This window comes from Amphiprion ocellaris, chromosome 15 (genome assembly GCF_022539595.1).
Source record: "Amphiprion ocellaris isolate individual 3 ecotype Okinawa chromosome 15, ASM2253959v1, whole genome shotgun sequence".
Taxonomy (NCBI): Eukaryota; Metazoa; Chordata; class Actinopteri; family Pomacentridae; genus Amphiprion; species Amphiprion ocellaris.
In genome coordinates, this window is record NC_072780.1 from 21,424,242 (window position 1) to 21,710,154 (window position 285,913).

Sequence of the window (285,913 nt, forward strand, 5' to 3'; positions counted from 1 at the left end):
CTGAGACAGCACTTGTGTGCAACATCGTGGATGGATGGAAGAGAGGTCCCGATGATCTTCTCTGTATCCTATGTTTAAGGCAGGTAAATGTGAGCAGGGGTTAAATTTGAATCTTAAATTAAGGCCATTTCTGATGCTCTGTGCCTTTGAGCTGAAATTCTAATTTGGTTTCCAAAGCGAACATCCAGGCTGCAGATGGTGTTTGTGTCCCAGGCTGCAGGGAGTGGCAGTGACGGAAGGACAGCGTGGAAGCTGCACTGTTGCCATCTGCTGATGGATGGTGACACTACCACAGTCCTCACAGCTTGAGATTTGCACATCATCTGAGTTATAAACCTCATGTGACTATGTTCATTTTCTCCATCTCTATTCTACATGGTTTGCAGCTGTGATGTTAAAAATTACAAAACATTTCACTGACATGATTGAGCTGGAAAAATGTAAGCATAATAAAGGTGTGTAGTAGAGCATACTTCCAGACGAGTCAAACTGTTCCTTTTGCATACTTTAGGCAATGCTGCAACAACCCCTCAACCCTTGTTTTATTTTTCATTGACTCACACTCATGACCACTGAGTTCTGTCTATATGTGCCTGATTATTTATGTCCAATGGGCCATTCATACAAGAGTCTGGTAAGAATGTCGCAGGAAATCTGTTACAGTGGAAACTTTTAGTTTTTACTGATACATTCATCTTGAATTAATCCAGGAAACAAGAATTTTGCTAATACAGTTATGGAATACATTTAGGATCCAACAACTGTGTCTAGCTTTCACTCCAAGCAGGTTCAAGTCTTGAATTCACACTGGAATGTACACAAAAATGAGTGCACTTGGTAATCCATGATGAAAACATGATTTTCGAAATGTTTACAAATTTACACTTCTGGTCAATAGTTTTAGAATGCCCCAATTTGTCCAGTTGTTTATTGAAATGCAAGTAGTTCCAGTCCAATCAATAGCTTGAAATGGCACAAAGGTAAGTAGTGAACTACCAGAAGTAAAAAAACAAACAAAAAAAAAACTGATGAGGTTATCTAAAACTGAAAAATAATGTACATTTCACGATTACACAAAAAGGCCTTTTTCAGGGAACAAGAAATGGGTTAACAACTTAAAGCTGTTCTGCAGCAATGGAGGTTGATCAACCCTTGAAAGTTGCTGCTACCAAATCCTACAGATGTTCCAACTTTTCTTGATTACTTACAACCCCCTCTGTCTGCATGAAAGTAGTGTTGGAACACAACGTAGCACCACATTATTTGAACAGTATTGTACTGCAGAAAGTAGTGTGTTGCTATAAAAATGGTGAGGAAAAGGCAATTAACAATAGAAGAGAGACAGACCATCACAACACTTAAAAATGTAGGTCTTTCCTACAGAGAAATTGCGAAGAAAGTGAAGGTGTCCGCGAGTACAGTTTTGTTCACCACCAAAAGGCACTCAGAAACTGGGGGAAATTCTTGACAGAAAGAGGTCTGGAAGACCCAAAGCCACAACAGAATCAGAGGACAAGTTTCTGAGAGTCAACAGCTTGGTGATAGGCAGCTCACAGGACAACATTTCTAAGCACAGCTTAATAGTGGTCGTAGTAAGAAGTCTCAGTTTCAGCTGTGAAGGGAAGACTTTCAGTTGCAGGTTTGACAGGTCGAGTTGCAGCAAGAAAGCCATTGCAAAGACGTCAGAATAAGAAAAAGAGGCTTGCATGGGCCATGAAACACCACCAATGGACTACTGAAGACTAGAAGAAGGTACTATGGACTGAAGAATCACAAATTGAAATCTTTGGTTCATCACGCAGGATATTTGTATGCTGTTGAGTAGGTGAAAGGATGGTTCCTCAGTGTGTGACATCAACTGTCAAACATGGAGGAGGAAGTGTGATGGTCTGGGGCTGTTCTGCTGGATCCAGGGTCAGTGACTTGTGCAGAGTGAGAGGAACCCTGAACCAAAACAGCTACCACAGCATTCTGCAGCATCATGCAGTACCCTCTGGTATGTTAACAGTTGGTCAGGGGTTCATCCTATAGCAAGATAATGACACAAAATGTCAGTTCAAACTATGCCAGAACTACTGTAGGAAAAAAGAACAAGATGGTAAGTTTGAAAACATGGAGCAGCAACACAGTATCCAGACTTAAACCCCATGGAGCTGGTTTGGGATGAAATGGACAGAAGAGTGGAACCAAAGTAACCTCCAAGTGCCACACATTTATGGGAACTTCTGTAACAGAGATGGGAAGAACTTCGTGAAGAATATTTGATTTCCATTGTGGAAAGAATGCCACAAGTGTGTTCAGCTGTTATATCTGCTAAAGGTGGGTACTTTGATAAATCAAAAGTTTAGAATACAATTTTTTAACCTCATTTGTTTATTTGTTCTGTGCTTTCATTTCAGAGTACAATGATACAACCGTGCATCATTTCCACTCAAACACTGTAAAAATTGTGGTGTTCTAAAACTTTTGACCAGTAGTGTATTTGAAAAATACCCAACTGAAATCTTGCATTTACAAAAGTAGTCCGACATTTAATCCAGTGCTTTGTACAAGCCACTTTGGCAGCAGTTACAGCTTCCAGTCTTCTCAGATAAATCTGTACAGGTCTTTGCATACTTGGATTTGTGCAGTTTATCTTCTCAACCTCTGTCACATTGGATGTAAAGCATCTGTAAACTGCCATCTTCAAAAATCTCCACAGATTCTGGCAAGTTTAAGTCTGGACTTTGAATGTGCTACTCCAGGATAGTCGTTGTGCTGAAAGATGGATTGTTGCTCCATCTCAAGTCTCTGCACTGTGGAGCTTCTCTTCAAGGACCTCTGTATTTGCCACATTGATCCTTCTCTCAGTTCTGACTCTGCCTCTCAGAAGCAGCCCCATAGCATGATGCTGCCACCACCATGTTTCACTGCATTAGTTAGGACAGTGTTGGCCAAGATGAGAGGCTAGTGTTCAACAGACCTATTGCTTTGAGTTCTGCTCAAAAAGCTCACTTTTGGTCTCATCTGACCAGAAGATCTTTTCCCTCACAAATCTTTGAAATGTCTTTTTAAATCATTAAATTCCAAAGTTGGCGTGTTTCTTTTACTCAGATGGCTTCCATCTTGCTGCTCTTTGATACAGATCTGAGTGATGGAGTGCTGCTGAGATGGTTGTTTTCCAACAGCTCAACAGGCTTCAGTTTTATTCCATTACATAGATATTGAGGCCACGGTGCTCACAACACTTTAGCAATGCTTTTATACCCTTGTCCTGATCTATGACTCACCACGATTTCATAATGGAAATCTATGTCCTGACATGTGTGTTTAATCGTTCATATACTCACATGGACAAAATTGTTGGTACCCCTCAGTTAATGAAAGAAAAACCCACAATGGTCACAGAAATAATTTGAATCTGACAAACGTAATAATAAATAAAAATTCTATGAAAATTAACCAATGAAAAGCAGACATTGCTTTTGAAACGTGGTTCAACAGAATTATTTTTAAAAAATAAACTCATTAAACAGGCCTGGACAAAAATGATGGTACCACTGGAAAAGACTGAAAATAATGTGACCATAGGGACATGTTCAATCAAGGTGTGTCCTCTAATTAGCATCACAGGTGTCTACAAACTTGTAATCAGTCAGTCGGCCTATTTATAGGGTTACAAGTAGTCACTGTGCTGTTTGGTGACATGGTGTGTACCACACTAAACATGGACCAGAGGAAGCCAAGGAGAGAGTTGTCTCAGGAGATTAGAAAGAAAATTATAGACAAGCATGTTAAAGGTAAAGGCTATAAGACCATCTCCAAGCAGCTTGATGTTCCTGTGACTACAGTTGCACATATTATTCAGAAATGTAAGATCCATGGGACTGTAGCCAACCTCCCTGGACGTGGCCACAGGAGGAAAATTGATGACAAATGGAAGAGACGGATAATACGAATGGTAACAAAAGAGCCCAGAACAAGCTCTAAAGACATTAAAGGTGAACTCCAAGGTCAAGGTACATCAGTGTCAGATCTCACCATCCGTCATTGTTTGAGCCAAAGTGGACTTCATGGGAGACGACCAAGGAGGACACCATTGTTAAAAACAACTCATAAAAAAGCCAGACTGGAATTTGCCAAACTGCATGTTGACAAGCCACAAAGCTTCTGGGAGAATGTCCTATGGACAGACGAGACAAAACTGGAACTTTTTGGCAAGGCACATCAGCTCTATGTTCACAGATGCAAAAATGAAGCATATCAAGAAAAGAACACTGTCCCTATTGTGAAACATGGAGGAGACTCTGTTATGTTCTGGGGCTGCTTTGCTGCATCTGGCACAGGGTGTCTTGAATCTGTGCAGGGTACAATGAAATCTCATGACTATCAAGGTATTCTAAAGAGAAATGTGCTGCCCAGTGTCAGAAAGCTTGGTCTCAGTCTCAGGTCATGGGTCTTGCAACAGGATAATGAGCCAGAACACACAGCTAAAAACAGCCAAGAATGGCTAAGAGGAAAACATTGGACTATTCTGAAGTGGCCTCTATGAGCCCTGATCTAAATCCTATTGAACATCTGTGGAAGGAGCTGAAACATGCCGTCTGGAGAAGGAACCTTCAAACCTGAGACAACTGGAGCAGTCTGCTCATGAGGAGTGGACCAGAATACCTGCTGAGAGGTGCAGAAGTCTCACTGATAGTTACAGAAATCATTTGATTGCAGTGATTGCCTCAAAAGGTTGTGCAACAAAATATTAAGTTAAGGGTACCATCATTTTTGTCCAGGCCTGTTTCGTGAGTTTATTTTTTAAAATAATTCTGTTAAACCACGGTTCAAAAGCAATGTCTGATTTTCATTGATTAATTTTCATAGAATTTATATTTATTATTACTTTTGTCAGATTCAAATCATTTCTGTGAGCATTGTGGGTTTTTCTTTCATTAACCAAGGGGTACCAACTATTTTGTTCATGTGTACATACACGTCCCTGTCCAGTCACGCATACACAGTTTAGATCCACTGCAAAGGGTATGAAAATTTTAATTAATGAATGATTTCCATTTTGATTTTAAATTGATTTTTACTTTTTCATCAAGGGTTATTGAGTGTAGAATGATTATCAAAAATACCCATTTTATTTTAAAATGAACCTCTGTGACAAAATATAATCTGAAAAAAGCTTCTGAAGCAACTGTATGAAGATTTTTATTTGTTTATTTTTATGTATTTGTTCAATTTTGTTTAAGTGTAATTATCAATGGTGTTAACAGTTTTATGAGATTTTTTTTGTTGATTCATGACATATTAACACAAGTTGTACAGTTAGTACAATTAGTGATTTGGAGTTGGAAGTGATTACAAGTGGCCACGTGGTGGCACTGTTGTATCCATACCTTTACTGAGAAATGGCCATAGTGAACAGTAGAGCTTTCGGGCAGCGACGATGTAATGAAATCATTGATACTGTGGCAAAAGCTGTAGTTTAATATTCATGTCTCTTTTAAAACTTAAAGCTCTATGGTTGATTAGGATAAAAAAAAAAAAAACTATTCTAAAAACAGAATCAACCAGAGGTAGGTAGGGATATTTACTCAGCTGAATAAATAACTGTTTTTTATCCTGTACTTCAAATGTAATTTTAATGAGAACCTGCTTAATTTTGACTCTTAGAAAAACATCATCACCTTTTACCACTACTAGGACTGTTTTCTGTAAAATGAGACTGAATTGACCCCTTCTGTTATCATACATACTGGGCCTAAGGTAGTCCACCTCACTGGGAGTAGATTGTATAAGGCTGTCACTTGCATTTCATGTGGCCATCTCCTCCCAACAAAAACTTCCATACACTTGTAAAGACCATGTATATCATGGCAGTCTTGGGTTTCCAATTACTCCAATAACTCTTAATTTTCTGTAGTGGAATGATTGAAACACATGTCTTCATCACAAAAAAAAAAAAAAATACCATGCAGTTGGCCTTTTCATAAATTTATTGTAGGTCCTCTAGAAGTATTACAAAATCTGCTGGGTCAAAAATATACAAAAAGCAATACTAATGCTTGGTTGAATGTCTGCTGGCCGTCCTTACCTCATTTAAACGCTTTTGGTAGCCATCTACAAGCTTCTGGTTCAGTCTTTGACCAGTTCTCCGGACAGAATTAGTGTGGTTCAGTGAAATTTGTTAGCTTTCTGACACAAACTTGTTTGAGTCCATGGGTTCTCAATGGCCTTCCCAAAGTCCTGACTTAGGGAAAACCAGTCTAAAACCTTACATTTTGGCATTTAACAATTTCTTTACCATTTTTGATGTGTGTTTTGCTCTGTTGTCTTGTTCAAACATCCAACTGTGTCCAAGACACAAACTTCCCATGTTTTCCTGAAGAATGTGGACGTAATCCTCCTTCTTCATTATTCCATTTACTTTGTGTAAAGCACCAGCTCCAATGGCAGCAAAAAAGTCCCAGAGTATAGTACTACCACCACCATGCTTCTTGGGGTTACAGAGATCACCCTCTCTACTATAATCATCATCTGGTCACAGCTTTCTCCGAGCAAAATTCAGTGAAGCCTTCAGGTGCTGTGCTACACGGTTCCACAACAAGGAAGACACTGGCCAAATATGGCATCCAAACGAGAGCTGCGAGGTGCAAACCACTCCTGACCAACAGGAACATAAAGGTTTGTCTGGTAAATAATATCTGGATGAACCCAAAGACTTCTGGTGGTAACATCCTGTGGACTGAAGAGTCAAAGGTGGAACTTTTTGGAAGGCGTGTCCATTACAGCTACTACTGCATTCCGCAAGAAGAACATGATACCAACAGTGAAAGATGGTGGTGGTAGTGTGATGGTTTGAGGACCTGGACTACTTCTCATAATTGATGGAGCCATGAATTCTGCTCTCTATCAGAAAATCCTCCTGGAGAATATCCACTCATCAGTTCATAACCTAAAGCCCAACACAAATGTGTCATGCAGCATGAAAATGACCCAAAGCACAACAATCAAGTCCACCTCTGAATGGCTCAAAAAGAACAAAATTAAGGTTTTGGAGTGCCCGGGTCAAAAACCAGACTGGAGTCCAATTGAGGTGCTGTGGCATAACCTTGAAAGGGCAGTTCATGGTCAAAAACCATCTAATGTGGCCAAATTAAAGCTATTCTGCAGAGGAGAGTGGACCAAAATTCCTCCATGGTGAGGTAAAAGACTGATCACAAGTTATCACAAACATTTAACTGCAGTTGTTGCTGCCCAGGGTGGCCCAACTAGTTGTTCGGTTTAGAGGGGCCATTTCTTTTTTCAAAGTAGGATATAGGTTTTCAATAAACGTTAAATAAACTATCATTTCAAAATTGCATGATGTGTTTTGTGGGTTTTCTCTGTCTAATATTCAGTAAATAGAAATATTAGTTTTCTGGAACATTTAAATGTGAGAAATACACAAAAATTGAAGACATCAGGCAAATATTTTTTCACAGACCTATATATATAACTGTGTGTCATCTGTACAGCATGAAATGCCTACGGTGTTTCCTAATGGTGTTGCTTAAAATCAAGCATGAACAAACCGGAACCTGTCTGCTAAATATGATATAATTCAGCCTACTGTGGTTCCTCTAATCCCAGTAACATGTCCCAGTCTTCGTAATATAATGTTGTGTTTTGTGGTGATAAATGCATCACTGGGATCCAGCAGCACAATAGAGATCAGTCATTTGTGTGAGGGTAACAGAAGATTGTTGCTGACTTTAACTAGTGCTGATTCTCTGCTATAAAGTACCCTAAATCATAAGTGATAATCTTCAAACCATTTATGTGCAAAGGTTACATAATTGATTTGTAGCAGCTTTTTAAAGGATTTTTTAAAAATAAAGGTTAGGTTGGATATAGGTCTATACACCTGGTTCAATAGCAGGATTTTTAAGTTGAGGTTTATTTGCAGTGACCTTAAAAGCCTGTGGGTAGCATCCTATTCATAAAGAGACTGGTCAGATCCAGAATCTATTCATCCATTATCTTCACACCACTTAATCCTTACTAGGGTCGTGGGGGGCTGAAGTCTATCCCAGCTGATTTAGGGTGAAGGCAGGGGACACCCTGGACAGGTCACCAGTCTATCACAGGGCTACATATACAGACAAACAAGCACATTCACACCTTCGGACAATTTTGAATCACCAGTTAACCTGAGCATGTTTTTGGGACTGTGGGAGGAAGCCAAATCTTCTAGCTGTGAGGTGACAGCACTAACAACCAAGCCACCATGCAGCCCCAGATCTAAAATGAAAATGTTAATTAAGGAACAAACATCCTTCAGCAGTGGCCTCAATAACTGTGGAAAAAGTGATTTTTGGACCTACCAGGACTCTTCATAGAGTTGGCCCAGAACGCCAACCTCACTCTACCAGAGCTTTAGAAATCCTCTGCAGTGATGGGAGAACCACCCAGAAGAAGCATCAGCTAAGGTCCATCAATCTGGCCTTTATGAGGTTAGGCTGAAGAAGACTCGAGTTCACTGAATGGTGCTCAAGAGTCTGATGCACAGTTGCAAAGTTTCTCTGGTCTGACTAGATGAAAACTGGCCTCTTTGGGTGGCACTTCAAGCACTGTGTCTGTAGAACAGCAGACACTGCTCATCACCTGCTATATATTGTCCCAGCACTGAAGCATGGTGGTGGCAGCATCATGCTGTGAAGCGGCTTCTCAGTGACAGACTAGTAAGAGCCTAAAGAAAGATGACTGCAGCCAAATACAAAGGACCAGTGTGCAACTACCTAAGACTGGTAAATGCCAAGATACCACTAAAGTGGCTTTAGTGGAATTCTGACTTAGACATCAAGAAACATCTGTGAAGAGACTTGAAGATGGTAGGTCACAGACTCTTCTTATCCAAACTAGGAGAGCCTGAGGGCATCTTCCAGGAAAATTGGAATAAACTAGTGAAAAGAAAGGTGTACAAACCCTGCACACTTATCCAAGGGCACTGAAGTTCTAACTGCTGCCAAAGGGTGTTCTCCACAGTACTGAATTCAGGGTCTGAGTACTTCTGTAAGTGAGAAATTTTAATTTTAGATTTGTCATAAATTTCCATAAATCTTTAAAAATGTTTTAACCTTCCATCACTTTAAATATTCAATTTATTCATTCAAAATTATATTTAAATAGTGTGAAATGTGAAAGGTCTGAATATTTTGTGAAGCAACTCCATATATGTTCTTTTTGACATAATTTCAGTCGCTGATTTATCATAATACACCATGTGAGACAACAAAGTGTAACCCGGGTGATAAAACCCTAGTTAGAAATATAAATAAATAAGTATATCCTCCATTTCCGTCTCCAAAACTGTCCTGTCAAATGCGTAATGACGTCATACGTCACGCTGTGCGTCCTGTCACGTGACGGTGCGCGGCCAATCGGGTTGTTTTATATCCGGAAGTCACTCGCGAGCCGCGAGCTTCGAGAGGGGGATACGTTGGGAACATTTGCTGCAAGGTACGGTGCTATTTTCGCTTAATTTCGTAACATTAACTTTTAAAACTAAAGCAACACGTCTCAAACTATAGGAGCCAACTACCGGAGCCGCCAGGCGTCGTGTGGAGTCGCGGGTGTTGATTAAAGAAGGAATTGGTGAGTGCGTTAGCATTAGCATTCTTCTCATTCATTTCCTATAGGGTTCAACTAGCCACGCCACCATATTAATTTGAATGGGGCTGGTTAGCATTCATCTTTCATGCCCGGTTCTCAGAATATACTTTATTAAATGAAACGAAATCACTGTGGTTTACTTATTGAAATGTGTGTTACGTATTTATGACTTTTAAATGCATATAGTGCCATTTTTAGGCCAACGTTTGATTTGTTGATTGGTCCTATGCATCTCCATGCACTTTAAACCCAGTCCACTTAGTCAGTGTGACTGATTATGCACTTTAGCTTTGGATGCTTAGTATTTTTGACACTTTGATTGTAATGAATATTTTAATATGACAAATATTATATTATTTATTCAATTGGGATTTATATTTTGAATTGAACTTTGATTATTTATATATTGTACAATATAAGAATTGACACTGCTATTTATAATTAATATTTAGCACTGGTCTTTTTGAATGTATTTTGATTTATTTTGTGCGCACTGGAAACTTAATTAGTCCTGTCCTTTATATAGGCCAGGTGATGGCGAGCTAGACCCAAAGAATTCTAGGCCCACACCCTGCCTGAAGAACCCTGGAGCTCGAACTGAAGTGAACTGAACTGGACCTCCTGCACCTCCTCCACCTGGTTGGGCTGGTAGGAGGCTCCTTTAAGGCAGCCGCCCCTCTCTTTTACTTTTTGCCTCTCGCAACAACTCATTCTTGGCCCAAACCCATTCACCACTCGTTTAACACTCCCTTTCCCTGGACACCGCCCTTTCCCTCTGGACGATTTGGGCCACTGAACTGTTGCGTGTGTTCTATCTCGGCTGAACTTCAGAACTCTTTCGCGCGTCTAATGGGTCGTTTCTCGCGTGATAATGGATCCATCGAATAATGTTTTCTTGTGAAATAATTGTGACTTAATTCTGCACTTCTCATGAATGGCCATTCACTTTAAATGTTAAATGTTGTTTGCCGATGTCAAAATATAATTGGTACCACCTAAAACTTACATCATTGTGTTCAGTCTCCTTTCCTCCACTCCTAGAGCCGAACTTAGATCTGTCTGATCTCTAGCCCAATTCAACCAATACTCTAACTGCAAACTAGTACTAATACAGCGCTAATAGTAGCGGCATATAGGCTACAAAAGGTTATTCTTAAAATTAAATAAAATTACATTCAAAATAGTGTTAGACAACCCCAAATATCTACCCAGCTTTAGCAGCATTTTTTTCAGTTCTTGTATTTTTTTATTCATTGACAGATATTTTGGATGTCTTTAAAATTAAAAAAGACAAGTTTTGCTTCCATATACCAATTACGCAAAATCAACCATCATGTGATAAAATAACCACTTCACAACCACTTTACGGCATTTATAAAATTTATTTATATAGATATATTCATCTATACTGTTAAGTATGTATGATAGTATGTATATATTTATATAGAAATCTATGCATACTGCAATCCTTTCACAGAGGAGAACAGAACCACATGTCAGCAATGTTAACACAATGACAGAAGCTCTGGATATTAAAGGCCAGACATTCTGGACTCATCGACACAGAACAAAAAGATGGCATTGCGAAAAATATCTGAACACCAGCAACTCAGCTGTCACCTCGACTCAGCTTATTTCTTTAAATTACAATCACTTCAGTGATATTACAATCATATTTTATGTGGAATAGTCCTATCTATTGTCTTTAACTACACTCAGCTTAAGTCTGTACAGTTTTGTAAAATAGAAATGAAATTCGTTTCAAGCAGGTTGGAGTTGCTGGTGACTCCAAGACAATGTTCTCCGTGCGGCCCCGTGTTCTGGGACAAATATGACAGCAGACGCTGGGATCCCAGGAATATCTGAAGAGAAGGGAAACTGCAATGTCCAACATGATAAAACAAGTCCAGGATTTTACTGGTTCACTCTCCATTTCTGCTGATCCATGTGTTGAATTCTGACACAAATACATTTGATTTGTCACAATGCCCAAATAATTTAGAAAAAAATGACCCGCAACTGACAAGAACACAGCATAGCATGTACACAACTGCATGAAAAGCCTGAAATAAGACTTCTTCCCAATTCATTCAAATTAAAACATTCTAATTTCTCTGGTGGCCAAAGTCGAAACATGACTCTTAATTGTCCTCATTTCTCTCACTGTCCCTCTGCTTCATTTTGTTTTTAAAAAGGACTTTACCTCATCATTCAGTGTCCATGTTTTTTTCTTTTAGGTTTACCCTCTACCACATGAGCGCAGCACCAAAAAATCTAATTAATGTGTGCCGCTGAAACAAGTTTGGACTCCTCGCTATACAGCTCAAATCACAAAGCAGTCACATATTGCACTATGAATGCAAAAATACCAGTCTACACTATACAGAAAAGTGCATCTAACATTTGTACAGTTGCTACACACAAACACGAGAAACATATACATCAATCATTGTGTCTGTATGTATGCAATACCATCAGACAGGCTGTCACATCCTAAAGTACAGTACAAGAACATTTTATGGTCTTCTTTCCCCATTTATATGTCAAGTTCAGTTCCTAGACAGGAGGAGCAGAACCCAAAGCCTCATGGGAGAATCATGGAGGTGCAGGTGTGGTTGAGTGGAAGGTGAGGCGGAGCTGGTGGTCCGGGTGGCCTCCAGGGTATTTTTTCAGTTTATGTCAGGGTGTGGAGGTCAAGTGCTGGAGGAAACTTCAGGAATGGACCTTGAAGGCCAGCAGCTGCTCAGAGTGCATGTTATTGAGCGAGCGCAGGTCGGGCAGTTTGAGCAGCAGCTTGGTGAAGATGGCCGACTCATTTGGGTGGTTCTTGGTAATGAGGCTTCGCAATGCACGGATCAGCGTCTCCTGCAGGGCCTCCACGGAGTTCACGTTCTCGATGCCGGAACGATCTGGGAGGGAGAGGGGTGGATGGCATTGGTTGGGGTTTGTTTAATGAGCAAAATAAAATTTGAAACAAACAACCCAAAACACAAGATGTATTGCAGAATTTAGGTTGCACTAACATATAAACTATAATACATCCACTAACTGTGCTTCCTAACATGAGGGTTTTGGCCCTCCAAAAGGCCCTCTGATGTGTCATCTGTTTCGCAGCATTTATTAAGAATTTAAAAAAATTACTTTTTCTGGCGCTATGTGTGGCCATAAAACCAACAAGCACCCTTTACTTAACCTAGTAAGAATCTGTACACATGTACAACGAGTATCACACAGAACTTACAAATAAATATTTGCAAATTGGAAAATCTTGCTTATACCTTCAGGCATAGTTCTTCTAGAAAAATAAAATTACACAAAACAGAAACACAAAAAGACCAGTGTAATAAAACACAGAGGAAACTGTTATATAAGACCTATGCTGGTGGAGCATTATGAGTCCTGGTTTGGTTTGAATTAACCCGGATAGACTGGAATAATGTGTGTACAGTTTTTTAATTTTTAATTGCTATGAAATCTGATAACACAATTTCATAAAATATTTTCAAGTGTTTCTAAATATTAGGATATTTGTCAAGATACACAAGTGACTCAAAATGATGGCTGAGAGCTTAAAGCATTAACCATGTATGTGTGTGTGTGTGTGTGTGTGTGTGTGTGTGTGTGTGTGTGTGTGTGTGTGTGTGTGTGTGTGTGTATATATATGAATGATAGCGCCCCCAGAGTGAAGCCAAAATGTCTTGGTCGCCCCCTAGTGGCTGGCTGCAATATATACCTGCCCCCTCCATACTGATGGACCTTGATTCCACATTGAAATCCCCTGACGTCACCAGTGGTGACACATTTTCCAATTCTCCAACTCTATATAGAGGGCACTGATAAAACCGAATGGAAAACAGCCTAACAACTTAACAACACACCTGCAGAGACCAGCACCACAGCAGTGAAAAGGCTCATCTCCTCCTCACTGAGTCCCAGGTTGATGAGCTTCTCGCTGAAGTCAAACATGGAGTTGAGGAGATCCCCGGCCCCCATAGCCCTCAGAGTGTCCACGCTGTACTTCTTGCCTCCCAGAAAAGTGACAGTACGATCCTTCACATCGAACAGTGAAGCAAAGCGAACCACCAAGACCTGCGGACATGAGAACGCCTCCGAGGTTATATTCTGAGCTTTCAGTACAACCTGACAAACATCTGGTGTGTGTTGAAAAGAATGAATAGATTGTACCTCAAAGGTGCCAGCCTTCAGCAGGCTGACCTGATCGTGCTGAGACAAGTCTCTAAAGCCTGGGATCTTCTTAGCAAATTCCACCACCTCCCTGACAGCAGGGGTGAAGCTGTGGGAGAACTCCTCCCACACCTCATGTCCAGACTTCTGAGGGTCCACATGAGGGGATGTGTTCATTGGACAAACCTAGATGAACATTAGTCAGAGTTCAGATTGGGTCTGGCCAACATCAGTGCATCACCTTTGAATTTCTCTCCAACATTTGTTAATATTCATCAGATTTTAATTATTTGCATTTGTGTTTGAAAAGCCATCTTTTTGCTTTTGTGAGGCATACTGAACTAGTCTTGTGTTGCACCTATGATGTCTCTACCCTGCGTTCATCTTACCAGATGCATTCTGTTGCCTCCCCTCCAGAGAGGGCCAATGTAGGCTCCGTTGGCTGGGCCCTCTGTAGGCGGAGCTCTGAAAGCTCCATGCGTGTAGGCCGGACAGTGGCTGGTGGCGGCGCTCCTGGACAGTCTGAAGGGGCAGTGGTTCAGGGTGTTCTCCTGCACCTGAGGACCCAGGCTGGAGGGGGGTTGGTGATCTGTCATGGTGACCAGGTTGTTGCGGTGGTTCCAGGCATCCTGGCGCTCCTCTGGCTGGTGGCTGCTGGTGGTGGTGTTTTTGGCAGAACCATTATTTAGGGGGCCAGTGGGTGCTGAAGGCTCAGCCGCCAGACTGCTCTGCTCCTGGTTGTACATGAAGGTCTCCTGGTGGGCCCTGGTCACCGAACCAATCACCTCCTCCTCGCCGCTGTCTGACGCACTGGGTGAGGCTGAGCTTGGGCTGGTGTCCATGGAGACAGCAGGCTCAGGATCAGAACTGGAGTCTGACTGGTTGGAACACGGTGAGGAGGAAGGAGAGCAGGAGGGGGCGGGGCCAGCGTCCTCAGAGGTAGGCTCGGTGGCGCTGGCCGGCAGCGGTTTGGCGATGGGCAGCGTCTGGCTGCTGTGGAGCTGGCTTTGCAGCTGGCTGTTGTTCATCATATTGTTCATGGCACTTTGCATCTCCAGCAGCATACGCTGCTTCTCCCGCTTGGGGATTCGGCCAAAACGCACAGCTGAAAAGCAAGGAGAGAATCATTTTAGTAGGATTCACCTTTATTTTATAATAATGAGGTGAGGATGAACATTTTACGAATTCTTTTGCAGTAGTATTTATTACTTATGTATTTTAGAATATTCTTCTTTAATAATTTCTTTGGGTCTCCACACTTTTTGTGTTGGTGGAGGTGCAATGCCGGCTGTATTCTTAACATTTTCAGTTTCTGATTACACTTCATAATTACCTATCATCTGCTTTTCTGCATTAAAACAGCTCGTATTAGTAAAAACATTACTTTATCTATATAGAGTTTGCCCCAATATTAAGTATCAAGTAAATTCATGCTGTACGAAAGATTGAGTGGAGCTCAGCAAAGACTGCAGGTACTCACAGTCTCTGGACATCCCCACCATCAGGCATTTCTTAAAGCGGCACTGCTGGCAGCGGTTCCTGTTGATCCTCATGATGGGGCAGCTCTCGTTCTTAAGGCACTTCTTATACTGGATGTTCTGCTGGATGCTCCTCCTGAAGAAGCCCTGTGTCCACACAGACAAGCAGCATAGTGGTAAGACACGTGATTGTTTTTTGTGTTTGTTTTGTATCACAGCAAATAGATCATGACACTACAGAACCCCAGAGGAGACTGAATCAATCACACTCATTGACACCAAAGTACTTGGACTGTATTGGATTTTAAGTAGAAAAAAATAGTTGCTTAACAAGTCAATCAGCAGATCAATGAGGACTCTGAACAAAACGTGATCTGAAGTCACCTTCAGCACCTTCATGTTTTGTAGACCCAATGGTTAATATTCAATGACAGATTTAAATCTAACTTCTACTGACACGTTGACCATATGAGTCATATCAGCCTGAAACCTGTGTGCGTGCGTGCGTGCGTGCGTGCGTGCGTGCGTGCGTGCGTGCGTGCGTGCGTGCGCCCCCTCTAAGGAGTACTGTAGTGCGTCTGACTCCGTGTGCTGCTCCCCATAGTTAACTAGGCCACACAGCAACATGAAGTATGAGGGGCAGCTGATATAAATATGGGGAGAGTGAACTAGTTTCCCTGAGTCTCTGGTTGGAGCTGTGCAGATGGTTATGCCTGTGGTGACCCACTTCAACTGCAGCTTAAAGTGACTGCAACACCCATCGCTATGTTGTCGAGAATCATTCTCCTCCAGTGTCCTGCAAGTGTGTGTGTCATCCAGAGAGCCACCCTCACCTTGCAGCCCTCGCAGGCGTGGACTCCATAGTGGAAACCGGATGCCACATCACCACACACTTTACACAGCAGCACCAGGCCGTTGATTTCTGAATGATGGAAAAACACAGTCTTAAAGTTCATCTGAAAGAGAATCGCATCAGTGATTCTGCATATTAATCACCTTAATTAAAAATTGCCTAAAATTTCCTTTAATACAGCCATTCTATAAAGTGCACCGGATGCACAAAACAGCTTGGTGAGTGTACATTTAAAATTAAATAAAGCTAATGTGACTTTACTACACAGCAAGTAACATTGAGATGAGGTACATCACATGAAAAGATTAACGTGATACAGATACACGGACCTGTGGTAGTCATGTGTAGTTTGTACGATCTATTCTAAGGGTTTTTAAAGGGTGAATCAAGCTACATTTAGTTTCTCTGCTTCTCAACAGCCCTGGCTTCACTTTTGCTTTTGGGACACTAAGAAATCAACTTCGAAAAAATACAGTGAGTTGTGACAGTTTTGAGATCAGTATACTGATTCAGAAATTATCTCCATTGTGCACTGAAAATAGCTGAGAGCAGCAACTCTAGTTAAAACTTTAAAAAATGTGCATTTCCACATGCATAAAGAAGTTACATTTATGAACACAACCATAAGAACACTGCACAAGCTGATACAAGCAACTTCTGAAAACAGGAGTGTCCGTCTTACTTGTGATGCCACACTTTGCCGAGGACGAGGAGCGCCCGCTTTTCTGAGTCCCTGGAAGGTTCTGACCACCGGTGAACGTGGGGTCAGCTGACTGGCTCAGCTGGCTGGGTGAGGAGCCACGGGGCGGTGAGGACGACTGGTAGCTGCCATTAGATGAGTCGCTGTGGCAAGACTCTGGGCTGGAGGCGGAGCTGGATGAGCTGATGTAGGCTATTACGCCTCCTGGTGTGAAAACAGCAGAGTGGAGAAGAAATGGGCTGTTATGACAGGGCCTGCAGCCACCAGTTAACACTGCAGAGCTCAGTGCTGGAAAAGATCAGGTGGGTGATATTCAATATGGTTTTTACTGCCAAACACTGATTCTGTCTGCAAGTATTATGTGTGTAATCAGAACCTGGGATCAGTGGCATACACCTCTATTTTTCAGACTATCTGACACATCAATGAGCCACCATGAACTCACCGAGTGCAGTTTCTTTAGACTTATTTAAGAATCAAATGTGGGGCTGTAATTACTGACCTCTTAATTCATTTTTGATTGTTCTGTCTACGATTAATAGCTAAACGATTAACTGTCTTGTCTTCATGTGAAAATGTGAAATATTTGCAGGCTGTAGCTTCATATTTGTGAGAATGTGCTGTTATTCGTTAGCATGCATGATAGCCAGTAAGATATTTTTGTGTTTTGGACTGATAGGGAAAGAGGGGATCAAGCTGCATGAAGACTGTTTTTTTTGCTGCTTTGAGAAGTTAGCATTTAAGCTAAAAAGAAAACTAACACCAGCCTTATCCCCTCTTTTCACATAATTATATTTTCATTCTCTACCAGTCCATCTAACGCTCACTCCAACACTGTGGTGTCTCCATCAAGTTTCTGTAGGTGGCGCTCTTCTCCTCATCTGTTCAGCCATCACTGCTCATGATATCTCCCTGTTGTTTCCTCTCCCTTCAATGAAATGTAACTCTGCTCTGTCACCAGCTCCAGGGACGCTCCCTGCGTGGAACCAACCAGCTTAACATAAAGAGGGCAGATCAGAATATGACAACAGCTTCCCGGACCAGTAGGAGTCGAGCAGACAGGCTGCTGCTGCCGCTGAGCACCATTTCAACTCCCTTCCTCCTCCGCCATAGGCTGACCTGATTTCTTCCTTTGCCATTCTCAATGATTAGGTAACACGCATTACATAATGTCAGCTTCACAAGGGTGTGTGTAGTGGGTTGTCTGGTCCGTCCCTGCGCCCATTCACACATATAAGCTTCATCCAAATGAATTTAGTTTCAAATCAGATTTTAAAAGGTGATTTCAAAAAGACTCTGCATGTCTTTATTTTTTGGAACAAATACTCTCCATATGCAGCAGCACTGACATAACAGCGGGCTGACAAGACGGCAGTAAGTAGTTTTCACAGCAAATGTCACATGTATCAAAAATGTGCCTGAGTCATCAGGTCTGACCCAATTAAAAACCTACTTCAACCAGATGGTTCAGATAATATGCACGTCTGCAATAAACTGCATAAAACTTCAACACTATGGTATCAGAAAGACATCATGAGGTCATTTTAAAAATATCAAATATCATAAATGCATGTTAAATAAAATGGAGCATTAGAGAAGCATTCCAGGGTAGAGGTGAGATGGAATAAGAAAGTGTGACTCCTAAATACATTGTTGCATTAAAACTTTGTGTACTTGTTGTGTAACATTTTCAATCATTCTTAACAAAGCCAACGCTTCAAAATGTAACATTTATTAACTACCAACAGTTTTATGTGTAACTATTAAACAGCACAAAGGCAAAGTTACACAATATAACATTTTAATAGCTGAGTATCGATTTTTTACAGTTTAAAAACACTAGAAATCTGAATCCTGCAAAATGGTGCAGTATTCAAGCCCCACGAGAAATATTAATATCAGTCCATTGCCAGTCAATAGGAGACGGGTTGTTTTTCGCACTTTGAGGAAATGAAGACAAATGTGTCCACCCTTTTGATTTTGGGAAGTGCAGTTAATAAATTATTAATAGATTAATAAGTATTATGAGCGTTTATTTTAGTTTTTAGTGTAACAATCCATGCTAGAATTTCTTAATAATCAGTAATATACTGAAACCATTCATTCTAATGATATTATCATAAAAACACACGGTTCATGCAAACAAAGGCCACTTCAAGGATTGTTTTTCAGCCCCAGCTCTTCAATAACACATCACAATAGACAAAAGCACTGAGAATCCCATGGGCCCTGAACGCACCATAGCTATAAAGGCTTTTTTTTCCAACACGCCCCCACGTGGAGCAGGCATGTTCCTTCCCCGGGAAAACTGGGTCACCTCGCGCCGCTGCGAGCTGCCTCACGTGTACCGGCGGTGAGACTCCACACATCAGGCTGAGAGGAATTATGCAATGGCTACGTCACGGCGCCGCTCGGCCAATGAGCGGAGACGCACGGGGAGCGTAAACACAGGTGCACATGGCTAGGCTGACGGTCCATGTGAGGAGAGAGACTGCAGTGCTGCTGAAGCCAACTACTTGGGTAATAACAGCCCTCTGGCACTCCTAACCCACTTTAATATGAACACAGCAGCACAAGTTAAAGCCTTTAACAATTTAAAGTGCGTCGTCGCAATGTTAACACGACGTTAAATAGAAAATATGAACGTGACCCCGTTATGCTAGTCATTTAAACAATGTAGTTTGAATGAAACTAGCGGCAGACAATGTTATAGCCACTGCAACAAGCTGCACTCCGTCGTCATTTAAAGCAGGTTTAAAGCTTCACTCACCAGCTTTTGTCGACTCCATGTCCTGTGTCTTTGGGGGTTTTCCTCCTCCTGCTACCTCAGTGTTGAAGCCGTTTTTCTGTTTTAGTGTTCAGCAACTGAAAAGTCGCTGACGGTTCCCGGTTGAGAAACTAGCTGCTCAACATTTAAATAAACGACTCAAACCTCGTAAAGACCGTAAGAAGCTACGGCCGGCTGTCAGAGCCAGTCCAGATACGGTTTAATTACACAGCGAGAGAAAAATCTCACATATCAAACCGAAGCAGTAAGTTTTCGGAGAGCGGCTTCAACGACGACGAAAGGGCAGTTTTTCTTCCTGGAAGGCGGTGTTGGCTTCCGTCTGCCCGGAGAGAGAGAGCCGCTGTCGCTGTGACCGAGTTTCAGCCAGAAATCGGCCTCTTCCACTCGCTGGGAATTGAGACAAATCGCCTGACACAGGAGCTGCTCCTGAGCTGTGAACGACTGGTTTTGCAGTGACTGTTTCGAGTAGCGATCAGTGTGCAACCATGTGACCCAGTTCATCGGCTCCTCCCTCCTACAGCCTGCTGGTGTCAATGTAACCCACTGACATAATTTCACCAGTCAAAGTGAACAAAGACACCTCTCAAACACATCCTGTGTCCAAAAAAGACAAGCACGGCGCAAGACATGTCTCATTATTACAGTACTGTTCATAGATGGGTCTGAATTCAAACTAGTTTTTGGACTCTCATTGAAGGAGAGCAAAGCTGCTGAAATATTTGGTAGTCACTTTCAAAAGTTCCAAAAAAGCAGGACCATGTACTCATTCAGGAGGATTTTCTTAATTATCACTATTTACTGCACTGTGAAATGAACCTGAAAACATCCAAACTGTGAAACAACACTCATGGAATGACATAGTAAACAAAAAATTGCAAACAAACCTGGGTGATCGCTCACAGCTTTCCCCTCTGTTAGTCCATGTCACGATGAGTTCAGAAAACATGCTGCTTTTTAGTTATTTGGGACCCAACATCATTGAGTTCTGAAAAAAAAATTGGCAGAATTTTGAGGATTTCGTGTGTTTTCAGACCAGAATTTATTTATTTTTTTGTAATTTCACCCTCAAAAGAATGTAAGGCTTCAATATCTCCAGAAATTGTTGATGAGGACACAGACAAAATTGTTCCCAGCAGGTCCCAATGATTGAATGGCACTAGCAGAGGCTGAGTGTATGATAACTGGCTATTAAAAAAAAAAACGCGGAAATTTCAAACCTTAGTGGTTTCGGGGTCCTAAAAAATTCCTACAAGTGTATATATATATATGGATGTCTAAATTCAGTCTCTGGTCAACATTTCACCAACTTTTAAGGCATCTAATGTCAGTAGAATTTGATGTTTGGCAGAAATGGCAAATCAAAGTTCCTTTTTTTTTGTATGCCAAAATAGTGACGTGGACTAATTCGAAGGACCACAAAAACTTGTGTTCGTAGGGGTTTATGTATAGTCATTATATGTGCAAAGTTTCAGGCTGGTTGGAATATCCCCATACATACACTTGAAATGAAGACTGAACAGAGGATCTGATAATTCAACACACATAAAAAAAATCTCATATTAATTGAAACTCATCATGACAAGTGCTATAACAACAAGAGATCAGACTCCTTATTCCTCAGTGGATTCACATTTCATTTTTTGGCAGAAAGGAACTTCTCAAAAGCCGCTTTACTATCTCTGTTGGTCCTAATGTCCAGTTTGTATTGTCTTTTTTCCCTCATTGTAGTTGGAGCTGGAGGGAGACAACATTGTACTACTGGCACCAATACTTATCATCAAACAGAGACAACTTGACCCAAAAGGCTTGAAGATGTTCCCACATACACTGCAGACTTCTTGACTGCTTTGCCTTTATTTTTCTTTTCCAGACCATCTCCAGTGGATTTAGATCATGTGACTGTGGAGGGCAAGTCATCTGAGGCAGAAGTTCATCGCTCTGGGTGATCTCCACTGACAGACGGCTAGATTGGAATTCTTCTTATGAATGATCCAACTCTGTGACGCTGAGGGGATAGCCATAAAAGCAGCTGTGTGTGAGTTGTTAAATTGGGATATTTAAATGTATTCATTTTATTCATTACTACGCTGAATTAAAGAAATTATATTTATTTATTACTCAATAGCTTTTCAGTTATTTTTAAGAGGAACATAACTGCTGGCTGGATTACATTTAGAGGTAACTTTGGAATAAATGAAGTGCTCTATTGAAAAAATGCACCACAGTTCGCAGGGGATGATGGTGTCATTTAGACTGGAGACTCGGGTGACATGTCCCCACCACTTTATAAAAGCGTAACTTTGAAAAAATGTTCTGAAATTAGCATGCATAAATAATTGTCTAACTCACAAATGGCATTTACATTTGTGGGAGGTTTATTTGCACAGTAAGACAACATACAATGCAATGTAAACTAATGTGCACTATCCAAAAATGGAACTTAAGCCACTAATTCTAAAATAAGTCCAAAAAATGCACGTCAGTCAGTAAGTTTATCAAAATTGAAACCTGCTCTCCCTCAACACCTGAAGATGAAACCGGAAGCTGCTAATTCTGCTGTGAAAACTTGATAAACATAACCTGGGATCTAATATGTACACTGCTGCACTGTAAACTAAGGCTTAGTGACAGCCAGCTTGTCCATTCAATAACAGATTTGATTACCAGATACTATAAAATCAGAAGGTCCCAAACCAGAATCAGTTTTCCCTCTTGGACATCATGCAGTTTGGGTTGCTGCATGTGGATTACTGCACTTTTTTGAGTGTTGAAAACATTGAATGTTGTAAATGTTTTATTCAGGTCCATACCACTTTTCATCACAATATAACACACTTGTCAGGTTGATGGTGAGTGTACAAGCTCCCTCTCACAGCAGTGACCAGGATTCACATCCTGTCTGTGGCTTAGGAGCAAAAGTTCTTTGGTTAAGAGTAGAGAAGGACAGTGGCATTGATTTAGTGTAAAATAAACAGAGTGTCTCAAGTCACTTTGCGGCTCTGCTGCAATAAACCACACCAGGATCTTTCCCACCCTAACCAAGTGCTACCAGTGTATAAACAGAATTCTAAAATTTTAATCATGCTGTAGATACTATAGGTGCTTTTTATGTTTGTCTGAGTGCCTTTTATGCTTATCTGAATGTTTCCAATGTTTTAATGTAAAGCACATTGAGTTGCCCTTGTGTATGAAATGTGCTATACAGATACAGCTGCCTTGCCTAGGTGGATATTATTTTGCATGATTGGACATATTTACAACTTACCAAATCTATAAATTAACATTTCTTGATTTTGTTGATAGCAAACACATTCCAGCTGTTTTTACAGTTCTTTAAAATGGTCTGCTACAAATTGGTTGTGTTCAAATGCTATTTCTAGGAGACAGGCTTTGTTAATGGCCTCTAAAGAATCTGGGTGCAGCCACCAGTCAACCTTTTGTAATTAATGGGAAGAAGGTCTGCCAGCAGATCATCATACTTAATTATTAGTAAAGTAGTAGCTTATTATTTTCAATTTTCTGTGCCACACAGAACAAGAACAAGGGCATAAGGTTACAATCATATGGTGGTAACAGACCTTTTAAGCTCTGCTGTTTGGCACTGAGCTAGTTGTGCTGAAAACAGCTGCCAGATTAGTGCAGATTTTAAATATTTGGTGTTCAGTTTTTCCTTTTTTTTGGAAACACTGCATGTTAATGTCTCATTGTACTCTGAAATAACAGCATACAACAAATAAAGTAGAAAAAAAATCTATATAGAAACCAAAATGTATTCTAAACTTTTGACTCATAAAATTAGCCACCTTTAGTAGATATAACAGCTGAACACACTTGTGGCATTCTTTCCACAATGGAAATCAAGTATACTTCAGAAAATTCTTCCCAACTGTATTGCAGAAGTTCTCATAAATATGTGGCATTTGTAGGTTGCTTTGCTTTCGCTCTTCTGTCCAGTTCATCCCAAACCAGCTCCATGGGGTTTAAGACTGGAGACTGTGCTGCTGCTCCATGTTTTCAAGCTTACCATCTTGTTCTTTTTTCCTACAGTAGTTCTGGCATAGTTTAGATTTATGTTTTGAGTCATTATCTTGCTGTAGGATGAACCCGTGACCAACTGTTAACATACCAGAGGGTACTGCATGGTGCTGCAGAATGCTGTGGTAGATGTTTTGGTTCAGGGTTCCTCTCACTCTGTACAAGTCACCGACCCTGGATCCAGCAGAACAGCCCCAGACCATCACGCTTCCTCCTCCATGCTTGACAGTTGATGTCACACATTGAGGAACCATCCTTTCGCCTACTCAACGGCATTCAAAAATCTTGTATGATGAACCAAAGATTTCAGATTTTGATTCCTCAGTCCATAATACCTTCTTCCTGTGTTCAGTAGTCCATTGGCCGTGTTTCATGAGCCATGCAAGCCTCTTTTTCTTATTCTGACGTCTTAGCAATGACTTTCTTGCTGCAACTCGACCTGTCAAACCTGCAACTGAAAGTCTTCTCTTCACAGTTGAAACTGAGACTTCTTACTATGACCACTTTTCAGCTGTGCTTGAAGCTGTTGTCCTGTGAGCTGCCTATCACCAAGCTGTTGACTCTCAGAAACTTGTCTTGAGTTTCCCACAGTTTCTGAGTGTCTTTTGATGGTGAAGAAAACTGTACTCACTGACACCTTGACTTTCATTGCAATTTCATTGCAAGTGTTATGATGATCTGTCTCTCTTCTGTTGTTAATTGCTTTTCCCCTCACCGTTTCTATAGCAACACACTACTTTCTGCAGCACAAAACTGTTCAAATAATGCTCTGGAGGGTGGTGCCCCAGTGTATTCCAACACTATTTTTATGCAGACAGAAGGGGTTGTAAGTAATCAAGAAAAGTTGGGACACCTGTAGGATTTGGTAGCACCAACTTTCAGGCTTGATCGACCTCCATTGCTGCAAACAGCTTTAAGCTGTTAACCCTTTTTGAGTAATTGTGAAATGTACATTATTACATTACATTTATTAGTTTTGGGTAATCTACATATATATGTATATATATCTATATATAGATAAAGAAAAGTCTTAGCTATTTAACCATGTGGACTCAAACTGTTTGGGTAAAACCTTCACGACTGGCTTCAGTGTCACTATTTTAGAGCCAAACTCACTGAGAGCCTTCCTGAGCGTCTTGATGCAGGCCACCACTATCTTGAGGTTCTTGTTGTCAAGTCCTTTGAGCAGCTCGTCCTGAACCACCTCACCCTTCTCGAACACGATTTATATATATATATATATATATATATATATATATATATATATATATATATATATATATATATATATATATATATATATATATATATATATATATATATATATATTCTGCAGAGTTGGAACAAAACGGGTTTGAAGAATATTTTTTTTTTAAATCCACACTATATTATTTAGAATTATATATTTCTGTAAAGAAAAGTCTTAGCTATTTAACCATGTAAAGGAACAGGTTCTAAATAACAATTTTTTGAAAAATAAACATCTTTCCCTTTCGAACTTGATTTAAGTCAATTCTGTCAGACTCACTAAGAAGTGTACAATTTTAATCCAACAAGAATCTAAGGTTCTGAATTATGTTGTAATAAGGTTTAGTTACTCTGATATATAATAAAATACATCATGTAAACTTAAGTTGTGATTTCACACTATTCTGAAAAGTCAGATTTCTAGATATCTTCATTTTCAAACTCTGCTTTTAATTCTAATATTATAAAAAACAATTCCTTAAATAATTAAGACATAAGAGGATGTAAATCAGATGGTATTTTATTACATGAACAACATAAACTGAAGAAAGAATGAACATTTCCTTTCAAAAATTAACAAAACCTACATCTGATGGTGTTGATGAAGAACTGATGGTGTTGACAGAAATTGAATATAGACTAATATTTATAAACAAGTTCCAGTATAATTCCATGAAAATAAAAAATTTTGCATTTTCCTGAAATTAGAATTTGTGCTTTATATATAGATAGAAGTGGGTCCATCTACAGAGGGTGCCATCCAATGTAATATTCGGTTTCGCAACCAAATGCTGTGAAAATCTACAGTTACTTTTTAAAAATTAAATATATAAATAATGGGAAAGTGACACAATAATAAGCAGACTAAGCCTGAACATGCTGTACAAATTAGAAGTGTACGTTATACAGTATGGTTAAGTAATGTAATTCATGCTATATACAGTCATGGAAAAAATGACAAGACCCACCCTTGTTTTCTTCAATTTCTTTTTCATTTTCATGCCTGGTACCACTAAAGGTACATTTGTTTGGACAAATATAATGATAAGAACAAAAATAGCTCATAAGAGTTTAAGAGCCGATACCAGACATTTTCCATGGTTTTCTTGATAACAACCAAAACCACTTCAGTTCTTCCATCAATAGCTATGGCATTGTACTGCCAAAAACAGCTTTTATGATTCTGGAACGACCCATTTTACTCTGAATTTCAGAGAGAAATGCACTATAACCAGCATGTACAACATTTGCTGTCTTTGTCCTTAAATGAGGTTCACCTGTTTGACACCTGTTTTTTCACAGAATGAATGACTTCACTCATTGAACTCCACACTGCTATTATTTTTGAACACTCCCCTTTCAATTATTGATTCAATTACACAGAATCAACAGCATGCATGTCATGACTGTTGGGTCTGTTGGTTTTCTGTTACTCTACTGCACCTACGAGTAAATTATTTGCCATGCAGAAATATAATTTCTACCAAAAACAGTGATTGATCTGGTTAGTAATGTTGGAGTGCTATTATTTTGAACACAACTGTATTTGGTAGTGGATACTGTTTCAAGAAGATACACAGGAAGACGAATGGATCTAGCTCTAAGGCTTAATGGCACGAGGCTTTGAAGTTGCCCCCATACACACACTAAATTCTTACTGGGTTGACATGACATGGGAGTGCTTCATTCCTCTGAATCTCCACACAGCAAGGGCTCGACTGCAGCTCCACACAAAGATACAGCACATTTTCCCAAGGCGCTCTCAGTCCCAGCTAATGTTTCCTCACTTACTACAATGAAACCTTTTAGGAGTTAGAAATCCCATGCCTCTCCATTCCATTCAACAATTTCTTTTTTTTTTTTAGGAGTTTACAGAGCAGGTCAGAGGTTACTGCTACCCTGCAGACTAATGTACAGAGGGACAATGAAGAGGGAGTAAGGTGAGAGGTAAGTGTTGGTTTTCACTCCACCCTTCCATGCACTCAGTTGACCCTTTAACTCTCTATTCAGGGCAACACTGTTTTTGCTAAGGACCAGAATGTGCTACCATCATGACCTGCAAGGTTCATTCATTAGTAGTTGACATAATACTTTAAAGGGGACTCTAAGTCCCATCCTCCTATAAGGAATGATATTCAGAGCAAATTTAGCTTGATATTCAAAACATCTACCATGGCAGTCAAAAGTTTGGATAAACCTACTCATCCAACTGTTTGGTTTTATTTGTACTAATTATCTACATTGCAGAAAAAACTGAAGTCACTAAAACTATGAAATGACATATATGGAGTTATGTAGTAAACAAAAACATGATAAACCCAAAAGTAGCCATTGTTTGCCTTGATGACAGCCTCGCAACTATTGATAATATGTTATCAGCCTCGTGAGTTTGTCCCTTGAAATGTTTTTTTAGTTTATTCAGTTCAATTCATAAATATTGTGTCAATTTACAACATTAGTCATCTCGGAGCACTTCACTTAATATAATATATTACAGCAAGAAACCCAACAAATCCAATGATTCCCATTGTTCAACACTTAGTGGCAGTAAAAAAAAAAAAAAAACTCTTTAAAACAAAGATGACGTGAGACAGACAGGATGAGCAGTGAGAAACAGATAGACGATAAACAAGAGAGCAATCAACACTGAGCAGGTTAGTAACTGTAGATCAGAAACATGCAGAAGCAGAAGACACGTGTTAACATCAGACTGTGAATCAGACCTTCATTGTGGGACTGCTGCAGAAAAACCACCACTGAGGGAGAACAACAAGAAGAAGAGAACTGGTTGGACAAAGAAACACAAGGAACAGATCAGAAATCTGAATTTTTATCCAATGAGTTAAAATGTAAAATGTATGTTGGTTTCAGATGCTTTGTCTTTATGAGACTCAGAGAAGGTGAACAGATGCAATCTTTATGTTTGGTTCGCCACCATGAAGTAAGGAGGAAGAGCTGTGATAGTGAAGGGGGGCTTTGCTGCTGACACTGTTGGAGATTTATTCAGAACTGAAGGCAGCACTTAACCAGCAGAACTACCACAACACCCCGGAAAAACAACATTCCATCTGGTTTGAGCTTAGTGAGCCCAAAACACAGCTGCAGGCTGTGTAAGGGTTGTTTGATCAAGAAGCAGAGTGATGGAGCTGCTTCAGAGGACCTGACTTCAACCATCACTCACCTAAACCCTGCTGAGATGGTTTGGGATGAGCTGGAACACAGATGGAGGAAATTAGTCAACAAGTCAGCATATGTGTGAACTCCTTCAAGACTGTTGGAAAAGCTGCAGGTGATGACCTCATGAAGCTGGTTGGAGAATGAAGAGAGCAAAGCTGTTGTCATAGCAGGAGTCAACTTTGAAGAATCAGAAATACAAAACATATTTAGCTTTATTTTTGACACTCTTTTCTCCTTAATTCCATGCGTGCTGTTTCATAATTTTAAACTCTTCTGTTTTGGTCAACATAGCAAAAAATTGCAAAAATAAAGATGTTTATCAGCTACGGTTACAGCATTTGTTTCATAGCGGCTGTGATCAGGTTGAGTTCTGAGCTCCATTACAGCTTTCAGGACATTTTATTTATCTGTTGGTAAAGCAGTATTTAGATTATCATCACACATGGACAGAATTTTTAGGGTTTACGAAATCACAAAGTAATCTGTTAGTTATTTGGACAGTTTGATGAGCTATTATCAGTTTAGATTTAGTCTTATATTTGTGTTATGATGCATAATGTCACTTGATGTACTGTTGAGTCTCGTGTAAATGACTAATATCACATGTGCGCTGTAACTCTCTCCATCACTGTGCTGGGTTTGTCTGAATGAAGCCATGAAGTATATTAATATAAAAGTGACCAATGTCTAAATGACAGAATACTGTCACTTTAGCAGATTGAAGCAGCAGTGTTATGTGTCCCATGTCTGAACAGGGCTCATTGAATTCACTGGGGATAAGTAGGAAAAGCACACGGCTCTCTATATAAGGTCTAGCATTGATGGTGTACAGTATGTACAGTATGTAAATCTGACCTGCATGCACATAATGTCAAATCCAGTGTAAACTTCAGGGTCCAGATCCCACACATAAATTCATCAGATAGAATTCTTAATTTAAAAAAATTATATTAAATGAAAATGTGCCCACACATAAATAGCATACATACACATACTTTTCAAAGCCAGATCGATATGAGGTAAAGATGAAAACCAACAGGCAGGATCTAATATTAAAAGATAATTTTTACTGATTGAGTGTATTTATTGTATGTCCATTGCTATAAGTAAAGTTACAATCAAAGATGCATTTAGTGGTGGGTTGGATAGATTCTTTGAAAGCAACATCTAATAAAAGGGTCAGTAATAGCTACAGCTGTGTTTCATATTCACAAGCAGCGACTGCTGAAACTGTGCTGCATCTTTAGGTAGTTTTCTTACAGAGAGACTAATAGAGCAGGCAGAAGCACTGCTATTCAAACACAAATGTTTACATCTATTTATGATTAAATGTGAGAGTGAAAAATCGGACTTGTGCATTCACTTTCACAGTGATTCTGATTTATAAAAGTGGAGGCATTTATGGTGTTTCATGAATCTGACAGAAAAACTGGGTTTGCATATTTCTGTGAGTTCATTCATGAAACTTCACACAGTTACATGAATCTGGCCAATGTTTCCCATAATTGTTCACAAAAATTATACTTGATAGTTTATTGGTGATTCCCTCAAAATAGTTCTAAAAGGAGGGAGAAAGTTATTTTATCTAGCAAATCAGTTGGCATTTTTCTCCAACATTGATTTTTTTTTGTATTTTCTTTCATGGTGTCATTTCAAAGCAAAGCAGAAGTTCACATATTAAACCTGGTGTTAACTTCCAATTTGCATACACTTAAGTTATCTGAACAGGCGATAATGCATGTTCATGCGGTTCTAAAGTACTGGGATGAGAATGTGATCAGATCAGCCACATGTAAATTCAATCTGCATGACTACATGCAAAGAAAATGCATCAAGCTGAAAGACAAGTGTCTGTCAGCAGGATGCAACACAGGGGTGGAATGTGTCAGTGGTTTATGTGTAGCAGGAGGTTTTTCAATTATCATGTGGACAGGAGGAGTCAGGAACTACCAAGATAAAGATGGCTAGAGCTTTAAAAATGATGTTCAGGAAACCTATGTGTGACATCATGGAGAGTTTGTCAATCTTTATATACTGTCACTGGCTGTGTTGGCGGTTTGTTAAAGTACACGTTTTGACAGAAGACAGAGTAGCACATCTCTGCTCCTGGTTTGAATTTACTTTCATGTATCTGGGCCCTCAGGTGTAGCTGAACATAGTATTTTGGAGGCTCTATTAGTTCAAAACATAACCATACAAGAAAAGCACTCAGAGAGCGCAGTAATCCCTGAAGGGTGCTCAGTTGTTGTTTGATTTCCAATGGATAATTCCCGATGAGTCCACAGCGGTCGATTTGTAGTGGATTGCAATCATGTGATCATCAGCAGGCAGCTGACGTAGCGTTCACTTATAGTCATAGTTACAGTGACGCTGTGTCACTATCTCACAAAGATACAGAAACGGTTCACCAAAATTTGTTGCTGAAAACATTTGAGAAGAGCAATAAACTATGCAGCTGCTGAATCTGTCTTCATCTTAGATCACTTAGGTTTTGTTCAGAAGTTTTCTAGCAGTTTCCAGATGAGTTGAGTGGCTGCTGATTTGCATAAAATAGTCTAGACCTCAACTTAATGCAAAGCAATGCGACATCCTGCCTCTCTTCTCCCTTCCAGAATGCATTGCTGGGCTGCTTACAAAGACAAGAAAAAGGAATCACCACAATGACAGATCCTGTGAGCACACGTACCCTAACTAATAAGCTAATATGCTAATCATAAGGTGATCAGGAGGTGGAGCTGAAGCAGGTCATGCAAACCTCATGAGCCACAGATTACCCCGATTGTACCGATCTGTACTTCAAAGTGACAAATAATTTCAAGCGTACATTTTGTATGTATTTGAATTAAATTTCACCAACATTTGAGGTAGGGATTTTTTTTCTATGGCTCAAACAGGAATTAGTTTCACATTTATGACATTTTCTATTTGTCAAATGTGTTGAAATTATGTCTTCAGGTAGACTACACTTTGTCTGCAAGTACAATATGACTTGACTATGACATACTGATCAATAGTTTGGCTTTTTCAGTCTAAAACTGAACAAACTGTCACAATGATTACACACATTTGTGCTTGAGATGTTGCTGTTGTAACTGGTTGAACAGAGAGCAGAAAGGTGTCTCAGATGTTCAGTTTTGAAATCAACGTTGAAATCCCAGTTGGTGAAAAATACTCTGTAACACCAGCCTTGCCTTTGGTTTTATGGAAATAACTTTGTAGGGCTGGTGGCAGCCCGAATGACACAATAAGCCTTAAACACTTCTACAACTTTCTCAGACTATACCCTTCCTATAATAGAGAAACCCCAGTCTTTATTAGAAAATTGAAAGCCTTGAGATAGACAGCTAAATAATAGTCATTAAAAGTAAGAAGGCTCACCACTGTCTACAGCATTAAGTGTGATAAGAACAGTGCCTGTTACGTGCATGTGTTAATGTCTGTTATTTCATTCCAGGGCTCCTTTACACATTAGAAATGACTGAAGGTTATCAAAAAGGTCAGCACTACTGTTCCCTCTAAGCTGCGCGCATGCGCAATTGCGCACTGCTGACACGGTCTCCGCGCACAGAAAATCTGTGCTGCGCACAAAAAAAAATCCAACCTAAATTGTAAATAAAATAAACACGTAACAATTCATTCTGTGCTATTTTTCAATGTGAGTCAGTGAGTGACCGGTGACTGGCTGCTGCAGCCAATGATGGGATTCACATACGTATTTACCATAGACTGTATATAATGGTATTTATGCAGCTAATCAATGTCAGGCGTCCTTATGTGCAGCCATCGTTGTTCTCATAGATATGAATGAGTAGATAGGACACGCCCCTTTGAGCTGCGTGCTACAGCGAGGCTAAGCTAGTGGGGGCAAAGTTTCAGTGCATTCCATTGATGTAGATGGTGTGAAAATGGAAACAAGTATGCCGTCTCACTGTGCTGCGTACAATTACACACTACGTCGTACGATTGAGACAAGGAAACTTGGAATGACTTTTCATAGGTGATGATTGGGATTACAGGCAGTTCTTTAGGACTGCTCTCAAATAATTGAAATGTTACTAAACAAGGTTATACTTATCAAATTAAATAGCTCTGGTCTCCAGTATATTGGCGAATTCGGTTCTTTGTACTTAATTTATTAGCATGATTTCTTTTTAATATGTTGTGTACAGACTTAATTACTTCTCTGTCTACTTTTCTTACTCCATGTAGGTTTCCCAGAGACTATGGGTTGAGGAGGAATTGGAAGTTTGTCGGCTTAGACCTGGTGTCATTCCATCAGTGTTAAACTTCCCGGCTCATCTTGGAAGAGTATGTGCCAGAAAGACCACGACCAAGCAGCCTTGAGATCTTAGACAGCGTCTCCCTAAGGTGGTTGTCAACGGTGTTCACGGTCAGGTCTGTGGTAATCCTGTCAAAAAACAAAACAGAAAAAAAATCTAGATTATAAATCAACATGTAGCCAAAGCACTCTGTGTATAACGCCATAGTATAGGATGTAGTTCAGAAAATGTCAAAGTATAGTATGCTTTACTCAAGAATAGCATAGTATGGCCTGTAGTTCATAGTACAGCATGTTGGCAAGAAAAAAAAATGAAACAGATTATTATGTGGTTCAAAAAGCGCAAAATGATAGGACGTTGCCTAAAATTGTCATGTATGATATGTGGTTCAAAAAATGTCATAGTGCAGTATATTGTCAAAATAGTATGTAATTCAAGAAAACATCAGAGTATAATATGTCATCTAAAAAATGCCATAGAATAATAATTTCATTGCACAAGTAAAAGTGTAGTAACTTTTAAAACTGTTCGAATTCTTATATGTTGCTAAAAAAAAACCCAAAAAACTAAAACAAAAAAAAGTCACAGTAATATGTCAATTAGAAAAGCCTATAGTATAGCGTGTCGCCCAACAAACATCATAGTATAGCATGTCGCTCTAAAAACGTCATAGTATAGCCTTTAGTCCACAGCTGTCAGTAGGTGAGGAGCAACACAAAACCAGTCCAAACGCTGGTTTCCAGAGGGTTAGACGAGAATTTATTTGAAAGAGTAAGTTTACAACAACACATGTGAGGGGGTTAAAAACAAATGGGTGTTAGTAAAATAAAAATAAATAAACAGAACTAAACGTGAACTTCATGTTGACATTGATGGACATTCCAACTAGGAACAAAGTAAAAGATAATCAATACAAAAAAAACCTCTTCCTGTTCACCTCTTAAAACCCCAAAACACACCGCAGTAGCACCCTAAACTAAAACTACCAATGAGTTCCCTGTTTTCCTTTCTGAACAATTCAAAGGTCCCTCTCTATCTCCCCACACATCCACCAACCACTGGAACACATCTCCAAAGTTCTGCCGGGCCAGCTCAGCTTCCCCTCAGAAGAAGTGGTGCCACCTGCCAGATGAAGGAGCCTTTTGAGAGGCAGCTGGCATCGTGATTGGACTGTACTTTGGTCTGTTCCAGTCCAGCTTCAGCTCCAGAGACGGCAGGCGGGACGAGTCAACGGAGGCCGGATGGACGAAGGCATGAAGCTGAGTACAATCCAGAAAACAACAGAGGAGGAGTGCAGCAGCCCAGAGCCAGAACAAACAGAGTAGCATCGTATGTCTCTTAGAAAACATCATAGTATAGCCTTTGCTATGAAAAAACGCCATCATATACATCGTATATTGTACAAATAACAAGTCAAAGGAAAGAGACATACATTGTAGAATTGTAGTAATTGTGGGCTGACTGATTTACTGATTATCAGTATTTTATTTTTTACTGATTTACAGTAATAAATCCATTTAAAAATGGTGCTACTTTGGCTCTGAACCTTAATCTACCTGTGGTCGCTCTGTCTTCTGGAGTGATTTGATTGGTTATACGTCACGAATAAAACTCCTTTAACTTAACATCTGTAAACAAAACAAAAACGTATCAACAAAGTTTTTTGTTAGAGTTTGTGTTCTTCTAAGTTTAACTCAAGATTTTAAATACTTTCATTTACTGCAAATGAATATCTACTCCAAATGTTTCACTAATAATCATTATCAGCCTTAAAAACCCACAAAACACCCCTCTATACTCGACCACACTTAGTACAGTCCGGTTCCCCCTTCTATAAATCTGCTTGGAATCGTCCACTTCCTGTTTGTCAAAGTGGCCTTCTACCTGGACAGGTTTTGTTGGAGCTCATGTGTAGCGGAGTTAATGATTCCACTTGCCATCTCATATTACATATTTGGTTCCCACGGTGACCGCCGGATATGGCGTGGACGCACACGTCCGGGCCCCTGCAGACTTGGGGTGTGTGCCCCCACATTGCGGTCTCAGTCTGCTGTGTCCGGGTGCCGTGGTAAGATGACCAGTATGAGCTCTGCTAGAAAAATGCTAATTAAGTTTAACCTCCATGCTGAATAAATTGTTTTGTGTTTTTAGCATGATCGGGAGGTTACCACGTGTGCGACTGTGAGTGTAATATCAGTGTGTTTTACCAGCTCCTGCAAATAAACGGCGGATTTGATACCAAAAGGGAAGAAGCTTCGTGCCTGATTATCTACACAACGCAAGAGAGAGTACACAACCGCTACACATGCAACAAACATTTTGGGTAAGTGCACTTTAATATGGATGGATGACACTGAATTAGAGTCTGTTTTAATGAGACTGAGTTAAGATATGTAGCTCTGTCATTAAATAGGAAATTATTTCTCAGAATTCACAGAGAAAAGTCTGAAATGTTTGCTAGGTTAGCGTCCCACATGTTCTTTGGCTCAGCTAAAGCTAACTCTCTCCAACTTCTGGATCTCTTGAGTTGCTTGTTGTTAAAATATCTTGCTGTAGGTGCTGAAGCTCAGAAAGTCTGAGATGTTTGTTCAAAGTAAGCTCATTGTCAAGTCTGATCTGAACTGTCCTCTTTTGTTTTAACTTTCCCTAAACTTAGGAGTTAATGACAGAGCAGCACATCCAGACTCAGTCTCATTTATGTAGAGATTAAACTTCAGTGTCATTCATTGATGTTAAAGTGCAGTTTTTCAAATGTTTGTTGCACATGCTCCCGACCAAACCAGTCCAGGTGGAAGATGATGTGAAGAGAAAGCTCCAGAGGATGAATATCACACATTTACGTTGGAAATAAATGTCCTTTAATTAGACATTGTCATGCAAAAGTTGGATTTCCATTTGTTGAGTGTTTTGATGTTGGTTTCTAAATGTTTTTTGACACTCGGCCCCAAAGATTAAAACCTTTTACGGCTCACAAGCTGCAACAATTCACACATTATCAACTATCTTTCTGACTAAACTAAGATAAAAAGTGAAAAACTGCCTGATTCCTGCATCATGAATGTAAATCTTTTTGGTTTTTATGACAGTAAACTGAATATATTTGGGTTTGACATTTTATAAACCGGGCTGCACAGTGGTGTAGTGGTTAGCACTTTCGCCTTGCAGCGAAAAGATCCCTGGTTTGTGTCCCGGCTTTCCCGGGATGTTTCTGCATGGAGTTTGCATGTTCTCCCTGTGCATGCGTGGGTTTTCTCCGGGTACTCCGGCTTCCTCCCACAGTCCAAAAATATGCTAAGGTTGATTGATCATTCTAAATTGCCCGTAGGTGTGAATGTGAGAGTGATTGTTTGTCTCTGTATGTAGCCCTGCGACAGACTGGTGACCTGTCTAGGGTGTCCCCTGCCTTCGCCCGAGTCAGCTGGGATAGGCTCCAGCACCCCCCGCGACCCTAGTGAGGATTAAGCGGTGTATAGATAATGGATGGATGGATGGATTTTATAAACCAAAACAAGAAATGAATTACTGGAGAAAACAATCAACAGATTAATGGTCAAAGAAAATGTGTTTTCCAACATATATGGCTGAATTACTCCAACATTACAAGATACATACAATTTGAATTCAATTTTATTCATATAATGCCAATTACAGGTCAAATTGTCTCAAGATGCTTTATTTTTATATTTTCTGTCATATTTAAAATATGACAAAGTAAGAAATTTACACCTCTTGACTAATCCAAATTATTTGTTTTTTAAGAGACTAATCGACAACTAAAATAACTTTCTCCACTAAAACTAATAAACATGAGGTCAAATAGAAGGAACAGTTTTAAATACTGCTGTCCCACGATGACAAGAATAAAGTTTCTCAACAAAAACTAAATCTGCTGGTGGATTCCGTTAAAGTCCTAATAAATGATAATAAAGTGTGATACTAAAGGTTTGTGGCGCTAAAAATGTCAAAGTAAAGATATGAAGTTGAACATCTGGATGGAGGTTAATAATAGTTGACCTTCTTTCATTTCTCTGGAGCAACTCCATGGATTTTATGGACGCTGGTTAAAGACCTGCTCTTCTAGTCGTCTTTCTTCTAGTCGTCTTTCTTCTAGTCGCTGTAAAAAGTCAGTCCATCCTGGCCGACATCAACACCTCTTCATGACAACTTGTTCTGCCTCTGACCTTGTGGAAACTCCAGAAACTCGGGAAAACCCGTGGAGACTCGAAGAACTCGTGGAGACTCGAAGAACTCGTCGGGCGGGGGAAGGTGTGGTGGGCGGTGGGGGAGTCTGGGTGGAGTCAGGGCGGAGAGTAGGCGGGGAGGTGGGTGGCGGCCTCCCCCCCCTCTACTCCCCCCACCTCCCCGCCTACTCTCCGCCCTGACTCCACCCAGACTCCGCCTTGGCTCCACCCATGTGGTCACTTGTGGAACTACGATGCCAAAGGGACGACGAAATTATTTCTTTTCATCTGATCTGTAGCTCAGTGAGTTAAGGATTTGCCTATGGAGCTGCAGGTCGCTGGTTCAAGACCAGACCCTTCTTAAAGTTTTTGAAAATCCTGACAAAGACAAAGAAAGAAAAAGGCCAGTGGTGGGACTTGAACCTGCGACCTTCCACTTGGGAGTCCGTCTTCTTATCCCCTGAGCTACTCGCTCAGATACTAATTCTTCTTTTTTTTGCGCATTTATCATCTATTTTTTGTCGTGTTCGAGTTTTTTTTTAACTCGAGTCTCGACTCGACCGTTTTTCTCAGGAGGTTGGACTTCAACCTTTGTGCTGGAGGGTGGAACCCTCAGTTCCAAGACTTTCCAAAGCCTCCACACCTCCCGAGTCCTCAGGACCTGAGCTTTCACACAGTCTGAGGGCTGAAATTTTCTAAGTCCCACAGTAGTTCTCTGTTAGATTTAACTTTCAGACAGTCCAAGGACTGATATCTTCTGAGTCCCACAGTAGTTCTCTGTTAGATTTGACTTTCAGACAGTCCAAGGACTGATATCTTCTAAGTTCCTGAGTAGTTCTCTGTTAGTTTGAACCTTTAGACAGTCTGAGGACTGAAAGTTTAAAAGTTTCTCAGTACTTCTCTGTTAGTTTGAACTTTATGGTTAACAGAAGCCTTAAAACTTGTGACCATGAGTCTTGATTTCACATTTAGATCATCCATCTGAGTTCTTCTCAGACCTTCACCTGTGGGTTTTTTAGAAATCCTCAACAAACATTGATTCTCTTCACTGAAACAGTAAAGTTTGTGGAGATCAGAAGGTAACATTAGTTTGATAAATGCCTTCAACTACTAGTAGACTTTATCTGGAAAGCAGTTTTCTGAAATGAGTTCTTAGTAAATCTAGCCACAATCAAACCATGAACATAGAAAGAGGAAATGTTTGAAGAAACAACTTGATGTTTTCATTTCAGACTAACGCTTTTTGATCGTTTTATTGTCTCTTCTGTTTAATTTGATCTTCTAAAGTCTTTTCTCACCTTTTATTCTTTTCTAATGTCTGATTTGATTTCGAAATGTTTTGTCTTTTTAATGTTTAATTGTTTTTTCAAATGTTTTATCGGCTTGTTTGAATTTTTTTCTTTCCCAATATTTAATTTTTCGATTAAATCTTGGTTTTTCTTTTTAAATGTTTTACCACCTTTTAATGTTTAATTTTCTTTTTAAATGTTTCATTGTATTTTCTGTTTAATTCCTATTTGAAGTTTTATTGTCTTTAAGATGTAATTTTCTAATTAAACATTTAATTTTTTAATTAAATGTTTTGTCTTTTTAAGGGTTTAAAAATCTAATTAAATGTTTTGTATTTTTTTAAATGTTTAATATTCTTCTTGTTTAATTGTATTTTTTGAATGTTTAATTGTCAAAAATATTTTATCTGTAATTTTGAATATTTGTATTTGAAAAATTTAGTTTAATTTCATAGTTGCATGTATTGTATCTTGTTTAATCATCTAATTCAATATTTTGTCTGTTTAATATAGTTAAACATTAAATACAAATAAATTCTATTAAACAGACAAAATATTGAATTAAATAATTAAACAGGATACAATACATGCAACTATGAAATTAAACAAAATTTTTCAAATACAAATATTCAAAATTACAGATACAATATTTTCGATAACTAAACATTCAAAAAATACTTTTTAATAATAAACCTTTTTCAAAGTTTTATTGTATTAATTTTTTTCCCTTTGATTTAATTGCTTTTTGTTATGTAGTTTATTTCTTTAATCTTCTTTTTCTGTCAAGATTTTAACCCCAACCTTAAAAATGAAATAAACCCTGAAATCATAATGAAAATACTTCTGTTGTCACAATCATGAGTTAGTCAGTTATTCAGTTTATCAATTCAACTTTATTTGTTTAGCACCTTTTACACAGATGACAAAACTAAACAAGCAAAGAGAAAAAACTATTCTAAAACTATGATTAAAACTCAAAAACATGAAAAAAAAAAAAGATTTAACATGGTAATAAAATATGTTGTGTCCAGGGGATGGAGGGAGTTTATTGAGATCTTCTTGGGCTCATATGGGAAATCATTTAATATATAAACTTGATATTCAGTCTAAAGAAACTGCAGAGCGACAGAAGAACCAACAATATCTCCTGTTTTCTCCTTTAATGAGTCGACTCTTCTTGTGCTTTCAGACCAAAGAACTACAGACTCTTCACAACCTGCTCAAACTCTTGGTACAGGACCTCACCACACGGGTCAAGAAGGTTTCCATCTCATTTCTACTCTGAAGCTGACCTTCTCAAACTGCTGACAAATGTTTCTGCTGCTCTAAAGTCTGGTCTCCAGAACTTCCTAAAAACTCTCAAAGTCTCTTCTGCTGCAGGTTGCTTTGTAGAACTGTTGCAGAAAACCTCACTAAACCACATGGAGGGGCCTCAAGATAGTCGTCCAAATGAAACCGTACAAAAACCAAACTAGCACAACCCAAACGCTAAAGTCTCCTGCAGCCTACCAGAGAACCTCTGAGAACAGAGAATCAGGACAGGAACTCTTACCTTCTGGACAACCAAGAATACACAATGTGTCTGGCCAAAAACCTCTGAAGACTCACTACAGCCAAGATAAAGACACAACTCAGCTGCACCAAATCCACTAATCACTGCACACATTAGCACCATGTGCTAACTGTGGCTAAAGAACCACATTTACCAAGACAACTATCCAGTACAAAGCCCTAAAACACACCAAGAAACACATTAAAGATGATTTTACTGCTGGAAGCTGCAAGTCAACGCCTAAAGAACATACTAAAGCAACGGAGCCAAACCCGGTTCAGTGGTGGAGAAGCAGAGGAAATGTTTGTCTGCAGCTAAATAAAGCAGGAAGATACTGAGCTGCTCAGGTGTTCCTGATAACACCAAGCAGCCACCTGGACAGCCAATAGGAACACAGCTTACTGGAAGTCCAGAGGGCTGGGTTAGTGAAAGAAATTTAGTTTGAAGTTGAAGCAGAAAGTTAACAAAGAAAGTTGAAAAACACCTTCTGATACCTGAAATCTCTGAGTTTTCACACAAAGAATGCCTGAACATGTCAAACTCTTTAAGTGGCTGCAGGGAAACCAGAGTGGATGAAGAATTAGTGACAATCAACTTGATGGTCTTTCAGAAATGAGCAGAACACCATTTCATGTGAGGAACATTGTTGTCTGAATGTGTAATTGGTTGGAAGTAGCTAAGTGCGGCAGGTCACAGGCAGCAGGGTGCACAAGAACTTTCATGTCCTAGTTTTACTTTTTCTATTAAAAATGTGGAAATGTCAAAAGTACTGAGGATTTTAGACACCTCTCCAGCTGAGAGGGACCTCTTTGCATAGGATTAATCCAGTTTCAGTATTATGACATTTTCTTAAAACGCCCAATCAGAACCTACTGGGTAATATAACATTTCTAAAGATTTACAGTAAATGGTTTAGAAAATGTTAAAACACACTGTAGTGTCCATGTTTGATCTGCTGCACAACCCATAATGCCATTCATGACTCGATTTCCTGAGTTATTTGAATGACCTGGACGAGTCATCACTGAAACAGGCCTGTTTACATGAAATCCATGCTCTAGTGCTTCAAAGCTGTATGCTCACCAGAGGTCAAAAACTGTTAGAGATTCAAATGAGTGAACTTTCTGAATTCTGACGTTTGTTTTCATGTAACAAATGCAAAGCTGAGGATGAACAATGAATGTAAGATGCTGTCACATAGCATTTGATTTTGTCTGAATAGTACACACCGTGGCCTATGAAGTTTCAGAGAGCGAATCTCATTTACACACTAATCAGCCTAAGTGTAGTTCCGACCACCAAGAACATTTAGGGGCATGTGAGCATCATAACTGGACTATGATGCAGAGGAAGGTGGCCTCGTCTGATGAATCACGTTTTCTTTAATATTATGAATGGCGGAGTGCATGAGTGCCATCTTTTTAAGACATGGAAACAAGATACTGTGGGAGGAAGGCAAGCTGGTGGAGGCAGTGTGATGCTCTGTGAATGCGTGGAAGCCTTATGTCCTGACATGAATGTGGATGTGTTTGACATGTCCCACCTACTTAAACACTGGTGCAAACATACACCCCTTCCCATTTACACCATGTCCTCCGGTGTTACTGTTCTTAATACTGAATCTTTTCACCAATATTTCACATCGTGTTTGGTTTAGGAACAGGTAGTTACATCAACAGATCATGAATTCTCAGTAACCTCTATCCTGACCCAGTCCCTCTGACATCTCTGGACAAATTTCAAACCCAACTGTAAAGACCTAAACAATCCAGCTCATCACATTGTCAACATTCTAATCTTAATCATGGTTACTCATACATGGAAAACAGGGTGCTGCCCTCACATTTGCAACAAGAAGTAAAGTGAGGGTCATCGAAGTCAGTCTGCACCTATTCAACAAAATACTAACATTCTACCGACTGAATGAAACACACCAGGCAGGACTGTGACCATAAAAAGGGCTGTTTATTTGTTTAAATGTACAGACATGTGTGGCGTGCTCTAACGATAGCGGTGCAGCTGCAGGGTGTTGCGCCTCTTCCAGGCTGCACGGCGGGAGCCTCCGATGGTCAGGTGGAACTTGTGGCCCTTGCCCAAGCCGCGGCTCTTCTTTCCTGCAGATGTCAGGCCACGCATCTCTCTGTGCTTGTGCACAGCCTTTGTGATCCATTGGGTGTCTGGGTTGCGTCTGACAGCCTTGTGGAAGGGGTCGATCAGAATCACCTCGAAGAACTTGTAGGTGGAATCCTCCCCTACCCAGTAAGAGTTCAGCACTCGCAGGGCTCCGCAGTGACGGCCAGCACGCTCCTAAGAAAAAGAAAAAAAAAACATTAAGTGAGAAAACATGAGCCTTGTCAGGTCAGTTTAAAAATAAATCCCTTGTATAACTCAGTAAATCAACACAATCTTACAGCATAAAGCTGCAAAGGCATCTCTGGTTGTGGCAACGAGTGAGCTACATCAAATTAATTTGAATTCAATGTTCTTGTAAAGGTTGCTCATCTGTTGTTAAATACAGTATCACAGGTAATGCGACACCAAATACAACACTGACATATTCTGCACCAAGTTAGAAGCAGTCTGACAGTGGACCACTGAAGTTGCATGAATAAGATCACACCACCCCTGTACAGATGTCAGGAATAACAAATCTCAAAAATAAGCAATGCAACATAGTCATGACCACGTCACACCTCAACCGGTGAGTGTCCACTAGGACAAAGTTCCTTACTAGGTCCACTGTGCTGAGGAGATCATTTTTCACTACAGATTTGTAGTAACAAAAACATTAGGTTATATTTATACTTCTGTGTTTAATCTACATCATAGCCTGCAGTGCACCTACGTTGCAACAACACTAAAGGCAATAACGGAATAATAACAATATGCCCAGTTTACACAACATCTTTCTGTATTAATGTAGTATATTGACTTGCAGAAAGACAATGCTTCCGTGAAACATTGTATCTGGCTTGTCTATACTGCAAACAAAATAGCCAGTATTCCGTCAATGTAGCCATACACTGTTTTCAAAACTATCAATCACTTTATAGACTTGATCAGTTCTAATCAGCTGTGTTGAGCATTTCCACTTCAGCTTCATATGCTGTATAAATCAGAGCAAGTCAGTCATTGTAGAGAAAGCAGAGTGGAGACAATCAGTCGACTAATAGAAAAGAAACAAGCAAATAATTTAACCTGCTTCAATGACTTTAAGCAAAACAGCCAAACAGTCACTAGTTTTCACTCAGTTGATTTGCTGCTTTTCTGCTTCTGACATTGTAAACCACATGTATTTGAGGTTTGTATTGTTCCAAACATTAAAAAAGGACTTCTTGAAGGTGTCATGTTGGGCTGCTGACATTCAACAGTTAAACAATAAACTTCAAATTCATCCTGAATGTTTTTTTTAACACCTTCTCCCTCACTACAAAAGTGAAGCCTAATTATTTAAAAAAAAAAAAAAAAAAAAGCCAAAATGAGTTGCCTCCTGCTTGCCCCAAATGTGAGTGCACCCCTTAAACTTGTACACCAGCTAGCTATGTAGGTACCCATCAGCTATTTTTTCCCCATAGTTTGGCTGTGGTCTTTGTTTGCTATCAAGGACAGGCGTTAGGAAGGACCTAAATAACACAGCTCCTCCCTCAAGCATCTACACAGATGCTGATTGAAAATGATGTAAACTTGTTATCAAGACATTTGCACCCTGTACAACCCTGGCTTTGGAGCCATTAAGTGTTGAGCGTACAAGTCAGAGCAAATCAAGACGGCAGTGCCCATTTCTGAAATTTCTTTTCAGTTCTGGGGAGCAGTCATATTGTCCATCTTTGGAAATAGTTATAGTTCTGACCACAAGTAACAGAAGGTAGATTCTGTAGATTGCATTAAATTCAGGATGAAAAAAATCTATACACATTTGATAGAGACTTACTATACAGTAGGATACTGCTGCTTAACAGTTAAAATTGTTTCTAGGACATTTCAAGACCTTTTGACCCCAGGAAGGCAACTGGAATCAGCATCGCTTAATATTTGCTACCTCACAATTCTAAGAATTATAAAGTACAGTGCAGTTGTAAGGCTATGCAATTTTTCAAATTTCGTATGTCATGTTTGTGTTCACAATGAAACCAGAACAGCAACACATAAAATCATTTCATGTGTGGTATACTGTACACTCAGCATCCAAAATGTATCTAAAGCAAACAATTCCCTGTTGGGTCAGTGTAAAAGCTACAGTCTAAGTAGGGAAGATAAACGTACCTCAGCAGTGGACTGCAAACTGCGGGCAAACTTGATCTGGTTGACGCCATGGTGCACTGGCTTGCCATAGGTGGCACCCTTGGGCACAGGCTTCTTGCGGCCTCCACGGCGAACACGGACACGGTAGATTACGTAGCCTGTTTTAATCAAACAAAAACTTAATTAGCAAGGTTGACACAGACAATGATGGATTGGATGTCAACAAACTGGACTCAGGACTCACCCTGCTTGGCCTTGTAGCCCAGTCTGCGAGCCTTGTCAGGCCTGGTGGGTCTAGGAGCACGGTGGAGGTTGGACAGCTGACGGTACTGCCAGCAGCGAACACGCAGCAGGAAGCGCATCACATCAGACTGCTTCTTGCGCCATAACTCCTGCATATACCTATATGCTCCCATGTTGACTCAACTGTAGAAGAAATGCATCAGTTAGTACATCTGATAGCAACTCATAATTCTTTTGTCCAAAATTATAATGCAATTCATAAATACATACAGGACACATGCTATTGACATGCAACTAGCTTCTGTTGTTCAGAATCAAACCAAGACCGTCCAGCTGAACAGCACTGTTTACATAAAGTATTCAGGAGAGTTTTTGTCGTAAGCTATCAACTAAACTATTATTGAGTTATTGCCACGTAGCTTAGGTTAAAATGTTATTTCGCAGCTTGTTAAATCAATCAACTGGAACCCTGTAACATTCAAGCCATAACAGCACATGGTTAAGACGATCTAGACTCAATGTTTAACGTAGTATGGCCATTCAACAGATTCCATACAGCCACGATATCATTCTCAGTAACCTCTGAACTTCAATACACTTCTAGAGCATGATGAGTGAATAGAAACAAGAATACAGTGAATCAGCACAAGGTGCAGTGGTTCCTTTAGTCCATGCTTATGAGAGCCGACTAGAAATAAAGTTAGCATGCTAATGCTAACCGCCTAGCTTTACAAAGCTCACTACACCGGGATGTTGACTATTACCTCAGAATTAACTACTTGCATGGGCCGGTTTAATAAGATTTAAATCACGAACACCCTGCTCGTTTACTTTAAATGTAAGGAATACATGCTAACTACACATTAGCGTTACAAAGCTAGCTGGACAGCCAACGGTCACCTAACCCACAGCATCTGAGCATCACTTTAACAGGGCTCTAATCAGTGATTTTCACCATTTGTCAAAAAATAATCCAAGTGTAAATATCGTTAATAACTCTTTTTTCTGTGCCCTGACTCGAACAGACAGATGACCATATATAAATGATGATTTTAATGGATTGCGTTCTGTTCAAAAGCATAGAAATTCTCGCTTACATGATGGCGTACCAGCCGGAAAGAGAGAGGGCCTGTTCCCAGCATGCCTTATGAAAACCAGGGTGACGTGTTTCCTTTTCTGAGCTCATGGGAAATGTAGTCTTCGTTTGGCTTTTTACTTTTCCAGACGTTCCAGATTTTGGATACGCTATCGTTAGAGCACGCCACTTGTGATGTGGTAATTTCGAAAAGCCAAACATTTGCTTAGTATCCAGTTTAAAGTAAAAATGATTTCAATACAAAGCCAAATTTTAACATATTATAGCCACTCTGTATCCGTGGACAAAAGAAGTTCAGTTGAAATACTTGAGTAAAACGTTTTTGTATATCAAAGTGTAGCAAATTACTGCCATACTGAGAACAGAAACTGCATTCGTTTGTAAGTGTATTGATTTAGTTATTCACCTGTTTACAGTGAGGCTGAGAAATTTAGGCAATATAGGTTATTGCATTTTTTAATGTTCTGTATTTGAATGAAAGGATGAATACTTAAACATATAGGTTGCTACAGACACGTATTCATTACTTAGAAAAATGGTACAGGAGATAGAATGCATTTCATAAAGCATGTGATTGTGTTAGACTTCATAAATAATAATAATAAGAAGAAGATGATGAAGAAGAAAGTATAGAGGTAGTAAAGTAGCAAATAATTCCAATAGGAAAATAACAAGATATTTCTTTAAGCAATCTGACACTGAATCAAGCAGGTCATTCGTGGGTCAGGAGCTGCATGCAAGTACTGCATGATTTGCAATCAATTTAGATAATGATAGTAAAATGTATATGTTAAAAATACATTTTTCAAGAAAAAAAAGAACAGTGTGTATTATGTGACTTGAATAATATATAACTTAAATTGCCGCAATTGTGATCTGCTAATTGCATAGTTTGTCATTCAGATTTAAAAGCGATTTACTGTTGAGCCCTTGTTTAGACTTAGAATTATTAATACACGACCAATAATTCTAGTAATAGTCACTTAAATTCATAATATGTGTACAGCGCATAAATGCTATCTCACAATTTGTGTACAATATTATAGCATACAAACATTACAAACACTTCAAAGGTATTTTATTATTATTATTATTATTATCAGTAGTAGTATTAGCTGTTAACGGTCGGTTAGGCGCTCTGGAGTCGCGCATGCGCTGTGAGAGTATAAATCCTGTCCTGGCGCAGCAGAGCAGAATGGATGCTCCGGTTGTGACTCTACATTTACAGACTTGACGGACGGCTGATTTTTCACGTGAGTAGCTTTCTTTAAATAAACAGTTATCCAACAAATTGTGTTTACAATCCAGATGCTACTGGTGTGTTTACATGCCGCAGAATGAGTTACCACGGCTAACCTGTTAACTAGCTAGCTATAGGCTAAACAACAAAACGCTGTAATAGCGCGCTAGCGGTAAGGACTGAGTTGTTGCAGGCTGTTTCATTTGTATTACTGTCAGTATAGTTTTTTTTAAACATGTACCAGGTGAGACTGTAAGCACTGTGACGTTTTGCCTTTATTTATTATAGGCTCGACATGGGAAAAGGTTGTAAAGTTGTGGTGTGTGGCCAGGCTGCAGTAGGAAAAACTGCCATTCTGGAGCAGCTGCTGTACGGAAATCACACTGTAGGTAAGTAATGCACGTTTCAAAGGAGTACAGTTTCAGGTCAGTGTAAGAGAAGTCCTGTCTTTTCAAAGCAAAACTAGTTTCTTCCGGTTTGACATTAATTGAAAGGGAAATGTTCATGCTTCATGACACTGGTCATAAGATGGCTTTGTTACTGTGTCAGGTAATAGTCCTGCTGTAATATAGTTTTGCTGCCATGTTCCTGGTTGGCTGAAAGCCTGTTATCTGAACTTGATGTGTCACCTGTACTTCCCAGGCTCAGAGTCCAGTGAGACGCAGGAGGATGTGTATGTGGCCTCAGTGGAAACTGACCGAGGTGTCAAGGAACAGCTGAGGCTCTATGACACCAAAGGACTTAATGATGGACAAGATCTCCCCAAGCACTACTACTCAGTGGCAGATGGCTTTGTTCTCATTTACAGCATTGACAGCATGGAGTCTTTCAAGAGGGTGGACATTCTAAAGAAGGAAATTGACAAGTCCAGAGATAAGAAAGAGGTGAGGTTGGTATGTTTGCTTAAGAAAACCTTGAACAGAATCGTAGCGCCTGTACAGCTCTTTGTAATATTGGCAAACATCCACGCTTACATTTAAGGTAGCCACTCCAAAAAAATATATATTTTCTGTGGTTTCATTGTTTTTAACCAGGTTTCCAACTCTAATTGTGCAGTTATACAGTTATCTGCATGTTGCCTTGTATGTTACTTCCTACATTCAGCTTTCTTATTTACTGTGAGCTGTGGATTCACACATAGCAGCTGCACAAAAAACATGCACACAGTGTCATGATAGCTAACATAATGGACATTGTCACTGTTTAGAAATGATGTGCAAATTAACTAAATAACTTTATCAAGCTAGGTTCGTGTGACACTTAGCTTTGAATTTCCAATACTTTCATGACTTCATGCCTCATGTTGAAAGATATGTTTGCTTTAGCTAACTAAAAGGACACATGGAAATTTACTGAAAAACTGCAGCTTGTAGCACATATAGCATTAACAAAAGCCATGCAAAGGCAGCTTCTGCAAGTTGTAAGAAAAGCGCTACATATTGATGTGTGAAACGATAAACATTCAGGATAGGAGAGCCTCAGACATCAGTCATTTTAACATACTGCATGTTTTGCCAGAGTTCACAGTAACCAGCAGACACTAGGTCAGTGCAATTTATATGTTAATATGAGTTTCATCAAATTTGGAGATACAGGATTTTCAGTCAACAACAAGGATAGACTGGCTGTAAAGCAAGGTGATGTTAAATCTCAATATTATCGTATTACTGTGTTTTCTGAATACAGGACCTGATCTGAAATCCCTAAAAACTGAACTAGACATCAATCTGTTGTGTCTGTGTTGACAGGTGACAGTCATAGTGTTGGGGAATAAAACCGACCTACGGGAGCGTCGGCAGGTGGACCAGGATGCAGCACAGCAGTGGGCTCGAGGAGAAAAGGTGAAGCTGTGGGAGGTGAGCGTCACCGAGCGCAACTCTCTCATCGAACCCTTCACCCAGCTGACCAGCCGCCTCACCCAGCCTCAGAGCAAGTCTGCCTTCCCTCTGCCTGGACGCAAAAACAAAGGCACCACATCCAACGACATCTAAAACTCCACTCCAAATCCACTCCTTCCTGCTCCAGGTATCCGTATGCTGCATTCACCTCATGTGGGAACAACCAGCGGGACAACATGGACTGGACTTCAATTTAACAACATGGCTTTAGTTGCATCTCTATACATGTGCACAATTTCCATACATGCATTCACTTAAATACATCTAGTGGACTGGTTCAACATTTTGGCAAACACTTTAGTTTTCTTACTTTGTGTGAGTTAGATAATTGATACCAGCGTGATGTCCATGGGTTCAGTACAGACTTGAAATCAGGATGTGGTTAGCCTAGCTTAGCATAAAGACAGGAAGCAGGGGAAATGGCTAGCCTTGCTCTGTCCAGGCTTTAAAACCCACACAACTAAAGTTGACTAATTAATCTGTTATATCTAGTTTGTTTAATGCATAACAAGTTATCCATCCACCCTGCAACCTCACGGACACGAGACTTCAGAAAGCTGCACCTCGCTGTTGTTTATGTAGATATCAGAAAGTTGTGGTTTTAAAGTTAGACATTGTAAGAATTTCTTTGCATTCAGCAGTGTGATATAAGTGATAATAGCGTGCAGCTTCTTGGGGTCTTGTCATATTATTGAAGATGCCAGGTTTGAGCGTTGTGACACTAAAACAATGTAATCAAACAATACAATTTGTGTGTCTATCACTGAGGTCAGCAGTAAAGGTGGGACTGTACTTGGCTGCATTATATTCCATTTTTTTGTCTTTTCCTTTTATATACACAAGGCAGTTGGAATACTAGCAGCTCCTCTAAATATAATGCAGCCCCGTACGTTAACATCACTATGAACTCAATGCTAAAAATATAATTTGTCACAAAAAAGTCAGAAATAAATAGACTTATTGGCAGAATTTGCAGATTTCATTAGACTCTACAGGTGTAACTAATATAGTGAATGTAGAACTGCCACTAGTTCTTGCTTATACTTCCCTGTGTATATATGGGATAAAGAGACACAGTAGAGGTGTTGGTAACAAACTCAGGACTTTGCTAGTTGTTTCCCCCCCGCTTCCGGACTTTATGCTAATATAGCCTAACAATGTAGTGCCACAAGATCTGCACATAACACAGAAGCATGAGATCATTATGTTAATCTTCTCATCTCACTCTGGGACAGAATTTTAAATTTTAAAAAAATGCAGAACAGAATGAAATGAGGATGCATGTATACATTAACTTTTATTCACAACACAGTGTCTGCGACAAATCAGAAATCCAAATCTCTCCAGTCACGTGAAAGGATGTTTGTGTGCGTGATTATTTTGCATGGAAAGAACTGTCTGTAAAAATGTAGCAGAGGCAAGCAATGTAGCACCAAAGATCTGAGATAACCTGAACACACATCTTGTTGATTTAAAGTTCTGTGTCATTCCAAGTAGGAAGATAGGTTAAGCCTGTCTTTTGTTAATATAGTGCTGTCATGCCTAGATTTACATTTCAAGATTTATTGGTTGTGGTCAGATTTCAGAAATCTAAAGCTTAAATCTGCACTGTTATTTCCCATCCGATGTAAACGCAGCAATCGTTTGTCCTCTAGCAGGACTCAGCTAGCCTTTGTCCAGTCCGTCTCATATATCAAGTATGGCCTGGCAGCAATAATATTCATGGTTATGCCTTTACTTGTGATGTATGATTTCATAATGTCTGTGTGGCGTTAGTTACACTCCTGTGTCTTGTCCAGCCTGTATAATTCAGTAGGACTGCTAGTTAAAGCTGTGTTTGTGTCAGCCTTCCTAACAGTAGAAATGTGTTGAGAGGAAATATTTATTTTTTAACTAATTTATTTTTGTCACTTTAATGAGCCACATTCCTTGACTTGTGAAAATGGTGACAGGGTGTAGGATGATCTGCGCTGTTTTCTGTGTCGTTAATGTTTCAAGAGTAATAATCTTAAATGTGCTGCTAGTAGAACAGAGGTAGTGAGATAATTACGCTACCCCTAAATTATTCTCTGCTCTGTAACCGTCTTAAGATGCACTGAATAAAATGTAGCCTCTTCGTATTAAAGACTCCGAAGTGATTGAACACAGTGGGATGCTTCAGTTGGTCATGTTTAATTCTTAAGGGAGAAACAGAACAGCTTTTCATCAGTACAGAACACAAATCACAACCAATATCCATCCATATCTAAACATGTCTACATGTGTGAAACACCTTTTTCAAAGAGCAGGAGTTTGGAGGGGGAAGCAAACACCAACTGGAACTCTTAATACATGTGAGAATTTACACTGACATCATTGACTGGGAATCATGCTGTGACACATTTCATCTAGCGGTTTAGTATTAATGTCCATCTTCAAGCACAGGCTAAAACTTCAAAGAGAAAACACTAAATGCGTTATTGCCAGATCTGATTATAGTCGGGCCAGAGATAACTTAAAAAAAAAAATACAATAAACAACAAAATGTAAAGAGTTAAGACTTCAATTCCAAGATAAAAATCCACCCGCCCCTCTACCTGCCCCACCTCTCCCCTTACCCCCGAGTCAACACCACCCCCACCCTGCCCCACATTCCCCAGCTCGTCCAACCAGCGGCTGCTGTGGTGATTATGTAGCGTAGCGTTTGGTCCACTGTTTGGCTATCCTGTCGTGTTCAGGTCTGTTTGTTGTGTACTGTGTGGCGATGCTTCCAACCAGAGGGTCAGCTGTCAACACACAAACCAGGAGATCAGTCATTCTGCATTTGTTTCTCTCACAGTCTGTCCTCTGACACAACATGTTAAGGAGAGCTGGATACGAGATTTAATGCTGCCCAAGCGTGAGCCGGAATAGTTTGCAGTTTCCAGGTTTGCATCTGTCCGCTGCACATGCTCATTAGTGTTTCCTCCACTGGCCTCATTTATGGGTTCCAACTTGATCCATAGACTTCACATTGAAGCGACATTAAAAAAAATAACTCACTACTCAGCTCTGAGAAACTTTTACATATCTAATCTAGTCGATGGATTAAGGGTAAAAGTCTGACCTTATTTGCAGCTGCAGGTGTCTGTTAGAACAGCTTTTCTATTGGTGCTCTAGGGAGGAAATGCTTTTAGGTATTTCTCAGTATACTAGCAGCAAGGCAGAGTAGTGCTGCCGTATTCCTCCCTCTGAATGCATCCAAGTTTTAATTCCACTACATCTACTGGACACCTTTAATTGTATGACTGTAAATACACAAACAGCCAAAGTGGTTGGTCAATTGGTAGAAAAGTAATTAGCAACCATTTAGACACTGTTTACACAAAATGCCAAACATTTCATGCTTCCAGCTTCCCAGATATTAAGAATAGCAGCTTTCCTTTAAATTTTTTTTAAATTTATGTTGGATAATTTTAGGATACGGGCTGCTGGTTGGAGAAAACAAACACTGTGAAGGTGCCACTTGGGCTCTGGGTAATTCTGATGACATTTCATACAATTAACAAGCAAACTGATCGATTTGTTAATTAAATAATCACCAAATGAATCCTTAGTAATAGTGATGTTGAATGAAATGCTATTTGCAGTTAGAAGGCAGCTCCAACTTTAGCTACAGCCTGACATGTTTACACTTTTTTGCAGCAGTAATACAACATGATGTGCTATTGTAATGATAAAAAATATGTAATAATTACATTAATTATTTTAAGCACATTTTTCTTCTTATACTAAAGTAACATTTTTTATCTTCCAAAGCAGGAGAAACCAGGATATTTTCTTCTATTTCTAGTTATAATAAGAAACAATCCTTTTATTGTTTTTATAATATATTTTCTTGCTTCTACAACAAACCTTTAATAATCATATCTAATACTCTTTGTGTCTAATACAAACGACCTATTGTTTAGATTTTAACTATTAAAACTGTGTTTGGGTGTTTCCGTTTTCTCTGCTGCTGCAGCCCAGCGTCACCACTGTGGGAAGGGGATAAAATGCTCTGTCAAATACAAGTTTAGGATCTTATCAATCAGAAAAACCTTTTAAAAATAACATGAGCACATACAAGCATCTGCCCATGTCTAGTCCAGTGAGTTTATTACCCTACAAAGGTTCTTGCACCGTAATTTAAATAAGGATATTATTGCCCTAACTCCGTCTTTCTCATTGGTTTGATACCGTTTAATATCTCATGCTGTATGTTGCCCCTGAAGGAGACATTGTGGTTTTTGCCTTCTAATTAAATATAAATGTAACTGGACAGCATCTGTGCACATTTACAAAGTGATTCAGTACTTATTGAAAGATGATAAAGGGAACCATGAACTTAAAGGATCACTTGTGCTGTTCACTACATTTTACCACAATTGCCTCCAAACCTCTGAATCCTCCTGACATGTACTTGCAAATTCTGCAACAGATCGGAGTCGTAAAAGAGAACAAATATTAATTCTTTAATTAATTTCCTCAAGCAGTTTGACCAGTTCACATTAGAGATCAATGTTGTCACCTAGTTTCAACAGAGTGTAGCTAAACCTGCTCAAAAAGACTCCAGATGACATCACACACTAATCTGCATTTTTCCTTGAATATAATGCAGCTAGCTTATTTACATAAAATAATGGAAAACAAAGTTCACTAGCTATGATCATTTTAAAGCTGCATTGCATTAATGTGAATGTAAATCGACTTTTAATTTCAACATAAACCTTTATATGGAGACAACTGTACAGGCTGTGAGAGCATCAAGAAAAGAGAGGATCCAAACACTGCAGTGAAAGCTACCAGACACTTTACCAGGTCATTCACACATCTGTCTGGCTGCTCAGTGTTTGACTGAATACAGCCACATCACAGCACTTTTAATGAGAAAAACAGGCCTTTTCAAGAAATACAGTTAGGCACTAAAACGGTCTAAGAAAACTGCTAAATTGACAGCACTGCTAGAAATACATCTGCACCTCAAAATCTGCAGTCAGGTTTGAAAGGGGTGTTAATTTAAAACAAAGGGGGAAAAAAGCCAAAATCACATCATATATCAGACCTAAAAACTGAAAGAACCATCAAGTTTTCATAGACTTTTGGGCAGAACTGCAGGCTGTGTTTACAGAGCAGACAGAAGACGAGTGTGGAAGAAAAGTTACATTGTGGGTAGTAAAGTATCTACAATGTATAGAGTCTCCATTTGTCCCAGTACTGGTAACACTTGTACCTGTTGGTTTCAGTTTCTTTGATTTTTTTTTTTTAAATAATCAAGGAAATACAACTTTAGTTTTTTTATAGCATTCTGACAGTCATACTGCCCAAAGACATATCTGAGTTCTCTCTACCTATATCCATGATTGTGTCATTTCCATAGAGCTGCACGACTTTATACTGGAGTAAAGAAAATGAGCCACAGCGAGGAAAAAATGTGACAGGAGCAAAAAGGCCCCAGGTTTGGGATTTAGAGGGTTAAATATCATAGTATCCACGGTGTGCACAGTTACTGGGTCAAATCACGCTAGTATGTGTTGCAGCTCTCACCAGGGTTGCAGTCTGTGAGCAGGGAGCAGATGGACAGTAGGACCTTGGAAATGGTCAGAGCAGGACTCCAGTTGTCCTTCAGGATGTCCAGACAGATCACTCCCTGACTGTTGATGTTGCAGTGGTAGATCCTCGTACGGAACGTCACCTGGACACATAAACCAGACAACAGAAGCCCACGAGCCACAGCTTTAATACATTTTCTTCTCTATTATATGTCTAACTCCACTGAAAAATCTCAAGGGGAAGAAACTCTTTTATTCTTTCCATAATGCCATCAGGCCATTTATGCTGAAGTTTCAGTTCAACATCCAAATGAGTAGCATGTTCAGTTGCATGAATTTAATCTAAAACACCCAGCAGAATGTGGAACTCACCGACCACATGCATGCTGAAATGAGGAGTAACATTGGTTAAGGATTCTAAAAAGGCCTCATATCACATTTTGCAGCAAGATATTAGGAACATGAGGTCACAGTGAATTTCTACATTTTTTTGAATGCAGACTGGTTGTACCAGCTCCTCCATAAATCCCACATCCTTGAGGATTTGGGAATTAAGCTCAGTCGTAGGAGCAGCTGCTTTCCAAAGGCTAAAGGCACCCTCTAGTGGAAAATATGAAAATGACATTTCTGAAATTAAGCCAAGTTTTTACAGAACAGGCTTTGTTGAGTAGCAAGCATTCAGAATAATTTTCACCTTGGGTGGTTTGAAGGGGTAGTCTGGTGTAAAGGCAATGTCCAGGAAGAACACTCCCCCCTCATACACGGAGCCTGGAGGGCCCAGGATGGTCGACCTCCACTCATAGATGTTGTCTCCTTTAGGACCGGCACTGTCAGCACACAGGAAAGAAACATTTACTCACATTTGGATGCCACAAGGCAAAGCGAGTGAACGTTTTATTTCAGACACTTTTCAGTCAAACCTTCCATTTGGATTATTGTTCCCCTCTCTAAACCAGCCCAGATAAGTCTTCATTCTGACCCAACCTCCCTACGGGGTTTTTTTTTAGCTTCTCCTCTGTCTGCATATCCATCCATCCATTATCTATACAGCGCTTAATCCTCATCAGGGTCGTGGGGGCTGGAGTCTATCCCAGCTGACTTAGGGTGAAGACAGGGGACACCCTGGACAGGTCACCAGTCTATCACAGGGCTACATATAGAGACAAACAATCACACTCACATTCACACCTGCGGACAATTTAGAAACTCAGTGCATCCACAGTCACTTTTGTTTCTTTGATAAAGCAATTTCTACAATTCTACAGTTTAATTTAGCACAAATGTTTATCCAAAGTGACATACATCTGAGAGTAGATGCAACAAAGCACAAACTTACATTGCATTTTAAATGTTATCATGTATATGAAATCTGAGGTTGTTATTACACTGTATAGCATTTTCATAAGAGTAGCCCTTCGTCTTCTACAAGGTGAGGAAATATCTCCTACATTATATCAAACTGACAGATATATCTCTTTCTCTGGTGGTATACTTGGCAGTATCGCAAATACAGCCGTGCAAAATATATTTAATGATACAGTTTTTAAAAGCTGCAAAATAACCAGAACCAACCACAGAGCTGATAAATACAAATATAAAGTGTAATTTTAAGATCTCTTAATATTGTGATTTGAAGGTTTTCAGTGGTTCCTCTGAGTCAGTGTGTGAATTAAATCATGAGCCTTGTATTTCACACAGTCAACACCTCAATATGGAGATCTGGCTGGCCTCAGACCACAGTCTCTGCCTTTAACCCTCAGTCTCAGTTCTGGGTTCCTTTTACTGTAATGCGGCTTTTTCTGCAACTCAGGCATCCATCACTAAATGACTAAATGTCTGAGTGTTCACCAAATTTAATTTAAGAATATTGCAGACCTTGTAAATATGAATGCAGTTCAATCTGTGCTCACAGTAATACTGGTGGGAGAAGGACAGAAACTAAATGCTTTAACATTACTACATTCACTCATCGGTACCAAAAATACTCATCAGCTAAACTAAATGTTATTAATTTATTAATGTTAACTGGCAATGTGGCTGCAGCACCAACAGACAGCAACCTTTCTCTTCCCACTGTAAGGCTCAGACGTTCTTAACCAGCAAACTGAAAGTGGGACAGATGACAGAAGCATAAAACCAGTGCAGTCTGACAGTATTTTGATCTAGAAAACGAAAATAAGGTATGCATGTTGGCTGTGTCAGAATAAACTCAACTGGAACAATGTGTAACCACATTCAGCACAGGCATGTGCACATTAACATGTATGCAGGTATTTCATTTTAATGTTATTAGTTAACTTCTATTTAGTGATTTTTTTGTCATGTGTTATTGGATAATGAAAATATTCATACGCATAACGCAGTGTCACTCATTTCAGTGGCATTTAAAATACTATTTACTTTATGAAGAATATGATTAATGGTGTCAAATGACAAAATGACCAAGTACCAAGCTTGACAAGATTCCCAGTTCCAGACGGGAAAATTTTGGAAAAAAAAAAAAAAACATAAAATTTTGGGCTAATTTTGTCTTCAACTGTATATATATGTATATATAATAGTGAAGCATTAGTGTGTCAGCAGCATGTTACTGTTGGAGCTGCTGCAGGAGGAACTAGTTTGAACAATTTCATATCCAGTTTTATATAGAGGGAGAGCAGATGAATCTGAGTGCTCATCACATGATTAACAGGAGAGGAAAGAAGAAAACAAAGCTCTGGTCCACAAATCTGCTTTCAATTTTTTCCACTATTTCTCAAATCTCTGTTTTTTAGTGAGATATTTGACCATTGACACATTTATTGAACTTAAACCATGTGAGGAGCTTAGTGGGAAAAGTCACAGTTTGGCGGAGCAGTTATCAACACAGACATCTGAAATGTGAGTCAGCCGCACACTACTTTTTGTAATAAGCCAGAAAGAGAGGAAACCACTAGTTTCATCTTAAACTTATCTTGTGTAAAATCATCATCTTCACTGAAGCTGTCAGATAAACATAGTGAAGTGGAAATATACAGTCCCATAAAACAGAAATAGTCCCGTCTTATGTGAAGTACTTGAGCAAATGTGCTTAGTTGCTTTAAACAACTGGGTATGGCAGTGTATAGACGTTTGCTCTTTAGAGTCAATGAGTAAAATAACTTCTTAACTATTTCAAATGGGCACACCTTCATAAACAAACTGTCAGACTTTTAATGCGGGGTTTTGAAGGAGCTGACTTATTAAGCCTTTTGAAGACTTTCAGACACCCCTTGTCTGTATAATTATCTATCTAATGTGCTGCAGTCAGAAAACCTTCCCAACGTCTATCCTATGTCATATTATTAGTAATTCATTAAAACAATAAAGAGCAATGGCCTGTGTGAGTCATTATGCCAACAGAGTGAGAAGCGATCAAAAGAACTTCATTTGCCCGCAGAGATAAAGCTGAAGAGTAGCAGAGCTGATGACTGCAGCCGCTTCTCAGGAGCCTTGATTCTACAGCAGCAACACAGTAAGTCAACAGCAGCTTCTGTTAGCGTTTAATGCTGGAGATGTTTTCACATAATTGGCTGCCTGACGAAGCGCTACAAAACACACTTTACGGTTCGCCACTTCATTCTGAAGTGATAAGCAGGGCTCTTCAAGCATGTTTGTGGGATCAAGAGGAACGACTTGTTTCAGTGAAAAACTTGTGCACACAAAACACATTCAGACAGAACTCTTTTGAATGTTTTAAATAAACAAACACAAAATGATCCGTTATTCAGACACAGCAATTCCAACAACAGTTCAGTGCACAAATCGGACTTCTAGCACATAAGCAGCAAGTCTGCACCCCGCCTGTGTAATAAATAGCTGTGTTCTGAGTAACAACAGGAGAGCTGCATGTCAGGCAATAATCTCACTTTCTGCAGCAGACGCTCCACTCGGTCTGCTCTTTATCAGGATAGAGAAAAACACAGAGGACGTACAGAAATTATCACAGCCAGGAATCTGAGCCTCTGCACAGATTGATGGCTACCTTAGAATTCCACCGCTACAATTTTCACCAAAATTCTTTCGTCTCCAGCAGGGCTGCTCAGTGGAACACAGTTTACTCCCACGTGTGACTAAAACGCATAAATCCTTACATCTGATTAGCTGGAAACTGACTGGTTTGGTTTTGAAACACCAAATGATTAACTGATTATCAAAACAGTTCCCAAATATGTTTGATTTGAGTCAGGCTGTAATCATCTGTTTGTAGCAGCCATGTGTGTATGCATTCATTAGTAATTGGTTTATGACAACTTGATTAAACACAAAATCATTTAGGGATATGCATCATGGAAGCACAAAAGGTCTTTAAATGAGATTTTACCTGCACTAAACCAGACCCCAAGAGCAGGAGATAATGTAGCTGTCACCAAAAGGTTCTTTTGGTGTTTTACAGGAACTTCCACACCCATTTCCAATTATTCAAATAATCGCAACCGATCTGCCTCAGTGAGCATGGAGCATTTGGGCCCTGGAACAGCTGCCTACTTTGCCTGGTTGGTAATCCATCCTCGACTACCAGGAGTCTAATGAGGGCTAAACATGCCGTAAGAAGGCATCCGTGGAGGCTTTTTACTTGAAAACAGCAACAGTACACTGAAAATAAGTGTTAAGCACACATATACTACCGTTTAAAAGTTTGGGCTCACTTGGAAATGTCCTTATTTTTGAAAGAAAATCAGTTGTTTTCAATGAAGATAATATTAAATGAATGAGAAATACAGTCTAGACATTGTTAATGTGGTAAATGACTATTCTAGCTGGAAACGGCTGATTTTTAATGGAATATCTCCATAGGGGTACAGAGGAACATTTCCAGCAACCATCACTCCTGTGTTCTAATGCTACATTGTGTTAGCTAATCGTGTTGAAAGGCTAATTGATGATTAGAAAACCCTTGTGCAATTATGTTAGTACATGAATAAAAGTGTGAGCTTTCATGGATCCCAAACTTTTGAACGGTAATGTATATAACAAATGCCCATGATGTTGCAGGTGTGAACATGAGGAGCTCTTTTGACAGGAAATGGTAAAAGGAAATCAACAAATACAATTAAATAGACACACAATATGTGGCGCTAAATTCAGTCAAACTTGTCAGAAAAGCCTGTTTCAATTTTATTGTCTTTACTACTGAATAAAAAGAACAAAAGACAGACAACCCTGCTCATTTGAGACTTTGTTTGCGGCCACCCACACTCCATTTTTCTCTACATAATGGAGCTTCAGCTCAGAGTGTCTGGTTGTAAACAAAACTATACTGCTCGCTTCAGTGCTCCAGGCAAACACTGTGCTGAATGATACATAACAGCTAACATGATCACAAAGGGAGAAAATAAAAACTTGTGGAAAATTAGAACTGATAGAGGAAACTCTTAAGTCAGTTTACAGATTTGTTCAGACTAGTTTGCTGTCAGGAAGTGGATCTACCAGGTGAGACTATGTGCTGTTCAGATCATTGCACAATGCACAGATATAAGGTCGCTCACCTGTTTCTATGCATAAATGTGGCAACTTTAAATGTGCCACTGGTTCACAGTATTTTTGGGCTTGTGAGCCTTTACCCCCCCATCAAGGGTTATAGGATTTGTGTTTGTTGTATTTGAATAGTTTAACAGTAGTTAGGTATTTGTTTCAAAAGAAAAGATGAATCCAGCAAATATACAATGATTTTTCTATGTTGTACCGCACATCTCTCATCTTCTGTATTAATGACCAATACATTTGAAATCATGAATATAATTAAAATATTTGAAACCTCTGAACACCAAAATCACCAAAATGACTCCACTGATTGGGCACGTGAAAAAAATAGCGGTTGATATGCAGTTCTGTCAGGAAAATTAATCAAATCTAAGTTAAAACTGTGATATTTCACCAAAATACATTTATTCTTCATGTCCCTCTTAAACAGTTGCCAAAAATAAACCGTTTGTACCAGATTCTTCAAAAACTAAAAACTATGAGCTGTCACACAGAGCAGAGAGGAGACAAGTGAGTAAACAAATTACAGAAATTGAGAGCAAAATAAAATGTAGTGGATTTATAAAATAAATGCAGCATAGCTCATAAACAGTACACACAGGAGCAAGTGTCAGTAAGTTGTTGGAAGCTACATTCGGCATGGTGAAATATCTATGTACAGAGCAGTGTGACAAACACCAGGTCTGTGGAGATGGTAAAAATTCAAAAAGCATGTACAGCCACCATTTTTTATACTATCGATAACACATCTGTGGGCATTTGGACATATTTTGTACATACGGCACAGTGTTTGTTTTGTTTTTTTCAAATTTGTAATACAAATCATTTAGGAAATATAACTTTTTTGTGTCATACAGCTCAGAGGACTTTTTAAAAAAAAATCTTATTATTATTGTGGCCTATTAGGCTTTATTATGTAGGACAGTGGAGAGAGAGCAAAGGGCCATGTGCCCCCGTTTACGGGTCGCCCCTCAGAGGACATTTTTCAGTTCTCTCCACCTTTAGCCATGCCGTATTCTTTCCACAGAGGTGCAGGACTCTATAACGCAGTGACAAATGACCCCACAGTGAGGAAAAATGTGACAGCAGTAAAAACGATCCAGAAACTACATGAGGTCCACAGGGTTAAACTATAAACACTATTTCATCAATTATTGACATGCCTAACTAGGAAAAAAAGGAACTCCTAACATATTAGAAACAGAATAACTTTAATAATCCCTGCAGGAAATTACTTTGTAGAAAGCTGCTTAAATATGTGAACAAAGGGAAATTTTATAAGAAAACAAAAAACACAAGAAACACTGGGGTGCATTCTGGATTGTGGTGTTAACAGAGTATGTTGCAGAAATGTTTCTCTGTGGCAATATGATCAATCAAAAGTTTGGGGTTACCCAGACAATTCTATGTTTTCCATGAAAACTCACACTTTTATTCATGTGCTAACATAACTGCACAAGGGTTTTCTAATCATTAATTAGCATTTCAACACCATTAGCTAACACAATGTAGCATTAGAACACAGGAGTGATGGTTGCTGGAAATGTTCCTCTGTACCCCTATGGAGATATTCCATTAAAAATCAGTCGTTTCCAGCTAGAATAGTCATTTACCACATTAACAATGTCTAGACTGTATTTCTGATTCATTTAATGTTATCTTCACTGAAAAAAACTGCTTTTCTTTCAAAAATAAGGACATTTCTAAGTGACTCCAGACTTTTGAACGGTAGTGTATTTAAAAGAAAATTCATGTAGGAAATAAATAAATGATATGATGATCTGTGTAGAACTGAGCTAAGGTTAAAAGGTGTCATATACATAAGGACCATTTACAGGTAACATTTAGTAAATTGGGAGGTGAAACGTGCTACAAAGTCTTCCACTCCTTCCAGTTCATCTAAAAGTGCTGCAGCCACAGACAAACAGAAGGCAGGACAGACCCAGGAGACAGGTCAGACAGGAAGGGCAGCTAAAACCAGAAATCTGTATTTGAACATGATTGGTTTTCTCCGCTGAGATTCATTAAACAGAAGAACCAGATGCTCTGTTTAGTGCATAATGTACCATTGCTGTAGCTGCACCACAACGTTCCTAACAGCCTCAACAAACTTGAAGCACTAAACGTTCAAACTGCATACTAGCAGCATGCAGCACAATCTCTGCAGGGACTCTGGCATTGCCTGGAAAGTAGTTCATCTTCCCACCAGCTTCCAGCAACAACAGAGTGCTTGGCTGGCAAGAGAGGAAGCTAAACTATGAGCCAATTCAGTACGACAGCACATCACTAAAGAGGCGATAACTTTTACTGAACTCACATTAACAAAGGCTACCGATAAACCTTTATTATGCAGTTTAATGTTGTGCATCAGCGGGATTCCTGTCTGACCATCTGTCCAAGATCTGAGTTTTCTTCCACATTGAAGGAATTTAAATCATTTTGAGAATAACAAGCATCAAATTTGACATCATTTGAGAAAGTTTGTGGCACCACTAGTGTTTCTGTGTTACAGCATGTGCATTAGCATAGAGGGATCTACCAGGAACATATAGACTGTGTGACAATGGAACAATCCATTTCCTTAAACACTGCCCAAAATACTGACAACAAACCAAACAGACAAAAATCACCTGTGGTCTAACAGCCACAGCATCCCACCCAGATGTGAACTTAAGCGAGGAAAACGCACCCCTGGTATAAAAAGACAGTATGTTGGCTAGAGGAATGCAGCTCAATGAGTGTGTGTTTCCAGCATTCCTGCAGGGGAGCCTTGACCTGGGATGGGACTGCTAATATATGTGTCACTGCTCACACCACAAGACCTCAGTCACGACCCGCAGCTGTGCCAAGAATAGATATTGTATCATTTCCCACTGAATCAACCAGACTGAGGTTTCTTTTGCCCGACAACAGAGGCATCTCACATTCACAGACGAGCCACAGAGAGGGCCTGGGCTTCCTCCCCGCCTGCCCCCGATGCACACAAAGGCCACCCAGTGCTTTGTGTGAGGCAGTAATATGCCATGCTATCACTGTTGTCATTCACTTCAATATCAGTGGGGGCTTCTTCCGTGACCTCTGTGTGCACACCAACTGCAAGAAGAGAGCTGACATTTCGGCTGTTTTGTTTTTTTCTAAGCCTTTAACCTTTCAAACGGCACACAGCAGTTTACCCAAAACTGACTCCTGCAGCACAGCAGAGGAGACTATGTTCCTTTAGCAGAATGAATTCATCTGCAGCAGACACAAGACCTCCAAAATGTAGGTGTTAAAGCTTCAATATGCCACTCTAACTAGAAAAACAAAACATAACACTGATATTAATGAAAAGGGCTTTTCATTCTGCATGAATTCAAATTAACAAATGACATCTGGACAGAAATAGGTTGTTTAGGTGTTTCCTGGTAGCTGCATGCTTACTGAGAGTCACATAACTCAACTGGCTCCAGTCAGAAACCTTTACTGCATGCCGTTCTCCTCTCTGTAAAGTGTCCAATAAAGGTGAATATGCCAAAGAGAAAAACTAGGAAGGAAACAGGCTATTTTAAGCCCAATATTTGTTCTAACATTTGAATTTTACTATGCCATTTGTCTTGCAAAGCTAATTACGCTGCTTGTCCAAAAAAAAAAGACGCCACTTGGATTTAACTAAGCAAATAGGTAAGAGCCTTCCATGGGATAATTACTGCAGTCATGAATATGTTTCAGCTGCAACAACTTATTTAACACTAGCTGATGCAGTGAGGAGTTTCTCATTTCTTAAACAACCATGTTGGAAGACATATCCTGTGGTCATGGAAAGGATGTTAATCTCTCTCAGAAGGGTCAAATTATTGGCCTGCATCAAGCAAAGAAAACAAGTAAGGAGATTTCTGAAACTACTAAAATGGGGTTAAGAACCGTCCAACACATTATTAAAACCTGAAGGATAGTGGTGAACCATCATCGTCGAGGAACAAATGTGGTCAGAACAAACTCTTAGATGATGGTAGGAAATCAACAGTAGAACTCATGGCTATGTTTAATAGTGACAGTAATAGCATTTCCACATGCACAATGCAAAGGGAACTCAAAGGATTGGGACTAAACAGCTGTGTAGCTCTAAGAAAACCACTGATCAGTGAGGCTAATCAGAAAGAAAGGCTTCAATTTGCCAGTTAGCATAGTGCACAGTGGTGTAGTGGTTAGCACTTTCGCCTTGCAGCGAGAAGATCCCTGGTTCGCGTCCCGGCTTTCCCGGGATCTTTCTGCATGGAGTTTGCATGTTCTCCCTGTGCATGCGTGGGTTTTCTCCGGGTACTCCGGCTTCCTCCCACAGTCCAAAAATATGCTGAGGTTAATTGATCGTTCTAAATTGCCCGTAGGTGTGAATGTGTGATTGTTTGTCTTTGTATGTAGCCCTGCGACAGACTGGCGACCTGTCTAGGGTGTCCCCTGCCTTCACCCGAGTCAGCTGGGATAGGCTCCAGCCCCTCCCCCAATGACCCTAATGAGGATTAAGCGGTGTATAGATAATGGATGGATGGATGTGATCTGATGAGTCCAGATTTACCCTGTTCGAAAGTGATGGGTGCATCAGGGTAAGAAGAGAGGCAGATGAAGTGATGCACCCATCATGCCTAGTGCCTACTAGCCTGTGGGGATTAAGGTTATGATCTGGGGTTGGTCAGGTTCAGAAACGTTATGCGACCAAAGAATGAGGTCAGCTACTACCTGGATATATTGAATGACCAGGTCTTTCCATCAATGGAGGTTTTCTTCCCTGATGACATGGACATATTCCAAGACGATGATGCCAGGATTCATGGGGCTTACATTGTGAATGAGTGGTTCAGGGAGTATGAGACATCATTTTCACACATGGATTGACCTCCACAGAGTCCAGACCTCAGTCCCACTGAGAATCTTTGGGATGTGCTGGAGAAGACTTTGTGCCGTGGTCCGACTCTCCCATCATCAATATAAGATCTTGGTAGAAAATTAATATAACTCTGGACAGAAATAAACGCTGTGACATTGCAGAAGCTTATCGAAATGATGCCATGCGAATGAGTACTGTTGCTGGGGATAAAGGCGGTCCAATAAAATATTAGAGTATGCAACTTTTCTTTTGAATGGGCAGTGTATTAAGTCATTCAAAACAAATCAAAAACATACCCTCATCATAGTGTTTGCTGAAGGTGACCCTTTTTAGTTCTATCAACATTATTATGAATGAATTTAAGTTACAGATTTTAATCATCGTCTCAGTTGCCGGTCTATATGCACATTCATCTCCCTGTCTCTTTCTGAGTGATGGTGTTGAGAACACGATGATATCACTGTAAAAAAGACCTTTAACTTTTTTTAAATAAAACATCATCACTTCATCCTTTTATTCTTAGACAATTGTGTAACATTTTGTAATATTTAGCTAATAAATTATTGAGTTATTGCCTCACAAAACACAATTCTCATCAGTTCCTTGACAAGTGAAACAAAACATCTGTGCCAATACTGCAGAAATTCTTTCATAGCATCCTTGACATAACAGGTTCGTGAGTTGCGTTAAGTCTAAAAACATGTTCAGGTCACAGTGACCTTTAATCAGTTCCTCCTTGAGTCGAACTGAAAGTGTCCTACATACTGTGTTCAGTAGGACAACCTGAAGGCATAATACCTCCAGCCTCAGCTGTTGCTGGTACAGAGGCATGAAATGGATACTTTTTAGTATCTGAGAATCAATTCAAAATCACAGAAGAGGAGAATTATGAATTGATTTTCCCCCACCCTGAGGAGCAGTGTATGGACTTGCACAGAATTCCAGTTTTCCACCACAAGGACAAGGATTGAAACTCCAAAATGGCAGGCTCTGAACCACTAATTGTGACATCTTAATGAGTGGGCAGGTTGACGCGACACATCTGCTACAAAGTCGTGCATATCTAGGCTGCTTTGTTGGGTAGCACCATCACTCCACTGTTCTAAACTATAGATTTCTGGTAGACAAGCAGTGACAGAGCAGCACTGACTGTTTAACCATGTCATGCTGTTCCTAATATAAGAACGTACGGCTGAATGGAAAACATGCCCATGTGAGAATCTGGTCATTCTGAGCTTCAGATGAGGAAACATTCTGTCAACAGCCTCACCTCCTATTAGCCATGAACTACTACAGCAGTGTCAACAAACTGTGGGCAAGATGCCCAGAGCCAGTTACATCCTATTAAAATCCAATATGAACACTAGTCCACTCGTTCAGCTTGTTTACCAAAGTTAAAATGAAGATAATGTAAAACACCAAATCTTTACCAAACACTATTTGTTTTCTATGTGCTTTCACTTAGAACAGAATCACCTGTCAGGAGTCAGGAATTGACCTGATGTGACTACAAAGCACCGTTCTCCAAAATCACAGCAGGCGGTGTTTGGATTTGAAGTGATGCAACCAAATATTTAAATACATGCCTGGATTGCACCAATCAAATTAAAGCACAAACAGAGTCACTGTCATTATCACTGCAGAAAAATCATTTTGGTATTTTGTCTCTCTTTTGTAATTACAGTGTTAACCAAATATCCTCTGCACTGCCTTCTTAGCAGAAATGTATTTTAATTTCAGCTTGACTCCCAGCCTAAAAGCCTCACTAATGATCACAAAAGATCAAAATGCATCTGTTCCTTTCCTAATATTCCTTCCTCTTTACTGAGCACACTTTCATTATAGCTGCTCATATTTAAATCAATGTGCTTTTTCTCCATCTCCGCACTTTGTATCGTTTCTCTGTGCTTTTTCCTCTAGAAGTGGGAGCTGTGAGTGTGAGCTCTTCAGCGTAGACCCTAATATACACACTGTCATCAGCACACACTGGGCTTCATTTTCAATCACCACTGTCTGCTTGCAATGGTATTGTGATGACAAGGAGAAACACTGTAATAAGCTGCCTGACTGAGACAATATAATGACTCCACTTCTCTTGAGTGCTGAGGAGAGTCTGTGCAACAGCAGCACGTGGCCGCCTCCACCCCCTCCCACCCTGCCGATTTAATACAATGGCAATCAGCCTGTAGATGCTCTTTCACTGCTTTATGAAGACAGTGCAGGATGAATATCACATGGTAGCATTCCTCTACTGAAGAGGAGAGTCAGATTTCAGAGTGATATGTTCTGTCATAAAGACTGCACTCGTTATGGGCAAAAATGGAGGAAATCAATATCCAGATAATAATAAGAAACTTGGTCTAATATTAAAGCCACGGAGAAATGAAAAATAGATTCGCTAATAAATGACTAAAAAAATTTTTTTTGAGTATTTTCCCAGCTTTTTCCCCTCTTGTAAAATATTTAATCAGTTTTGGTGACACATTTTGAACACTGATGAAATGTGATTTAGGGCTAACCCCACCAACTTAAAATTTTTCCCTTGGTTTTAGTGCAAAAAAGTATGTTCTGAAAATGTTCACATTTAATGAACTGTCTTTTTACAAAACATTATGAACAGCCTGAAATTTCTTCAGCAAAGTAAGTGGCATTTCAACAATATTGTGCCTCAGTTGATCATTCGTGTATCACAATTTACAAATCACAGTGGATCTACAAAGACACAAAACATTCGGTCACAGGTATCTGGAACTGAACAATGCAGTATTTTACAATTTGTCAAGATCTAGAAATTATTTTAAATATCCATTCATTTCCACATCTGTGTAGTAATCCTGACACACCACACCACACCACACACACTAAAGTGGGAACTATTAAGGAAGATGGTTAAGTTGTCCCCGTCTTGTAAATGTTAAAAATTTATACGTAAAAAAAATACATAAAAGTTGTGGCAATGTATCAACAATAGAGTTCCACCAAACCAAACTGTGGTACTGAAGCTGCTGACTCACATTATATGGCACAGTGTTAAGTGTCTTTAAATATTTTCACAGTAAGGATTCATTTTCACCTCTGTAATTTTTAGACTTTGCAAAGTCATCCCGCGGGCCGGATTAGACCCTCAGGCCGGCCGGTTTTTGCTTGCGAGCCTCATGTTTGACACCTCTTCTGAGAGGGTTGCAGGGGGGTTAGAGCCTATCCCAGTTGACACTGGGCTAAAGGCAGGGTTCACTCTGGACGAATCATGAGTCCATCACAAGCCCAACACAGAGAGACAACTAAAAACACAACAACAAAAACAACCACTGTGGACTGATCGTTCCTCTATCTTTCTCCTCCTGCTGAACAGATCAAATAAATTGAGGAAATTTCTATCCTTGGACCTTTAGCAGCAATGAACGATGACAGCAATGTAACATCTGTCCTGAGGGGGGAACCAGAGGAAAAGTCACCAAACTCTGATTTATTCAGTATGACAATGAATGTGCACATCATGTTCCACAATAGCCTCTCAGGGAGAGTTTGGCACTCCTCGAATACATCTGGGAATTCTGGCCTGATGCTGCAGCAGCATCGAATGTTAAGAGGCTGCGCAAAAATTGCCAGAGCCTGTCTAAAGCTGGATACAGATTAAAATTTTTTGTACAATGCTGGTACCTCAGTTCTAATGAAATATTTTAAGTTTCCTTGAAACTGTTTGAAATTATTTGATATGAAGTATTAGGAAAGGAGAGATGAACTTCTGTGAATGTCAAGTAAAGGTAAATTCATGGTTTTCATTCAGGCATCCACCAACTGCTCTGGACCTGAACTCCAGACTCCGTACTTGCATGCGTTTTAATAAATGTTATAATTGGAGGTATGCATATGTGACACATCCAGCACATGTGCACAAAAAACACCATGGTGACCTCCCGAAGGAAAGAAGAGCTGCCTTGTTTATTGTGATTATCTGTTTAAGAAAAAACTACGGTGGCCGAGAGGTGCAAACCAAATTTACATAATGCAAAACACTTTTACAACCTCCAAGACAAATTTACAAGTGACAAAACACTTTTACAAGTCCAAAAACACTTTTACAAATCCAAATTTAACCGGACAGGGAATGTCCCAACTCCAGGGTTGAACCGGAAGTGACACTGAGGAGCGGCTAATGCACTCTGTCAGTCTGATCTGTGCCATTTAAACACTCTAAAGACAGACCACACGAAAAACAAAAAAAAAACAAAAAAAAACAAAAGCGTCAATCGGTTCATATGTTCCACACAAAGCGGGCAAAACATCATCTGCTCGCTTGGTTCACCATCAACAACAACCAAAAGTTGCATTAGCCGCTCCTCGCTGTCACTTCCAGTTCAACCCCGGAGTTGGGACATTCCCTTTCCGGTTACATTTGGATTTGTAAAAGTGTTTTTGGATTTACAAGCGACAAAACACTTTTAAAAAATATATATAAAATCAATAAAAAAAATAACAAAGACATACTGGTAAGGTGAAGCCCTACATTATACTCAGACCCATGTGGAAATAGGGTCAGGGTAAACCGTGCTATTTATACCTGACCAGGCATCATCTGATTTGAATTTTTGCATTTATGTTTTGATAACTGACCATAGTTGGTGTCAAGTGTGCAGCAGTTTGGATGAGATTGTTCGTACTGAGAAAATTGCAAGCAGGAATACTGAAGGACATGCAAAATGAATTTCTAGTGTATATTTCTGGTGCATGTGCAGTTGGTGTGTTTGCTGTGTAGACAGTTCATAAAGTCTTAAACATTGACCTACAGATAGACGTCCACAGAGGGGTCAGCACAAACCCTTGAGGACTCAAGCTAGCAACAAAATTTATCTCGCGCAGACTTTTGCACACACACAGAAACCATGAACTGACCATTAGTTGTGCTGAGTTTACAGCAGTGTGTGCACCAGAAGTTTTGGTATGAATCTTGTGATATAAGTCCTGGTGTTAGAACAGTTACTGTCAGAAGTCTATTTATGTCTACTCTTCAAATGAATATTATTGAGCGAGTTCCATCTACATTTAGCTGTGCAGCAGCTCTAGCTACAAACTCTCATGCTAACCTGGTTAGCTTGTAAAGCTGCAGACACTTTATGATGATTGTGAATATGGTATAACCTCACACTGCATGTTTTAATCAGCCTTCCTGCAGCCAAAATCTACAACTTCTCACACTGTACAGGTCAATCAACCAGCCATCATGAGGATTGGGTGGGTTTTATTCAACTTTAAAATTGCTGTGGAGGTCGTGTCCTCGGGGATGACAAAAAGAGAGAAATGCAAACGTAAGCTACAATAGCATCCAGCCTCCCTCACTCACAAAACAATCCAGACTCTTTGAATATGCAAACATCGTTCATATCAAATATTTAACTACACAAGGCCTCTAACTTCTCTCTTAGTGTATTTGAGCTGCAGACTTCAAGTTTCCTCATCACACTTGTGGAAGATGCTCATTGGACCATTGCTATCTATGATGTCACAAAATCCTGCGAGGGTACCCATGCTGTGAACAAATGAGCTCGGAGAAACTTTGTCCTATTTATGTATTTAACTTGCATTCATTATTTGAATTATTTGTCTAGTCATTTGTTTGCTTGCCAGTACACAACCCGTTACTCAAACAAACCTGACTAAATAACTAGGCTGAAACTGATTGGAGGCAATTAACCTGAAGTACAGCTACTGAACATTGACGCTATTATACCCACACTATTGTTCAAAAGTTTGGGATCACTTAGAAATGTCCTTATTTTTGATAAAAAAGCATTTTTTTCAATGAAGATAACATTAAATGAATCAGAAATCCAATCTAGACATTGTTAATGTGGTAAATGACTATTCTAACGGGAAACGGCTGATTTTTAATGGAATATCTCCATAGAGGTACAGAGGAACATTTCCAGCAACCATCACTCCTGTGTTCTAATGCTATATTGTGCTAGCTAATGGTGTTGAAAGGCTAATTGATGATTAGAAAACCCTAGTGCAGTTATGTTAGCACATGAATAAAAGTGTGAGTTTTTATAGAAAACATGAAATTGTCTGGGTGACCCCAAACTTTTGAACGGTAGCATAGAATTGTTGCCACATACGACCATTATTTCAAGGAATTATGAGGAATTTACAAACTTAAAGAAAAATCTTTCTTTTATTTATCAAAAGAAGCCATTCAAGTTGTAAAATTAAAACCCTCTGTGCAAGATTAGAGAAAAACAAATCAAGATTACATATCTGATCAGACATTTCATGCCAACTTTCAGAACTCCATCAAACTAAGCACTGGAATTCAATTCTCAGCCCTACTTGTTGCTGACAGGTTAGATAAAATGAAACATCTCCCTCCCTTTGCTGCCCAACTAAAGCATGGCACACAGAAAGGGAGCTTCTTCAAACTTCCATCTGTGCAGTAGCAGCTCAGAGCTCAGCGTCCAGCTTTCAGGGCTTTCCGTGGTAACAGCAGTGTACAGGCCAGCCACTTCCTCTCCAGGGACGAGGCTTTTTAAAGCTGTGAAGAAGCTGTTCACAAAACCTCAGCAGTCTCAAACATGCAAGCTGGTAACACGCTGCAGAGGTGTGTGTGGAGACAGACTGCCTCTGATATCAGCTACTGAACAGAAAGACCATGGCAGCTCAGATGGCTCACAACAGGCCCTGGCTACTTCCTCAGATGTATGATCTGCAGAGCCCAAACAGGGACAAACCATGTAAAAATTAAGTAATTTATAAAGGGTTCCAGCTAAAAATATCAATAAGGGCCTTTATGAAACCATATCTGTCCAAACCTACTCAGCACTAATCACCTTACTGTACAGCTTCTAACTTTCCTCAGCTGTCATGAGCCTCAACCCTGGAATGTCAGGAATCTGTCTGACACCCGCGGGCAACATCTCAACAGGAGATACGGTGAATGAGAACGCAGGAGGACAGGAGGCAGCGTGGAAGATAGAGAGGATAAAGAGTAAGAGTCAGGAAGCGAGCAATAAATAAAGTAGCTGGTGGAGAGGAAAAAGGAATAAAACATGTTGAATGAAAGCAACGCAGGGCGGGTGGTGGGGAAGGGGTGAAGCAGGCCTGTGATGTCTGCAGTTCACACTTCAGTGGCAACGAGGCCGTAGAAAGAGAAAAGGGGGCCTGCACTGCACTCTCAGTGTGGAGTATAATTAGATTTTGATAAATGACAGATGAAAGACTCTGCCTTATAGTGCTCATAAAACAAACTTTGTTAGAAGGGAGGCGCCGATGATAATAGAAACCAGTCAGGATAGGTCTTTTCTTCATCAGTCAGTGTCCATTTTTAAGAGCAAGGAGGCCCTCAACTACCTTGAGAGAAATGAGACAACAGTCAAACCGACTCATCTACGTGTAATCCATTAAACAGCATCTGCACGGCGTAGCTGGTCGGCTCCATTCATACCCTAATGAGCAGATTCTGTGCTGGATAAATGAAGCAGAAAGAACACTAAAAATCCCCTTTCTGCACGTGCTGCTCAATAGAGGGTGTTTTCTATACAGTGAAACCAGACCAAATGGGGAGATGAAGCTTTTCTCAGTGCTGCTGGGCAAACAGGGATAAATCAGTCAGAGTGCACTCACACCATGCATGTCTGGAGCCATTTATCTCAGCTCTGAAGCATTTCCTTCATTAGTTCATCTGGCCAGGTGAGAACAATGTCTCTTAAATGTGGGTGCCACTGAATAAACAGAGCAATGCCTGAAAATGCAAAACTCTCATCATATTGCAGGAGAGCAGAAGCACAGCTAATGGAAAATACACGCTGCTGATGTTTACAGTCTTTTCTTTACATCTTCCCAACATGCTTGGACATATGGTTGGGCGATATTTTTAACTAAAGGCCCAACTATGCTTTCTGAAACATAACTGTATATTAGGTGTACGGTCAGATACAAGTATTTGACTTTAAATAACTTAAAAATATATTCAACTACCTCATCAGACTTGGTGGCTTTCTTGTTCGGCTCTGAAGCCTCAGTACACTTTGTGTGGCAGTACCTGAACCAGTTCTCCACCTGCTCCAGACCCTGGTTGGTGTGGCCCTCACTCCATCCAGTTTCCACACAGAGCCCCATCACAAAAACAATCACTTGAGACTTGAAACTGTACTTAAAAGAAAAAGCTGTTTTTATTCTGCACTTTCCTTATTGCTAATAAATCCCACAAAAAAGACAAAACCAACAATAAGTTCATCTGTCTATTCCATCTGGAGCTCATTCTCTCACAAAGACAAATCTTTACAAATGGCTCAAATGAATAATTTAGGTAACTTTTCCAAAGAAGATTCTGTATTTTTCGAAAGCAGCTGGGACCTGCAGGTTTGAAACAAGTTCCACAAACAGGAGGAAATAGAACATTTGATAGGGACTATTATCAGCAGTGGATTAATTCACATATGGAGCTCTAGTGAGTATTGACACAGCAGGACAGTGGACGTTAGCGCTAAACAATTAATCAATTTCACATTGAATTTCAAACTATGTAATGAGCAAATCACAAATGCTACAATTTAGCAAATACTGTAGATGATGCAGTGTGTCTGACCCAGGGTTTATAGTGTTGAGTCAATGGTCTTACAGATGATGCCATTTTTAAGGGCATCTCATGCAATAATGCTCAATCACATATTTTAAATGGATTACAAAATAAATATTTACAGGAGCTTTAATCTAAACAGAAATGTATCACAAATCAAATTGCAATATCTGTGAGAAAAATCTCAATTAGATATTTTCTCCAAATCCTGTTTACATACAAGTGTATGTAAAACAAGCAAAATGGACAACACTGTGTGTTCAAGGTAATGAAGGAACATGTCAGCCAGTGCAACAGGGTAACTCAGTGCCACAGAGGAATGAGCTGGTTCATAAGGAACACTGAGCTAAAACTAATGCAGGCATCAGTCTTGCAGTAAATCAGTATTTGTGTAAACCATTTCAGAGAACTGTTTAGTCAACTGTGAGCTCATTTTGGAGGCTGCAGTTTGTTACGCTGTTGCGCTGCATTACTTTACTTTGTACTTCCTTGTGTTCCTGTTACTTTGATCGCCTCATTTCAATCAGTAAGATGAGGCTAAATAACACACACACCTGAGTGATTAATTCAGCAGCAGCACAGCTACATCGTCCAAATCAAGCTCCACCTCTCTTTAACTGTGTCAACATGAAGTCAGCATAATAACAAAAATCCATCGCTCCATTATTTATAGAATGCTTAATCCTCATCAGGGTCGTGGGGGGCTGGAGTCTATCTCAGATGACTTAGGGGGAAGGCAGGGGACACCCTGGACAGGTCACCAGTCTATCACAGGGCTATACATAGAGACAAATGGACCCACAGGCAATTTAGAGTTACTAATTAACCTCTGCGTGTTTCTGGACTGTGGGTGGAAGCACAGGGAGAACATGCAAACTCCATGCAGAAAGATCCCAGGTCCAGGCCGGGACGCAAACCTGGGGATCTTCTAGCTGCAAGGCGACTGCAAGGCCAAGCCACTGTGCAGCCCGTAATAACAAAAATGAATCAGGATTTAGTGTTGGTTTGTTGTATTACACTGCATTAGTTTCAGACTCTGTGTACCTAAAAAACTAGTGTAATGAGTGTATATCAAGGTTTGATACACACACACACCTGTTAGTGGGAGATTCACTGCTGCTTTTAGGGTTTTCGTGAGATTTGTTGATTACATCTTTGTCTACGTGCAGAAACTACCGTTCAAAAGTTTGGGATCACCCAGGCAATTTCATGTGTTCCATGAAAACTCACACTTTTATTCATGTACTAACATAATTGCACAAGGGTTTTCTAATCATCAATTAGCCTTTCAACACCATTAGCTAACACAATGTAGCATTAGAACACAGGAGTGATGGTTGCTATAAATGGGCCTCTGTACCCCTATGTAGATATTCCATTAAAAATCTGCTTTTTCCAGCTAGAATAATCATTTACCACATTAACAATGTCTAGACTGGATTTCTGATTCATTTAGTTTTATCTTTATTGAAAAAAATTGATTTTCTTTCAAAAATAAGGACATTTCTAAGTGACCCCAAACTTTTGAACAGTAGTGTATATCCGACTAATTTGATAAAATCGAACATTTTTTTGTATATGACAGACTTTCAAAGCTAAATCTCATGTCAAAAATCCGCATTCACCAGAAACATTTTCTCACTAAGCCAGCAGAGCCTCAGAAGGCCTCAGTGGAAGTAGTTAATCCGGGACAACACAGGGGGTTTGGGGGTACAGCCAGCTACAGAGCACATTTTGCTAAAGTTGAAATTATGACTCACACACAGCACACACGCTGTGAGTGTTGAGTTAAACAGCCCCTGGTGAAGCCTAAAGCTCTCCTGTGGCCATATTGCATCGTCTAAATGCTTGTTTTGGGTCTTAGCTGCGTAACTCGTGGTTTTTGAGCTCGCTGCCATGCAATCAGCTTGCCTTTAAGGTCTAGACATCATGTCCGGGAGTTCAGACATCCACTTTATAGGCAATAATCAACAACAGGCCTGTCATTACTTCAAACTGATGGAAAAAAGCTTCAAAAAGACATCAAGTATGCCGGACTCTTACACCTCTGTTCAACTCCTGGCTCTGCTCTGTGCCTTGTAGCGAGGCCATGCCAACACAAGATTGCTTCACTTCAGTGACACAATACAATTTATCCAAACACAATATGCACAACAGAGAGTTATGAATGTACTCCAAAATCATGTCCGAGATGTGTTGTGTAAAACACATCTGCAGCTTACAGCATGTTAAGTAATAGCAGGAGACTTGTAGTAGCCGTACCACATGTTGCACACATGCTGGACATTCGTTTTCATGATACCTGCCTGAACCTGCCGCACCTGATTCAAAGACGGGTCACACAGACCCAATCCGGCAAACAATAAAAGCTGTTTCACAGGTCAGAGATCTGTTTTCTCTTCCAGACCGGATCCTCACTAGGAATGCTAACCTGCTCCTTCTGGGCTCAGCTCTGACACCTAAATGAATAGAACCAGATAAAACCCTGCAGCTGGTTACGGGGTTTTTCCTTTTGTTTTCTGTCCCAAACCAAGCAGTCTGAAAAAAAGCCTGGACAGAAAACCTCACATACTTTGAATAAATTACCCTTTTCAATAATACTCACGTATTATCATGAGATTCAAAGGTGAGTTACATAGCTTTCAACAGTTATGGTAATTATGACAAACCTTTGATATCTGATCAACCACCCCTAATGAGACAGCTGCTGCTAGCGCTCCACTTTTGTTTTTTAAGCTAACATAGCGGCAGCTCATATACTCAGTATGTTAGTAAACGACCATCATTAGTGTTGTGTCTGAGACAACATAACAAAGTCTGTGTAAGTTCACTATGTGTGCAGAGGTTTGAATAAAGAGTTTATGTTGAACTACATCGACCTGATTGGTATTTGTTTGCCTGCAAAGTCAACATGCAACAAAAATAAAAATTCTAAAAAAAAACCCCAAACAAATTGCTTCAGGGTAAAAGACAAAACTGTTCACTCAGAAGCAGAACATAATGGTCTGGCTGCACCTTACTATCACTCTGCTTGTGTGTATTTTATATATATAATAAAACAATCACAGTTATGGTTGGAGCGAAGCCAAGGATGCGGTCACTGTGTGCCACTGAGATAGTGACAGAGGAGTATTTGCATGCAGGGAGGTCAGCGCTGTGATCAACATAGCTCATTCACCAAAACACAGAGCAGTATTTGAACAATCCAAATCCTCAGCAAATCTTAAAATGTTCAGTGTGTGGGTCGCTGCTCAGAGGTTCCTGTTGTTTCCCAGAGCGAAAGGGATTTTGAAATGAATTTGAAAGACATGGATAACGGAAGGTTTATACCTGCAGTCCAGTGACTCATATCAAAATATCCGTTAAAATAATCACAATATGATCTCTTTGATGTATCAATTAAAAGGAAGCTGTCAAAAAATTGTACATTCCCTGAAACTTACAACTTTTGTATGTTATTACTCAGCCAAGGAACACGGCGGAGGTATGTGACGATCAGCGTACGTTTGTCCGTCTGTCTGTCAGCAACATTACTCAAAAACGGAATAATGGATTTGGATGAAAGAAAGGTCAAGGAAGGAGAAGTTATTTCTGACCTTCAAAGAAGGTCAGAAATGACACAAGGACCAAGTGATTAGATTTTTTATTTGGCAGTAATGCAGCTTATAGTCTTGATCCACGGATTTGTTAAGGATTTCCGAATCATTGCAAGATAGCAGAACGGCTTGTTTTATTTTTGTTATAAAGCATCTTGTGATTTTATATCTGTGAAAGGTGCTATATAAATAAATTTTACTTACTTACTTACATATTCAGGTCACACGATGCGGTATCCGTACATAACGTGTACATGCATAACACGCCTGTGCTCAGCGCAAGGTCATTTTGTTTGTGGGTACATCTACATTAAATGGCCACATTCTATAGTGCCATGATTTCTGCCACAAATTTTTCAAAGTTTCAGCCGTCAGATATCATACAAAGACTGAGCAGCCTTGGTGGAGTACTGCGCTCTGTGCTGTTCTTGTTTCTAAGTGGTAAACTGGTATTTACAGTAACTCTAGCATGGCATGAATGCTGCAGTAGTAGTAGACTGCTGCGCAGCCTTGAATCCTTAATGGTGATGATTATTATGACCAAGATCTGAGGTCCTGGGAAATTCATCAATGACAACAATTAACCCGGGGGTGATTAATAATGAGGTGATCATCAAGATTATACAGAACAAGAGCAACCACTCCGTCAATTTGTTGCACAGAATGCAACAGTACAGACACCGGCACTGAGGGAACACTGACCAGACCGCAACACACTACAGATCCAACAGAACCAGGAGAAACAACACTCGCTGACGAATCAACACCTCAGTGTTCACTTTAACACTCAGTTCAACTGCAGCTCCTGCATTTTGGAATCACTTCCTTTATTTGCAGTTTTGACATAAAGACAAACGACATTGTGATTTGATAAACACACATCTTAAATATGGAATGTTTTTTTCATACAAGAAACTGCACAAAAAATTGAAGAAAAAGATAAAATTAGCAAAATTTGTACTGAAATCAGGAGCCATGTATTGAAGAACTGAGTAAGACACATTACAAATCTGACCACACACTCAACACTCCCCCAATAAAAGGAGTCTGCTGAAACGTGAAAGGAGCACGCAAAGCTCTATAAGCAAACGGTCAACCTTGTAATCCATGTAGAATTTACTGGAGAAGTCTAAAGACGAGCAAACAAAAAGCACATTTAGCTGCAGCTTTAAAAAGCAGACCATTCCGGCTGCCATTACCTTGATTTCTATTTGTCCTTTGATTGACTAGATGTACAAGGCAGTGAACCAAAAGATATTTTTTTCTATTCAGGCAAACGGACTAAAAAAGGCTGTTTTTCATGAACATAAGTGAAGGGATATGTGCATTTGTAACAGAGTCAGTAGTGCAGCAATGGTTGTGGGTTAAAGATATATGTATTATTGTATTAGTAATATATAATATAACATACATATTTTATTTTATTGTTCTTTTATTGCTATTTTTTACTGGTATAACTACACAAAGTTTGGTTTGTCTCTCAGTTGTTGTGTGGAACCTTTGCTGGGGGGTCCCTGTACCCTACGTACACTTTTAGCCGCCCCACCCTGTCCCATAAATGAGCTTTTCCTGCCTCTCTCCTTTTGTATGTGTGTTCTTAGAGAGAGGTAAGCCAGATTGTGCTGTTGTAATTTGTGTGCTATAATGTAATATAATTGTACTTAGAAGTTGCTCTAATATGATTACACATTATTTAATTTCTGTAGGAGTACAAGCCTTGTGTGACGGAAGATTTTGTGTGTCTCTTTTATCGACTGTAAGGGGCTGTAATAAACGAATAAAAAGATCTATGTGTCGGCTGAATTAATACGATGCAGAGAAGAGAAGTCATTGGTTACACATTAACAAACAGCAATTCCCATTGAAGGGCAAAAAATAACTACCTGCAATTTGGTGGTGGATCCAATGTAATGTCGGCCAGTTCCTTCTGAATTCTGCAAAAGCAAAAAAAAAAAAGATGAAAAGCTGTAAATTTTAAAGTCCTGTAGGAATGAGAAACAGCTGCTTTGCAACTATCCATCCATTATCTATACACCGCTTAATCCTCATTAGAGGCCTGGAGTCTATCCCAGCTGACTTAGGATGAAGGCAAGGGACACCTGGACAGATAACAGTCTATCACAGGACTTTATATAGAGACAAACAATCACACCTACGGACAATTTAGAATTACCAATTAACCTCATCACGTTTTTAGACATTGGGAGGAAGCCCAACTCCATACACAAAGATCCCGGGAAGGCCGGGATGTGAACCAGGGATCTTCTAGCTGCAAGGCGAAAGTGCTAACCACCAAGCCACTGTGCACTGCAACTACACACCGTAAAATAACCTCATTCTGTGTCAAACTAGTCTGAAGAACCACAAAGAGCCTTTCAATTAGAGCGATGTCATATGTTGATCATTACATCAAAAACTCTCTGTTCATGTTCGAACAAAAACACTGCAGTTGTGGATTGAGGCCCTTGGTGTCCATGTTTTCTAATTCCTGCTCTGCACGCCCAGAATTAGGCTCAACTTGTCACTTTTAAGTAGGACAAACTAACAACTTACAGGAGAAGGTGGTGAACCCTCGTTAAAGAGGATAACATGCAGAATTTACAAGCAGACATGGAGCCGTGAGCCTTCAAACCACTCATTGCAGCCAAGTGTAAAATAAGACTTTAAATGGGGGTAAAACTCTGAGCGGGAGCCAGTCCTGATCATTATGTAGCAGAGCACACTCCCCCTCCTACACCACACCAGTCTCCAGCTCTCTCACCTCTTTGCGCTGGTCGACAGGAGTTTGGAGGTCTTGCTCATGCTGACTTTGCTCTCTCGTTTCTTGGGGGGGTTCGCCTCTTGCTGCTGCTGCTGCTGCTGCTGGTGAGTTGAGGATGAAGAGGAGGAAGAGCTTGTGCTGGCACGGGAATCTTCATCCGACATACCGAGCCTGAGGAGCAGACAGGAACACAAGATTTACCTCCTTGCCCCAAAACATCATTCCAAAAAGCTGACATTTAACTGCAGAACTTTGCTGAAGGGCAAAGCTGCTGCAACACTTGGGATGTGTCAGAAACCTCCAGGTTGCGCTGCTAAACTCGGCATGCTTCCAGTACAATAATACTGCAATAAAACTGCACTTTCTACAACTGATGTTTTCCACTTGGATGCCCGTGGGCGGCAGTAAGCTGTGTGAACCAATTTATGTTGAAATTTTATTGATTACTAGAAGTGTGTGGTGGTGTGCCGAATTCAAGTCCATTCCTACACAATCCCACGGAGTGTGTCACTGAGTGGACAGAGCTGCTGACACGCGCGATAACTTTAAATTTGTGGATTTTTTTTAACGGATTCATGCGCATCGCTTTCCACATACGTATGCGCTGTATAGCCTCTAACTATGAATCCCAGCAGTCACGGACTCCATAAACGTTTCCGTCGTTTTAACTAGCAGGCCTGGACTAGACGTTGACCCGAGTTAACTGGTTCCTCCGGTTTAAATCCAGCCTCTGTGGCTCATATCGAGGAACTTATCGCTCTTATCGGCGGAGCATTCTGCTCTTTCATAAAGCTCAATAGTGACCTCCGCTAATGTTTGCAGTCGGGCGGTATTTTTAGCCCTTTGGGGCTGCGACAAAGGAAATGATTTGGTGAAATAGTTGGTGTGGAGGCCTCGTTGTGGCCGACAGCACGGAGCGATCCGCGGCCACACACACACCTCTGCTGCCGATGGAGCCCAGTGGGTCGGAGTGGAAAAGCAGAAATACATCGACGGGGCGATGTCGCAGTCGGCAGGGAGCCCGACACTACACCTCAACAGTCCCCAGCCCGGTCAAAGTTTCTCCTGGAGAAGTATGAGGACTGCCGAGGTCCTGACAGACCGCTGCTGCCGGGTTGGAGCCGCAACACCGCGTTAAAAACAAACACAACACGCCGTTAAAGGTTTTAAAGCTGTATCCGTCGACATGCAGCTGATCTCAGAGCAGCCAGTCACAGGATGGACCGACTCCTACAGTCTCCCCTGACGGCAACACGGACACAGATTCATCCCCCACACCCTCCACAACACACGAAGCACACAATGTGTTTCAATATTAGACGTTGTAACACAAAGCAGTCGTTTTAGATACCTTTCTTTGTGTTTGTGTGCAGCCTGTACGTGTGTGCCTCCGCCGCCTGGACGCACCAGTGTCAAATGTATGACAGCAGGACAGCTGCAACCTCCGGCCAGGGTCTGAAAATAAAAGCACCGAGAAGCTGAGGAGGCTATGTAGTAAAGGACTGTGTATCAGTGATTAATAAGGTCAGATAAGATACACTTTAGTGGTCATATGCAGGAGCAGCAAAGTAAATACACGCAACCTGACAACTGGAGTACCTCAAGATACCTTGTAAAATTAATGAAAAAAAATAGAATACAAGTCGCTTAATATCAGTCATCCATCCATCCATCCATTATCTATACACCGCTTAATCCTCACTAGGGTCGCGGGGGGGTGCTGGAGCCTATCCCAGCTGACTCGGGCGAAGGCAGGGGACACCCTAGACAGGTCGCCAGTCTGTCGCAGGGCTACATATATAGACAAACAATCACTCTCACATTCACACCTACGGGCAATTTAGAGTAATCAATTAACCTCAGCATATTTTTGGACTGTGGGAGGAAGCCGGAGTACCCGGAGAGAACCCACGCATGCACAGGGAGAACATGCAAACTCCATGCAGAAAGATCCCGGGAAAGCCGGGACGCGAACCAGGGACCTTCTTGCTGCAAGGCGAAAGTGCTAACCACTACGCCACTGTGCAGCCCTAATATCAGTCATAATAATAATAATAATAATAATAATAATAATAATAATAATAATAATAATAATAATAATAATAATAATAATAATAATAATAATAATAATAATAATAATAATAACATAATCACCAAGGTGATAATAAATAATATGAGTGACCCCAAACTTTTGAAAGGTAGTGAATGTTTAAAAGGCTGCAACTTCCAGATTATTTGACACATTTGGAAATATGTTTAAATGACATTTTCTAATGTTAAACTATTTGTTTGGTCTTGAAAAATCTAGCAGAGTTTCATAGCGGTGGTCAGGCTGAGACCATTAATCATATTGGGGTGCCAAAATGTCTTGTTAATTAATTGATTAATATCTTTCCAGCACATATCAGTATGCCTTCTTCACAGTGACTCGGGGGTTAGCACTGTCGCCTCACAGCTAGAAGATCCTCGGTTTGTGTCCTGGCCGTCCTCTGCATGTTCTTCTTGTGCATGTGTGGGTTTTCTCTGGGGACTCCGGCTTCCTCCCACAGTCCAACAACATACTGAGGTTAATTGGTAACTAAATTGTCCATAGGTGTGAATGTTATTGTTTGTCTATATTTGTAGCCCTGTGATAGACTGGTGACCTGTCCAGGGTGTCCCCTGCCTTCACCCTAAGTCAGCTGGGATAGACTCCAGCCCCCACGACCCTGATGAGGATTAAGTGGTGTATAGATAATGGATGGATAGATATCAATTGTCAAAACAATGACTTCTTCAGGCTTTCTTAATCACTCACTCCTACCACTCACTCATACAGACAGACCACCATGTAGAACAGCATGAGAACTCATATAAAGGATAATTGGTCGTACACACACACACACACACACACACACATACAAACACACATATATATATAAATATATATATATATATATATATATATATATATATATATATATATATATATATATATATATATATATATATATATATATATATATAAACCCTCAGTTAATTAAAACCTGAAATTGTGACTTAAGTTTTGTTTTAATTAATTGTTGATAAAGCTCAAAGGATAATTACCATTTAAATTCCATTGGATAAGACCCTCATGTCAGAAGTGTTCTTGTCTTGCTCAGGTCACCCTCCTAGCTGAGACATCACTGTGTCCATCCAGCTGCTGGTTCTTGGTTTTGGCTGCAGGTTCAGAGTCAGACTTCATTGTTCAGCAGTCTGTTTTCATAAATCTTTAAAACAGGTTTCATCCCTGCTGTCTGTAAAATTCTGTACAAGAGGTTGAACTAAACCTAAATCATTCACACTGTAAATATATTTAAAAAACACATATTTTATTTCTTGACATTGACGTTGTGTCAGCTCTCTAATAAAGTTACAGTCAAGTCATAATTTTTGTTCTAAGCCCAATGACAGAATTTGAAAATGAGGTGGGGTAACTGACACATTCAGTGTCAGAATGACGTGTGTGTTTCTTATTTAGAATAATGATGCTCGTCTGGTACTCAAGCATCTATAATTCTACAGTTTCATTGATCAGACACTTATACCCAAATCAGTGTACATCTGAGAGTAGATACAACACAAGCAAGGATCTAGTCAGGAGAAAACAACCCGGATAAGAGACATAATACAAGTTCAAGTGTGATAATAGGACCGTGGTGTCTACAGGCAGTGTGGACGGAGGAGAACTTTTTTTTATTTATTTTTATTTATTTGTTTGTTTGCATCTCTTAGATTACTGTTGCTGTGTGTATACGCTGGTCAGCTGGTCTCAGTGACAGTAGCAGACTTTCCGCAGGTTCTTTCTCACTAGACAGACGGTGGTTAGTTGTGCTGGCTGCTATTTCCTGCTGGCTCGATGCTCTTATTTGTCAGGGCGGAAAGCTGCTCTCTGTTTCACGGTGAACTGCGGTAACTTGACGCTGCCGCTGGATGAAGCGTGATTCTGTCCGGAAGTGTTGGTCCAGCAGCAGATAGATGTCCTGACATTGTCATGTAGATTTAGACATTTTACTGTAACGCCACGGCAGGCAGAGAGCAGACAGGCCGCTGTATATGAACAGAAACGGCCTCAGTTATGTGGAGGCAGTGAAAACAAAAGTCACAAACAATGAGACCATTATTCAAAATAAAGATATTTATTTACTCATCATTTTCTTTTCTAAGTATGGCTAATAATAAATGCACATTCTTCTTTCCATTCTGTTTGTTCCAGCTTTTGTTAGCTGCAGTTCTTTTTAATGCTAACATCTGAAAGTAACAGCTTCTAAATTCAGCCTGTTAAGCTGTCTTAAAAAGAACACTTAGGACACCATTTAGCGGCTATCAACCACCTAATTCAGGATAATTGTGCATAAAACGCTTTGGAATTGTGAATAATTTCTATAAGTTAGTTAAAAGACGTGATGAAACAACAAAAATCCCCCACAACCTGTTAGCGGGCCTGCTGGGAAGCAATAAATGCAGGCTAGTGTTAGCCTTTAGCCTGAGTTACTACCCTGCACTAAAAAACAGAGCAATCCAGAGCTGAGTGACAGATTTAAAAGGCCATTACAGCCTTAGTAAAGTGGCCTTACATTGGAAATGTATTGCAGGTTAAATAAACATTAAACAAAGTGGCTGCAGTGAAAGGTGGACACTTATGAAGTGGCACTTTTATGGAATTTTCAGAGCTAACTCTCCTGGGGTTCAGTGACAGGAGAGCTAGCTTCATGTCATTCTCATTTCTTCATGTAGGAATTTCTAATCTGTTTGAAAACGTCACATATCACTTCACAATAGCTGATAACGTGTCCATTATGAATCAGACATTAAATGTTGCCTCTGAGGTTTGAGCTCGCTGTGTTTCCTTCCTTTAGAATGGAATGGAGTAGAATACAATACATCTTTATTGTCACAAAAAACAGTGAAAATAAGTAAAATTAGTCTGGTGCTTTAAAAGATAAATTATATAAAGCAATATCTAACACAGATTTATTTATATATATATATATATATATATATATATATATATATATATATATATATATATATATATATATATATATATATATATATATATATATATATATATATATATATATATATATATATATATACAAAAGATCAAATATGGACCAGAGATATGAGCATTCCATACAATCATAAATATTGCAGTTAAGCATAGATATTGCACTTGTAGGCATGTGCCATTGTCATTCAAGGGGGAGGGAGAACACATCTGACAGCGTGTGGATAAAAGCTGGATAATTAGCTGATTTTAGGTTTGAGCAATGTGAACTGTTCACCTTCTACAATTAAAAACGTACATGGACTATTTACAGCAGTTTTGTCAAACTCATTTAATTTCGGGGGGTCACATTCAGCCCAGTTTGATCTCAAGTAGGCCGGACCAGCAATATCAGAGCATAATAACCTCCAGCTCCAAATTTTCCCCTTTGTTTTAGCACACAACAATACATTCTGAAAATGTTCACATTTAATGAACTATCTTTTTAAGATCAGATAAGAAAGCTTTATTGTCATTATATACAGTGTACAATGAAATTCCAGATGACTTTCTCGCTTTTAAACATAAAAGAAAAATAAGTTAAGAAAACAAAATAACAACAAAAAATAACAAAATATTGGAGCAAAAGACAAAAATAAAAATCCTTACAGAAAAAAAATTACAAAAAATGGTGGCAGCATATAACAAAAGAACCTGAAATTTCCAAAGAAAAATAATTTTAATAAAGTTTAGTTTCAACAATATTGTGCTTCAGTTTATCATCACACAAAATTTAGTTACTGGTATCTGGAACTGAACAATCTACGATTTTACTTTATGATCAAAACAACTTGCCAAGATCTAGAAATGATTGAAAGCTTACAGTTTTACAAATTTACAATTTTCAGTTGATGTCTTCTCTGTAATTTTTTAGACTTTGCAAAGTCCGGTTGGACCTTCTGGTGGTCCCTTTTTGGCCTGAGGGCCATATGTTTGATACCCCTACTTTACAGCATCACAGCTCACCTACAGTTCTGCTGAAACATTATGAAACTACTCGACACTGCACAATGGCAAGCTGTAACATCAGAGTAGCTCAGCCATGTTGTTTCATTTTGCTCCTGTTGTGTCCGGCGTATAAAACGCCACATGAACAAGTTAGCAAGGAACAGCACTTGATTTTCACTGAAGGGGAACTCAACAAACTGTCCACGTTGTTTGATGTAATGACCTGTTTGGCAGATTGCCAGCAGCACTAACAGATGACTCCACACAGCTCATTATACCTGCATGATATCCATCATTATGCAGAGCAGGTGTTTGTTTATTCACAGCCAACTTTGACCTTTTCAGTCCTATTGATCAGCTGCCTCTCGCTGCAAACGTTACATTACTATCCATGCATGAGTGACTTCTCCTTTTCTGCCACATTCTTCCTCCCACAGCGAGTGAAGGAGGAAGAGAGGAGGAGGATGAAGACCCTCCCCCCTCCTGATGTGTCAACCATAATTAACTCTGCCACTGTTGCTCCACTTTGCTGATTTTGCAACCCAGTCAGAGACTAAACCACAGCAAAGCAGCGTCTCCTGCTCAGAGCGAGCGGATCAGCTGCTGCGAAGAGGCCCATCAACAAGTGTTAGTTTGTTCTGTGGTTTACTCTGTTTGCAACACACACGCTGCGGCTGCAATCACTGACACACCCCACCGCTCACCTACCGTTCATTTGGCTCACTGTCAAAACACATTCATTCTCATTCTATTAGGACTGTAAAAAAAATGACAGTCTGGGAATCATAGCAATCACTAAGTAAAGCAGCAACAGACAAAACAGCAGCTAGGAGAAGTTGAAGAGCACAGAGACCCAGAAATCAGTTATCATGACTCTTATCGATAACACAAGGTCCATATCTGGAGCCCACAAGGTAACGTCTTGTTCTCACAAGTGACTTTGTGGTAACTTGTGTGTACAATCATTACATTGTGCACAAAAGGCACAAAAATGTTTAGTTAGATAAACTCCAAAATATTGTTAAATACTGTTGGCAGAAAAATATGCTTGCATTACCTTGTGTGCACTTCTATTAATTTGTGCGTACTTGTATCAACTTATGTGTTCTTGTATTAACTTGTGTATGTTTGTAAAACCCTTTTGTGTATCTGTATTAATTTGTGTGTATTGGCAATAATATGTATGTACTTGGATCATTTTTCTGTACTAGTATTAACTTCTGTGTAGTTGTATTAACTCATGTGTACTTCCATTAATTTGTGCGTATTTGTATTACCTTGAGTGTATTTGTATTCACTTTTGTGCACTGTTCTTAACTTGTGTGTACCAGCTGTTGTGAAAATTTTGTTTGTCCACAATAATCACTTGAACAAACTGTTGTGTGAACAATGTACAACCTGATATCTTGTTTGCCCGAGATAATCACGTGTGCAAACGGTGATGTTTGCTCAAATGGAAAACTTGTGTGATATCTGATATGAACTTCATGTAAGACACATGCAGAGTTGTGTTTGGGTCATTCTCGAATTGGAGGACATTTTGGCTTTAAAATGTTTGAAAATTAAACCTTCTCTTTTACAGTTTTCTGCTACATTCTCATCAATAATAGGCAATAAACTATCAAAGGCTTGATTGGCTCAGTTTACACATCAATGGTACCATTTTTATTTCAAGTTTTATTTGTTATTTGCTAATCCTACTCTAATCACAATAACAGGGTTGCTAAACCATGCTAATGTTAGCTTTTCTCAGGAGTAGAAGCTAGATATTTAGCTAGCTGTTACTGCTAACCAAGAGGACAAACGTACTGATGGAAACAAGTCAAGAAAAAAGTAAAAAGAATTTGTCTTATCCTGATAATATGAGGTAGAGTGAGACATTCAATCAAGGCTGACAATGTTATGAAAAATATGAAAAATAGAAGAGAGGACATAGCTTTGCTCTACCCATTCTACTGGAAAACTGATGATGTTAATTCCAGCATATCATGTGATTCACTGTTTTCTTCTTCTTCTAACAGCTAAAAAGGTTATGCTAATGAGGTTGTTGTGGGACACACGTTCCATGTATAATAACTATTATTAAAAATATTGTGTTGATTAAAAATGTTACCAAAAAAAGGAGATTTAAATTTCAATTTAATTGTTTTATTTGAGACTCAGTTTGGTCATGAGGGGGGTGGGACGAGAGAAAAATGACATTTTAGGTGGAACTCTTGACGTAATTGGTATTATAAAAAATATTTTCAAACATTCTTTTCTTCTGGTGTTTTTCATATTTGGTCTCAGGACAAATACATTTACACAACAACTGCATGTTTTAGTATTTTGTACATGGATTATTTGAAATTTAATGTGTGGGACGTAAAATGTCCTCCAACTCTGGAGTGACCCGTTAAATTCAAGATCATGATGAGGTAGTTTGTGTTTCCAATCCATAACTTATGTGACCAAGAAATAAGATTATGTTTGGTTTGTTGCAGTTTTTAGACTGTGCGGAAAAGATTTTGAATTTATGACTTTAGTGACACTGAACACTGTTTAAAAGACTCGTGGCTCATAACTCCTGATGTCCAAAGATCATCATCAGACTGTGCAACTACAAATCTAATGGAAAATGGAAAAAAAAAAAATCATAATCAGTCAATCAAAAACAAAGGAGGAAGCTCCACCATGTGAGCGTGCTCCACTCTGTCCATGGATCTACAGTATAATAACATTCCTCTGACAGTAGGGGGTTGGTGGAGGTGTGAGCTCAACTCTGGTTCCTCTGTTAACAGTCCAGGTGCTGCTTTAACATCCAGAGCTCTTTCCTGACAGCCTGCAGCACATTAGAGCTGATATGGTTGACATGATGTGTGTCTGCTCTGTAGGGGGGCAGTTAAGTGGCGTTTGAAATGTAATGCCTTCAGTGTTTCAGCTCAGGGCTACACACTGAGCAAATGTGACTTTAGATTTTCCACCAATCACAACCACTGTTCTCTGAGGGCATTTGAAACTTGTTATAAACATCGTAAGCAGCCAGAAAATGTAATGTCAATGCCTTGACTAACACTGCAGCATTTCTGTTTTAGTGGCCAGATATTAAACCACAGTTGGTCAGTTTGTGTCAGAATTCAGGAAATATGTTGCTGTCATGTCTCACATTGTCTTCAGGGTTCACTTATTTGTTATGTGGGACCATCAAGTTTTTAGACAAAGGTGGTTTTGAAGCCCCAGAAAGTTCCTAAAACTGTATACTGGGGTGGGATGATACAAGTAAGTAATGACACGACATTGTGAGGATACTTGGCCCGTGATAATGATAATAACATGATCCATGATATCTGCGATAATTGATACATTGCAAGAAATCTCACTTATGATTTATCACGATATTTTTGCAACTGAAGAAAAAATACAGAAAAAAGACAAAAAACAGGATTTACATATTTAAATTACATATTTATTCCCAGAACTGACAAAACATTATCAGATTCTTTGTAAGAACAGTCTCTTTTGTGCAAATGAACATTAAACAAAATAAATAGAAAATAGAAAAATAGAAAAATATGTTTTGTTTTTTTTATTTAAAAAAAAGGTGTTTAGCTGCAGCATAATAAGTTGTTTCATTTAAACTGGGCCCATTTCAGTGCTTAAAAGGCATAACAAAAGAAATGAAATCCTGTGCTCATTTCAGTTCTATATAACCCAAACCCTGGGCATTCCTGAGGTGTTTAACAATGTTTATATTAACCTGGACGTATCACAGCCGGTGATGGTTACATACGTCTCTGTGGAACTAGAAGTCCAGCCATCGCAGGTGAGCACCACTCTTTCAGCAGACTGGAGTGCATCTTCTACCTTTGCTCTTTTCATTTTGTAGAATTTGATATGTGGCAAAAATGGCAAGCTAAGGTTCCAGTGTTTAGCTGTTTTAACATGCCAAAATAATAATGTGGACTCATTCGTAGGAGCACAAAAAACAGTGCGCATAAAGATCTGTATATCGTCATCATATGTGACAATAAGTGGCTTCCATGTTGTCTTCATGTTGAAATTTAGAGGCTTATTTTGCCCTTCAAAATGTCCTCATGTACTGTATATACACACTTTATGCTGTGACAGGTCAGCTTTGCACAGGTCAGAGCCTGTTGAACTCCTTCAAAGACAGGCTGTGGTTGCAATTCGTGATGTTATCCACATTTCTAAACAATATCATCACATCTTCACACTCTGCCCTCCAGTGTGGCTGTTCAGACTAAATATACAGGCTGTGATTTCCAGCGTGGCTGGACAAGACATCCTCTGTACGAGTTCTGACAGACCATAAAGCAGTGTTTAAGAGGGCAGCTGTGACTGTCTTTTCTGTAAATTTCTGAAACTGATGATCTGACACCACTTCAGACCAATTTGCCAGCTGTGCAGGGATGTGTTGAGACTTCTTCTTCTTGAAGTATTATGTTTTCAGGTTGCCTGACAGTCTCACATCTTGAGGGGATTTCTTCACATTTTTTACAAACAACCATTTAGAGTCAAGGGTGATTTTGGTGGTCAAAGATCACTGTAGGACACTGATTATGACAACACTGACTTTATATACACTACCGTTCAAAGGTTTGGGGTCACCCAGGCAATTTCATGTTTTCCTTGAAAACTCATTCTTATTCATGTGCTAACATAATTGCACAAGGGTTTTCTAATCATCAATTAACTTTTCAACCCCATTAGCTAACACAATGTAGCATTAGAACACAGGAGTGATGGTTGCTATAAATGTTCCTCTGTACCCCTATGGAGATATTCCCTTGAAAATCATTCATTTCCAGCTAGAATAGCTATTTACCACATTAACAATGTCTACACTGTATTTCTGATTAATTTAATTGAAAAATACTGCTTTTCTATCAAAAATAAGGACATTTCTAAGTCACCCTAAGTTTTTGGTCGGTACTGTATGTATATACATATACAGTCATTCCTTCAGTTACTCATTTTTAAAATAGGACAATTCGTATTAATGTACATTTCCCTGTAAATACGAGAGATTATAGCCATATGGCTAATTTCCATCTCATATATATATATATATATATATATATATATATATATATATATATATATATATATATATATATATATATATATATATATATATATATATATATATATATATATATATATATATATATAATGATATAATGTGTAAATTTAGCTCCACTGTGAGTATATAATGTTCTGAGAAAACAAACAAACCCCACCTTTCTAGCCATTTTTCAACACCAGAACTAAGAAAGAGAAGAAGAGGCTGAGACCATGTTTCAGATTTGATAGGATGCTGAACTAGTGACACTAATCTTGGGTGGCCAACCTGAAACTGTGATGACTATAAGAGATGTTCTGTGTTGTGAAGAGGTGTAAAGCACGTCTTAGAATTTTTAATGAAAAGAAGTGAACACTACGTCAGCTGCCTGTTGCCGATCACGATTGCAATCCTACTACAAATCGACTGCTGTGGACTTATCAGGACTTATCCGTTGGAAATGATACAAGGAACAATTGATTAAATTGTGGGGGTGTTTCTGAGTCCCATCAATTCCCGCCGCCCGCTGCGTATTTTGGTCTTGTGATTCGGTATCCATACATAACGTACACATTGATAACACACGCCTGTGCTCAGTGCAAGGTCATTGTGTTTGGGGGTACATCTATATTAAATGGCCACTTTCTATGGTGCTCTGATTTCTACCACAAATTTTTTCAAGATTTCAGCGGTCAGAAATGATACAACGACTGAGCAGCCTTGGTGGAGTACTGTGCTCTCTGAGCGCTTTTCTTGTTTGATTTGTTATTTAAGTATTTTTTGCACATTTGATGGCAACAAGCAACAGCAATTTTGTATTTTCCTTCTGTCTATGATGGCTGCCTTTTCTCGCTGTTTTTAAGAATAACCAGCTGGAGCAACTATGAACACTTCTGATTTTGGATGTGTTCATACAGCACATTGCAAAGCCTAGTTCTGATAAGAGGATAACTCATGGCCTCTTGGCAAAATGTGAGCCAGGGAATCCAGTAGGTCTGAATCTGTAACAGCTGCCAAAACACTGCATAGCACTTAATAACATGATTTGAATTTTACTTGTCTTTAATGGTCTGACAGTGTTGTCTCAGGGCAGTACATTGTAGTCCAGAGCTCCCTGTGTTGGCTCGGAAATGAAACTGTCAGCACGAGTTTTTCCACACAATGTACATGTCAGTCTAAACACAATCTAAGAAAGTGTGTTTCCATGAACACACAATTACCAAAACTGGACACTTAGGAGCAGAAATCAGTCAAATGCAAATACAGGGGTACATTTCACTCAGATGAGAACAAGATTTTGGCTTCTGGACGTGATTAGACAGAATGTGGCATTAAAAGTACAGGCTGGTAGTTAAAGTGTGAGTGTGTGAAGACTGCCACAGGAATTCTCACTCATTTTTATGGTTTCAGGTTCTCTTAGTTAAAACCTCTGTTAACGGTGCTTCCTGACTGTTCCCCAAACAGAGCCCAGAGGAGAGAGGAGATGCTAATCTGAGGTGCCTTTAATTACTGCCCTGTGCTTTCAGAAACAAAGGAAAGCAGCAGCAAACTTATTCACTCTGGGTTTCATTTCTCTGGCTGCCACAGAGATAAGGCAGTAAAATACAAAGCTCTTTGCAGTTAAGATTGAAAAAAATCATCTACAGTGTTTTCTCTGTCAGAGAACCAAAACTTAGATGAAACCACTACAACCCCAACAACACAACCACTGTGTTCTTTAATCCACAATACACTCTTACATTACAGATGGAAGATCTGTCTCCAGTTATATGACTGACTAAAATCGAAACAGCCACATCATTAAGACCAGTGAGAGGTGACGTAAATAACACTAATCATCTCATTACAGTGACACTTGTCAGTATGCGGAATATATTAGGCAACGACTGAACAGTCAGCTCTTGAAGTTGACGTGATGGAAGCAGGGAAAACTGGCAGCAGGAGGATCTGAGAGATGAGGACCAAACTGTGATGTCTAGACGAAAACATCAGGCGCTGTGAGCTGTTCTTGGTAAGAAGTTGTTACTAAAAGTGGTTCAGGGAAGGACAGCCGGTAAACTGACAACAGTGTCATGGGGCACAAGGCTCATTGATGCATGCTGGGGAATGAAGACTGGCCCATGTGGTCTGTTTCCACAGAAGAGCTACTGAAGTACAAACTGCTGAAAACCTGAATGCTGCTATAATAGAAAGACAAGTGCATCATAGTCGTGCATGCTGAGCCCTGTCCACTGCTGAAAGTACCGACAATGAGCAACGTGGGTGCCAGAACACATGGAGCAACTGACTAAGGTTGCCTAGTCGGATGTATTAAGTTTCAATCATGTGGACAGCTGGATGAGTGTACATCATTTAACTGTGGAGGAGATGACACTACAGTGCACTGTGGGAAGAAGGCAAGCTGGTGGAGACAGTGTGATGCTCTGATCAATGTTCTGCTGCGAAACCTTGGGTCCTGTATTCATGTGGACGCTACTTTAATACATACCACCTACATTTCTGGAACTGTTCTGTTTTGTCATGTGAGAATGCAAATATTTAAGAAAACTGTCAAAAACTTATTTCAAACTGAAAAATGAATTGTTATTTATTAGGCATATAACAAACTGGAACAACTAAATAGTCCTTATTCATATATATTAACCAAAAATCTGAACTATGACCTCCTTTGGCCCTCATAACAGCTTGCGTTCTTGCTGTCATTATTTTTAAAGTACTTTTCCACAGTCTCTGTTGTTATTGAGTTCTAAACAGTTTCTAGTTTTTCCTAGAGACTTCCTCCCAGAGCATCAAAACGCTAGAAAGGTTCTCTAGCTTTTCTGCGGACATAAACACGGCGATGACAGAAGAGTTCAAACTTGGACTCGTCCATCCAGAGTACCTTCTTCCAGTCATCTACAGTCCAGTGTTTGTGCTCCCTGGCAAATGTTAGCCATTTTTAGATGTTTGCTGGCATCAATAGTGGCTTCTTAGCAGCTGTTCCTCCCTTTAAGCCTTTTTCCTTCTCTCAGATTGCCTTGACTCTCTCAGATTCTGATCTAGAAGCATTAATCTGTGTGAAGATCAGCAGTGGTCTTCCTTCTGTCCCTAGTACTTCAAATCTTGATTTGCCGGATATCTGCTTCAGTTAGCTTTGGTTTTTGGCCTCTTCCTTGGCACATTTTGTCAGTACCAATGTCTGTAATCGAGTCCAAGGCATACTTGACCACACTGTGAGAACATTTTATGTCTTCTCTATTTGTCTCAAAGACCATCCAGCATCATGAAGTGCTTTAATTTGGACTCTTTCTCAGTGAGTTCCCTACACTTCACATTTTGAACAAGAGTGAGGAATTTCACTCTGAATTCACATTTTAATACCCAAATTTGAGCTATCATAGATAATAGCAATATTTCTATTTTAGCAGTAAAGATATCATTGTGATTAAAGAGCTTGTACATACTGGTGGATTAACCATTACAGAAACACAAAAAATATTTTGGTAATCAGCAGTACTGTTAATTTAGGGCTGTGGTGGCAAACACCTTACACTGGTGGTGGTCTAATAAATTTGTAAGGCAGTATAGGTTTTATTTATTCACAGCATGCCCTCTCACAGCGCTTAGTATGGGAAGATACAGACCTCACAAATTAAAAACAGAGAACAGAAAATCCAACAATCCAAAGATGACTTTAGATTCCCTATAAGCAATGGTTGGAAGGAATGAAAAAACACCTAGAATGGGGAGGAGGAAAAAACATCCAACAGAACCAGGCTCAGGTAAGGTGGTCATCTGCCTCGATCAGGTGGGTGAGAGTGGGGATATGTGTGTGTTTGCGTGTGTGTATCTAGTTTTCTGTGTCTATTCCAGTGGTGCTCTGTTTGACATTACTTTTCTTTATTTCTTTATATATTCATATAATTCTTATAAATTTTCCTTGTTTATATATATGTGTGTGTGTGTGTGTGTGTGTGTGTGTGTGTGTGTGTGTGTGTGTGTCCAATCTGTTATTTGTATATAAGGACAGAACTCATATCCACTTTCATTATATATGTATAATGACAATAAAACTGACTCTGATTCTAAACTATAGGTGGCACTGCAGGAACTCAGGGCAGGTGTGTGGTGGCGGGACTGTTTACAGGAATGGCCTTGTAATTTGACCCCTTTAGTTATTCTGTAAATGGCTTTGATTGCAACGTTACTCTTGAGTTCACCCCAAAAATGTCCCTTAAAGAGGTTCCACGGGGGCTGCTCTTGTGGTTGGACAAAACACAAAGATTTGGGCTCACCTAAAACCGCACGAAAAAACACATGGAAAAACAAGTCCTATCCAAGCAGGCTTCACCTCATAACCTCCAGGCCTAGGAGGATCTGCTGCTGACGTCTTGGTGCCAGATACCAGAGGACACCTTCAAGAGGTCTGTGGAGTCGAGGCCTAAATGGCTGTTCTGGCAGCACAAGGAGGACTAACACAATATCAGGCAGGGGGTTTAAATGTTGTGGCTGATTGGTGTAGACTGTGTTTGTACTGACAGACTATCTTGCATGAATTCAAGTTGCCTGACAATGACAAAAACATGTAATAAAATGAAATAATGACATCAGCTGTAAAGCTTTTTTGACCTCAAAGGTTGAGTAACATTTCGCAGTCTAATCATTCTACTCTCTGTGGTGAGCCTGACAGCTCATTTCTAACTGAAAGCGGTCAGAGAGATGAGCCTCTGTGTAAACACACTGGAGTCACACACAATCATAGTAAAACAACAGACGGAGACGGGCTCTGTCACATTACAGCCAGTGTTTAATTGAGTATTCAATGAATATGTATTCTCACAAGGCATTAAATGTACAGCAAACTAACTACTATTGTCATACATGATGATGGGCTCACTCCATGCCACAACTCTGCTGGGACAGAAATAATACCTTGACTACATGTCCACTGCATGAACACATATCCTGATGCCATGCACTAATATTGACTGTGAACTGAAAAACAACTCAAAGAAAACTAAAATCACTCACTCAGTATGAACATTTTTACATCACATGAAACAGGAATAATACACGCACGCTTTTAGATAAAGAAGATGACGAGGGTGGCAACAATGTTATAAACAATGCAATAACAATAAGAACAACAACATTGACAAGAACAATAACAGTATTAAAGCTTTTCATGACCATATCAACATTCAGTGTATTGGAAAATACAATCCCAATAGACTCTTTGTATAAAAAAGAAGCTTTTCAAGTCAGCATGGAACAAATAACAGTTCGTATTTTGGGGGTGGGGGCCGGGTGGATGATAGGGGCGGGTGTGCTTCCATAGATTTTGGAGGAGGAGAGGTGTGTGTGTTGTGTTTGTGTGTTTGCGTGTGTTTGCGTGTGTGTGTTGGGTGGGGTGGGGGGGTCCTGGAGAACTAGAGCTAGTCTATGTAGCGTAGCGTTTGGTCCACTGTTTGGCTATCCTGTCATGCTCAGCTCTGTTGGTCAGGTACTGTGTGGCGATGCTTCCAACCAGAGGGTCAGCTGGAACACAAGAACAGAAAACTCAGTGACACTCAGCACAGAAGACATTATGATCTGAGTATTAACTGTGGTGTTGATCCTTCATATGGATCAGTGTCTTTGATAGAGTCTCACACAGTTGACATGATGCAGTTTGTTACTTCTTGAAAACTCAATCGGTGCTCTAAAGAAATGGAACATGGAACACTGCTGTTTCATCAAGTCACGGCTTGGAATCACTAAGACACATCATGTTAATCTTTCTTACAGCTCCAATTTTGTAATGCGCTGGTGGTTGTGGACACCAGTGCAGATGTCTATTTGTGGCCCAAAAATTTGTGAATGTAAGGACCGTCAGCACTGCATGCATAATTGCTGCTTCCCAATGACGTCAGAGATGATTAATGAAACTAATGCACAAGTACCAAAAGCTGCAGTTCCTCAAATGTCCACTTGAGACTGACTCCAAAAGTGAGTCAATCCCCATAGACTTCAATATTGAAATTTCCAAGTGTACAGCAGAAATAAATATGTCTACAGTCTGGTTTTGGTCTCTGTATGGGGGCACATTTTTATATACCCCACCTATGTAAATTTTATTCAAGCTAACTATGATATATAAAAAGTGTGGCTGGGTTGAGTGACAGGTGGGTACTGGTACAGGACAGTTCATGGCCAAGAGATGCTTCTATGTTTCATCTCCGCTCCACTCACACTCCACCTCTTTGCTCATTTTTTGATTAGCTGGAAGGTGGGTGTAATCAAGCACTGCCCACATAGTGGAGGCCAAAGCTGAACTACATGTTTGGGAAATCCTTTGGGTTTTCTGTGCCATGACCATACTACAACAAAAACCTCAGATTTCTTGAAGAAAGTATGATATCAACATGAGCCTTCAAAAACCCACATCTATGTGATTGATGTTTTATTTTTTTAGGACATACACGATGTTTACAGTAACAGGCGCATAGCGCTGTGTGACATCCAATTACCTGGCCAGAGCATCACAGTGTAAAAAGGGTAGACAAACCTCCAGCCGACCACCTTGGCTAATCAGCATGCATAGAAATTTTATTACAACCTGTGAAAACCACAGAAAAGCCGTAAGTCAAACAAATAGAGCTCCATCATTCTTGTGGTCTGACGTCAAGCTTGTATCGTGTGACGTACAGAGAGGCCGGCGCTTTTATTGACAGCACAGTAAAATGTAGTTGCTGCTGTAAATCAGCGGTGATGGTGGTGGGCTGCAGCTGCAGTCCTCTGTCCTCCTGTCTGTTGATACGCCGTGCACGTCCGGCCAGTCAGCAGCCATCTATGGCTTCTCTATTGATTGTGCGACTGGTCAATTTCTCAGTGAGGTGACAGAGAGAAGCAAATTCCTCGAGCCTCTCATACACTCTGCTCAGCTTCAGACTGTCTCCTGCGGGGTTCGGCCTGCTGACGGAGCAGTGGGATGAGCTTGGCTGAGCAGCACAAACACCCCTCTGCACTAATCCCTGCTGGGGTTTCAGTGATTTTTTTTTACAGGTCTACACCTATATTTCTGGATGAACGGATCTTTACGTACATATCCTGCTATTCTGGATTCAAGCTGCAAGCATCTGAGGTCACATTAGAACACATTCAAAAGGTCTGGTTGCTTTTGTGTGTGTTTGCTTATGTGCTAACATAATTGTACAGGGGTTTTCCAATCATCAATTAGAAATTCAACACCATTAGCTAACACAATGTAGCATTAGAACACAGGAGTGATGGTTGCTGGAAATGTTCCTCTGTATCCCTATGTAGATATTCCATTAAAAATCATTAATTTCTAGCTAGAATAGTCATTTATCACATGAACAATGTCTAGACTGTATTTCTGATTAATTTAATGCTGTCTTCATTGAAAAAAACTGCTTTTCTTTCAAAAATAAGGACATTTCTAAGTGACTCCAGACTTTTGAACGGTAGTGTATGTAAAGGTGGTGTTAAACAAACATAATGCTACAGTTTCAGAGAAAGCCAGACTTGTCAGTTTAGGCAGGTTAGCCTGTTCATTTAAGATTAAAAATGTTGTCATTATCTACTTGTCCTCAGGTTAGACCAAACCCTGGCGATTTTCTGTGTTGACAGAAAACAACTCATGGTGAATTCTCTGCTACTGTCCCTGTCAGCCTCAAGAAAACCACAGAATGAGCTCAGAATTCATTTCATAGGGATCCAAAGAGGATCTGGAGAGAACCATAAATGGTCCCTGAACCTGTAATAGCATTGTACTCTGAAGCCGACTGCATTTTGAGTGTAAATCTATTGCTCTCAGACTGATTATCTCATGAGTTTCTGAAGGAGCTCCATCAGTTACTACAGTTTAGTTTGTACACCGCTCTTTTTTTAGGTGAAGTTTAGATCAACGGGAGGTCAGGTTTCTTTTGTAAAAAATCCCTCCAAAGCTAGTGAGCTAGTTGGAATACTTTTAATAAAAATTTCAGACCTGTTTGAAACCTCCAAGTCAGCATGTTTAACAAAAGGCAAGCAGGAGTTGTGCTGGCTGAGGACGTACAAGTCTACAACTGCTTTTATCACACATATTCTGACAGGCTGCCTCTAAGGCAGGGAGAGGCAGCTGTTATTACAGGTTTGACAAACTTACACCCCTGAAGCCACTCAGATAAAAAAGCAGGCAACTTTATTATGAAAGACTGTCTGGATATCAGCACACCATATATATGGTCTCACCCAGACAGCAGCAGCGGAAATCACTGAGCAGGAATCACTGTGGCTTTGTTGAAAATTTAAGGTTACTTTGTAGATGTTCCACAGAAGCTGAGCCAGGAAAAGACAGGAGGAAAAAAAAAGATGAGATGCGACAGAGGCCCTGGGCTGGATTTGAGCCCAGGGTACTAGCTCTGACATGGCATGTGGCTTAGCCCCAACGAGCCACCAGAGCACCCTAGGTAGAAATCTGCTTGTGTGGACTGTGATACAGGGTGCAGCGTGGCATGACGGCAAGGACGGCACCCCTGGGACGCTTGATTAACTGTCACTCCATCCTCTTCCCTCGCTTTAATGAGCAACATGTCAATGATCTCCGCCTGCATGGGAAAGAAAATCTTCAGACGGAAGGCGGCGGAGAGATATTTTTAGGGTAGTTGAGATCCAGGGCCCACATTCAGCACTTGAGGCTGGGTTTAAAAAAAATTGAGAAAGCGGTGAGAAGTGTAGCGAGTGGACCGATTTTGATGAGGCAAGAGGCAGAAAGAGGGAGAGAAAGTGCATGGGTAACAGGGAGGAGGGGTATCGCTTTTTTTTGTGGCAGGAACTGGGTGTCTATCAAATCTCCTTTGTATCATACTTTAAAGGACTCAGCTCATTTCATCTCGCCAGCATCTGAACACATCGAGGAGGAGGAGAAGAGGAAAAGCTACTCTCATTTTCGCCCATGGAGGGAGAATCTCCACTGCTACGTTTATCAAAGAGCAATCCAGTAGAGAGGAAACAAGCTATCATCAGAGGTCCTAACAATCAGCGCTATCACTTCCCAGCACCCCTCCCCCCATCTCTTTCTTTTCTGTAACCATCTCATTCCGCACTATTCACATCTGAAATCACCCGTCAGCCTCCTGCCCTCCATATCTACCTTTCAGGCTCTGGCACATTCCTTCCAGTTCCCTCGCTTTGAATGTGTTTGTGGTGATATGGGGCAGATTTCTACAACAGCTGCTTCTACCACCACTGCTTTCTTGATTTAATCTTTTATATCAACAGACATTAATTGCACTGGTAGCTGAGGACCAGTAGAACTAACTGGTCCATAATAACAGAATGAATTCCCCCTTCCTCCAGCAGTGGTCTTTTGCACTGCTGGTAAACTGGGCCATAATGGCTCTAATTAGCTTTTAAAAAAACAAAAAAACGTTGACGTCTTCTCGGTGAATGCTGTCAGCTGTTTACAAGATTGTGTTTAGCCAGCCAGTCCTGGCTAAATATTGATTGAACTGCAATGAAGGGAGCAAGAAAGCCCAGGCTCACAGTTTACGACACAATATTGTAAGAGGATGAATGCAAATGGTATGAACGAGCTTCAGTCGTTTTTCCGCTTCTTAGTCACACTGAGACTATTAGTGGTTAATGGAGATAAGAGTGTTATCTATTATTGACATGCTTCTGAGCACAGCACTCCAGTGGATGTGTGTGAGACTTGATATCACACAGGAACTTTATATCCTTACAGTTTCTGTGTAATAATAGGATAACATCTTCTCTTAATCCTTAAGAATTTGCAGTGTAGTTACTGCAAATTTGATTGCTGTTTTCATGCCGTAACAGGCAAAGTGAAGGTCAGCACTCCCTGCTGGATGGTTGAATAGCTATGGGAACCCCTCCCTTGACACCTTCTGAAGTCAGAATTGGGGATGAGGTGTGTCTGACATTATCGGTAACTTTCGAAAACAGACAATGCAACATTCGCATACACACAGTGCAATGCTATGTGATGATTTTTCTTAGGAGAGTCTAAAAATGGCACTATATTTAAATGAATATGGGCTCTCTGCTTCTTTTATAACAACTGGTCTCCTCTTCTGTAATCAAAATGTAGGTGATCGAAATTTTGAACACATTAAAAAAAAATTACATGAACATGTAAAGCAACTGGGCTGCACAGTGGCTCGGTGGTTACCACTGTCGCCTTGCAGCTAGAAGATCCCTGGTCTGCATCCCAGCCTGGGCCTGGGATGTTTCTGCATGGAGTTTGCACGTTCTCCCCGTGCATGCATGGGTTTTCTCTGGGTTCTCCAGCTTCCTCCCACAGTCTAAAAACATGCTGAGGTTAATTGATGATTCTAAATTGTCTGTAGGTGTGAATGTGAGTGTGCTTGTCTGTCTCTCTCTCTATATATCCCTGTGATAGACTGGTGACCTGTCCAGGGTGTCCCCTGTCTTCACCCCAAGTAAGCTGGGATAGACTCCAGTTCCCCTGCGACCCTCATGAGGATTAAGCGCTGTATAGAAAATGGATGGATGGATGTAAAATAACTTCTATATTCCCAAAGCAAAAGCAGTATGTTGACATAATGCATGATAATTCTAGTGGACTGTGATAGAAAAAATCCATAAAATCTTTCTAATCCAGCCCTAGCAACATTTCAACAACATAGCCAATACGAATCACTTCTAAATTGCCCGCTGTCACATTCTGCCTGCTTTCAGATGTGAGATATGTATTATTGCTGCTCCATCACTGTGTGGAATTGACAGCATTCTGTTAACCAGACATACGTGACTTTAATGTTTATGGTCACCATAGCTACATTCAGACATACCCACCACAATGACAGGGAGAGCCACAGTATGTAATATCTGTCATACAGGTGACAATGACAGTCCATCAAAGGATGTGTATCACATAATAAATCTCTAATAAACAGAGGACTAAATCTAAACTCATAACAGCTAATCAAATTGTTCAAATAACTAACAGCTTGGTTATTTATGATTTCCTAATAACTGAAAATTTTGCCCACGTGCAATGATGTAATGATGATCTAACTATTTTACAACAAAATCAAAATATCCCGACTCAACCTGAGAATGGCCGCTACGCAAAAAAGAAGCAGAAGCAGCTGATGAACTGTGACTTTGTGCAACAGCTCACTTGTCTGAGGTGAAGTAATGTACACAGTGTGACTTGCTTTTAAATACTGATCCATCCTGTCTCCACGTCAGGAATAATTTGTAATTCTAAGTCATAAATTAATGTTGTTCCACATGAGAGTTGTGCATATAAATACCCACAACTCTGTCTTTGGAGACACTCATATACTGTAGATCGTGCTGTTGTTTGATGCTGCAGGTATTGAGTAAACTCAGAGTAAAGACTCTTACAAGCAGCTGGAAGCAACAAACTAAGCCTCAGCTCCTGTTACTGTTTTGTCAGAACCTGGATTACATTTATTATTGGTGAGTGTCATTAACCTGACCTCTTACAGACTCTGTCTTCATCAAGGCAAAGGTTTTTTTTAAAGTTTTTTTTTGGCCTTTTAGCCTTTATTTGTATAGGACAGTGGAGACAGAGACGGGAAATGTGGGTAGAGGATTCAAACCCATGGCCGCTGCATCAGGGACTGTAGCCCCTGTTTATGAGTCGCCCACTCAGCCAGCTGAGCTATCTGGGCGATCATGGCAAAGTTTTACTTTTACAGACATTTCAGATTACAATGGGTGTGAAATTGTAGAGCAAAGTAAATGAGAAAGATGGCTTGTGTTCTCTGAGATGTTGCGGATGAATACTGGTGCTGAACTGTGGAAAAAGCCTTCCTAAATTACTTCACACAACTCCAAGTACATTGCTTGTGCATAGCTATCTGTTTTTGTGACTGCATGCAGATCACATTTGTCTTGGTGATATGGATTTGTTACTAGTTCCACCCTAGTAAGATTGTCTTCACGACTTTTAAGGACAAATTATCAGAGTGCTCATTCAGACATGAGGCCAACACATTCAGATGCCATCAGATTAGCAGACAGGAATGCATGTCTGAAAGGGGCTTAACATAAAGGCTACAGCAGCAAAAGGTACATATGCAGAGAAACTGCATCCCATTCACTTATCATTTATTGTCACAGCCATTTATGTTGTTGGGGAAACACTTGAGGCTTGAGTCTGAGTTCTGCTGTGTTGTAGCCATAATGCGGCATTTATATAACAAAGATGCTTTTGTCAAAGCCCAGAAGCCATGAAGCATGTAATGTTACACGCTTCAGATTCAAACCAGCATTGTTTCCATCACTACAGCAGCTATCCTCACAAGATACTGCTGATGGTGTGCTGTAAAGAGCATGACTCAAGCCTCAATGTGACACACTGCAATGTACATTATCCACACAGAATGCACATGTCAGTCAGCCTGTCAGCGCTAAAATTGGAGAGCGATATGACAAGGAGAACAGCCTCAGTGTGTGTGTGTGTGTGTGTGTGTGTGTGTGTGTGTGTGTGTGTGTGTGTGTGTGGTGAAGCTCTCACCAGGGTTGCAGTCTGTGAGCAGGGAGCAGATGGACAGTAGGACCTTGGAAATGGTCAGAGCAGGACTCCAGTTGTCCTTCAGGATGTCCAGACAGATCACTCCCTGACTGTTGATGTTGCAGTGGTAGATCCTCGTACGGAACGTCACCTGGGACAACACAGAGAGGGAGTTCAGTACTACTTTGACTTCATGTACCATAACACCAATATGTCAACTTGCTGACCTCTGACTCAGTGAATTGGCATTTAAAGTTTGCAAGTAACTGGATAGAAAAGAATTCTGGGTAATGTCTTGCCAGAGAAAAGCATCATGTCAGTAGGGATATAATGCACAGTACATACTATGGATATACTGTACATCTTTTTATTTGCTTGTGGGCAGCACGGCAATCTGTAAAAGCAGGTCTGAAATACAGTTTTTTGTTGTATAGAACTGATATCAACACCAGATTAGCAAACGGGTACATATCCGGCAGTTACAAACATGAACACTCATTAGCAATCATATTTCCGACCACCTGTTCAAAACAAATCCAATACTGAGTGGTCACTTAGTTCTGTTTTTGGTGTGGACCAACTCCTTAGAAAAATATCTATCTGGTTCTTTAATTGCTAAATGCATGACTACGTTGACCTGCTCACTCCCTAGAATACAGTCTACAGTGTGGGTTATAGTTTTTTTTTTTTTTTTAGGTTTTCCAAAAATATTCACAGGTCGTTGCTAACTGCTTTTGTTCAAGAGAGTGCTGAAGGAACGATGGATTTCAGCATAAGCCATCACTTTCATTTAACACATATTATTTTGGTCCATGGTTGACGCACAAGTACTTAATAGTGCAGCTTTAAATCTGCTGGAGGACTGTGGCAAAATGACTTTACATTAAGAGGTAGTTTTTAATACTGTGTATTAAAAATATACTTTATCTCATGACTGTCTCATTGTGTGTATGCTGAGGCAGATCTAGTTCCAGATGCATGCCTAAAACGTCTTGACATTTGCAAACACTGGAGATGATTATACTGCCTTGGCACAGGAATGAACTCTGAGAGCTTTCTAATTTCAGACAATCTGTCAAAAAGTGTTGATTTGTGTTCTGTTTTGTTGTTTTTTGTTTGTTCAGGCTTTTTTTTTTCACTAGTTTTTCCAACTCACTTATTTTTTTAGCTTGAGAACACTACCTTTGTATTTCTGAATATTTTCATCATATACACTACTGTTCAAAAGTTTGGGGTCACCCAGGCAATTTCATGCTTTCCATGAAAACTCACACTTTTATTCATGTGCAAACGTAATTGCACAAAGGTTTTCTAATCATCAGTTAGCCATTCAACACCATTAGCTAACACAATGTAGCATTAGAACACAGGAGTGATGGTTGCAGGAAATGGGCCTCTGTACCCCTATGTAGATATTCCATTAAAAATCAGCTGTTTCCAGCTAGAACAGTCATTTACCACATTGACAATGTCTAGACTATATTTCTGATTACTTTAATGTTATCTTCACTGAAAAAAATGCTTTTATTTCAAAAATAAGGACATAAGGATATTCTAAGTGACCCCAAACTTTTGAACGGTACTGTACATACATGCATACAAACATACAGTACATATATAAATACACTGCATGTGTTTGTATGTAATGCAAAACATTAGCAGTTGATTGTTGTTGACACATTTAAAAATTTTGTTTGGTCTAGCCAACAACGTAAAACCCCCAAATACATTTGTAATAATATTAAAGGGAGAAATTATAATATTTATGGGGCTTTTTTACTTACTATTTCTGCAGGCCATTTTCTATAGATTTAAATTCAGTTGAAAATTAACCCCATAAAAAGTTATCTCTACGTATCAAAGTCACATATTCTTTTCTGTTACAATAAACCCTTCACACCTTAAAAACATGCTTGGATGGAACTTTAAATTGCTTCTTCTAAAATGTGCAAATCTTTGAAATCCCTGCTTCTTTCTCCACCCACACCTGTGCTACTCACTGCATTGCAAGCACACCAGCTCACCTATGACTCTGCTCAAACACTACTGTACACCATACAAGTTGTAAAACTGGAGCAATTTAGTCATACCTGTTTGAACTGGACTCAGCATTGACTGCTTTCGTTGCTCATGCTGTGTCTTACAGCATATAAAAAACACCACATGGAGATGCTAACAAGTACATAGTTATGAGCAACCTTCCAAACTGACATGCACACCAGCAGCCTACACAAAAACAATCAGTTCTAAAAAATAAAATCAAAAACAACCTGTGCAAACAAACAAACCCATAACAGATGACTGCCAATATGCTGAATAATGCATCATTAAACATCCACCTTATGACACTTGCATCTGAGGCTGTTCTGAGGTAAATGCAGTAAATGAGGTAAATGTCAGTACTCTGGGAAAACATCATTGGTGCTAACTGAGATGAACTAGAGCTGCTACTGACAGACTTCATTGTGTACCTGTAAAGTATGAAGGCGAAGCTGCTGGTTGCTGTGGATCTTCCTTAGTCGACACTGATGTGAAGAGCCTCCAGTGCTCAGCAGAGCCTAACATCAGCATGAGGAGCACAACATCATTAAGGACTGATCTTTGACCTTTCTGCTTCCTTAGAACCGAGGTTGCTGACCTAGACTAGCGGTCCAGGCATGCTAACTTCTTTCTGCCCTTTGTGCGTGCTCTGTGACTGCAGCCTGTCCTCATTTTTTTCCTCCCTCCTTTATCCTCTCATTAACTCGCCATTCCTCCTTTCACATACATGTCAGCCAAATCCTCCCCTTCTCCTGCACCACGCTGCTTTTACTGAAGGGACAGCAACCGACTCGTGATAGACAGACAGAGCAATAAACAGGATGCTTTCCATTACATGAAAGGATTTCCGGAGATGTGACAAGGAAAGGCAGGCAGCCGGGAGACAAGGTGATTGATGGTGACTGGTTGAGGGCAGGTCTCGTGTCTGAGTCACTCCTTTTCTGTTCTTACACCTCCTCTGAGATGGGTTAGCGGTGGCATGCTAATGCTGGCAGCCCAGCCCAGATCCGTGACTAGCTTGTGTGGTCTCATTAGCAGCCTGTAATCCCATCATGGCTGATGCTAATAGATTATGATGCTACCTCCGCATAACAAAAGCTACTAGTCTAATCCAACATCTCTCCCATATTATGGTTTCATCCCTCAGCTTGTAAACACAACCTCTGCATCCTCATTTAGTATCCCAACAGCTCTCCATCTGAACAACAAGTAGAAGCATGTTTCTAGAGTGCAGCCTTTTCAAAAAACACTATAGTAGCTCAATATGAATATCAAAAGCAAATGTCATGGCTATTCATGTCAAGTTCAAAGTGCACAATATGGACTAAGATAAAATGCTAAATGAAAACGGCTCATCCTCGTGGGAGCATGAATGCTCTGTGAATGTAATGGTCTGATGAATGAACTGAAGAACTAGACCAAGGTCGATACCCTTTCTCACATTTTTAAAGAAAGAGATCCAGATCTACACCAAAGTGTAACTGTTTCTTTCTTTGCCCATACTAAGTTATTTTGTAATTTTGGTGACACACAACCAGATGAACAACACAAAAACAGACCTCAAAAAAGCAAAGCAGTTGCTTAAGACAGCTTAGGACAGCAGCTATTGTAAGATCTTAATTAGTAATTCCCTAAAGGTGCATGAGTCATTTTTTGTCATTTTGGAGGCTGAACTCTACCACAACTGAGAAATCACGTGATTTACGTGTGTTAGCAATCTATTGTCTGCTTCCACATACAGCAGAAGCAAAGCATAACTATTCACTTGGATTCAAATTTATGCCAAATCTATGATCAATTCAATTTTGTTCTCAAAAGCTAGTGAGAAAATGTCCGGTTGTTTAGCCACAGCCACAAAATACTCAGCGATGTTTATACAAGTTCTGTACAGGTATGTATATTTTATAGATTGCACTTTAGTTTGTAACGCATCATGCCTGACTTATTTTCTTTTTTCTATGTTAAATAAAATAAAAATTTGATCACAAAAAAAAAATACTCAGCGATGTTCATTTTGTCTGTCTGCTGTTTTCTGCTGAACAGGTATGCATGTAGTGTCATTGTTATCTGAAAGAAAAATAAGACCTGAAATGACTTGATTTAAAAAAATAACTATTAATAGAAATTTCCTTAAAAGGGACATTTCAATTTGCTTATTAAAACTAGGAACACATGGTAAAGCTGGAATGCCCATATATATTAAGAAAATGAAATGGGACGAGTACTGAGGAAATTTGGTGTACGTTGATTTAGGAGTGGAATACAGGGATAAAATCTGTATGTTCTCATGCTGTAAATTTTCTGTAACTCAAGCGAGAAACCTTTTTAATGCAAAATAACCTTTTGAAAAAGATATGTTTGGTTAGTCTAGTATTTCATCAAACCCCTGAAAAAAACTTAAAAGTGAATAAAATTAAGCCGATATTATCACCATCAATTTCAATGATTCAAGGATGGCAGTAGAAACATTTCTTACTGTTGACAACATACATTGTCTCATAGTAAATACTGTCCTGCCATATTAACCAGCCTTAGGGTAGTTTCTGTATATCGGAGATATTCTCAGTTGTTTTTCAGGTGGAAAACGTTCCATATATAAAAGAGCTCCAGTTGTGACAGAGCATTCTGCTCTATCATTTTCTCAGTCTGTTCATATCCAGTGTCGGCTTTAATAGCCATTTTGGGCAAATGGAATGAAAGAAAATGAAGTGAATCACAGTTATATGGCAAAGCAGTCATCATGACATATTTTAAAAGGGATAGAATAGAACAGTTTGGTTTAAAAGGGGGAATATAGTGAAAGCTTGACTTTATGGCTCTTCATGGCATGTCGAACAACCTAATTCCTAAGTTTGAAAATGACACCGATGTCATGCAGAGTAAGATAAAGGGTGCTGTGGAATTTAGTTCAAAGCCAGGAGGAAATTAGAGTCGATGGAGGGGGATAATGTTAGTTAGAGGAGTCTAATCTCTCAGCCTGTCATTGGGAGGCTCTGCTGAACTGCTCCTGGAATGCACCGACGTCGGACAAAAATACTAACACTGTGGCAACGTCCTTGCTATCCTCAGCCTCTATCTAAGAGTATCAGTGTCAGCCTTAACTGGCCTTATCATCCCAACATTAGTGAGTGAGCCAGTGTAGTGAGCAGCTGCAGCTGTCAGATTGGTGGCTGTGAGTTGGAGAGCTGCTGGATGGCAGAGCTCACAGCCTGACTGGAAAAACAAGGCGGCAGGAGGCCAAGAGTTTAGACGAGCTCTGTTTCCCCCTCGGTGGGAAGTGCCAGGAAGGAGGCAGTTTGAGCTGGTCAGGAGGACATGGGCTCACAGCTCGTCCTGAACATTGTCTCTCTTTGGGAGTCATGTTTCAAACTAGACTGCAGATCAAATACTCAAGGCTGCAACATAATTCCCAACAACTTCAATTTGTTGTGAAAGTATTTCTGTCATTTGAGCATGAAAAAGCCAATCACACCACATGTCAACATATGAAGTTACATTTACTCTACAGGTAGAGAAATTTAAGCAGTTTTCCTTCACAGACTGTGTGACTGTAGTTTCAATTTGAGTTTGCATTTTGTTAGTCAAGGATGAATATGATTTGAAGATTCTCTGTGCTGGTGCCAACACAATGCTTGAACTCTAGTACTGATTCAAATACTATTAGAAATCACATTGAGGATGTTCTTCCACAAACACCATGCTCTATTCAACAAAATCAACCCAACTTCTTAAATGTGTCAGACGCATATCCATTTAGCTGCTGAATATGTGAAAGGAAGAGAGAGAAATGACTCATAGCCGTCCTTCAAACTTTCTAAAATCATCACCGTGAATGCTGCAATAGGCTGCCTGGAAGACATATGTCAATTACTTATTCTGAAAGCAAGACTGCAAAATGTGTCAGAGGTTTTTACAGGTTTCACCCCAGCAGCATTTATGTTTTCTACCACTGGGGATCACACCACAGTTACCAAGAAAAATTGTCCCACAGCAGCAAGTACAGAAATGTCTGGTCAGAATCCTGTTTATATTCTCAGAGAGGATAGCCTCTGATTAGTCTTAGACTGTTGCACATGTTTCTGTTTTTTGTCTTGGTTTCCAGGCCTGATATCAATATTGATTATTTCCAATCAAAAAGGCAGATAACCGACATTTGAACTAATTCACATTTGATGGTAACTGCATTTTATCTTGTCTAACCACAGCTTTAGACAAATATGTGTTAAAAATTGATGACTGGACTTTTGTTCAATTTGCAGTGAATGTTTTTCATCCACTGCCGTCATCACCAGGACAAATTGTCAGCGTTGCAACGAGGTATCACTGAAGCTAACAGTCAGACTCTGTACTGCTGCTGCTGTTGAGAGACTCACTTGTAAACCATCATCCAATGCCAGCAAAATACACACATAGTGAATGACCCATATTAAAACAGGATATCCCAAAATATAATCCTATTTGCTTTTCATTTATTTTTAAAACACATATCTCTAAATAGCTGACAGAGGTTACCCAGGAGGCATTTGTAGACTTGAAACCGAAACCTTGGGCAAAAACAGAAGCACAACTCAAACTAAAGGAGGTGGCAACCGCTGTCAGCCAGTCTACTGTGTAAATACTGACACACACTTGCATCAGCACACACACACACAGACACACACACACTCACAGACACACACACTGGAGGGAAGCCAAATACTGCTAAATACTAGCAGCATGCATATCAAGAGGAGACAACAAAACAAGAGACACCTCAAGGTAAAGTCTGATGATATTCTTTCTCTTTCCTACTGTCAACAAAGCCAATGAAAAGCCTCAAACCAACAATGTATTCATTCAACAAACAAGTATTGCCAGATCTGTCTCTGTGTAATAGAGTTCTATTGTTGCCCCAAAATATATCACTGTTGCAGTGGGTGACATGTTGCTTCATTACCATGAACACACATTATGAAATGTGGATTAGTGCACTGCTGAAAATATTCCTCAACAAACGTATCATTTCCTCCTGTTTTTAGCCCCGTGTGTTAAAAACAACACTGCACAGGATTTGGTTTTTTTTAGCATCTGTGTCCACTTTCATTTTGGAAGCTGATTATAAATCCTAAGCATTCTGAAACTACAGCTGCTAACATTTTTGATGAGTACATTTACCCTGGTGTTGTTGTTGCCAGTCACAAACTTAGGGGGAAAAGCACTGTTTACCTGTTCATGCTGTCGTCTGTAACAATTTGTCAAAACTTTATTCCAATGTACACAGCTAAAGCTAAAACAGAATAGAAATGGAAGCTGCCATCTTGCACCAGTATGGTATTCAGGTCCTGTCTCCTCCTCGGCCCAAATGTGAGGCCTGTAAACTTCACCCACCCCAACCTGCAATCATAACTGTCTTGGACACTTGCTGTATTTTCTACATCAAAAATCATTGGGAATTGTTAGTTGTCTAGCTAGCTACTGTCACTACATCACAACTACCTTTTTCTCATGGGATGTTTATGCTCTTTGCTTGCCATCTACACCTGCATTTACTTATCAAGTTAAGCCATGAAAACGTAACTTAAGAAAAAATTGCAAAACTCACTTTGATTCCTCAGATTATTATTCTGTGATGTTTACTGCAGAACACCTCACTGAGTGGTTTAAAATGGACCATAATGAGTCTGTAGGTGCCTCTGCGATGACTTTATTCAGAGCACTGGTCAATCGCAGCATCGATCATGATGATTTTCACCCTTTTTATAGCATAAAATAACACAAACATGTACATGATTAGAAGTACTTCATATGACAAAAACGATGCTTGGGAAAATTTTTGGGGTCTCCTACGCTAATCTCGATTGGGCAAGGACCTAATCTGCAACCAGTCAGCAGGGTGCAACTGAGATATTTTGGTTTTATTTCAGGGGAGCTGTCCTGTGTCCATCTCTATATACACCAACTAGATTATACAGAGCACAACATATTGTCAGTACAAGAAAAAGAAGAAAAAGTGAGACAGGCTTGTTTACATTAGCTGCTTTGGACAAAAACATTAAAGAAAAAGAAGAACAAAATTTTCTCCATGCAGGAAAAAAACAACAAAGAGCAGTCTTCAGTAACTGTTTTTTAATCTGTCATGTTATCAATATTCTTTCCTGTCAGCTGGTATTAGATATGTTTCAGGTGATCAGTCATTTGCACTGAATGTTAGCTATTCCAGAATAGATTCAAAAAAGGTGCTTTCATAACCTATTATGCACATAAATGTGTCTACGAAGTCAAAAAACACCTCTGGTGAGTGTAAAATACAGTTTTGGTGAAATTGGTGAAGTGTATTTTGGATTTTGTCCTTTTAATGCACATTTTCTGCAATACTTCAAAATGTATATATAAACGTGAAATGCATGGAAGCCTGAATATACATAGTTACCGTCATTCCTGTTTACTCAACATTAATACAAATACCAGCGCACAAAGTGACAGAATAATCATTTAGGAGATGCTTTTACTCACCTGTTCACTAAACTATACCGAATATTTAGCAAACAATAAGCAGATAACTGAAAATTGACCACACTCTTTATGTGATAAAACACACAATCTAGAGGAGACTGTAAGGTTACTGCTTTACAGAATGACAGAATATAAAATGTGTGATTCTTCAGGTGCATGCAGGTTGTTTAGTAAAACTTTGCACTGAAATGGTAAAACAACTCATTCGTACATTTATCCATCTATAATATCAGTTTCGTGGTTTTAGTTGTTCAAAAACACTGCAGTCCATAGCAAATGAAGTTTCTTTTCCCAAATTGTTTTCAAGGCTAGTTTACATGTGAAAACAGGCTGTCAATGATTATTTTTCATTAGAATTTTCATTAATGAAATCAGCATTGTCCAAGTACCACAAACAGGACAGGTAAGTCAGAAAGCAGTGAAAATTGACAAACATCCTTTGTTTGAGTCTGATTGGACACAATAAAATCATCCTTATGCTTTAATTATGTAGGAATATTCAACAGGATGATTATCTGTAATCAGGCCAGCTCAACTCTTTATGCCGTCACCCTCTATTTTGTCAACATGTTGTAGGTGAGCAATCCTGAAACAAGTCGGCGTTGTTGGACAACAGGATGTAAAGCTGACAGCCAGCTGGGACAATAGTGGCATTGTTCAAAGCTCTGAGTTAAGGAGGGGAGGGGCTGTGCTGCAGGGCATCACTCACCTTGGGTGGTTTGAAGGGGTAGTCTGGTGTAAAGGCAATGTCCAGGAAGAACACTCCCCCCTCATACACGGAGCCTGGAGGGCCCAGGATGGTCGACCTCCACTCATAGATGTTGTCTCCTTTAGGACCGGCACTGCATTTACAAAAATAAAAAGGACACAGGGGAAAAAAAGGGATAAATTAAATCTGCAAATGTTTAGAGAGGAAACAAACCTCTAACTCAATTCTCTTTGCAGCAGCAAGCCAGTGGATAAATAAAGTGTTTGATAATCAGCTGTTAAATCAGCCACACAATGCTTCAGTTTAAAGTTCTTGTCCATTAGAAGATTAGGAAACATTGCTACAGTGTATACAAGAAAGACGGCCTCTGTGAGCCAGGAGAAATGAGGAGTATGATCAATGTCATGTGGATGACTGATGTGTCTGGCATGTGTATGCACGTGTAAAACACACTCAGACACACACATACACAGGCGCGCACACACAGGCACACATAAACAGGAAGGTGTTGAGCAGCAGCAGCAGCAGCAGCTCTGTTTCCTCACTGTTCATCAGCGTTTCTCTGCTGGGCAGCTGGCTGCTGCCGAGCTCCATTGTTGCCTTGATTGTCGCGCCACACACACGATAACACACACAAAAACACACACATAAACACAGCGACACACACATGCTCGCACAGCTGCGAGAAAAGAGGCACTAATCCAATTCCATTTTCTATTGGAATTAGGCCAGATGCCCCTGTTGGTTTCTTGTATTACTTTTACTTTCATCATTTACACACAGAGAGAAAGCCAGAGAGAGAGAGAGAGAGAGAGCATGTGTGAGGCACATAAATGTAAGATGAGAGCGTGAGCAGAGTTGTTCATGTGAAACAGCAGCCTGTTGTAAAGCACCGGGCCAATGCAGACCTATTTCTTGTCAGCGTGTGTTTGGACATGGAGAGGAATTATGGGAGTGGGCTCAAGAAAGGATGCCGACATGTTCTCCTGGATGAACAAAAACAGTGTGGCAGGCGGTAGTGTGCCGGGACCGTTGGGGGACAAAAAGGCCAATACATTGCTCTGTTCAGGGTGAGGAGATGGCCTGGTGTGACTTACTGGAGAAATCCGTGTTTGTGTGTCAAATAGTCTTTCAGAGCCAGTGGTTGTACAGAAGCACTGCCAGATTTGGTTAAACAACAATATGGTCACATTATTGGCAATCAGCCATTTTCAGCAATGCTTGGCAATTTACTTCAGCTGTCAGCAGCCACGCTCCTTTTCAGGAAGAAACGTATTTTCTAGTTATAACAACTCTCTTCAGTTTGACACTGAACCTCAGTGTGCAAGTGTTCATCCACTTTTAAAGGAACTACGCCTTGACCCACAGCCTAAAAGCAAAATGGATCCATTTCTAAACTGCTGTCTGTCATCAAAATAACCCAAAAAAGGCTTCTACGTAGCTCCTCAGTAATGCTATGGTCAGATTCAATAGTAAAGCAGTTTTATGCCTCGTCATTTGCATTGATTACTGGAATCTTCTTGAGTGGAGCTGATTTTAACGGTCTACACAGCTGGGATAGTTTGGGATCAATAGGGATGGATGCACTAATCATGTCATTGCCTCTAACAAGTCTAAAAGGGCCAGAAAGGGCCTTAATATCATAACCAAAAGAGTGGCTCTATTAATATTGCAAAATTTTCAGTTGAAAGTTTCCATAGTTTGGACTACTCTCATTTTTACTCTATATATTTTGCATCCCATTTTTTTTCTACTTGAAAATATTTCCTGGGTTCTCTTTATTTGAAAACAGTTTGATTGCAGTCTTCATTGTTATGGTCTACCTATGAGCATTACTGTCTATTTTGTTTGCATCTTGTGAACAAGTGTCTTTTAAGAAGAACATATGAATACATGTATGACTGTTGTAACAGTACAGGAATAGTTTTAGCAAAAAATTTAAGTGTCTCACAAAAGCTTCTCTAAACACAATAGTATAAAACTCCGAGCGAAACAGCTTTATAACAACTGGTTACTGCTTTATTCATTACCTCTATTATGCTTAATGATGCTGTATATGGCAATCCGCCAAATCAATTTTGTTACATCACCATGGTTAATTTCAATGAATATCGACACAGAAGAGCCACTGTTGGAAGGCTCAATCCACAAACTACCAGTTTCAGCTGTTCAAAACCCATCATAAATTAAATTCTATTGCCAGGTAGACATTTCAAACCGTCCTCTAGGCCTCATAATATTGGCCAACTGCTGTTTTTTCTGTTTTCTGAGTTCCCACAGTTAAGTCTACAGCATCTGGAAATATTTAGAGTTCTGCCAGCACCGCCTCCTTTTTCTGTTTCTGCAGCCTGGTACAACTCTCTCTGACAGGAGGACAGATTTGGGATCCAGTAGAGAAGGAAATATATTTTTATTACCAACCTAGGCCTGCAAGAATGATGGAGGATACAGACCTCCATGATTCAGCTAAGGGTATACCCTCTTATTTATCCAAGGCAACTTGACTGTTATGTTTAATTGATGGGGTGCTACCTTCTAAAATCTCAGATTTGCTTCAAAGCATACCAGCACTTGAACCAAAGGTAAGCGAGTACTGTTCATAATGAAGGCCAAAAGACAAGGATGGACCCAGCTATTTCCCACAGTGTCAATTTCCACACTGGAAGTCATTAATAATAAGCCTGGCGCACTAAGAGTGCCCCAATAGAGGAACACTATAATTAAGAGGAGACTCTTTCTGCATGCTTTACCTCCCATGCTACTATGGATCCTCTATACAGCTAAACTCACAACTGGAAAATAAAAAGACCATAAATCTCCACATCAACGACAGGAGGTAAATTGTTCAATCAGCATTGATTTATTTAATTTTGCTGCACAATCCATTTGCTCTATCAGATTATGAACTTAAAAACATCGAACGAGACTTGTTTTGGTAGACATTTTAAGAGTCTCATCAACTCCTGAATCTTAACTTCTTGTTCCATCAGTGACTAAACTAACAATCTAACTGGCAAATAGCAAGCTACACAGCTTAGAGAGCTGTTGTGACTCCCTAGTGCTTGTGTGTTCTGGCTTGTGTGCTGTAGCCAAGGCCTGCAAGCTGTGGCTACCTGCCCAAAAGAGGATGTGGAGATGAACTTTGCTATGCCACTTTCTAGTGTGACAGAGTCACGTCTTAAAGTTGTTTAGGCACTGAAGACTTAAGTCATTTACAACTGCCTTTGAATGATCCCAGTCTAAATAAAATATACATGCTCAAGATCACAAGCTCACAGACATGTTTTATAGCACTTGAAGATCTAATCATCATTAAACGGTATGCTCTGCAAGAGAGCCAATAAAAACAAAGTTGTACTGACGTTTAACGAGTATGGATGGATTCATGAGTTTGGCTCATGTATTGAGAAATAAAGAAAATATTTCATGTTCAAAGGGGCTGCAGGTAGCCATTGTGTGATGGACTGAATGAAAGCTAACACGAACTAGTGCACAAAGAAAGGCACAACAACAATCTTTCATTCATCACTAACTTGTGATGGTTTCTTTATATGTGATGCATTTGCAAAGAAGCATTACAAAGGCAACTGTTACACTTAGATTCAAGGTAAACTCATCGAGCAGGAATTTAGATTGTAATTCTTTTTAGGCTAATGTTAATCACAGACCTTCTTTTATCCAGAGCATATAAATCTTGTGGGGAAAAAGCATCACAATTTAGAGAGGGAACAATTGCTGCCTACCTTAAAATTCTATTTCCTTTTTGCTCTACATCATTATCCAACAAAATGGCGTTCTAATTAAAGATTTAATGAACAGAATCAGGATTAGATGAAGATTAATTAATTAATCAGGATTTGCTTCTTGTATTAAAGCATTGGTTAAAACTGAAATGTTATCACGGGTCACAAATATGTAGGATATTCAGGCCATAATACTATACTGTACAGTTTTATATATTCAGACTGCAGGGATATTTTGGCCTTTAAAGATTTGTATCACTCAATACCAAAGGGATCTGTGCATTAACTGCTTATGGCTGCATTTTTTTCTTCCAGGAATCCAGCAGGGGGTTTGGGCTACCTTTGAAATTCAATATAATCTTACTCTCACTGCTGGCCGCTGTGCCATCCAACACCTTCATGCAACCATCATTATCACCACCTTACACCCATTCGTCTTCCTGAAAACTATTTTTACTGTGCAGTCGTGCATACGATACAACATTAAAATACAGGCACCTCCACTGTTGGCTACAAAAGGTCTGAGACTGCTGTTTTTCTTTGCTCAGGGCCACAGGGAAGGACTCAGCGAACAGAAAAACTCAGAGCGCCTCTGCAGTGTTCGGCAAAGAAATGCTGAATGTGACTAATGTTTGAACTGTGTGGGTGTTTGTCAGTTGTGGCTTGTAGATAGTAACCATAATCTCTTGTGACAGCTTGTTAGGACATCACACAGAAACAGCAGAATACTAGCTCACCTCGGGTTGTGAATATGTCATATTACCTTTTCAAACCTTTATTTACAAAGGAAAAGTCTAGTGGGCTCTGTGCGCTTTTCCAGCAGCCCCATGCTGCTCACTCAGACACATACAGACAGACACATTGAGACAGGCAGCAGTGCAGTACAACCACAGCCTTGTAGTGCTGCAGCAGCAGCTGGGGGCTCAGCGTCCCACTCAAGGGCACCTCCAATGTGGTTGTTTAAGGCGCAGAGAGCGTAACTCATTCACTTTTCTTCACACATTTTTGCAGCCTATTGAGGGATTTGATGAAATGTGTAGGGATCTCAAATGTTGACCTTCCACTTCTCTAACCCAAGGCTACTGGAGATACTTGACTTGATAACAGACAACCTTAATTTGTCCCAATATGTTTAAATATGGGGTAGGCAGAAATCTACAATTGAAAAACAAAGAATAAAAGCAAGCAAACCACCAGAGCATGGGCATATGCACGTTTCAAACATGCAAACATAGTGAAACTAAAAGTCAAGATTACTGACTTCAGACAGGATTCAAATCCAGCTCTACAGAATGAAATCCCCTGTCTAAACCAAATGTGCTACCACATCTGAATATCACTGTAGATTTGTTGCTCTTCATGCCATATCGCCTGCTCTGGGTTAAAAGACCTGTGATTGGCTGAAGTCTCACAGGACAGTTTTCTTAACACTGAAAACAGAGCCAAGAGGATGTGCACAAGTCTAGCTTCCTCTCAAACAACTTAATTTATTATGTACTGAAAGGTTAGTAAAGAATTTTTGCCCAGTGACGCTCAAAAGAATACCACGTACCTCAGTTTTAAAGGAGGATGTTTACATCCTTCAAACCATGTTATATATCTTACTGGATCACCTACATAGGAGATGATTCTCCACCATTTTTAAAAAGTCCAGGCTTGCTAAGCATTTATGCAAACAAAGACAATCCATAAAACTTCATTTAGGTTACTATCATTTTGATCTTTTGTACCCAAAAGTATGCTGAAAATCACAATGTTAATTGATACATTAAAAATAATGCTGATGGGTACCGAGATTGTGCTTTGGTGTAGGGGTCAAGGGTTTAGGTTTCCTTCATTCTGTCACTCAAGTTTATATTGGCAGTCCCCAGAGAAGAAATCATAACAAGTTGGATGATTCCTCTTTCTCCTCTGATTCTATTTGCCCTTGACATTACTGAATTTATGTAGCAGGTCTTTACAAATAATTTAATAGATATTTTCATGAATATTCTACATCCGCAGAGGTGACACCCTGACTTTTCATTCAGCTCCACAGGCCAACAGTTTAATCTGCCCGACACTTGGACTGGACTGATGATTATGTTTGTGTCACAGTGATAAGTGAATGTTGTCCTTTGTTGAAGAAAAGGCAATTGCCATCTTAGTTTGGAGTAAAATATATTTTTTGTTCATTGTAGCGGCAAATTAAAGAAAATCTTTGAGGATTATGAAATATCTACAAATTAAAATCAGTGATTACATAAGTAGTACTTTATTTTCTGTCTTTCCTGTTCTAATGCAGCAATTGCCCAACCCTATTCCAGTCATTCAGAGCCATGAAAATCTCTAATGATCTACATGTTGTGAGCAAAAGTGATCATTTGAGCAGAAAATCCACATCTTGAACACATAAGGCAATAAATAAAATGCTTGATACAGCATGATACAGCTGCACTTTTAACAGTTCCACTTGATTTTAGCATAGAAGAACTCTGTGACCTCTGTGCTCAAAGTGGCATCATTTATCGTTTTGACCTGTGGGTGTATCAATGATTGCTTTAGCTAATCAATTCAGCTAATGTGGTTGTGTGACAGAGGCAAGCATCAACTGTCCATCTCTATCAAGTCACATACACCACTGGTTTTTAACCTAGTGAGACCGTGAGAGGCTCCAGGATGGTTACATAAAGAGAAATCTGCAAAACCCTTTTCCATTTCCTTATGATGATTTTGCCATCACTCAAGTTGGTGGGTTACTGTGAAAGGGCTTTGCATGAGGTTTTGCTGTTTCTATCCATTTTTGTCTTTTATGCAGGAAATATTCTCAAGACAGTTGCAATTTTCAAAGCATTTGATGGGTTTGTTTGGGTGAAGAAACTAGCAAAAACGCAAACCTGAAGCATGAACCCTGACATTAGTGGTGTGCATATTTAAAAGGGAGGTCAGCCAATAAAAGCTGTTCATTAAAATGTGTTTTCCTTGTCCCACAAGAGATATGTACGTGTTGTGTTTTATTCTAGTTTTTAATTTCAAAAAAGTAAGTATTAAAACACTGAATGGAATATACTAGTCCTGGTAACTGTGTAAAAATTCAAGTGCAGTTTTGGGCCCTTTTTTATTTAATTTTCCAATTCATTTAAGTCAAGTCAGCTTAATCCATTTAGCCATATAGTCCAAGACCTCAAATCTTTTTTTTTTTTAACCCGCAACATCACATTATTAACTTTTTATCTATGAACAATTCAATATTTCAAGAAACTGCCACAACACAGAAACTTTCTGGAACAGTAACAATCGCAAAAACACTTAGGTAGAACCAAAGAAGTCATGTTTTTAAAACTTAAAGAAATCTGAGGTCTCTTGGTTTTTTCAAGGTTTCCATTGTTATTTGTCTAACCAAGGACCTCTACAGAACCTTTGTTCTTCAGGGTGTGATATGAATCTAACAGGATTTTCAGTCTGTTTGCTTATAGTGCTTTGATGCCTTTGACACCTCAGTATCTAGCCCACCAACAGACTGTTATTATTGTAGAAGCACCTCAGCTATGTTTCTACGCTCAAGGGCACTGCGCAAATGTCAGTGACTCACTGGGGAGTGAACAGAGGCTGCACCACACAAATCTATTACAAACAGGTAAATAAAGAAATATGGCTCACACAGTGAAAGCCAGTTGGAAGAAAATCTGACACTGACAGAAAAGAGAGAATGCAGAGTTTTAGACACTGTTCATGTGTGAATGATCTCTAAATGGGAATGGGATTCATTTGACTGAACTAAAGTGTATATTCAGTTAGTGGGTGTGCTTGACCACCCAACCTAGTTTAACCATATTCCATGTGCTTGTTAGTATAATCCAGCCAGGATCATCTGTAATCAGGAATACATTAACAAAACCTACAAAAAATCAAAAGTAAAATGTATGGGGTGAAAGATGGTCTACCATCATTCCAACCTGGACAGATAATTTACAGTTAGCAGATGCTTTTATCCAAAACAACGGAGATCTGAGAGTAGATACAACACGAGGCAGGTAGGTGGGACAGCACTAAGAACCTTGCCTAAGGGTCTTCAGTGGACAACTGACCGGGATTTGAACCTCTGAACTCGCATGCCAAAGTCAGGGGAACTAGTCACTGAGCTATCAAATTGCTTTATATTATAGATTACAAAGTAATTGGATTAAAACCTGGTGATGAGTGATGCAACATGGCATTAACTGAAATATATTCCTTCAACAAGGTTCTTCAGTGTGTTCGGAGAGACACTGGACAAGACAATTTCACCACAAGGTCTATTTCGATTGTATTACACCATCTTGCTCACCAGATGCAGTTGTTAACACGGCACTGTAAATTTGTGTGAGGTCATAAGGACAAATATTAAAGGTGACAAAACTGGGGTGTGTTTAACAGTTGACACTGAATATTTATTCTTGACCCTGTAAAAAAAATCTTGTGATACAATCATGAACATTTTCTGATGCTATGAAACTCTTCAAAGCATCATTTGGCTGGACTTTACAAAACTTTTACAAATCACTGTTAAAAAACTAAAAAAATGTTGCTTCAAAATAATGCTGATGGGTTTGTTTATGTTAAAACACAAACACTTTGGTTAAGGATAAGAAAAGGTTCACAGTTAGAATTAACACAAATACTACAAGTTAAAGTCTAACATTTGCTTACCAAACCATCCATATCAACCACAACCCTCTGCAGACTTTGGGGTCTTGTTATGTCTCTATTCTGTGCCACCTCACCCCCTCTGGATGCGTCAATTCTCAAAATACATCTTGAGGAGAGAGAAGCCCAAGGAGAGGAGGCCCGCTCTAGGAGCTATGAATGAGGCTGCATAAGTGTATCTGTTCCAGAGGTCTTGTCAAGCATTTTTGACGCTTTAAAGAGACATGACATTCAAGCCATGTCTCTGAGAACTACACTGTTGTCATGTTATGTCATATTGTGAACTGAATTAAAATTAAATATATGCCAATCAGACGCGACATTAAAACCACTGACAGGTGAAGTGAATAACATGAGGTCCTGGCTTTCATGTGGACATTCCTTTGACATGTACCACCAACTCAACCCTATTGCACACCCAGGACATTCCCCCCTAAGGCAAAGGCACTAACCAATGGCAGCAGCTTCTCCCAGCTGGACAGTACATATAGCCAAACAGCAAAAACTGCTTGGGAACAGCTTGAGGAACATGAACAAGAGCATAAGATGTCAATCAACCTTCTAAACTCCTCAGATCCCCGTCCAATGAAGTGTCTATGGGTTATGCCAAAACAGGCACAATCCTAACCACAAGGCCTAAAGTATCTACTGCCAATGTTCCAGTTCTAGTCACCACACCTATGGTCATCTGACAGAGATCATAAAATACATTAGTGGGCTACAACAACACAATGGACAGATGATGCAGCTCCCCTGCACATCATACTGAAATCATGTTGCTTTAAAACAACCAGTCCAAAGCAAAGATGTCTCATTTTGTTAAATGCCTGTTGCCTCAACACTACCTTGTGTCTCTTTCTTTCATTTGCTGCTAGTATCTCATGTGGGGGGCACTTGAACGTGTTGAGAAGAGATGAGGAAAAGAATTAAGGATGGAAAAATTGAGGAATTAAAAGATGGCTACATTTGATACTGACATACTCATGGGAGAGTTGCAAGGCACAAACCGCCCCTTACCAAAAAGAACATAAAGGTTTGTCTGGCATTTGCAAAAAATATATATCCTGCGGACTAATGAGTCAAATGCTGAACATTTTGGAAGACATGGGTCCTTTACATCTGGTGTAAAGCTAATTCTGTATTCCACAAGAAGAACATGATATCAACAGTGAAACATGGTGGTGGTAGTGTGATGGTTTGGGGCTGTTATGGTTCCACAGGACCTGGAAAACTTGTCATAATTGATGGAGTCATGAGTTCTGCTCTCTATGAGAAAATTCTCCTGGAGATTATCGACCCTCAGTCCAGGACCTAAAGCTTAAGTACAAATGGGTTCTGCAGCATGGCAATGACCCAAGCACACAAGCAAGTCCATCTCTGAATGGCTCAACAAGAACTAAATGAAGGTTTTGGAGTGGCAGAGTCAAAGTTGGGACTGGACTCAACTACGATGCTGTGGCAAGACCTTAAAAGGGCAGTTCATGTTCTCATACCATCTAATGTGGCCCAATCAGTCATTACGTTTTGGAAATTCCTTTTTCACAGGGGGATTTAGGTTTTCAATAAATCTTCAATAAATCATCATTTAAAAATTGCATTTTGTGTTTTGTGGGTTATCTCTGTCTAGTATTAAATGATCTAATGAATATTAATTTGATGATCTGGAACTTCAATTGTGAGAAATGTGTCAAAATAAAACATCAGGAAGGGGACAAATACTTTTGTGCAGCACTGAGTACAATATGCTGATTTTGGTGCATTTGCTTAAACTGATTTTGCCTCTGCATCAACATGATTTTTGCAGAAGCTGGTCGTACCTGATAATGAACCCTGATGAATGATAATGAAACTTGTCTAGATCAGCAGATGCTACATAGTCCTTCTCCATTTAATAGGATAGCTGCCAGTATCGCCTCTTTTGTGCTAAACTGAAATAGACAACTCAGAAAGGTGCCATTTGTTGGTGATGTTAACCTCACACTTCATCACTGATCATGTGTAGAGGGTTGTAAAGGCTCATTATGCTTCAAATAAAGTTCATTATCAAGAACACTCTCCCCCCACACATTTCTGACCTTGGAACTTAGAGAGCTACACATTTGGAACTTTATGAAACCAACAATCTGAAAAGCATGCCCATTTTATGTAGAAATCGGTCAGGTTTAAGGTTGAATTCCATCAAAACTAAGTTCAGCTTCATGAATTCCTTTGAGGGAAGACTGTGCAAAAGCATGCACCGTTATTCTTGTTTATACCATTCATTGTATCAAGGCTACAAAGACGCACAAAAGACAGTTCTTGGTGACAGATCAAGGAGGTGCTGTGATGCAGCCAAGGCTCCAAAGGCAAGCTTTTCACCCGACCTCTGAATGTGACCATTTGGAAAGCTTTTCCCTTAGATGTGGTTTAAAAACACTCATTCGAAAATAGTTATTTTCACAAATGCTGATGCTTTTATCCCTGACTTGACATGACTGAACTCCTACTACCACTGGGAAAATGAACAGAGAGAGTGTTTAACATGCATTTATATATTAAATCTGCACTTATTCAATCACTCAAGGATCTAAGAATAAATCTCATTAGGGAAAAGTCAGTAGGTCGCCTGTATTGACTGACAACTATCAACTAGTTATAGCAAGTATTATGAAGCCATAAAGCTCTGGGGGCTGCCCATGCTGGTTACAAGGATTTGAAAGCCTCATTAGCGAACACTAACCAGCATCATCACATCATTTCATTTAATGAAGGTTAGTTTCAAGGTCTCAGGGAATAATCGACTGTAAAAAAAAAAAAAAAAAAAAAAAAAAAGGCTTCAGAAAGAGGTGAAATGTGTAAATCCCCTCGAGATAGAAGCTCTTTAGATTCCTTTGTTGCCTTAGCTGAAAGAACTAAGTGTTGGCTTGTGCAGGTCTTTGCCCCTCTTCTCTTGGTTCAGCTATGTGTTCACAATGCACAAGTTCACTGAGAGCAGAGGTGAAAAGAGCAGGCGACAGAAGGGTTGTTTGGAGGAAGGTCAAGCTTGGTGTAACTCCAACACCCTCTAACCTTTGAATCAGCACTAAAACCAATTGCACTTCCCCATTGTCTTGAACATGTTGCCTAGCAACATTACATCCCTGCAGTGACTCTGTGCATGTGTGTGTGTGCATTTTGTGCTGCAAGAGGAATTTCCATGGAAACAACAACAGCGCTACAAGCAGACACATCAGTGCTGCTTGACTCACCTGAAAACTGTTTGGCCAACAGATAAAACATCAAGGCCAATAAAAGAATGAATTGTATCACACATTCATTTTTGTTTATGGCTCATAATCTCCAAATAGGTCCTTCAGGGACAAATCAACAGACATTAGGCCTATTAAATTAGCCAACAAGATCATATGAAGGAATCAAGACACAGATTACTTCCTAAATGTTAATGACAGCTCATGGGCAGGCATCAAATCGAATACACTCCCTGCATGCTTGTTCTAATGATGTCTCTAATAAGATGTGAGACCTGCATCAATATAGAGCAGTTTTAAATGAATTAGGCCATTCAGGCTTTGTGCATGATTTGTTTTGATGGCAAACACTGACAGTGCAGTCATGGGAAAAGCAGCAATTATCCCCAACTCAGCTACCTCATGTCTTATCTTTATGAAACACACTGACAACCTGATGGCTCTTTCACACAGGATACAGTTTGGCTAGTGACTACTTTGTACAGTGCAATACTTGACTCGAGTAAAGGTAAGGCAAAGTGTGAGTAAATATACTAACATGACATACTACATGGCTTAACGAACCACAAACATGCTTCAAAAATAGACAATGATTTTAACAAAGCATTTTTCCTTTTTGTTTTGTGTTGTAAGACCATTGACTGTATATAAAGCTCGATGAACCCTCCACATGATGTTACACATGCTAATTTAAATTTAGTAAATATAAAAAAGGGTTTTTTTAAAGAAATCAATTATTGGTTCCTAAGAAGAAAGCATCAAACTATGTATACTTTGGGAATCTAGTTATATGTGGTTTAAAATAACTCAATTACCTTTTTCTAAGGCTTTATTGAACATATTCATCAATGGATGGAGTATGCTCCATTGCTCATTGACTGAGATCAAGACGTGTCTGAAAGCTCTGGAAAAACTAATACACACACCTAGAGTTTGTCAAAGACATACCTTATCAACAACAGAATAAGATAAGACTACAATCATTGGCAAAATGTTGGAATAACTCTGAAATTATGAATTAATAATAAATAAGCAAGACTATATATCACTTGGTACCAAAAATGTGAGGAATCATGTTATACAAAATGGAAAGAAACCCTCAATGTATTTTACATTAACATAAAGGACATCACTGATAAAGGACAGACTTTATGAATAACTTCCTGAAGGCTTCGCAATACCTTGCAACCTATTACGCTGCATCCACAGCGAAGTGATAATTTAAGCAAATGATGAGGTTGGATTTCTCCATCATCTTCTCACACATTCAGCTACTAAAGGGAAGCAAATGTGTTTATGATAACCTTTACTGTTGCTGTAGCCAGTAATGTCTCCATTACGGAACAGAAATGGTAACTCATTAACCCTCCTCCACTAGCTGTGAGGAACTACAGCCAATAAAACACCACTACAGAGAGCGACACGAGACAAAAGAGGGGAAAACAACACCACAAAAGGGAGAGCAGAGTAGGTTTGGTGATATTTTGCTTGAAGAACCAAAGCTTGAGGGACAAAAATAATATAAAATGTATTTTACTGTTGTATTAGTAGTACTGCTTAAAAATAAATCAGACATTATTAAAACAATAAAACATAAAAACAAAAAGAGCATTCTCATCAAAATCTGAGCCCTGTCACTCTTAAACCTTTCCTTCTCAAAGAGCCAATGCTAAAATGTATTTTTATCTTGATTAAAACCATTTCACTGAACAACACTGCACTCTGTCTGTCTATGGTGACATCAGTTAACTATTGAATTGGACTGAATCTGTTACTCTGAGCAGCTAGTCATCTCTCTGATAGTGCTCACTACTCTTATTGAATCACTGCAGTGAGAGAAGAAAGCAGGCTGGAAATGTGAATAGTCTTCAGAGCTTTGGCCTTGGACTTGAGCAGGGCACCAGACAAATAGTTCTCATGCAAGGATTTTGCACTGCTTTTGAATGAAAGGCACATTTTCATAGTGATATATATTTGGTCCTTCTTTTTGGCCTCGAACTAGAATCAGTTAATATTCTTAATCAATATTGCTATCTTGAAAAGTTACTCTGACTACATTTAGAAGAGCTCCAGGGGTATTCCAACCTATTAGGAGCTGGCACAACCAAAGTCAAACTTTGATAACTCTGGCAGCAGTTCAGATAATATGCTGATTCGTTCTTTTCCTTACTCATGTAAAGGTGTGGAAAAACAGGCTGTAAGTTGAAGGCTTAATTATTTCAAATTACAGATGTGGAGCTGTATTATTTTAGAGGTTGGTTCATCCAACCAAATTTTGGATTTATATCAAACGTAATCCTAGTTTTGAACTGCACATAACTGTGTCCATCTCCACACACTTTACTCTGGTTTGAATTATAACAGAAATGTTGCTAATATCTATTCAATGCAACTACACACAGAAAATTGTGCTGTTAAGAAATAAAACAAAGCAATGACCGTTATTTTATTAGGCCCTTAGAACATATTCTGTCTAGTCTCTATGTCATACAGTATCCCACCACCAAGGTTCTGATAGGAACAGATACCAGATAACCTCACCTACACAGTTATGACAAGATATCTGCAAGTATTTATGGTCTAAAAACGATTTAAAAATTTGATTTTACCCCTTGATATAAAGCCTAATATAAAAAAAAACTTGCAAACATTATCATATCGAAAGATGTAAAATCTGAGTAGCCAACATTGTTCTGGAAAAAACAGTGGGCAGTATGCATGGCTAGTCCTTATAATGGCTGAGATAACTTAAAAGCAAAGGTGGTGAAAGTACCCCCAAAATAGCCTCGAACTCGAACAGGAGTAAATATATTTTTAGCCCACTTGTATAGGTCACATAGGCTACAGTGCCTCTGTCGTTTAAGGGTCAGGAAGCTAAACATTTAGTTCAACATCCCAGTCTGTCTGTAAAAAAGCCTTAAAAATGTCCAAGATATTTTGAAAAGGAAACAGAGTCGATTGCTGTTTGACAAACCTGATAAAAAAAACAAAAAAAAAACTAAAGCATACATTTTAATCACATTAACCGGCAGAACAGCATATTCAGTGTCCTGTATCTTGACTACAACTTCTGTCTATACATAATGCTCAGCGCAATGTGCTGGTGTCAAGTGATGCAGGTTGATTTAGCTGCAAGATGGATCAAATAATTTAACACCAACATGGAAAACTGTCTGTGTCTCTGAGGATTCTCAACCGCTTCAACAAAATTTAGGTGAAAAACCTGATATCCATGGCAACGATTCAAGGGAATTAGTGCTGTAGACTGAGAAATGGATTTCATTTTTCTGGGATCAGCGCTACTAGACGATAGTTCTATTCATTAACTTTGATTTGTAAAACACTCACACTTCTTGCTTTTGAATTCTGATGATGTATTGTATAACCCTGTTACTGGATTTCGTTCTAATGAAAACTTGAAATGAAATGTATCGTAACGTTATGAAAGAAGGGCGATTCTGAGAAAATTTCAGGTCATTGCTTATGGCCTCAGTTGTGGTGTTCAAAAAAAAAAAATCAGACCGGTGTCAGTGTGACATTCCTTTCCAAAAAAATGCTCTTTTATCTAAAAGGCCTCTTTCATCTTTTGTAAAATGTCTTAAGTCAAAGTTCTTTCATCCTCTTCCAAAAAAATCTGAGGGTATAAAATTCCACACTGGCGAGAGGATGGAGATTTGCTGGTGCTGTGTGTGTGTGTGTGTGTGTGTGTGTGTGTGTGTGTGTGTGTGTGTGTAAATGCGGCAGCATCTCATCTGGTTGAAAGGTAACAAAATCCAGCAGCAGCATCACACCAGTGAGCTCTGCAGAGAGGTGAAGCTTCTGTTTAGAATTACGTCTGCGCTGCCTCCGGTGTTACCTCCAACTTTCAAGCCTCACGCTACAAGAAATAAACACTTTAGCTGAAAATGTTGAGGCAGCGCCTGAGGTGAGAGCTCTTACAAATAAATCTGGAGAAGTCGAGGAATGACAGGAAATCCACTGAACACAAATGCTTCACGTTCTGACAAAATGATATCTGGTGCTCAAGTGCTTTTTGTGCAGAAGGATGATCTGAAACATGAAGTCATAGCTATGGTTGCTTTTGTACAGATTGTGCCCCGAACCAATCCATGGCCATGAGCTTGAACCCCAGATGGAGTCTACAAAAACATCTTTTTCTTATTATATATTAGAAAAAATGTATTCTGTATGATGCCATGCTAAGGAGTAGTCCAGTGACCTAGTATGGTGCTACCATAAAGTTGGAAGATCTATAAAAGACAGGTTTGGTTAAAATAAAAGCATTCAGAAGCTTTTGTCAAACTCAAGCATTTTATTAGAAATGTCTCATCTCATGGCCACTCTGAGAAAAACACAAGGACATCACTATGACATCTTCAGGGTTATTTTTAGAGACATCAGACAACTAACTCCAGAGCAACAGAGGAAGTAATACAGCTGTTAAATTGTGTGTAGTGAATAATACAACTATCAACGAAAAAAGTGATTTTCAAATGAAGAGTTGGTTAAGTGCTCCTTAAAAATTTCCATATGCTTCAGACAGAACAGACCAAGGTGAGCTTTGTAATGTCATTAGTTTGGGATCAACATGCAGCTGATGCTGTATTAACATCTGGAACCTGAAATTTCTCATTAAGTTAGACGCTGTCACAGTTATCCACTATCTTCTTTGTACACCTCTCTGGAAGTATAACAGGAGCTTAAGTGGTATCTACAGAGGACTCAAGTAAAATAACATTTCTTCTTCAATTTTGGAAACAGTAGTCCTGTGAGCAATTGAGAGCTATCAATAATAAAATGTTTGAACATAGTTCCATGTCATCTGCTGATGAAGACTGTGCAATGCGGCTGAAATCTCCACAAGAAGCAACTAAGAGGACCTTGAATAGAGACAGGTTTGCCACGTTCAAAAATATCTTAACTTTGGATCAACCTGACATATATAGCATACACTAGAAACTTTGCGACAGTCTATGTGATTAGCTAACAGCATGAATCTGTATTATTGGACCAACCAGTCCAACTTGGTACAAGATGTTAATATGGACTTCAGTTGAGGTTCATCACATACGCAATACTGACTAAAGCATCCGACATGTGGTGACGTAATGTACCTGTGTCAGCATATCAAAATGACTGACAACTAGTGCATCCCACACAGACAGCCAGTCACAATGTTGACACTGCTCCAGCACCATGGCAACAACAAAAAGAATGGAAGACAAAAACTTTGCTTATACTGGGGCAAGGGTCTGGTTGTAAAGATGCACATCTAACCTGGTTGGTGTGGCTTGAATGAACTCTGGTGTATTTGCCAGTTTGTTTCAGTTCACTTGGGATAATATGAAAGCTGTCTATCAAACTGTGGTGCAGAACAAAAAAAAAAAAAAGAATCTGAACAGAGACAAGTGCAAAAAAAGGGATCTATAAACTGAACCAGTGGTGTGAAACTGTATACAAAACTTCAGCTCACATTGTCATCAAGGAACCACTAGACTCACATTCTGAATTAAACGAGCCTGTCAGCTGAGGAGTAAGAGATAAATGAGCTTAACATATCCGAGCTGTAAATAGTTACAGTGAGAATGGAGACAATTGAAAAAAAACCCAGCTAAAATGTCCATTGTTGTGCTAAGTGACTACTGACCGCAGGTAAAATGTCAAAGTGCAAAATACGAAAGTGGTTGAAGTGTCAGTTGAAGCAAATAAAATCAGTTCACAGGTAATAAGTAAAATCAGTTGTCAGTTAAACTTTAGGCAATTACAAGTATTTGAAACTGGTGATACTAAGGTGATTAAAATAGCTGAAATTGTGATGGCATACTGTAAGCAGGCTGATTTAAACAAAGCTAGACTACATAAATAAGCCATACATAGCACATATGCAGTTAAAATTTAAGTTTGTGTCAATCTAATTTTAGTTTAAGTGCTGTAGACAGTTTAAGTGCTGTGCAAATGTCAGTGGGTGCACAGTACACACTAGCAGCTATTAAAATGTAAATTTAAATGTACGACCTGATAATAGATTAACGGTCAGCTAAAAAATAAAAGTTCATTTCAGATCAGATCACATGTCAACTGACATGTAAGAGATGAAAGAAGTTTAACTATCAATTAAAATGTTATGAATGAAAATGTGAAAGTCCAATATTGTGCCAGTTTTCAGCAAATTAATTAGTCTAACATGCTCCCAGAATGTGTCTTTCAATTTTCAGCTCAAGAGCGGAGAGAGAAATGACGTTAGTATGTGTGCTTCATTTTTTCATAGATTGCGTTTTACATCTCCAAGTTTGTAAAAAACAGTAAAAATAATTTTTTTAAAAACACCAACCTAAAAGTATAAATAAAAGTATTATTAAGTTGAATAGCTCTGTTGGTGCTTTGAATGTCAAAATTCTAAACTTAAAGTAGCAACACTTAAAATTTAGAGCTACGTTTCTAATGGATAAAGTGGATAAAGAGTGGAAACTGTGGGAGTAAGAAGAGTTTGAAGTTGTTTTGAGAGAACTTCAATAGCTAAATTATGAAACTATGGCAACTAAAGGTATCACAGTGACCTATGAAACTTCTAAAAAGTATGTCTACCCTCCCAACAAAGCTCCACTTTTGTCAGTCTGCACTTTATAATGCACTCGGTTATCATTAATCACCATATGCTTTCTAGTTGCTCACACTGTAATAAATGTCTGATGCCTTGTAAGCACCACTTCAAGTAAAGCGTAGCTATTATTACCCATACAAGATGAAGTCTTGGATAAAGTCAAATGACGTTTCAATAATATAGTGGTCCCCAGCCCTGGTCGATCTACAAGACCTGGCTCTGCCATTACATGTTCCTCAAGAGACACACACACTCAGCAAGGTCACAGAGTCCTGCTGACTCAGCTCGCCATTGTGAGTGAATGTCCTGAGCTACTCGTTAGCTATTCTCTCATTATCATATGTAGAGTTGATGGCAGGCCACTCAGAAATGAACACATTCTCCAGGGGTGGGGTTGGAGGGGGACTGAATGGCTGAGGAAAATTGCCAAGTTACTGTGAAAGAGAAACATGTTGAGCAGTCTGGGTGAGTAAACACAATGCTGTCAAAACTGCAGCACTATTACATTAGTATTATAAAACACACTGTGCCAAGCTGATTGTGAAAAGAGAGGGTGTGGGCATATCAAAGGAAACACAGGGTGACCTTCCAGGCTAACTAAATAAAACTATCTCTGTGTCCTCCCCACAGTCATCATGGCAACATTGATTAGGTTGCACTCTCAACATTGATTTTACGTCACTCTTCTATTGAGATGGGCTCCCATAGACTGCAATCACTTGCAGCAAGAAACATTCAGTCTATCTGTAATTCACTCCGCCTTTGTTCTCCTGATCTTTCTCCCAACCCTGCTTAGATACCTCCAGATTGATATAAGTGTAAAAGGAACACAACGTGTTTTGGGATCAATTTCTGACAGACACAAAAGATTGCATTCAAATATGCAATTTGTCACATTGCTGGCTTCATGTATCTATCTATGCAATATTAACAGTTTTCTCTCATGTAAATGTTCCCTAGGGGCTCAATTAAAATATAGCAGGGCCATTACTGAAGGAGCCAAAATGCTAACACAACATTTGGTGTCTAACATGCAAGATGAGGCAATGCTACTTTCAACTCTTTCACAAGCTGCATCAAAGAAGGATTTTATAACTTATTTTGCAGGAATCTGAATTAATGATAATTCTAAGAGTAACAGTCAGTGGGCCAGCTTATCACTGGAAGGTGCCTAAATAAAAAAAGAAATTCAAACTCTTCACGAGCCCAAGTGTAGTTACAAGTGACAAGATGCTCTGCTGCACCTTTTACTGGGCAGTCATACCACAGAGAGCAGTAGACTGATACTGTTTTGCCAAGATGCCATTTAAGCTCTACCTCAGCTTCATGCTTGGGTTGAGACGTGGGGAGAATTTGCTGTTATTGGGCACAATGCATTATACTGAGATAAGTCATGTAACCATACCACATTCAGTGGCCATCCAGCTGATCACTGAGAAATGATGCAACCTCCAGAGGCTCGTTCTTCTTTTTGTACCGTCTCGTGTTTAAAAATTTCTTAGTGTATGTACACTTATCAAAATACCACACACTATGCCTAATGACAGCAGAATCTTACCATGTCTCAAACTGAGCACAAGGTGGAACTTCATCAAACTGCCACATTTTTCAGTTCATCTGTTCTCTGCACACCATCTTCTTATTCAAAAATTAGCTTCAACTTGTGGCAATTTAATTTATCACATTATAACTTGAAAGTCTGTATGCTGCATAAACATATATAAAAACATCTTGTTGTAACATAAAACACATCTTATTATAAAACTACATGTCCCATGCTTTAACATGATACTGATCCTTTTTCTTTTTCTGATGCAGCAGCAGTATGCCTTTGCAAATTAGAGCTATAGGAAATTGCTAAAAATACACTGGCCTACATTTTTATTAAAAATCCCTAAAATTGGCCCATTCACACTAGTTTGTGGTGATTTAATCTGTTTGAGAGGAAGAAATGACAAGTAAATGAAAAACACATTACAATGATAGTTGGTGGGTGGAACAACACAATGTCTGTAAACTTAATGCTACTGTAGTTAATGTGCTGACATTCAATAAAAATCTTACCTGTGTTCGAGAAGTTACAATAATTGCCTTGATGGGAAAATGAATGCAAATTAACAGCACATTTACAATATAGTGCATGTCTGAAAGGGGTTTAAATGTCCAGAATGAAGAAAGTGCATTACGAACGTATTGTATTAGCTGTCAATGCAATACTTAAGTGATGTTAAAATCTTTACTCAGATGAGTCTAAACATTATGAGCACTCACAGATGAAGTAATAATGTTAATTATCTCTGATATGCTTTGATTGATTATATGGAAGAAATGGGCAGGAGTTAGGATCTGAGCAAATTTGATAAGGGCAGAAATGCTGTTGCCGGATAACTGGGTCAGAGCAGTGCTTGTTGGGTGCTACTGGTCAGTAGTAGTACAAGGGACAAACCATGAACAGGGTGTTGGGAGGTGTGCTGGAAGCCTGAGTCCAACTTGCAACTTATAGGACTTAAAGGATCAGCTGCTACCACCTTGGTGCCAGATAACACAGGGCACCTTCGGAGGTCCTGTAGAATCCACGCCTTGGTATATCTGAGCTATTCTGGCATCACCAAAGCAACAACAGCATTTTAGGAAGCTGTAGTCACAATGTTGTGCCTCATCAGTATATCGTACTTAGTATTTTACAATAACACTGCTTTTTGTGTATATTAGACACGCAGCCCTGGTGTCCTGCCACCCCGCCTCTTTAGTGCCAGCTGCTGGGGATTCGTCACCTAAATGAAATCAAAGCCCTGGCAGGAGGCTAATCCTCGGTGTGTGTGGTGGCTGCCGAGGCTAGGGGCTTGGCCTGGCTGTCTGTAAAAAGCTCCCTGCCAAAACAGTAATGGAATCTCACCGTAGCCTTGCTCTGCATTGGAACTATTTGTCCCAGTGCCAAGATTTCACTGTTTACCCACATATGAGCCCTTTGGTAGTGAGCTAACCCTTCAACTCTACAGGAGGAGGGTTACATGTCTGTAAGACATTGCTGTAGCAACTCGGGGAAGGAATGAAGGATCCACCTGATGATGATTTACACTGATCCATTAGCTCTTCTTAAAACAGCATCAATGCCTTTTTCACTGCTGAACTCCCTTGAAAATAAAAGTGGAGACACCCCCCATTAAGCACCGAAGCTTGAAGGTGATAGCCGATGAAAGCAGACCACAAAAGGGCACATTAAGAATTCAACAGCTACTGCAGCCACATCAGCTGGAAAATCAACTGAGACATGCAAAGAGACAATTAACCAGAGATTTACTGTGTGGAGGATGATCCTGCGAGGTACAGGGAATCTGCCACTTCCCCTTATAGTCTCCTATGAAACACACTCTTTGATTAATGGTAGCTCAGGGCCTTGACTGTGCAGCGGCTGGTATCAGAATGGGATGGCCAGTTGCATGAATGGCTCCCACAGGCTCCATACTGCTACATCTGGCATGCAGGTGACCTACAATTGGCTCACCACAGTAAAACTACCTTGAAACTCCAACTATCTTTGCACTCAGCGGTTAATTAATCTTATCAAGGGCAGACGTGTGTGTAGCGAGGACAGCTGAGGCGACAGAGTGAATGAAAATACTCTTTGGTGGTTGATGATAAGAGCTACAGATACCTTTCAGATAGGAAGCAGAGAGGGATCAGAGCTGCCTGAGATGCAAAGAACAGGGATGATTTGGAGCACAATCCCCGAGTGATTAAAAAACACATCACTCCCATGTCTACCGTGGCATTCTCTGCTGACTGAAACACATTATGGTCTGATTTTAAGGCGGCTGTGAAGTGTATGTTACAGTGGAGTCTGTGGGTGCAGCCTGGCTCTCACTGCAATATTGATTCAGCAGCACTGCAGTTTAGAGAAGCATTGGCTGGATATGAGAAATGGAAAATAAACAGAGAACCAAGTGGGAGCTGAGGGAGCTCCATGGGAGCAGACCAACAGACACTGAACCAGTTACAGAATACAGATTCTTGGTTTTGGCCCCCAAACTACCCGCTGCTTAAGACTGTAGAGAAACATTTAGTCTGCATTCAAAGGCAGCATTGTAAGCCTGCACTTTCAAGGCCCTGACTATTTAATGGCTACAGTTTGACTGTTTGAATCAATTTTGGCAGATTTCTGAGGCTCATTCACACAGCTTAAGTGAGTTAAAAAACTAAATAGATAACAAAATCTGACAGGGCAACCAAACTGATCTGACAGAAAATAGAAAACAAGTCTAAAAGATATAAATTTTGGGGGATTGTTTTAGATTGGAGCTGCACAGTGGCTTGGTGGTTAGCACTTTTACCTTGCAGCTAGAAGATCCTCAGTTCACATCCCGGCCTTTCTGGGATCTTTCTGCAAGGAGTTTTCATGTTCTCCCTGTGCATGTGTGGGTTTTCTCTGGGCTCTCTGGCTTCCTCCCACAGTCCAAAAACATGCTGATGATAACTGGTAACTCTAAATTATCAGTAGATGTGAATGTGAGTGTGATTGTTTGTCTCCATATGTAGCCCTGTGATAGACTGGTGACCTGACCAGGGTGTCCCCTGTCTTCACCCTAAGTCAGCTGGGATAGAGTCCAGCTCCCCTGCGACTCTAATGAGGATTAAGCGGTGTACAGGCAATGGATGGATGTTTTAAATTGCTGGAAGAGAATGTCATTGATGCAATCAATCTACTAGTGATGTGGAGAAGCACCTTGCCTGAGAGAGCAGCGTCCTCTGGGTACATTTCAACAACTGTTAGAAAATTAGGCAGACAGGTGATGTGACTTAAGTCAGCTTGGGTTTGTAAAGAACAAAGTCACGGCCTAGACTTGCACATTCATCTATATTTTCAAATCATCTGAATTGGAAAATTGTTCTTAACGGTGGTGCAGTTATGTTTTTATAAATGCAAATGGAAGCAGTACTGAAGACTAGGGACATTTGAGTCAATACAAGTCCTCCAATCTCAACAACCACGATGATCCCAAACCTGGGACACTTAATGTTGTTTTTTTTTCTGGCCCCTTGCTATTATCTCTCGCTTTCTCGTATTTTGCAATCATGTCTTCCTCATGTCATGCATCAACAGGATAAGCACGGTGAACAACAAACAACAAAACTCTGGTCAGGAGAAAAAAAGTCAGTTGAGTTTGTTTATATCTGATTACACATAGCATGCATGTCTCTGTTGGTTTATTTAGACAAAACCAAATAATAAATACTAAATAAACACGACAAATTTTTGGAAGCCACTAGTGAATTACCACAGCAGACTTTAAACAAACACAGCCTTTAAGTTGGAAGCTGCATCAGTAATTGCAGCATCCTGACATAAAGTGGAGCATGTAACAAAACAACAGTACTGTTCTACTTTACCTTTACCTGCCTAAATGAGTAGTCATGAGCTGTCCAGGAAAGGTTCACAAGAGTGGATGCTTTTTGGGACCTTCGCTAGCTATTGCAAAAGTCTATGAACATGACAAGAGCTAGAAAATGATATACGGACTACTAAAAATAAGGAAACATCTTTCGAAGTAAACAACTAAATTGTCTTGGGAGCCAAATAAAATTTCCATAAGTACTACATTTTAAGAAATAGTATGACTGTCTGAATGGCAAACAATTAAACATATCTCACACAAATGACAATAATCAGCGCAACAAATTCTCAAACAAAGTTTTAGACACAAAATATCAATGGAGCTTGAAAAGCAGTGTATGCATTTATCTTGAGGGCATCAATAATTGACCCTTGACCTAAAAGACAGAAAACAGACTAATCAACAACACTATAGACTGAGCAGTTTATCTAGCAGCCTTTACTGAGGACACACGTTCCTGGCAGTATCAGTCTCAGGTATGGATGATGACTGTTGTCAGTGAAGCACAGCTTCACCTTATCTTCCCCTCTCTCCCAACTGGTTGGTTGAGTTAAGCTGTGACAACACAGCATGATAAAAAGATGTCCAGGACTGTTGCTGTCAGCTGCCTACTTCATCTCTGTAATGACAGGGGACTCTGGCTGCTAACCAGCCACAATCACACATGACTCAGCCAGTCTTTAATTACTCACATTAACTTGCACTCTCAATTATGTTTGCAGCTTGATGGTTTAGGTGGCAGCAGGAGGAGAGCTCAAGCTCTAGAGGTTGCTAGAAATCTAAATTTTTCAACTGTATTTACACAGAGAAGGCTGTTTGAGCTCTGCTCTGCAGCATCGTGCTTCATGCTTATACAGCTGCACTCATGCTCGCCTTCTCTGGTGGCAGCTTTTACTGGAGCAGCTGGAGGCCAAAGCCACGTATGATATCACAAATCAATACACTGTTCACTTCTTAAAGAGTGATCTATTTCACAATTTGGCTCATTGCTCAATGTTCTTAAAAGATAGATCTTTCAGTGTGAAAGCCTGGTGATACCAGAAACACGTTTGTTAGCACATGTCAGTGAAAAAACTCTCAAAGGTTTTCTCCATTTTGACTCTGCTGTTCTGTTTACTTCATCTGGCATGTTGTTAATTATTATACAGCGTTTTATGGCTGTCCAACATTTATTTTCATTACTGTTTATTCGGACAGTTATTTTCTGATTAACCAGTTTGTCAGTGAAATGTCAAAAAGGGTGAAACATGCCCATCAAAACTTGAGCTGAGTGACATTTTAAAATGTGTTGTTTTATCTGGTAAAAGTCCAAAATTTAATTACTGAGTTGACTACTATATAAAAAGACAAGTAACAAATTCACCAGTTGTTGTTAAAAAGCAAACAACATGAAAGTAAATTGCTGTCCGCAAACTACCATCTTATGGAACAGTTTTTTATCCACTTACTCACAGCGGAGGAGGTCCAATGAAAGTAAATGGTAAAACACAGCTAATAGGCCACAATAACGTCTTCCATTTGCTCTCTCTGGCTCACCATACTACAATTTCTACAATTTTCTTTAGCAGACGCTTTTATCCAAAGCGACAGTAGATCTGACTGTAGATACAAAACAAGCAAGAATCTAGTCAGGAGAAAACAACCTGGATAAGTACCATAAACCTCCCTTCAGAGGTCAGCAATGTTGTCACAGTGTGACTTCACAAGTCAGAGTTTCCTAAACTTTTAAAAGTCACTTTGCCCTTTCCATTGTACTAAATCAATAGCAAGCCATGCTACATTAGCTGCCAGCAGTGACTGCGATACAACTATGGCTGGACAGAAAACAGTAATACTCAGATTTATTTTGTGTATGAGCCTGTGTTTAGAACTGCCTGTGATAGCAAACAAGAAAATATCCATCCATCCATCCATCCATTATCTATACACCGCTTAATCCTCACTAGGGTCGCGGGGGGGGCTGGAGTCTATCCCAGCTGACTCGGGTGAAGGCAGGGGACACCCTAGACAGGTCGCCAGTCTGTCGCAGGGCTACATACAAAGACAAACAATCACTCTCACATTCACACCTACGGGCAATTTAGAATAATCAATTAATCTCAGCATATTTTTGGACTGTGGGAGGAAGCCGGAGTACCCGGAGAAAACCCACGCATGCACAGGGAGAACATGCAAACTCCATGCAGAAAGATCCCGGGAAAGCCGGGACGCGAACCAGGGACCTTCTTGCTGCAAGGTGAAAGTGCTAACCACTACGCCACTGTGCAGCCCCGCAAACAAGAAAATACTTTAATGCAAAACTAAAACAGAGAAGTTACCTTTACACTGAACCCAAAGTACTGCCAGAATGGCACCCAAGTTCTCTGTGATAATCACAACTTGTACTTCACACATGAGAAGAGTTTTAAGTGATTATGAAGATGTTATCTTGTAGCTGCTTACAGATAACACTTCACTGTGTCACTAAATTGTGTTGGAAATAGGAAGTAAAACTTGTGGAGTTAAAGTTAGAGGATCACAGAGAGAAAAGCTACCTTTACATGCACATAAGATGCTAACAAATCAGGTGACAAAGGAAACCAAACACGTTTTTTATGCACCGTATTGACTCAGTTGACCTTAAAATCCATATTTAAAACATGACATTTCTCCCCTTCCCCAACCCTAATTTGAAGCGGTGGCTTAATTATTTTTAGTGTATTGCAGTGATACAAGCAATCATACAGCTGCTTCCTGAGTTATTTTTACATTTTTCTTTGAGAGTGTGTGGAGGCACAGAGAGAGGATACACTCTGTAGAGAGAGCAGTTTTTCCTTAAACCACAAATTTGACAGACGATCACAGCCAAATGTTGAGCTGTAACTGACTTACTTAGACGTGAACCCTACTTGGACAGGACTTCTTACCCCAGGGGAGGTGGGGTCATTTTAAAAATATGTTCCTTGGTCAGTGATTTTAATCCAGTAATCATTACAGGCTGCTCCTCCTGTAATTTCAATCCAGCCCTCAGTCATGTCCTTGTATTCTGAAAGTGTTTTCTCATGGGAAGATCTACTTTCCTTTTCAGTACTGAAATGGTCTATGTCAATTTCATGGAAACATGTAACTATCAACATATAGGGGGATTTGGGAAACATTATGACAATATAAATAAAGACATTAAGAGAACCTTTTGATGAGTGTAGCTCATCTAAGATAACAGCAGTTGTAGTTTTAGCTCCAGATGGGTACTGCTATTCTCCTTTGAGCTGCATTTGTAATCTGTTTTTGTTTACATTTTGCCAAATTGGTGTTATTAAAAGAATGTCAAATTACTTCTTAGCAGTTAGGTCTTGTAATGTACAATTGACACTGCTTTACTGTGATACTGAAGAAAATGGGACAAATCTCAAACATGCTTTCTTTGATTTCTGAGCTGATTTATAATTGTTCCGTTTTGGGGGGCTTTGTCCTGCTGAAAGTCCATGTCTGTTATAGACAATATCCTCTGATTTTGTAAAGCCCAAAATCCTGTCCAGAACAACGACTTAAAGTCCCTCCACCACCTTTAGCTGTAACATTACACTCGTTTGAATGGAGCTTTAGTTAGGCTACATATAGGGTCACTTTCCGTCTGATTTTAGACAGAATTGTTTTGAATGCCAGAATGCCACTCTGAGTTTCATGTACTGCACATGAAATTGGCCTTCTTTTAGTCCTAAAGCACACTGCTACTCTCACTGTGTCAAGTCACTGCCACACTCATGGGTATATGTAAAAAGCAGAAACCCAGGTACATGTACAAATGGCCAGGAAGTCCAGAAAACTAGTTAAAGGAATCTGGTTTCTAACTGGAAGCTGAACATTTTAGAGCACCAAGCTTGGATTAATACCCACTGAAAACAGTCCTCAACAAATATACAGTCTCCTTTTGCTTAAGCAAGATTTAATGAAAAACAGTGGTACTCGTTTTAAGGAATTCCTGAGTCTTGTTTAAAAATATACTTGCTATTATTTTATGTTCAGCAGGAATAAATTGGCCTATGGCTGGATTCCATAAGGACTAAAAGTCAGAAAGAATTGAGAGACAGACCAACACATCATTTGTCTTAGACTTTTCAAAGATTTGTAAATACTGAAGTATTTTATAGAAAAACTTATTCTTCAACTCTCCTATCTTGCTTACAGTCAAAGCAAGATAGCAAAAAAAGAAAGAAAAAGAACAAAATAGAAAATGTACGCGCACAACATATTCACACTAGTGTATACAGTGTGACATTTGTGTGGTTATACATGATGGTGCTCGAACCAGTGAGGGTTTTTATAGACTGATGCCGACACTTTACAGCTGGGTTGCTTCACTGCCACAAATCAATATTTTCTAATATCAAAACTTCCCACCCAAGGTTTTAAAAAGTCTTACCCAGTTTGAGTTGTACTATGCAAACCATAATTTTAACCATCCTAAAGCTGTCCACAAATCGTAGACTTTATACATGCATAGGGTTTTCAATATCAAAATGAAAATTATTTTCTAAGAGGGAATTTACACAGTTAAATTTGCATTTAATACGTTTGTCATTTAACGGCTTGCTGAGTGTAGTTAGGAACACAAAATCCCCTCAGAGGTCGACCATATATGTGAGCGGCAAATTTAAATAAAAGGCATATTATGACAGCATGTATCAGTTGGGTCCTAATGGTAACACTCAGGAAGTCAAAGTTTCTGTCTGTGTATCTGACATGAATGAAGTTTCCTCTTCAAGTGCAGGAGAGGAAGTGGTACACATGTGTGAGTGCAATTGTGGTTGTATTTGAATAGCGTGTGTGCATGTGTATGCGCTTGTATTACTAATGTTGCAGGGACAAATCTGTTTACAGTCACACTGTGGGGGCTTAAGGTCCTTTCAAACAGCAAGTCTCGATTACATAACTCACAAAATTTTAGGATGAACGTGTCTAAAGTTAGAATAAGGTTAGATTGGGGTTAGATTGTGTCTGCAGGAAGTGAATATAAGTCAATGCAATGTCCTCTGAAGAGATTGAAACAGGATTGCGCGCGTGTGTGTGTGCGTGTGTGATAGACAGAATGTGTAACTGCCGTTGTGTTTTTCTAAGAGATTGAGAGGCAATGTAGGAGGATACTGCAGTCCTCCCCTTTACAGAACAGGACAGCATTTCTAATGAGAGGCTAATCATTCATCCAACACGATGAGCATAGCTGATATACGCACACCAATGACCTCATTCTCTCTCTCTCTCTCTCTCTCTCTCTCTCTCTCTCTCTCTCTCTCTCTGACGCCGGCCCGCACACACACACACACACACACACACACACACACACACACACACACACACACACACACACACACACACACACACACACACACACACACACACACACACACACACACACACACACACACACACACACACCACTGCAGAGACAGGCTTAGTCAGCTGTAGGAAACTGCAGACAAGAGAATGGAGGAGATGAATGAGGAAAGAGGAGCAGAAACAGGCGAGGAGAAAGAGGTGTGGAATCAGTTATTGAAGCCAATAAACATGTTTCTTATGACTGTTTGTACAGGAAACCTATTCTCATAGGAATTCCAAGTAGGTCAAAAATTGTCTATTAAAGACAGGCTCCACAAAGAACGGGTTTTTGCTGCTACAGCACAGTTTGCTAACCTTACATAATGTACACTATCCTTAGAAGTCTGCGCACAAACTATGTACAAGGGCAGCCTCCTTTCTCTTCGATCACGGACTCCACAGCACACTGCCGTTATATTCTATACCAGCTCTTTAGGTCACATTAACACAACCTTCCACCGCTGCATCTAATGCCAAGTGCACTGAGAGTTTGCAATGTGCCGTACTAAAAAACACTGCAGAACAAAAAGTTTAAAAGTTTAGTAGTTCAAAGTCCAGATGATCAAACCTGTAGTGCATTTCACCAGCAAAACTATCAGATCCACTCTCAACAGGCTGCTGGGTTAAATGAATGGTTTAACAACACAGATAGTTTGCTTTGAGGTTGTGTGGCAGACAGTAGTACAGGAAATGTGGTACTGAGAGAAGGCATAATGGATTCCACTACATGCCAGAAAATTCTGGTTGCAGATGTCATGCAGTCTGTCAAGACAATGAAAAAGGCTTCTACTACAGTGATCTGCAAGACGAGCAGCAGAAAATTCATCCATTAAGTGCAGAAAGGCCCTTAGCTAAAGTTACAAGCTGTGATATCTGCCAAACTGTGTTCTTCCCATATTTTTAAGTTCATGAAATAACTGTAACAGTGGATTGTCTGTTTGCTGCAGGGGTTGTAATAACTTCTTTTCACTTTTAAAATCAGCAAGATGTGTAATTTACTCATGGATGCCAAACTTTTTGCACACAACTACACTACCAGTCAAAAGTTTGGACACATTTTCTCATTCATTTGAATGAGAATTGTGTCCAAATTTTTTGACTGGTAGTGTTCATATAATTCATACAAAATACAGCAGAATTTGAAGAAGCTTTGCAGCTTTGCCTTAGACATAGGGCACCTTCTTTTGATGAAATAATGCATATGCAAGCACAGAATTAGATTTTTTTTAAAATCACTGTCGACATAAAACTTTAACATTGGAGGAAAGGGGGCTCACCTCGAAGCCTGTAAAGATAAATGACCATGCCACACTTAGGTGCACAACTTTGGCCTCTGAGTCTTAAAAAGAATGTACAAAAATATAAAACAAAACCCACTTGGCCACATTGATAAATTGACAAAGTCAAGTAAAAAGACAGGCAGTTGAAGGGCCATAATCACCTTTTTCTGGTAAGAAGCAAGGGACAGCTGATGCAGAAATGGAAAAGGTATGAAAATCAAAACCCGTGCTCAACAGTGAAGCAGGGTTGGCTAAGGAGATGGTGAATAATTAGTATTTCCATAGCGTCTGCTCCCTGCAGGGGGGCTGCAGAAATCTTGAAGTTCCTCCTCAGATTCCTCCTTGAAGCAGATGGGTACATCTCTCTGTCACTCTCAGCTTAAATTCTCATTTTATCCCTGATTTTCCTCCTCTAGCAATCTTTCTTGCCCAAATCCCTGGAGATTGTACCCATGTAGCAGGTTTCCCTGCACAAATTCTGACAATTTATGAAAGTAACTATGGGCAAAAGAAACAGAAATGTCCACATATTTTTGGCCATGTAGTGTAAGTTGCCCTTTAGTTAAAAACAGGCGATGGTATGAATAAATGAACACTGAATTTTTCTTGAAAATATAACATTTTAAATGGTCTTTCTCTGAAAAATTTTGGCAGCAGTACATAATAACTCAAATGTGTGGTTTCAGAGTAAACGCTAATTAACCACAGCATGAATGCTTTCTAATATTACATTTTCAAGGGAGGATGACAAGCAGGTTGAATGTCCTTGAAAACAACAGTAAAGACATGTCTGAATCGGTAACATAAATGAAGAAGATACCTCTGGTAACTCAGCAGCATGACAGAAATATCTTCACTATTTTAAGTCTGACGTGCATTATAAACGGACAAAAAACTGTGGTAACAACACAGAGTAACACAGCAGTAGTGTGTCATCATTTAAGAATGCTACTATGTATATGACACTATTGTTATCGTTATCCACCCCCATCACCAGTGAACTCACATCATAACTGCACTTGTGGTATTTCTCAGCAGCAAACCACATCTTCAGCGCTGTTAATTGTTGACTGTAAGTTATTGCTCATGCCTCAGCGTACTGCATTGACTCGAACACATTCTGGCTAAAAATAAGGATTTCATCTACATAATATTTGTCATTGGGATCACATTTACAGGGTATCGTCCCTCCTCTCAGCATCTGCTCTTGTATGAGCAAATGCAGCTTTTAGCCTAAAAAGTGAGTTGTGGGCTGAACAGCTGGTGCGCCCACTGGCCGGCTGTTTCACTGCGGGATGCTTCCTAATAACAAACTGGACCTCCTCCCATTTATCTGACAAGATCACGACTACAGCAACAGTAGCTTTCTGAGCAAAAAGCGCCGGACTGCAGGCCTAAGCTACAAGCCAGACCACTTCACACAACCACTTCAACCTCAGCCCAACATGTTAAAGGAAAGGGACCACAGAAAAGGATCTGCAGCTCTGGAAAGTGCCTGTGAGAGCATCTCTTGAAAAATGATGGTGAGTCTTTTTCTATCATTGGATTAGAACTGTAAAAGATCCTATGTACAGACAGTACCTCCTCAGTGTTCTGCATTGCAGAACAAAACTGAAGACATCAAACCAATGAAATAACATATACAGAATTATGTCGTAAACAAGTAACTGTTAAACAAGCTGGTGTTGCTGCAATACCAAAATTATGACTTTGATACAATACCTGACCTAATATAAACTGATAATGATATTCAAATGATACCACTGTAAAAACCTAAAATATTATAAAAAGACAAGTAAAATAGATGAGAACATAAAACCTAAAATTTTTAACATTTTTTTTTTTTTTTTTTTAAATAAATGAAAGAACAAGCTTTTGAAGCTTTTAAATTTTAATCACACACTTCACTGTTGCAGAAATTCAACAGCTGCTTGAGCATTTTTTGGTTGATTCTAAATCCAGGGGACCGTCTTTGACCAGAACAGTCTGTTGCTACCTGGCTTTATGAGCTGCAACCAAATCACATTAATGGTATTATTACAATAAAAAAAAATATGTATTAGAACAATGTAGATTGTAAACTGTTTTTGAGAGTGCCTGTTCTCATTAATTTTTATTTTTAAATGTAATTTGACTCAACAGAAAACTACAAAATGTGCTCAGAGTGCAGACAGCTGCCAAGGACATGTACTGACCTGAGTCATTTGTGTGCTTAGTCTACTTTTGTGCACTGCTGCAGTGTGCAGGATAATTCTGGGTTTCAGCTTCTTCACAATGAACTGCCAAATTTGCATTTAGTAATTTCTGTTTATGAATTTCATTCTCAATATAACTGTAGTTCATGTGCTGTTCAGTGTTTTATTGTTTGTTCACTTTCTCATATATGTAGGTATGTTTTTACAGTTCTACAACTACATTTAGCAGACACTTTTATCGTAAGTGACGTATTTCTGAGAGTAGACACAACACAAGCAAGAATCAAGTAAGAAGAAAACAACCTGGATAAGTGCCATAAAACAAGTTCAAGTGTGAAGTACTTTTGACAGTGAATTAGAACATTTATAACATTAATAGTTTTATAGTAAATAATAATATAAGGTCATAGTGTTACTGAAGCTTTTAGATGACATGCAGTTATCTAATGGTAATAATGTCATCAAATTGTGATATTGTGATATGTGATACATGGTGAAAAAAGTTTGCTTGTTACAAAATTAATTACACTCATCTGACTTACCCATCAATTTCACTAACCTGTTGCTCTTTGAATTCTTTGTACAGGTACCCTGAGATACTTGACTAAGAGTCCCAATCTTTGGACTGATACTGAATCTTTGTTTCTACAGTCTAAAACAATATGACACTTGGCCAGAACACTTTCTCTAGTAATGTATCTTATAACATGAGATTCAGACTCTACAGCCATGCCAGCAACTCTGTGAGAGGGCACGCAGACACAGCTGTGCTCCGAGTTAAATGCTATTATTAGTATACTACCAAGTTAACAACGGCAATGCTAACATGCATGCACACACACACACACACACACACACACACACACACACACACACACACACACACTTATATGATCGATATATTAGTTTGAAATAACTACAGACGCAATGCTAACTTGACTAAAAACCAGAGTCTCTCAGTCATTCATCATAATTCGCTCAGTCTATATGGCCTTCAGTGTCTAATGCTCCACCCAAACAAAGGGAGATTTGTGAGACAGACGTTGGCCACGAGGTCTTCTTTAAAATACCTCAAAGGTTTTATGTGAGGTGCCATACGTGCATTCATTTTTAATAACACTTGGGCAGGCAGTCAGCAGTTCAACTGGGATGCTCCACTGTGTTTATTTGAGGGAAGAGAAAAGGATGCGTGCAGTTAAAGTTCATAAGCACTTCTTGTATATCACAATAAATTCATTGTCATTTTGTAGTCTTCTTGCACCACTGGGTGGGTTCTGCAAGGTGCCACAGAAAAGTGGCTGTGCAAAGTCCTATAGTCTAATATATATACATTTTCAAAACCAACCAGTTAGTCTTCACCATTTAACTCTTTTCTTAGACAGAATGTTCAATAGTTTCACTTAAATGCATCAGATGCAAAACGTCATGAAAGCACAAACTGAAATCGTAGAGTTGAGTAACATGAACAAACCTCAAGCACGCTGCCTCCCTGGCTCATTAACAGCCTTTCATATCCTTTGACTATAGAGATCCTTCACTCTCCGTCACTCTCTCCATGGCTAGCATGCAGGTCTCCTGAGGTGCGCTAGCCCATAGCGTAGACTAAAAGAAACATCAAAACAGCTGAGATACAAGTCACACTTTGTGGTCACAAGTTTGAGGATAAAATTAAAGGGAAAATAGGATGCAGAGATTTGGTATTTGGGTCTTTACAACACAATGAATCATGTAAGCATATAGGTTAAACTTGACTTGTGAGAGAACTGCAATTCAGATCTTGGATTGTGGCTTTATATGATCTGTTGGCCAGATCCTCATTACTGTCATAGCTATATTATGTTGGGCCCCAACTGGCTTCTACAGTAGAAAGTGGTTTCATTACTTCTTCATTTAAATACATGTTTTACAGATCTTGCTAAATGACAAAGGCAAGAAACCTTTGACTGAATTCTGAATTTACATCTCATCTACAAATTTCTTAAAGCAAATGACCTGCTGAGCAGCTATAATGTCTGAGAGTCCAGGAAAAAGAATAAAAAGACGAAGCTATGCACAGAGAAACTGCAGAAGCATGCAATGAAGCTCAGCGCTGTCTTTTGCCTCAGCTATCCTGGACACACAAAGCACTGCGAGTGCAGCATCCACTTTGCTCACAGCTACTTAGAGCAGCTCAGTGCTGTTTGTAAGACCTGCATTTGTACACAAAACCAGTAATCCTACAGCAAAGTGTGTGTGTCGCTATGTAGCTGATGCATTTTAATGACATAATTTCATAAACCTTCCAAACAATGCATTTTTAAATTTGCAAAAGCCTTGAACAAGAATGTCTTCACTAACTATTAATAATTCATGTGCAGTTATATCCTCACATAACCTTACACAGTGGTACTCTGGATTGACAGATAACCATAGTTTGGGCATTTAATCAGTGCCATGGGAGAGAAGCTGAAACAGTGTATTCCTGTATGACATGTGGAAATGTTCTTTTGATGGACTGTATGTCCTTGTATGCTTTGATTGACTAGTAGCAGTACTGCTTGTAGAATATATTTTATTTGACCAGTCCATGTGTTTTCAGTGCCCATTAAGGAAATGGAATCTGATCGAAGCTTAATAAGGAAAATAGTTTTAAATGCTGAGTGTATTTTGACAAGTGTAGTCAGAAGTGAATCCAAATTGTTTATTTATGGCTTCATGTATAAATGGCTGACAATGCCACCTAATCCATAAGGTTTCCACCTAAAAAAAACATCTTGGAAACTCTTTGGTGCAGCATGTCTTTGGATGTCTTTAGATAAAAGCTTTTTTTTTTTCATTTGGCTCTAACATGTACAGGATATTTTGTTGGCTTTTGGATTCATCATCTTTGTAGTAAACTCTTCATTTATATTGGTTTGCAACAGCTTGAAAATAGCTGACACGCAGCAAAGCTCAGGAGTCAATAACATCTGCCACTAATTTTTACTCTGTCAGTCACTGTGAAACTACAGTGGACAAAGTGAGGGCAATGTAATTCATACTCCTCATTTTACTGACATCTTTAAGACTTGTTTTACAGTGGCATTCGACACTTGAGCAGACTGGAAACCCTTGACAATACCGATATAGGACTCCTGTTTATGACTTTGATGTATTACAGTTTATCTTACAGTGTAAGAACTGCCGAGAGACTTATGATTCTCACAAAACACAGACTTATGAGAGATAGGTAAGAGTGCAGTCACTGCTAAGAATATTGCATAACTTGCCAACATCAATAAAGCATCTTGTCTGCCTTTGACTAAAAGAAACATCTGTTGTCTTAGTCTTGAAAAGGAGCAACAAGCAAGAAACCTTACGGCTTTATCAAACTGCATTCTTGTCTATATCTATGTTCCAGTGGACTTGTGGAACGTCATCAGTCACAAGCCAGGCCTTATTCAACATGACATTTTATTGACTAAAACACTGAGTCCCTTTACAATCATTGCTAAACCGTTAAAAACTCATTCACAAGATCAAAATCTATATGACATTTTCCATGAAAATAATCTTAAATACCTGATATAACTTTACACTGTTAATTACTTTAGAATACATAGATCTATGAAGTACCTCCCAGCTCATCTATGACTGTGCTCACTGTAAACCTACTCTAAGCTACACAATGATAACTTGTAATATTGGAGTAATTCAACTACAGATCTTTAAACAGGAAACTGATTCTGGAGAAGAAAAAATATACAGAAGGTTCAACTTGCAAATTGACAAGTCTGGTGTCTTCAGTTTGTTGTGTTTAAAACCCTGGAAGTCTCAATCTGTGCTGTTGAGATTGTCATCAGAGTATTACACTACCAAAGTGGAAATGTTCAGCCAAAGAGTTGGTCGCTCATTTCACGCATGATATGTCTTTTAGCATGCAAAAAACCCCCCCAAAAACATATTGACATGCTATCAAAAAAATGACTTTCAGAATACTTTCACTGGCTGAGGTTTAACCATTTAACTGATTGCTATGAGAAAAATAATCAGTGAATTAATATGCATGAAATTTCAATATATGTATTTGTTCATCCCTGGCGATAATACAGAATGTTGGCAAATGTATTGCTGGTGTCTGAAACAGCATTTAAACCACTTTGGGACACTACACGTTTACCCACAATGCAACTTTGCCGCCAACAGCTAGGTTCGATATTCTGGTTTGTTGTGATAGAATTAACTAATGTAGCCTTGAGCTTCTAGCCTCAAGCAAACATGAGGCTACGAGAGAATAAAAAATAAATCTTTAATAGTTGTGATAATACATTCTTGGTATATCGATAGGTCAAGTAAAGTTTTAAGTACAAAACAACATATGCTCAAATGTGACAATGTTCTATTTGCTCCTTCCATAAATGATAGTAAATTCAGTCCCTTTGAGTTTGGACTGTTTGTCAGGCCCAAAAGCATTAGTTTGACTGGAAACTAAGATGGGCATTTCGCTCTATTTTCTGACATACTAATTAAATGATTAATGGTTTTCTTCAACTTAGGATAATAGCATTACAGATAGTGAACATTAGCTGACAACCAAGAACAACAATACTCTATTTTCATGAAGTTGACAAAGCATGTTTCCCTGCATTGACCTAGATGGCATAGTTATATTGAGTTCATGCCACATTTTGACAGCTGATTGAAAACATGTGATCACCATAGTAAAGCTGAGCTCAGCATCTATCATCCTCCTTTGAAACAGTGTACAAGAGCTTTATAGCACACAATAATGAAAGCTGAGTTGTGTTCAAGTCAATCATATCTACAGCCTGATAGTCATGGATGAATTTACACTTCTCTCATTCACTACATTCTATGCTGATTCTCTTGTCTGCCTTACTGCTTTCATTTCTTAAGATCTTCACTGATATTCACTGGGAAGTTATTCCTCTGGAACACACAAAGTCTTACCAGGATTAAGACAGAGAGACAGAGACAGAGACAGAGAAAATGAGAGCGAACGTGCATGAATGATAGTGAGAGAGCGTGGCCAATTCCCCCATGGAATCCACACATTGTTTCCCCTCAGCCGATGGGGGATTCTTATCAAAACACTGCCAGGACTATCATGAAAGGATATGGTAATTATGGAAAACACACACACACACACACAAACAGAGCAAGGAAGGCCGACCAAGCACTGCACTAATACAATGTGTCTGGTGTGGGGGCTATTTACATACCCTTCCAGAACGCTTGTCACATTCAATTAATTACTCTCTGGAAGGGTGACAAAGATGATTAAAAAGAATGATTAAAAATATTTTCTGATATGTCTCCAAAAAATCTGTTAAGTCCTTTTAATAAGAAGCCAAATGATGTCTACAACAAGGCAGGCTGTCTTAGTAAAAGTTAAAGGTGTTTTTTTTTCCATTCCCAAGAGGGATTACAGTATCTTTCCTTCAACTAAGGGAGGGAATGTAGAAAATGAGCCAGAGAGGATGTTTGCAGGAGCGGCTGTGATCATGAGCCGTGCTTTATTCTGGCGGGGGAAAAGAAGAGCTGAAGCCTGTAGGGTAATGAGCAGCATCACAGCGTCCGTTCATAACCCCTCACATCTGATGTCTTTCAGCGAGCGCAGCCTATTTAACACTGTCAGATCAATTAGTAGGTGAAGAAAGGGCTGGAGAGACGTGGAGCCTTTTGTTCAGACACTGCGTGCGAGGAGGTACAGTACGGTTTAAGGGAATTTATCTCAGCAGAAGGCTTCTAATGTTCACAATGTGCGATTCTGTTTCATTTATCGCACAAAAGAACAGGGTGAATCGGGATTGTTGTGCTAAAACATGTAGGCTAAATCAAACACCAGGGATGTGACAGCCTTGTGGGGGAATCGGGAGCTGTTAGAGTGAGGCAAATACCCCAAGGGGCCTATGAACACAGAAATCTACATTTCAAGTAGTGCCGCACCTCCGCTGGCTTGTATTTCCGACTGTCGCTGAAATACGCTCAAGCTGCCTGAGCCTAATTTTTCACTTATGACTGAGGACTCCTGACTGCAAGCTCAATCCATTTGCTCCTTTCAGTGTGGACATTCTTCGAGGAAGCCTCTCTTAACTCAAAAATATATAGTTTTTTATACAAATGTCCACCCATGAAATTTCTTTTCCCCTCTCTACTGTTTGGCCCTTTATCAGGAAACATAATGGCTTGCCAGATTAGCCTCGTCTTTGAGATTAGCGAGCCAACAAACAGACTGTGACGGTGACATACAGTACCTTTATAATTTTGGTCACTCATCGCCTGCTAAAAAACACACTGCGGCTGTTCATTTTAAGCACAAGCTGCAGGGTAGATTAATCATTCTATCCTGATAGGAGGTTTTTCCTCTATTAATGTGCATATCTGAACATACAAACTTGTCAACAAATTGCTATTTTTATGGCATTCAAAAGGTTACATTCTTTCGATTCATTAACATCAACAGAGAGTTTATAATCCACAGAAACAATGAATCCAGTTGTTCTCTTGAGACATTTATTCATGTAGTGATTCATAATAATAGTCTTCAGTTGTAATCATTATCTGGTCCATATTATACTGCCCAGCTGGAGATACTGTTCATAAACTGAAATAACATAGAGGGGAGAGGAAGAACAGAACCCTGTTTGCTTCTTGAAACCTTAAGACCAACCAAAATCAGGTACCTGGTCTAAATCTAAGTCCAATCTCCCCCTTCAACTGACATAAACAGGAAGGACTAAATCATGTTCCAAGCATTAGGAGTTGACCAATGTTGTTTGTCAGGGTAAACATTGATACTTGTCATCAATAATCAATAAGATGATGACTGATATTTGGAACAGATATACATAAGTATAAAAATTGATATTGGTGTCAAAACGTAGAATAACACATACTTTAAGACAAATCGTAGTTTCTGTGTGTATTAATGGAGAGGTAAGAGATGGAGCCAAAAGTAGTACATTTATATAGTTATCTACTTTTATCATGAATCTATCAATAAAATATGGTATCAATGATTGAGAACATGCTGAATATCAAATACAATACTCATTTGAACCTTATGAAGTATATATTGGTGGGCATATGGGAAACATTACAGTTTAGCAAAAATCACAATTCTACTTCTCTGTGGTGATGAGGATTTTTGAAAATTTTTAGACATAAAAATCATGACATTTGAATGGCTGTGCCTTTTTATTGATGTTTATTTTTCCTACTTTGTGACAAAAACAATGCAAAAACAACCGTTGCTAAGCTCCTATAGAGACAAACCATGTATTGTCAGCAGAGATTCACCATCTTAATCTGGTGGATCAGCATACGCCCTAATACTGACACTATTTAGTGGATTGGGCAATGGCCAGACACATGTTTAAATATGATGCATTAAGCTACTTTAGATTTCTTTATTTCCTGTGTTCCACAAAAAACATGATGTAGTTGACAATAATATAGTTTTCCTATAAGGGCTTTTCCTGCACTCTTTGTCCCCTGGGTTGTTGTTTTATAGCACTGCATATACACAGTGATGTTGGAACAAAACATGATGAAGGAGAGTATGTCAGAAAACAACCACTGAAGTCTGAAGTTTGAAATCTATATCTACTGGATTAGTTTTGATACTGATACTGACCTGATGAAGCAGATCAAATATCAGCAAGATGTTACCAAGTCATAATAGATAGCATTTGTTCAGATATATCATTATAAATACTGTTTGACTAAATCTAGTGACTCAGTCACAGTAATGCTGCCTTGTTATTCAAATTTAAGCTATCAAATTCGTACTTGGCATGAGTTTTGGTGTCATAATGCTGAAAGAGAAACTGTTGAAACACTGGATCCTTAATTAAAATCTTGTTAAGTAACTATGTAATGTTAGCTTTGCAAGAAGGTTTTGGTTTGTTACGCAAAAGAAGAAAAATGAGCAACCCATCAACAAGTGAAATAGATGAGGAGCTGTAGAAGTGTGTAATGAAACTCAATGAGCCCTTATCCTGTGGACACAGAGGATGAGTGCAGCATCTGCATGAATCACCATTCATCACAGCAGCTCAGTGCTGGCTGTACACAGAACAGGAGTGTGTATGTTACATACAGTACATATCAGACAGACTGAATGTGATGGTATATCTGCACTTGGGACAGAATATGTAAACATTCAAAGAAGGGTAACGCATTATAACAATGAAGTCCAATACAACAGTTTGAAAAGAATGATGGTGCATGAATGTCCGCCTTGATATTTTTAAAACGGAGTGATGCTGCAGGCTCTTGTTACGATACATAAGAGTGATAATAGTAAGCTTCAAGCAGTGAGGTGTACAGATTTGAAGCGTGGGGAAAAGGGCGCCGAGTTGAAGTATCGGGAATGACACTGGAAGAAAAAACACACGATTGGTGCATCCCTACTTCTTGCTTCGGGTAAAAATATTTGGAGTGTGTAAATCCAGCTGCTCTCCCTACTAACCAGAGAGAGTCCATGCATGCTGAATTCCCCTGCTTTCTCAGCCCTCCAGGAAATGCCTGGACTTTACAGACTTGTTTCTTGCTCCGTTCACAGTGTGAAGCTGTGAGGTCACACCTCCACCTTCCTCTCACCCTCTACCACTGCTCCCAAAAGTCATCAGCTTGAGAAGAATAACAAACGCTAACATAAAAGGAATGCTCTTGCACAGATATTGAATGGCAGATGCACGCGACCCATCAGTCTTTCATCACGCTCTAACTCAGGAGGAAAAGCAACCATACAAATCAGTTGAGTCGCAACACAGTAGCCTTCCCACCCTTAGGGAGCGTGAGCAAACAGCATTGTTGCCACAGTGATCCTAATGGTAAACACTGTCAATCAGGTCAATTGCAGTAATACTTATTTATTTTACTTTTTACACCGAGTGTGGTTCATTCCTCAGACTATTTACAAGGTCCTTTCATTATGCTTGAGCCAGAGCAAACAGCAGTGCAAATGCAGCACAGTAATCTACCTATGCTATTCATATGAGTCACTGAGCCGGCACAGTCCATTCACACAGCTCACACAAACACAGACACACACACACACACACACACACACACACACACACACACACACACACACACACACACACACACACACACACACACACACACACACACACACACACACACACACACACACACACACAGCTCACACACACTCACACATACACAAAAGTGCCTCAGGTGTCAGAGCAAACAGCCCTTTTAAAAGACACAATCAACAGGCTCCTACCTGCAATTTGGTGGTGGGTCCAAGGTTATCTCTGCTAGCTCTTTCTGGATTCTGAAAGAGAGGAGGATCTGTGTTATAATCACACTCTCACAGACAGTTGTATAAATCCTGCCTGTAAAATCAATCTGTAAGTGTACACATTGAATACCTCATTGATTTTCTAATGAGCTCCTGAGCACTGTGATTGAGCACAGGAATAAGTCCCGTCACGCAAGATCAACACAGGGATGCATGGCTGAATATCTGCCCTCTTTTTAAGCATACATCCATAAATTGATATTGATGTCAAAAGGCCATGTTGGATAAAAGAGTCATATCTGCTACATCAGGATAAATTAATTTTGCTGCCGATCAGGGCCCTGCCTCAACCCTCACACTTTCAGGAAGCTGTTGGGAGAATTTCCACAAAGGACATATATAAAAAAGGGTTTAATGAATAGACAGTCGGGAGTCAAATTTCTCCCTGGTTAAGTATTCATAAAATTCCAGTGATTTGCCTGCATGGATGCAGAAGCCAGGTTCTACTTTACAGTCACTCAATCACTTATTATAAAGGCTGCTGGTATTCTCTTCTTTACAGAGAGGACTGTGGATGCATTAAGAGCCATAAGGCATAGAGTGCTTCATTTGTATGTTATGTGGTCAGCATTTCATCGGGGCAGAGAGTGGTGGTGAGCTGCTATATTACTGAACTCCCATAGTTTACTGGTAACACATCTGTCATATCTGTATGGCTTAACAAGGTTGTCTTGACTAAGATAAACACTGGCAATAAAGAGTAGTCACAGTAATGCTACTGTAGCTATATCTATAGCATCACAGATTCAACCACAAATGCAGCTGTAGGTCTAGCAGTCAATATATTCACAGCTTTAGTCAGCACAGTCATTCAGAGCAGCTGCAGCTGTCCTCACAGCCAGTGGATAGATACTGTCACAGCACTGCCGTTTGAAAGGAGGAATGAGCAATAAATGCATCGTGTAAGTGTCACATCATTTCTCCTTTCCGTAAACTGGCAGCGTATTAATACTGGACTGGACCAATACATTACAGGTGCAATAGGCAAGTTTTTGTACTATAGCAGCCAACAGCTATGAGCTATGTAAAGATATAGTAAAGGTTTGGCATCCTTAGCAGATCATAAAGTTACATTTCTTCTGTGCATGTTGTAATTTAAGCTTTTCTGCGCTATGTTCTGGCAGCTGGTTTGGCCGTGCATGCATGTTAGTGGATGTTAGAGGATGTGAGTGCCTCCATTTCAAACTGCTGGCTATCTCTTCATTCATTAACAGACCTAAAGTGCTCTGACTGCAGTCCAGAGCGTTCAGTCGTTGCCATGCAAACAAAAGAAGTTCATTAATGTTATTTACCTATTTTATGGAAACTGGTTTCGTTAAAGTGTGAGTTTTTATCGCTGTTTTGTAGCTCTCTGCTTTTCTTTCTCATGTTGTTCTGCTCCAATTTGTGTGTGTCTGTTTCCACATATTGGTCATCTCCTGGATGGACCAGATCTGTAAAAGGTTCTGCTCCGGTTCAACAACCGTAAAAACAAACACACACAGCTTGCAACATACATGAATGTAGACAAGGAGAAACAGGTTCAGTGACAGGTACTTGAGTTGACAACAACTTGCCATGGCCATTTAATCTATTTTCCAATGCTAGCATGAGCTAATAGTTGCGGCTGGATTATTTTTGTTGACTGCTGCGTACCAAATCTTTCTGGTTGTAAATGAAACGGGGGGGCGGGGGAGGTGTGGTCAACGTGCCCGTTTATTTTAGTCTGAGATGCTGGTGCTGTAGTGGTATCCATTGGTTCTGAATGTTGCACACAGAATATTCAATTGTTTTTATGAGCCAAAGAAATGCAAAGCATATGGCAAGGGAACTCAGAACCTAATGTAAATGTGTTTAGTTGAAGTATTTCTATAATATCATGGCATTTACTTTCATAATATTGCAAAGAGGGGTGTTAATGTAGCTGTTTCATATTTATATTCATTCATTTTCAGTGCTTCATATCGGCAAAAGGAAGATACATATTCACCACTCGAGAAAAAACACATCAGAAGGTTGAAAAAGGTCAACGTTGGATTTTTTTCTGAATAGTTTTTCCACTCCCTCCCAATAACCTTCCAAAATCTTCCAAAAGCATGGCAATAATTCATCTAAGGCGTCACAAAAGATTAAGGAAAACCCCAGGAGTGACTCTACTATCCAAAAACACTGGTCAAAAAATGGCTTTCATAGCAAAGTGGTCGAGGGAATACCACTGCTAACCCCATGAAACATTAAAGGCTCGTCTAAACTTTACCTCAACACACCCTGATGATGGTGGTGGAAACCAAACAGAACTTTACAAACAGATTATTATACCTACTGTCACATTTTTGAGGCCGCAGTGTGACGTTGTAGGGATGCTTTGCTGCTTTATGGTTAGGGTGACGTCATAACTGAGCAAAACATTAAACATTAAATCAACCAGATAATCCTGGAGAAGAATGTCAAGTCATCAGCTGGTGAGTTGAACTTTATCACAACTAGGCTTTGCAGCAAAACAATGATCCCAAGAATAAGACTAAGTCTATCTCTGAATGGTTTAAAAATAATACATTTTTGTAGTGGCCTAGCAGAAGTCCAGACTTGAACATTTCTTGCTCACAAATTCTCCATTGTGGCTGCAATAAAGTAGTTCTGCAAAGATGAGTGAGCCGGATTTCCATAAGAGCAATGTCAAAGGATGAGCTGTAGTTATCAGAAGTGTTGTGTTTGTGATGTTAAAGGTGGCACAGTAAAGTAAAATGTTTAGGAGATTACTTCTTAATTCTGGTAAATACTCAGACTGTCTTCATTTTATGTTCAATGTTTAAATAACAGAGACAGTTTAGTATGTGATGTACACACAGATAGAAAAAAAATTGGGGTAGGTTTGGTTGAATACTTTTTCTTATCACTGTGTGTGTTCTAGATCACCTTTTGTGGGAATGATTTACATTTATGCTGAAGCATGATCATCAAAAGGTTCTACATTCAAATTGCCATGTTCAAACTCTCAAGGACATGACTTCAAATGCAGCATATTTGGTATAAAGAATCCCTTCAATATTTTTTTTATTTTTTCCTCTTTCTTTCTTTCTTTTTCTTTCTTTCTCAATTCCTCTTGCATCTTGCTTTCACACTTCCCTGTGTCAACTCTGAAGATGTTCAGGGATGCCATAATACAGAAAACAAAATTACTGACTAGTCTTATTGATCATTTGTTCTGTTCACTCAACTGTTTGTTAGCCGGGACATAAATGTAATTTGTTATTGCAAGAGAGGGAGAAGAAAGACAAGCAGTCGATGCTGACATGATTTATTGTTTCAGCATCGACATGGCAATAAATGGCTGTGCAGTACAGCAGTCACACTGCTAACCAATGTGGGGTTCACCTATATTACACTGCTGCTCTCGTATGACTGTTGCTGCTTGTTTTAATATGCCGCTTTACTACAATTGGAAAAAAATATTATATTATTTCTGATAATGCACTATTTCTCATTTGCCAACCAAACTGAAGCATATTAGTGGCTTTGTTCATGTTAAGTCCTTTGTAGGTCAGGTGCTGAGTTGTGTCATTCCACTGAAACAGCATTCAGATGACTCAGGTTGATTTGATCGACTCATCAGACACTAACAGCTAAATCAACCTGCAGTCATTTTTCTCCTGTTAGAAATATGGATGTGCCTTGAATTTTCAGCAGAACATTGCTTACTAAGAAGTATTGTGATCGTGGGAAACATGGCATCAGAAGTAAGTGAAAGTGTCAGAAGTCAGATTGTTATTCAGAGCAAAGGAGCTTTCTCAGTGTCAAATCACGGCTAGGGTTTTCCCTAGGTTTCTGGAGGGCTTAAGCGCTGTGTGTGGAGGGGGTGGGTTAGCATTTTCAGACTGTCTTTTCAAGCTTATCATCTGTGACAGCCGATTTTCTCCTTGCTCGTCATGAATTTATTTCCTGCATGACAGATAAAACACGTTACAGGAGCCTTCACAATCTCCTGCAGGGTAAACTAGGCTGATCCAACACTTTTAGTGCTGATTAACTCTGAAACACTCACTATAAATTAACTGAAAACACTCACGAGTCTGGCAATATTAAGGCTTCAAATAAGACTTGCAACAGGAGAGCAAATGATATCACAGTGGATCAAACCCACAGTGAAACATGCTGCTGGGAACATTCAGGTTTTGGGGGTAGTGGGAGTTGATTCATTGCTACTCTGCAGTGAATCAACTCCACCTTGACCTAAAAGAAACAGCACTTTGTTCCTACATACATATTTAGGATTCATACTGCAGCAGGATAATGAGCCCAAACACACCTGAAAGATTTAACTTGAGGACCACAGAAGACCACAAGTGCTGACTGTCATGGACTTTCCTCCACAGTCGCTGAGCTCAACACCAATGACAATTTATGGGGAACCTGAAGACTAAGAAAACATTCCTGACATGACGAGAGGCTGTTTGCAGCATTGTCCTATCATGCTGAGATAATACGGCTTATCAGGTTTGAACAACTGATTGCGTCCAGGTAGCTCCAGTGCTGCTGTCATTAAAGTAAAAGGGAGAGAACGAAATACTAATAGATTTCGAAATTCATGGACAATTTTCACAGATTCAACTTTTTACTGAAAATATTAAGCTGATACTAGCAATTACACATTTGGTAATTAGAAGCAAATGAAAAACAGACTGGTCTATTTTAGCCATTGTATCTGCATGAAGGAGTCATTTTGGATTATGAATAATAACAGGTGTACCGACATGCTGCCCTAATCATCAAGAGTGATTTTTATCACAAAATTGTCAAATGTAAAAACAGTGACATGATTACATTAGAAACACAAACTTTTACCATGTCACACAATAAGTTGCACCAAATTCACTGCAAGAATCTCGAAATTTTGTTGGACACGATCATTGCTCCATGCATTGAAAATTATACATCTCAATCAAATGGTCTTATGTACAGAAAAACAAACCATATACAAACTGCTGCTACTCTCTTGTGTTAGGTTGAAGGAAATAAAAAGAAAAGCGTAACTGAAGCATACAACACAAACTAAAATAATGTTGGTAGAAAGAAACACTACATCATAAAAGAGTTCCTGGAAAGGAGTGTACATCACAGGTTGATGATACATACAGTACCGGGGCAAGACTATCCAAAGAAGGATTTTCTTTAAAGTCTCCTCTGTGGGGAAATGACTGCACACAACTCAGTTGGGGAAGGAGGTGAAAAAGAGACATATATTTGCAAAGGAGCCTGTAATACTATCTCCATGGTTATGGAGTCATTCTCAGCTTCAGTGCGTGCTGTGTAATTTTATCTGCAGTATTTCCTGAGGTGGCATATTTTGACGACTGAAGCTGGGGACCTGTTATGGAGAGTGGTGCAATGAACAAGGCTGGAGGAATCCAAAGGGAGAAGTGCTTCTAACTATATTGTGAGTTCCTCACTCTTGTGCACGATCTCTGTAACCAAGCACTTGCTTTCACTAATGTTCCATAGCTCATTGCTTTTGATAATCCCTTGAGACAGTCCATGCGCTAAACTACTACATTCTGCATGCCTCGACAAATGCAAATATGTCAATATCATCTGGACATTCTTTTCATGATGGAAAATACCAGCTTTGGTGTGTGTGCATGGCAGCTGATGATTTATTACAGGAGCTAACACTGCACGATCAAATAACAGTGTGCCAAGCAAACCTTCTGTAATGCACTAACTCTTGAGGTTCTTTTTTTTTTTTTTTTTTGATGTAGTTGTCACTGGTGATAACAAGTCGTCACTGTATGCATTTAAAACTTTCTGCTGTGGATGAAGGTATTAGTGTATCATTTCTTTTGTGCCACAGGATGCACAAAGCAGTGTTTACAAGAGCAAATGCAGAGGCTTTGATTGAAGTAGCCCTGTGATCCCAGGGGATCATCACACAAAAAGACTGTTGTTACCAGACTTGGGCATATGCTGGTAAATGGGAATGGATTTGCACCAGTGAAACAATACAATGTGCAATTCAGACGTGTTTTTCTAGGACAAAAGGAGAGAAGGGCATTTGTGTTTCTAACATGTATGACCTATAAGAAGTCTGTATAAATCTTTGAAAGTGCTTGTCAGATGACTGAAGACAATCTGAAAGACCCTTCTTCACACACTTTTCTGACATCTATGTACAACATATTTTCTAACTTTCTGAAAATATCTGTTGTACCTGCTTTGCACCGCAACTGCCCAGGCGTGGGAAGGTAGGCAGGATTTCACTATTTCTCTCAAGCTAGCTTTTTTTCCTACAAAGTAGTCCTGATTATATTATCAACTTATCATGTGGTATATGGACATTATCCCATTCATTTTTCCTGTCCCTCAAGTTTACCTAGGTGCCACTGCCACGTCTGAAGCCCTGTTCTGAGGGGATGACATAAGAGTGCAGAGTCCCCGTCTGTTAAATGTTTGTTTATTTATTGCATATTTCTGATGTTATGTCAGTTGACATTTAAAGACTTGGGTAAAGTGCCTAAGTAAAGATAATTTATTACTCTCCATTGCACTTTCCTAACACAGGTCCTAACCCTTAAGAAGCTGGACTGACACTACATTGGGCAATTTTTGTTAACAGAGGCCAAGAGTCCATTTTATTATTTTTCTTGTGTCGTTTTACTTCATCCATTATCCATCCATTATCTATACACCGCTTAATCCTCACTAGGGTCGCGGGGGGGGCTGGAGTCTATCCCAGCTGACTCAGGCGAAGGCAGGGGACACCCTAGACAGGTCACCAGTCTGTCGCAGGGCCACATACAAAGACAAACAATCACTCTCACATTCACACCTACGGGAAATTTAGAGTAATCAATTAACCTCAGCATATTTTTGGACTGTGGGAGGAAGCCGGAGTACCCGGAGAGAACCCACGCATGCACAGGGAGAACATGCAAACTCCATGCAGAAAGATCCCGGGAAAGCCGGGACGCGAACCAGGGATCTTCTCGCTGCAAGGCGAAAGTGCTAACCACTACGCCACTGTGCAGCCCCGTTTTACTTCATTTATGTTTTATTTACATGAGATTTAAAACATTTTTTCACATTACAATTTGTCAGAATATATTTGAGAATTAAAATGTCATTACTTTGAAGGGGCTTACTTGCATTATTATCCCAATATATGATTTTATCAGTAGTATAAACTGGTCTTAGCATGCTGTTTATCGCAATTATTTCTGGAACAATATATCATGACAGGCCACCTATAAACAACTACCTCTTAAGACTTTTTCATATACAACAAAATGAGTGCAACACATCAAATGCCAGCAGTGAAAAGCCCCAAACGTTACTTGAGTTGTGATCGCTTCAGTGATTCATTCTCAGAATGAATTTGGGCCCAATCAGTTTAAGTAGGGTGTGCTTTAATTAAGAGCAGCAGAATAATGCACTTTATTTTGGTGACGCTGCTTCTAGCACTTGGAGCAGACTTGTTCATCTCACGCCTATCAGCACTACAGCTGCCAATAAATGGTACAGGGTAGAGAATAACAATGCCTCTCTCAGCAGCTCTGGTATCAGCATCAACACTGGCTATGCTGCTTGGCCAGCTTATTGCCTGATCAGATAACAACTGCTGTTGCTTCATGCCTTCACACAAGATATCCGCTTCCAATCTGCCATGAACTGGTTATAAACTGAATTGGTGCTGTGTAACATCAGGGAACTGTGCAAAAAAAACCAACAAAAAAAACAAAAGCAGACCAGCAGTAAGTTTAAAGTGGAAACTGCCACTGTTTGCAACCTTTTCCTCTCTCTGGATAATTGATGCATTTACGCCCAATGGTGCGCATCATTTTCCAGGAGCCTTTAATGTCTGACTGGGTGTATGGAGAGACTCAGGAAAACATGGTGGTGGTAAAAACACATTAGAGCAGTAACATATAGTGCTGTGCACATATTTAAGACACTTTGGATGTTTAGATTTTTATCCATCTGTCTATTCCATTTGGCAGTCTGATTGGTCCCAAATTCATTCTGCAGATATATTTATATATTTATACATTATATAATTCAGTAAGCCTCGTCTCCACCACTGCTAACAGACTACATTTATTCTGCATGTCATTATGGCCAAAGGAGGCAGAGAAAAAAATATGAATATGAAACTCTGAGTAGGAGAGAGAAGGAGAAGCAGAGGGAGAGACATTGCTATCTGCTAAGCTAGCGGACCTGAGATAGCACATTAAATAAAGCCAAGACCAAAATGAGCAGGCAACTCTGCAGAACAGGTGCTTGAGTAGAGCAAGCATATGTCATAATTCATAATCAGCCGCTGTACAGAAAGGTTTAGTGTAGTTAGATGAGCTAAGATGAAGCCATAAAAGCAACAATTACAACAACGGCAGCGCTGGAAACAAGAAGTAACATGAAACACTTAGCGGAATGACCAATGTTTTGTTACCCGTGGCCATGTATTATTTCATACATTTTTAAATTCAAAAAAGGTGCAATCCATATAGAATGCAGATCTACTTATTACTGTAAATCCCAAGCAATATCTATGCATTTTTTGCTCTTGTCACATTTTTCTCACTGGAAGATTTTCACTGCTATATAAAGTCCTGCACCTCTATGGAAACAGCACAGTCATGACTCCAAGTACAGGGAAATGTCTTCTGTGCAGATCAACATAGTTACACTCTCATAAATTTAAAAAACAAAAAAACAACCAAAGTGGAATCACTTTGCAAAAATTGGGGAAAACAATATGTCCAACAATTTTGTTGTTGTTTTGACATGATCTGGTGCAAACATTTTATTTCTGGCTTATTTTAAAAAGGGAGAATGCAGAATAAAGTGGTTTAAATAACTAGAACAATATTTAAGCTTAGATTTTAGCTTTTTTTTAAACAATAGAGCAGTACGTTATACATGACTTGTGTGAGGACTATGAGAAATTAGGGAATGTAGTGACTCTCCCCATTTTTACAGATTCTGTCTCTGAAAAATTAAAAAGATAACATGACTTTCAAGCCTGCTGGCGAGTGGGTTAAAAAATGACACTGAAAGGATAATATCCTCAGCCTCCATGCTCTCCAAATAATCAGCAGCAGCCACTGAAACCCCATATTAGTTGAACCCTACAATTGTTTAGATTGAGTGACCATGAGAAAATTCCCTCTGACTGCGATCTAACTTAGAGGATGCAGGTGACTGGCTTCATTTACCGCCCTAGTAAAGAGTATAAAATCTTAGCTAGTTCTAAATAGTACTAAGACATGGCAACAAGATGTTTAACAAATAAAGTAAAATTCCATTGCCAGTGTGGCTGCTTAGGTGTCGGAAGGGGTTTTCTTAGGAGAGGACCAATGATGTGCAAGAAGTAATGCTTTATGCTCAGTGGTTTATTTGGGAGAACAGACCTTTCCTCAGCTGATATACTGACATGTCATGGGTGGAAAATCACTAATAACGATGGTTAAATGACACTAAGAGAAGGTCCTAGCTAGTGGAACTAAGCCATGATTAATGTTATTAATTTCACCAGTGCTTTTCCTGCTGTGACTAGTCAGAATACATGCTGCTGAAAAGCTCTACTTAACACAAGTCAGTGGCAGCTGACTGCCACAAAATCAGCCATTTTTAGCTCAATAACAGATCTGATATTGTGCTGTTTCCAGATTTTCTGATTTTTCATGTCAGAAAATTGGGAAGTATTTCCAAGTGAAATTTCAAGTTGTGTTTTGTGTTAAATTCAACGTGACTGTTTCTACAAGGGGCTGCACAGTGACTTGGTGGGTCGCACTTTCGCTTTGCAGGAAGAAGATCTCTGGTTCGCATCCTGGCCATCCTGGGATTTTTCTGCATGGAGTTTGCATGTTCTCCCTGTGCATGTGTGGATTTTCTGCGGGTTCTCCAACTTCCTCCCACAGTCTCAAAAAATGCTCAGGTTAATTGGTAACTAAATTGTCCATAGATTTTTCCTTCTATATGTAGCCCTGTGATAGACTGGTGACCTGTCTAGGGTGTCCCCTGCCTTCACCCTCAGTCAGCTGGGATAGACTCCAGCCCCCAAGTGACCCTAATGAGGATTAGGGTCACTTTATCTATCTATTTATAGATAAAGGATGGATGGATGGATGTTCCTACAACTATTTTAGCACCAAGTGTTACAGGCAGATGATGCTTTTGACTGGAAAGTTAAAAAGCTGCACAGTTGCAGCAGTCATAGTACCACCACACTGAAAACCATAGAACAAGTGACAGATGACCACTTGAGCAGCTAAACTGAGCCATCCGGGCAGTATGGGCACACACCCAGCAGAGGACACAAAGTAAAAGAGACTGAGTGCAGCAGATCTACCTCTTGGCGCTGGTGGAGAGCTTGGCAGCGGTCTTACTGGAGATTTTGGCCTCCTTCTTCTTGGGCTGAGTCTGGTCCCGCTGCTCGGGGCCCGGCTGCTCCGGAGGAGCTGCCTCTCTCTGCTCGGCGTCCGAGCTTCCCCCACTGGTGTTGGGGCTGTCGTCCGGCCTCGGCTGCACCTCACTGGACATGCTGACACTGCAGTTGCAAACAAACACACACATCCAAGAGGGCTTACTTTAGCTTTATCTTAGGGTGATTTAATCTGCCTGAGTCTAATCAATGCAGGGTTTTGAGGGTAGATACAAAGGTTAAATCCACACTAATAATATTAAATTTTACAAAACCAAAATTTAACAAATAAACTAAACAAAAACAATCTCCAGACAAGTATTTAGCTGTGTATCAGGAATAATCTCCGTCCACAGTATAATGCCTGAAAAAGCATTCAAAAACAGTAATGGCAAAAAGTAAGACCAGATGATTATTTTCTAGTACAGACAATAGGTGAATCAGTTAAAAAGTATGTAACACAGCCACGTCTTTGTTGTCTTCTGAAAAGGGTAATTTAAAAGGATTATGACAAATCAGGGAGGGACACATCATAACTTATATGACCAATGATGAAGCACATGTGGGTGTGTGTCTCATTGTCTCCAACAGCCTGCCATTCCAATACACATTCCTAAAGTTTTTAACTATAATGAGATCAGCAGTGTTTCCAAAAGTCCACGTTTTAAGCTTGCACACCTCGGTGGAGGTGTGCAAGCTTGTAAACATAACAGATGGTTTTGAAACATAAAGTGTTCGTGAGGCTATTTTCAAACTGATATAAAATTAGATAGCTGTTGTTTTATTACTGATCAATCTGTTGATGATTTTTCCTATAAATTTGTGAGTAGATCATACAGCAAGTCCTGAAAGTTTTATGGTCTGAATTACAATATCCAAATATATTCAGTTTACACAGCAAAGAAATCACAATTCTAGAGAAGCTAGAACCAGAGAACATTTGGTATTTTTATTTTATAAATGACTTTATCAATTAATCAAGTAGCTGAGGGGTTATGATGCCAACCTTAAGCAGTGAAGTCCTTTTTTAGGACATTCTCCAGGAATTCATTACATGCAGAATAGATTATTTGCTTACATATGTCAGTGGTTTTTGGATATTGAGACCTTTTTAATGAAGTAAAAAGCCCATTCATTAAATTTAATGCTGCAACTGATGATTTTTAGCTATCAATTACACTGCAGCGTATATTCTGGATCACCCGATAAATGGTCAGAAATACTGAAAAATGCCCATTAAAATTTCCCAGAATCTTCAGACCACAAGATATATACACAATAATGACAGATGCTTTTATCCCAGCTAGTGCATCACAGTAAATGACACCGGATGCTGCATCTTGGCCACCAAACCAAGTCCTACTAAACAGTGCAGCCTGTCTGAATTTTTGATCTTTTTTCACCTCATACCTCCCATCCATAGTGTGTAAAGTTGTTTTGGCCACAACACAAGACAGCCAGTATCAGATTCAGTACTTTGAATGCCATTGTTTATTTACATTCTTGTCATTCTTGTCCAGGCATCATTTTCCTGATGGTATCGTTAAGGTTGTGACAGACAACTCTCAGCCAAGTCTTTGCAAGAATTTGTGCACCTATAATCACCGAATCTGACACAGTGACCCATCTTATCAGACACAAACATTGCAAAGCATTAATTCAGTATAAAGTGACACCTACCTGGTTTGTCCAGTCAACAGTCTAAAATCCATAAATATTCAATTCATTATATTAGAATTCCACAGAAAAGAAGTAAACTTTCACATTTCAGAAGATGGGACAATCGAATGTGTAAAATCACTTGCTATCATTTATAGCAAGGACATTATTATTTGACTTATTTTACACTTGATAGTAGATGGCTTTTTTCTTGTTGACAAATTGTCAGAGTTCCAGTTGGCAACCATTTTAATCAAATGTGACCAAAAAAAAAAATCAGTTAAATGCGACTAAACATATTTAATAGGCACACCAGTGCACCTGACACTGAGCAGCTGTGTGTCTGTGTGTGTCTCTGCCAAGCCAGGTAGATATATCAGTTTCAGGTGAAGTAATTTTGACATTAGAACGCCCCTTTTTAAACAATTTTTTTAAGCAACCACTGTAGCTCAACCACAGCCCCATCACGTTTAAAAAATGCAGCGTACTCCCTAAAACTCTGTAAGCACTCAGAGACAAAACAGCCCTGTATTTAAAGAGAAAAAAGTAAGTTTTCCAGTTTAAACAACTGTGTTCACACTAGATACGACTTGTCAAAGCTGGAAAAATCACAGGTGTGAATACTGCATTAACCTAAATACATTTGGACACCTGTCATTTCATTTCATTTTCATTTATTTCGAACATGTAATGTAATAACATTCAACGAATGACTCACAAGAAAAACTAAAATAGTCCATCATGCTTCTCATATAAGGAGAATGAGAGGAAAACAAAACTTCAACATGTTCAAAAGGGAGTGGGAAGAAGTTAAAACTTATTTAATCCCACTCCTAAATTCATTCACCCATTCCCATCAGTTCCATGAAAAAGCCAGCTTTGCGGAACAGCTAACAGCTGGATGCTCGAGTATATTGCGCTTCTGTTACTATACATGACAGTTTCTTTATTTTTACTGTTACCCAGAAGACAACAGGTGCTGAACTAATTGTTTACTAATCATTTAACCCTCTGAACTCCAAGTGTTTTTTGCTCCTGTGACATTTTTACTCACTGTGGGCTCATTTTTCACTGCAATATAAAGTCCTGCACCTGTATGGGGAGATCAGAGATGTATTTTGTGCAGTATGATTCAGTGATAATATCATAAATGACTGTTACTGTGCTGCAGTAACTGAGTGGAGACTGGAAGCTCCTCTGTGCACAGTTTCTTACCTAGAGTCTACCGATGCATGCCAGTTGTTTAAGGGATATTGGCAAATTTTGTGTCAGCCAACACTAACCTGGGTTATACTCTCCTCCACTAAACTGCAAAAGTCTCTGCATGCATATCCACCCAAAACCACAATTAAATTCTCAACCTGTGGGAAACACTGAGATATGGTAAAACTGCCAACATTATGCATTGTGTTCACTGCAAAGGGTGTGGTCAAAGCCTGGCTGAGAACAGTGTTTTCACAGTTCCAGCATCAACGTTCTGAATTAAAATGTTTTTTACAAAGGCGTGTCATGTCGACAAGAAATTGATCCTGTGCTGTGACAGGTACGAGGCCAGCAGAGCAACCCTCTCAATGCAGCATTTTAGTGCCAAGCAGCAGCAAAACAAAGCAATGAGGAGTTAGAAAAGATAAGAATTTATAACTGCTCAGAAAAATAACCAAAGAAGAGTTACGTTTTACAAACTTTAAGTCCTACATCATCCTCATGACAAAGAATGGCCTTAATGTACAAAACATTATTTGCAGCTTTATTTCTGTTTACAGTCATTTACATAAATGCAGTCTGAAGTCTTGAGTATGCCGCGTTTGAGTGCCTTTTTTTTTTGCCTCTTTTTGCTTCTTTATGCATTTCTTGGCTATTCCAAAAATGTGCATCTAAAACTGAAATACAGACAAAACGGTGAATTTTGTGTACCATTACAACTCTAATATTAATACATTGTTTGATAAAATGTGTATACTGTGCTTCTTAAAGAAAGCTGTTGAAATCCAGGTGACTGTAAAGAAGTCCACTCCTCTGAAAGAATACGGAGCTGTTATAGAAATATAGACCGGGAAACTCACAGCTCTTGAGATTGAATGACAGCATTAAAAGTCAAAAGCAAGACATTTTTAATGTCTATGGAGCCCTTAGATAGAATTCTTGATGAATTATTCTTATGAATGATCTGTAATTATGCACTGCCGATAAGACTAAACGATTTGGGGAAAATTTCTATTCACGATTTTTCTCACAGACATTGTGACTGCACTTTGATTTGCAGTATAATTTTTTTAAAAGTACTAAGTCTATGTACATTGCTGAATGACAATAAAGCTGAAGTTGAAGTATTAAACAGTGAGACTGAGCTTATGTCGGACCACACTACAGCATGCAGGCTGAACTACAAAGTACAAATTGATCAATGGGCCAACGAAACAACCCCTGAAAGTCTCAATCTGGCCAAATTAAATAAAACTGAATTACAGCATCAGTCCCATTGTTTCTGCTCTCAACCTTTTGCGATTTGCTCATTGCATTTTCCTAACTGCAATTTTGATTTTGAAATAGTTCAGCCATGTTTTTATGTCAGTTTAACATGTTAAAGCTCACATAAATCAGTTATCTTTAAAACATGTACTGCAACAACAGGATGTCAATATGTTTTTTTCTCCAAGATGTTTCTTTCACCAGTGCATCTTATTTTTGCTGTCCATGAGCTGGATAATTTAATCAGCATCTTTGTATATTGAGACAAATTTTCTTTTTATTGGATTTGGGGTAATGGTTACTCATTAACTGGATGTAGGTCAACAAGAACAGATTTGAACAAATTACTAATATTAAACCTAACATTATGCTGCGTTTTGAAAATCCAAGGATTAAAGCTGCAGTCTTGCAAATTTGTCAATCTAGAGAAAATTCATTTGCAACAGTGTATATCATCATTTAATCTTTGAATTCACTGCTAAAACAAAACAAATGGCAAAAAGCTCTACTTAGAGCTGCTGGAATGTCAATATTTTTCATTTTCCTTCTATTAAGGTACTAAGATAAAATAATCAGTTTACTACTGATTGCTCGACTAGAAGGATTATGCAGCATCTCCTATAAAAGGTACATTTGGAGCTTCAGAGTTTAATGCATTAAATATAGACCTTGGATATATTACTTCTCATCTTCAGATTGAGCTAAGTTGAACATCTAATGGTCTCAATAACAAAAGACACCTACAAGGTCACGTTGGCTATATCCAGCTCCTCCATCACTGTGTGTGAGTGAGGCTCAAGGTGAATGCCTCTATTTACATTCCCAGATCTGGCATGAAAAATGTATGATCGAGATGAATGGCTGTGAGGGCATTTTCTGCTGCTCGCTGAAATGAATATCAGATTGGACAGAAGTAAGGACAGACTGTTCAATAAACATGACAGCGGCTTTGGCAAGCGGACTCTGCTTCTGACATTTGACAAACAGCCGCAGCACACAGGTTATCTGACGCAATTAACTGCATTTGGTGTAGAGCTGATATGGAGATAATTGGAAGATTATATGGCCGGGATGATGCAGAGGTTGCACCGGATCCTCTCAGGGTGAGCGGTTAACTTCATGTGGAATGTTTCCACTTGTCAGGTGAGGACAAACACAGTGAAAGTTAAAAAACAGAAGCAGTGGATCGCCTCTGGCTCTTGCCACAAGAGACGGGGGGCAGATGTTTTCTCCCCTGCAAGTGTGAAACTGTCACAACACCCCAACCGTTAACTATCAGCATCGGAGAGGCTTCCCAAATTGTGTTATTGAGCAAGTGTGCAGACAAATCACACCCAGGAGAGATGCCACAGTCCCTATGTCACATTCCCATTAAACAGGAGGCTGCTAGCTACATTTTACCTTATTCTTCGGCTAACACATCAATATTTACTCAATTTTAAGCCCTCTCTTAGTATATTGTTTATCGTAGTAAACAAACCAGCTCTTGTAAGAAGGGAATTCCCACTTTCACATTTCCTACTGTTAGCTAGGCTAACGTATGAGAGTGGAGGAGACTGTGGGACTACCCGGGGAGCCATCACTTAAGTTTAAATGTTATTGAGAGCAGTTCGGTGCATTGGCTGTATACCGAATTAGTATGTGGCCGCTAATAACTTTAAAGGGCTTTTAAAATCCCGTAATTCCTATGAAGTACGCGCGCGCACACACACAGAGGGGCAGGTTTATAATGTCTCATATTTTGAGACGAGGTTCGGGGAAACTGTTCGGTACCAAACAGCTCCTGGAGGAGCCCCGCTGTGTCTGGTCGGGTATCGGGAGTTAACAGGCTCGCAATGAGATGTCTGTAAATAGGCAGAACAAGGTGAAGCTGGACGGTACGCCGGCTCGCAGCTCGCAGCTCCTCCGGTATCCGAGCTCACACTGACCACTGCCGAATCCGCTCCAGCACAAAAGACAGAATGGATGCCCCCCTCTCCTCCCCAGCCACCGCCCCCTCCTCCAGAAGATAACGTAATAAACCCCCGTTCCGTTTCCAGAGTTGCTTATTTAGACGACAATACGACTGACTCACCTTCCTAAGTGGGATGGAAGCACGGCGGCGTGAGAAACGTGTTCTAATGTCCACTGTTTATTCCGTAAATTCGCAGCACTGGCTGTCCGCTGCTCACCGTCCGCCGCTGTGACTGACTGCTTGGAGAATGTGCCGAACCGCCGCTGTCAAGGCAGCAGCAGCCACCGCTCAGGGTCTGACTGGATCTAGGAGAATAAAAGCCTGGATGAAAAAAAAAAGTTTTATTGGCTTTTCAAAAGAACCACTAGCCACACAAACACAATCAAGTAAAAAAAAAATAATCTCCTGTGATTTGCAGAGATATTTGTGCAGTGAGATAAGTCAAGATAGGAGTAGCTTAATTACAAAGGAAACTCGTGCTAAATATTATGAGAACAGATACACTGATTAATTGAAAAGCAAAGATACAAATGCACATTGCTAAAAATAAAAATAAGCAAGCAAAAAACTGAAAAGAAAAAAATAGATAGAAAAGTAAATAGTCAATGCTACTCAAGTAATAATGCAATGCTACATTTGACAATGTAATATTGCACACAGAAATGAAATATTGCACAGTAAATTGAAATATTGCACTCTATGCTGAAACTGACATTGAACAGATAATAAGAAAGAATTATTGTGATATTGTTAAGTGAAATTAAGTGTTTTGGCCGTTGTGATTCAGTAATTAACTTTGAAATAGTGCACAAAATTATGTATATAGCATGGCTCTTGATTTAATTGCTAATTTTGCTGAATTTTCCCAAGCTTGTTGTATTTCCCTTATGCTAATGCTGTAACATATTAATTCCAATGCTTTTGACATACAAAATTGTATTTTATCGCCACCAAATTTCCGTTGACACTTCTCATCTTCTTCTTTTGTTTAGTCTTTGCTTTTGAAGACACAATATTAGGATTTTTTAGGAATGTATTTATTTATTTATTTTTTTTTATTTATTTATTTTTTTTGGCCTTTTTATCAGACAGGTGCAGTGAAAGAGAGACAGGAAACGGGAGAAGAGTCGGGAGAAGACATGCAGCAAAGGGCCACGAGCGGGAATCGAACCCGGGCCACTGCGTCGGGGACCAGCCTCTGTACATAGATCGTCTGCTCAACGCGTTGAGCTATACGGGCGCCCATATTAGGATTTTTTAATGCTCGTGAAAATAGCTGTGAATATATTCAGTCTTCAGTCACACTTGCTTTGTCGCCTTTTCTCCAACTGTCTGATAAATCTTTTATTTGTTGGTAGAGAATCTTCACTTCCGGTACTTTTCTTTATTACGGGAACTTGACGGAACAGACCTCCGTGCGCGCTCCCCCGCGAGTGCGCGCTGTGTGCTCTGTGAAGCGTTATGGCAGGCTTTGATGATAGTGTAGACTACAAAGGAAGTGCAAAAGACGAGAATAGCGAGCATGCTGACAAGCCATCCCGTCTGAAAAGTGTGCATTAAGATTTCAGAAGCAATTTCCTCGATCTGAATGATTAAAAGTGCTGGTAGTGAGATGCACGGAGCCCTATTATAGCAGCTGAGTTGTTAATGAAGTCTGAGCTTTGATGCACGACTGATGCAGCCCCTTATTCAAATCATAAAAACATTGATACCACTTAGTACTTATGAAATGAGTAAGTAAAACAGGTAGATTTGAAAATGGTGGAACTCGGTATGTATAAATAACTAAATGAAAGCTTTTTACTTCAAACAGTGCAAATCTATGATTATCTGTAGCATTTTTTTTACTCTGTTGCTAATTAAATAATTTAGTCATTGTTATTAATTGTCCATGGCTTGTGCCGACCGCGTCACCACTGCGGAACCATTTTTTTAGTCGATGTTTCTGTGACGTTGGTACAATGACGGACATTAGCTCTTCAACATGCGCCATTGACAACAAACGTAGCAGTGTAGCATACGGCGCCTCTGCTACTTTCGTTCATTTTATGCTAGCTTGTTAGGAGAATTATTTTTTTCTGTAGTAAATAAACGACACATTTCTAAACAATGGAGACTATTTTAGAGCAACAGCGTCGCTACCACGAAGAGAAAGAGAGGCTAATGGATGCTAAAACAAAAGAAATGTTACACAAGAAGTCCACGGTGAGCACTGTCGCTTTATGCTAGCATTAGCTTAAACTTCATGCTTATCTTTATTGCAAACATACATTAAAATGAGCAAACTATTTTCTTCAAATCTTGTTTCAGCTGCGGGAGCAAATTAACTCTGACCATCGAACAAGAGCAATGTTGGATGTAAGTAACAGTTTTGAACTACTATAAACGACTAATACCGGGCGGCTAGTGTTATCATAGGTTATTTAGATAATAACGTTTCCAGAGCTACAGTTAACATGCTGGTAACATTTTAAGGCGGGCTATACATTGTTGCTCAGAGTATCTACGGTAACACAAGACCTGAGCAATATAACTAAATTTACCCAAGTAACACCGTCCAAGAGATGGTGTCCCTGTGAAATGACACTACAAAATTTATCTTAAATGTGCTTAGTATTCCAGGTATCGAAATTAGCTTTACTAGTTTACATAAGTCTGTATTAGTAGAGTATGCTGGAACATTCTGCATACAGTGATCCATTTAAGTCATAAACGAACATTGCAACATCTGTATAGGTTACTCCCATTAAAATATGCCCACTGTACAGCAGCCGCATTTTAAAACTGAAACAGAAGTTGGAAGTTGAAGGAGCAGATGTCGGAAAAAAAGGTTTTGGAAATACAGTTTCTTCATCCAAACAAATCGGAATTCACGATTGACTGTGTTAATAATGGGGTTTACTGCTATTGTTAATGTTCAACTTTGGAAACAAAGTAAAACACACATACTAAAAAACAACATTGCATTAGTTTTGTGTGTTGGGAATAAAGTTTTGAAGAGAAAAAATGGGCATATTCAGAGTAAATGATATATTATCCGTTAAACTTTTATTGTAGAATAGTCATGGAAGTGAGACCCATGTCAGTTTTCTTTTTGTAACAAGCAGAGAAAAAAAGTCTTAACATGATGTGTTTGAGTTGACTTGCTTTACTTCACATTGCACTTCGAGCAAGGTGAGTTTTGCACGTGTATATTGTTGTGTTGGAATGATATATTGTGCAGTCCTAGTCTGATGGTCTGTTTGTGTTCTGACAGAGGTATATGGAAGTGAGTGGAAATCTCAGAGACTCCTATGAAGACAAAGATGGGTACGTTTTTTTTAGTGACTAACTAAACGACCATACTTAAGATAAGTCCTTTATTTCTCCCCACGCCAGGGGAAATTTACATTGTCACAGCAGCCCATGCAACAGTAGATGTACTTGTCTTCACTCATATACATGTGCTGGATGGATTTCTCCAAATTAGAAATTTTGTGGTTTTTTTTTTTTTTTTTTGTTTTTTTACAAAATGCCTGTTATTTGAACTTTTTCACATGTCATTTCAAATGATTTTGTCTAGTTCTTAGTTTTTCCTGTTAAAATTAGAAATGTGGAATATACTCATTATTTCTGTGCTTGTTGTGGATTCTTGGATTCTGTTGGACAGAATGAGGAGGGATGAACTTGCTGCAATCTCAGGACCAAATGAGTTTGCAGAGTTCTACAATAGGCTGAAGCAAATAAAGGAGTTTCACAGGAAGCACCCAAATGAGGTATTTAACTTCATTATAAACAGTGAAGTTAGACATTATATAAACTTTGTAAAACAGAATCTCAGTGACTGTTTTCATGTATTTTCGGTAGATTTCCATCCCCATGTCTGCAGAGTTTGAGGAGCTGATGAAAGCCAGAGACAACCCCAGTGAGGAGGCTCAGAGTAAGTCCAAATCCAGCTCAAACATTTGCTATCATTTCATCTTTGGTAGGGTTTCTCTCACATCAGAAAAAAAAAACAATCTCCAGCCCAGCAGTGCTAAAAACCAGAGAGGGGGCTATAACAAGGTAGCCGGTCTAATAAGACATGAATAGATCCAGATCAGAAGATCACAGGAAATCAATTGATGCCTGTGGTCAAAGGAAGTTGTTTCAGCAGTAAGAATGATGGCAGTCAGTGGGGAAACTCACAGAATGTAATCACAAAGCTGCACTGCATAAAATTTGCATAGAAACAGTCACAAGTAATAGTTTCTGCCAGCAGTTCTAAAGAGGAAACCTGAAAATCAATGGTATTAGTTTTTTTTTCTGCATGAGGTCAGTCTAGAGCTGCAGTGATTGACACAGCAGTCTGTTGTCATGGAATTACAGCCTGAATAGCTTTGAAGAAATTCAGAGCAATTCTTTAGCTAAAGTACATTTTCTGTGTAACTGACAACTGTGGTAAAGTAGCTAACTTACCTTCTGTTTGGTGAAAATCTTGTGTAGTCTTTTGGACTTATGCATATGTAGTTATTCAATTGTTCCATTTTTGTACAAATGATGTGTGGCAAAATTACATTTCTTATCCTGTCTCAAGCTAAAACTACAATTTTCATAGCAACAGTTTCCTGTGGCCTGCAAAGTCCATCAATAATTCTGTAGTTCAATTTTTTTTTCACTACATTTGAGCTTAAAGCAGAGAATAATTCAACACCAGTTGTTAAAATTAGGAGTATTATTAGAATAGTTATACATCCTCGCACTGGCCTGTCTGTCTTTCTGGTAACTAGAAAGATGACACAGTCACCTCATTCACATAGTTGTGATAAAGCTATGTTATAGTTGACTGAATCCAACCTATTGGTAAAAATGCTACAGATGCTAGTTATTAATCAAGTTTTTAGGAGTGCTTCACCTGCTCGGATCACTTGGTGTCCTTTTGCCATGTTCCCTGTGCTTCATCAGTTAATGTGACTGAACATTATATTGACTGAACTGACTGCTATGAGACTGAAATCACTGTATGTGACAATATGCCTCTTGGCTATTCAGTAACCCCGAGAGAATGTCTGCAATGTGGGGAGGGTGCTGTCGGTAAAAACACAGGGTGAGGGGTGTTGAGAGATGTTCCAAAAAGCTGGTACAGCAAACTTGGGACTTAATCCTGAATTATGAGTTGACCAACCATGAGATTGAGAGCTCAGAAGCTGTGTCCAAAAGCAATCCCTTGTTCATTCATTTACTCTTCCCTGTATTCTAGACAGTCAGTAGTTCACTCCGTAGTGCAAGCAGAACTGTCATGAAGTTGGGTATTGAACCTGGGTTTATGAGTGATGCTCTATCAGGACAACAGAGATAAAACAGATGAGGCACTCATGTGCAGCATCCTGTCAAGATGAAAGCACTGAGATATGTTTACTCAAGAATAGAAAAGAAACTCAAATAAAAATGTGCTTTGAGACAGGTGAAACATATTCAGATTTGACTTCAGTAAACCATAAAAGCTAGGGCAAGGGTGTATGATCTTAGGGTCTAGACTGACCATATGATATGAGCATGTTTCAGAGGAGTCATACACATCACATCACTACAAGCACTGTTTATAGGAATTTTATTTTGAAAGTTCAGTTGCTACTCAGCATCTAGTCCCAGACCATTTTGTCTTATGTTTCCCTACCAGAAAGGTGGCCAGGTCACTATTGTGACAGCCAGTGTCATTCAGTTGCCTGTCCAATGAGTCTGTCAGCTAATGTCAGTGGTCTTTGTTCTGCTCAGCAAAAGATCTGCAGTGAGCTGGAAGGCCACTCTAACCAGAACCTGCAGCAGGTGGAGAATTGGTTCATGTGCTGCTACGCCAAGCTCATAGTCTGCAGAGCAGGACAAGGACGCCATAAAGTCAGCTTGTGATTAGACTGCTGACTACCATCACCAGCTGTAGTTCTAGATGGTGGAGTTAGAATCCATCCTTATCTGTGGGACAACAGCTCACTGGAGAAGAAGCTGCATATATTGCACACAAAGTACTCAACAATTAAAATATTCCCAGTAGAGCCTTCATTCAGTGGTAACTCACTGGTATTATTTCTCTCATATGTCCTAGAGTTCTGGTGACTCCATATTTTTCTGACACATTACTGCTGAGGAGGTTTTTAGTATATTTGAGCCTGGCTCTCTATTGCTAATTAACTCTGCAGATTAATCTTAGTTGGTTAACACTAGGGCTGCCACTAACGAATCAATGAATCGCCTGAGCACGATACGTTGTCAAAAGCGGAAGTGAGCACGCAATGCAACAGCAATCACCGTCCGAGGGGAGCATGTAACACGGACGGACATCTGCGCCGTATCGCACATATATTATATATGCACGATACAGCGGGGATGCTCAGGCTGTATCGTAAACGCGGGCATCCGCGGGTATCCACGTTTACGATACAGCGCGGATGACCACGGTATGTCGTGCATATATAATATATGTGCGATGCAGCGCGTATGTCCGTCCGTGTTGCGCGCTCCGCTCGGGCGGTGATTGCTGTTGCATTGCGTGCTCACTTCCGCTTTTGTTGACGTATCGTGCTCAGGCGATTTATCGATTCGTCGTTAGTGGCAGCCCAAGTTAACACACGGCTCTGAAATGCATTGCTGAGAAAGATCTGTGTATCCTCCACAGACATGGTGGAGTTCACTGATGAGGAAGGATATGGCCGCTACCTTGATCTCCATGACTGCTACCTGAAGTACATCAACTTGAAAGGAGCTGAGGTTATTACCCTTTAAAGTCTGATAATTCTTACTCATAAGTGAAGAATGAAAATCCAAACCGGACCTGTGTTTTTCTAAGTATTCTCTGTGCCATCTCTATTTACAGAAACTGGAGTATATCACCTACCTGTCTTCATTTGACCAGCTGTTTGACATCCCCAAGGACAGGAAAAATGCTGAATACAAAAGGTAGGTACATTCTGCTAGCTCCCAATTAAAACTGACCGTGTAGAACTTTAGTTTGAAAGTTTATCCACCTGTAAAGATGAGAGAATAGTCACCCTCCTCATCAATATAGACGCTAATGTGTGCCATTGGTTGTGCAGATATTTAGAGATGGTGCTGGAGTACCTGCAGGACTACACAGACCGGGTCAAACCTCTGCTGGACCAGAACGAGCTCTACGGCAAAGTATTGACAGACTTTGAGAAAAAATGGGATAACGGGACATTTCCAGGCTGGCCTGTAAGTTTTCCTCAAAGGACAAATGTGTGATGAGTTTGAGTTTTGTGATCTGATCTCTCACCTTCATTGTGTTTTTTTTTTCATTTGACTGTAGAAAGAGACAAGTAGTGCTTTGACACATGCCGGAGCTCATCTGGACCTCTCTGCCTTTTCTTCTTGGGAGGTAAAAAAATAACCCTCATACCTAAATATTTAGCATTTAATATTAACATTAAGTTTGCTTGTGCTTTTACTCATGTGTTTTTCTTTTGTTCTTTTGTGCAGGAGTTGGCCTCTTTGGGTCTGGACAGACTGAAGTCTGCTCTGATGGCGTTAGGACTGAAGTGTGGAGGGTGAGCTTGCAGAACAAAGAACAGTAAAGCTGCTGTGATATTAGCTCTGTTTCAGTGGTGGTTGAACTACCAAACCTACACCTTGCATTACATCCACTTAACTGCACTGACAGTTTGCAAACGTTGATTAGGGAAATTTAAGTCTCAGTTATGTCGGTCAGGCAGAAATGGAGATTCAACAAACTGCAGGAAAAAATAATGAAAGAAGTTTACCGAAAAATAAGGAGTTCAACGATACAAAGAGTAGAAAACTGCAAAGGTTGAAATCCATTGATTCCATCTCTTCTTTCCTTCAGTTGCCAGCACCACAGCCCCACTTACTATACTACAAGCAACACATGTAAAGGATGACATAAATTGGAAACATCTTCAGAATTACAAACCTTCCGTGCTTCTTTAATACTCAGGTTATGAGGACACGGCTATTAATGGATCTTAGTGATTTTGTATCAACTGATTAATTGTCTTTCATGATTTGGTTGATGAGAAATACAGTCATTGTTGCAGTAGGCATGTGGGACTTGTAGTGCAACTGTCTGATAATATAATGAGGTTTAGTTATACTTGTGTTTAGGTGATCACTGAACACCTGTACACGCTGCACAAACTGTAATCCAGTTTGTCTCATCAAGCGATAGAGGTATCTTATTAGGATTTTCAATAACTTCTCCTACTTTTCAGTGCATGTCCAAAGCATTTTTTTCTGTTCATTGTGACCATATGCATACCTCATATTATAGGACATGTTGAAACTGATCATTTAGGGCTATGTTCAGTCATAAAGCTGTTAGCTGTGGAGATTTGCAGAAAAATAGTGAATTTAAACAGACTGGCAAATTAAAGTTGTGTTTTGTAATTTGTAAATGTATTTTTTTGTTAAAGTCAAAGTCAGATTGGCTTAGATTTAGAGATAAAACACAGGGACTAGTTGCGTTTCCATCCACGTATTCTTATGCACATTTTTAGTTTGTGCATATCTTACCCTGAGTGGAAATGCAGAATCGTTTCAAGCTATGTTGAGATGGTGTAATTTTTTGCAGTTTTCTGTGGTTGCTCCCTTAACACACTTCAAGCTGGTTTAATTCTAAAGCTGCTGACTGTTTCAAGTGGGGTCAGAGTAAGCTAGACCTCTGAAGTGTCTGGCTCCATTTCAGGCATTAGAAACTCACATCTATGTTTCATGATGACGAACTAAAAAGAATGTAGAAACATTTTGGGAATGCCACACTTCTGTGTTAGACTGGAGCACTTCCAGATGCATCCTCTTGTTGTGTAATCTTCTTTTGCTGTGGTTTAAAGGCACCAACTCGAGAATAAGCACCACCTAGTATTTGCCTAACAGTGGCACATGGAACAAGCAGTAGTTTGTGTTTTCTCTGAACAGTTCTATTAAAGTTTGGCTAAAATTTCCACTTCATTTGTCCGGAATCCCAGCTTCTGTCACCTGAGGTCTTCAGTGTCTGTACTGGTGAAAGAAACAGATAATATTTCACATCTTGCTTTTAGCTTTCTTAAAGGTTCCCTTATTAATGTTAGGTTTTACCATCAGTTAAGTTGGTTTCAGTTGTCTCTGACTGTGTAGAGAGCTCAGCTGTATCTAAAAAAGTGTTTTATCTGTGTTTGCAGTCACAAGTCTTTCAATGTATTTTTTCAGAACATGGAAAATACATGGGGCAAATTGGGTTACTATGACAACAGGCAACCCTGCGCTCTGCCACATTTAACAGTGTGTATAGTGCTTACCAATTTTCTCTGTTTTGATGTTCTTGAAAGCACACTTTAAAAATTCAGTTAGGGCAAATGTCACCCTGTAATGTATGGGGGGGGGGCGACTGATCTTATTGCAGCTTCTCCTGATCCTTAAAACACCGCAAGGTGTCATGGCACCCAGTTTGGGAACAGCTGGTCTGGTGACAAGTGTTCAAACACAAATCATGGAGCTTTTACAGTAACTAGCAGGATTCATTTAGACTCATTCAGAATGGGGGAGCAGTTAATATTAATATATGGGAATAATTATTAATATCACTGTTAGTGCACATTCTGCAAGTTATGAGTTTGGTCAGCTGTTTATTCTTCACTGTGTGTGTGTGGACAGAACTCTGGAGGAGAGAGCTCAGAGACTCTTCAGCACCAAAGGCAAATCCCTGGAATCACTGGACCCATCACTGTTTGCCAAGAATCCTAAAGCCAAAGGCCCTAAAAAGTAAGTGTGTGTAATAATTTTAGTCTAACGCTGACAGTGTCTTATGATAGTGTTCATTATATAATTCATAACAATTTCCATCCGTCACTCTTACAGAGATACGGAGCGTAACAAGGAAATTGCCTTCCTGGAAGCTCAAGTCTATGAATATGTGGAGATCCTCGGGGTGAGTCAGTGGATAATCAGCTGCTGCTGGAATTCACACTTCAAGGGTTTGATCCAGCATTTTTAAAAAAGTGTTGCCCAACTTGTTGTGGTCAATATGAGCTCAGGTATGACAGTTTTATTAACGGCTGTGGGTATTGTGGGCGACTACAGGAGCAGAGACAGCTGACTCATGAGAACGTGCAGAGGAAGCAGGCCAGAACCGGAGAGGAGCGTGAAGAGGAGGAGGAAGAACAGCTCAGTGAGAGTGAGAGCGAAGATGAAGACAACGAGATCATCTACAACCCTAAGAACTTGCCACTGGGCTGGGACGGCAAGGTAAGGCTACTATATTGTCAAAAATGATCACTTCCTCTGCACAGAACAACACACATGCAACATTCCAAATAACGTTTAAAGTTCATGAAGTCAACTCTAAATCCAGGGGACCATCTTTTAGAACACTGGGGATTGTAAACTGTCTTTGAGAGTTTATTTTAAAATATATTTTGACTGAATAGAAAATACAAAAATGACTACTCCATTTCCACTTTTGCTTCTGTCTTCAGCTCTGGATAACTGATATAAAACTACCTGTGTATGTTACCACAGAAACCAGATTTAAAACTGTGATGTCCTGTGAAATACAGTGGGATTTACTTGGTGCTGATAGGCTTAATCACCATTGTGTGATCTCGTTTGACATGAGTTTGAATTTAACAGACGTTTATTTATATGGAAACATCCTGTATTTTGTCTTTAAATCAAAAAGCTGTACACTGTCACACACCTTTCTATGTTAGTCAGACAATGATCCACATCCATATCAGAAAGCCTAACTAGTTATGCTTCATTCACAGCTCAGTTGGAAAGTGTCAGTAGTTTGGCACTTTGAACTGCAATAAGAGCCAATATACAGTGCCGTCTGTCTTTTCAGCCTCACACTGTTGTGTTTGTATGTGCTGCACACACTTTATTTACTGGGATGAACTTCATATGTGTTTGCTGACTGCTATTTTATTCCCTCCAGCCAATTCCATACTGGCTCTATAAACTCCATGGGCTGAACATCAACTACAACTGTGAGATCTGTGGAAACTACACTTACAGAGGACCCAAAGCCTTCCAGAGACACTTTGCGGTATGTTGTTATTTTATTTCATTTAACACTAGCAAATCTCTTTGAGATTAAATGTCTGTTTTAAACAAGATTCCCTTTCCATGACAGCACAAATATAGATGTTACAGACAGGATTATACACATTCACATCATAATTTGGAAAAAGAATTAGGAAGCGTCAAAGGCTCATCAAAGATTTATCACCAACCCAGCACAGACGTTCAGGTGGCAGCAACAAGCCTCCATTTGGCCTCCAAGGATGTGCAAGACTTGATTTTAAAGTATAATGGACTCAATGTTAGAGAGGACTATTGAATGTGTGTTTTTTGTAATTCTGTTTTGTAGGAGTGGAGGCATGCCCACGGTATGCGCTGTCTGGGAATTCCCAACACCGCTCATTTTGCCAATGTCACACAGATCGAGGATGCCGTCTCTTGTAAGTTCTCCCTCCATCTGGTCATGACAGTAACTTTGTGGATGTTCATGTATCTGTGACGCTGGTTTTTAATGAGCCATTTGATGCTGCTTGTTAACTCCAGTGTGGGCAAAGCTGAAGTCCCAGAAGGCATCAGAGCGGTGGCAGCCGGACACAGAGGTTAGTACACAGTCAGAATAACTACTATAGGACATAATGCTTTCTGGATGTTATGCATCTGCTCATCCCTTCCTTTTCGATTTTCAGGAAGAGTATGAGGACTCTAGTGGAAATGTCGTCAATAAGAAGACCTACGAGGATCTGAAGCGACAAGGCTTGTTGTAGATGGATGACATGACCGAGTGACACAGAAGAAATGAAAAAGACGTAACATCTAAGTAGCCTCCTTTAAAATTGATTATATTTTTTATCACACATTTGCTCATGTTTCTTTTTATTTGTAAGTAGTAATGTTTTACAGACTGTGTCCCTCCCTCCATTCCTCCCTTTCATAACTTTGTAATGTGGCAACTATTGATCATTATAATAAACTGAGTACTTTTGTCACTGCTTTGTTTTTATCACGTCTTTGTTAAATTGATCCGCTGTGCCCTGCTGGTGAGCTTGTTTCTATTCAGAGCCTTTACTAAGGAAATGTATCCAGAGAGCAGCCTAAGAGTTGATCCCTGCATTCAAAGTCCATCTGATGAAAGTATTGTGAAAATGTGCATGCTGCAATTCTACAATTTAATTTAGCAGATCCTGTGTGTATGTACAGCTCTGAGATATGTAGAAAGGTACTTAAGTAACAGTACTTTAATAAATCTAAGTGTATTGTCTTTCCATTGCTCTCTAGAAGGATTCTGACTTAAATTACGGGCTGTATACAGGCAGCTATGAGGAAGTGCACTTCAATTTATTGGTGCCATTAACTCATAACAATATTTTAACTGTCTTTACAAATGAACACTTAGATATATCATTCTGTAGGGCTTCTGAAGTTCTCAGCAGAGATGGGAAAACCTGTCAAAAAAGTAACAATCCACACATACACTACCATTCAAAAGTTTAGAGTCAATTAGAAATGCCCTTATTTTTGAAAGAAAATCTTTTTTTTTTCAATGAAGATAACATTAAATGAGTCAGAAATACAGTGTGGACATTGTTCATGCAGGAAATGACTATTGTAGCTGGAAATGGATTTTAATGGAATATCTACTTAGGGATACAGAGGCCCATTTTCAGCAACCGTCACTCCTGTGTTCTAATGGTACATTAGAACACAAGAACAAATGTGAGTTTTTATCGAAAACATGAAATTGTCTGGGTGACCCCAAACTTTTGACCGGTAGTGGATTTTTTAAGATGTTCTTTTTCTCCTCAAGAGCTGAACCCCAAAGCCATGTTGGTCAATAGGAACCTTCAAAGAAAGCTATTATTCTAATAGGTTTCAGACAATGGTGCGTTGACAAAGAGGGGAATTGTGCTAATTCTGACACCTCTGTTCCTCATTGCAGAGGTAGAGAAACTGCATCGATATGTAAATCTGGAAAAGGTTCTTATAGCAAGGTTAGATAGTAAGGTATTGCACCAAAGGTGTTTTGGCCACATTCACCATTGTACAAAAATTACCTTGTGTAAAGTAGTAAGATGATGGTGCACACTGACGCTGAAGCTGAAAACAGCTTTCCCTGCAAACTGCAATTATTTCTCATTCTCCAAGATTGGGATAAACTGTACAGTAGTGACTTACTGAAGAAGACTAACTGCTACTGAAGAAGCTTCGGCTTTTTCAACTGACTGTATATTCAACATGTTGTCATAAAAAACTGCAGTCAAAGTCAGTATAAATCTATATCTTATTTTACATACTGAAGAAAAGTGAAAAAAAAAAAAAACGGTCTTCTAGTGTCAAACTATTAACATTGTCCTGTACTCTATTTCTGATTTGTACTTTTACTTCAGCAGGATGCTGAATGCAGGATTTTAACTTGCAATAAAATATTTTGTTGTTGTATTGGTACTTTTATTTAAGAACGGCTCTGACTTCTTCTATCACTGAAATTCGTGGTCTACAATAGTAACTGATGTGTCATAAAATAAGAAGCGACAAATCACCAGGAATTCATTTACGGCTATTTAAATTTTTCCACAAATTCTGGCAGCATCACCTGTTGAATCCTGAACTGGCTGACATCTTCACATTTCATGGAATACCAAACTCAGATAAATTAGCTCATTATCTGCTCCCACAGCCCCCTAGGGGCTCTAGTGAATATTTCATTTGTTTACAGGTGAAGCAAACTAAGAGGGACCTTGATTGTCTGGTTCAGGCAGCTTCACATTAGTCTGAGTGGCATTTTTGATTCTGAGGGAAGGAGAAATGGGCTTTTTTATCCTGAGAAGGCTCATTTTTCTGCTTGCTGTGTTCAGCACTAATGACTGTAATTACTTGTAAGCAGTCCATGCATGAATTAAATTAGATGGAATGATTTTGATGTCACAGAAGCAGCAATGTATCATTCCTGCAGAGCTATGCATGATTAATAGTGAGCTGAAGTGAGAAGAAAGAGGCCCAGCTCTGCTCACAATCACCCTCAAACCAATATATAGAGCTAAATATGACATTTCCCAATAGGTAAAATCATTGACCGCTTTGTATCAAGGCACCCTTTACATACTGTTATGTATACACACAGACATTTTTTTGGGGGGGAAAGATTTGATTTCCTCCACCTCCTCACACTACAAGGTGCAGTATCTCCTGGAGCTCCTATGGAGCAGTCATCCACTGCAAGAAGATGCCAATTAAACAGTGGCTTTAAATATCTTCAAAAGCAAGAGATGCACTGAAGAGACAGGAAGAGGTGCAACACAATTACAATGTATTGAACAACATTTCAGTTGAGCAATAATTCAAAAACACACTACATTCACATTAAATCTCCCAATAGCATTTTATGTGATCCAGGGAGGTGATCCATAAAATGATGAAGGAGCTCGACTAAGAGAAGTTTATCATTGTGAAATGGAACCAGTCTTTAACCTTTGATGGATGTTATTTTCTTAAGTTCAAGCAAAAGGACATAAATCTATGCATTCCTGCAGAGGAGCCAGCATCCATCTCTGCACTGAAGGAGATTCATCCCTTTGTGCAATGGCTTGTTTTTTCACTCCTAAAGTTGTAACACAAATTGCATTGTTGCATCTAAAACAGTGGAAGCTAAGTGCTTTTTAAACTCTTTAAAGCAAGTGTTAGTTGTATTGAAATCCCAGGTGCTACTTCCATCACAACAATTCCTCCAACTGACCATAACCTTCACCCAGTGAAAAGTAGCAAGATAACAGAGACGAGTCATGTGAGCTAACAGACATATGAAACAAACAACACCTTTATTTAAGTCATTTGTTTTCAAAGGAAAGATTCTTTTGACCTGCTCCAATGCTAAACACTTTGTTTGGAGATGCCTGTCCAATGTGCACACGTTTAAGCTTTCATTACTGAGCACTTCCTGACAAAAAACACACTGAAGCCGCTTCTCTGCATTTCAGCGGCTTTGGCAAAATCCGCACGTTCTTATATTTGTGTTTCTACATCATAAATTTAACTTTAATCATATTTTCACATCCAAATTATGAGAGCATGAGAATAACACCACCCGAGTTGAACAGACCAGCCTAAAAAAAAAAAACTCTTCTTCTCTTCATTTTGCTCTGCCAATTCACAGTCCAGTAAAAATGGGTCAATGACCATCAGATAAAAGTAACACAAGCCATGGCAGCAGCAAACAGCTGATCTGCAGGTTGTTTTTACCTCCTTTACACTCCTTTCTCTTTAACTTGTTCCTCTTGTTGACAAAGAACACCTTCCCTTCAACATTTACATTGTCCCTCAATTGTGAGCATATAATAAGACATGATGGGCATTTAGGACTTCTGGATCCTCTTGGGTATTGAAGATAGTGACAAACAAATCCAGGACCTATGGTAGTAAAATTAGACCGTTACTCATTCAATTAAACTTTGTTGAATTTGGACAAGGTTGCAGTTCCTCAGAACAGAATGGACCCATGAAGACTCCTCTACCTTGAAATATAATTCAGAGTTTTGTTGTGCCAACAGATGAGGCATATCCACTAGACCATCTGCTGAATGCTGGGCTGTAAACAGGAGAGTTTTTCCTGCACAACATACACAAGCTTGGAACCCTCTCAGTGGAAATTTATTATTTGGCTGTCAGTTCGCTTTATTTGTCTGAATGTCTTTCCTCAGTCAGTCTCTGCTGTCCTCTGCTTTTGGAGCAAAGATTTTAACCAAAGCATTTCTTCAATTCAGTCAACACTTTAAATGAGTCCTTTTAGCTAAACCCCACTCGTCAGCATCTACCTGAGGGATTTTATGAAGGTAGCAGATTGTCTGTTTTTACAGCTTGAACATGAGAACATCTGACCGAACAAATTCTCATTTTCACTTTATTCTGATCCTGCACAAGGTGCCTCATTAAATTTGTAAAGAGAAGATGCCCCTGCTGATGACTGTCTCCAGGCAAGCTTTGTGGAGTGGCAAAAAAAAAGATGCCCCGGGTGGAGATTTCTAAAAGTATTACACAGGGCCAAATTCTTCAGGATCTGTTAGTCAATGATGAGCCATGTTGCCAGGTTTGTGTGGGACTGGATGATTTGGCACATCTCAGCTTCAGTGTGTATTCTAGACTGTTTGTGAATTATCTGTACCTAAGCAATAGTGGTTGGGAAGAGGGGCCATGTCATTTATTACCAACTGTAGACAAAAATGCCTCCCACAGTGATTCAAGTGATCATTAACATATTTTAATTTAAAATTTGAGCGATGTTACAGTATTTGTCATTATATTATTGGCTTCTAATGAGCTCGTGATGTTGCATTGTGAGGAAAATCACATAGACAGTGGTACATTTGGTTGGTTATAGTTAATAGTGAGGTGTGTTTATGTTCATTATCCTGCTGTAGGATGAATCATTCTGCACAAAGATACTAACCAGAGGGTGGAGCATGTCTCTGAACAATAGACTGCTACTTCTGCTTGGTCAGGGTTGACTCGATTCGCTGCAGGTGTCCAACTTCAGAGTAGCAAGCTTGATGCATTGATCTTCAGATGGTGTGCTGACTTTTGGTCTGACTAATCCTGCTTTGGTTACAACTGATCCAGTTGTCTGAAATATCTTTGATTGTCATACACCACCCCCTTAGAAACTGTTAGTCTGGCCATGATTTTGCCTCTGAGAAAGTCCCTTTTTGTTCAGAATAACAATCAGATTTCTGACACTTTCACTTAGTTCTTATTCTATGTTTCCCACAATCACAGTAAAGTGAACAATGTTCTCCTAGAAACCTGAGGCATGAACATATTTCTAGCAGGTGGACAATGGCTGCAGGTTTCACTGAACAATCTTTTAATGAGTCTATCAAATCCACCTAAGAGTCATTTCAACCCTGCTTCTACGTACAAAAGAGTTAATATTGTCACTACCACTAATCTGCTTCAGTCTGTGTGCCGGTCTAAAAATACAGCAAAAATGTCTTCATGCTACACTTAAGAACTTACCCTTACATTTATTGTATTACGCCATCAGGATTGAGTGAGGATATATTTTTAAAGGCAGACAAAGACATTAGACCACTTACATGTTGATTTCTTATCATTGTAAAACAAAGGATGCCATCAGGAGGTTGTAGTTGCCTCCTATATTCAATGTACCATTGCAAATATTAATGTGCCTCTTGACTGTATCATTTCCAAGTCTTAGTTCCAGTGATTTTTTTAAAGCAGAACAAAGGGTGGACTGATGAGCTGTACTGCCTTTTATCCAACATGTAGGTGTTTATCAGAAAGAAGTTTGAATAGTTTCCATATAGCTTGTAAACTCCACCAGATGGGGCTCTTGCATGTGAATGCAGAGTTATTATGGAAAACAAAATGTAAAAAGGAAGGTCTTAAAGAATGTATTGCACATATGCATATATAACTAGCTACGATGCCATGGTAATTGCAGAATGCCTCTCTAACTATGTGTGCTCTATTGCTGCATTCTTACTGAAGTGGATAACTTGACCTGAAACAAACTCAGTACTGGAGTCTGTAAGTGGAGAATATCACAATTTTGTAGAGGTGCTATGAAGAGATTTCTCTCATGATTAAAACTATAGTTCTACCTCAGACAGCTACGGCAGTAAACTGTTGCTTACTTACACTGACACACTAGTAGCAGTCAAGTAACCAATCTAATTTTTTACAGTACATTTAGACTGTAATGTCTGCACACCAGAGTTTTATCTGCACTGGAATATTTTTATCCATTATGCTGTTTTCTTATATCCATTTAAAGCAACTGAATACCTTTTCCAGCAGTGACTATTTATCAGCAGTAATGATACTTATTAATATTTAATATGGCACTTTGTTTCATTTTAAATGTTGCAGGGCAAAGACAGCATCTACAAACAGCTTTGTTTCTGTGAACAAGAACAGGTTTAATATGTCTATCTTTAATTAAATAAAACTGAATATATGATTTAAGGTAAACCTAAATACACTACTATACATTTCACTAAAGTCTGAGACAACAGTTACTGGTATGCGAAGCTCGGCTAGTTAATATTAACTAGTTTGTTTGGTGTTACTTTTATTAAACTGAGTTGCTGTATTATTTATGTCATATAAAAAAGTCAGTCACTAAGATGTTGGAGGACCAATATAAATATTTAAAAAAATACAAGACACAGGAAAAACTATACAGTTATATGGTTTTACAGTAGTTGGTTGAGGAGGAGCTCATATTTATTATAGGACTACAACAACTAATGATTATTTCTATATTGGATTAATCTGCTGATTATTTTCTGCATGTGATTAAAATAGTGAGAAATGCTTTCACAATTAACCAAAAGTGACACCTTTACAGTGCTTGTTGTCCTACCAACAGTCCATACCTTAAAGCAGATTAAAGTATTCAAATCATTAATGGAAAACCTGTCCATCTTCACATTTGTAAAGAAATAAAATGTTTTTGCATTAAAAAATCATTTAAACAATTCGCAAAATACCCAGTGTTGAATGGAATATTAAGAAAACATTACATCTATACACTGATCAGGCATAACACTATGACCACCTGCCTAATATTGTGTTGGTCCCACTTTTGCTGCACAAACAGCTCTGACCCATCAAGGCATGGACTCCACTAGACATCTGAAGGTGTGCTGTTATATCTGGCACCAAGATATTAGCAGCAGATCCTTTAAGTCCTGTAAGTTGTGAGGTGGGGACTCCAAAGATCGGATTTGTTTGTCCAGCACATCCCACCGATGCTCGATTGGATTGAGATCTGGGGAATTTGGAGACCAAGTCAATACCTCAAACACATTCCTCCTCCAACCATTCCTGAACCATTTTTGATTTGGCATGGTGCATTATCCTGTTGAAAGAGGCCACAGCCATCAGGGAATACCATTTCCATGAAAGGGTGTACATGGTCTGCAACAATGCTTAGGTAGGTGGTACGTGTCAAAGTAACAACCACATGGATGGCAGGACCCAGGGTTTCCCAGCAGAACATTGCCTAAAGTATCACACTGCCTCTGCTGGCTTGCCTTCTTCCCATAATGCCTCCTGATGCCATGTGCTCCCCAGGTAAGTGATGCACACGCACCAGTCCAACCACATTATGGAAAAGAAAACGTTACTCAGACCAGGCCACCTTCTTCCATTGCTCTGTGGTCTAGTTCTGATGCTCACGTGCCCATTGTTGGTGCTTCTGGTGGTGCACAAGGGTCAGGATGGTCACCTTGACTGGTCTGCACCGATGCAGCCTCATATGCAGCAAACTGGGATGCTCTGTGTATTCTGACACCTTTCTATCAGAACCAGCATTAACTTCTTCAGCAATTTCAGCAACAGCAGCTCGTCTGTAGGATCAAACCACACAGGCCAGCATTCACTCCCCATGTGAATCAATGAGCCTTGGCCGCCCAAGACCCTGTCGCTGGTTCACCACTGTTCCTTCCTTGGACTACTTTTGATATTTACTGACCACTGCAGACCGGGAACAACCCACATGAGCTGCAGTTTTGGAGATGCTCTGACCCAGTCGTCTAGCCATCACTATTTGGCCCTTGTCGAACTCGCTCAAATTCTGACGCTTGCCCATTTTTCCTCCTTCTAACACATCAACTTTGAGGACAAAATGATCACTTGCTGCCTAATATATCCAACCCACTAACAGGTGCCCTGATGAAGAGATAATCAGTGATATTCACTTCACCTGTCAATGGCCATAATGTTATGTCTGATTGGTGTGTACAATTTGTGTGCAAAAATCTAAAAAATAATACAAGTGCAGAAATGCTGTCATTACAACAGTTTAAAGCAGAAATTGGTCCTTAAACAACACACACACGCACACACACACACACACACACACACACACACACACACACACACACACACACACACACACACACACACACACACACACACACACACACACACACACACACACACATACATACACACAGCCTGGAATAAATAACCATTTTGCTATGAGGTTATTCTAAACAGAGAAAACTGCTGTGATTAATGACTTGTCTTACAGCAGATGTTTAATTGGTGCCTGAAAGTCCTTACCTGATATTTTTCTGCTGGAAACATACGGTCCCATATTAAAGAAAAAAAAGCTTTCATCATGTTTTATTTTTTCACAGATAAACAGAATTCCCACATTTGCTGATAAAACTGTCAGCATGTTAGAATTGTGAACATGGTAATAATAGTACACACATCACGTAGTATATTCTGCTTTGACAAAATAATAAGAACTAAGGTTCGCATATTAGCTTTTCTGGAGTATTCAATCATCTCACCCTGTCAAAACATGGCTTAGCTGAGTTGGTTTATCTCATATACTATGGTGAAGCCATTGTCACCATTATTACTTTCTGTATCTATGTCACAAGATTGTCTATGTCGGTACATACAAAAGCTTGCTTTATTAGAGTTACATCTCTGCATAGGAGGGGGAACAAGGATCTCACACCGTGTGTTCCACTACAGCGCTACTTTAGCTACATCACCACCTTAGTCAAGTATCTATCTATCTATCTATCTATCTATCTATCTATCTATCTATCTATCTATCTATCTATCTATCTATCTATCTATCCATCTATCCATCCATCCATCCATCCATCCATCCATCCATCCATCCATCCATCCATCCATCCATCCATCCATCCATCCATCCATCTATCTATCTATCTATCTATCTATCTATCTATCTATCTATCTATCTATCTATATATCTATCTATCTATCTATCTATCTACCTTTCTATCTATCTATCTATCTATAGTCTATCTATGTAGTCTTTCAAGAGGGGTTCATGTTAGCATTTGCCTAACTGGCACTAAACACAAAGTGTAGCTGATAGGGATGCAAGTTTTACAACTCATTTCAAGAATCTTGACATTAGGCAGCTTACCAATGACATGGAATAACAAAAATCATTAGAATGTAATTCATCTGGGAAGCAGGAATTTCGACTAAAATTTATGTTAATCCTTCCAGGAAATGTTTTGAACATCACAAAAGCCCACAAAATTTGGCCCATGGGCCTTCATCCAACGACTGTCAAGTCACTTCAGTTTGGATAGAAGTGTTGAACTGACCAATGAGCATTTGTTTCCAGTGCCTTGTCACAAGTGACACTGAAAATATGTGATTTCATAAAAACGAGCTGTGAAGGAGACACAGCTTATGTTATTATGGATTTTTGCATAACTCCATGTAATGATCTAAGTTCTGTTTCTGTAGCTCCTCTATGGAAGAATTCTAAGAAAAACACTCTGCACTTGCCTTTCAAATCCAAAACTGTAGATTAGTAATGATTGGTGCTCCAAGGCTTGACATTTGTAAGTAGGCTGCCAGCAGTCTGGTACTAACATGTCATTTTCATGGGCACAGGCTTTATGGGGGCAGAGGCATTAAAGCGTGGCATTAGAGTGTCCTGAGGGATCAGCTTCGCTCCAGTGATTTCTCATTCACATCAAGGCTGAAGCCAGGCTCCATGGACACTGGTCAGTTCACTACGCCTGATGTGTTCCACTTCCAACTGCCTGGCATAGAAGCACTTACTCTGGCTTCACTGGTAAATTACACAGGAGTATGTCACCCCTCATCTGCACAGTGAAAGCTGCTGTAAGGCTTTATGAATGTATTAAAGCATATTCTGATTAGAAGAGCTTGAATGTCTAGGTGTTTGCACAGTGTCAACAGCAAGCCTGCTTAGGGGTGTTTACTCAGACTCCTTAACCTTTACTTCCCTTTTACTTTCCATCTGCACAGAATGCCCAGAAGTACAGATCTGTCTTGCTGATGCAGATTCAACTGTTGGAATCAGCTCCAAAACATAAGATTTAATTACTGACAAGACTGGACAGCCTCCCAGCTAACAAAACAAAGCAACCACAATCCAGGTTGTACATACCTGTATGTAGGTATGTACACCGATCAGCCACAACAATGTGAATAACAGTGAAGAACATCAATCATCTTGTTATGATGCAATGTTCTGCTGGGAAACCTTGAGTCCTGACATTCATGTGGATGTTTGTAATGTAACAACCACCTAAACATTGCAGGTCAAGCAACCCCCCGCCCCCCATGGCAACAGCAGTCCTTGATACCAGTTGCCACCCTCAGCAGGACAATGCACCCTGACACACCACCAAAACTGTTCAGGAGTGGCCTGGGGAACATGTCAGAGCGAAGGTGTTCATCTGGGTTCCACACTCCACAGATCCAAATCTTATCTTACCTGTGGGATGTGCCAGGATAAGCCTGATCTAGGTAGATCCCACCCTGCAACCCACAGGACCTACAGAATTCACTGCTACCATCTTGGTGCCACAGGACATCCCCAGAGGTCCTGTGTTCATGTCCTACTGGGTCAGAGGAGTTTTAGCAGCATAAAGGAGACCAACACAATATTAGACAGGTGGTCATAATGTTATGCCTGATCGGTGTATAAACCCTCTATCTTCTACTTGTCTCAGTTCTCACAAATCTCCAAACCCCTTTTCTGCTTCTGGTCTTCCTAGTCTCTTAATACAGGTACAACATGAGGAATGGTAAACCTCATTAAACTGTGTCGGTCTCTTGGGTTCTTATAGAAACACCACCTGAACCATTTGACCTTCTGTTTGTCCCATTGTGCTCAACCCACATTTTATTCCACCTGTCAACCCATCTAATTCTTGTTCAACAAGTAGAACTGCTGAGATGTAAAAAAAAAAATCACTCCTAAGACACCCTACACAGGACAGAGGATTTTTTTCATGATGTCACCTAAACTGTGTTTTAGAGGATTTTGTAAGTAATTGGTCTATAACTAGACAATGTGATTTAAAGTTAACCAATTGCAAAAAAATAAAAATAAATAAAAAATCACAAAATAAGAGCAATTGCAATTTTGAATTTTCAGACTTTTCTATTTCAGTTAAATCTTTTAAAGTTGCAATAAAATATTTTAACTCACTTGGAGGCTGCAGGAACTACGTGCAAACAGATATTGGCAGATCATCGCTTTCTATTTTGACAAAGTAAATTTGCCTTATAAATATCCTTTGTAAAGGCACAATATGCAAGATTTTGAACACATACACTCCCAGCCAAAAGTTTGGACACACCTTCTCATTCAATAAATTTTATTTGTTGTATTATTTTCTACATTGTACATTAATAATGAAGATACATTTTTTTTGCAACATAATTCCACGTGTATTCTTTAATAGTTTTGATATCTTCAGTATTAATCTACAATGTATAAAATAATTAAATAAAAACCATTGAATGAGAAGGTGTGTCCAAACTTTTGACTGGTAGTGTATATACCATTAATGTAGGAGCAAACAACTATCTGCTATGTAAAGATATAGTAAAGTATTGATTTTCTTTGCAGAGGATAAAATCACACTCCTTCTGTATGTGTTGCAATCTGAGTTTCTCTGTTTTGACAACCAGTCTAGTAGTGTGTCCATGTTAGTGCTATTTGGACCCTCTGAGTCCCTCCCTTGGAAACTTTTGGCCTCTTGCCGTATATGAACAGACTGATAATGACCTCCCGCACCACATTGTAAAACAGAAGTGCAGTCAAGAGCATTCAGTCAGTGGCCAAACCCCACAAACTTTGAAAACAAAGTTTTAAATTTTTGTTATTTACATAATTTCTACTAATTCATTTTATTCCAGCTCAGTGTGAGAGTCTCTGTTTTGCGACTCCCTTGCTACTGTATGTTCTGCTCCAGTCTGTGTGTGTCTGTTTCCACACATGATCTGCTCCAATCTGTACACCACCAAGTCCAGTCTGTCCACTGGTCAGGCTGGTCATGTGTGGACACAAGTGGAGTGCAGGAGAGACCGGTCAAGTATAGATACTGCTACTCAAGTTAGCAACTCTTGATGGACATTTAATCTATTTAACAATAGTAGCGTTGACTAATAGCTGCGGCTAAGTTCTCTTTTGATGACCTTCATGTAAACAACATTTCTGGTTGTAAAAGAAACATGCAGGGAGGGGGAGGTGTGGTGGACATGCCTGCTTGGTTTGGTCTGAGACACAGGTGCTGTCCTGACATGCAGTGGTTCTAGAATGCCACACAGAACTGTTGACTGTATTGGTTATTTAACTGTCTACTTACACCTGACTACAGATCAGCGGCTGACATTGATTCTCTTATTTGACATCAAACACTGACTCTCAAACAGGAAACAGACACACATTTTAATTGGTCATCAGGGAAATACAGGAAAGAACAGTCTTTATCATAAGAAAATAAGAAAAAACAACCATACAGAGCACAGTCACTGTACACAGCCACACTTGATGTTTCGACCAAACATTGATCAGGAAACAATGATTAGCTCTTCATAGTTGTGACCTTTTACCTTCAACATACCGGTGACATTACTGAACTGTACAAAAACTGTTAGTGAATAAAAAGAGTAAGGATAGAGAAAAGATTTGGGAAAACCTCATCAGGAGTACTTGGAGCTGGAGAAAAACAGATAAGTGGATGAACATAAAGGTGCAGTAGTGGGAGTTGACTCAGTGTCATTTATGCTGAAGCTTGGAGTGTTTTCCAGGCAACTGAAGCTATATTCACATCAGCCACTTGTCCTTCTCCTTGTTGAAGTTCTCTGCCCATTGGCGCGTAATCTCCAAGTAGTGGACTGGTTGATTAGGCAGATAGTCTAGATACAAACGGGTCACTGTTTTCTTGGGTACTGCCTTCTCTATCTGCGTACCTTCATGCCATTGGTTGAAGGACGTAATGGTGACAATTTCTGGCCTGACAGACAGAGCTGCCTGCAGGGATGTCTCATAGTAACGGCCATTAACTCGGTTCCTGGTGTTATGGTTGTTCCACGGTCTAACAGCAGTGTCTACGTAGCCTGGACCGACACTGGGGATAAACAGCAGATTGTTTGCATCACAGAAGGCCTTGATGGCTTTCCAGTTCTGGTGGGATGAGCCAAAAGAAAATCCATTGGAGGCAAAGTAGGTATATATGCCATCAAAGCCACTAGCTAGGATGTCATGTTTGTGGCGCTCCTCGACAATGAGGGCAACAAAAATCCCATCGTAAGGTGTGCCTCTGATGCTGTGGGAGCCTTTAGCTGACAGCAGCTCTGCCCAGGACTCAGGTGGAGTCAGGTAGGAGTCATAGACATAAAACAGAGGCAGGACTCGTCCTGTGCTTGACCTGAATCTGTAGAAGGCGCCATGTTTTCCATACCTGAGAAAAATGAGAGAAAGCAAATACTTTTGATAACCAAGCCCAATGTTACATAGGAGAACGTATTTCTAAAGATACTATATGTAGATTTAGATTTTTATCATTTTATTGTGATTTTAATGGTGCAATGGGTGTACTGCTGTCTGCCACCACCCCGGGGATTCCAGAATTGGAAATTTTTAAATCTTGCACACTTGCAAGATATTGTTCTGAATCAGTCTGGCTAAACAGATCACAGAAATGGTACCATTTCCAGTGAGAACAATGACAAGCAAAATTCTGGTGATGGAATATTTTGACATCAATTAGTATTGGTATGTTCATCTGCTGCGACCCAGAGTCAGTGTGCGAGCCAGGGTAGATGCCCAGGTTAGCAGTTTTCTTATTAGTGGTCTTGTTTATTTGTAACTATAAGAGTGTAATGATGCTAAAATACTGTATGCGGCACCTTAAAAGCAGCTGAGATTTCACGTTTACTTTGTGTCACACATTCAGACCGTATGTATATTTTATTTAAAGCACCATCTCTTTTTCTGACTCCTCATTTTTTGTTTTATTTTATACAGATGGTCAGCACAGTGGGTTCCTGGAAATATTGGCAGCAATATAAAGTCCAGAAATGTGATTTAACTCAAGGCACTGAACAAAGCCTGTGCTTTGATTTACCTCCAGTCTTGTGTCATTATAAACATGGCAACATTCAGCCTCTTTATTCTTGTTCCTAGTCACAGTGTGAGATCACTGGATTTTTTTTTTCTATCAGACTACTACTGAATAGCTTCTATGGAACACTGTCCGATTAGCCTCGCAACCTGACATCTCCCTGTTAAAGCTAACATATTTTATACAATCATTGAGTCCCGGGAAAAGCTGAATAAGATCAAATTACTATATAAAAGATAAGGTTCTTTGACACATATTCAGTCTGCTTGAAGTCAGAGCAGAAGCTACCTTCTGATCCATTACAGCAGAATCACAGGAGAGACATCTATATCTATCTACCTGTTCCTCATTTTCCCTTATCAGGCTTCATGTTTCACCAGATCTGTAGACTTCTAACGTCAGCAGCCACTGATACAGGCAGCAGAGCTTGACCCATTAGGTCAGTGCAAGGACACAAATCTAACGCAGAGGTAAGTGAACACACAGAAAAACAGCTTACTTGTCAATGATATATTTGATGTTGTCATGCATGCTCTGGTCCGTCCGTCCCTTGTATGGCTGTATGTGAAAGGCCACCTGCACAGAGACACGTGAATAACGATGTTAAAAAAAACACCAACTGAATACACAAAAACCTGGAAAATAAAGGGTTATGCAGTGAATCTTGTTCATTGTTCCTGCGTGTTATTTATCTTGTTGGACAGCCAGTGTGAACACAACATTTAATTAGTAATCCATGGACCTTGCTAATAATTTGGCAGTGCTATCTCAATCATGAATTGCTGAATCACAGCGTTGATTGAACTGTCATTTTATGCTCCCTCTGAAAGAACGTGTTCTGCAGTGAACGCTTGTTTTTGTGTGAATACTCAAATACCAAACTGCTCTACTTCATTACAGCGTCATACTGAGTCCAAGCAGGGTGAGTGTCAGTCAGAGGAAACATTTATAATGTTGCAATGACAAGCATTCTCCTCTGTGCACAATGAACCAACAGTCAAGAGCAGGTCCTCACGACTGACACAGCTAGTTAAGTTGTATTTGAAACCAAGAAAATAAGCAGGTCAGAACAAATGTAAAAATCACATCAACAGATTGGAGGTCCACAGTGTTTGATTCAATCCAAAACGAAACAGTGGGAACATGATGTGATGGCAGTAAAATGAAACGCACTTGATCTGATTACACTGAGTAGAATTTGAAACCAGACCAACTTAGGTTCAGTTTCAGGTCTCAGTTACTCAAAACCAAATGGAACCACGGAAACCTCTTTGAGATATGTTCGGAATAGAGAACAGTGATTCAAACTGATGAGTCAGAACATTACGACAACCTCTGCCTAACGTTCTGTTGGTGCTAGTGTGTTGCCCAACAGCTCCGACTGGTCAAGGAATGGATTCTACAAGACCTCTGAAGGTATCCAAGATGTTAATAGAACATATTTTAAATCCTGTCAGTTGCAAGTTCCAACTCATCTCCACAGTTCATGGTTTGCTCATTGCTGCTAACCTCACCTTTCAGACGTACTGTGACCCAGTCGGTGGGCCATTCTGATGTGGCTCATGTCAAAGTTGCTCAGATCAGGTCTTTACACCTGCACACTGGTCCACACACTGACTACGAGCACTAACTGCTCACTATACATCCCTGAGCTTGACATGAGCTGTTTTAGACAATCGATGTAATTCACTCCATCTGTGTGAGGTCATAAGGTGTTGGCTCACTGGTGTAAATCTTTCTTGGAGCTCTGTGAAAGACCCTCCAATATCTACCAGATTAATGACCCCCAGCTCACACCAGTATAAATCACTATGTTTGTGCTGTTGCTTGAGACAGACTTAACTTAGGTGTGCCAAGCTCAGTGTATGACCTTTAAAATGTCGTCTGCTGTTAATAACAAAAAAATGCTTTGACTTTTCAACAAAATCATGGGGTAGGGCACAAAATGCTGCTGTCACAAATGGTTCTCGGGTAAAACAGAAAGGAAACAAGTATTATTAGGTAGTATGCTAAGAAAAGGTCATGTTACCAGGACATTAGACAACAAATTTAAAAAGTAGTATGGAGACTGGCCTTTGGTACTTACCAGCCTCTGGAAATAAATTCTGTACAGTTTAGTATATTATGCATTAGCTTTGTAAATGGTTCTGTTTTAGGACAACTTATAAATGCTGGTGTTTCAGATGGATACCTTTCACTATACACAATAAACCATGACATGTAGGCTTGGCTATCAGCCATTGCTTGCAACATTTTTAACACAAATGATCTTGAAGACACATGACTAAAAGAACAAATGGTAATTTATGGGTATAAAAAAGTCCAAAAAGGAACTAAATAGATTGCAGCACGTTGGTGTTTTCATATTCTCTTGTTTTGATAATTGTTGCTTTGGTGACTGTCCTTTCAGCTGACAGAGTTTGACAGGCTGCAGTTGGATTCTATGCAACTGTAAATGGAATATTCCTGCAATGACAATTAAACACGTTGTCATTTTATTTATTTATTTATTGCATTTTGTGAAACATATCTTGCCATTCAGGGGTTTGTTAATACTTCAAGGCAGACTCATTTGACTTACCAGAACCACTGATTCTTTACATTTGTGTAATTGAAGAATTAAGAAAACTTTGGGCTCTTATTTCAGCATTTCAGCTGACTTGATTTTCAACAATTACCTTTTTCAAAAGAAATTATTGCACCATAAACTGTGTAGTTTAGTGTCACGAAGTTTAGGTAGGGTCTACTGTTTTACAGGTCAGCAAAGAATCTGTTGAGCCCCAAAGCTACCAAGTGCTCTCTTTGGTTTGGCTGAATCAGTACAACCTGGGAGGGCAGCATGTCAGTAAGTCACCAGATAGACTGCTAAAAGCCAACTCAGCTTTGACACACAACCACTCAAGTGAGTATTTGACATAGTTTAAAGTTGTAATTGCTGAGGGTTAAATTGGTAATACATAAAAGCCGAACAGGCAGTAGGAGACTGCAGTCTTTGTCAGTGTAGAAGTAAAAGCATGTGTCTGTTTCCTGAAGGCTGTACAAACCATGCCGACCCCGTGTCAAAGCACTCCAAGGTACTCTGTGGAGTTTTCCTTTAAACAGTCGTATTTACATTTTCAACACACTTCCATCTCCATAAACATTTCCAAAGACTTTTATAGTCATTATTGTCAACAGCTGATTTATATGGTTACTCCTGTTGTTGCACGTGTCTTAATCGTAAATCTGATTAAAAAAAAGAAAAAAAAAAAACATAGACCACAAACTTAAAATGAAATATGGATTTAACAACCGTGATGACACGCATTGGTTTGTGGACAACCGATTTCAATGTTTGAGTTTGAAATTTGGCTGCCACCATGTTGGTCTTTGCTGGATCTAACTAAGAGCTCAAGGACTATGCAAGCTCATACACTAGGAACTTGTCAGTTACAAGGTAGCCCTGCTTTATCGAATATTTTCCTGTAAATGGGACCATAATTTGCTAAATTTATATGAAGTCATATTCAAAAAGTCTTGAAACTCACAACACCATAAATTTATGATGAAAACATTCAGTGATGTAACAGATCAAGTGTGAAGTAGGATCATTTTTTCATAGACTTCTATAAATCCCGATTTCTGCTGGCCATTAGAAAGAAGGGCGGTGTAAGGCATTTGTATACTGGCTTTTCCTTTCAGACCGGAAGGCTGTATCCATCTGTGTTGTATACTATTAAAGAGACCTGCTTATTTACCACTGCTCTGCTCTGACCACTAGTTCTAGAAAAACACCCTTTTAGTTTGCAAAAAATCATAACATTTTGCAAGTGCATTTTTTTTTTTTTTGCTACTTAATGATTCAGATTGAGTGTGCTTAGATTCTTGGAGGACGCTTGCATGTTTTCTTGACAGATGATGTAAATATAATCACCCTGCAGAGTACACAAATGGGCAGACAAACTACATCCTGTTCCACTGGTATAAAGATAGAAAGAGACAGAATAGGAGATAGAACCTATGTTTAGCCTGGAGGATGCTGAGTATTTCAGGATAAAGGATGTGCGGAGGAAGAGGAGGAGAAAACATGTGAAGCAGATGCTTACAATGCCCACAGGCAGGTCCTGGATTGTCATCTTGTCTGTCAACACATTCAGGTGACACAGGGTGACATGAACTCTACTGACCCAAGTGTCTCTGAAATCCCTTTGTGTAGCTACTCTTGAGTAGTAATTAAACCTTTAAAAACCATTTATCATTTGGGGTCACTGAGAAATGTCCTGATTTTTGAAAGAAAAGCATTTTTTTTTCAATGAAGATAACATTAAATGAATCAGAAATACAGTGTAGACATTGTTAATGTGGCAAATATTATTTACTATTACTATTCTAGATGGAAATGGCTGATTTTTAATGGAATATCTACATAGGGGTACAGAGGAACATTTCCAGCAACCATCACTCCTGTGTTCTAATGCTACATTGTGTTAGCTAATGATGTTGAAAGGCTAATTGATTATTAGAAAACCCTTGTGCAATTATGTTAGCACATGAATAAAAGTGTGAGTTTTCATGGAAAACATGAAATTATCTGGGTGACCCCACACTTTTCAATGGCAGTGCATCTGTACTCCCTTTTAGCTCGGAAAAAAATAAATTAAAAACACAATAATCAACCTAATTTCACAGAGAACAGTGCGTTGTGTTCTTTGGCACGAGCTGAAAGCTGAATGATGGATGCCCTCTGTCATCCTGAAATAACTATGGTGCACTTGTTTGCTTCAGTTGCAAAAGGGAAAAAGGTCGGCTGCAGCTCAGTGGCAAACAGTAAAGCATTGACAGAGCTGTCGAGCCATGAACAGTGAACGCTCAACGCCCACTCCATCTTTCAAAAGAGGCTGCAAGGTCTTCATAAACAGTTTCCATGGCAACGCAGTGCTGTTTGGCGCCCGAGCTCGGGCTTGTCAGCAGTCTCGACTGGTTGGAAATCATGAAAGGCCAGCGAGGTAAGACGCTGTTCAGTCTTCTCCTGTTTGGTTGAATAAACTGGGATGAAAAGTGTTTTGTTTGCTCGGATCCCCTCATGTAGCGTGATGCTGACAGACTCTCGTATTTACATTCCAAGCCTCAGGTGTATAGACGCTGCCGCAACAAACAAGCCTCCTGAACAGCTCTCACCAGTGTTTGGCTTCTCCTCAGATGATGATGACCTGAAGCAATGTTATATCATCAAGTTGCTGTATGCTACATTAATTCAGCTAATTATGTAAACTGAGATGAAAATTTTGAAACTGCACATGCAAAATGCTATTATTAAAGAAGAAATCACATCTTACAATTCTTTGCAAGGCAGTGTTTTATCTTGAGGGCTTAGAAAGCATAAAGTGTACCCAGAATGACCAGAAATAGTTAGGAATGTTGCAATAACCTTCCCATCACACGTCTATATTTGCATTTTATGTAATCTGTGTGCTTTATACCAAAGAAATCCAAAGTAAAAACACAAACTAATGTGGTCAGTGTGTTTCGGGGCATATACATGTACAGTATGAGCTGTTGGAGATACACTACCATTAAAAAGTTTGGGTTCACCCAGTCAATTTCATGTTTTCCATGAGAACTCACACTTTTATTTATGTGCTAACGTAATTCCACAAGAGTTTTCTAATCATCAATTAGCCTCTCAACATGATTAGCTAACACAATGTAGCATTAGAAAACAGGAGTGATGGTTGCTGGAAATGTTCCTCTGTACCCCTATGGAGATATTCCATTAAAAATCAGCCATTTCCAGCTAGAATAGTCATTTACCACATTAACAATGTCTAGACTGTATTTCTGATTAATTTAATGTTATCTTCATTGAAAAAATGCTTTTCTTTCAAAAATCAGTGCATTTGTCAGTGACCTCAAACTTCTGAATGATAGTATATGTCTTTGAAATTGTTTTAATGCAGAATATTTAACAATCTGGATGAAAAAATGCGTGTAGTCTACCACATAGTCATTGGTGACAACGCCATATGGCACCGATGGAAGAAAAAAAACAGTCATCAATCATTCATCAGCAAACTTTCGCAAGTTTCTTAATGTTAATTTAGAAAAAAATTGAGGATTGATCCAAACTTTTGAATGGCAGGGACGTTTTACTCAGAGGTAGAGAAAGTCAGAGCTGGCATTCAAAGAAACAAAATTTTACAATCCATTTTGAAAATGGAGCATCAGCAGGAATGTAGGCGTTGTACCGGGCCATTGTGATCAAGAGGGAACCGTACGGCAAAAATCTTGTTTTGCCAGGTGATCTATGTTCCAACCTTCAGCTACCGACATTAGCTCTGGTTAGTGACCGAAAGAATTAGTCTGCAGATACAAGTGGTCAAAATGAGCTTTCCTTAAGGGAGGCTGGGCTCAGCCTTAGAGACCGATGAGGGGCTCGGACATCAGGGGGGGGGCAGAGTAGAGTTCTCAGATTAGGATGTCTTCCTTAAGAGTTTTTCTGGGCATGTTTAATTGGGAAGAGACCCCAGGGTATACCCAGAACTTGCTGCAGGGATTACATATTTCCTCTGGCCTGGAGGAACTAGACTATGTTGCTGGGGAGAGGTCTGTCCAGAATGCCTTGCTTTAGCCTGCTGTCTCAACAACCCAACACCAGGTAAGAAAAAGAAAATGGTTGATTGTTACTCTATCTTTCTGTAGTTTTAATGTTATAAAATCAGTAATTACGATTTGCCAGTTGCTAACTAAAGCTGCAATGAAGCTAACATATGTTGCACTTCAACCTGCTAAACACTTCTAAAAAAAAACAACAATGGTGTGAGTGTAGGAGAGGTGCACTGCTGGCTACAAGGTGCTCCTAGTGGGCAGCCGATGTGAAGCCTCAAATTTGGCATTTTGTATTTTCCTTGCTGTTCAGTTTTCCTTATTACATATTTTTGCTTATTTAACTATATTTATGGTGGTGGTTACTGTACTCCTACTGTAACAACTGAATTTCCCCCCTGGGAATAATAACATATTTCTATTCTATTCTGTCACCGTCACACATTTGTGAATCCAGACGAAATGACAGAAGGATGGATCTGATTTAAGAACTTTAGGACACTACGCATGCCAATACGGTGGCATTGTGTATTCACAAAGTCTTGCTTCAAGCAGGTGAGACCATAAACTCATTAGAAAAGTGTTTACAGAGGTAACAGATCAACTGAGAAGTAGGATCATTTTCTCATAGACCTCTAAACAATCAGACCTTTTTTTTCCAAACAGAGGAATCACCTCCTGCTGGCTGTTAGAAAGAATGCCGGCTTAAGCCTCATCTGTGTTGGCTTCACTTTTCAAATCTCGATACTGCGTCTATCTTTTATATATAGTCTACAGCTGTGATGTAACATTAGATGTGTTTCCATTTGCCTGCTTTTGTGCAATTTAATAAAAGATTTCAAACATCCCTAAAAAGTTTTTAAACCTGGTGGAACTGTGAAACTATTAATACCAGATTGATCAACAGTGTCATCCCTCAAGCTGTGCTGAATGCTGAACGGCTCATCTGGAATGTGCACACCACTGCACCTTAGTTATAGTTTTAAATTATTATAATTCACAGAGACACTTTAACTTTAATGGGCACTTTAACCACAGGGTGCTACTATGGATGCTTTATACAGAGATGATTTTAATTTCATTTTAGCCACAGTACGTCTCAGGGGTGTGTGTGTGTGTGTTTTAAAGTTACTCTTTTTTTATTGGATGCCTAGTGAAACACCCTCTAATTTTGCCTGCACTATGGTTGTATGCACAGCTAAAGGACAATAATGGTTGATTTGATTTGACACTATTAAAACAAAGGAAACAGACTTGTAGACTAAATGATAATGTACGTTCCTTTTTCATTCATAATTACCATTGAAATAATTTCAGTTATTTTGTAGACAGACATGTTTGACAAAATTGATAAAGCTAGCATATTATCTCACAAATGAGTGTTTGCTAATATGTTAGCAAGCAATATAAGTGTTACATGTATGGAGAAGGAGTAGGAGTAAATGAGCTTATGCTTCATCCTACTCCTTTTTGGATAAGCTGGGCTATTATTTTTTTGCTTTGTTTTGTTTTATTTTGTTTTGTTGCTGTTTTGAATATTTTAATTTGTTTTTAGTGGCTTCATTCATTCATTCATTCAGCCCCAAAAATACTCTCCTTTACACCGTATCTTTGGTCTCCATCAACTCCAGAGGAGAAGTTTTGAATCTTTATTTTTTGTTGCTGAATTGTAAAACACTTTGACCTGCATATCATGAAATATGGCACCACATAAATAAACCTCGTTGATTTTTTTTCATTTAAGTTAGTTGCTAACTTTGTCTATCTTTAATTGGGTGCTGTGCAGGATATTTTATGTGGGCTGCGCACCTAAAAACAGCTGCTTGTTGTTACTGGCAACAAGGCTGATGAGAGCATGGACCAAAACTGTGAATGTGTGTAGGCCATGAAAACTAAAACAGCAAGCTAAAAGACACAAACAACTCTGTAGAATTTTTAAAAACAATGCAGGGTTGTGTAATAAGCCTCTATAGATCCATCACTAAAAACAACACATTTCATATTGCATTTGATCCATGGTTTAAATCAAATATTTATTAGTGCAGCTTTAATTTTGCTCTTCTTGTTTGCTGCCTGTACCAACACCAGCATTTCATTTGGGCCAACACGGTTAATCTATACTTAATTAATGAGGTTTGGAATGCTGCAGGGGATTATGGATCAGCTTGTGTTCTCCTGTGCGTAATGTGTGATGGCCTCAGCAGGATTTCTGCGACACCAGTGACCTGACCCTGTTACTTCTACAAAGTTGCAGAGAAATTGTGTCTGCATCAGTGTATCACATGACATGCAATGTCTGAAGGTACATACATATGACATTTGCAAAGGAAAAAACACACACAGGCTTCAGCTTGTATTTTGTCACAGTGGCAGCTCTGGTACACTGAAACACTGGAGCATTAGCCCTCAGGTCAGCTGTGAGATACACACTGTTGTGTAAGTCTGACTGAGACACACAGAGAGACCCAGTTCTCAGTCTAAGACTTCCATATAAGGAGCATGAAAGTAGACCAAAGGAAAGCTCTTCTGTGCTGTTAATGCTGAATCTAGAGTCTGGGCTCAGCTAGTTTTTGCTGCTGCTACCGTCTCCAGCACCTTCAGCATCTTAAGGCTTTAAGGTATCTGCAACCCTTCAGCGCTAAAGTGGATATGACTTTGTTAGATGGAACTGTGCACTGAAAAGGAAAATCAGCTCTAAAGCACTTCAAGTCTTGAGCAGCTATTGGCTCAGCAGGGAAAGCCTCTGATAACAGGACATTTTCATTGTTTGAAACATTGATGTTACTGTAAATGTCAAGTTTTGAGGTCAGGGCATTAAAATCGAAGCTGCCACTGGGACCCAGTGTGAAGGTACTAGTCTCTTCACTGTCAGTGGGCTCAGTGGACCAGAATGCAATGCAGCTGCAAGACATCATGCATGTTGAATAAAGGGCATGACACGCTCTTTCTCAACAGGAGAGAAACAATGTTAAGGACTAGTCAAATAGCATTCCAAACATAGAAAGTAAAATCAATTCATTTTAGTTGAATTTCTTCAACAACAACAGCTCTCTCACTAATCATACTAACCTTTGAGGGAACGGAGATCACAGTTACAGCTGGAGAAGTTTCTAAAAGATATATCTGACTTAGACGTCTCACATTAGTCAAAGTCTGTTTTTTAAAGGCAATTAAATGCCAAAATTTAATGTAGTACTATATTAAACCAGAACAGTATTTTCCCCACGTCTGAATATGCAGTAAAACTACAGTCACTCAAAAATTATTACACTGAGTGATAAATGACACTCCTGTATAGTAGCCATTAATAGTCTTTAGCAAATTATTTGTTAATGTTTGTGTTCTTTTGTCATGTTTTGTTAGCATTTATTGATTAAGACAGCTACAATCACTAGTAATGAGGGAAAAGCAGCAGCAGGAAAAATGGCAGCTGCTAACCTTGAGCTGTCCAATGATGTGACAAGTGGTAATCGGGGGAATCTTTAGCATAATTGCCTTCCATCCCACATGAGCTGAATGTATGGCAGCTGATTTAAATATTTGATAGCTAGACTAGATCTGTACTGCAGCTATCCATGACTGAATTCTGCCTAGTTAAAAAGAACATTTCAGATCTCCACAGTGTCATTCTTCCAAAACAAATGGCATCACTTTTACTATTCTTGAGTTTCTCATTACAGATTCACATTGCAGCTATTTACAACTGCACTATTATGTTCTGTAATTCCAGTTCCATGTATCTGCAGCTTGATTCTGACTGATAGTAATTCTTCTTTGCTGGACCAATATTCATTGAGAAGCCTCCCATGAGCAGCATCATTACAACAATTCAGGCTAGTCAGAATGATGTTTGAGCAGCTATTATTTTAAACCAGACTGGTCTGAAATATAGATATTCCTAACTGTTGTTATGACTGGTCAGAATAATGTTATAGATATCTGTAACAAAAATTCTGACTAGTCTAGACTAAACATGGTGTAAGCAGCAGTCAGCAGACAGCTACCGTACTGTTGAAGGACTGTAGCTAGCAGAGATAATATTGGAGGATTGCTGTTAGCATATTCCCTTTTGGTAACGTGTTAGTGATTACTAGCTATGGCAGTTAGAAAACTAGCCCTTAGAGTAGACAAGGTAAGACTGAAAGCGTCACTCACTCACCATGGCAATTCAAAAACAATTTACATACAGTAAATAAATGCATTTTAACAGCAGTAAAATAATAATCAATATGCCACCACTTTTGTCCATACTATGCTACCACTCTCTACCTTCATGTCTCCTTCATGTACATGTCACAAATTAGCAAATAACATTGGGTGAAATGTGCATTGCCATAAAATTAAATAGTTTTTATTTTGTTTTGTTTTGTTTGTAAATCAAATTTTGGTAATAAATGAATTTTGACATGGTTTTACTTTCTAATTCTATGTTTTCATTCTCAGAGCAGGTCACATCACATTCTTTGTGTCTGTTTCCAGGGTGGAACTCATATTTGGCAGTAATATGAAGTGACACTGTCAGAAAGAAACACCCAACTCAAAAAAAATAAATGTCACATCTGTGTTGTTTTGACACTGCTTGGTCTGACTAAACTTTCATACTGAGTGGTGGAGTATGGCATTTATTCAAGTATTTGCTGTAGCACAAATCTAGAAATATTGTTCTTCTCAATCTAATACATTTGGTTGACGATGTTTGATGGCAAGTTAAGATACTCCTGCAACACAGTAAGAAATCCTCAGGAATTTGAATGTAAAAGCTTCTCAAACATGAGGATTGGATGCTTTTTCTTTCTTTCTGTCTTTCTTTTTCTTTTTTTAAAAATCATTTTAACTGCAGACCCCAGAATTGTACTTTATTCAAATCTCACAGGTAACTCCAATTTTTCATGACACTGCCAAACATTTTCTTCCTGATGACTTTGTATAATTGTTTCCTGTTTTTGTTTCAATAGTGTTTTCTAACAAAAAAAATATAAAAAAATAAAAAATAAAATAATGTATTGGGATCCTGGGAAACCTCAGTCAAAGGTACCTAATTCTTCCTACACAATTTTAATAGATGGAACTCTTCAATGAGCTTGCGTTTGCCATGAGTCCTAATTTAAAGCACCTCCCACTATCATGAGGGGTAGGGTCACTCTGTCAGTCATTTAATCGAAACAGGCCTAGATTTCATGGTGGACATGGAGTGAGAGTGGCAAAATGGCCAAAGGAGAAAGAGACCTGTGCAAGGAGAAAGATCTGAAGAGGTTCACTCTGTTGTCAGAGCTCCAAGATGTGTTTGACTAAAACAAATCTACATTAAATCTCTATAATATAGTTTTGGATGATGTCTATGTTATTTATTTATTTATTTTTTAGTCAGGAATGGTGGGAAGAACAAGACTGGCCAGATTTGGCATTGCTGAACATTTCAGACATATAGATGTAACACAAATAATGTTCAAATGAAATTACTGAAAACAAATGGATACTTGAATCAAAGGATGCCCAGTAAGCTTTTAAATGTGGATTGTACTTTGGGAAAAAAGCTGCAATTAGTATTGTGGAAAAGCATGTATTTTTGCTTTACACAATATGCAAATTATCTGTAACTATCTTAAAATTAAAGCAATCTTCTAGTCATATGGCATTAATTACATAGCTAATAATGTTTTTAAAAGAAATAAGATAATATTTTGCGCTGATGGTTGTTTCCTACAGTAGTTACTTTTTCGCTTCCCCAATTGGTTCTTACAATCTTGGTAATTTATTTTAGACACATTTTTTTCTGATTCATTGCCAACAAAACAATTGATGAAACAAGACAATTATTATTATTATTGCATCAGTAATAATGAATCATATGTTGTATATGGTCGTATAAAAAACACAGGGGCCATGTTTTCTGTATTTTTGGGATTATATTGTACTTCCATGCTTTCTCCGTGGTGTTTTCAAAGCAGTACTTTAACTTGTAACAAAATATTTTTAACAGTGTGCTATGGAGACTTTAATTTAAGTAAAGGAATTAAAGACTTCCATCACCACTGGGCAGGCATCCATAAATCATCTCTCAAGTTCATGTTCACCATTCCAATTATTACACTGATTAAATTTAGACAATCACAAAAAGAACTAAGTACAAAAACAACATCAGCGTAAACTGAGAGCTCATTACACAAGATTAGGATCAATATTATTCTTGACTATAACAATCAGCTATCACTGGCAAGTCAGCATTCATTTATTCAGTAAATCATCAGAAAGGGAAAAACATACCGGTTGTCTCACCAGTTACCTTGATGCTGTGCCTGTGGGCGGCGTCCATGACAGCAGGAACCAGGTCCTCGGTGGGCTCCCCATGGTCATCTGCCACCCCGGGAGGATACCAGGACAACACCAGCACCCCTACACCAGCACAGCGATGAGAGGAGGAACACTAGGCTGAGCACAGGCAGGCATCAAGTCTGAATATAGTGAATGTAAGTAAAGTGTTTCCTTTCAGCAGACAGCAAAGAAAACCATGGCCTGTAGTCAGAGGACACCATATTCCAAACTCAGCTTTTCATTTCTACGCTGATGACACAGTCATATACTGTGCAGCACTGTCTGGAAAAATTTGAACAAGAAGTGGTCAACAAATTGAGTTTTTCATAAAATCACCATTTAATGTTATTTTATTCATAGATAATTACATCGTTCAGGTTCAAAATGAAAATTTCCCTCCATTACGATTCTATGCTTGTTTTAAAAATCTTACTCAAAGATTTCAGATGACTTCGGCCTTATTTATTTTAATTTATCCCAGTATTTAAATCCATATCAGCAATACTACAGATCAGGATCCATATCTAAAACCATCCTTCAGTATCACTGTGGGAAGTAATGTGCCTTTGTGAAGCTACACAGGAAGTATGTCTGACCGAGGGTTAATAGCCACATTTACAGTATTTGTGAGCAGTCAGGCGCCTGCTTGTGTGATGTATTTCCAACAACTGCAACAGTAGCCCTCAGGACTGCAGGCGCGTGGAGCAGTATCAGAGGGTAACGTTACACCAGCGCCTCATGCAAGTACAAGGCTGTGCTGAGCTCTGATATTCTGTGAGGTTCATTTCCAGGTAATTAATTAGGGAGTATTAAGGCAGTATTAGAGTGACAGACAGATGACAGTGAAAAACAAAAACACGTCAAAGAGCTGAAGTAATGCAACATTCAGTCAAGTAATCTGCAAGCATGTTGGTCTACTGCAAATACAACGTACAATAGTGAGACTTTCAAGGATTTTTAAAAAATAATTTCTTTGTATAGTGTCAAATATGCAGTACCAGTTTGACCAGTGTCATTAGGAAGATCAGATTTTTGATACAAAGGTTCTTCTAATAGTTGTTTGGATAATAGAGTTAATCTTGAATCCAGCATTTCTGCACTGCTATCTCTTATGGCTTATATGTGCCCAGCTCGGCCAGATTACCCTGTGAAGACTGATTCACCATTTGTGCGTGTTTGTGTGATGTAAATTTGTCTGCAAGGGTCTGCACACCAGCCTCTGAGTGAGCACATGGGCTGCACATGTGCCAGAAAAGTAAACTGGAGGCCTGTTTTATGCAGCATATATATTTCATAATGGTTGTATATTAAATTCTGCACCATAGGTCATGTTCTTGTGGCTGTTTTTTTCTTCTTCTTTATAATGTCTCAGGAAAGCTCTTTTGGGCTAACGACACCAGGTCCCTATCTGAATGAACATGACATAACTGCAATTTTAAAAAATAAACACTTAAAAGCATTTTTCCCACAGGTTATGCTTCTTCTATGAACAGTTTGATGACACCACACTTCCCCTCTGTACAACAGCATGATTCACTGGATGTTTCTAGGTTTGGTGTTGCAAAGCAGATGATTGGCGTAATGAGTATAGAGGCGGGACATGTGTCATACAAAGTTCTGCAACATCATCTCTGGTGTTACAGAATTCTTCCATAGACTCACCATCTGCTTTTGTAACCGTCCTACAACCTGAGGCCTTGTATTTTAGATTTCTACTAGTTATGTGGGATAACCGATAAATATAATAATGGGATAATACTAATATCTGATTATTATATTTATTAGATGTTATTATATTTATATTGTTATTAGCGTTGTTATTATTATTAGCGGCTGCACAGTGGCTTGGTGGTTAACAATTTCGCCTTGCAGCTAGAAGATCCCCGGTTCGGTTTCTGCATGGAGTTTGTATGTTCTCTCTGTGCATGAATGGTTTTTTTCCAGGTTCTCCAGCTTCCTCCCACAGTCCAAAACCATGCTGTAGTTAACTGGTAACTCTAAACTGTGAATGGTGTGAATGTGAATGTGATTGTTTGTCTCTGGGGATTAAGCGGTGTATAGATGATGGATGGATGGATGGATGGATGGATGGATGATGGATTATTATTATTATTATTGTTATTATTATTATTATTATTATTATTATGAACAATACGCTCTTTTTGAAAAAAAAAAGTCCACATATGTGGATGCCAGGTTTCAGGAGGTTAAACTCTATTTTATAAAGTCATTGCATACACATACCCTTCTCTGTGCTATAAATGAAAATGTGAGTTTGTTGTTTTGAGTAAAGTTATTGTTTTTTGCTAAAATGCCACTTTATTTGAGTCTCTTTGGAGTTGATATTGTTGTTAGGTGTTGCGTGCAATTTATTTGTTCACCAAAAACAAATAAACACACAGTGAATCTGGTGGTCTGGAGTAGGTGATGGTTGGTGATCCAGCGTTTACTGATCTGGTGGACCAGACTAGACTGAATGCTACTGAGCTCTGATAGCACTGGGAACATATTCTAAGTGAAGTGAACTCTGTGCTGGTGTTTGTCTGATGTCTGTCTGGCAGCATGTGAACCTGCACATAAGAGCTTATGACAATCAGTGTGTGTGTTGGGACTGACTCCATGTTATTGCTGTGGGTGGGCTGACTGTAATCCCTGTGCACAACAAGCGACTTCATTTTGAATTTATTTACACAGTAAAAACTGTTTCAATATTTACTGAGGAGATTGATTTGTGATGTTGATAACTATTATAATGGAAGTTGCTCCTTTTAAGTTCCATTCCCTAAAGAAGTATTATTATCAAATTGGCAGTTAATTTCTAATCTGGCACTTAAATTTTATGTTGTTATCCTGTTTTTTGTCCCAGAGATTGCTTATATTTCCCTAAGGCTATTTATTGTGTTTTATTGTGTTTTTTTTTTTTTTTTTAAATTTTGATGTTATTTATCTTATCTTTTCACTTATCCTTGCTGCTATATTAGTGAAAGGCGGAACACTGAGCACTTTTTTTGTCTTGTCACTCGATCCTGTGACCTGCCTGTCAGGTTTAATGTGTGTTTTGTAATGGAATGCAAAATTCAATCATTTTTTTCTGCAAAGCAAATCTACCCATATAAATAAAGTAACCTTGAACCTTAGACTTTATCTTTAGGGCTTGTGGGTGTTTAGCCCTATAGATGACTGTCGACACTACACCAAAACATGCAGAGCGAGTGTTGCAACAATTGTTACCCGCTGCAGCCGCCTCTATCTGGGCCATGTGTGACTCCAGCACCTTAGGGTCCCTGGAGCTGTAGGGTCCCAGCTCCGGGTAGAAACTGGAGGCAATGTCTTCTGGAGGAGTGTGCCTTCCTTGGGCATGACTGGCTGCGATCTTCGGGTCCCAGTGCGGCACCAGCACATGATCCCAGTGGATGTACTTGTTGTCCATGCTGGGAGAGCCGTACCACAGGTAGTAGAAGATGTGCACGTCGTAGAATATACTGTAATCTCGGTCTGATTTGGTGAAGACCACCTTGGTGTCGCTGCTGCCCATGTGGAACTGGCCCGGCGACACCACCACGTCTTTCACATCCAGCCTCCTCCTCTCGGATTTATCCCCGATGAAGTCCATTCCGGGAGCCAGGTCCGAGAAGCCATCGCTGGGTTTGAGCGTCCTGAGCCCCATCATGGTTCCGAAGATGAAGAGCGTGAAGAGGAAAAGTGCGACGAGAGCTTTCCTGCGCAGCCGAGTCATGGTCGCTGTCCGTGGTGCTGCCGCAGGGAGCCGGCGGCCGGAGGGGAGTGACGGAGGATCCTTAGTGGAGCTACAGACCGGGCATCATCCTACAGCATCAACTAGCAGATAAAAGACGAGCAGCCTTCAGTAGCTGTAGCAGCTGGTGCATAATGGAGCCTGAAAAACGCACGATAACCCAAGCAATCTGCCTCCATAATCAGACCCGAGGACATCTTGCTCCGTAATGCTTCAGCAAATCCCTTCCTGCTCGCCCTCTGCTCCGGCATTTCACTTCTCATTCACATCGTTTGCTCTTCGAGAGAAAAGTGAAAAATCGATTTCATCCCGCAACAGTTTCCCGGTGTGTCTCCTGGCGGTGTGTTCCCAGCCCAGGCTGCTCTGAGGCTCGAACCGAGCCGCTCCGGTCCGGTTACCTTCGTGCTGCTGTCCGTCCGCCTCCCTCCTCCATGGAGCCGCTGCTGGTCCTCCCTCAGAGCGCCTCAGCCCTGCGATGCTGAAACACTTTCTTTTTTAGATGGACGACAGAATGGAACATTTGTTTCTGTGCAGTGCAGCAGGGAGGTGGAGTTAACCCCGAACACAGACAGAGGTATGAGGGGCGATCCGTGCCACACAGCGGCAAGGGGCGGAGCTTAACGCGTGACGTAAATAAGAGGACATGTTTGTAAGCGGATACATTTATCTGTATCCTCTTGCACATGCTCAGAAATGTTGTGACTATACTACCTTTTCCAGCATTGTGGCGCCATCATAACTTCATAAATGGACACATGAAGTTTCAGTGCTGATAAACATATTTGAGCTGTGTTAAAAACTGCAATCAAACTAAAATCTAGATTGACTCCAGGTGTCACAGTCTAAAGCCAAAATCTAATCTTTGTTCAGTGCTATTTTTCCTCTAGCAAACTTTCAGCATCAGTATTTCAAAAGGGACATATATTAGTTTGCAATTAGAAAACATTTGCAGGGCTTCGTTAAATGTGCTAAAGTTATTTTACATATAGATTCAGAAGGTCAGCCGGGAATTTTTTTCAGATTTCATTAATTTTATACGAAACAGCCCACCAGTCTTCATGTTCATATTTTTACATGAGGTATGCATAGCCCTGTTGCACAGAAACAGATTGTACAGTGTCTATGCTTGTGTTGCTCTGTTCATTGACCTATCAAAATTCTCTTCAAGATTGGCATCTCCAAACAAGCCGCCTCTTGGTTTGCTGATTATTTGGCAAGTAGGACACAGTGTGTTCAAATGGCTGGAGTCAGTTCTATCTTTCTTGAGGTCACAAAAGGTGTACCTCAAGGCCCAGTCTTAGGACCCATTCTGTTTACAGTCTACATTAATGATCTGTGTGCAAACTTGCCAAATGCCTCATATCATCTTTATGCAGAAGATTCTGTGATTTACTGCTGTTCACACTTGATTGCACAGGCATTTGAATTCTTGCAGTCTGCCTTTGATGCCGTGCAGAGTCGTCTGGAAACATTTAAAATGGTTTTAAATGCAGAAAAATCCAAACTGATGCTTTTTTCAAGTTCTTCTGTTCGCTTGGAGGATATCCCCTCAATTAGAACTGCCCATGGTAAAACTTTAGAGCTGGTCACCAGTTACAAGTACCTGGGATTAACTATTGATGAGGACCTTTCTCTCATAGTCCATGTCAAAAACTTGATCTCTAAATTAATGGTGAAGCTCAGTTTCTACTCTAGAAACAAGTCATGTTTCTCCCTCAGAGCTCGGAAGCTTCTGATGTCAGCTACTTTTTTGCCGATACTTGATTATGGTGATGTTGCGTACGTGTGCTTCAACCAGCTGCGGTCTACCACTGTGCTCTGAGGTTTATCACTGGTTGTAGCTGCCTCACCCACCACTGTGAATTGCATGCTAAAGCTGACATGCCTTCCTTGAATCTAAGGCGATATACACATTGGATGACTCTGGTTTACAAGGCGCCTCTTGGCTTGGGTCCCACTTATTTGTGCACTCTTCTTCAGAGAACTGGAAGCCGTTATGCCCTACGATCTCATGACATTTTGCATCTCTCGGCTCATCGTGTTCGAACTGAAATGAGTAAAGTTACTAAAAAATAAAATGCTTGTTAATATTAAAATACCACTATACAGGAAATAGAAATTTTGTAACAAACAAGGCTTTGACTTTGGAGTTTTCATCACAGCATCTGTATTTTCCAGAAGCTGACAGTTGCTTAGTAACTTGACCTCTTAGAGAGTCTACTGTAGTCTGTACATGTTAACTTGCCAGTATTCCATAAACTCTTTATAAAACGTGAAGTTTCACTGCGTTGTGCATGAAATTGATGATGCAACGATTACAACGCAAAAGCACACCGTCTTGTTTTGCTGCAACCCTACACCATACCATACCATTCACAACATTATGACCACTGACAGGTGAAGTGAATAACATCAATCATGCTGTTTTAATGCAACGTTCTGCTGGGAAACCTTGAGTCCTGACATTCATGTGGATATTTGATATGAGCCACCTGCCTAAACATTGTAGGTGAAGCAACCCCCACCCTCAGCAGGACAATGCACCCTGACACACCGCAAAAACTGCTCAGGAGTGGCCCGGTGAACACAACAGAGCTAAGGTGTTCACCCGGGTTCCACACTCCACAGATTTAAATCTTACTGAGCATCTGTGGGATGTGCCAGGATAAGCCTGATCTAGGTAGGTCCCATCCTGCAACCCACAGGACCTACAGAATTCCCTGCCACCATGCTGGTGCCACAGGACATCCCCAGAGGTTCTGTGTTCATGCCCTACTGGGTCAGAGGAATTTTAGCAGCATAAAGGGGACCAACACAATTTTAGGCATCTGGTCATCATGTTATTCCTGATCGGTGCATGTTTGTTGCAGTAAACCCAGTAAAAAGAAACATTCAAAAAAAGAAACAGCACATCTGGTCTGTGAACGGTTCAGTGTCGCCACAGCTTAACTTTAACTCAGTCTTCTATGTTTACATCCCATCTCATTCTAACACTGTTGACAAAATTGTTTTTACAGGAATAATACAGCATTTTTGGATTTACAGTCATTTACCTTCATTCTGAGGGTGAGTTACTCTCAAGAGTGTTATCAGGACATGGTTAATCTTAGCTTAGCATGGGGTAGCCAGTGGTAAACAGATAGCCAATAATAAACCTACTAACAGTGCTAAGCTAGGCTAACCATACTCCCTAACCAGCTGGTGGTGCTAATCCTCCAGTTGTTGGCCATTAAACCAATGCAGAGAACATGATGCTATGAGATGACCTCAGTGAAAGAGGTAGAGTGAATGCTTTTTTATTGTTCTGCCTTCATTCATCCATCCAACCATTATATATACACCACTTAGTCCTTACTAGGGTGACAGGGGACTGGAGTCTATCCCAGCTGACTTAGGGTCAGGGGGCACCTGGACAGGTCACCAGTCTATCACAGGGCTACACATAGAGACGAAGAATCACATTCACACCTACGGAGTATTTAGAGCTATCAATTAACCTCTGCATGTTTTTGGACTGTGGGAGGAAGCCAGAGAACCCGGAGAAAAAACATGCATGTACAGGGAGAACATGCAAACTGTAGAAAGATCCCAGGACCAGGCTGGGGATCTTCTAGATGCAAGGCTATGGTGCTAGCCAGTGCAGACCTTTGATCATTCATTCAACCCATGTTTAAATTTGGAATACACAGACGCATGGAAGCAATTGTGACATAACTGAGTAAGAAGATAAAAAAATGTGGACACAAAAAAGGAACTTGAATACAGGTGGCAAGAAAGCTCAAAGGCAAAGTTAGTAAATTGCCAACAAGCAATAATATGAGCATTTCAAATTGAAAATCAGACAGATTGTTCTGCAGGATATTTCAGGCTACAGGAACACAGTGAGCAAAACTGGGTTTTCTAAGCTCAGTAAAAACATCCAGTAGCTGCACTGTAATCCAATCGTCTGAGCCTGTATGATGAGGGCTCACAATAAAAGGCAATAATGAAGAAATGAAAGAAAAAAAAACAGTAAGAGCCCCATAAGTAAATAAACCCAGAGTCTATGACAGAGGACGGCCATCCAACCTCAGCATACAGATCACAGTCATGATATTAGATTTATCCAATAATAATGCTCAATGCTGCATGACGAACAGCGCCCAATGTTGAAAATATGATAAAAATGTGGCATTTCTGTGTGTTTCATGTAACACACAGTGATGACATTATCTGTTGCCACTGTTGGTCACCTTTCAAACATACTTCTGTGTTGGTTCTGTTGCACTTTGTTTCACTTTGACAAAACTAAATAAAGCAAGCTTAAATGGAAACATTTATTTGAATTAAAAATTTTAAAAAATTGACACCTTCAGTCCAGGATTTTTATGTAAAAATTGAAAATGTGCATAAAAAACATGGAATTGAACCTGCGGTCTACACAGTGATAATAATCCTTTCATTTAATTTTCCTCAGAACACAAAAAACTATTTTTCTGATTCTTCTGTTAATTACTGACCAGAACTAATGCATCCATAAATAGTGTTTTGAAACTGGAAAGTAATTACATGACTTGATTTTTTAAAGGATACAGTTAGTTTTAATCAGTAATAAAGCTATTTTATCAGTGAATATCAGCTATGGAAGTATAGAGAAATTAAAAGTTTAAACTTCTAAAGTAGGGGTGTCAAACTCATTCTAGTTCAGGGGCCTCATTCAGCCAAATTTGATCTCAAGCGGGCCGGACCAGGAAAATAACAGCATAATGATCTATAAATAATGACAACTCTTAATTTTTCCCTTTGCTTTAGTGCTAAAAAGCATATTCTGAAAATGTTCACATTTAATGAAGTATCTTTTTACAACACATTATGAACAACCTGAAAGTTCTTAAGGAAAATACATGAAATTTCAACAACATTATGCCTCAGTTTATTAAACGATTAAAGATTAAAGAGATTAATGATTAAAGAGACTTTATTGTCATTGTTTAGAAGTACAACGAAATTTGTCTGGAAGAACACGACAATTAGCAGCAGTGCAAATAATAAAAATAGATTAAAAAATACTCTTAAAAAAAGGAGAATCAAAGTACTATATACAAACAAAGTAAAGTGGTCAGTGCTGATAAAGTGGTCTAGTGAGGCAACATTATGCCTCAGTTTATTAATTACACATTACGATTTACAGACCAGTGGATCTACAAAGGCACAAAACATTTAGTCACAGGTATCTGGAATTGAACAATGTAGCATTTTACAACTTGTCAAGATTTAGAAATTAGTTTAAATTTGCATTCATTTTTACATCTGTGTAGTGTAATCCCATTCACCTGAACAGACACACCACACAAACTAAAGTGGGAACTATTAAGGAAGATGGTTAAGTTTGGGTGACCTCATCCTTAGTGGTGGCGCAGCGATTAAAATTCTGGACTACATCAGAGGTTCAAACCCTGATGTGGCCACTGTCGGGCCCTTGAGCAAGGCCCTTGACTTTTCCTGCTCCAGAGGGGCTGTACCCCTATTGGAATATGTGAAAAACAACCTTTCACTGTGCTGCAAATGTATTTGTGACAAATAAAGGCTTGAATTTTAAAAAAAATGTCTGCATGCCTTGTAAATGTATTAAATTTATACATAAAAAAATACAGAAAAGTTGTGGCAGTGCATCAACAGGGTTCCACCAAACCAAACTCTGTGGTACTGAAGCTGCTGACTGACATTATATTGCAAAATGTTCAATGCCTTTAAATATTTTCACAGGAAGTATTCATTTTCACCTCTGTAATGTTTTCACTTTGCAAAGTCATCCTGCGGGACAGATTGGACCCTCTGGAGGGCCGGCTTTGGCCCGCGGGCCTTATGTTCAACACCCCTGTTCTAAAGGATGGCTGACTGTGGAAAATGACAATTTCTACAAATCCTGTCTATTTTTTTCAGCTTTGCCAGTGACTGTAGCACTAATCACCCCTCATACAGGGCTGTTGTTTTTGTTAAAAATGTAGTCTGACAGATGTTCTGATGTTTTTTTATTTGACTGCAAAGCATCCCAAAGTGACAGAGCGTAAGCTGCTAACTTCATGTTTCATTGAGCAGACTACTGGAAGTGGTTATTAGTTATGCTGCTGTCTTTTATTTATCAACTTAATTACACTATAAATCTGCAGGTTTCTACAAAACTCATCTTTCATCTGATCTAGTTTAACCATGTAGCTTAATGACAAACAGGACAATAAAGATGTAACATTACTGTTAGAGTCGGTCCACTGTGGGTGTCCTGTATTTCCTGTTGTATATGATGCATGTATTTTCCTCTGCAGTATGTATGTGTTCCAGTGTAGCATTACTTTAGCCTTGGGTGGTCTCATAAATGCTTAAGGTGACATCTAGTGGGAGTGATTAAATAGTGCATCTATCATCTGCCGCCTGTTGATGTCGCTGTGAGTGTGAACTGAATGTGAAGCTGCTCATTACTGCAGGTCCACCAGTGGATTTGGAATGGAACAGAACAAACACAACACATTTTCTTGCACACAGAACATTCCCTTGCCTCGTGGATGAAGTTATAAGCTACGTGGAATTGTTTATGAATGCATAGTATTTATTAGCAAGGACTTGTGAAGACATATTTTATATTTTTTTTACTGTATTCATTATGTCTTTATGCAGCAGTGATGTCTTATGAGTGTCCATATGAGGAGTTCTTTTAAACAAACACATTGTTATATTAATAAACGTTTACATCTGATTACCACTATGTTATAATCAGCTATAAAGCATTTATTTGATATGTATACTTGACTTTAACATACTAATTATGGTAACTTACAATAATCATTTTCAAGGTAGAGTTTAGCACCACCTCTACAATGACAGATGTTCAAATAACAGATTTAATCTCCTCAGATTTGATCCAGTCCTCTTGCTACTTTGCACCACAGCACATTTACTTCAGAATGCATACTACACAGTATAACCAAATTAATTTATATGCAACATTTTAAAACCAACTCCTTGCTAAAAAAGGATACCCACTGTTGTAAAAATGTGTAGAAACAATTTTTTAAATAATTTTGTAAAATAGGAAAGGAAATTTTCATAGTACAAGATGTTATTTTTATTGCATAATAGACTTTTATTAGAAAAACATATGGACATTCTTTTAATATCATAATGTCACATTTTCTATCAAAATCACATTATTGCCACTTTTTAATTTCATATTCTTAATATTGTTTTGTTTTATTTCCTAATATCATTTTTATATAGAATTCATCTTTTTATTACTTAACGAATGGGTCATTTGCACAATCTTTTTATATGGTTATTCATTTAGTGGTGTTTTTATAGTCTTCTACAGTGTTTTAATTTAATTTTTAACACTGTGTAAAAGACTATGTCTTGAATAGTGACTCCATAATGTAGGTCTATGATATTAAGGAATAATATGCTGTACTAATATTCATTGTTGTCATCATTCATCTATATTTAAAAACATATCTATATTTTATATAGAGAGACACTATGTTTTTTTTATTGTATCTGCACCTTTTTAAATAATAGATGAACTCTAATAGAAATCTAAAAACTCAAACTGAAAATGCCAACACTGGGATGTGACAACGGTGTGTGACTGTAATGCATTTTATGAGTTTGTGTGATCATCATGGGTCAATGATCAACTGAGTCCTGAACTTAAATGATCTTTCAGTTACTTATTAACAGCTGTATCTTCCAAAACTTTTTAATATTTAAAGCTATAAATATGTTCTATATTGTAAAGCATGGAAGTGAAGTGTTTGCGCTGTCAGTGGAACTGTCCTCGGTGCTGAACGCTCAGCTGCTTACAGTCCTCCAGTGTTTGTAATGATGAGCTCAGCTGTTGCTGTAGTTTTATGACACTTTCTTTAAACAGCTTCTGTACATCTGGGTCATTCCAGAATTGGAGGACATTTTACATCCCACCGATCCAATTTCAAATAATCCATGTACAAAATACTGAAATATGCAGTTGTAGTGTAAATGTACTTGTACGGAGATCAAATGTAAAAAAAAATAGGAGAAAAGAATGTTTGAAAATATTTTTTAAAAATACCAAATAAGTCTGAAGTTCCCCCTAAAATACTGTTTTTCTCTTGTCCCACCATCCTGATGACCAAACTGAATCGCAAATAAAACAGTTAAAATTAAACTTAAATCTCTATTTTTTGTAATTATTTTTGTCATTGATGTCTCTTGTAATTGGGGGAACATTCTTTTATATAATATTTTTAATAATAGTTACTATGCGTGGAACATGTGTTCCACAACAACCCTGTTAGCATAACCTGTTTAGCTGGTAGAAGAAGAAGAAAGGACTGAATTATGCTGGAATTAACATCATCAAACAGATTTCCTAAAGAATGGCTAGAGCAAAGCTATGTCCGATCTTCTGTTTTTCATATTTTAATAACATTGTCAGCCTTGATTGAATGTCTCATTCTACCCCATGCCACCCTGTTATGCATATTATCAGGATAAGACAAATTCTTTCTACTTTTTTCTTGATTTTTTTTTTCCATCATTAAGTTCGTCCTCTTGGTCAGCAGTAACAGCTAGCTAAATCTTTTTCAATCAAAGGTTGCAAACATTGGAACATATTACCAATTGAAATAAAATCAGTAACTAATATTAAAACTTTCACAAAAAAAGTTAAGGTGTGGCTTAAAGCAAACCAGAGCTGTACTCATTTTTAATGTGTTGTAGTTTAAATAGTTAATTTGGAATGATTTGTAACATTTTACTTTTTCTTTTCCTTCTTGCTTTTGTTTTACAGATTTCTGAGGATTTTTAACTTAATTCTGTAAGTTATGGTTGTATTTGTTTAGGTTTTTTGTATATTGTACATTTAAAGGATTGTGATCTTGTATGTTTTTGTTGTTTTAAAAGCCCAACTAGGCACAGGAGTTGAGAATTAGCTGTATCTAAAACTCTACATGCAACGCATCGGATTCATGAACTGTATTGAAGCTATATTAATTGCATTGTCCCTATTAAATAAACAATTAAACTAAATAAATAAATAAATAACGAGCTTCTACTCCTGAGAAAAAACTAACACTAGCATTGTTTAGCAACCCTGTTACTGTGATTAGAGTAGGGTGTCAGGCCTGCCTCTGCAGGCTCTGGGTAGTGCTCCTCCCTCCCTTTGTTGTGTTTCCTTTTTAGCAATGTGTGGCACTGAGACGGCAGCGGCAGGTGTAGGAAATTCTTATCAGTGTAATCAGCTGAAGTGGGAGCAGACACTGCAGAGCCAATCAGCTTCAACTTCTCCACCATATAACCAGACTCTTCTCTTCATTCTTCGCTGGATCGTTGATGCTACTAGTTAGTGCTGACCGAGTCATTCTACATTTCTTAATTCTTGTGAACTCTAGTAATTGTGGTATTCTCTCTTCCCCTCTCAGCCTGGACTGCCTTTTCCCCGTGTGATCACCTACCTCTGGGATTTCTGGACTCACCTGCTCACCAGCCAGCTGGTTATCTACTGACCCACCTCCAAGCCACCGCTCCCACCTTTTGAGCCTCAGCCCCCATTCTTCCTAGTTGCTGGTTGTGCACCAGTCCGAGCTGATCGGTCAGATTATTAGTTTTTAGTTCTAGTAGTTTGCCTTATGTTTTTGGAGCTCTCAGCTTTCCTTGGGTATTCCAATTATAGGTTTTGGTTTTTGAGATCAGAGTTGCTTGTATTCACTTAAAAGTTTCTAGTCAAGTTGTTATGGTCCTTGTTGTCACTTTGGTTATAGACAAGTTCCTTAGTTTACATTTTATTCAAATTTGTATGAAGCTCGCCACGAGTCTTTTTAGCTCTCTCGTCTGAGTATGCCTAGTTCTTGCAGATTCTAGTATTGCCGATTTTAGTTTAGAGTATCTGAGTTCTCCTGCCCAGGTTATGCCTGCCATGGGTCAGCTTCAGTCAGTTGAAGTCTTTGTTTAGTCCTCCTGCCATTAGAGGTGCAATAGGTCTTCGGTTTTTGTTGCCTAAGTAGTTCCAGTTACTCTTCAGGTTTATTTTGTGTACTGTAGGGATTTGTAGTTTCTGTGTGCTATTGTATTGTGAATAAACTCTTGTTGCTGCAATTCGCTCACCTCTCTCTCATTTCCTGCGCCTGAGCTACTGAGTGAAACCTTAACATAGGGTTAGCAAACAACAAATAAAACATGTAATAAAAATGGTACCATTAATGTGTAAACTGAGCCAATCATGCTCAAGCCTTTGATAGTTTGTTACCTATTATTGATGGATATGGAGTAGAAAATTGCACAAGAGAAGGTTCTTTTCTCAAAAATGAAGCCCAAATGTGTTCCACTTCTGAAACAGACAGCAAAATCCTGTTTCTGACATCAAAAATCCAGACATAATTTTACTTCAGACCCAGAGCAGGACAGTCAGGAGGAACTGAAAAAACAAATTAGAACATTGTTGCTCTGGGTCTTTTGCTCCTTCTTAAAAAAAAAAAAAAAAAATCTGCTAAATGAAGGAAATCCATAATCAGATTACCCAATAGTGACTTCACTAAAGCTCTCATCTACTGTGTTTGAGTATTTAGTTTGCCAAGCTTTAGCTTTCAGAATTGCTTAACAACATATGGACATTTAATTGGTAAGGCTTTTTCAACATTCAGTCATCAACATCTGAAGATTTTTTTTTTCTCCATGATGTCAAATAGGTGCCCAATAAGATTTAGGTCCTCCACATTCAGTCAGGACTCTGTGAGCTGAACACTGGGGTTTTCTCCAGGTCAAAATGTTCTTTCAACAGATACATGGTATACTTTGAAATACAGTGGTAAGAAAACCTTGACATTTCCACCTCCATAGCCATAATTCAGTCTAGTTGGTTTTCTCTATATACAATCAGATCCAACAAACAAACAAACATTTCCAAAAGCTGTTGTTGTCCTGTGTATCTCCGTTTTGGTAATTTAGTCCAAGCTGTCTGACTGTTTGAACCTGTGTCCATGGTCTGTGAACTGAGTTGTATCTCTCATTCATTTTTGAAGCAGTCCTCTCTGTTGTTTCTCACCTATTTTTCCTGCTCACAGTTATAATATGCTGCTGGCTCCTCTAAGTCTGTCCTCCATTTTTGACAACACAACCAACTGACAAAGACAAAAAATGTAGCTTTTTACTGATGACATTCAGAGAATCTAAGCTCACTTCATGTGTCTTTGCCACTATTGCACTTGCTTTTAACAAACCAGAGCATTGTAACCACAGATCAAGTTAATCACATTAAAAGCAGACAACCAGAATTTTTGCAAATGCTTGTTTCCTTCCATTCGGAGGAAAGTGTTCATGCTTTCTCAGCTGAACTCCTGATTTATGTCATTTTGCTGTTGTTGAATGTGCCTCTCTGTGGATCAATCCTTGTTTTTTTCTAAATTAACATTACGAAACTTGCGAAAGTTTGCTGATATATGATTGATGACTGTTTTTTTTTCATTGGTGCCATATGGTGTTGTCAGCAGGAACCATGTGGTAGACTACATGCATGTTCTCATCCAGATTGTTAAATATTCTGCATTAAAATAATTTCAGACATACACTACCATTGAAAAGTTTGAGGTCACTGAGAAATGTACTTATTTTTCAAAGAAAAGCATTTTTTTAAAAAAATGAATATAACATTAAATGAATCAGAAATACAGTCTAGACATTGTTAATGTGGTAAATGATTATTCTAGCTGGAAATGGCTGATTTTTAATGGAATATCTCCATAGAGGTACAGAGGAACATTTCCAGCAACCATCACTCCTGTGTTCTAATGCTACATTGTGGTAGCTAATAGTGTTGAAAGGCTAATTGATGATTAGAAAAGCCTTATGCAGTTATGTTAGCACATGAATAAAAGTGTGAGTGTTCATGGAAAACATGAAATTGTCTGGGAGACCCCAAACTTTTGAACGGTAGTGTACATCAAAATGATACCAGTTGGAGTTATAAACAGCTACAATAGCTAACAGTTGGACATGTGGGGGAAATATGCATATATTACTTTAACATGCGGGTTCCCTTAGAAAAGAAAGCTTCAGCCTGTCATTGTTGCCTGTTTGGCCCTGAGCTGATCCTAGAGGCTCGTTGTAGGAGGGATATCTGTCACAACATGGCATCGGGTCATAGATTTGTTATTGATTAGGCTTATTGATTGATTTCCCTCTGGAGGACGGGTGAAAGGTGAGCTGACACGCTTCCCAGTGGGACAGCTGCTTATTTCCCCCCCTCGCTAACACAAAAAGACCCCTGAGGCAGGAGTGTGTCCAAAGCATACATCATCACAGCCCAACATCCACACTGTAGATTCTAAGTGGAAGTTTATTGTGAAGTCACACATTCTGGCGTTAAAGAACTCAGTTTAAAAAGCAGTATAAAATTATGGTGAGGCGGGGCTTTGACATGGGTACATGGGGACTGATCATTTAATATTTGTTTATTTGTATTTTTTTTAATTTTATTTGTAAATATGTACATAAATAACTATGAGAGTGGGGTACTGAGTGACTGATGGTCGAGATGGAGAAGGGCCAGGAGGAAATCTGCTTTGTTCTACTCCTTTTCAGATATATCGCGTTATAATTTTTTCCTTTGTTTTGTTGTGTTTGTTTGTTTTGTTGTGTTTTATTTTGTTTTGTTGACTTTAATATTTTGATTTGTTTTTGTGGCTTTTTTTCCCCTCACATGTTCAAAATAAAACACTCATGCATTCATTCAACTCAGCACCTGCCTTTTTCTGAGAGCCATCTTTGCAATCATTACAATGCAAACGCCTGTGTGTGTGTGTGTGTGTGTGTGTGTGTGTGTGTGTGTGTGTGTGTGTGTGTGTGTGTGTGTGTGTGTGTGTGTGTGTGTGTGTGTGTGTGTGTGTGTGTGTGTGTACTGATTGAATGAACAAACGTGTGCCAAGGCTTTGTTCCCTCTCTGAGTGACTGAGGTTCACCTTAGGGTGGCCTGTTTTGTTGTGTAGCAGCCGGTGACCTTTTCTGTTTCTATGGTGATTTTCAGGGACTCCGTTTGGACTTTTTTGTCTTTTTGTTCTTTAGCATGAACAAACCGGCAGCGTGACGACAAACACTGTCCCATGTGAGGACAAGCAGTGGAACAATACAAATCTTCATGCTTGGTAAATAAGGGATGAACAACAAAGTGAGCAGTCAATGTGAATATACAGCATTTTATAGCAGAAAAAGAAGAGAAACGGATTGGTTCTCTTAATGTTCACTGAAGAACATATTTTTATAATATGATTTAGAGAATCTATTATTAAACCATAATTCTTCTTTTTTAAGTGGGTCCTGAGCTGACCAGGCTGAAAGATACGACCATAAACACAAGTGCTTTGTTGTGTCTTACTTTACATCCATGAGGCCATGTTGTCCTTTCTTGTTAATTTCTGTGTCATCGAGATTGTTGTGTGTTTGCAATCATTTTGTATCTTGCTCTTTTGAGTCATTTTAAAATGATCTTTGGGATCATAATTTGTATATTTGTGTTTGTTTTTGTTGTTTTTGTGGTTGGTGTGGTTTTGAGTCACAATGTGTCTTTAGAGTTTTAGCACATCTTCCAAGTTGTCTTGTCTGTCTATGGGTGTGTTTTTTGTGTTTTTGTGGTTGTTTTGCAGTCACTGTTTGTGTGACTATCATTGGTTTTTGTCTTCATAGATGTTTTGGGTGTGTTTAAGTCAATTTGTGTGTTTACAGTAGTTTTTAGTCATTTTGTGAATCTTCTCAGTTGTCTGTCTTTAACGTTGTTTTTTGTGTCTTTGTGGTTGTTCTGCATCTCTTTGGAGACATTTTACATGTGTTGTCAATTAATGTTTGTGTCCTCATAGTTGATTTGGGCATTTTTTTTTTGAGTAATATTGTGTATCTAGAGTAGCTGTATGTCTTTTCTGAAAAAGAAAAGACATTGCAGGTTGTTTTGTGTAGATTAAAAGTCATTATGTGTCTGTTCTGAGATTTTTGTTAGGGTTTTGCACGTCTTTTTGGGGTCATTTTGTGTGTCTTTGGCATTGTTTGGTATCTCTCTGAAGTAATTATCTTTCTTTGGTGTCACTTTTTTGCTTTTGGGGTTGTTTTGTGTCTCTTTGATACAGGTTTGTCTCATTGGAGTTGCTATGTGTTTCCTCCAGTCAGGAAGGGATAAATATTTGTGAAAAAGTAATGCTTGAAATTGCAGAAGTACGTTCCAATGTTGAATCATAGGGGGTGAGTTTAAGATGAAATAAGGTAGACTGGAAGTTCAGTATAATGTGTGGCAGTAAGACACCAAACTGAAAGACAGTGCAGCTGTATTAAAGGTATATATGAGAGATGAGAGAGAGAAAGTGTAAGTGTATATAAACTGATGGAAATTCTCATTACAAGACACCAGATTATACCATTTTCTCTTAATATTATTTATTCATCAAATCCAGAAGGCAAACCGCCTGGCAAGCATTTTCATTCTCAGTTAAAATCCATAATGTGCTTAAAAATAAACTATTTAAGCTGGATGGATGTGGATTAGCTCTGATCACACTGTCCTGTTATGACAGATTTGGACTTGCATTTGGATGAGTAGCGTGAAAGAATGCCGTTGACTGGAAGGATTTATTACAAGCAAGTCTTTTAGTGTTCAATTGAGATTCAAATTAAAAAAACAAATCTTGCTTTAATATTAATTTATGAATACAATAACAACACCAACAACTTGTTTGTGGAAGTCTAAAATAGTAAATGGAAAAACAAGCCATGCACACACACACAGCTTTTCACAGTCCAAGCAACTGCTGGTTTTAGCTCAGTTATCTGTCACATACTGTATGAGATGCTTGTGTTGTGTTGTGTGTGTGTGTGTGTGTGTGTGTGTGTGTGTGTGTGTGTGTGTGTGTGTGTGTGTGTGTGTGTGTGTGTGTGTGTGTGTGTGTCTTTCCAGGTACTTGCATGACTCAGTTGAGGTGATAAGAGGTTTGTGGTTCCCCTCAGCAGCTTGAAAGCTACTAATTAGCTATTAATGAGCAGCGGTGAATGAAGTGACTCCAGCAGGCCACCTCCTGCCTGTAACAGGTGGAGGTGAATCACCTCAGCAGAGACAAAGAACGCAGATTAATGTCTTCTTCAGCACATGTGATTCATCCTGGAGGGCTAAAGGGAGGCAACCTGCCATCTGGTGTCTGAAGTTCACCTGTTAGGTTGTAACACTATGAAGGACTGCAAGAATACAGCCTCTTCTGTATCTCTCTGGGATTGTCTTTGAAATCAGTTAGTGTTTCAGTGCCATTACGTGTATCTTTGAGGTTAATGTGTCTCTTTAGGATCATCTTGTGTGAAGTTTTGCACGTCTTTATGGTCATTTTGTGCCTACTTGTCATCGTTTTGTTGTCTCTTCCAGGGTGTTTTGTCTTTTTGTGGTGGTTCTGTCTTGCTTTGAAGTTGTTTTGTGTCACTTCTGGGACATTTTGTGTATCTTTGGGGTTGTTTTTGTATGTTCAGATTTTAATATCAAAGAAATTTACCTCATTAAACAAATATTATTAAATTCAGTTATGAGAAGACATAGAGTAACCAGAGATTCTCTAATTTGTCTATTTATTGGAAATAAAAAAAATCCCTTTCAAACAGATAATGTTCATTTTAAGAGAATCTTTAAATTACCTTCAATATGAAATATTTCACTAAGTTATTATTGTGCTTTATCAGTTTATGACAGTATTAGAGTATAAAAAACATTTTCAACAGGATAAACCTAAATCCTCTCAAGTAACCTTAATTTCTACATATTCATTTAGAAATCTAGTCTTTATTTAATCATTAGGTCATTAGTTTCAAATAACTAACATACATTCAAGTAAATTATTGGATAAATGGATGCCTTATCTATCTATCTATCTATCTATCTATCTATCTATCTATCTATCTATCTATCTATCTATCTATCTATCTATCTATCTATCTATCTATCTATCTATCTATCTATCTATCTATCTATATATCTATCTATCTATCTATCTATATATCTATCTATCTATCTATCTATATATCTATCTATCTATCTGACTGCATGAAGGATTTTTGATTGACTTTCTGTAATTGTTTTGTAAGACTTAAAATCTCTTAAAATGAGCAAAATAATAAAACAAATACTTCAAATTTGTGCCTTTAACATATTTGCAATTTTCCATATTCATGCTCTGATTGATGGATAAATAAATGTGTTATAATGGATTGAGGGTTTTTCTGAATTTAATTTTACCAAATGTGGTAAATAATTCCAAATGTAATTTTTCAATTTGAATATTTTTTCAAATTGAAATTAAATGTGAGACCCTTTAAAAGGTTTAAGTGAAGAGACGGCTTTTGTGTTACTCTGTTGGTATTTAAAAAGACATTATGTGTGCAGATAATCCATTAGAAGTGCATTAACATATTACAATGCATTAATTTTCCTCGAAAATTATCTCATTAAAATACCTTACTTATACCATTAGTAAAACTGACATATATAAGGAAGGCACCCTCTAAGTAACCGTCTCATTAAGCTTTAATTAGGGACATAATCATTATTAAACAAATGGAACACTGAGTTTTAATGCATCAGGCAACAAATGCAAAACTTTTGTCATGGCTTAGGTTAACTACACAACTACTACTATTTGTTATCTGCTTCACCTGGCTCTTTTGAGTTATTTTATCTCTTATCACCACTAAATTATCCTATTACTTCTAACTTACTACACCAACATCTATTACATGAAAAAGCACAATATTTTACATCTATACTGATTTTAAAAGAGATCATTTCTTTAAGGGTCAAAATTTGAGATGTAGATTTTACTGCAAAATAGCATATTTTGTATAAATGTACTGAATTGAATGTACAACTTGTAAAAGGGGGCATTGATTACAGAGCAACACTGTGTAACTTTTGTTGAGTAGTGCCAACAGGAGTCTCTGTAGCTATAAATCAGAGGATTCTAGGGCATTAAATTCTGCTGGGCTCCAAGTGGGAGTACTCTCTGTTGTGCAGGACTATGTTGATATCCCTTCTTGCATACATGAGACACCTACTAAGACTCTGTGGGATGGTCAAGTGAGTGAGGGCATCCACTGGGTTATCAGGTGGGTGCCCCCTTTCCTAGGTGTTTCGCTGATAGGCCCACTACATTTCCCTTTTCAGCAGCTCTGGAGAGGTCCTTGATCATCTGCCATTGGGGATTCCTGTGCACTCCCATCTCCCGGAGAAGCCTGGATGTCAAGGTGACTACGAATCCTCTGCAGCCTACTTCAACTGGTCAAACCCTCACCTTCCCGCCTCGTTTTGCACAGGCGGCAAGCTCCATAAACCTCAGCTTCTTGCGGTCGTAGGCCTCCTTGACTGAACTCTTCCAGGGCACCGTGAGCTTGACATTGTAAACGTTCCTAAGCAAAGCTGACCATAGCACCAATCTGGTCGCAGGTTGGTGGATCCGATCTCAAGTGGGAAGCAGAGCTTATGGGTTCAAGTCTACCAGCATCTTCCAATCGCAAGCCCCTGTCAAGCCCCCCTCTTTCTGCCCAGAATCTGGTTTCGACTGACAGGTAGTCGAGCCTGTTAATTCCTCATGTAATGAACACAATGTCATTATCTTAATACAAACCAGCAAACCTGCTGTTCACAGCAACAAGCAGCTTTGTGTTAAGCCGTCATTATACAGCCACAGATACCACAAATGTACAGTTGTCCTCTTCCTGAAACTAAACTGTCTGAGAGCGAAAAGTTTTGCTCGGATAAGGATAAGGATAACCTTTACTGATCCCACAGTGGGGATAAAATGGTACTAATAAGGTCTTTAAGATAAGATGGAGGTTGGCCATTTAGAGCTTTAATGTCAGGAGAAGAATTTTAAATTCTATTCTGGATTTCACAGGAAGCCAATGAAGAGAAGCCAGTATAGGAGAAATATGATCTCTCTTGCTAACTCCCATCAGTACTCTCACTTCAGCATTTTGGATCAACTGTTCCAGAGAGTTATTTTGACATCCTGATAGTAAGGAATTGCAATAGTCAAACCTGGATGTAACAAATGGACTAGTTTTTCTGCATCACTCTGAGATAGGATGTTCCTGAGTTCTGGCCATCAAGCCGACCATCCATCCATCCATTATCTATACACCGCTTAATACTCATTAGGGTCACTGGAGTCTATCCCAGCTGACTTAGGGTGAAGGCAGGGGACACTCTAGACAGGTCACCAGTCTATCACAGGGCTACACATAGAGACAAACAATCACAATCACATTCACACCTATGGACAATTTAGAATTATCAGTTATCTTTAGCATGTTTTTTGGACTGTGGGAGGAAGCTGGAGCACCCAGAGAAAACCCACACATGCACAGGGAGAACATACAAATTCCATTCAGAAAGATCCCGGGAAGACCAGGACGCAAACTGGGGATCTTCTAGCTGCAAAGCGAAAGTGCTAACCACCAAGCCCCTGTGCAGCCCAGTAATGAAGTGTTGAAATGAAATTGTAAATGTTTTTTTGTAAAACCAGAATTTGACATTTGTTCTGGAGTGTTCTGGAGCCCAAAAAGCCGGCTGGTCAGTTATTCTCCCCTTTACTCTAATCAGCTTCCACATCATTGTCCTTTGCACCTTGTTGTTTCTGCCATGATGCCCTGAGAACCTTCTTCTTCTTGCTGTTTTATGAAGGGTGTGGATCTGCTTTGAGGTGGTATCCAAGTAGAGAACACTGAGCTAGCTTCTCCTTATGCCTGAAGACCCAGAGTTGGTGGTGTGTGACATAAAGTGTTGCACTGATCACCCAAGTAAATGGAAGAAAAGATGTTTTGAGAAAACAGGAACTCTTCTCCCTATTACAAGTCAATGTACCATCAAAATGACTCAGAAGCTGTTATTCTTAAATAAAAATACAATGGTTGAATAAAGTTTATTAAGTTATTGAATAATGTTATTTGCTCTAGTGCATTTAATGGGATTTTGTATAGAATCGTATGAACAGAATTGTGATAACACTGACAAGTGTTTAGAGATGCAGCAGTGGAAGAGGGAAGGAATGATCATCTTTATTGTGAAGAGGAGATGCTAAACACTTTACAGCTGCCTTTTGTTGTGCATGTGTGTGTGTGTGTGTGTGTGTGTGTGTGTGTGTGTGTGTGTGTGTGTGTGTGTGTGTGTGGTGGCAGTGGGCGGGGTGAGTCCCTCTGGGCCTGGGGTGCAAATGCTCTCCTGATTGGCCAGTTTGTCAATTGTTTTGGCTTCACTATCTTACTTGACATGTGTGATTTATCTACGATTGGAAGTCACGTGGACTTGACCTAAACGTGTGTGTGTGTGTGTGTGTGTGTGTGTGTGTGCGTGTGTGTGTGTGTGTGTTGGGGGTTACCAGAGGTAGGAGGGTCAGGGGGCTTGTTCATATGGTGCAAGAAAAGAGCAGAAGGCAGGAAGAAGGCATTATTTCTCCTGCAGGATTACACACACTCAGGCTGAGGCTGCAGGTCCAGCATGGAGCTCCTCTGATGTGAGTCCCGGGACGGAGCTGTTTCTGCAGGAGGCTGGAAACCTCCCACCATGGCAGAAGGTACGAGGGGATGCTCTGAAATAACACAGGAGAAGAGACATTCATTGTGTTTGTGTTTAGTGAAGGGCTGTTGAGTGGAAGTCTATTCACACAATGTGTACAGAAGTGGTTTGCTGTCAGGAGGACGAGGACAGGCTTCTGATTGTGAGGAGGGAGAGTCTGCTCCCAGTCAGAGACTCCCAGCTAGAAAACAGTCAGACTGATTGATCTAACTTTTAATGCTGGGAACATTTTTAAATCAGACTCATTCGCTTGATCTGGAGATGATTTGACCTGAGCAGATGACTGGATTTCTCCCATCACTCTGTTTATTGATTTTAAAGGGAATCCATTCACCAAATTTGCATAGTAAATATGTTAAAACATGTCAGAGCTGCTTAAATGTCTAAGCTTCTTAAATGTGAAGATTTCCCTAACTGAACATCTTTGGGTTTTGGCTTGCCAGACCAAACAGGTGTAAAGATGTCAATCTGGAATGTGATAAATTATAAACTTACTATAGGGACAGAACAAGAAAATATAGTCAGATTGTTGCAGCTCCAAAGTGTTAACATACTGCAGCAGTAAGACGGTGTTGAACCTGTGGGATCTTACATGTCTTTACAAAAACAGGGGACATCACTGCAGCAGATACTAATTCAAAGGATTTAATTTTGCAGTGTTTTATTCTATAGAACAACATCTGAAGCAGTACGGTTAAATTGCTGTAACAAACACAGTTGGGGGAAAAAAACATTCAATGTAGATTATTGACTCAGTTAAATGATGAAAATGTCGTTTTTATTTCTTACTGATGTAATTTATTGTCATTAATTTGCACATTGATTGTGTGGATTCATAAGACCATTTCATCACAGCTGCAACAGAAACACTGAGACCTCATGAAAGCAATGGATACATTAGATGGTTATGTACATTTTTAAGCATAATAAAAATAAAAATAATAATAATAATAATAATAATAATAATAATAATAATAATAATAATAATAATAATAATAATAATAATAATAATAATAATTAAACAAACATATAAAATCTTCTTGCATCTCAGGTATGAGAATTTGCTGTCTATTTAGTCTTCGCTCATACTAAATTGATTGTATTTAGGTTTTGAACTGTTCATCGTGGAAAATGCTCATGGATATTATTATTATTATTATTGTTGTTATTATTATTGTTATTATTGACATTTTCTGTCATTTTAGAGCAACAACAATGAATTAGAAATTATTTTGCAGTCATTGCCAGGCTGCAGTCTTCTGAAGCGACCACATTTCTAGTCTATATTTTCCACTTTGTGTGAAAAACAATTTTTCATGATTTCTTATGTGTCAGCTGAAGGCAGGCTACCGTTAGTGAACCTGCAGTCTGCCTCTCTGTGTGCTGCAGGCGGCTGTGCTCAGGCCGAGGAGGACGACCCGGCTCTGTTCCGGGGCAGCGGCGTCTGCAAGTGGTTCAACATGAGGATGGGCTTCGGGTTCTTGTCCATGAGCAGCAGGGACGGAGCTCCTCTGCAGACACCGCAGGATGTGTTCGTCCACCAGGTGAGACACTGCTGCCTCTGATTTCACGCAAACACTGAGGGGGATCCAGTAAAGTCTTCCAGTAAACCAGGGTTTCAGGGTTTCAGTGTGTGCAGGGCTGCAGTGGATTGCTGAGGGCAGGTTCACGCTAAATGGAACATCTGTTGTTGTTATTGCATAGTCACTTTGCATTTTACTGTCCATACTGTGTGAGTATGTGAGTCTGTCCAAACACTCACACTTACACTATTATCCAGTATTACCCTGCTACAGTGTCACAGTTAAGACTCAGTGGAACAGGCTCCACATCATGTCATTCTCCACACACAAACAACTGATTATTACTAAACAAGGTGCAATCCAGATCAGATAAAAACAGCCAAGCAATCTAAAAAAAACACAACTACAAAAACATTTTTTAATTATGGCTCATGTAATGTGAGGCTGTTTTGTAGATTAATCTGCTCTTTTAAAGCTATTTTAATACACATTTTAAAGAATAAACAACATATTCTTAATGCTAAATAGGTCATTTAAGCAGCAATGAGTAAAACACACCGTTGCTCACTGAAATACACTCAGGAGTTTTATTGCTGCAGCCATGCTTGGTCAGTTAGGATGAAAAATACACTGATGTTTTTTTTTGCTAACTTCTGTGTAGTGTTTTTAATGCATGTTCCTTAAATGTGTACATGCTAAAAGGACATTTTACATTAAACATTACATTATGCATGCTAAACAAATAAATACATTTAATGTCTCCTTCTAAGAAAATGCTCAGATGTAGAAAGACAAATTCTGAACTGTGAATAGAAAAACTTTCCTCAAAATGGACCATGCAAAAATAATGTTACTAGAAGAAAAAACATCTCTCTTTTGCTCATGTGTTCAGTTATTGTGAGGGCATTTATTTATTGATGAATTTTGGGTTGTAGCATCAAGTCACATTATGCTGAACTTGCCAGCGTAGTAGTTAAACTTTTATACGAGAGTGAAACTTAAAAGGAAGCTGATTATATTCCCTGGTAGTTATGTGTAAAATTAAGTGAAGATTAACAGATCTTTAAGCCAAACTGGTCCAACATAATGTACTGCCTCTCCTGCTCACTTCACCTCACACTGTGAGGGGGGTGGGGGGTTGTTAGAGCTCAAGCATTTCTGTTTTAAAGGGGTTAGAGGCTAAAGCAGAGATAACAAGGCTCATTCCTCCCCCTATCCAGACCTGCTTCCTGTTATAAAGTCATTAAAGCATCAGGGAGCCCACCCAGCCCCGAAGTTTCAGTTCAACACTGCAGCCCCACGTGGAGCCTTTTAGCACAGACCTCAGTCTCAGGTTTCTCTGTCTGGGTGTTGCTGTAAATCTTCTGATGAAAGAATGAGAGTGTGGGCTCTTTATATGCTTGTTTGGGGCTTCAGTGCAACACAAGTGTAAATTTGGTTTCCAGAGGTTTGACTGTCTGAGAGGGGCTGCACAGTGGCTTGGTGGTTAGCACTTTCACCTTGCAGCTAGAAGATCCCCAGTTTGCGTCTCAGCCTTCCCAGAATCTTTCTGTGTGGAGTTTGTATGTTCTCCTTGTGCATGCGTGGGTTTTCTCCAGGTTTTCCAGCTTCCTCCCATAGTCGAAAAACATGTTCAGGTTAATTGTTAACTCTAGATTGTCTGTAGGTGTGAATGTGAGTGTTCTTGTTTGTCTCTATATGTCGCCCTTTGATAGACTGGACTCTGTCTTCACCCTAAGTCAGCTGGGATAGACTCCAACCCCCCTGTGACCCTAATGAGGATTAAGCGATGTATAGATAATGGATAGATGATTATCTAAGAGATTGTCATCTGTACTGTTGATGACTTAGCTGTTTTTAGAAATAAATTGAGGACACATTGCATCAGATCAAGGCAGACTTATAGTTTGTGGTGACTTCTCAGTGCAGTGAGGTTTTCACATGTACTGTGGATCAGTGAATGTCCTGTCAATCAGCTGTTCTCCACCATGCTCACTTTGTTATGATAACAACTGTGAGTTTGCTGGAATCAAATAGTTTAATGTCTCAGTGTTTTTATGTTTTCAAGAAATCTGCCATCAGAAGGTGCCTGTCCATCTACCAAAACCCTGAATAAACCGTTGAAAATTCAATCAAACCTGAAACTATCAAAAACAGCTTTTAGGCTTTAAAAGCTGCTGTACTTATAAAAGCGAGATCAACCAAGTGTGCTGAAAACACACTCAGTGCATAAAAGATGATCTTATCATCAGCTAAGGCTACTGGAACGTTTCTGACATTTTTACATGAAACAGAGAGGACATAATTCCATTTTTCCTGCAACATTTTTCTCAGTTTGAGATTCGATTGCACCTTCTTCTTCTGCAGTGGTTTATTATCATTGATTGGAGAACTGGCTGCACCAGTATTTAAACCTGACAAACCAACTCCTAATATTTGCCATATTTGCCAAGTCATTGATGAAAACTGGTATTCATTTTTATTTTGTTTATACAATTTTCTAAAATTTCTGTCAAAATTTGAACTAAACTGGGATATAAAACCAGCTATAGTAAAACTGAAAATCCAGACAGTTTTCAGTTTATACTAAAGAGAAGCTAATATGGGATAAATATGATCTTTCACTGGTTCCTGTCAGAACTCTGCATGCAGCATTTTGAATCAGCTGGAAGTTTTTAGGAGAACTATAGGAATATCCTGACAATGAGGGGTTAGAGTATTCCAGCCTAGAAGTTACAAATACATGGACTAGTTTTCTAGCATCACTCTGAGACAAAATGTTCCTGATTTGGACCATGTTGTGCAGGTGAAAGAAGGCCGTCCTACAGACTCGCTTTATGTGTGACTAAATCCTTATCAAAAACAACTCCAAGCTTCCTCACGGTAGAACTAGAAGCCAAGGCAATGCCATTCAGCTATTTGGTTGTTTCAGTGTGTTTCTGAGGTGCTTTTTGCAAAATACAATAACTTCAATATATGTCAAAAATAGAGTTACAAGCCTTTATATCTTTATGTCAGCTTGGAGTTTGACTAATGGTTGCTGGCTTCAGCTCATGGAGTGTTTCTTATGAATAGTGCTTTAGAGGAGCATGTGCAAGGTGAAAAGTACTGTCTTTGCATGGACCCTTATGGAACTTCATAACTAACTCTTGTGTGTGTGCAAGAACCCATGGTACACTAGAATCTGTCTGATAGATATGATTTAAAGCAGCCAAGTCTGGTTCTTTTATTCTCAATAACATGCTGCAGTCTGTAAAAAATAAATGTTGGAATCAGTGATGGAACCATCGATGGTTTGGACAAGTATAGGGATGAGTCCACTGTCTGAGTCTACCAGAAAATCCTTATTGTTACTCTCATACATCAGCAGAGTCTTTCACAGTTGTGGCTCTAGTGGTGTAGTGGCTTGTTTTCTGTATTTCCCCTGTGTATTGTAGTAATGTGTATTAACCTGCAGCTAACAGGGGAAGGTTTACAGCTAGCTGGATTGTGGCTGCTACTACTTCTATCATCAGATGGATGGGTGGTGTGCTGCAAAGTGCTCAGTGGACTTTGTTTTGTTGGACGACCTGACAACCAAGAAATTGTCCAACTATATGGTGAGATTGTCCCAGACTGTTGTATCTCACCGCTCTACATGATGGCAAAACTCTCCTGACAACGTCAGAAATGACACAGGGACCAACTGATTTTGGCAGTGATGTGGCTTATACTCTGGACCCAAGGATTTATTAAAGATTTCTGTATCATTGCGAGATAACTCTAACTACGACTACAAGCGAACACTACATCAGGTGCCTGCTGACGATCACATGATGATCACTACATATCAACTGTTGCGGACTTATCAGGACTTCTCCATTGGAAATCATTTAAGGAACAACTGATTAAATTGTGGAGGTGTTTCCGAATCCAGTTAATTCCCGCCACCTCCTAAAGATTTAGGTGAGGTGATTCAGTACCCGTACATAACATACACATGCATAACACATGCCTGTGGTCAGCGCAAGGTCATTTTGTTTGTGGGTGCATCTATATTAAATGGCCACATTCTATGTTGTCATGATTTCTGATCATCAATAACTAATATGAGGAAATGAGCAACCTTGCTGGAGTACTGCTCTCTCTGAGTGCTTTTCTGGTTTTTCAGCTGTGGAAGTTGTTGCTAGTTAGCACCTAATATTGACATAACAGTAAAGCTAACTGTACAGCTTGCCTTTAAAATAATAAATATTTTAATATATGATGCTTGGTATAAATAGCAGTTTACGATTGAGATCTGAAGTTATTGAGTCTCATCATGGTGCAATGCAGACAAAGTTCTCAAATCTCATAATTTTCCTCAACAGATTAGAAGTCTTTAACGTGCCTAGAAGGTCCACTGTTTCAAAACACATGGGAAAAACCCATCTTGTGGTTTGTAAGAGAATATTGTTTAGTTACAGCCACTTCACACATAGAACTAGAGCCATTACCTGACCCTGATGTATTTTAAACTGTAATATCCCCAATCAGAAAGGTATCGCTTGAAATAGCTGCACCAGATTTTTCTTTAAATAACTAGAGGATTAAAAAAAAGCTTACCATATATGAGTGGTGTATATATTGTGGTGTACTTCTACATGACAGCCATGCCTGCATAAGAAATCAATTAAAGTAACTCAAAAGTTAGGGAAACAAGATGCACACACCCCTATAAAAGTGCATGGTTCCAGCACTACCAGGCCACAGGATGCCTACTGCTTAATACCACAATAATCCTTAATCTTTTTCATTGCCAGAGCAAACTGCACATGGAGGGCTTCCGCAGCCTCAGAGAAGGCGAGGCTGTGGAGTTCACCTTCAAAAAATCATCCAAAGGGCTGGAGTCTATATGGGTTACTGGGCCCAATGGAGCACCATGTCTGGGCAATGAGAGGAGACCGAAGAGTGCTCAGAAACGACGCTCCAAGGGTGACAAGTAAGTCTAGCCTGACAAAACCTGCATGCTAATTTAGAACACAAAGGAGTATCTCAACAGTTTGTGAAACATGCTCTCCTCTTCTTGGTGTAGCTCGTAAGGATGGCCAAAGTCAGCAGGAGTCGTCCTCCCAGTACCATTGATATATTCACCAAATTAAATTGAAATCCACACATTTCAATGTGGCCCAAAGTGGTGGAAAGACCAAATGGCAAACACTGTGGTTGAAAAACTAAGCCAACAAGGAGGCGCAAAAAAACTACACTTCCTCAAATGTCCACTGGAGTCTGGCTCCAAAGTGAACAAATCCCCCTAAAGACCCCCATGTTCAAATATCCAACTTTACAGCAGAATGAAACATGTTCACAGCCTGGCACAAAAAATGTTTTGGTCTCTATAGCCTATTTTCCAGTTCATGACAACCGTGCAGGGGGTCAATTTTTATAGAACTCACTAATTTAAATTATATTGAGGCTTGAACTTATGCATAAGGGTATGGTGGTTTTAAAGGAGGTCATCATAAGACAATCCATGCACTGTGGGTTTGCCCATCTTTGAATTTACTTTAAACATACAATAAAACAGTTATTAGGCATGTATTACCATCTCTAAAAACAAAAATTTGAAAGCTGTTTTTATTTTTTATGTGACTTGAAAGGTACTTACATACTTCTTCATAAACAAGGCCCAGTTCATACTTGCATTCCAAAAATCTTATTTTCCTTTAAAACAAGTAAGGAAAATCTACCAGTGCAGTTGAGAAAATTTTAGCTTGTAGAAATTTTACCTTCATTTGACAGATACAGTGGAGAGAGGTTGGAAATGTATGGAAGGAGAGTAGAAGAATGAACATGTGCTATGCACTCTACATATATGGTTGCAATTACTTTAGCCTTTTTGATATTTATATACATTTTTAAGAATCTTCCATGAATTACAGTTTGCATCTTGAAACAAAAGATAATTGATGTTGTACAAGAATTCACAGAAAGATTAAACTTGAGTTAAGAGCATACTGATTTGCATCACCTACGAGTGCATGATAAGGTTGTTTTTGCAATGTGCTTTTCAAATTATTATTTTTCAGGATTTTATTGTGTAAACGTTATCTCGTGGTGGTGCAGCAAGCTGAGCTGCATCAGTAAATTGCTTGGCTTCTCCCTAGGCTCCTCTTTTGTTGCTGTCTGTGTAGACCACAGCTCACCTTTATCAGTTCAAAGTTTGTCACTTTATTATGAAACAGTAAGTCGAGGCCAATAAATGAACCCGTAAATGAACGCTACTGGAGTAAACTCGAATTCATTTGTGACTGCACTCTTCGACTTTGAAGCTCGATTCGGTAATTAAGCTCCAGTGAGGCTATTCATTTGATAGCATCTAGTGGGTTGGACCATATTAATCATGACTGGCAGTGATAAAATGAGGCCCACATCTTCCTGTCTTTAAATACCTGCTAGTTTGATTGCATTCAGATGTTTTGTCTTCTCACTGCTTCCCAAACATAAATGTTGCAGTTAGAGGAATAAAAGATTTGTAGATTGTAGGTCATTAGGATCTGATGAGGTTATTAATGTGATAACATCTTATTAAGCTGAACTTCATTAATCATGCTGGGCAATGATACAAGTAAATCCACAACTTCCTGCCCTTAAATAGCTGCTATAGATTTGATTGCATTCACATGTTCCCGCTTTTCCCCCAAACATAAATGTTGTATTCAGAAGAGGAAGGGATCCTATCCATTTAATTGATAACAGATGTAGGTGCCTGAGAGAGGTCACAGGTCACCACCGCTGTAGCAACAATGGGGTGTGCTGTGCAAATGAGTTGGAGGGGGGTAGTAGGAGGGGCAGGGAGTCAGGGTTCACAGGTCACTGGAGTAGTGAAACAAAGGACTCCCTCTGCCACCCTCATGGCCATGCTGATCGATACTGAGCCCTGATCTGGGGGGCTGGTTAGCTGTGAGGGCGGCCTGCCTTTCTTCACCTCACGCCTCACAGGGGGAATTTTGCTCATTTAAAAAAAACAACTCTCATGCTATATTTTTCGTATTGGAATCAAGTCATATGAAAAGACTTGTGTGCATCCAAAATCCGATATATTTTATTCCTCTGTGCTGTAGAGCAGTGATTCCCAATCAGACTGGAAAGGCTAGGTCAGCTAAACCAGAAATTAGGATTTGACTGATGAAGAAAAGACGCCTGCAATGAATCAGAAGTAACTGGTAACTGAGAATGCATGAGGGTCATTCCAGAATTGGAGGACATTTGGGCTTCAAAATTTTTGAAAAAACCTTCTCTTTTACATTTTTCTGCTGCATATTCATCAATAATAGGTAATAAACTAACAAAGATCTGATTGGCTCAGCTTACACATCAATGGTATCATTTGTATTTCATGTTTTTTGTTGTTGTTGTTGTTTTCAGACCCTACTCTAATCACAATAACAGGGTAGTAAATCCATGCTAATGTTAGCCCTTTCTTCTGTTACTGCTGACCAAGAGGACAAATTTACTGATGGATAAAAGCAAAACAACAACAACAACAACAACAACAACAACAAAAAACAGGGTTGGATCCATGTTCCATACAAAATAATTATTATTTAAAATATCATGTTGATTAAAAACAATGTTTAATTTTTGCTGTTTTATTTAAGATTAAATTTTTTTTGGAGAAAAATGACATAATAGGGGAAACTCCAGATTTATTTGGTATTTTAGAAAATATTTTAAAACATTCTTTTCTTCTATTTTTTTTTTTTTTGATTTGGTCTCAGGACAAGTACATTTACACAATAACTGCACGTTTTAGTATTTCGTACATGGATTATTTGAAATTTGATGGGTGGGAGGTAAAATGTCCTCCAATTCTGGAATGACCGATGAATTTAGACTGCAAAGCAAAGAAGTCTAAACAGTTTAATAAAAGCAATGGTTGAAAGAGTAATAGTTCAAAGTAACTGGTTTAATAAGCTAAAAGTAAAAGATAAATCTGAAATAGCTAAGTGCTGATAAATGTTTGAAATAGCTAGCTGATATACAGCTCAAACAAAAGTAAGAGATGTATTTATCCCAATGCTATAGATAAACCGTTTAAGTAGATAGTTAAAAGTAATAAATAGTAAAAGCAATTGACAGGAGCATAGCATAGCATTTAAGTAATGGAATAAATATGAATTATTAAAAACAAACAAAGAAAGCAAGCAAATAAACAAACAAACAAGCAATCAGAATGTGTAGCTAATGGCTAAGGCTGATGTTATTTTGTAACATCTCTATTGGGAAAAATAGCATAAACAGACCAAAACAAAGAATGTGCTCTGCCTCTGTCTCTTACATCCGAACTGCAGTATAAATCTTCAGAAATAACCCTCGCATATGTGCTTTTATTGTTACACTTGCAAACTTATTTAGTGTTTTTTCTAGTCCCTTGGTTGGCAAAAGTCCACAACAAGATAAAACATTTGCTTGGAATCCACTTTATGAAGTTAAATGTAGTATTCACTCTCTTTAGTCTCTCTCTTTACTGTGTTGTTCTCCACAAAATCCAGACAAACGTATCTGGCTCTTTACAGATTTGGACTATGTTCACCAGCTAGTCTGTGGAAAAGTAAACCACAGAGATTTTTAGAACTTTTTCTATTTCAATGAAATTTGTATTTTAATCAGTTTCCCATTTTCTATAGATAATGAGATAATTTCAGCTGCCTATTGACACTTTGTATCTGTTACTGATATTGCAGCCATTTATCTGTTTCTTTTAGCTGTTCAACGCCATTAATCTACACCAGTCAGCCACAACATTTAAACCACCTTGAGTAGTTTTTGCAATGCAGTAAGCATTGCGTTGATGATTGGGGAGGGTGCTGGTATCATGCTATGGGAGGTGGGCTTGGTCTGCAACACTGTTTATTTGAGTGGTACGTGTTAAAGCAACATCCACATGAATGCCAGGACCCCAGGTTTCCCAGCAGAACTTTCTCCTGTAATGAGCTGATCACTATTATTCACTTGACCTGTCAGTGGTTTTATATTTATAGTGAGCTTTCATTCAATATTTAGCCAACTGTTTCAAGACCTATAAGTAGGTTTACCCTGAAATCTATTTAAGATATCAGGCTATTGGTTTCTACAACAGCATCCACAGTGTTAGTAGTTGTTAGTACAGGATTGGAAAATTAAGTGCAAGTCTGTTGAGCTTTGGAACACATTTTTGAATAGCGCATGGGCCAACTCCTCATCTTTTACATTGCACTTGCCTTTTACACGAATAAGTCAGTGAAGATCAAATTTTACTGATCAAACTTAATAGAATATTACTTGATCAGATGTTGGAGAAACATAAAACAAAAAAAATGTAATCATTGTTTTAGCACAGGGGTGTAAAACATAAGGCCCGCGGGCCAAAAGCAGACCACCAAAGTGACCAATCCGGCCAATGGAAAAAAATTACAGACGACATTAACTGCAAATTGTAAATTTGTAAAACTATAATTTTAAAAAATGATCTAGACCTTGACCAGTTGTTTTGATCATGAAGCAAAATACTATACTCTTCATTTCCAGATACCTAAATGTTTTTTATATGCTCTGGGATATGCAAGTTTTAATGCACATTACTAAATGATAAGCTGAGGCATAATATTGTTGAAAGTTTTCTTAAGAAATTCCAGGTTGTTTATAATGTTTCGTAAAAAGACAGTCATTTAAATGTGAACATTTTCAGGTTTGACACTAAAACAAAGGGGAAAATTTGGAATTATGGTTATTTATAGGTTATTATGCTCTGATTTTAATGGTCCGACCCACTTGAGATCAAATTGAGCTGTGTGTGGCCATCTGAACTAAAATGAGTTTGACATCCCTGTTTTAGCACAACCGTGTTTTGGCCTTTTTGCAAGCATTTTATGGTAATAAAAAGTCCCAAAATAAGCTTGAAGGAACATGAAAAAGACTTGTCCAGGGTGAACTCTGCCTTCACCATAAGTCAGCTGGGATAGACTGCAAGCCCCCCACAGGCCTAATGAGGATTAAGCGGTGTATAGATGGATGGAACATGAGAGAGTTCAGTTACAGAATCCTGTCAAAAATAGATGCGTCTTTTCTGAAAACAAGAAAAGCACAGTTGTTTTGAATGCGATATCTGTGTAAGACACTCTTTACACCACATGGTGTTTAAGGCCCTGCTTGATTCATTTCCTTGTTAGGCCACAGATGGGGAGCGAAGGGAAAAGTCAGACCAAATGCAATGAAGGTTGTCCATAGGCTAAAAATCAATATCTTCTGCCTGTTTGAACAGTCACACTACACACTTCTAATTTTGCCTTCCCTAATAAATTCACTCACAGGATTCACTCTGCTTCTCATCATCAGATTCAGTGCTAAAATCACACGTAGCTCAACAATCAACAGTCTTCTCTGGGCTCTCAGTGGAGCTGTATTATGACAATGTGATCATGTGATTAGATTGCTCTTTTAAATGCTTGTTTGAAATTAAGCTGCACTAGCCACTATTTTAATATCAAGATCAAAATCAAAGAGCTGTTGTAATCATAGAAATGTGTGATAGGGCCCACAGAGCAGTTCTTTGCGTTTTGGTGTCTGAGATAAAACATTCACTCCCTCCCCAGCAGCAAATGACAATAACACACAAGTAAAAGCAGCAACTATAATAAACATAGTGGCGCATTTAGCAGCTAAAGTGCCACGAAGAGCTTAACGTTGGACTTTGGTTAACCGAAACACGACTCCAAATCAATATCAGATTTGAATATGAGAATGGAGAATAGATATATGTCAGACATGTAATTTTTAGTTCGATGTGAAGATTCATCCCTATAAATAAAAATGAAAATACACAGGCAGCAAAAAAAGCTTACCGCTTTAAACATTTGAAATATGTCTTCTTCATACAAACATTTTTTGGGGGCTCATTTTCTTGAAAATTTTTAAAAATCCAATAGTCGGCAGAAAAATGGATTAATTACAAAGTTCAAGTGCAGTGTGAATTTATCAGGATTTTGTCTAAGAGGATAATAAACCGGGTTTTGACAGGTAGTCATCAAAGCATCCATCTGCCAGTGATCACAGATGAGTTCTGCCAAATCCCCTGGTTGTGGCGGTAGACTGAAAGATGTGTTAGGAGCCGGAAGAAATTGAAAGCTACACTTGGAGTGTGCTGCCCTCTAGTGGGTACATTAACAGTATCAGACCTCAGTCACTTCTGTTAGAAAGGTAAAAGTAGAGTAGTTGCGTGTGTAAACTGTCAAATGGACTATGATTATTCAAAGTATAATGAAAAAATAATTTATCTAGGATTACAATGCATTAGACATAATGCATTTAAATTATATTGATATGGAGCTTCAAAGTATCAAATGTTGGATAATGAATTAATAAAATATTCAAAATTCAAAAATATATCAGTAATCATTTGTGAACCAACTAAAAACACAACTCATTATTAGAATGATCAATGATACCAATCACTATAGTATAATAATGCTAATTAAATCCATCTATCCATTATCTATACACCACTTGATCACCAGTCTATCACAGGGCTACACATATAGACAAACACTAATACTTATTACATGTTGTCGAACTGTGGGAGAAAGCCAGAGTGCCCAGAGAAAACCCACACATGCACAGGGAGAACATGCAAACTCCATGCAGAAATATCCCAGGTCCAGGCCGGGGCGTGAACCGAGATCTTCTAGCGGCGAGGTGACAGTGCTAACCACTGATCCACTGTGCAGCCTGATAATTCCATGTAATTATTTAATTATTGCTGTTTTTAGAGTAACAGAATATTTTCATTTACACCACTTTTATTGATAGTTGTTAATCAACCCCCCACAAAACTCATGGCTGTGTATCAGAGTTACATATTGTGAAGTTTTTTCCCCATGAAAATAGTCCCTTCCTATCTTCACAATGATTGGGGTGTCATTTTACACTGTCGCTTCCTTTAGAATTTGCAGATCTATGAGACCCTTGTGTCTCTCTATGCACACTTCACCACTTGCTGCAGCTCAGCACACCAACTCACCTACGACTCTGCTCAAACTCTGTAGAGCTACTCTACACTACACAGTTGCAAGCTGTAATAGAATAGAATGAGTCTCGTTGTACACTGTATAATGACAATAAAGCACATTCTATTCTTCTATTCTAATAGATTAATTCAGTCATACATGTTTGAACTGGAAAGCAGTTCTACAAAGAATAATGACCCTACATGTTGACCGGATTGGTTCCTTAGGTTTGCTGCATGTGAGACTTCCTGTATCATCATCATCATATAAAAATCTGGAACTCTTTCTTTTCACTGTTCATGTTCTTTTTCATATGTGTCTTATGTTATTTGCTTATTGAAAATTGAAAATAATTCTTTCTACACTTGTCATTTTAGATGCTACAACTGTGGAGGACCAGGCCATCATGCCAAAGAGTGTCAGCTGCCCCCTCAGCCCAAAAAGTGCCATTTCTGCCAGAGCATTTCCCACATGGTGGCCAGCTGTCCAGTCAAAGCACAACAGCAGCAGCAGCAGCAGCAACAGCAGCAGCAAGAGCAGCAGCAGCAGCAGCACCACCACCACCACCACTCATCTCTGGCCTCTGAAGGCATGGCAGCCTCACAGAGGGTCCAGGAAAGTCAGGTCACTTTCTCTGACAAGTCTGAGTGAACAAATCAAGGAAACTGTGAGGTTTTTCACAGGACCTTATAGAAAGAACTACCTCAGGGCTTTATTTATTGAACAGCAAACAGAAACATCACTGTGACGTGACAAGCGTAATGACAGACATATCCACTTTAAAACGTTTAGTGTCCTTTTGTTTTTCTGATTCAGATAAGTGTCTTAGCTTTGGAACAAAACAATCAGACTTACTGTTGGTGCAGCCATGTTGTAGCCACAGACAGTCCCTGTTTGGACTGATTGGAGTGCGCCTCCGTTACCTGAGCCTTTATACAGAATAGAAATGCAAAAGTCTTTAGGGTGTGCAAATCTCTAAACATCACACACACACACTCAGGGTGTAAAAGAAGTTGGCCTAAGGCACAAGAGTGGGCTTGACTGATCTATGGGTTGCAAATAATTGTCAATAAAGCCTACATGATGCTTACAGTGAACCTTTTTCTAGAGCAGATGTTTTGTCATTTAGTGAACAAATGAAGCACAGATATCCTTAATGATGGCTCTACTCCATTTGGATGTTAGCTAACCAGGCTGTGGTACTGTGCACCTCTGCTTAAAGGCATGTCTTAGTGAAACACTTCATCAGAACAAAGCCATTATTAGTGGTATTAGTTTCATTTTCAATTCACTGCTATGACGAATCGACATGTCTGCCATAGAAAAAGATTTTTTAACATATGCTGCGTTCAGATGGAATTTTTCTTGTAACAGGGGATATGTATTCCATTCAGATGGCTGAACTCATGGAGCAAGTGCAAAAATGACAGTGAAAGATGTTCCTAGTAAGAAAAAACAGATTACATAATACATGCATTTCATTGCCGTAGGATCTACTGTTTACGTATTTTGTAGTCTTTGGTTTTGGTGATGTAAACTCAGGTAGTGTTGTAATACTAGTTTGGCAAGTAACATCACCTGAGGTAACCCAGCATGTCAGGTTATTTCAGTCACTTAGCGACTTAGCTGGTTAGCTGAACTGCATTATTTCAATATTTCAAAAATGCATTAATTTTGGATGAAAATGAAAGAATTTAAATACAAAGTACATCTACATACAGTAATCATAATAAGTGTGTTTTCTTTCAGAGCTGCCCATGAGCAAGCAAACTCAATATGCTGTGATGTAAAGCTACGCAAAATATAGAGCTGTTTGTTCACTAAAGCTGGGATAACACTAGTCTTCAGCATGTAAAATACTAAAGGCTACATCACTTGTCTACAGTAGTCTGACACACCAGATGTAGGCTTTGAGCATCAGCCTGTCATTTATACTACACATTTCACATGGCTTTCTCCTCCTCTCCTGCTATTGGCATGTTACCATTTTTAGAATTCTCATTACTGCAGGAAACAAAAACTATGAGCAGCAAGCTGCACTCTGAAAATAGCAAGTCCAGCCAAAGATTTAGTTTGTGCAATAAGGCAGGCCTTCTTGATTCGTCCATTGACTTAGTCATTTTATTGACAGTGCTTGTCTCCCTTTGTGCACGTCCATCCATCTGTTATCTATACACCGCTTAATTCTCATTAGGGTCCCAAAGGCAGGGTTCACCCTGGACAAGTCACCAGTCTATCAAAGGGATACATATAGACAAACACTTGCATTCATACCTAAGGACAATGTAGAATCACCGATTAACCTCAGCATGTTTTTGGACTGTGGGAGGAAGTTGGAGTACGGGGAGAAAACCCATGCATGCACAGGGAAAACATGCAAACTCCCAAAAGATCTCAGGAAGGCAGAGATGCGAACCAGGGATCATCTAGCTGCAAGGCAGCAGTGCTAACCACCAAGCTACTGTGCAGCCACCCTTAATGCACATGTTCCACCAAATGAGTTATCATTTTGAGGGGGCTTAACACCAGCCAGATGACTATGACTGGTTTAAAGAAAGACAAACTAGCCAGAATATTTTCCCCACTATAGCAGAATAATAATGAGGTGCAGTCAGACCATTCTACACAGTGCTGTATCAATGCTGGAGAATGGTCTGGCTAGACAATGCTACTTCTACAGTGATCAATATTCTCATTTAAAAGCCTGTATCGGTCAAATTCTTGTGTCAGGGTCTAGAATGGAGAACTGGATTTAAATCTGTTTCCAGTAAGATCTGCCAACATCACACCCTGTGGATTATACCTTATTTTCTAAGTGAATGCTGGTGTCAGCTGTTGCCACACAGTTTTATGGCTGACATAGTGGTAGGAAAACAATCGAGGATGTATGCATTGTAAATGGTGTGAAAACATCTTGTAATATTGCAACAGTTTTCTCACACTAGAACAAGCAAATATTGCTTTTTTCCAAGTAAAAATTACAACTTAATTCTCAAAAAACTTTGTTTTTCTCTCTAGTTTTCAACAGCTGTTTTAAAACATAGTTAGATACAGAACTGAGCATGTTGAATGTAAAGACAAAAAGCATTTCCTAAGCTGCCAAATGCTTTACTGGTATTATAAGTATTTGCGTCTGCCTATATGAGAAAACATTTTCAGGTACTATAGTGAAAAATGAATGCCACAACACAAGTGCCATGTCCTCCACCTGCCAGTGGGGTTGATGACAGTTGCTTTCAAATGCTATATTCCAATAGAAACTTGTTCACCACAACACTTTTTACATTAGTGGTGATGTGTATGTCTTAGTTTCCAACTTTCCATGCCACTATTTGAACTTATATGCAAGACCAGCATTGATTGTATGGCAGGCTTTGTCTGTAAAACTGTATTAATCCAAAGGTAATATTTTACATGCATGTATCAGGGATTTCTTCTCACAAAATTCACTCAGTGGCTGTGTTTGAAGCTGTAGATGAGGCGGAAAGAAGGAGCTGAGATACGGATATTTTGTTGTTGTTTTTGACCTTCACTCTTTCTGGTGAAGCAGCTAAATGTGTATAGATATTATCTTTTTTATATGAACTATTTATTCAGAGGTGTTCTCACTGTGCTGTGATTCAGAAATATGAGGTTCTTTTCAATCAATCCAACTGAGCAGTTGTTTAGCATTCTTAGCACACATGTTGTGCAGTATGCCACTATTTTGATGAATGTTGACCTTTCTATTACAGTTCAATTTTTTATTGACAGTGTAATGGTATAAATTTACACATTTACTCAACTGTCTCTGTACAGAAACAATATTCTAGAGTTTGATTTTGCTAATTGTGCCTGCTAAACTACTTTCTCTGCAACCTCAGCCATCCTCAGGTTATTCACACCCAAATCTGAACTCAGGGAGAACATTTCTGACAGTGTCCTTTACAACATGTCTATATGCTGAACTTATTTATTGCCTTGGATTGCAAGAAGACCCAGGGCACTGTTTGCTAACTGGGCAATGCACTCTGTCATTTTCTGCTAAAGAACAGAACAACATTTACTGCATAACCGTCTATGACTTAAAGGAGCCATCTACTCTCAACCCATTTTAAGCACAGACTGTATATAAAGATGAACGATGCATCATCAGTTCTTCCCACTGTACCAAAGTCAGCCCAAATAATGCAGAATAGCAAACTGTCATGCTTCTGCCTATGTGTTTTTTTTCTCTCAGACGATGTTCTCCACAGTGTAATGACGTCACCAAACTAATTTTACTTTTTGAATTTCAGATAAAGTATTATGAACATGAAACCAGCGTGCAAAAAGAAAAACATTATGGAGAGATGAAAAACAAATTAGTGTTGGCTGTCATCCATGCTAGGTAGCGGTCATGTCTTTATGTACAGTCTGTGCTTTCAACGCTGTATATTTCTCACCATGATGTACCTTGCATTCCTTGGTCCACTGTTTCTGGGAGCTGCTGTAGTCTAACATATACAATAGAGCTAGTGTTAGACCAGTATAAGCCTGGAGTTACACTTTCTCCATTCGCAAGTACACGAGAGTCCACTGAGGTCAGCATGACGTACATCTTGTCATCTACCCCAGTCCACGTGGAGGCCTCCACCAAAAGTTTTTATCTGTGACTTTCCCACAATGACAATAGTGGACATGCTCTACATCAATGTGCATGTGTGGAATATGTATACACCACCTGCTGTGCAAGTTTAGAAGAAGAATCCTGCTAGCAGACTCAAAGCGGACTAGAAAAAATATAAAGCCTTTTAGATGTGCACATGGACAGCTGCAGATGCCATCAACACGTAGATATTATGCGACTTTTCTGTCAGACACTACCTGGGAGCATGTGCACTATTGCTCTTGTAGCATAGTTGCCATGCAGACTCAGATTTCACTATTTGTGTTTTCAGCTTCAGGAGAGTCAAGGTTTAACACTATTATATCTTTAGCCATTGAGGTGGCCAACTGGGCTACAGCAATGTCCACTATATTTACAATTTCAGTCTTTACGTACACTCTTTGTTTGTTTTATTTGATGATATTGTGAAATTGCTCAACATTTTAGGAATTGCACTGAGGAGATTTTTTTTTCTTTGTGAGTTAAGGAAATTAATATCAATTTCATGCTATTGCATCAAGTAAAAGAGCTAACTTGGCCATGTCTCAAGTGGGAACAAATACCTACCTGCACTTAAAATTTTAAAAATTAGGAAGTAGAATGTTGTATCTTGGGCAAACAGAAAAATAAAAAGAACTCTTTGTGGTCTTACATGGAGTTACATGCTAAAACTATGTTTTGATGAGCAACAGTCAGGTGCAATGACAGTATAGCTTCTCCACATCACTGGGCAGGTGTTACAGGTTACAGACTAAATAACAAACCGTGTTTCTCAGTCGATTCATTTAAGTTGCCTCTGGTTGTCCTGATGCTGCAATATATTTTGGCAAAGGCAGAATGTGTATAAAAGCACACGAAAAATCAACACAGCAAAATAAGGAAATACTGACTTATTCAGATATCCACAAAATAAGCCCTGGAATGCACTGAACATCACATTCACGGTATAAATTAAAGTGTACAAGCAGTAAAAGGGTTCTTGAAAATGATATAGGTATGACATACAAATGCTACATAAAGGTTTCTTAATGATTACCTCTGACATAACAGACCAGATATCCTCAGGCCAAAGCAATCATGGCACTCAACAGGAACAGTGACCACGTGTCTTTATTGTACATAGCCAGTGTCTTTGTCCACAGGATTCCTATACTGTTCACTATGTTTCTGCATGATAATGAGTAGAATAATAGAGTACTTTTTCATGTTAAGAGGACTGGTGAATGCATTCACTGACAGCAGAGCATAAAAAGTGTTTATAAGCATCAATACTGATCATCACTAAGAATCATTATGCCTCAATTGTGTGCTTGAATTCACCATGATGCTCCCAGTGCTGCAGTACAATGCAGTCTAATCTGGTATAGTACTGTAATCTAAGCCCAGTTCCTGTGATTTGTCTTTTTTGTTAGTTTATTATTAGTTTGTTTGTTGTTTTTTATTGCTTCATACATGCGACTACGACAGAAATTGTCTTGTCAAAAATCTATACAAGTCTACCTCAGGTGCGGTTCTGGTTTTGACATGGACAGCTGGAGAACAGCATGTCCAAAAACCAGTTTGTAAGTATTGTAAAGACTTTTTTAACTAAGCTATCTGTTTAAATATTTATTATTTCTTTAATTTAATGTGTGCTACCTCAAAAAATTGTATATCTTTATGCTTGTTGTTGTTACTGCCAAGCCTGTACTTCAAACCAAAGTGATGCTTCCGACTAGAACTTTTGCGTTGTTTTCCAGACAGATATAGTATTTGCTGACTGCTTCGGTATCTGTGTGTTACTCAGAGTTGCACTGAACACACACAGTAGCCTTATGAATTCAATGATTCCTGTACTGTGGTAATTTCTTTCCACTTTGCTGATTGTTTTTTCAGTCAAGGCATCACATTTTTTATACAACACATTTAAAACAAGAGAAGTTGACAGAAAGTGCTTTTTTAAGCCTGCATCTCAAATAACTTGCTGCAAAACAATGAGAAATTAAAGAGCAAACATAAAGAAGACTTCTATGACAGTGTCCTGTTTTTTGTATCTCTGACTTATACTGATTGTCAGAATCCACATCATTAATCTACTGTCAGGATCTGCAATATTGAAAAAACAAGATATTAAAAACTATATATGGTTCAGACAATGTTGCTAACGGACCTCTGCATTATAATTTTCTTTTTTTTTTTTGTAAATGTGGGCTCAAAGATGGAACTTTTCAGGATGTTTATCTCAAATTTTAACTCCCCATAGCCAGAGATTATTTCACCTACTTTTCCACTATTGCAAATTTGGAATTAATAACATGATGAAAAAATATAAGTGAACATTTCAGGCTTTTATTTTTAATAGTTTCTGAGATATCAACCATACTTGTTTCTCCATCTTTTCCTCTGTGGCCCACAGTCTGACATTAGAAATCAAACAATTCACATTGTGATTTAAGTGTACATTCTAGAAAGTATTTCAGCTTACCTTTGGGTAAAATTCAAGATTTTTTTTGAATGCTTTGGGTTATGCTGGTGAATTCAAAGTGTCCAATTAATTTTATAAACAGTTAAACAAACAACTGTAAGATAAACACCAAAAAAAGCAATGCTCCCACAGGCATGTAATGGCACACTCTTTACTGCATAGAAAGGAAAGAAAAAAGAACATACATTACTCTTTTCTTTCAAGATGAAGGCTGCAGTTCAACACCTTCACTATCAACACATCTAAAATGGGACAGTCACATAGTGAAGAAAAAAATTTCTGAAGGCACCAGGTTTCTTTGGTGCTATCCTCAGGTGTTTCTTGAAACATGAAACATTCATCTGGTCAGCTATTGGTGGGCCGGAATGCAGAAAAGTCAGTGCAGGGGTGGGAGTGCCCCACTGTCTACAAAGGTCCTTGAAAATGGCTTTGTCCAGCATTTTGGACTTTTCTGGGGCGATGATAACATCATCCTTGACTGCAGCCCAGACTTTTTTAAACAGGTCCTTATTGAGGGCGTCAAATTCTTCCGAAGAGAGGTTAGCGTTGGCACCTTTAGTGATCCACAAAATCACTGCCTCAACGAGTACACTTACACAAACTTCTTTCGAGTGCGGCTGAGATCGGACTGTCTCCTCACAGGTAACTTCTGGTGAATGCTGCTGAGACTGGACTGTCTCCTCACAGGCAACATCTGGTGAATGCCGCTGAGACTGGACTGTCTCCTAACAGGTAACTTCTGGTGAATGCTGCTGAGATCGGACTGTCTCCTCACAGGCAACATCTGGTGAATGCTGCTGAGACTGGACTGTCTCCTCACAGGTAACTTCTGGTGAATGCTGCTGAGACTGGACTGTCTCCTCACAGGTAACTTCTGGTGGGTGTTGCTGAGACTGGACTGTCTCCTCACAGGCAACTTCTGGTGGGTGTTGCTGAGACTGGACTGTCTCCTCATATGTAACCTTTGGTGACTGCTGTTGAACAATATTAAACAAGGCAATGGTCTTGTCTGGGACATCTTGGACATATGAGGATGGTGGTGGTGCCATTACGACTGCAGCAGGTGTCACTCTGGAAAACGATTTCTTAAAAAAACGTGTAATCTTGCTTATTAGAGACAAGTTGCCCTCAGACTTGGAGCTTCTAACTGGTGCAGCTACTTCTTTTGAATGCTTGACCCCCAGTGGGGAAGAGATTAACTGCTCCTGAGAAACACTTACTGGCACAGCTGGTGACAGTTGGCCGGTGGTTTTGGTAAATGATGAATGATCTCTGTGGAAGAGACCTCAGGAACATCTGACTGACTTCTTGTTGGGGTTCTAGCTCTGCACCTCTTCAGGTTCCCTTTAACAAATGTTCCAATCATTTTGGTCATGTGACGAACCTTAGTATCCAGTCTGTGGGCAAATGTCTTATGCCGTGGGGCCTCCTTGGGTGTCTCTATAGCAGAGTTGATACTCTCCACCACATCCTCCACAACTAAGCTCTTCAGAGAATCTGAGCTCTCACTGCTGACTTCCTCCGCATGAAGGACTTCTGCGAAGGTTGGTGGAATTGAATCTCCTAGAGAAGTCACCACCTCAGTGACTAAATCTTTGTCTTTCTCTCCCTTCATTGCCACCAGCACTGATTTACAAATGAGTACTTCTATGTTAAACAGAAGTTCTCCCAACATTTGCTGGGTGTCATCATCAGGCTGGCCTGATACCAGAGCTGCCCACTGCTGTGAGGTAGTCCCATTAAAGAAGGTTACAATGAGTGGGCGAACCATGTCCACTGTAACCTTTCTGATGTCCTCAGTATCTAAACTGGCTCTTCTGTCCATAGTGGTTTGTCTTTTGATGAAAAAATGGTGATGAGTTGCTTTCTTAGTTTCCTCAAATTGCAGGTCACTCTAACAACAACAATCTAAATGCCTCAGTCTCATCTGGACCTAAACTGGATCTGACCGGATCTTCTGTCATTGACGTCACGCCTCGCTGTTCAAATATATACAGTCTATAGCTCAAATCGAACGCCGGTTGATTAAGCTCCACCCCTGTAGAGCCTCCGTAGCTTAGCAACAGCTGTCAGGCACCGACAGCTGATCTGTCAACCTGTCTCTGTCTGTCTCTTGTTATCTAACTATCACTTTCGGAGATGAAAACGGGAAAAGGTTCGGTGTTTTCGCTGATATAAAATACTGTCCAACGGTGGTTAAGTATTCAGGTCGTCTGAAGGAAGTAGGCTATGTATTCTAGTTTACCTCTGACCCTATTACAGTAAATCGCATTATGTATAAATGTTTTTATCGTGAGTCCTTTGACTCCTGTAAACTAGGATCACATAATTAATCAGGAGGTACAAATAAATAATGGCCTTAAAACACTAGAGAAAATTCAAACGTGTTTCCAAAGTTATTCTAAGACAAGTGTACAATATGTCAAATGATCTGATTTATAACGCGTTACTTGACACAAAATGACAACATTTCTTACGTGTACTCCTTGCTGTTTGCACCTGTTCATGCTTGTTTATTCTGCATGATACATTCAGATGAACAATGATGTTTCTTCAGGTCACTCAGTTTACCATCTGGGAACAGATTCTCCTCCAAGGATGACAATCATTGTTGAGGATATTTTAAACCCCTGGATTCTACCCTTGATTAAGATAAGAAACACACTGCTGGGTTTGTCTGTAAATGTATTACTGTTAACACTATGGAGATGAAATTACATCAATGCACTGGAGAAGACCTGACTCAACATAGGGGGAGAGATCTCACTCCTCTCTTTCTCAAGTATAATGTAACAGCATTTATAGTGAACAAACTCTTTTTCTATTGGCTCTTTGTAAATGGACTATAAGTTTAAAACCTTATGGCCTAGTGTCCATAACCATGTATAGAAATGCTGAGTTCTATTTTTCCAAAGACAGAAACCCCTTTTAGGAGTGTAAACATTTCTTCTCAGGTTGGACTCAAACCTGAACCTTTTTGCCCTCTCGGGGCAACAGAAAATTATCCCCCAACAACAAAGATACATGCACATACAATGAAAAACCAGATAATAAATGATAACCTATGAGCTTATGCTTGATTTACTTTTATAATATTGTTTTCATTTGAAGTTTTCACAAAACACATATAAGCTTCTAAACATATTATAATAAATTAGACCAGTGGCTCCAAACAATTCAATAAATTCAGCAAGTTATTACTAGCTCATATTATACACAAATGACAGCAAGTAAAGGGTTTAAATAAATTCAGATTTTTGTACCATAACTGTGGTCTTTCTTCTTTCCTGTCCAATCATCCCATGACCTTACAGCTTTATCTGCTGACCCTTGGGAAGGGACATGACCTCAGGGTTGGGAACCCATGGACTACCAAACAGTATGAGCACCATAATAAAAAGTAAATTTTACTACTACTAATTTTATAAATAAAAACTGTAATATTTCAAACTTGAGTAGCACAGAGCTATTGACTCTACTGATCATCAAAAAATAGTCTTGACGCCTGCAGATATTGCACTCCAGTGATTCGCAGAGCAAGAAATAATTTTTTTCTTTACACAAAACGGACACAGAAGCTTGTTACATGTTTTGTTCTGTCCTAAGAGATTACAGTTCATAGATAAAAAGAGCTTTGTAGATATAATTGTGACAACTTGAGGTATTATTGCATCAGATTTGTGTGTAATTGTGGGCTTAGCCTAATTGTCTGTCCTCATATTTGTGTGTGTTTATGTCTTTTTGACAGCCTGAGAGTCAATAGTTAATATTGAGGTGAAGCTACTCTCTCTCTGCTGCTGGACTTCAATGTATTTGTACCTGTATAAAAGTGGCCTGTTGTGCCCTCTAGTGGTGATGTTCCGAATAAAACAACTTGTTATTTAGTGATATATGTGACAGCAGGATAGACTGTATAATAAAGAATGTGTGTATTATTCCACTTTTTATTGTAAATCTCTTTGTTTTGCTGGGACCGACATGCACAGCAGTGCTAACCACTGAGCCACTGTGCAACCCAACTTGTTGACATGTAGATTTGACTTTTTTCGCCCCTGATGTTGACGCTTGGTTTCAGACAGCAAAAAAGGTTTGCCTAAAACCTCTAACACAGTTTTAAAACAATAAAAGCAGTGTAAAAAAAAAGCCACAAGAAATATACATTCAGTGTTGCAAGTTCAGCATCCCTCAACTTTCCCCTTAATTGTCTGAACAAATCCTGTAAATCCAAAGCTTATTTCAGCATTGTGCTATTTAAGCAGGAGAAAGATTAACAAAAACATAAACTAAGCTGTTGGATACTTATACAAAAGTGAAATCCCCACAAGTGTGACATCCAGCACCTTTCTGCAAAGTTGTTCATTCTGATCTTAGCGCTATCAGCCTAAGTATCTCAGCAGATGTGGGTCAGTTAACCCTGGTTCTACCTGGTCCTCTGCAGTGTCTCCATCTCTGTCCAGTTCCTTGATATAGCACTGCTCCATCCACAGCCATTCTTCCAGTGCTGATGTGAATGAGAGCAGGGAGAGCTCCTCGTAGGGTCGTCAACCTCCCTGCTGGACTGACAGTTGAACTTTGCGGCTGACACTCAGATGATCTATTCACAGAGGACAGTCTGTAGGGTGTTTAAAAGCTCAGTAGATACAAAGAAATCCCAAGCACAACAGTGTGAAGGTACTTCAGAAACTTGACACATCTAAATAATGTACCTTCCTGATGGATTTTATGCCATATAATAAAGGTCTCTCTGTTTGTTTAGACTGTTTTCTACCTTAAATATGAGAAAACCCAATATTAAAGATGGACTGTCACTAGTAGTCAGTTTCTCCATGGTCCCTGAATGAATCATTGCATTTCTATCCAACTGTACCGATATCTGCAGGAATGTGCTGGAGACACAAAAACTTACCATTTATTGACAATATATGAACAAATGAGCATGTTTCAACACAACTTTTCAAATTAACCCTCTATATGGGTATCAAAAGAATAAAACTGAAAAAAGTATATTTAGGGAATAATACAGATTAATACAATGCCATATAATATGACCAATGACAAAATAAATAAATAAATAAATAAACATTAACAGATGAGAGCATAAAACATTAAACTGTGCATTGTAATAGAAGGAAATACACCAAAATGTTTTTTGTTTGTTTGTTTTTTACCTGTTAGTGTTGGATCGGTTTAGAAAACGGCAGGAGAAAGAAATGTTTGATTTGCAGGCAACTTTTATTAAAATCGTAAATTATGGATCCATCCATTATCTATACACCCCTTCCTAATGAGGGTCGTGGGGGCTGGAGTCTATCTCAGCTGACTTAGGGTGAAGGCAGGGGACACCCTGGACAGGTCACCAGTCTATCACAGGACTACATATAGAGACAAACAATCACATTCACATTTATGGACAGTTTAGAGTCACCAATTAACCTCAGTATGTTTGTGGACTGTGACAAATATAACTAAGAAATGTTTCTTTTTTCAGTATGGACAAAGTTTTAATTTTTGGACTCTACTTTGTAGGCTGTAAGCTTTTACCTATTACACTTACGAAATACCTACTATACTTATTGGAAGACATAATTGAAGGTGAACTCTCAGCAGCTAAATATACATGTACTCACACTTTAACTATTAGTGAAAAATACTTTATTTTCAATAGTTCTCCCTGATCAGGAAACGAAGCCCCCAAGGAATCTAAGATAAGATAAGATAAAGTTCTTTATTTCTCCCCACTCCAGGGGAAATTTACATTGTTACAGCAGTTTTATTTACAATATATACAAGGGTGGCAAAATTTTTAACAGAAAAAATAAAAATAAAAATAAAGTTTAAAAGTGCAAAGATGTGCAGTGCAAGAATGTCTGTGCAAATTTTATGGTTTGGGGTGGTAGCTTCATTTGTGATTTTGTATAAAATTAGTTTCAAGTTTTGATGTTGCTCTGATTTTAGCAGCAACATAAATGTTAGCTTATACATACAGAATTATTTAAAATATTTTAGATGGGTTGATTGAGTCAATTAATTTAGAAGTGACAGGTCTTGAACAGAAGTTATGACTTTGCTATAACAATAATATTACTTCTATTTAAAATCCCTCTAAAGTTCTACTAGTAAACTTTCACATATTACAATTAATATATTTGTTATTTTTTTGTTTAAACCAACGGACAACCCTCCAAAATTTGTCTAAGTTTATCTTTAAATCTTTTTAATTCTCAAAAAATGACATCAGAATATCAGACCACCACTTCTTTTGATTTCCTACCACCAATAAAATAATTTCAGGACTATGTACAGATAAGCAAAATATCAATATCATGCAAGGAAAGTCCTTTCATGAAAGTGGACGGTATTCAGTTGGGAGGGGAATTATGATCGTGGGCTTCTCTCTCCAGTTTACACTGTATAGTTACTCACCTCTGTGTAATTTCAACAGTGATTAGTGGTGGATGTTTCTGAAATGACTGCAGGGCCACTGCACTGGGATGCATGAATGTGTGCAGGTGTGCTTGTTATTGTCTCCACCCCCTGTAAGTGACAGGTCGGTCTGGGGGGTAGGAGTGAGGGGGTGTAGAGAGGGTGTCCGCATTTCTCTGACTCTATAAAGCTAGACAAACCTAGCTCGGCAAAAGACCGGAAATTGTGCATTTCTCCTTCAAATTATACTGCATGAATTACCATGTTTGGAGCAAAGGATTTAGAGGACAAAAAGCGAAACAACAAATACGTAATAGTAAAAACAAAGCAAAACTTATAATTCTGTTTAGTTTCCTGAGATTTTTGCAAGTGCATCATATTAAAGACTTGCATTGTCAGTTATTTATGTGCATGTACATTTTGTAAAAAATAAAACTAAAACAAAAACACACAAAAAACAAGGTTTTATCACAACTCACAAAAACAGTGCAGTAGAGGTAAGTAATGCAAGTCCTTCGTTAATAGAAGTTTGTAATGGATCTCTGTGTTGAAGCTGAGGCTTAATAAAAACATTTTGTAGCAGCCAGTTTTAATAGAATTAATGTTTTTGATACAGACTAAACTGTAATGCCACTTAGTTTATGGAGATATCGCTTTATATGAATAATTGATATGCCCAGGTGCTACATGCCGGCACATTGTTAAAACATGTTTCTTTTTGGGGGAAGTTTATTTTGAAACGTGCAGCCGGCAGTCGCTCCCCTCTGTCCGCCGCTGCGCAGCAGCTGCACGCGCTCACGTCCAGTGTTTGACTGGAGCTCGTCGGTGTGACTGTGGAGCAGAACGTGTGCGGCGGTAATGGCTGCCAGGGAGAGTGAGGAAGACAACAAATGAACCCCTGAGAAGCGATTCAAAGGTGAGTCTGATACCATGACAGCCTGCGGTGTAACAAGTACAGCCTCCTCCACATTTCCACTATTGTCTTGTCTGCTGTGGGTATTTGGCTTGCAGGTGTGTGTGTGTTTTGGGGCTGAATTTCTTGATGGCACACATACACACGCACACGCACACACAGGACAATAAACTGTCAATACCCTGTACTTATCATGCATGCCTCCTCCGTGCCCCGCCGTTAGTGCAGTTTAAGAGCAGTGAACTTGTTTTGGATTTAAATTATGTAAGCTAGCTGCCGACATATGTGTCGATGATGGAGGCGAGAGCTGGACTCTTTGTTAGCTGCTGTTAACGTGATTAGCTAACGTTAGCTAACCAACAACATCGTTAGCTGACGGCGTCCAGGCCACAGAGCTGTTAGCCTCTTAGCCAATCAGCCGAGTGGATGTTAATTAGCCCGATAGCATTCTGGCAATCATTCTTTATGTCTAGGACGCAGCTTTTTGTTGCAGACTTCTGGGAGACTTTTGAATCATCTCTCAATGTGACAGTACCACATCTCTTAACATTAAACTGAAGTTTTATGGTGAGCCCGTCGCATATCCATGTACAGGCAGGTGTTTAACATTGTCAGCGTCCAGTGGTTTCCAGTATGGCAGGCAAACAGTTATTGCACAGCTAACTTATGTTTTGTTCCAAATCAGACTCTGCATGTTTTAAAACTGTTATTCAAAACCACTGTGTGATTAATGTGCTTTGTGTATTAAAACGACGCTCAAGTAGATTTTTTTATTACTATTATAGTTGCATTTCTTAAAATTGCAAATACACAATGAATCTGTGAACCAGTGGTTTTCATTTAAGTTAGTGCTGGAACTAGATTTAAATAAGTAATTGAAAGTCGATTTAGTTTACAACAGTTCTGATTTTTTTTAAAAAAGTGGAATCTTCTATGAAGCAAAAAGGCCACATTTTCAGGTAATATTTTCTGTGTTGTTTTGGGCTGCTGGTGCAGAAATGGTCAATAAGATTACTTGATTATAAAAGTAATCTGACACCCGGTTTCAGTGTCTCTTAAAATGTAGTTTTACTTTTTAAAAATACTTTCTATTTGTAGTCTAAATACTTAACTGTTAGGAAGCTCATTAGAATACCTGATCAGTTAAAGAATCTACAGCTGTGTGCAGAGTGCTGCGTTCTCCTCTGGCAGGTGGATCAGGATTCTTCATGATAAGGATGAATGAGAACTAATGGGATACCTGGGGCTCTCCTAGTTTGCTATGCATATTCCATACTTCTTGTTTTTAGTGTGAGCTGCTGTGCATTACTTGCAGCAAGTTGTGGAATGCAGTGCATGTTGGAGGACGAGCATGCTGTATGCAAGGACATGCAGTCATAAACAGCTCAACCTTGTCACATAATAGCACTGTAACAGAAACAAGTTTCTGAGAGGTGGTGTCATTTTTTACACAGTGGTAATTTTTGTGGCCTTAATATAATGGCCTGTTTAAGGTACTATTATGTGTAGTGGTCACCTTGGACATGCAGTGCTGTAAAGGTGCCTGTGCAGGGCTGGTAAGCAGTCCCTCATTTTGTGGTTTTAATGGATGAGAGATTCATAGCTGCTTTTTATATTATCTCATCTGCCAATATATTGAAGTGATAAGAGAAACAGAAAAGGATGCTTGCACTTCAGGGAAGCAGAACATGTCATTTATCTATCACAGCACCACCCACCTTCTCACACAAACACACCAGTCCAGTGGGCAGTGTTGGGAGCAATCAAAAAAGAAATCACTGTTAATGACAGCTAAGGGTTTTGTTTATCTAAAAGGAGAGATTTTAATTGTTTATCTAGTCTGTCTATTTGCAATACTTCAGTGTCCATTTGTAATCCACTTTATTGTCACCAATGAGAACTAAACCTGCAATAATCCTAATGTGTGGTTGAGTCCAGTGTGAGACTGTTGAAGACTGAGTTACTTGACTTGTGCTGATATCTGCCCTGGCAGATGCTTGCATGTTTATTGCTAGCGATGTGCCCAGACATCAAACTTGCGTGAAGCTGTTAGTAAGATGGTACCATAGAGTGTAAATAAAAAAGGGCTGATGTGCCACCACTTCCTACCAATGCACAAAAGTGAAGCCAAAAGACCTCGGACACGGGCACTGCCATCTGATGCTGGTGGTGCTGTCTGCAACCAGACTCAATGGGAATGGAGACATGGTATTGAGTGAGGGCCGCTGCAGTCTTTACTGTCTTGGACTGTTGTGGATCCTTGCTATGAGCTTGGAATTTTCATAGTTAAATAAATATTGTTAATAAATGCTAGCTGTGTAACCAACTAGCTACTTATCCTTAACCTTTCCCTATAGTTAGGTTGAGCTCAAAGATTGGCATCGGACTGAGCAGGAGGTGGTACTGAGAGCTGTAGTCATGACTGCAGACTCCAGTTGTGTAAATGATGTCACCAGTGCAAGCTGGAAGCTTCCATTTGAAACATATTTTGGCTTCCCTTCTAGGGAGCAGTCATGTTGTTTATGTTTATATACAGTCAGTGGATGGCAACCCTCCTCATTTCAAAAAGGTAATTTCCTACTTAAAGCTCCTCGCTTGATTAGGCTAACACTGCTGAGACCACAAATTAGCTTGAGCTTGCCTTGTACAGGTAAAGGAACACATAGTGCTCAGGTGTCTAATTTCCAATGACATGTTCAGCAAACTAAAATGTAAAGAAAACAAAACAAATTCTGCTTATCAACTAAACAATAAGCAAGTTTCATTCATGCTAATTTCAGATGCCCAAATAGCAGCGAGCACTAAAGTTTTTTGCCATAATTCATTTGCAATCTGAGAGAAAGTGCTTCAAACGTCTATCGCATATCTAACAATATGTCTGCAGTGTTAGCCGTGAAAGTTGAATGTCTGCATGTCTTCCGTCTCATGATGCATTTGTCTGAATGACTCATGAGACTAGCATTATTTCTAGTTCACCAATGCAGCCATTACTGTCCTGCTGATTAGAATATGAACAGCAGAAATTGTGTGACTGTCTCTTAAAAATTACTTTAGTGTAGCAAATGCTGCTACAAAATGCTCAACAAAGATGAAATTGTATTCCTCTGTCTTTACAGTGAAGTAACCAAGACAAACCGTAAAATATTAAAGAAAGCAGAAAAGAGATTGTCATCTCTGTGGTTACCAACACTCTATCTAAATGTCTGTGCTGGAAACATTAATCTGTGTGAAGAAGCATTTCAGCTCCCTCTTACGTGAAGAATGTACGAGCACATTGTAGTAACCTTACATGAACAGGGACTACTTCTCTTCTGTGACAACAAACACAACACACAGATATACAATTATGGAAGGCTAAAGTAACTTTACTAGCCCTTATAGCAACATTTTTCTGGTACAGCAGTAAAGTAGTATTGTCACAGTACCATAATTCTGATATTGAAATGATATCATACCAAAAACCTAACATCCAGAAAAGTAATAGAATAATAAATGGCAGAACACAGAACTAAAAATGTGTTGTATTTTTTAATAAAAAAGGAAAAGCTAAAATATTTTAACAATACCAATGCAAAGCAAGCATTGAAGGAAGTAAAAAGAAGCCATTAAACAACAGGAATGAATTACTGTACTGTGTTTGTATATATAGATGTTTGCCACATTGGTCAATCTGCTGAAAAGATGAAGTTTAATTAAACAGTTATCATTGCCCTTAACTGCCTTGTCAAACTCCAGTGATAAAATAGGTTGCTTGTCACAACCTAAATCACTCTGAGAGCTTGATGTATGTATGTTATTTATTGCATTCACTTACCTATCTCTGTTTGAATATTTGAATAAGTTGGCATGTCTGTTTGCCAGGTTCTTTGCCAAGTTAGGCATGTTAGCTCCATTGATCTGCACAAGTAAAACATGTCTTGCAGATGGGCTTTAGGTGGTTGTGTGCTTGTTTACACTCTTGGCCACAAGTGAACTAATGGCATGTTTTGCTGTGTGCATCTACTTTGTTGACAAACTGCCGACACTCGACGACTTGCTCTAGTGTCGTGTGCTTTTGAGTGATGTCAAAAGTGGTTGGCACACCCACTCTACCTGCCTACAGGGAGTGGAAGCAGAGCACTGCACACACACATACATATACAGAGCCCTGCTGTTGCAGAGCTAGGAAAATCATAGGAAATACGGTTTCTATTAAAACATTGTCTTTCTTTAAGTACCCATACTAGTAAAAAGGGGAATAGTGTAGCTTTTAACGGAAGGGTGTTTCGATACTTTTATAGTTGCAGCGCTACAGCAATGTACTGGTACTTCACGCACACACCAGGGGAGACTCACTTCCCACCACAAACCCAGTAGTCTTTGTCAGTGGAACAACATGGTAACTACAGTAATTAATATAATTATTATTTACCTTGATTGACAGAGATGAGCTGTGGGGGAGGAAACATGCAGATCCTTTACCTCAATAAAAGTACTAATATAGCAGCTAGATTATCCAATCAGCTTGGATGGCACTCTAGTCTTTTCACTATTTCAGAGATCTGGGAGGTCAAAAATGTTTCCTTTAATTTTTATTTTTATATACACTTCTGCACAAAATCTTAATTCATTGAACATTTAATGGGAACACTTCTTTTTAAAGCAGAATCTATGGTTTTGTTCTCCACCGTCTTAAGTATATCAGACTGTCTCTGGCAGAACGTCCTTGTGTCCTATTCACATGTTCAGACTCCTGTTAAGCGTTTGCTGAACTAAACATTCTATCAAAGCTGCTCATCAAATTAGTTTTTGCTGTGTCAGAAAAGTAGGGTCTATGATTTTCTGCTGTTACCTTTTTGCTGGACATACACACAACAAATTGTGTGATCTGTGGTGCTTAAGATGTTGAAACACATTGGTTGTATATCCCATTGGAGCAGCAACTTTTTTTCTTGCAATATTTGCATATACTTTTCTTCTGTTCTGTAACATGTTTACTACAGCCATTGTCCAAATGACGACACTATTTTCTGTACCTCTGACAGCGGTTGGTAGTTTGTTAAGAAGGGACGCTTTGATTCATTGTTATAGGCAAGTGAAGACAGCTCCAGAGCAGTCAGGTTAGGCTGACAACCTTTGTGAAATTGTTCATCTGTCATATTACCATTAAAATTGGGCCACTTGGAAAGTCAGAATGGCAGATAATAATCTTGTTTTATTAATTGCCCAGCCCTGAAAATAGTACTTTTAGAACTTTGGTGTACTGTTGTATTAACACTTAAAAATGTGATCTTCTCGTGACATGCGGAGCGTATCTACATGCGCTGATCATAGAAAAGAGTGCATGTAGAAAAAAATGTATCTGTTTTCATCTGGGATAAATCTGACATTACAATGTCCTAGTTTAACCCTTTTCAAAATAATTTTTGGTCACACCTGTCTGAGCACTGTAGCCACTAAGCAGCAGCTAGCACAGCCTGCAATGTGGGGCGTTTAGGGAACATTGGTAAATTGTATTGTTGATCGATAAAATGTTCGGCAATTGATGTGTTTGGTCTGTGAATATGTGAGATGCGAGCAAATGAGAAAGTTGATTGCACTCGTGCTACCACTGAAAAAGTTAGTCTGGAGCCCTGTTTATACTCATATCATGCAAAGTCAGCCATTTGCACAGGATGAGATTAACACCCATGTTGTTTCTCCACAGTGAGGACTAGGATGGTAAGCAGTCAGCCGAAGTACGAGCTGATCCAGGAGGTGGGGCGTGGCAGTTACGGCGTGGTGTATGAAGCAGTTGTGAAGCGCACAGGAGCACGGGTGGCAGTGAAGAAGATCCGCTGCCACTCTCCAGAGAATGTGGAGCTGGCCCTGCGGGAGTTCTGGGCCCTGAGCAGCATCCAGAGTCAGCACCCAAATGTCATCCACCTGGAGGAGTGTATTCTGCAGCGGGATCAGCTGGCCCAGAGGATGAGCCATGGTTCCAGTTCCCCGCTCTATCTTGAGGTGAGGATGCAGAAGTCACTGGAACAGGGTAACCAAGTAGTAATCCTGCACTGCACCGATGCTGCATTCATGTCCTACAGTCAAGATGGTAGATATAGGCTTTAAAATACTCTTGTTAGCAACATCCTGCTTTCAGACTGTATGTGGATTATTTTTATTTCGTTTTTTGGGTTGGATAAGGAATGGGTGTTTGGTCTGATTTATTGTACTTTTATTTGTATAGAATAACAAATCACATGGACATGGACAGCTGGAGAACAGCATGTCCAAAAACCAGTTTGTAAGTATTGTAAAGACTTTTTTAACTAAGCTATCTGTTTAAATATTTATTATTTCTTTAATTTAATGTGTGCTACCTCAAAAAATTGTATATCTTTATGCTTGTTGTTGTTACTGCCAAGCCTGTACTTCAAACCAAAGTGATGCTTCCGACTAGAACTTTTGCGTTGTTTTCCAGACAGATATAGTATTTGCTGACTGCTTCGGTATCTGTGTGTTACTCAGAGTTGCACTGAACACACACAGTAGCCTTATGAATTCAATGATTCCTGTACTGTGGTAATTTCTTTCCACTTTGCTGATTGTTTTTTCAGTCAAGGCATCACATTTTTTATACAACACATTTAAAACAAGAGAAGTTGACAGAAAGTGCTTTTTTAAGCCTGCATCTCAAATAACTTGCTGCAAAACAATGAGAAATTAAAGAGCAAACATAAAGAAGACTTCTATGACAGTGTCCTGTTTTTTGTATCTCTGACTTATACTGATTGTCAGAATCCACATCATTAATCTACTGTCAGGATCTGCAATATTGAAAAAACAAGATATTAAAAACTATATATGGTTCAGACAATGTTGCTAACGGACCTCTGCATTATAATTTTCTTTTTTTTTTTGTAAATGTGGGCTCAAAGATGGAACTTTTCAGGATGTTTATCTCAAATTTTAACTCCCCATAGCCAGAGATTATTTCACCTACTTTTCCACTATTGCAAATTTGGAATTAATAACATGATGAAAAAATATAAGTGAACATTTCAGGCTTTTATTTTTAATAGTTTCTGAGATATCAACCATACTTGTTTTCCATCTTTTCCTCTGTGGCCCACAGTCTGACATTAGAAATCAAACAATTCACATTGTGATTTAAGTGTACATTCTAGAAAGTATTTCAGCTTACCTTTGGGTAAAATTCAAGATTTTTTTTGAATGCTTTGGGTTATGCTGGTGAATTCAAAGTGTCCAATTAATTTTATAAACAGTTAAACAAACAACTGTAAGATAAACACCAAAAAAAGCAATGCTCCCACAGGCATGTAATGGCACACTCTTTACTGCATAGAAAGGAAAGAAAAAAGAACATACATTACTCTTTTCTTTCAAGATGAAGGCTGCAGTTCAACACCTTCACTATCAACACATCTAAAATGGGACAGTCACATAGTGAAGAAAAAAATTTCTGAAGGCACCAGGTTTCTTTGGTGCTATCCTCAGGTGTTTCTTGAAACATGAAACATTCATCTGGTCAGCTATTGGTGGGCCGGAATGCAGAAAAGTCAGTGCAGGGGTGGGAGTGCCCCACTGTCTACAAAGGTCCTTGAAAATGGCTTTGTCCAGCATTTTGGACTTTTCTGGGGCGATGATAACATCATCCTTGACTGCAGCCCAGACTTTTTTAAACAGGTCCTTATTGAGGGCGTCAAATTCTTCCGAAGAGAGGTTAGCGTTGGCACCTTTAGTGATCCACAAAATCACTGCCTCAACGAGTACACTTACACAAACTTCTTTCGAGTGCGGCTGAGATCGGACTGTCTCCTCACAGGTAACTTCTGGTGAATGCTGCTGAGACTGGACTGTCTCCTCACAGGCAACATCTGGTGAATGCCGCTGAGACTGGACTGTCTCCTAACAGGTAACTTCTGGTGAATGCTGCTGAGATCGGACTGTCTCCTCACAGGCAACATCTGGTGAATGCTGCTGAGACTGGACTGTCTCCTCACAGGTAACTTCTGGTGGGTGTTGCTGAGACTGGACTGTCTCCTCACAGGCAACTTCTGGTGGGTGTTGCTGAGACTGGACTGTCTCCTCATATGTAACCTTTGGTGACTGCTGTTGAACAATATTAAACAAGGCAATGGTCTTGTCTGGGACATCTTGGACATATGAGGATGGTGGTGGTGCCATTACGACTGCAGCAGGTGTCACTCTGGAAAACGATTTCTTAAAAAAACGTGTAATCTTGCTTATTAGAGACAAGTTGCCCTCAGACTTGGAGCTTCTAACTGGTGCAGCTACTTCTTTTGAATGCTTGACCCCCAGTGGGGAAGAGATTAACTGCTCCTGAGAAACACTTACTGGCACAGCTGGTGACAGTTTGGCCGGTGGTTTTGTAAATGATGAATGATCTCTGTGGAAGAGACCTCAGGAACATCTGACTGACTTCTTGTTGGGGTTCTAGCTCTGCACCTCTTCAGGTTCCCTTTAACAAATGTTCCAATCATTTTGGTCATGTGACGAACCTTAGTATCCAGTCTGTGGGCAAATGTCTTATGCCGTGGGGCCTCCTTGGGTGTCTCTATAGCAGAGTTGATACTCTCCACCACATCCTCCACAACTAAGCTCTTCAGAGAATCTGAGCTCTCACTGCTGACTTCCTCCGCATGAAGGACTTCTGCGAAGGTTGGTGGAATTGAATCTCCTAGAGAAGTCACCACCTCAGTGACTAAATCTTTGTCTTTTCTCCCTTCATTGCCACCAGCACTGATTTACAAATGAGTACTTCTATGTTAAACAGAAGTTCTCCCAACATTTGCTGGGTGTCATCATCAGGCTGGCCTGATACCAGAGCTGCCCACTGCTGTGAGGTAGTCCCATTAAAGAAGGTTACAATGAGTGGGCGAACCATGTCCACTGTAACCTTTCTGATGTCCTCAGTATCTAAACTGGCTCTTCTGTCCATAGTGGTTTGTCTTTTGATGAAAAAATGGTGATGAGTTGCTTTCTTAGTTTCCTCAAATTGCAGGTCACTCTAACAACAACAATCTAAATGCCTCAGTCTCATCTGGACCTAAACTGGATCTGACCGGATCTTCTGTCATTGACGTCACGCCTCGCTGTTCAAATATATACAGTCTATAGCTCAAATCGAACGCCGGTTGATTAAGCTCCACCCCTGTAGAGCCTCCGTAGCTTAGCAACAGCTGTCAGGCACCGACAGCTGATCTGTCAACCTGTCTCTGTCTGTCTCTTGTTATCTAACTATCACTTTCGGAGATGAAAACGGGAAAAGGTTCGGTGTTTTCGCTGATATAAAATACTGTCCAACGGTGGTTAAGTATTCAGGTCGTCTGAAGGAAGTAGGCTATGTATTCTAGTTTACCTCTGACCCTATTACAGTAAATCGCATTATGTATAAATGTTTTTATCGTGAGTCCTTTGACTCCTGTAAACTAGGATCACATAATTAATCAGGAGGTACAAATAAATAATGGCCTTAAAACACTAGAGAAAATTCAAACGTGTTTCCAAAGTTATTCTAAGACAAGTGTACAATATGTCAAATGATCTGATTTATAACGCGTTACTTGACACAAAATGACAACATTTCTTACGTGTACTCCTTGCTGTTTGCACCTGTTCATGCTTGTTTATTCTGCATGATACATTCAGATGAACAATGATGTTTCTTCAGGTCACTCAGTTTACCATCTGGGAACAGATTCTCCTCCAAGGATGACAATCATTGTTGAGGATATTTTAAACCCCTGGATTCTACCCTTGATTAAGATAAGAAACACACTGCTGGGTTTGTCTGTAAATGTATTACTGTTAACACTATGGAGATGAAATTACATCAATGCACTGGAGAAGACCTGACTCAACATAGGGGGAGAGATCTCACTCCTCTCTTTCTCAAGTATAATGTAACAGCATTTATAGTGAACAAACTCTTTTTCTATTGGCTCTTTGTAAATGGACTATAAGTTTAAACCTTATGGCATAGTGTCCATACCATGTTAGAAATGCTGAGTTCTATTTTTCCAAAGACAGAAACCTTTTAGGAGTGTAAACATTTCTTCTCAGGTTGGACTCAAACCTGAACCTTTTTGCCCTCTCGGGGCAACAGAAAATTATCCCCCAACAACAAAGATACATGCACATACAATGAAAAACCAGATAATAAATGATAACCTATGAGCTTATGCTTGATTTACTTTTATAATATTGTTTTCATTTGAAGTTTTCACAAAACACATATAAGCTTCTAAACATATTATAATAAATTAGACCAGTGGCTCCAAACAATTCAATAAATTCAGCAAGTTATTACTAGCTCATATTATACACAAATGACAGCAAGTAAAGGGTTTAAATAAATTCAGATTTTTGTACCATAACTGTGGTCTTTCTTCTTTCCTGTCCAATCATCCCATGACCTTACAGCTTTATCTGCTGACCCTTGGGAAGGGACATGACCTCAGGGTTGGGAACCCATGGACTACCAAACAGTATGAGCACCATAATAAAAAGTAAATTTTACTACTACTAATTTTATAAATAAAAACTGTAATATTTCAAACTTGAGTAGCACAGAGCTATTGACTCTACTGATCATCAAAAAATAGTCTTGACGCCTGCAGATATTGCACTCCAGTGATTCGCAGAGCAAGAAATAATTTTTTTCTTTACACAAAACGGACACAGAAGCTTGTTACATGTTTTGTTCTGTCCTAAGAGATTACAGTTCATAGATAAAAAGAGCTTTGTAGATATAATTGTGACAACTTGAGGTATTATTGCATCAGATTTGTGTGTAATTGTGGGCTTAGCCTAATTGTCTGTCCTCATATTTGTGTGTGTTTATGTCTTTTTGACAGCCTGAGAGTCAATAGTTAATATTGAGGTGAAGCTACTCTCTCTCTGCTGCTGGACTTCAATGTATTTGTACCTGTATAAAAGTGGCCTGTTGTGCCCTCTAGTGGTGATGTTCCGAATAAAACAACTTGTTATTTAGTGATATATGTGACAGCAGGATAGACTGTATAATAAAGAATGTGTGTATTATTCCACTTTTTATTGTAAATCTCTTTGTTTTGCTGGGACCGACATGCACAGCAGTGCTAACCACTGAGCCACTGTGCAACCCAACTTGTTGACATGTAGATTTGACTTTTTTCGCCCCTGATGTTGACGCTTGGTTTCAGACAGCAAAAAAGGTTTGCCTAAAACCTCTAACACAGTTTTAAAACAATAAAAGCAGTGTAAAAAAAAAGCCACAAGAAATATACATTCAGTGTTGCAAGTTCAGCATCCCTCAACTTTCCCCTTAATTGTCTGAACAAATCCTGTAAATCCAAAGCTTATTTCAGCATTGTGCTATTTAAGCAGGAGAAAGATTAACAAAAACATAAACTAAGCTGTTGGATACTTATACAAAAGTGAAATCCCCACAAGTGTGACATCCAGCACCTTTCTGCAAAGTTGTTCATTCTGATCTTAGCGCTATCAGCCTAAGTATCTCAGCAGATGTGGGTCAGTTAACCCTGGTTCTACCTGGTCCTCTGCAGTGTCTCCATCTCTGTCCAGTTCCTTGATATAGCACTGCTCCATCCACAGCCATTCTTCCAGTGCTGATGTGAATGAGAGCAGGGAGAGCTCCTCGTAGGGTCGTCAACCTCCCTGCTGGACTGACAGTTGAACTTTGCGGCTGACACTCAGATGATCTATTCACAGAGGACAGTCTGTAGGGTGTTTAAAAGCTCAGTAGATACAAAGAAATCCCAAGCACAACAGTGTGAAGGTACTTCAGAAACTTGACACATCTAAATAATGTACCTTCCTGATGGATTTTATGCCATATAATAAAGGTCTCTCTGTTTGTTTAGACTGTTTTCTACCTTAAATATGAGAAAACCCAATATTAAAGATGGACTGTCACTAGTAGTCAGTTTCTCCATGGTCCCTGAATGAATCATTGCATTTCTATCCAACTGTACCGATATCTGCAGGAATGTGCTGGAGACACAAAAACTTACCATTTATTGACAATATATGAACAAATGAGCATGTTTCAACACAACTTTTCAAATTAACCCTCTATATGGGTATCAAAAGAATAAAACTGAAAAAAGTATATTTAGGGAATAATACAGATTAATACAATGCCATATAATATGACCAATGACAAAATAAATAAATAAATAAATAAACATTAACAGATGAGAGCATAAAACATTAAACTGTGCATTGTAATAGAAGGAAATACACCAAAATGTTTTTTGTTTGTTTGTTTTTTACCTGTTAGTGTTGGATCGGTTTAGAAAACGGCAGGAGAAAGAAATGTTTGATTTGCAGGCAACTTTTATTAAAATCGTAAATTATGGATCCATCCATTATCTATACACCCCTTCCTAATGAGGGTCGTGGGGGCTGGAGTCTATCTCAGCTGACTTAGGGTGAAGGCAGGGGACACCCTGGACAGGTCACCAGTCTATCACAGGACTACATATAGAGACAAACAATCACATTCACATTTATGGACAGTTTAGAGTCACCAATTAACCTCAGTATGTTTGTGGACTGTGACAAATATAACTAAGAAATGTTTCTTTTTTCAGTATGGACAAAGTTTTAATTTTTGGACTCTACTTTGTAGGCTGTAAGCTTTTACCTATTACACTTACGAAATACCTACTATACTTATTGGAAGACATAATTGAAGGTGAACTCTCAGCAGCTAAATATACATGTACTCACACTTTAACTATTAGTGAAAAATACTTTATTTTCAATAGTTCTCCCCTGATCAGGAAACGAAGCCCCCAAGGAATCTAAGATAAGATAAGATAAAGTTCTTTATTTCTCCCCACTCCAGGGGAAATTTACATTGTTACAGCAGTTTTATTTACAATATATACAAGGGTGGCAAAATTTTTAACAGAAAAAATAAAAATAAAAATAAAGTTTAAAAGTGCAAAGATGTGCAGTGCAAGAATGTCTGTGCAAATTTTATGGTTTGGGGTGGTAGCTTCATTTGTGATTTTGTATAAAATTAGTTTCAAGTTTTGATGTTGCTCTGATTTTAGCAGCAACATAAATGTTAGCTTATACATACAGAATTATTTAAAATATTTTAGATGGGTTGATTGAGTCAATTAATTTAGAAGTGACAGGTCTTGAACAGAAGTTATGACTTTGCTATAACAATAATATTACTTCTATTTAAAATCCCTCTAAAGTTCTACTAGTAAACTTTCACATATTACAATTAATATATTTGTTATTTTTTTGTTTAAACCAACGGACAACCCTCCAAAATTTGTCTAAGTTTATCTTTAAATCTTTTTAATTCTCAAAAAATGACATCAGAATATCAGACCACCACTTCTTTTGATTTCCTACCACCAATAATTAAAATAACAGGACTATGTACAGATAAGCAAAATATCAATATCATGCAAGGAAAGTCCTTTCATGAAAGTGGACGGTATTCAGTTGGGAGGGGAATTATGATCGTGGGCTTCTCTCTCCAGTTTACACTGTATAGTTACTCACCTCTGTGTAATTTCAACAGTGATTAGTGGTGGATGTTTCTGAAATGACTGCAGGGCCACTGCACTGGGATGCATGAATGTGTGCAGGTGTGCTTGTTATTGTCTCCACCCCCTGTAAGTGACAGGTCGGTCTGGGGGGTAGGAGTGAGGGGGTGTAGAGAGGGTGTCCGCATTTCTCTGACTCTATAAAGCTAGACAAACCTAGCTCGGCAAAAGACCGGAAATTGTGCATTTCTCCTTCAAATTATACTGCATGAATTACCATGTTTGGAGCAAAGGATTTAGAGGACAAAAAGCGAAACAACAAATACGTAATAGTAAAAACAAAGCAAAACTTATAATTCTGTTTAGTTTCCTGAGATTTTTGCAAGTGCATCATATTAAAGACTTGCATTGTCAGTTATTTATGTGCATGTACATTTTGTAAAAAATAAAACTAAAACAAAAACACACAAAAAACAAGGTTTTATCACAACTCACAAAAACAGTGCAGTAGAGGTAAGTAATGCAAGTCCTTCGTTAATAGAAGTTTGTAATGGATCTCTGTGTTGAAGCTGAGGCTTAATAAAAACATTTTGTAGCAGCCAGTTTTAATAGAATTAATGTTTTTGATACAGACTAAACTGTAATGCCACTTAGTTTATGGAGATATCGCTTTATATGAATAATTGATATGCCCAGGTGCTACATGCCGGCACATTGTTAAAACATGTTTCTTTTTGGGGGAAGTTTATTTTGAAACGTGCAGCCGGCAGTCGCTCCCCTCTGTCCGCCGCTGCGCAGCAGCTGCACGCGCTCACGTCCAGTGTTTGACTGGAGCTCGTCGGTGTGACTGTGGAGCAGAACGTGTGCGGCGGTAATGGCTGCCAGGGAGAGTGAGGAAGACAACAAATGAACCCCTGAGAAGCGATTCAAAGGTGAGTCTGATACCATGACAGCCTGCGGTGTAACAAGTACAGCCTCCTCCACATTTCCACTATTGTCTTGTCTGCTGTGGGTATTTGGCTTGCAGGTGTGTGTGTGTTTTGGGGCTGAATTTCTTGATGGCACACATACACACGCACACACAGGACAATAAACTGTCAATACCCTGTACTTATCATGCATGCCTCCTCCGTGCCCCGCCGTTAGTGCAGTTTAAGAGCAGTGAACTTGTTTTGGATTTAAATTATGTAAGCTAGCTGCCGACATATGTGTCGATGATGGAGGCGAGAGCTGGACTCTTTGTTAGCTGCTGTTAACGTGATTAGCTAACGTTAGCTAACCAACAACATCGTTAGCTGACGGCGTCCAGGCCACAGAGCTGTTAGCCTCTTAGCCAATCAGCCGAGTGGATGTTAATTAGCCCGATAGCATTCTGGCAATCATTCTTTATGTCTAGGACGCAGCTTTTTGTTGCAGACTTCTGGGAGACTTTTGAATCATCTCTCAATGTGACAGTACCACATCTCTTAACATTAAACTGAAGTTTTATGGTGAGCCCGTCGCATATCCATGTACAGGCAGGTGTTTAACATTGTCAGCGTCCAGTGGTTTCCAGTATGGCAGGCAAACAGTTATTGCACAGCTAACTTATGTTTTGTTCCAAATCAGACTCTGCATGTTTTAAAACTGTTATTCAAAACCACTGTGTGATTAATGTGCTTTGTGTATTAAAACGACGCTCAAGTAGATTTTTTTATTACTATTATAGTTGCATTTCTTAAAATTGCAAATACACAATGAATCTGTGAACCAGTGGTTTTCATTTAAGTTAGTGCTGGAACTAGATTTAAATAAGTAATTGAAAGTCGATTTAGTTTACAACAGTTCTGATTTTTTTTAAAAAAGTGGAATCTTCTATGAAGCAAAAAGGCCACATTTTCAGGTAATATTTTCTGTGTTGTTTTGGGCTGCTGGTGCAGAAATGGTCAATAAGATTACTTGATTATAAAAGTAATCTGACACCCGGTTTCAGTGTCTCTTAAAATGTAGTTTTACTTTTTAAAAATACTTTCTATTTGTAGTCTAAATACTTAACTGTTAGGAAGCTCATTAGAATACCTGATCAGTTAAAGAATCTACAGCTGTGTGCAGAGTGCTGCGTTCTCCTCTGGCAGGTGGATCAGGATTCTTCATGATAAGGATGAATGAGAACTAATGGGATACCTGGGGCTCTCCTAGTTTGCTATGCATATTCCATACTTCTTGTTTTTAGTGTGAGCTGCTGTGCATTACTTGCAGCAAGTTGTGGAATGCAGTGCATGTTGGAGGACGAGCATGCTGTATGCAAGGACATGCAGTCATAAACAGCTCAACCTTGTCACATAATAGCACTGTAACAGAAACAAGTTTCTGAGAGGTGGTGTCATTTTTTACACAGTGGTAATTTTTGTGGCCTTAATATAATGGCCTGTTTAAGGTACTATTATGTGTAGTGGTCACCTTGGACATGCAGTGCTGTAAAGGTGCCTGTGCAGGGCTGGTAAGCAGTCCCTCATTTTGTGGTTTTAATGGATGAGAGATTCATAGCTGCTTTTTATATTATCTCATCTGCCAATATATTGAAGTGATAAGAGAAACAGAAAAGGATGCTTGCACTTCAGGGAAGCAGAACATGTCATTTATCTATCACAGCACCACCCACCTTCTCACACAAACACACCAGTCCAGTGGGCAGTGTTGGGAGCAATCAAAAAAGAAATCACTGTTAATGACAGCTAAGGGTTTTGTTTATCTAAAAGGAGAGATTTTAATTGTTTATCTAGTCTGTCTATTTGCAATACTTCAGTGTCCATTTGTAATCCACTTTATTGTCACCAATGAGAACTAAACCTGCAATAATCCTAATGTGTGGTTGAGTCCAGTGTGAGACTGTTGAAGACTGAGTTACTTGACTTGTGCTGATATCTGCCCTGGCAGATGCTTGCATGTTTATTGCTAGCGATGTGCCCAGACATCAAACTTGCGTGAAGCTGTTAGTAAGATGGTACCATAGAGTGTAAATAAAAAAGGGCTGATGTGCCACCACTTCCTACCAATGCACAAAAGTGAAGCCAAAAGACCTCGGACACGGGCACTGCCATCTGATGCTGGTGGTGCTGTCTGCAACCAGACTCAATGGGAATGGAGACATGGTATTGAGTGAGGGCCGCTGCAGTCTTTACTGTCTTGGACTGTTGTGGATCCTTGCTATGAGCTTGGAATTTTCATAGTTAAATAAATATTGTTAATAAATGCTAGCTGTGTAACCAACTAGCTACTTATCCTTAACCTTTCCCTATAGTTAGGTTGAGCTCAAAGATTGGCATCGGACTGAGCAGGAGGTGGTACTGAGAGCTGTAGTCATGACTGCAGACTCCAGTTGTGTAAATGATGTCACCAGTGCAAGCTGGAAGCTTCCATTTGAAACATATTTTGGCTTCCCTTCTAGGGAGCAGTCATGTTGTTTATGTTTATATACAGTCAGTGGATGGCAACCCTCCTCATTTCAAAAAGGTAATTTCCTACTTAAAGCTCCTCGCTTGATTAGGCTAACACTGCTGAGACCACAAATTAGCTTGAGCTTGCCTTGTACAGGTAAAGGAACACATAGTGCTCAGGTGTCTAATTTCCAATGACATGTTCAGCAAACTAAAATGTAAAGAAAACAAAACAAATTCTGCTTATCAACTAAACAATAAGCAAGTTTCATTCATGCTAATTTCAGATGCCCAAATAGCAGCGAGCACTAAAGTTTTTTGCCATAATTCATTTGCAATCTGAGAGAAAGTGCTTCAAACGTCTATCGCATATCTAACAATATGTCTGCAGTGTTAGCCGTGAAAGTTGAATGTCTGCATGTCTTCCGTCTCATGATGCATTTGTCTGAATGACTCATGAGACTAGCATTATTTCTAGTTCACCAATGCAGCCATTACTGTCCTGCTGATTAGAATATGAACAGCAGAAATTGTGTGACTGTCTCTTAAAAATTACTTTAGTGTAGCAAATGCTGCTACAAAATGCTCAACAAAGATGAAATTGTATTCCTCTGTCTTTACAGTGAAGTAACCAAGACAAACCGTAAAATATTAAAGAAAGCAGAAAAGAGATTGTCATCTCTGTGGTTACCAACACTCTATCTAAATGTCTGTGCTGGAAACATTAATCTGTGTGAAGAAGCATTTCAGCTCCCTCTTACGTGAAGAATGTACGAGCACATTGTAGTAACCTTACATGAACAGGGACTACTTCTCTTCTGTGACAACAAACACAACACACAGATATACAATTATGGAAGGCTAAAGTAACTTTACTAGCCCTTATAGCAACATTTTTCTGGTACAGCAGTAAAGTAGTATTGTCACAGTACCATAATTCTGATATTGAAATGATATCATACCAAAAACCTAACATCCAGAAAAGTAATAGAATAATAAATGGCAGAACACAGAACTAAAAATGTGTTGTATTTTTTAATAAAAAAGGAAAAGCTAAAATATTTTAACAATACCAATGCAAAGCAAGCATTGAAGGAAGTAAAAAGAAGCCATTAAACAACAGGAATGAATTACTGTACTGTGTTTGTATATATAGATGTTTGCCACATTGGTCAATCTGCTGAAAAGATGAAGTTTAATTAAACAGTTATCATTGCCCTTAACTGCCTTGTCAAACTCCAGTGATAAAATAGGTTGCTTGTCACAACCTAAATCACTCTGAGAGCTTGATGTATGTATGTTATTTATTGCATTCACTTACCTATCTCTGTTTGAATATTTGAATAAGTTGGCATGTCTGTTTGCCAGGTTCTTTGCCAAGTTAGGCATGTTAGCTCCATTGATCTGCACAAGTAAAACATGTCTTGCAGATGGGCTTTAGGTGGTTGTGTGCTTGTTTACACTCTTGGCCACAAGTGAACTAATGGCATGTTTTGCTGTGTGCATCTACTTTGTTGACAAACTGCCGACACTCGACGACTTGCTCTAGTGTCGTGTGCTTTTGAGTGATGTCAAAAGTGGTTGGCACACCCACTCTACCTGCCTACAGGGAGTGGAAGCAGAGCACTGCACACACACATACATATACAGAGCCCTGCTGTTGCAGAGCTAGGAAAATCATAGGAAATACGGTTTCTATTAAAACATTGTCTTTCTTTAAGTACCCATACTAGTAAAAAGGGGAATAGTGTAGCTTTTAACGGAAGGGTGTTTCGATACTTTTATAGTTGCAGCGCTACAGCAATGTACTGGTACTTCACGCACACACCAGGGGAGACTCACTTCCCACCACAAACCCAGTAGTCTTTGTCAGTGGAACAACATGGTAACTACAGTAATTAATATAATTATTATTTACCTTGATTGACAGAGATGAGCTGTGGGGGAGGAAACATGCAGATCCTTTACCTCAATAAAAGTACTAATATAGCAGCTAGATTATCCAATCAGCTTGGATGGCACTCTAGTCTTTTCACTATTTCAGAGATCTGGGAGGTCAAAAATGTTTCCTTTAATTTTTATTTTTATATACACTTCTGCACAAAATCTTAATTCATTGAACATTTAATGGGAACACTTCTTTTTAAAGCAGAATCTATGGTTTTGTTCTCCACCGTCTTAAGTATATCAGACTGTCTCTGGCAGAACGTCCTTGTGTCCTATTCACATGTTCAGACTCCTGTTAAGCGTTTGCTGAACTAAACATTCTATCAAAGCTGCTCATCAAATTAGTTTTTGCTGTGTCAGAAAAGTAGGGTCTATGATTTTCTGCTGTTACCTTTTTGCTGGACATACACACAACAAATTGTGTGATCTGTGGTGCTTAAGATGTTGAAACACATTGGTTGTATATCCCATTGGAGCAGCAACTTTTTTTCTTGCAATATTTGCATATACTTTTCTTCTGTTCTGTAACATGTTTACTACAGCCATTGTCCAAATGACGACACTATTTTCTGTACCTCTGACAGCGGTTGGTAGTTTGTTAAGAAGGGACGCTTTGATTCATTGTTATAGGCAAGTGAAGACAGCTCCAGAGCAGTCAGGTTAGGCTGACAACCTTTGTGAAATTGTTCATCTGTCATATTACCATTAAAATTGGGCCACTTGGAAAGTCAGAATGGCAGATAATAATCTTGTTTTATTAATTGCCCAGCCCTGAAAATAGTACTTTTAGAACTTTGGTGTACTGTTGTATTAACACTTAAAAATGTGATCTTCTCGTGACATGCGGAGCGTATCTACATGCGCTGATCATAGAAAAGAGTGCATGTAGAAAAAAATGTATCTGTTTTCATCTGGGATAAATCTGACATTACAATGTCCTAGTTTAACCCTTTTCAAAATAATTTTTGGTCACACCTGTCTGAGCACTGTAGCCACTAAGCAGCAGCTAGCACAGCCTGCAATGTGGGGCGTTTAGGGAACATTGGTAAATTGTATTGTTGATCGATAAAATGTTCGGCAATTGATGTGTTTGGTCTGTGAATATGTGAGATGCGAGCAAATGAGAAAGTTGATTGCACTCGTGCTACCACTGAAAAAGTTAGTCTGGAGCCCTGTTTATACTCATATCATGCAAAGTCAGCCATTTGCACAGGATGAGATTAACACCCATGTTGTTTCTCCACAGTGAGGACTAGGATGGTAAGCAGTCAGCCGAAGTACGAGCTGATCCAGGAGGTGGGGCGTGGCAGTTACGGCGTGGTGTATGAAGCAGTTGTGAAGCGCACAGGAGCACGGGTGGCAGTGAAGAAGATCCGCTGCCACTCTCCAGAGAATGTGGAGCTGGCCCTGCGGGAGTTCTGGGCCCTGAGCAGCATCCAGAGTCAGCACCCAAATGTCATCCACCTGGAGGAGTGTATTCTGCAGCGGGATCAGCTGGCCCAGAGGATGAGCCATGGTTCCAGTTCCCCGCTCTATCTTGAGGTGAGGATGCAGAAGTCACTGGAACAGGGTAACCAAGTAGTAATCCTGCACTGCACCGATGCTGCATTCATGTCCTACAGTCAAGATGGTAGATATAGGCTTTAAAATACTCTTGTTAGCAACATCCTGCTTTCAGACTGTATGTGGATTATTTTTATTTCGTTTTTTGGGTTGGATAAGGAATGGGTGTTTGGTCTGATTTATTGTACTTTTATTTGTATAGAATAACAAATCACATGGACATGGACAGCTGGAGAACAGCATGTCCAAAAACCAGTTTGTAAGTATTGTAAAGACTTTTTTAACTAAGCTATCTGTTTAAATATTTATTATTTCTTTAATTTAATGTGTGCTACCTCAAAAAATTGTATATCTTTATGCTTGTTGTTGTTACTGCCAAGCCTGTACTTCAAACCAAAGTGATGCTTCCGACTAGAACTTTTGCGTTGTTTTCCAGACAGATATAGTATTTGCTGACTGCTTCGGTATCTGTGTGTTACTCAGAGTTGCACTGAACACACACAGTAGCCTTATGAATTCAATGATTCCTGTACTGTGGTAATTTCTTTCCACTTTGCTGATTGTTTTTTCAGTCAAGGCATCACATTTTTTATACAACACATTTAAAACAAGAGAAGTTGACAGAAAGTGCTTTTTTAAGCCTGCATCTCAAATAACTTGCTGCAAAACAATGAGAAATTAAAGAGCAAACATAAAGAAGACTTCTATGACAGTGTCCTGTTTTTTGTATCTCTGACTTATACTGATTGTCAGAATCCACATCATTAATCTACTGTCAGGATCTGCAATATTGAAAAAACAAGATATTAAAAACTATATATGGTTCAGACAATGTTGCTAACGGACCTCTGCATTATAATTTTTTTTTTTTTTTGTAAATGTGGGCTCAAAGATGGAACTTTTCAGGATGTTTATCTCAAATTTTAACTCCCCATAGCCAGAGATTATTTCACCTACTTTTCCACTATTGCAAATTTGGAATTAATAACATGATGAAAAAATATAAGTGAACATTTCAGGCTTTTATTTTTAATAGTTTCTGAGATATCAACCATACTTGTTTTCCATCTTTTCCTCTGTGGCCCACAGTCTGACATTAGAAATCAAACAATTCACATTGTGATTTAAGTGTACATTCTAGAAAGTATTTCAGCTTACCTTTGGGTAAAATTCAAGATTTTTTTTGAATGCTTTGGGTTATGCTGGTGAATTCAAAGTGTCCAATTAATTTTATAAACAGTTAAACAAACAACTGTAAGATAAACACCAAAAAAAGCAATGCTCCCACAGGCATGTAATGGCACACTCTTTACTGCATAGAAAGGAAAGAAAAAAGAACATACATTACTCTTTTCTTTCAAGATGAAGGCTGCAGTTCAACACCTTCACTATCAACACATCTAAAATGGGACAGTCACATAGTGAAGAAAAAAATTTCTGAAGGCACCAGGTTTCTTTGGTGCTATCCTCAGGTGTTTCTTGAAACATGAAACATTCATCTGGTCAGCTATTGGTGGGCCGGAATGCAGAAAAGTCAGTGCAGGGGTGGGAGTGCCCCACTGTCTACAAAGGTCCTTGAAAATGGCTTTGTCCAGCATTTTGGACTTTTCTGGGGCGATGATAACATCATCCTTGACTGCAGCCCAGACTTTTTTAAACAGGTCCTTATTGAGGGCGTCAAATTCTTCCGAAGAGAGGTTAGCGTTGGCACCTTTAGTGATCCACAAAATCACTGCCTCAACGAGTACACTTACACAAACTTCTTTCGAGTGCGGCTGAGATCGGACTGTCTCCTCACAGGTAACTTCTGGTGAATGCTGCTGAGACTGGACTGTCTCCTCACAGGCAACATCTGGTGAATGCCGCTGAGACTGGACTGTCTCCTAACAGGTAACTTCTGGTGAATGCTGCTGAGATCGGACTGTCTCCTCACAGGCAACATCTGGTGAATGCTGCTGAGACTGGACTGTCTCCTCACAGGTAACTTCTGGTGGGTGTTGCTGAGACTGGACTGTCTCCTCACAGGCAACTTCTGGTGGGTGTTGCTGAGACTGGACTGTCTCCTCATATGTAACCTTTGGTGACTGCTGTTGAACAATATTAAACAAGGCAATGGTCTTGTCTGGGACATCTTGGACATATGAGGATGGTGGTGGTGCCATTACGACTGCAGCAGGTGTCACTCTGGAAAACGATTTCTTAAAAAAACGTGTAATCTTGCTTATTAGAGACAAGTTGCCCTCAGACTTGGAGCTTCTAACTGGTGCAGCTACTTCTTTTGAATGCTTGACCCCAGTGGGGAAGAGATTAACTGCTCCTGAGAAACACTTACTGGCACAGCTGGTGACAGTTTGGCCGGTGGTTTTGGTAAATGATGAATGATCTCTGTGGAAGAGACCTCAGGAACATCTGACTGACTTCTTGTTGGGGTTCTAGCTCTGCACCTCTTCAGGTTCCCTTTAACAAATGTTCCAATCATTTTGGTCATGTGACGAACCTTAGTATCCAGTCTGTGGGCAAATGTCTTATGCCGTGGGGCCTCCTTGGGTGTCTCTATAGCAGAGTTGATACTCTCCACCACATCTCCACAACTAAGCTCTTCAGAGAATCTGAGCTCTCACTGCTGACTTCCTCCGCATGAAGGACTTCTGCGAAGGTTGGTGGAATTGAATCTCCTAGAGAAGTCACCACCTCAGTGACTAAATCTTTGTCTTTCTTCCCTTCATTGCCACCAGCACTGATTTACAAATGAGTACTTCTATGTTAAACAGAAGTTCTCCCAACATTTGCTGGGTGTCATCATCAGGCTGGCCTGATACCAGAGCTGCCCACTGCTGTGAGGTAGTCCCATTAAAGAAGGTTACAATGAGTGGGCGAACCATGTCCACTGTAACCTTTCTGATGTCCTCAGTATCTAAACTGGCTCTTCTGTCCATAGTGGTTTGTCTTTTGATGAAAAAATGGTGATGAGTTGCTTTCTTAGTTTCCTCAAATTGCAGGTCACTCTAACAACAACAATCTAAATGCCTCAGTCTCATCTGGACCTAAACTGGATCTGACCGGATCTTCTGTCATTGACGTCACGCCTCGCTGTTCAAATATATACAGTCTATAGCTCAAATCGAACGCCGGTTGATTAAGCTCCACCCCTGTAGAGCCTCCGTAGCTTAGCAACAGCTGTCAGGCACCGACAGCTGATCTGTCAACCTGTCTCTGTCTGTCTCTTGTTATCTAACTATCACTTTCGGAGATGAAAACGGGAAAAGGTTCGGTGTTTTCGCTGATATAAAATACTGTCCAACGGTGGTTAAGTATTCAGGTCGTCTGAAGGAAGTAGGCTATGTATTCTAGTTTACCTCTGACCCTATTACAGTAAATCGCATTATGTATAAATGTTTTTATCGTGAGTCCTTTGACTCCTGTAAACTAGGATCACATAATTAATCAGGAGGTACAAATAAATAATGGCCTTAAAACACTAGAGAAAATTCAAACGTGTTTCCAAAGTTATTCTAAGACAAGTGTACAATATGTCAAATGATCTGATTTATAACGCGTTACTTGACACAAAATGACAACATTTCTTACGTGTACTCCTTGCTGTTTGCACCTGTTCATGCTTGTTTATTCTGCATGATACATTCAGATGAACAATGATGTTTCTTCAGGTCACTCAGTTTACCATCTGGGAACAGATTCTCCTCCAAGGATGACAATCATTGTTGAGGATATTTTAAACCCCTGGATTCTACCCTTGATTAAGATAAGAAACACACTGCTGGGTTTGTCTGTAAATGTATTACTGTTAACACTATGGAGATGAAATTACATCAATGCACTGGAGAAGACCTGACTCAACATAGGGGGAGAGATCTCACTCCTCTCTTTCTCAAGTATAATGTAACAGCATTTATAGTGAACAAACTCTTTTTCTATTGGCTCTTTGTAAATGGACTATAAGTTTAAACCTTATGGCATAGTGTCCATACCATGTTAGAAATGCTGAGTTCTATTTTTCCAAAGACAGAAACCTTTTAGGAGTGTAAACATTTCTTCTCAGGTTGGACTCAAACCTGAACCTTTTTGCCCTCTCGGGGCAACAGAAAATTATCCCCCAACAACAAAGATACATGCACATACAATGAAAAACCAGATAATAAATGATAACCTATGAGCTTATGCTTGATTTACTTTTATAATATTGTTTTCATTTGAAGTTTTCACAAAACACATATAAGCTTCTAAACATATTATAATAAATTAGACCAGTGGCTCCAAACAATTCAATAAATTCAGCAAGTTATTACTAGCTCATATTATACACAAATGACAGCAAGTAAAGGGTTTAAATAAATTCAGATTTTTGTACCATAACTGTGGTCTTTCTTCTTTCCTGTCCAATCATCCCATGACCTTACAGCTTTATCTGCTGACCCTTGGGAAGGGACATGACCTCAGGGTTGGGAACCCATGGACTACCAAACAGTATGAGCACCATAATAAAAAGTAAATTTTACTACTACTAATTTTATAAATAAAAACTGTAATATTTCAAACTTGAGTAGCACAGAGCTATTGACTCTACTGATCATCAAAAAATAGTCTTGACGCCTGCAGATATTGCACTCCAGTGATTCGCAGAGCAAGAAATAATTTTTTTCTTTACACAAAACGGACACAGAAGCTTGTTACATGTTTTGTTCTGTCCTAAGAGATTACAGTTCATAGATAAAAAGAGCTTTGTAGATATAATTGTGACAACTTGAGGTATTATTGCATCAGATTTGTGTGTAATTGTGGGCTTAGCCTAATTGTCTGTCCTCATATTTGTGTGTGTTTATGTCTTTTTGACAGCCTGAGAGTCAATAGTTAATATTGAGGTGAAGCTACTCTCTCTCTGCTGCTGGACTTCAATGTATTTGTACCTGTATAAAAGTGGCCTGTTGTGCCCTCTAGTGGTGATGTTCCGAATAAAACAACTTGTTATTTAGTGATATATGTGACAGCAGGATAGACTGTATAATAAAGAATGTGTGTATTATTCCACTTTTTATTGTAAATCTCTTTGTTTTGCTGGGACCGACATGCACAGCAGTGCTAACCACTGAGCCACTGTGCAACCCAACTTGTTGACATGTAGATTTGACTTTTTTCGCCCCTGATGTTGACGCTTGGTTTCAGACAGCAAAAAAGGTTTGCCTAAAACCTCTAACACAGTTTTAAAACAATAAAAGCAGTGTAAAAAAAAAGCCACAAGAAATATACATTCAGTGTTGCAAGTTCAGCATCCCTCAACTTTCCCCTTAATTGTCTGAACAAATCCTGTAAATCCAAAGCTTATTTCAGCATTGTGCTATTTAAGC

At 39.3% G+C, this 285,913-nt stretch overlaps 9 protein-coding genes and 1 long non-coding RNA gene across 19 annotated transcripts; 6 read left to right on the forward strand and 4 right to left on the reverse strand.

Moving 5' to 3' along the window:
* The first annotated feature begins 9,273 nt into the window (after positions 1-9,273).
* Positions 9,274-33,904, forward strand: LOC118470806 (uncharacterized). Of its 3 annotated transcripts, none has more exons than XR_008604159.1 (8): positions 9,274-9,480; positions 9,552-9,615; positions 10,160-17,151; positions 17,811-18,001; positions 21,508-21,672; positions 26,786-26,867; positions 32,307-32,492; positions 33,402-33,904. It is a non-coding gene; the product is annotated as an uncharacterized LOC118470806 (long non-coding RNA). The 3 variants fall into 3 exon arrangements; XR_008604160.1 differs by having other exon boundaries at positions 32,307-32,465; XR_008604158.1 differs by having other exon boundaries at positions 9,275-9,480; positions 32,307-33,904.
* A 7,439-nt stretch (positions 33,905-41,343) lies between these two features.
* Positions 41,344-45,058, reverse strand: rpl15 (ribosomal protein L15). Its single transcript, XM_055018153.1, has 4 exons — positions 44,982-45,058; positions 43,886-44,067; positions 43,663-43,799; positions 41,344-41,706 (listed from the first exon to the last, which is right to left on the reverse strand). Exons 2-4 carry the CDS (start codon positions 44,055-44,057, stop codon positions 41,401-41,403), a joined length of 615 nt encoding a protein of 204 aa, XP_054874128.1. The 5' UTR covers positions 44,058-44,067; positions 44,982-45,058; the 3' UTR covers positions 41,344-41,400.
* Positions 45,059-46,139: 1,081 nt separating this feature from the next.
* Positions 46,140-50,243, forward strand: nkiras1 (NFKB inhibitor interacting Ras-like 1). The gene is made up of 4 exons (XM_023277543.3): positions 46,140-46,233; positions 46,509-46,609; positions 46,863-47,104; positions 47,969-50,243. The coding sequence occupies exons 2-4, from the start codon at positions 46,516-46,518 to the stop codon at positions 48,209-48,211; spliced, it is 579 nt and encodes a 192-aa protein (XP_023133311.2). The 5' UTR covers positions 46,140-46,233; positions 46,509-46,515; the 3' UTR covers positions 48,212-50,243.
* A 26-nt stretch (positions 50,244-50,269) lies between these two features.
* On the reverse strand, positions 50,270-80,450 carry ube2e1 (ubiquitin-conjugating enzyme E2E 1). Of its 2 annotated transcripts, none has more exons than XM_023277540.3 (6): positions 80,311-80,450; positions 78,960-79,130; positions 78,082-78,132; positions 54,362-54,494; positions 53,663-53,810; positions 50,270-50,883 (listed from the first exon to the last, which is right to left on the reverse strand). In XM_023277540.3, the coding sequence occupies exons 2-6, from the start codon at positions 79,121-79,123 to the stop codon at positions 50,786-50,788; spliced, it is 594 nt and encodes a 197-aa protein (XP_023133308.2). In that variant the 5' UTR covers positions 79,124-79,130; positions 80,311-80,450; the 3' UTR covers positions 50,270-50,785. The 2 variants fall into 2 exon arrangements, with proteins under 2 accessions (XP_023133308.2, XP_023133310.2); XM_023277542.3 differs by lacking the exon at positions 80,311-80,450 and adding an exon at positions 79,899-80,149.
* A 14,358-nt stretch (positions 80,451-94,808) lies between these two features.
* LOC111573404 (ubiquitin-conjugating enzyme E2 E2-like) lies at positions 94,809-170,279 on the reverse strand. Its single transcript, XM_023277539.3, has 6 exons — positions 170,145-170,279; positions 163,871-164,068; positions 153,472-153,522; positions 111,778-111,910; positions 102,540-102,687; positions 94,809-95,557 (listed from the first exon to the last, which is right to left on the reverse strand). The coding sequence occupies exons 2-6, from the start codon at positions 164,059-164,061 to the stop codon at positions 95,460-95,462; spliced, it is 621 nt and encodes a 206-aa protein (XP_023133307.1). The 5' UTR covers positions 164,062-164,068; positions 170,145-170,279; the 3' UTR covers positions 94,809-95,459.
* A 1,713-nt stretch (positions 170,280-171,992) lies between these two features.
* On the forward strand, positions 171,993-181,993 carry sf3a3 (splicing factor 3a, subunit 3). Its single transcript, XM_023277544.3, has 17 exons — positions 171,993-172,229; positions 172,335-172,382; positions 173,281-173,333; positions 173,674-173,779; positions 173,871-173,943; positions 176,653-176,744; positions 176,851-176,933; positions 177,071-177,209; positions 177,304-177,372; positions 177,474-177,541; positions 179,640-179,747; positions 179,844-179,913; positions 180,066-180,230; positions 180,922-181,032; positions 181,357-181,447; positions 181,551-181,606; positions 181,694-181,993. The coding sequence occupies exons 1-17, from the start codon at positions 172,134-172,136 to the stop codon at positions 181,769-181,771; spliced, it is 1,506 nt and encodes a 501-aa protein (XP_023133312.1). The 5' UTR covers positions 171,993-172,133; the 3' UTR covers positions 181,772-181,993.
* Positions 181,994-194,222: 12,229 nt separating this feature from the next.
* maneal (mannosidase endo-alpha like) lies at positions 194,223-213,146 on the reverse strand. Its single transcript, XM_023277550.3, has 4 exons — positions 212,045-213,146; positions 208,785-208,894; positions 196,419-196,495; positions 194,223-195,256 (listed from the first exon to the last, which is right to left on the reverse strand). The coding sequence occupies exons 1-4, from the start codon at positions 212,547-212,549 to the stop codon at positions 194,620-194,622; spliced, it is 1,329 nt and encodes a 442-aa protein (XP_023133318.1). The 5' UTR covers positions 212,550-213,146; the 3' UTR covers positions 194,223-194,619.
* An 18,994-nt stretch (positions 213,147-232,140) lies between these two features.
* On the forward strand, positions 232,141-247,467 carry LOC111573412 (protein lin-28 homolog A-like). Its single transcript, XM_055018081.1, has 5 exons — positions 232,141-232,150; positions 233,488-233,696; positions 238,457-238,635; positions 246,055-246,209; positions 247,427-247,467. Exons 1-5 carry the CDS (start codon positions 232,141-232,143, stop codon positions 247,465-247,467), a joined length of 594 nt encoding a protein of 197 aa, XP_054874056.1.
* Positions 247,468-259,978: 12,511 nt separating this feature from the next.
* On the forward strand, positions 259,979-268,452 carry LOC129350619 (serine/threonine-protein kinase pdik1l-like). 4 transcript variants are annotated; one of them, XM_055017662.1, is made up of 4 exons: positions 259,979-260,107; positions 265,791-266,086; positions 266,310-266,366; positions 267,909-268,452. In XM_055017662.1, exons 2-4 carry the CDS (start codon positions 265,802-265,804, stop codon positions 267,930-267,932), a joined length of 366 nt encoding a protein of 121 aa, XP_054873637.1. In that variant the 5' UTR covers positions 259,979-260,107; positions 265,791-265,801; the 3' UTR covers positions 267,933-268,452. The 4 variants fall into 4 exon arrangements, with proteins under 4 accessions (XP_054873637.1, XP_054873638.1, XP_054873636.1 ...); XM_055017663.1 differs by lacking the exon at positions 266,310-266,366 and having other exon boundaries at positions 267,909-268,450; XM_055017661.1 differs by lacking the exon at positions 267,909-268,452 and having other exon boundaries at positions 266,310-266,814.
* Positions 268,453-274,427: 5,975 nt separating this feature from the next.
* On the forward strand, positions 274,428-282,812 carry LOC129350634 (serine/threonine-protein kinase pdik1l-like). 4 transcript variants are annotated; one of them, XM_055017706.1, is made up of 4 exons: positions 274,428-274,556; positions 280,234-280,529; positions 280,753-280,809; positions 282,351-282,812. In XM_055017706.1, exons 2-4 carry the CDS (start codon positions 280,245-280,247, stop codon positions 282,372-282,374), a joined length of 366 nt encoding a protein of 121 aa, XP_054873681.1. In that variant the 5' UTR covers positions 274,428-274,556; positions 280,234-280,244; the 3' UTR covers positions 282,375-282,812. The 4 variants fall into 4 exon arrangements, with proteins under 4 accessions (XP_054873681.1, XP_054873682.1, XP_054873680.1 ...); XM_055017707.1 differs by lacking the exon at positions 280,753-280,809; XM_055017705.1 differs by lacking the exon at positions 282,351-282,812 and having other exon boundaries at positions 280,753-281,257.
* Positions 282,813-285,913: the final 3,101 nt, after the last annotated feature.

Bases quoted from the DNA above. Each gene is read 5' to 3' on its own strand.
- rpl15 (XM_055018153.1), bottom strand. From the start codon at position 44,057: ATGGGAGCATATAGGTATATGCAGGAGTTATGGCGCAAGAAGCAGTCT. The intron at 43,800-43,885 runs GTGAGTCCTGAG...TGATTAAAACAG, and splicing joins GGGCTACAAGGCCAAGCAGG to GCTACGTAATCTACCGTGTC. The intron at 41,707-43,662 runs GTACGTTTATCT...TCTTTTTCTTAG, and splicing joins GTTTGCAGTCCACTGCTGAG to GAGCGTGCTGGCCGTCACTG.
- nkiras1 (XM_023277543.3), top strand. From the start codon at position 46,516: ATGGGAAAAGGTTGTAAAGTTGTGGTGTGTGGCCAGGCTGCAGTAGGA. The intron at 46,610-46,862 runs GTAAGTAATGCA...TGTACTTCCCAG, and splicing joins GTACGGAAATCACACTGTAG to GCTCAGAGTCCAGTGAGACG. The intron at 47,105-47,968 runs GTGAGGTTGGTA...CTGTGTTGACAG, and splicing joins AGTCCAGAGATAAGAAAGAG to GTGACAGTCATAGTGTTGGG.
- ube2e1 (XM_023277540.3), bottom strand. From the start codon at position 79,123: ATGTCGGATGAAGATTCCCGTGCCAGCACAAGCTCTTCCTCCTCTTCA. The intron at 54,495-78,081 runs GTAGTTATTTTT...GTGTGCTGACAG, and splicing joins GATCCACCACCAAATTGCAG to TGCCGGTCCTAAAGGAGACA. The intron at 53,811-54,361 runs GTGAAAATTATT...TTATGTGTCCAG, and splicing joins ACCCCTTCAAACCACCCAAG to GTGACGTTCCGTACGAGGAT.
- LOC111573404 (XM_023277539.3), bottom strand. From the start codon at position 164,061: ATGTCCAGTGAGGTGCAGCCGAGGCCGGACGACAGCCCCAACACCAGT. The intron at 102,688-111,777 runs GTGAGTGATGCC...GTGTTGTCCCAG, and splicing joins ACCCCTTCAAACCACCCAAG to GTGACGTTCCGTACGAGGAT. The intron at 95,558-102,539 runs GTGAGAGCTTCA...CTTGTGTTCCAG, and splicing joins GCTCACAGACTGCAACCCTG to CTGACCCTCTGGTTGGAAGC.
- sf3a3 (XM_023277544.3), top strand. From the start codon at position 172,134: ATGGAGACTATTTTAGAGCAACAGCGTCGCTACCACGAAGAGAAAGAG. The intron at 173,334-173,673 runs GTACGTTTTTTT...TCTGTTGGACAG, and splicing joins TCCTATGAAGACAAAGATGG to AATGAGGAGGGATGAACTTG. The intron at 173,944-176,652 runs GTAAGTCCAAAT...TATCCTCCACAG, and splicing joins CCCCAGTGAGGAGGCTCAGA to ACATGGTGGAGTTCACTGAT.
- maneal (XM_023277550.3), bottom strand. From the start codon at position 212,549: ATGACTCGGCTGCGCAGGAAAGCTCTCGTCGCACTTTTCCTCTTCACG. The intron at 208,895-212,044 runs GTAACAATTGTT...GTGCTGGTGTAG, and splicing joins GATAGAGGCGGCTGCAGCGG to GGGTGCTGGTGTTGTCCTGG. The intron at 195,257-196,418 runs GTAAGCTGTTTT...CATTTTTCTCAG, and splicing joins ATCAAATATATCATTGACAA to GTATGGAAAACATGGCGCCT.
- LOC111573412 (XM_055018081.1), top strand. The intron at 238,636-246,054 runs GTAAGTCTAGCC...TTGTCATTTTAG, and splicing joins CGACGCTCCAAGGGTGACAA to ATGCTACAACTGTGGAGGAC. The intron at 246,210-247,426 runs AAGAGCAGCAGC...GTTTTCTTTCAG, and splicing joins GCAGCAGCAACAGCAGCAGC to AGCTGCCCATGAGCAAGCAA.
- LOC129350619 (XM_055017660.1), top strand. From the start codon at position 265,802: ATGGTAAGCAGTCAGCCGAAGTACGAGCTGATCCAGGAGGTGGGGCGT.
- LOC129350634 (XM_055017704.1), top strand. From the start codon at position 280,245: ATGGTAAGCAGTCAGCCGAAGTACGAGCTGATCCAGGAGGTGGGGCGT.